This window comes from Phalangium opilio, unplaced genomic scaffold, assembly GCF_054372755.1.
Source record: "Phalangium opilio isolate 3A_F unplaced genomic scaffold, DU_Popi_V2 ptg000217l_1, whole genome shotgun sequence".
Lineage (NCBI taxonomy): Eukaryota > Metazoa > Arthropoda > Arachnida > Opiliones > Phalangiidae > Phalangium > Phalangium opilio.
Window position 1 is genome coordinate 6,905,001 of NW_028324218.1, and position 237,641 is coordinate 7,142,641.

At 36.7% G+C, this 237,641-nt stretch overlaps 14 protein-coding genes and 7 long non-coding RNA genes across 50 annotated transcripts in view; 11 read left to right on the forward strand and 10 right to left on the reverse strand.

Annotated features, from left to right (window-relative positions):
* The window catches only part of Prosap (SH3 and multiple ankyrin repeat domains prosap), a 188,815-nt gene extending 162,652 nt beyond the window's left edge, over positions 1-26,163 (forward strand). For 6 of the 13 annotated variants that reach the window (XM_089857221.1, XM_089857222.1, XM_089857220.1 and 3 more), the window contains 17 exons: positions 643-763; positions 4,029-4,100; positions 8,257-8,382; positions 10,280-10,351; positions 13,384-13,492; positions 15,479-15,630; positions 15,748-15,915; positions 16,309-16,570; positions 17,799-17,819; positions 18,884-19,147; positions 20,170-20,358; positions 20,423-20,612; positions 20,779-20,864; positions 21,021-21,148; positions 21,222-21,408; positions 21,480-21,569; positions 21,691-26,163. In XM_089857221.1, the coding sequence (XP_089713347.1) occupies positions 662-763; positions 4,029-4,100; positions 8,257-8,382; positions 10,280-10,351; positions 13,384-13,492; positions 15,479-15,630; positions 15,748-15,915; positions 16,309-16,570; positions 17,799-17,819; positions 18,884-19,147; positions 20,170-20,358; positions 20,423-20,612; positions 20,779-20,864; positions 21,021-21,148; positions 21,222-21,408; positions 21,480-21,569; positions 21,691-24,731 (5,259 nt within the window). In that variant the 5' untranslated portion in view covers positions 643-661 and the 3' untranslated portion in view covers positions 24,732-26,163. The remainder of the gene's footprint in view (positions 1-642; positions 764-4,028; positions 4,101-8,256; positions 8,383-10,279; positions 10,352-13,383; positions 13,493-15,478; positions 15,631-15,747; positions 15,916-16,308; positions 16,571-17,798; positions 17,820-18,883; positions 19,148-20,169; positions 20,359-20,422; positions 20,613-20,778; positions 20,865-21,020; positions 21,149-21,221; positions 21,409-21,479; positions 21,570-21,690) is intronic. The other 7 variants (XM_089857214.1, XM_089857211.1, XM_089857212.1 and 4 more) reach the window with 7 other exon arrangements.
* Positions 26,164-29,422: 3,259 nt separating this feature from the next.
* Positions 29,423-31,034, forward strand: LOC149615975 (uncharacterized). The gene is made up of 2 exons (XR_016375963.1): positions 29,423-29,760; positions 30,810-31,034. It is a non-coding gene; the product is annotated as an uncharacterized LOC149615975 (long non-coding RNA).
* A 2,245-nt stretch (positions 31,035-33,279) lies between these two features.
* On the reverse strand, positions 33,280-34,816 carry LOC149615976 (uncharacterized). 2 transcript variants are annotated; one of them, XR_016375864.1, is made up of 3 exons: positions 34,535-34,816; positions 33,994-34,192; positions 33,280-33,415 (listed from the first exon to the last, which is right to left on the reverse strand). It is a non-coding gene; the product is annotated as an uncharacterized LOC149615976 (long non-coding RNA). The 2 variants fall into 2 exon arrangements; XR_016375865.1 differs by lacking the exon at positions 33,280-33,415 and having other exon boundaries at positions 33,860-34,192.
* Positions 34,817-35,226: 410 nt separating this feature from the next.
* Positions 35,227-36,116, forward strand: LOC149615977 (uncharacterized). The gene is made up of 2 exons (XR_016376114.1): positions 35,227-35,441; positions 35,784-36,116. It is a non-coding gene; the product is annotated as an uncharacterized LOC149615977 (long non-coding RNA).
* A 2,835-nt stretch (positions 36,117-38,951) lies between these two features.
* LOC149615978 (uncharacterized) lies at positions 38,952-41,092 on the reverse strand. The gene is made up of 2 exons (XR_016375835.1): positions 40,858-41,092; positions 38,952-39,176 (listed from the first exon to the last, which is right to left on the reverse strand). It is a non-coding gene; the product is annotated as an uncharacterized LOC149615978 (long non-coding RNA).
* Positions 41,093-51,658: 10,566 nt separating this feature from the next.
* Positions 51,659-53,261, forward strand: LOC149615979 (solute carrier family 35 member G1-like). Its single transcript, XM_089856588.1, has 2 exons — positions 51,659-52,070; positions 52,452-53,261. The coding sequence occupies exons 1-2, from the start codon at positions 51,671-51,673 to the stop codon at positions 53,153-53,155; spliced, it is 1,104 nt and encodes a 367-aa protein (XP_089712714.1). The 5' UTR covers positions 51,659-51,670; the 3' UTR covers positions 53,156-53,261.
* A 781-nt stretch (positions 53,262-54,042) lies between these two features.
* On the reverse strand, positions 54,043-58,943 carry LOC149615980 (uncharacterized). The gene is made up of 3 exons (XR_016375833.1): positions 58,881-58,943; positions 58,651-58,717; positions 54,043-54,768 (listed from the first exon to the last, which is right to left on the reverse strand). It is a non-coding gene; the product is annotated as an uncharacterized LOC149615980 (long non-coding RNA).
* A 120-nt stretch (positions 58,944-59,063) lies between these two features.
* LOC149615981 (transmembrane protein 138) lies at positions 59,064-62,660 on the forward strand. Of its 2 annotated transcripts, XM_089856576.1 has the most exons (6): positions 59,064-59,166; positions 59,266-59,318; positions 59,377-59,896; positions 60,756-60,927; positions 60,994-61,069; positions 62,402-62,660. In XM_089856576.1, exons 3-6 carry the CDS (start codon positions 59,772-59,774, stop codon positions 62,533-62,535), a joined length of 507 nt encoding a protein of 168 aa, XP_089712702.1. In that variant the 5' UTR covers positions 59,064-59,166; positions 59,266-59,318; positions 59,377-59,771; the 3' UTR covers positions 62,536-62,660. The 2 variants fall into 2 exon arrangements, with proteins under 2 accessions (XP_089712702.1, XP_089712701.1); XM_089856575.1 differs by lacking the exon at positions 59,064-59,166 and having other exon boundaries at positions 59,240-59,318.
* Positions 62,374-65,366, reverse strand: LOC149615982 (apolipoprotein D-like). The gene is made up of 5 exons (XM_089856574.1): positions 64,896-65,366; positions 63,821-63,951; positions 63,663-63,748; positions 63,478-63,585; positions 62,374-62,965 (listed from the first exon to the last, which is right to left on the reverse strand). The coding sequence occupies exons 1-5, from the start codon at positions 65,019-65,021 to the stop codon at positions 62,658-62,660; spliced, it is 759 nt and encodes a 252-aa protein (XP_089712700.1). The 5' UTR covers positions 65,022-65,366; the 3' UTR covers positions 62,374-62,657.
* A 1,258-nt stretch (positions 65,367-66,624) lies between these two features.
* Aplip1 (JNK-interacting protein Aplip1) lies at positions 66,625-85,399 on the reverse strand. 3 transcript variants are annotated; one of them, XM_089857014.1, is made up of 12 exons: positions 84,916-85,008; positions 84,453-84,502; positions 84,137-84,287; positions 83,447-83,573; positions 78,444-78,618; positions 78,225-78,358; positions 76,508-76,690; positions 76,316-76,396; positions 73,854-73,957; positions 73,649-73,753; positions 73,332-73,510; positions 66,625-71,557 (listed from the first exon to the last, which is right to left on the reverse strand). In XM_089857014.1, exons 3-12 carry the CDS (start codon positions 84,260-84,262, stop codon positions 71,485-71,487), a joined length of 1,287 nt encoding a protein of 428 aa, XP_089713140.1. In that variant the 5' UTR covers positions 84,263-84,287; positions 84,453-84,502; positions 84,916-85,008; the 3' UTR covers positions 66,625-71,484. The 3 variants fall into 3 exon arrangements, with proteins under 3 accessions (XP_089713140.1, XP_089713138.1, XP_089713139.1); XM_089857012.1 differs by lacking the exon at positions 84,453-84,502 and having other exon boundaries at positions 84,916-85,399; XM_089857013.1 differs by lacking the exons at positions 76,316-76,396; positions 84,453-84,502 and having other exon boundaries at positions 84,916-85,399.
* Positions 85,400-85,688: 289 nt separating this feature from the next.
* Positions 85,689-97,183, forward strand: LOC149615984 (uncharacterized). The gene is made up of 4 exons (XM_089857137.1): positions 85,689-85,836; positions 85,977-86,065; positions 86,277-91,375; positions 96,763-97,183. Exons 2-4 carry the CDS (start codon positions 86,053-86,055, stop codon positions 97,171-97,173), a joined length of 5,523 nt encoding a protein of 1,840 aa, XP_089713263.1. The 5' UTR covers positions 85,689-85,836; positions 85,977-86,052; the 3' UTR covers positions 97,174-97,183.
* Positions 97,184-98,699: 1,516 nt separating this feature from the next.
* Positions 98,700-117,547, forward strand: LOC149615985 (uncharacterized). The gene is made up of 4 exons (XM_089856115.1): positions 98,700-99,189; positions 99,316-99,373; positions 107,236-112,729; positions 115,476-117,547. The coding sequence occupies exons 2-4, from the start codon at positions 99,361-99,363 to the stop codon at positions 117,127-117,129; spliced, it is 7,161 nt and encodes a 2,386-aa protein (XP_089712241.1). The 5' UTR covers positions 98,700-99,189; positions 99,316-99,360; the 3' UTR covers positions 117,130-117,547.
* Positions 117,548-117,668: 121 nt separating this feature from the next.
* On the forward strand, positions 117,669-120,554 carry LOC149615986 (uncharacterized). The gene is made up of 3 exons (XR_016375909.1): positions 117,669-117,866; positions 120,215-120,256; positions 120,333-120,554. It is a non-coding gene; the product is annotated as an uncharacterized LOC149615986 (long non-coding RNA).
* A 2,773-nt stretch (positions 120,555-123,327) lies between these two features.
* LOC149615987 (uncharacterized) lies at positions 123,328-124,354 on the forward strand. The gene is made up of 3 exons (XR_016376131.1): positions 123,328-123,578; positions 124,039-124,080; positions 124,142-124,354. It is a non-coding gene; the product is annotated as an uncharacterized LOC149615987 (long non-coding RNA).
* Positions 124,355-127,360: 3,006 nt separating this feature from the next.
* LOC149615988 (N-acetylglucosamine transporter UNC93A-like) lies at positions 127,361-173,930 on the reverse strand. The gene is made up of 4 exons (XM_089856769.1): positions 173,089-173,930; positions 128,769-130,096; positions 128,442-128,709; positions 127,361-128,370 (listed from the first exon to the last, which is right to left on the reverse strand). Exons 2-4 carry the CDS (start codon positions 129,951-129,953, stop codon positions 128,141-128,143), a joined length of 1,683 nt encoding a protein of 560 aa, XP_089712895.1. The 5' UTR covers positions 129,954-130,096; positions 173,089-173,930; the 3' UTR covers positions 127,361-128,140.
* Positions 173,931-174,969: 1,039 nt separating this feature from the next.
* On the reverse strand, positions 174,970-185,841 carry rogdi (rogdi atypical leucine zipper). 2 transcript variants are annotated; one of them, XM_089856455.1, is made up of 10 exons: positions 185,692-185,841; positions 185,450-185,521; positions 185,148-185,230; positions 185,014-185,077; positions 184,844-184,927; positions 183,475-183,576; positions 182,219-182,317; positions 180,489-180,617; positions 180,292-180,375; positions 174,970-178,939 (listed from the first exon to the last, which is right to left on the reverse strand). In XM_089856455.1, the coding sequence occupies exons 1-10, from the start codon at positions 185,725-185,727 to the stop codon at positions 178,895-178,897; spliced, it is 798 nt and encodes a 265-aa protein (XP_089712581.1). In that variant the 5' UTR covers positions 185,728-185,841; the 3' UTR covers positions 174,970-178,894. The 2 variants fall into 2 exon arrangements, with proteins under 2 accessions (XP_089712581.1, XP_089712580.1); XM_089856454.1 differs by having other exon boundaries at positions 183,466-183,576; positions 185,692-185,839.
* Positions 185,842-186,739: 898 nt separating this feature from the next.
* LOC149615990 (uncharacterized) lies at positions 186,740-194,001 on the reverse strand. 13 transcript variants are annotated; one of them, XM_089856453.1, is made up of 5 exons: positions 193,461-194,001; positions 190,611-193,373; positions 190,308-190,390; positions 189,798-190,020; positions 186,740-187,275 (listed from the first exon to the last, which is right to left on the reverse strand). In XM_089856453.1, exons 1-2 carry the CDS (start codon positions 193,461-193,463, stop codon positions 192,003-192,005), a joined length of 1,374 nt encoding a protein of 457 aa, XP_089712579.1. In that variant the 5' UTR covers positions 193,464-194,001; the 3' UTR covers positions 186,740-187,275; positions 189,798-190,020; positions 190,308-190,390; positions 190,611-192,002. The 13 variants fall into 13 exon arrangements, with proteins under 13 accessions (XP_089712579.1, XP_089712577.1, XP_089712576.1 ...); XM_089856451.1 differs by adding an exon at positions 190,460-190,498 and having other exon boundaries at positions 189,798-190,390; positions 190,573-193,373; XM_089856450.1 differs by having other exon boundaries at positions 189,798-190,236; positions 190,313-190,390; positions 190,460-193,373.
* LOC149615991 (uncharacterized) lies at positions 187,282-188,825 on the reverse strand. The gene is made up of 2 exons (XM_089856456.1): positions 188,681-188,825; positions 187,282-187,988 (listed from the first exon to the last, which is right to left on the reverse strand). Exons 1-2 carry the CDS (start codon positions 188,715-188,717, stop codon positions 187,534-187,536), a joined length of 492 nt encoding a protein of 163 aa, XP_089712582.1. The 5' UTR covers positions 188,718-188,825; the 3' UTR covers positions 187,282-187,533.
* Positions 194,002-195,662: 1,661 nt separating the features above from the next.
* ple (tyrosine hydroxylase ple) lies at positions 195,663-223,586 on the forward strand. Its single transcript, XM_089856439.1, has 13 exons — positions 195,663-197,035; positions 197,146-197,422; positions 220,338-220,589; positions 220,662-220,842; positions 221,483-221,571; positions 221,635-221,702; positions 221,859-221,909; positions 221,978-222,123; positions 222,183-222,318; positions 222,390-222,516; positions 222,648-222,743; positions 222,830-222,963; positions 223,042-223,586. Exons 2-13 carry the CDS (start codon positions 197,318-197,320, stop codon positions 223,208-223,210), a joined length of 1,554 nt encoding a protein of 517 aa, XP_089712565.1. The 5' UTR covers positions 195,663-197,035; positions 197,146-197,317; the 3' UTR covers positions 223,211-223,586.
* Positions 223,587-224,694: 1,108 nt separating this feature from the next.
* Positions 224,695-230,985, reverse strand: CCT2 (chaperonin containing TCP1 subunit 2). The gene is made up of 8 exons (XM_089857535.1): positions 230,828-230,985; positions 230,262-230,396; positions 229,374-229,678; positions 229,109-229,311; positions 228,153-228,337; positions 227,004-227,151; positions 226,468-226,920; positions 224,695-225,029 (listed from the first exon to the last, which is right to left on the reverse strand). The coding sequence occupies exons 1-8, from the start codon at positions 230,828-230,830 to the stop codon at positions 224,860-224,862; spliced, it is 1,602 nt and encodes a 533-aa protein (XP_089713661.1). The 5' UTR covers positions 230,831-230,985; the 3' UTR covers positions 224,695-224,859.
* A 404-nt stretch (positions 230,986-231,389) lies between these two features.
* Positions 231,390-236,093, forward strand: PIG-A (phosphatidylinositol glycan anchor biosynthesis class A). Its single transcript, XM_089856787.1, has 10 exons — positions 231,390-231,565; positions 231,664-231,820; positions 231,887-232,009; positions 234,024-234,199; positions 234,271-234,383; positions 234,460-234,567; positions 235,135-235,410; positions 235,469-235,652; positions 235,707-235,806; positions 235,865-236,093. The coding sequence occupies exons 1-10, from the start codon at positions 231,513-231,515 to the stop codon at positions 235,967-235,969; spliced, it is 1,395 nt and encodes a 464-aa protein (XP_089712913.1). The 5' UTR covers positions 231,390-231,512; the 3' UTR covers positions 235,970-236,093.
* The last annotated feature ends 1,548 nt before the right edge of the window (positions 236,094-237,641 follow it).

A 237,641-nucleotide genomic window follows, 5' to 3' on the forward strand; every position in this document is an offset into this window, starting at 1 on the left:
TTAAGTTGAAAAATTGCCGTGGCATAAAATAAAGTTTATCGCAATGAATCACCCATAAATCTTTTAGTTAGCGCCCATTTCTCAGAGTTGGTATATCGAATGTTGCATTTTTTCGTGAGAAAAACATACGAAATCTTTCACTTTTTATTTTATAAATACTTCAAAATAAAAGTGTAGGTTGGCTTTATTAGTCTGAGATAGTAGTTTATGCCACGAATAAATTTTAACTTAGATTAGTTTGTATTTTTAAGGGCGGCTCTATTTACTTCAATTGAAAAGAAATTTTTATTTTGTTTTTTTTTTTTACACCAAAATTTAAAATTTTAAAGATAGTGAGAATTTAACAAAAATAATAATATGAATGAATGAATAATGATAGCAAGTGTTTTTATTATTTTAATTTTTAGCTTAGGTTTACTGTTTAGATTCCTATCATATTTTTTTTTGTTCTGATTATTTTGATAAATTGACGGTTATTTTTTTATTGTTTTCTGCTTCGAGAAATTTAATAATCTCAATTTTAATTTCATATAAGCAAGTCGTAGTTAGTGTTTACCCATACGTTAATCCTTTTTAAAATTAGAGATAAATAAATAAATGAGTATTTAGTAACTAATTTCAATTTTAATTTAATTATGACAGAGGTTGGAACTGGCTGGTCATGAAGTCGATGGAAATGGATGTAGGTGAAGACAGTGTAAGCCAGACAAGCGATGACCAATACATTCCTCTACAAATCTATGTTCCTGACCTTTTGCTTCAAGTGAGTTTTTACTTCATTTAATTAACTTTACTGCTTTAAAGGCCCATTCAGCTAAGAGAGCGCTGCAAGAATCCTAAAACGTTTTATTAATTTATCGTCTGCTAAATCATAGCTCACTCGATCGAGCGTCAAAAGACGTGATCGAGTGTGCTATGACAAAAGAAAAGGAGCTAACAACAAAAAATAATATCAGGAATAGATTAAATTTTAGAAGTAGGAATGGAGAACCGTTAGTATTTACTTCATAGCCCAGTATAGAGCCCCTCCCTCCAACACGTAACGAAAAGTTTAAATTATCTCATTGGCTCACTTAAACTATGTTTTGATGACGTTGCTGACGGGGACGGCGAAAAATAGTAGTTCCTTTTTACCTCTGTCGCTATGACCCGGCCGCCTCTTCTTTCACACCCCCCCCCCCCATCCCGGGAAAGGGGGTCCGGGACTTTGACGTGCGCCCAGATATTACTCTGTTCTCCATTCCTACTTCTAAAATTAAATCTATCCCTGAAACAATATATTAGATACCATTTTTAAACGTTGTTTTATAGTATTTAATTACTATAAATGCTAGTTTATGTCGTTTAAAAGTGTAAAGCTATCCTTGCCGTTTAAAAAATTGACCTAGAAAAATTTAATCAAAACTATTGAAGTTTAAATAAATATTTAAAGAAAAAAATACTTATTTCTTCGCATCCCTTTATAGAGAACTGTCATTTTTGTAATTAATCCGTCAGTTAGTTTGGCGCGAGACCTTGGTTAATAGACTGTTATTCAGCTGTCAATTAGTCTTAAACTGAGTAACCCGAACTTAAAATTGCTTCGATGCTATCTTCAATTTCACCAAACAACCAACCAAGGGATTATCGGTATACTATCAACAGTCTTAAGCCTTGGCTAGCCTATCTTAATTGAACTTATCATGGTAACTCTGCATTAAGCCTAATTCTAGGGGGAATAATTACAAAGCGTCGATGATATCGCGTCGACTGCAGGAGAGTGTAGGCGTCAGTTAATGTGGTGGGTTTTTGAATAGCCTTGCTTGTCCAATCACGCGAATCTTGAAACTTGCGCGCTTCGGTGTCGAATTAACGCTGATTGCCAGTACGTGGTACGTTAAAATGATTTGATGCACGTAACCTCGAGACGTTTTTGTCTTTTGAGAAAGGTTGATTTATTTTTTTTATTATTGAAAGGCATCGTTTTCAATGTCGGATTAGATGAACTTATAAACCGATTTTAAACTTCTAAAGCGAGACTCTGCCTTGGAAACGAGAAGCTTATATGCAGACACCTGGGGTTGTTTTTATTTTTATGTTTGTGGCTCCATGAGGCTTTCAGGTGCAGGAGGAGCTCTTATTTACGTCAACAGCTCAGATTCACATTGAATGAAAATAGGCTTAAAATGGACACAAACGTTTGACCCTACCATGAGGGGTCTCTTTCATTTATTTTCATCTATTTTACCGGGATCATACTTTGACGTGACGTGTGGAATGAGCTTGTATTATATTGTTTTATTGACGTCACCAGGTTAGATCACCATTAAACGAAAAGGACTCTTAAATGAAGGGACGCCTTTACTGTTTAAGCCTTGGACAAACTTGAACCAAAGAGGGTATAAAGACGGCGACTGGACTGTCCTCGCTTTGAACTTTTACCTCTAAGCTCTAAGCTTCCGGTGTGCACACGCATCTTTTTCTGCCCTCTTATTGGTTGAAATACGGTGAAACAAATATTTGAAGAAAAATAAGAAAGAAAAAGAGAACTCCCAAAATCCCTTGTGAAAGCTGCTAACTTCAACTACCCTTCTTTATACTCTCTTATGGAATAAAATAACTTTTGGGGTATTTCCCTCATGGTGCCATTAAAGAAAATTACCTAAAACGTATAGGGTTAAACTCTCAAACAAGGATATCCATTGTTTTAATAATGACATAAATTTACTTGGAATCATTGAATCTTCTGAATTAAATCAACATTACATTCTTGTCAACCGGTTTCTGCACCCTTACCTCCCTACAGAGTAGTTGAATTGAACCCTAGTCCTAACTTAAGACTTTTTCTTTCTTCTTCGTGACCTTTAATGATGAAAGGTCATTGATGCACTCTGGCAAGGCTTAGGGAATGTAATTCCTACCAGGAACCGGCGTGTACCGAGAGCGGGTCATCGCACCGGACATAAGAAATGTTTTTAGAGAACTGTAGAAAAGAAAGAAAGAATCACGATTTTCAATATAGAGAGCTAGCTATCAGAAGTAAAATAGAGAATGGGATGAAACCATTTGAAGAAATGTATATCATGATATGTATGGTTGCCACGAGATTCCAAGAAAGAAAAGTAGAAATGAAGATCCGTATCGTGGCTAACCATTCAACTTAAAGGCATATAAATTGTTGTTACGAGAGCTCTGTTATTTTGTTACGATGCATTGTTCTAACCAAACCATATAAAGACTGATATTATGGAGTGTGAAATTTACCAAGGTTGATTTCCAAGGTTATTGATAGTTTCTAATGTGATTGATTTGAATTGCCTGTTCGAGAACACAATCATGACAGCCTTTGATATGATATTTTGGGATCGTTATAACTTGTAGCATAAGTTTATAAGTGATATGTTCCATAAGTATGGCACGTCCTATACTTCGTAATGCTAGAGACTTACAGCTCGAGCTAGTTCGAAACGACTCTATTTGACCAAGGAGAGAAAGAAATCACAGTAGGCCATGCATCACTTCTGTTCCGAAACCTTTAAAGATAGATGGCGTAATGGTCTTGTTTAATTTTTGCCACGCATAAACAAGCCAATCTTATAATCCCCCACGGAAGGCCACCCTTTTTTCTGCAGTGCCATCTACCAGCATTAATCCCAATTTGTGATTATGGTTATTTATTAAGAAAAAAGAATATAACAATACTGATTTAAATTTACATTAAATTAATTTATTTTCTGACTGGGGACAAACGTTCTGTACAAGTTCTAGTTAAAAAAGTACTCGCAAACTCAATATCTCAAAGATAGAGTTCGGTTACAAAAAATTCTTATCTAAAAGCCTACTTTACAAGGGTAGGCCTAGTTTGAAACTTTTTTTCTAACACTATTTTCAAAATTGTCTATTTTCAACTTAAAATTTTTTAGGTCTATTTTTTACAATGGTAGGGCTGACGTAGGACTAAAACTTTAAACCAATTTTTCAAAACCAATTACTTTTTTTTATTAATTTGCATATTTTAAATCTTGGTTTTTTATTTAATATATTTACAGAAGTGTATGAGCTTTCATCGAGACGAAATAATTTGGAGCGTGAAACAACAAATTTTATCATCTCTACCTAAAGTAAGTTAAATTCTTTATGTTCAATATTACTTGAAACTGTGATAGGGCCACGTTTTCCACTGTTATCATCATCAGAGATCTTTATTAAAATCCAATCTCAGGCATGGGTTGTGTTACGAAATCTCAGGTATAGGTTCTATTACGAAATATCTTGATTGACATTTTGATAGAATTCGTAAAAATGGTTTTTCCCAGCTTCGTTTACTGCGGTAGTCGGGAATACATACGGATTATTGGAATAATTGTGGCCCCCTATCTACAACGTTAATTTCTATGATTTCGGGATTTGTGGGATGGGCTTGAGAACTTATTGTCCGTAACGCCTCATAATTCTGATGGTGTCTCTCTAACCGTAATTTCATTGGTTGGTAACAACGCGAGGTCAAGCGCGTGCAGTGAGATAGATTCTTCGCCAGGTAAAATTCGTCATATATATACGATTAGCCACAAAATCCACCCAAATACGTTTAGAAAATGGACACACAATGATTCCTGTTAGCTAACTAAATGTCTGTATGTATTATGCCTCTGGTAGAACATAGTACGCCATCTAGTCGTACGTTTAATCAGTACCATGAAGGTTTCCCCCCCCCCAAAAGCAGGTGTTCGTTCCGATAGTGTTGGCCACTTGTTCCCGGCAATTGATACACTAGTTTTTTGGTGTATATAAATGTTTAGTCTGTATTAGTTATAATTTAGTCCATATCTAACGGTTCAGCCCATGTGTTGGCTGGCACATGACCTTCCATGGCAGTCTGTGTTTAGTTTGCCCTAAATATCGTGACTTGGCCCATGAACTTCCGTGGAAAGCTGTGTTTAGCTTACCATATGGTGGTTTGGCCCATGAACTTCCGAGGCAATCTGTGTTTAGTTCGCCCTTAATATGTTGGATTGGCCCTTGAACTTCCTTGGCTATCCGTGTTTAGTTCGCCCTTAATATGTTGGATTGGCCCTTGAACTTCCTTGGCTATCCGTGTTTAGTTCGCCCTTAATATGTTGGATTGGCCCTTGAACTTCCTTGGCTATCCGTGTTTAGTTCGCCCTTAATATGTTGGATTGGCCCTTGAACTTCCTTGGCTATCCGTGTTTAGTTCGCCCTTAATATGTTGGATTGGCCCTTGAACTTCCTTGGCTATCCGTGTTTAGTTCGCCCTTAATATGTTGGATTGGCCCTTGAACTTCCTTGGCTATCCGTGTTTAGTTCGCCCTTAATATGTTGGATTGGCCCTTGAACTTCCTTGGCTATCCGTGTTTAGTTCGCCCTTAATATGTTGGATTGGCCCTTGAACTTCCTTGGCTATCCGTGTTTAGTTCGCCCTTAATATGTTGGATTGGCCCTTGAACTTCCTTGGCTATCCGTGTTTAGCTCGCCCTTAATATGTTGGATTGGCCCTTGAACTTCCTTGGCTATCCGTGTATATTTCGCCCTTAATATGTTGGATTGGCCCTTGAACTTCCTTGGCTATCCGTGTTTAGTTTGCCCTTAATATGGTGACTTGGCCCATGAACTTCCGTGGAAATCTGTGTGTTAGTTCGCCCTAAATATTGTGGATTGGACCATGAACTTCCTTTGCAATCTGTGTGTTAGTTTGCCCAGAATTATGTTCGCTTAGACCATGAACGTCCATGGAAATCCGTGTTTAGTTTGCCCGGAATACGTTGGTCTAGCCCATGAACGTCCGTGGTAATCTGCGTTTAGTTTTCCCTAAATATGTTGGTGTGGCACATGAACTTTCAAATCAATTTGTATCAAATTTTTTTCTGTCGCAAACTGTTCACCTCACGTATTGGTCGGCACGTGTGTTGTCATTTACGGTCCAATCTGCATTTTAGCCTGTCATACATGTCATTTATAATATAGCAAACTGTTCAGTTCACGTGTTTGTTTGTCACGAGGCTACGCTGTAGAAAATCTGACGCCAGTTGTTTCTGTTTTAAATTGTTAAACTGTTTTTCGTTTGGCATTAAATGTACGCAAAGGCTAAAAAACGCGTTAGCTCCGTATAGGTCTTCAGTATTTACCGTATTGCTCCATTGCAACTGAAGTTGGTTTGAAAAATATATGTGCGTCATCGTGTGTTGTAGATGAAGCGTGTTATGCCGTTCCCAAGGTTTTTGCTTTCAACTAAGTGTGTTTTGGTTGAAAATAAAGTGAATACTATTCATATTTCGATCGGTGCTTCGTCGCTGCGGGCTCTCACTGACTTGGGTGCTAGTCTAAATTTTTTCCGTATTGATTGGAATGTAGAATTAATGGCAATTAATTAAAATGAAGGAGTTAAATGTTAATACGGGTAAAATGAAAGAGTTAACTATTAATCCGAGTAAAATGAATTATCCGGACATAATTCGCGTGACTTTGATTCAAAAGTCGCGGGATTTTGATGGTAAATTCTACGAGACTAGCATGATCTTTGGTCCGTGTAGTGTAAGTACTTTTTGACTTCAATTCCTCAATCTTGGGAATATCTGTCGTTCAAGCGTTTTCCATTCTTCATTGCGTGAACTTAGCACTGGCCAACAGAACAATGTTTTCTGTGAAAGAGACCGAGTTTTGTCTGTCCCCTTGTTAGTAACGCAACACTCATTTGCATGGTCAGGGCTCGAACCCGTGTCCTGCGTTGATACGCTTCTCAAGAAAATCACTTGCCCATGTTATTTTTCACTAACAATTTCATAGTTAAAGGACCAAAAACGTAATGCATAGACATATTTATTAAGACACTAAAGGTTCTTAATTATTAAGGGTTCCAATGCAAATGGGTCTCTGTGTCCTCAGATAGAATGTGGTTAACGAGGTTTCTGTGTGTGATGAGGCAGGAAAAATTTAGGTTACTTGGATGGAAGTGATGGAAGGGGTGTTAGGGTCAAGTCACCCCCGGTGGACACGGGGCAGTACATGTTGGTATGTGTCTTATTCCCTCAAACTTTGTCGTCCATAACCTTGGCCTACAAGAGTACGCCATACAACCGACAATAGAGAAGGTTCATCGAAAAAAACCGGGATAGATTTGACAAATCAGGAAAAATTAATATCGCAATTCTTTCGAAAACCCAGGGAGAGTTATAATTAGTAAAATTCGTGGTCATGGGTGAACCATATGTTTAAGTTTAAGGAATGTCCATGTTTTTGGCAAGCGAATTCTGTTGGGAGCTCTTTCAAAACGTACGAATTCCATGCAGAGAAGGAAATTTTATCAGTTTTTCAGGAGCTAGGGTATATGTTGTAAGAAATATTTTTCCATATGCTATTATGCTATTCCTGCAAAATAGTATAGCCAAAAATAGTTTTACAACTGTTTATAACGGAATTCCCGTATTGTAGAAGCAGAAATAGTTTTCTATATTTAATTTAAATTATATCTTTATACGGTATGATGGTAAAGTTAACCAACCACCTGATAACTATTATTTATAATTTCCGTTTTCTTCAACCTGAACTGAAAGAATGCTTATTGTCTATTTTGATAAAAGTTTGTTGTTCAGGAAGTTTTTTGTACTGACTCAAACCGTATTTTCGATCAGAAATAGATCTGGCAATATAGACTAATGACAACCTATGCTATTTTCCCCTCCGAGCTTAATACAGTCGAAGGCAGAAGGCTGCCATTACTCTACTCTATAGAGAGAAAGTGAGAAAAACCCCTTTACCTTTCTTTATGGACCATTTCATTAATTGCAAAAGAGAAGCAACCATCACAGAGTCCGAATAGACCGACTTCTCGTGTTATTTCTCTCGTGCCAAGAAGCATGCACCGTTAGAGGCATTAACGAGCGTTAGTTAATCCATGATCTGGTGTTGTCTCTTGGTTGCCACCAGGGGAATACCAAGAGGGTGATCTCCCACTTATGTGTTGCTGTCTCTACAAGTTTTTCATGGAATGGTCTATTTGTCAGTGTTTCCATGGCTGTAAAACATAAACAGTAAAAGCGTTTAATATGCAAATAAAGTTGTTTTTTATTTCAAAAACTATTATTATCGTCATTGTTCTTTGTGACCTCGTAAAATAATGTTTTTCGGGAAACGAAAATATATCTGTATTGTTGACGTAATAATACATATTTAAATGAGATTCTAGGCAGGGTTTATTACTTTTATGGGTGTTTTTCTTTTTTATAATTGTCATTTCGTTTTATTTTTCTCCCGTTTCATTAGGAATTAAAAGAAAGCTTCAACTATGGATTATTTTGTCCACCAGTTAACGGCAAAGCGGGAAAGTTTTTGGATGAAGAGAGATTGTTAGGCGACTATCCCTTTGACGATCCTGAGGCTTTTCTAGAGGTGAGTTGCGCATTTATCTTTGTTTGTCTGTTTGTTCTTTATGCACAGTAATTCGTGAATTTTCAAATTGAATTTACCAAATTGCATGGTTCATATTAATTTGTAACAATTAGTAACGTAAGGGAATAGAGGTTAAAGGTTGTTCAAGCAGGCATTTGAAATACGTCATAGGCATCACGTGACTGAGGAAAGGCGTGGCTCAAAAAAGTTTAATTAATTTTTATTATTTCAAAAATTACCACTTCGGGGAATTAGCGTTGAACTGTTGATTAAATGAAAACAAGGACTATAGGTGTCTAGTCCTCAGTGTGGAGTCTTTGTATCTTGGCGTGTCACGTGGGGCCTGTGACGTATTTAAAAAATTTCAATTTCAACACTTCCCGGTTTCTAGACCCATGCGTATAACACCTGTTACCTTCAGCCAGTTTTGATAAGAAACTAATGAAAGATCTTGCTTAGAGGTTATATTACAATGAATTCAATTTTTTCCCACACTGTATCATCAATAAATTATATTCAAAAAATGTCACACCTAAATAGAAATATTATTATAATATTTCAATGGTATTTCAGTATTCATTACTTAAGGTTCATACTGAATTACATTATTTTAATATGGTAGAAGTTGAAAGTGTGAAAATATACCGCAAATGTTTCCAACTGCGATGCCTAAATGAATTTGAATGCTAATTTACACCGCAGTAATTCGTGGCAAATTGGAAATTTATGAATAGAAATTGCAGACTTAGGAATGGGTGATATTTTTCAAAGTTTAAACTGGATTAAAAATGAAAATTCTGACCATTCTAATGTTGCAAATTTAATAAACCTTTTTTTCAATCGAGCGGTAAATCTTTTTGATCCACGAACCATTAGTGGATTTTCCGAATTTTATTATATTTATAATTCCAAAAGAGTTAATAGTGATGAGTATAATGACCAACAAACTTGTAGCACCAAGAAGTGATATCAAGTTTATTAGGAAGAAGGTATAAATTCGCTCCACATTTCTAGTTTTATCTCCAGTCCAAACGTAGGTCCGGAGTTAATCCCCGCCTCTAAATTAAAACCAGCGATCTCATTGGTTCTTGAAAACTCCTGCACGTCAGCGCGACGCGAATGACGAAAATTACAGTCATATTTTCCAACTGAGGAGAGGCGAAATAGCCCGGGGCCTCCTTTTACATCCCCCCTTGTATTTTGAAAGGGGGACTGCAGAACTATGGCGAGCGAATACTTAGGCATCTTATACCTTCTCCCTAATAAACTAGATATCACTTCTTGGTAGCACTATAGACTATAAAGCTTACTACACATTAGGCACGTTTTGAAACGTTGCTTTAGTGGCGTCTGCTAGCCAGAACCTCTGATCTTACCTCTACGGGATTGGTTGGTTGAATTCTCACAGGCTGAGAGAGATAAGGGTAAGGTGGGTTCGGGCTAGCAGACGCCATGCACTAAACCAATAGCGGGGGAATGGCGCAGTAGTCCTTGATTATTTTAAGACTAATTAAATGTACTAATTACCATATTGTAATAAGAGATCGTTTATTTTAATTTTAATATTTAATTCCTTTTATATTTAGAAATATACCGTTCTTTTTCTTTAAGCCTAATTTGAAAATAAATTGAAAAACACGTGTGCGTTTTATCTCCCGCCAAATTTGAAAGACATTACGTCTTTTGGTTTTATAATGATCCGAAATTGCATACTTTTGGTTATCAACTCTTACCATTACCCTAATCGTTCAACTTTCTAATGAAGAGAACATTTTTCTGTCATTATAAAACGCGTGATGTTGTAACGTAACAATTTAGACTCTCAAAGTGTGACCCTTCAAAATTACCAATTTCTTTAATAATTATTTTTAAAAATTATGTATTTTTTTTTCTGTAGTTGCGGTACAAGCGAAGAATTTATAAAATGATGAATATGGAGGAAAAACAAGTCAAACAACTTCATACCAGGGTAAGGCACTGCTTTCTTTTTTTCTATATCTAGGGTTTAGATTGTCTAATTAGACTGATCTTAATTTTTTATTAATTAATATGGTTTTTATGGATTAAAAAATAATGAATTTGAATTATGTTAGTTTAATAAACCATATAATTCAGTATTTTCTGATACAGTTAAGCATTTTTATTCAAAGACTATAAGTTCATAAGATATGTTCACCATAAGTTTTTAATCTCAGGTTACAAACTGGAGCTTGTAATTTTGAAGTGAGTGTTGTAGGTCATAGATTCGAGGTAAAGCGAGGGAGGCCTGGTGGGGCTCTGCTGTCCAAGGCTTAGTACAGACTTAATTGGAATTAAGCAGCCGAGTGTAGTCGTTCTCGAACTAGCTCTCAGTCTCTAGCATTACGGAGTGTAGGTAATGTTATACTTATGGAGCATGTCTTATAGACTTATGATACAACTATAGTTTCAATTGAAATATATTCGTTATTTTATACGATCTTTCGAATGAAAACTTTTCATTCAATTAAAAATAAGTTTGGTGTATTAAATTTCAAAAATTATTAAGTAAAATATCAAATACATATTAAAAAAATTGTTCTAAGTTTTTCGTTATTGCTAACAGTTAACTGTAACGAGAGAACTTTAAAAGCCCTAAATCCATTCATTATCAGTTATTCATAACAGAGAATATTTGTAACAAGGCAGTTTCTCAAAACAAAACTCCACCCTTTAAAAAACTTCAACATTGTATTTAAAAAGCACTTTAAGTTACTCATCACATTCCACTATCGAAAGATAGCCCAGCCCGTATCAGTATAAAAATGTTTTAAATGTACTCTTTATTTTGCCTTCTTTAAGTACCCTTAAAACAGTTTTCTTTTGCCCTGGAACATGTTTTGTAAAATGGCTGCGAGGTTGCGCCTAAAGAGAATTTGCAACCAATTCAAATAAATGTCAAAATCCTTTTTGCGTTGTTGGGAATACCATAAGGTAATAATGATAATCCAAGGGTACAGTTCTCACCTTAAGCTCTCGTTCTGAAGTAAAGCTTGCATAAATTCCCAATAGTGTGCAAACAAGTGTCGCTAGTCATTTGTGAGTGCAAATAAACCGTTGCCTACAAGAAGCTTGAAGTTCTGTTCGATTCAGATCATTCAGTTCCAAACCTGAGATGCTTTCACAAATTCCACGAACCCTGAAGAGTGGTTAAGAAACGGGGGCGGAAATTCTCTAGCCCCTTAGTGCACACGATCTATACGACACAAAAATAAACAGAAAATTTCTAAACTGTCACGGTGAACTCGGTACAGAGAGGGCGGACACCTAATAAGTATTGTTTCACTTTGGTCGTCTGCTAAGGTTTCGTCTCATTTGCTGAATAGTTATCAATTGGGGAACAAGCCTTACATCCCAAAACATGGTATTCATATTATTTTTAAAGGAGACCCTCGCTTACCTCTTAAGACCCTAATTGATGCCTTGAGACTAGATATCAAAATTTAGTGGTTGGATCTGTCCTTATCCTGAACAATTATTTATTATGCACACTATAGACCTAAAGAAAGCGAAACACAATACCATGGACGATAAGATAGGCCCCTATACCCTTGGAGTTTAATTATTACCCTATGGTGAATGCCCTATGATATAAAACAGACACCACTCTATTACAGGGTGCATTCCAGTACTTAAAACGCAAAATATCATAATTACCAATACGCCATTTTCGCTGTAAAATTACCCAACCCTTTGCCGTATTTCCGGAAACATACATGAGAAAGTTCAAAGAACGAAGACGTCTCGAGCTACGTACGGAGTAGACATGACTCGTACCTTTGTGTCTTGGCACTAAATCTTACGAAGATTATACACAATTTTATACTTAAGAAGGCTGCAACGTGATACTGGTTTTAGGTATAGCTTACGTCATACTATCTTGACAGTGATGGACGGGTTACGTAACCCATTACCCCCGCTTTTAGCAAGGCTGTCAAGCTATCTGGGAAGTTTATCTACGTTTATGGTAGACGAATGTAGTTATGCAAGTTTTATCTTTATTAATCGGAATTGGGGTGTGTGTTGTGGACCCGCGGGGTTCCTATTTCACTTAGACATCTTCAGTACTTATCTATATGGAGAAAAAAGGGTATTATACGCTTTTGCTTCGAGGCAAAATGTATCATGGACAAGTGAAGAACGATTTAGTCTGTTACGTTTATAGAAAAACTTCGTGTTACTTGTCAAGAGGAAAGAATATCAACTTTAAAGAGACTAAATTATGATAAATTTATAAAACATGGTTTTCAGATTGGGAGTGTTGATACCATTCACACCAGGAGACCAGACTACTTGGTGGACAAAGTCCTGCATTACCAAGTAGTCTGAACTCCTTGTGCAAATGGTTTCAACGATGTTTTGAACCAAAGTTGAGACTAAATTTTTATGAATTTACAATGCATAGTTTTCAGATAAAGAGCATTGATACTATTTACACCAGGAGGCCAGATTACTTGAGGGACAAAGTGCAGTACCAAGTAGCAGTACACCTCCTGGTGGAAATGGTTTCATTAATGTTTTGAACCAAATTTGAGACTAAATTTGATGAATTTACAAAACATAGTTTTCAGACAAGAAGCATTGATACTATTTACACCAGGAGGCCTGACTACTTGAGGGTCAAAGTGCAGTACCAAGTATAGTCTGAACTCCTGGTGTGAATGGTTTCAATACTGTTTTGAATCAATCCGTGTTAGAGTTAGTAATAAACGTATTTAGTTGTTGACTGTTTGTGAAACTAAAGCTTACTACACAAAGCTTGCGTTACGACATCTGGTGACGCTGTTTAACCCTACGCAAGGTTTGAAAACCCGCGCATGTGTAGTAAGCTTTAAGTTTTGATTGCATATCTGCTTTAACTGAACAAGTTGTACTTCTTAAAAGATGTCTTTGACTTACGGCCTTACCTGAAATAACCCGGGGAGATTTTAAATCACCCTATTTATCTTTTACTTCTTTCTTTTTTTTATTTGATTGGTGCAGGCAAATTTGCGTCGTATGCTAGAGAATGTTTCAAACAACCATGTGGAGAAAGTCAGTAAACTCTGCGCAAGAGGATTGGATCCCAATTTTCATTGCCCCGATACGGGAGGTAAGGTTAATTTACTGTGATTTTATGCGCGATTTTATTTTTTATTTTACTACCACAACGAATCCTGGGAAACGTCAGATTCCCGTCTCAAACGTGCTTTCTGTCATGCAAATTTTTTCTAAGGGTTCAAAAAGGTTCGGATTGCAATGTGATGAAATGTTTTCTTTTCTGGTTTAAATTAACGCGCGGTGAATTTCTGAGAGTTTTATCTTGATGCACGTGATTCAACACTACGTCATGTGATTCTTTTCTAGCACGTGCATGGTTATCAATAGTTTAGAAAATTAGTTTCGAGTTGTTTTATCAAATTCTTCATTCACACACGATTTTCAATATTATGGTTTTATAATTAAATTTAATTTAACCAGGGATAGATTTAATTTTAGAAGTAGGAATGGAGAACTGTTAGTTTTTACTTCAATCCGACTCATAGCCCACCCAGTATAGAGCCCCTCCCTTTAACACGTAACGAAAAGTTTAAATTATCTTATTGGCTGACTTAAAACTACGTTTTGATGACGTTGCTGACGGGGACGGCGAAAAATACGTAATTCCTTTTTACCTCTGTCGCTATGACCCCGCCTCTTCTTTCATATCCCTCCGTCCCGGGGAAGGGGATCCGGGACTTTGACACGCGCCCAGATTACTCTGTTCTCCATTCCTACTTCTAAAATTAAATCAAACCCTCATTTAACTTAACTTAATCTCTAATTAAAATAAAAACTCATTTAAACACTACACTTTTTGCAACGTCTTGAATTAAATTGAGAAATATTCATTCGCATCTTTTAATACAACTTAACGATATTCAATAATAACAAATAATAATATTTTAAAAGTTCAACTTATATTTCACCCCATCTGTTAATTGGCGCATTCCGCAATTTGAAATAGACCACCTGCATGAATTTTAATGCGTTATAACGTGCAGTAAATGTACGTCTTTCAACAGGAAGAATTAAGTTGAATGTACTTGATAATGGCTGAGAATGGAGATACGTTGAAACAAAAAAAAATATTAAAAAAAAAGAAAGAATTTTTAATCTGTGCTGCAGAAACATGATTTGGGTTTGGCCTTAATTGCCCCGTTCTAAACGATTCATTAATAATGGGCTAATGAGGCCCGAAAATTACCCTTTATTCGCTCACTTCATAAATCTTTTTCTGAATTTCTTTATTTTATATCTCCTTGAAAACGGACAGCTGAGTTTTAAGATAGAAATTCTTTTAAATGACTTCACTCTTTTTTAAAAAGAATTTTTATTTTGAATTTATGTTTTGTTGGTTTTTGACAAGATTTTTCTTTGTGAGGGTTTTTAAGAAAATATTTCAAAGTACTGTACAAATGGGCTACTTGTTTTGTGTACAGAATGAGACCAAGGTTATTAATTTAGTGGAGGCGTTAGTTTTAATTAAGAATTTATGTTTAGTGTTTATTTTTAAAAGAAATGCTTGGTAGGTTGAGGTAGAGTTGTTTATGGAATATCAAGTAGTGTTTTAATTAGTTGAAGGTTTCTGACAAATGGCTCAAAAGTACTTTGAAATGGCTCAGAGGTACTTTGAAATGGCTCAGAGGTACTTTGAAATGGCTCAGAGGTACTTTGAAATGGCTCAGAGGTACTTTGAAATGGCTCAGAGGTACTTTGAAATGGCTCAAAAATAGCTGGAATTTTTTTTTAAATTTTTTATTAAATAACATTCACAAAAAAATAGCAAAAATTTCAAAACCAATTTTTAAATTTTTTTTCGGTTTATTTTAAAATTTATGGAAATTGTTATTTACACGCTTTAAATATTTTAATATCAAAAATACCGGAAGTGGCTTTTTTGCACCACCTCATTTGAACATTACGATATTATTTAATTTAGATGACTAAATTAGGCCTAAGGGATTTAATTATACGATTGAAATAAACTACAAAATGTGTCTAGATCCGGTAATTGAACTTGATTTTTTTTTCTTCTTTCAATTTTAATTATTTACAGAAACGCCTTTAACGATAGCAGTGGCAGTCCCCAATTCGGCGAAATTAATAATGACTCTAGTAAATGGTGGCGCCTTGCTCGATTTTAGGACCAAAGATGGTAGAACTGCTCTTCATAAAGCTGTCGAAAAGGATAACTATGAATCTCTAAAAGTAATAATTTTTTAAAGTTATTTTAATTCGCAATATAATGCGCAAAAGTCTAATTATGGCTTCGGCATCTTGTTTTTTTTTAAATAATATATTTATTTTTTCTTATTAAATTTTTAGACGTTATTAGATCTTGGTGCATCACCGAATTACAAGGATAGTAGAGGTCTGACGTCACTATACTATTCTGTGCTATATGGATGTGATCCTAGGATAACGGAATTACTACTTCATGATCACGCCATGATCGGGGCTACGGACCCTCAAGGATGGCAAGAAGTTCACCAAGTATGTTTAGAACTCATACAGTGTGATAGGACCCGTGTACATTCGGTTCTATATGAGCGATTTTCAGTCGAAAATGTTCTATAACTTGAAAACGGTCGCACTTACTTAATAGAGAGCTTTCAGATGGGATAGTAGTACGTCACACCCTCCCTAGTCTTACCACTGTTCTGATAGCCATATTGGGTGGTCTTAGCTTTATTCCTGCTTTAAACTCGCCAATATGGTTGCCTAAATTATGTCACGAGACTCGGCTCCTCCTCCAACTGAAAGCTCTCTATATTACCAAAAACCGAAAAGACGGAGCGAAAAAGTTATAATCTTCACCGTCATGGCTGGCTGGCTGGTTGTGTTACGCGATATAATAATACTTCATTCTTATATTTTAAATAACAGGCTTGCAAACACGGTATGGTTCAACATTTGGAGCACCTACTGTTTTACGGAGCCGATATGAACGCTCATAATGCAAGTGGCAATACTCCTTTGCACGTATGCGCCGTTAACGATCAAGAAAGCTGTGCCAGAGTTCTCCTATTCAGGGGTGCCGATAAAAATTCGCTCAATTACGCTAATCAGAATCCTTATCAAGTAGCCGTTATAGCCGGAAACCTAAATCTGGCCGAAATCATCCAAAATCATAGGCCGGAGGATGTCGGTAAGATAAATTTCTACTTTTAATTTAAATTATATTTTTTGCTAAAACTGAACGATTCCGTACGACGTACATCGAAAAATATTTTAAAAACCAGTTCTAAAAATACGAAATTAGTTGATAAAGTTAATCCCCAGATGTTTATAAATGCACACTTTAATTTAAGTCAACTCTATGATAACAATGCCTTACAAAATATTATAAATAAATTAACAGAAGTACAAAAAAGTGTGCATTTAAATTTTGATTATAATATTTATAAATTTAGATGCTATTAATTTATTTTCGCTTATTTGGGTTTATTCGGTTTATTTTGCATTTTAAAATTTTCAATTACGATATAATTACCATATTTCGCTTTCGTAATATTTTTTTATATAATTCTTGAGTGATTGCGGTAGTTTTGTGGTGTATTATTTAAATTCGTTGTAGTTATGATTGCTACGATAATTAAGCAAGTTTTCCTAATTACAACGAAGTTGAATCAACAAGATGTATTATAAATTATTATTGTACTACGAAATGTTCTTAAATGAATCATTAATATAAGGTAATATCATATATCAAGATACGCAAAATAACCATATCTGTAATCATCAACAAATGGTTCATACTAACCTACTTCAAAGTAATAGACCTTTTCAACGGAGGGCGTGTATCGTCTACTTGAAATAGTGTTAAGACGACAAAGACTTTAGATATGGCTTCAAATTTACCAATCCTTTGTTATAAGCCATATCAAACGTCTTTGAACCAAAATACCTGTTGTTACATCTTAAAAAAGCGCAAGTGATCAAAGCGCCCATTTTTCAAAAGGGTGTATTTATTTAATAGGCGTCAGTACTGGTGAATAACTGACGCCATTGTTGTGTCCATTCTTCGTTGATGGCAACAGTGGTTGAATATGTCGAGAAAGTTACTTTAAAGGAGGTTATCATGGAACTTAAGTTAATTTTAGAATCATTTGAATTAATTCATCAAATTCTTGTTTTCATTAGTTTAGTCTTAACTGCGTAGAAGTAGTGTACTAAGCCTTACACAATTTCCAAGTGCAATTAATCAAATTTAAAACTAAATAAATTAAGTTCTCAGCCGCTAGGGGGGTGGGTTTCAATTCCTGCTGGCGGGTATTTTTTTTTTTGGGTGAAATTAATCCTCATAGCTAACCAACTATACTAACCAACCATCCTTAACCACTTAACTAGCACTAACTTTTGATTTCCTTTCACAGCCCCACATGGAAAATTGCCAGGTCTGTACCTAACTCTACCAATTTTAACTAGCATGGCTTAACATCAAAAACCCTTCTCCCCAGTCTCATTTTGAAGTGAATAAAAAAGGCCGAAATATTTCGTAGTGTTCAACATTTAAATATCATATGCATGTTGTGTTTTTTTTTCTTTAATTATGTGCTTCTTTTGCAACTGAGCTTTTTGAGTTTAGAGTTTTTTGGCTTTTAAGCGAGTTTGATAAAATGAGATTAGTCTCTCTCTGTTTTTCTATTCCCAAATTTTTTCTGTCTTTATCCCAAAGTCTTACGTGTCGTCTAACAATTTGTAGGCAAGAACTGGTCTTTAAAATTATCATACAACTGTATACTCTTTTCTTTTGTGTAATATTTCAAACGCAATTATGTCTTAGAAGTAGTTAATTATATTACTGTATTTGGCAGAAGCGAATTTTTTAAAGCTGAAACGCTGGATTTTTACCTTTTTTAATCGCGATTCGGGTAGAAATACTTAGTGATTTGTTTGTATTGTGTACAGTGAGGTCAAAAAATGAAAACTTACATCTTAGATCGAGTAAGAATTATTCTCAAATTAGAAGTTTACATTTTTAAAATCGAAGAGTCATTGCTTGGTTTTATCATAAGTTTATGAGATGTGTTCCCATAAGTATAACAGTACTTATACTGACTGAGAGCTAGTTCGAGAACGACGCAAGAATTGACTACACTCGGTTTTGCAGTCCATCTTTCAATCTAGTCGGTACTAAGACATTAACAGGGCTTCACTAGAACCAATGACCGCGTCACTTCATGACCAGCTCTCAGTAACCAGTGATAAACTCATGAAACATATCTTATGAACTTATGCTTTAATCTAAAGGTTCGTCAACAAATGATGACTCTTCGTGTTAAAAATTGCATACGCACTGTACCAAAATGCATCTATTCGCGGCGCACTCTATTGGGCCATTTGAGTCACGTGTCTGACTCTGAACCAATCAAAATTGACAATTCGTGCGCAAAGTTATATTTCAGGGAGGGATTTTTTTCTTTTTGTTTTTTCCGATTTTCTGTTTTTGTTTTTATAGTTCCGTATCGCGAAGCACCTAAGTACAACCCGCGTCGTCGAGCCAGTGCCGCTACTATGGCCTTGTTAAATCGCACTCACAGTGACCCCAGAATGGATCTGACTCTGGGGTTGAAGCCACCGTCACCCTGTCCGTCAAATCGTTCCTTGCCACCATTTTCTTCCGGTGGTTCTACAATTTCCGAAGCTTCTACTGGCTCGTCAACGTGCACGCAGCCAAGTGGAGATGATAGCGAAGATACAGCTTCCGCTAGCGTAGTTACCGGTACGCTAAATAACAAACAAACAAAAACAAAGCAAAACCGTTAACGACACTTTAAAAAACACGTAGAATTTAAAGTACGGAGGTTTTCTATTAGATTTAGTGATCAGATAATGCCACAAAAAGAAATTGGGACACTCGCAACTCCATTAGTGGCATTGTACTATTCACTAACATCTAATAACTCCGAACTTTAAGGCACCGTAGCTATAGTCGCAAAGCAAGGAATTTTAAGTAAATTATCAGCTTGTTAGAGAACTGTTGCACTCGTAGAAAATAAAAAATAACTCAAATATAATAATATCATGCAATCATCGCGATCTCATTAAAAAACCAGAGTTTCAAACGCTTTGAGTTTTCAAGAACTTTCTATTCACAAACTCCGAAGCCAGCCGAAATTCGATCGACAACCATTTCTAAACGCACAATCGCAAACGAATTAAACATTTCCAAGACCAGAGTTTGCTATTATATATTAAGCAATATTGCAGCGTTCCACAATCTAGTTAAAAAACCTTTATGTTGCCGTGAAACAGCGTTTAAAATTCCAAATACACACACTGCATTTCTATGCTCTTACCAACACATTGTAATGCTAAGTTTACCCAGGAAAACTATTAGATATTGAACATCATAAGGTGACGAATAATTCAACTAATTGTTGACAACGTTGGTCATATCAAATGTTTATTTGCCCATATTGCCTTTGGTGACAAAACGTTTTCGTGAGCCACCAACCCAACCCATCTTTATAGTGTTTCGAACTAAATACTTAGTATTCTGATACTGATTGTGCGTTTACTTCATTGTTCACCTCTTCTTCTTATTATTATTTATATTTTGGTCATGCACGCATGTTATTTGTTATATTTCAGTTATATTTTAAGTTAATTTTAATATATTTATGTGTCTATATATTCAACCCGTATCTTGTCTTTAAATAATTATTAAGCACAGTTATTTCAGGTTTATATTAATTAAGTTAAGCGCTATGAATTAACTGGTTTGTTTATGACATTATTTAGATAAAAGCGTCACTAGCGACTCTTCTGGAGTCTGCACCAGTAACAGTGGGACCAGCTACGAATCTGGTTCTGAACCACCAGACGCTACAGACGCTGGAATTGGACCTGGTTCAGTTTGCGTTTGTATCGAGGATTACCAGTTACCATTGCTAGGTCATCTCAATCTCGTGCGAGGAGATTTGGTGGAAGGTTCGTGTTCATTTCAAGTAGTTTACAATTCTGGACATCGGCAGTAATTTGGCAATATTTGCAGTGACTGCTATCACGTCAACGGGGTTGTTTGAGGGTCGTACGAGAGACGGTGACGAGGGTTTCTTCCCACCACACTGCGTTCAAGAAGTTAAATTGAGAAATACAGAAATTTTACCCATAAGGCAAAGGGTGGAAGGTCGCCGGGAACTGAGTGCAAGACGAGTCAGCACCGTGCCAAGAAGATGGAGAATGTAAGGATGAAAGAAATAGACAATCAGCGACTAATACCAATTGTATTAGCCCCAAAATAATAATAATGATAACGAACCTAATCGATATATATGAATTAAGAAAGCCTTTATATTGGTGCTGATAGTCTATAACAATCCGACGATTAACCTGCGCTCTTATTTTCAGTTTGGATTGTAGGTACGGGGAACCACGCACCGTTATACTTCATAAAGGAAAGAAAGGTTTTGGATTTGTCCTGAGAGGTGCCAAAGGTTGGTTCAGTTGATTGTTAAAATAATTTCACCAGAAATCAATGTTCCGAAATGTTTATGGTTCATTGACTTCTGTAAATTGAACTTTAAAATAGCACATATAGTAAAGAATGCACCTTTATATTGACTTTCAAATTAACTTTAACCCATATTAAGCAGCTACTAGTCCGTTGATGGAACGTCAACCGTCAGAATACTGGCCAAGTTTGCAATATTTAGATGATGTAGATAAAGGAGGGGTCGCCGATATGGCGGGACTCAAGAAGGGAGATTTTCTTTTAGAGGTATGTTAGATGATGCCGTTACCTGAGAAGTCATAGAGTTAATTGGTATTAATTGTTTTTCATATTGATTCAGATTAACGGGCAAGATGTGTCTCAAGCTTCGCACGAACACGTTGTCAGCATCATTCGTCAGTCTGGTGATTTAGTAGCCATGACAGTTGTAACAGTTCAACCTCCTCCAGGACAGGGCACTGTTGATCGACAACTTATTCCTAGAAGGCAATGCGCCACTTTACCGCGAAAGTTGTCAACCAAGAAAGGTAATTAGATTTATTTGAATAACATATCTTTGTGGCCTAAGGTATAACGTGTTATTTGCACATCGTTACAGCTCCTGTACCACCCAAGAGAGATCCAAAAACAACATTATCTGTTGGACGAGCCAGAGCAAGATCAATGGTAGCTGGACTTGCTGAAATTGGTAAAAGTTTCATTAGATTTTATGCGCGAAGTAATAAATTAATAGGTTTTCACTAAATAATTTGAGTGATTAAATATTGAAACCTTTCTGCTGCAAGGAATTATATAAACTCTCATTCCAGAAGTCCTGGACCGATCATTGAATGAGTACGACTCGGAAGGTCGTTCAACGAAGAGTAGCTCTATCGAAAGCATTCCTAACAAGCAAAGCGCCAATACAACGCCCTCTGAATCTCACGCCAAAAAGATCGCCTCAATAAGGGCTCGACCGAGTTCCCGTCGTATAACGGCAGCCGAGTTGGAAGAATTCTTTTCCCGCCAGCGACATCAAGAAGGCACCACTAGTTATTCCACCTTACCGGCACACTTAACTAAGGGCAAGATTCCTAAAGTGTACGGTAGCGTGGCAGCGATGAAACGGTGCAAGGCCTCGCGCGGTAAAGTCATCGACCTGAGCAACAAATTGCACAAAGACTTTCATAGTTCACCAGATTTGAATGTGGATGAGATTTATCAAGCCGCGTGCAACGAACCTCTGAAGAAACGAAGTCAAAGTCAAGAGGAGCTTCACACCGTAAGTTTCCGTCATAGCCATCATTCGTTGGCTTGCCCACCACACGCCTACCATAAAACTGGACGCGAAACGTTTGGAGACTACAAAGACGCCTGGAAATCTGTGGAAGAAATTTACGAACGGGTTAAAGCTAGTCGCGATTTTGCGCACGAAAAAGTGAATGGTAATGGCATTTACGCCGAGACTTTACCCGTGTCTATTCCCAAGAAGGGTGAACCACGTAGCAGTTGCCCTCCACCTTCCCATCCTCCGCCTCCCCCACCGGTGGGCGCTGGTGCTGGCGCCAGTGTCAGCTTGGTGCAAGTTGTTAAAGTAGATATCTCACGCTCTATGGGAGAGTACGCCAACGTCAACTTAAATCGTGCAGAGAAAGCTACAATTATGTCGAGTTTCCGACCTGGTGACAGCGCCAAGCTCTACGAATCTCCAGACGCTATTATGGGGGTCGGTATCAAGAAGGAGCACGGACACTCTAGAAGATCCAGCAGTGGATCTAGTCTCCGATCTCAGTCGCTACCGCCTAGGATAGCGAATAACGCCAATAAGCAACAACCTCGCAGTGGAACGTCATCCGAAGCCGAGAATAGTGGAGACTCTGGAAGTTTATACACGGCCTTTAAGGTATTACATCGCCAACGAGATTCTCTTTCCTCTGATAGCGGATTAGTGTCTGATCGTGGTACATTGAAGTCGGTTAAAGGAAAGTCTTCGATGGCTAGACCCTTCAGCCCTAAATTTTGCCCCGATGACTCCGAAGTAGAAAGTCCTCAACATTACCCACCACTTCGCAATCAAAATAGGGAACCGTTTATACCAGAGCCAGATTACGACAGCAGCGAGGAAGATGAAATCGAAACTAATATGGACAAAAGTACTCTCGTGACGTTTGGTAAAGCTGACGGCGCCGAGAGCCCAGTTGGCCAAACCGCCACGGAGGAAGGCGAGAATACGCAACAGAAGAGAATTAGGTTTCCACCTAGTCCGCATACGGAGGCCAAACGAGCGATGCAAGAAGCTAAACATCGATTGAATGTCAAGAACAAGGAGGAATCGGGTGAAGCTGCCAAAGAGGAATCTGAATCTCCCAACGCAAACAAAAGTGATTACCAAAACCCAAGTCCTTTAACCCTTACACCAAACGATTCCTTTTCGACTCAGACGAATGGTAATGGTTCGGACAAGACTGTAACCCCGGAGAAGCCTATGGTAAACGGGGATTTAGAAGTGAAGCAGGAGCTAAAGGACTTGTCTCCGGTTGTAGAAGTCACCTCCAGTAGCGTCAAGGAGAATATATACGCGTTCGAACGCCGCACGGAACGAGCTAGCAATCATAGAATCTTAACTGGTCCCCAAGCGGCTGCTTTGAAGAAGACGAACGAAGCCATTAAAAATGCTTTAGCTGGAACACTGAGCAAAATGCATGACAAGGAGGTGAAGGCTCAAATGAAAACGTCAAAATCGTGTCCTAAAGACTTTATACAGGAAGACAACGAAAAGGGAGACAATAGTTCCAGCGGTGTATCGTCGGATATTGAAACTATGAGCATTGACGAGAACAACATTCACACTCCCATTTCAGCGACTCTGTCTCAAGCTAGTCATTTATTGAAGCATAGAGTCTGCACACGTAAGGGCAGCTTACCTGATTCGGGCGCTTTAGGTATCATGAAAGACCGAATTGCTCGTCGCCAACAAGTTCCTCAGCCTCAACCCGAGCCCGTCGAAACTCACAGTAGACGGCAGCTTACGAAACACGCTGTATCTTTAAGTCACCTACCCCCACCAACAGAATCTGGGGAAAGTTCGGCGGAAGGCGAATCCATCAAGTGCGAGCCAGAACGCAAGAAGGTGTACCACGCGAAAGCGCAAGCGCAAGCTAAAGCGACCAATCCCGATCAGGGTCGAGCGGATAAGGACCTCTCTAACCTTAGTCAGAGCATCGAACAAAGTTTACAAATGATCCGTTTGCAAGTAGATTCCTTGGGTTTGGCGGCTGTTACGGAAGTGGACGTGATGACTGAACTCTTACCACCTCCTCCCGAATTTGACATTCCCACACCCGAAAACGGTACGGAACCGGCTGTACTCGAAGCTATTGCCCTAGCTCCACCCCCGGAGTTCTCGGATGAATCTGGCATGGGTCGCAAACGCGTCGTTCGATTGGCTTCTAACGCGAGTGACTCGTCGGGGCAAGCCAGTTCTCCAGAAAGCGCGATTTTAAAGCAACCCGAGGTAGTTTTTCATTCACGCGGTCATCCCCACAGGGCACCGCATCATAGTCATAGTCAGCAATACGCTAATCGGGGAGCTCATCCTCGTGCCGCGCCCGTAGACAATAAGGAACCAGTTAAGATTAAAACTGTGCTCAAAGAGTTTCGTCAGAAACCGTTACACGAGTGGTCCATGAAGGACGTTTGCGATTGGTTGGAGAGTTTATTCCTGGCTGAGTACAAACCCCGTTTTACCGAAGCGGGAATTACTGGGGCAAAATTAGCCAATATGGATAATAACGACCTGATGGGTTTGGGTGTCAAACAAGTTGGGCATAGATTAAACATGGAGAGATCGATTAAACGATACTTAAAATGAAGGGTTTCTTCTTTTTTTAGCTATTTCACACACAAAATATACCGTTTTCGTATTTGGGGGCTTCTTCGTTGTCCTGGTACCACTGCCAAATAAAATAAAAAAAAAAAATAAGAAATTACAAAAGTAACAAAGTAAATTTAGTGAAGTAATCGAAGCCATGTTCCCTCCATGACTTACGCGTATTTTAAGACAGTGCCTAAGACACTAATACATAAAAAAGGACAAAACTTACGTTCCTGAAACCTTCTTCGGAACAGTTAAAATTTATTGCATTGAACCTTCTCCTCCAACGTTTAAAAAAAAATGAGAGTTCGTTAATTGTGCCATGCGTGAAAAATAAATCCCATTTAAATAAAAGAAAATAAAATCCCATTTGTTTGTTTGTGTAAGTGCCGAAAAAAAAACATGATTTTTTGTTGTTTTTAAGATGAAATAAGCGAAAAAAAAATGGATGGAGACTTACGGGTCAGTTTTCATTAACTTGTTAATTTATTTCATTGTTTTTTTTTATAAAAAAATTTCGACCTGTTTGCACGATACGATAAATAAAACTTACTTCGTTTAATTAATTAATTTAATTTCTTAAATTTAATTTTAGGTTTTAAAGTGAGCTTTTTGAAACAGTGTACAAAACGTCATTATGAAGTTTGTCAAATTATATCTCAATTAAGTAACTTCATTAAAATCTAAAATTAATGGCGTAGTATCTGTTCTTAAAAGCTCGCTGTACGTAAATTTTTATTAGGAGTGTTTCGTCTTCCCTTTTTATCGCAATGAGGCTCACGCATAATGAATTTAAACATAACAAAATTAAATTTAATGGCATATTTAATCGTAATTAAATTAAACCCTATTAAACACCCCATAATTATATAAAAAACCTACTCTCCCATAATTCAACCAACAACATTTCTTTTATTGTACATAGTAACTGTAAATGTACATAAATTCATTGTAAATGCGAATTATTAAGTAATTAATTATTAATATAGGCCTAAAAAGTTGTTTCGTTTTTAATTTCGAGGCATTCCATCGTAAATGTGAATACTCTTAAAAAATAAATTTAATTAAATTAAATTAAAAAAAATTAAAACCAACAAAAACAAATTTAAGTAGAGTTTAGTATAACGAGATTAAAACTAATTCGCACTTGTATATTTAAGCGTCTGGTATGAATGTTTAAATTGAAGACAAAAACAATTCAAAGAAGAAAAAAACAAATACAAAAAAAACAAAATTTAGATTTTTGTGAGGAACGAAATATTTACACCAATAATAATTATTTGTAACGAGAATTTGTGTATTTGGTTATTATGAAAATTGAAGAGTTGGCAAAAAAAACTAATTTACTGAAAAATTACAAAAAAAAAGTATTTAGGCTATATAATGACCTTTCCCCAAAATGACAGAAATAAAATGGCATAAGAAATAATTGTTGTTGAATTTATTTAAAGTTTTGGCCGCAATTTATTACCTCTTCGAGTGACGATGACGTCACGGAGAGGTATTAAACTGGACGTTTCTGTCTGTGTGTCTGTCACCGCATTCACAGTTGGCACCAAACGTATCTGCAGTTTCATTATCGTCGTTAGGGTTAAGAGAAACGTCTAGCCTTCTCAATCACAGGGCTTCCACCAAAGGTGCACGCAATTACGGGTTTTCTCATCATTTATAGTGAGTCAATCCTTTTTTATACCCTAAATTTCCAAAAGAGGCATACGCTAGAATTCAAACTTCAACAATAACTATGTTTAAAATTATTTTAGGAAACACGTTTCTTAAAACGACTTAACTAATATTACGGTGAATTACTGACGATATCAAATAATAAATCATTTCTATTGAAAAATTTATATTCGGTTAAAATGCATAGTAAAAGTTTTTTGTTAAAATAGTTTTCCAACATAGTCTCAGGTTCTACATCTTTTATATTCATTCTAGTAATCTAGTTTGATATGTAAAATAGATTGATAGTTTTGTTATACTTAAAATAATGACTATGATTTTAAAAAATGCTATTTTTTTACTACAATACAGCCAATACATTTTGTTTACTAATTTAAAATTAGAGCTTAAAAGTTGTAATTTTAGTTAAAAAACTTTGGGTTATCCCACAGTTAAAAAATATATGTTTGATATTCCCCTGCTCTTTTTCACAGAATGGACATTGGGGGCTAAGATTATGCAATCTTGATGCTAAAACTGGTAGCGTTATATTACCTATAGTTATTCTCCATAGGATGCTATTTTCCTTTGGGAAAAAACACGGATGCCATATAGGATTTAATTTAAAATTAATATTGTTTGGTTTCTCAAAAATCGCGAGAAATCTGTTTTTTAATTGTTCGGATTGTGGCTTTGTAAGTTCTTTAAATTGGGTTTTTGTTATTTTTTCAAGGCCGACATACTTTTCATCTAAGTAAAGTTCCATCTCACAAATTGTCTTTTCTTGGTAGGGGTTAATTTTACTCGGTAGACAAAAAAGATCTATCTTTTCTTTGCATAGTTTTGAAATCTTATGGAAATGATTGGTAAGGGAGCGTTCTGTTTGGGCTCTTAGTCCTATGTCAATAAAGGGATTTTTAAAACAATTGTTTTGGTGATCGAAGATATCACTGATAAGTTGAAAGCCTGGTGTTTTCCATTTTGGATGAAAGTCTAACTTAATCAAAGGGTTGTTTAAGATAGGTAAATTTAAAAAACTCTGTAAGTATGTAGGTTTTTTTAAACGTATTGGGATCGTTTTCCAAAACATGAACAAATCCTTATATTTTGGGCAAAAGTCATAGTTAAATTCTATGTCCGGGAAGCTTAGAACGTTTAGACCAAAACTATATATATTTGTTTTTTTTTAAATAATGATCTAGGAATGCTCCTTGTATGGGTTGATACAATCCCCCTATATGACGTTGTGATTTATTAAATGCGAAGTTTTCCCATCTTTTTGTTAGGGTTATTAACCCGAAGTCCCCCTGGCCCATCTTCTGTTGGATATCATCCACATTCAGCCAATGTCTGTCGTTGGTCCAGATTAGTTTGGTGCACTCGTTTAAGAGTCTCTTGGATCTTGCTTGGATAGTTCTTTGGGTATGTACAGCACTGGTAAGATGTAGAACAGTGTGCTTAGAAGGATATTACATAACTGAACTCTATGTTTATATGACAGGCCAAAGACTGAGGTAGTAATGTTTTCCATAGAGTAGTGTCGGTAGAGAGGGGAGTAGACTGTTTATCCCTCCCTCTAGGCGCGCTTTTGTAAGAGGGGATACTATACGCGCCTGGTAGGGGGGATGACACCAAGAGATAGAGTAATGTCAGTGCTACGTATGCAAACGTCATACCCTTCTATCTCTTAGCTAAGTGTCATCCCCCCTACCAGGCGCGTACAGTATCCCCTCTTACAAAAGCGCGCCTAGAGGGAGGGATACACAGTCTACTCCCCCCTCTACCGACACTGCTCTATGGTATGACGTTTGCATAGTAGAACTGACATTACTCTATAGTGGTTATTATATCGTCTGCTACCATATTTGCGTGATTATTTAATATATTGTCTTTTGTGAAGTAGGTGACGCCTAAAGACTTTATTTGTTCGTTGTTCCATTGTACATTTATCGGACGATCGGTTCTATTTTTCCAACCTCCAAGCCATAATCCGTTGCTTTTTCCTAGGTTAAAATTTGCGTTACCAGAAGTGAGATGAGACCAGAAGTACTGAGCTAACCAAATTCTTCACTCGGCGAAAGTGAATATTCTTGATAACACAAGAACGGTTGGCCCTCTAGTAGCGGTTTCTGAATTTCCCCTCCAAAACTTGAGACGCTCGTGGTGGTAGACGGCCGAACTAGATTCAAGTACCCGCGTCCGTGTTCTTCCGCTTTAGGTTGAGGGGAAGGGGGCAGGAAATGTTTTTGGAACTCGACCAATTTTTTTCTCAGTAGTGTAGGCGCGTGGGAAGCGGCATAAAATCCTCCCAAACTAGTGCCAGGATCTACTACCAATGCTAGAGCCCTTCACTTCTAGTCTCATCTCACTTCTGGCGTTACTCATTCTCGAGTAATTTACGCACTCCTCTGAAAGAATCGTAAATCCTTGGTCCGTGGTGATGAAAGAGTTGAGGTCGTCAGCGAAAGACAGAGTTGTTAATGGTCTCGGAATGAAGGGTAAATTTATCGAGTCTTCACGTAGTTTACTACGAAGATGGCATAACAGTGGTTCAATTGACAAATTGAATAAAAAGCTTGACAGTGGGTCACCTTGGCGGATGCCTTTGGAGACTTTGAATTTTGCTGATAGGATATTATTTACTTTCACACATGCTTCGGCCGATGAATATACGGAGTGAATGTAATTTGTTATCTTGTCCCCGAAACCAACGTGTTTCAGGATTTCACATAGGTACTTATGTTTTGCACGGTCAAAGGCTTTCGCTTGGTCGAGCGCTACCAGAGAGAATTTAGAAGGGGAGTGGAAGGGGTGGTTTGGAATGTAGCGCAACGTCGTCTGCTAAACGTTATCTAGGCAGGTCGATTTCCGGTATGATGCGTTTGTAATAGATAGATTTTAGATCACGTGACCGGAAACTCGCCTACCCCAAAAAGCTCAACGCGACATCTTGTTTGGGCGTCATCACGTTTAATAGAGTCAAAGGGGGGGCCTTCCACCCCCCTTCTAAATTCTCTCTGGCGCTACTATCGCTAAATTTTCCCTAGAGTTGAAACTGTAGTGGTGAATTACATCCCTCATTATATTTAGATTGGGTGTAATACTCCTTCTCGGTATTCTCGACGTTTGGTCATAAGACGATAATTTTATTAATCTTCGTTCCAATTCTATTTGCCAAACATTTTGAAAGAATTTTAAAGTCTGAATTTAGTAAGGAAATCGGTCTCCAGTTGTTTAGAAGTTTTGGGTCTCCTTTTTTGGATATGAGTTTTATGACGGCGATGGTAAAGGAACTAGGGAGTTGTTGTGGGCATAGTATCTGTGTGAAAATTCGCCAGAGAGTGTTTCCGATAATTGGCCAGAAGTATAAAATTCGTTGGTTATGCCGTCTCTGCCGGGAGATTTATTTCTAGATAGATTTTTTACGACTTTATCAACTTCGTGTTTCAAAAGGGCTTTATTGCAGTCCTTGGTTTCAATTTCACTTAGTCGGGGTAATATTTTTATATAATCCTGACAGTTCTCTGTTTCTTCATCCTAGAAGCAGGATTCAAAATGTCTGACAATCTCAGTAAATAATTCTTTCTGCGTTGACGTTTCTTCCCCTTTTTCATTTTTAACGCTTGTAACTTTTTCAATTTGATTGTGTTTTGTGCTGTTTTATTGTGTTCTATGCTTTTTATTGTGTTTTATGCTGTTTAAATGTGTGTTTATGTTGTGTAATTGTGTTTTTATGTCGATTTATTGTGGTTTATGGTGTTCTTTGCTGTTTTATTGTGTTTTATGCTGTTATATTGTGTGTCTAAGCTGTTTTATTGTGTTTGGGCTAAAATATAGTATAAAAGTTATGATATTAGTTAGAAATCTCTGCCTTTTTCCACAGTTAAAAAATATGTTTGATATTCCCTAGCTTTTTCTCACAGAATGGACATTTATGACTAAGGTTGTACAATCTTGAAGCTAAAACTGGTAGCGTTATATTGCCTATAGCTATTTTCCACAGATTACTATTTTTCTTGGGGAAAAAACACGGGTACCATACAGGATTTAGTTTAAAATTTAAATTATTTGGTTTCTCAAATATCGCTAAAAATCTGTATCTTAGTTGTTCGGGTTGTGGGTTAGTTAATTCTTTAAACTAACAAGGGAGATGGTTTCGAGTACGCGTCGAGTGTTATACTTCTCAGGATATTAAAGGGGCTGTCCGAACCGTGGGGCAAACGACGGTCTTCCTCACAGAACTTAGCTTTGCGGTTGGGTAAAAAAGGAGGGGGAGGGTCGAACAGCCCCTTTAACTTCTGATATTTGTTACTGAGTTTCAGTTTAAAATTAAATTGCTAATTAAAGCATTCCAAGTATTAATACTAGTGTTTATGACGATGAGTTAAAAATGATCTTTTACTAATTTCAAAGAAAAATACAAGCATCTGCTGCATCATGAGCCTATTGACGTCTTCTTCCCAGTGCCAAGCAGAGGGGACGGGGTCGACGCCATTCAGTGATAAAGGAGGGCTTCTCATATCACACAACGCGAGCAAGCTTCAACGAAGTTTACTTTTTGTTTTTATATCTATATACTTTTGTTTATACTTCATAAGTGTACTATAGAATAAATAAATTGTTCGTCGATTTAATGAATCTCATTTTTTATTCCTTTTCTTGTCAATTAAGTTACAGGCATATATAGGATTTTAAACTGGATTAATTAGATTAAAATGGATTCCGAATATGGGTTAATTAGAGGTTCCCGGTAATCACTTTAGCACTGTTAAAGGCAGCGCGTCGAGGGGCTATTCACTAATGAAAATTTTCCTATATTGCTGATTTTTATTTATGCTTTAAAAAAGGATAGGGATTTATTGATGATTTAAAATGGATGGGGATTAATGGTTGCGTCTGGATTACGAGTAATTATCGAGAGGCTACTCACTAAAAACTCGTTAGCGATTTTAAACGGGATTGGGATTGTGGGTAACTTAGGGGCTACGTGTTGTTATTATTTTACTAGCTATGAACGAATAATTAAGAATTAACACATTTGACGCTAGGGTAGCTTGAAACGTAGTTACGTATATACTGACATCTAAAACATGATAAAATTCTGCTAGACATTCGTGTAAGCAATAGATAGTTCATAAATTGCCGCTAGGGGCGCTGTGTACGTAGTTACGTATTTACTGACATCTAAAACATGATAAAATTCTGCTAGACATTCGTATAAGCAATAGATGGTTCATAAATTGCCGCTAGGGGCGCTGTATACGTAGTTACGTATTTACTGACATCTAAAACATGGTAAAATTCTGCTAGACATTCGTGTAAGCAATAGATAGTTCATAAATTGCCGCTAGGGGCGCTGTATACGTAGTTACGTATTTACTGACATCTAAAACATAAATAAATTTGCCGCTAGGGGCACTGTATACGTAGTTACGTATTTACTGACATCTAATACACGAAGATATTTGACGCTAGGGGCGCTGTTATATAGGCCTAACGGTGTGTTCCCTTATTTGAATTAGCGCCCACGTCACACTTCGAAGCGCCCCCAACGACGGATTTTACTATAAAACTCGGACGCCACTGGTCCAGGTTTCTTTTCTCTCTGCGCCGGCGACCAGTCAACATCGTTTCTTGATCAGCTCCTCGTAATCCTGACTTTCGAAGGCAGTATTGGATGGAAAGCCACGTTTTACGCCGATGTTGGGACGTGACTCTGAGCTCTCCGCCATTGGATTTCCATTAGACCGTTGAAATCAACGCGAAAGGTTAAGCCTAGTACGGTATGTGTGAAAGTCTTTCAATAATCCAAAGCCATCCAGCTAGCATTTTATTATTTTATTTAATCCTAGAGTTTAAATTACTTAGGTAGAGTTAATTGTTAGTTCATTATGTTTATTTATTGAAAATTAACTACAATATGAAGAAATTTCCAGACACGAGGTCAGTTAGACAAGGCTTAATTTAGAACATCTTAAATCAAGTACTTGGGCTCATATTAGGGGAAATTAAATTCCTTATCTATTTTAAATAATAAACCTCGACTGTTTGCAAATTAGGTCTCATTTAACGGCGCGAAACTATGTAACGTATGGTTTAACGGGGTCAGATTAGGTTGCACTAGGCTAGGCTAAACCTTTTATAAAAATTTATCCGGGCTTGGTACTAATCTCTAAGTTTTTACTTTATGCCGTCGTTTTAATTTAAATTAACGAGGGTATTTTAGAATTATTACGCGTAAATTATACATTTGAGATTCTAAAATTTAATCGTGGCAGTATTTAATTATTTTAGATAATGAACTACGGTCTATTTAATAAATTATGTGTTTAAATTAATTAGGGTTAACTGTTAATAAGTTATCATTAATTATGAGGATTAAGTCAATTTAATAATTTGAAAATGAGCCACGAACGCGAAGTTAAGGCTTGAGACTTTTAATTTATATTTACGGGAATATTTTACGTAGTTTTTTCTTAAATTATTTTAATCTATGGTATTGTTTCCGTGAGTTATAATTTTGTTTGGACCTTAAGTAGCCGTTTAATTCTGATATGGAAATTGCTTAATATTTAGTTTAATATTTAGAACATTTTATTTATGGGAATATTTTACTTGGTTTTTTCTTAAATTATTATTTTGCTAGGACCTTAAAGTAGCCCTTTAATTCTGATTCGGCTTAATATTTAGTGTGATTTTTAAATTTTGTTTTTGGGAATATTTTACAAAGTTTTTCTTCAATAATTTACGGAAACAAAACCATAGATTAAAATTATTTTTTTGTTAGGCCCCTCCAATTCTTATATTTGTTATTAATATATTTTCATTTTTAGACGCGATGACGTTCTTGGATATTCTGTTGCTGGTCATTCGGAAAAGTATCCTAGCAGATGATTTCAACCTTTGTTAGAGACGCTCATTCCAGATGACATCTTCCTTGGATTTGCGATACAAGATGTTTTCAACCTGTGGTGGCCATGCATTCATTCTCTACAAAGATGCGATGAACATAACTGAATCTAGAAAATTCAAATTTTTATTAGAATTATATTTGCAACTACTTTCTTTTTACACGTTCAAACTTCAATTTACGGGACACTTTATACTATTTTTTGTTGAAAATTTTTGTAAACACCTTATTTTTTTACTTTTTGTTCAATAAATTATGCCTTAAACCACTTTTTTTGTTTTCTTAAAAATTATTTGATTAAGAGGGAAGGTTTGAATTTTTTAGCTTTAAACAGATAGCCTATTTTTTGGGGACCCTCTTTTAAGCTTCTTTTAGCTTAAATCAAAAAATAAAACGATCAAATTGTTTTAAATAGAAAAAGAAGAGCCTAAAACAAGCTTAAATTGTTTTAAAAAAACCTAAAAAAGGGTCTCAAAAATACTCCCCTAAGTCCAGACCCTAAAAAATTCAAACCATCCCCAATATCGAAACTTTTTTAAGAATACAAAGAACGTGAGGCAAGGCAAAAATTTTTTATTGAGAAAAAAACAATTGAGGTGTTTACAAAAATTTTCTACAAAAAAATATTTAAAGCGTTCCGTAAATTAAAATTTGACCGCGTAAAATTAAATGGGGTAGGCTAGTTACCGATTAAATTTAAGAATAAAATTAAGTTAATTGGCGGAAAAACTTCACGGTCCATTCAGTTTGAAGGCCTTGTGTTTCGCAAATCAAAGAAAGATGTCATCTGGATTGAGGGTCCTTAACATCGGATGAACTTCCAAGTCTACTTGAAAACGTCTCTGAATGACCAGCAACAGCTTATATCCAAGAAAATCATTCGAGTCTACAAATTAAAATAAATTAATTCCAAATATTTAAGAAATGCCTAATTTTAAAATAAGGGCTACTTTAAGCCTAACTGAATAATAATTTACCGAAATAATCCCATATATTTAAATAATTAGCGAAATACTGGCGATATATTGCTAAGAAATTTTTCTAATGATCTAAGCTAAATTTCTTAAGCCTTGTTCAAATGTCCTAACCTCGTGGTCGTGGTTTATGTAATTTTAATTCAAAATTATTATTTAATAGACTGAATTTACGTAAATAATAATAATTAACTGTCTGTTTCATTAAAACTACTTAATTTATTAAAACAATAAGCTATTTAAAAAAGGCTTACATTTGCTGCGCATTAACAAGTTTGTTCATTCCAACATGGCCTTGCTGAATCGATTCCAAAAGAACGTTCAATGGCGGAAAAGAGCTCTAGATTCTGGATGCATTCCTTGACGGCGAAAAGAAAAATGGCTGATCGTCGGCGAAAGGACTGATTTCCAAGAGCTGAGCAGGAAACGATCTTGACTCCACGATGCCAATCGAAGAAAGAAATTTCGGTCGGTTACTCCAGAAGAAAGTTCTCTCCCGCAAGATTTACGCCCTCAAGACGTTAAAAGCAGACGACACAAATATATTGTGTCGGCAATATTGGCAGACGGCAGGAAACAGACAAATTTTATGGAATTTTATTGAAATTTTCATTTTCGCTCCAAGGAAATTACTCCATGGAAAAGGACAATGGAAGGTATGGAGCAATATTGTAGGAGACACCAAATTTTATGGAATTTTAGGGAAACTTTCATTTTCGCTCCATCAAAATTACTCCATGGAAAAGGACAATGGAAGGTATGGAGCAATATTGTAGGAGACACCTAATTTTATGGAATTTTAAAGAAAGTTACCTTCTCGCTCCACGTAAATTACTCCATGGAATTGGCCAACGGAAAAACGGTATTACTCCAATTAGTGTCGTCTGCTTTTAACGTCTTGAGGGCGTAAATCTTGCGGGAGAGAACTTTCTTTTGGAGTAACCGACCGAAATTTCTTTCTTCGATTGGCATCGTGGAGTCAAGATCGTTTCCTGCTCAGCTCTTGGAAATCAGTCCTTTCGCCGACGATCAGCCATTTTTCTTTTCGCCGTCAAGGAATGCATCCAGAATCTAGAGCTCTTTTCCGCCATTGAACGTTCTTTTGGAATCGATTCAGCAAGGCCATGTTGGAATGAACAAACTTGTTAATGCGCAGCAAATGTAAGCCTTTTTTAAATAGCTTATTGTTTTAATAAATTAAGTAGTTTTAATGAAACAGACAGTTAATTATTATTATTTACGTAAATTCAGTCTATTAAATAATAATTTTGAATTAAAATTACATAAACCACGACCACGAGGTTAGGACATTTGAATAAGGCTTAAGAAATTTAGCTTAGATCATTAGAAAAATTTCTTAGCAATATATCGCCAGTATTTCGCTAATTATTTAAATATATGGGATTATTTCGGTAAATTATTATTCAGTTAGGCTTAAAGTAGCCCTTATTTTAAAATTAGGCATTTCTTAAATATTTGGAATTAATTTATTTTAATTTGTAGACTCGAATGATTTTCTTGGATATAAGCTGTTGCTGGTCATTCAGAGACGTTTTCAAGTAGACTTGGAAGTTCATCCGATGTTAAGGACCCTCAATCCAGATGACATCTTTCTTTGATTTGCGAAACACAAGGCCTTCAAACTGAATGGACCGTGAAGTTTTTCCGCCAATTAACTTAATTTTATTCTTAAATTTAATCGGTAACTAGCCTACCCCATTTAATTTTACGCGGTCAAATTTTAATTTACGGAACGCTTTAAATATTTTTTTGTAGAAAATTTTTGTAAACACCTCAATTGTTTTTTTCTCAATAAAAAATTTTTGCCTTGCCTCACGTTCTTTGTATTCTTAAAAAAGTTTCGATATTGGGGATGGTTTGAATTTTTTAGGGTCTGGACTTGGGGTAGTATTTTTGAGACCCTTTTTTAGGTTTTTTTTACTTTTTAAAACGTTTTAGGCTCTTCTTTTTCTATTTAAAACAATTTGATCGTTTTATTTTTGATTTAAGCTAAAAGCCTATTTTTTGGGGACCCTCTTTTAAGCTTCTATCTGTTTAAAGCTAAAAAATTCAAACCTTTCCTCTTAATCAAATAATTTTTAAGAAAACAAAAAGTGGTTTAAGGCATAATTTATTGAACAAAAAGTAAAAAAATAAGGTTTTTACAAAAATTTAACAAAAAATAGTATAAAGTGTCCCGTAAATTGAAGTTTGAACGTGTAAAAAGAAAGTAGTTGCAAATATAATTCTAATAAAAATTTGAATTTTCTAGATTCGGCGATGTTCATCGCATCTTTGTAGAGAATGATTGCAAGGCCACCACAGGTTTGAAAACATCTTGTATCGCAAATCCAAGGAAGATGTCATCTGGAATGAGCGTCTCTAACAAAGGTTGAAATCATCAGCTAGGAAACTTCTCCGAATGACCAGCAACAGAATATCCAAGAACGTCATCGCGTCTAAAAATGAAAATATATTAATAACAAATATAAGAATTGGAGGGGCCTAACAAAAAAATAATTTTAATCTATGGTTTTGTTTCCGTAAATTATTGAAGAAAAACTTTGTAAAATATTCCCAAAAACAAAATTTAAAAATCACACTAAATATTAAGCCGAATCAGAATTAAAGGGCTACTTTAAGGTCCTAGCAAAATAATAATTTAAGAAAAAAAAACCAAGTAAAATATTCCCATAAATAAAATGTACTAAATATTGCACTAAATATTAAGCAATTTCCATATCAGAATTAAACGGCTACTTAAGGTCCAAACAAAATTATAACTCACGGAAACAATACCATAGATTAAAATAATTTAAGAAAAAACTACGTAAAATATTCCCGTAAATATAAATTAAAAATCTCAAGCCTTAACTTCGCGTTCGTGGCTCATTTTCAAATTATTAAATTGACTTAATCTTCATAATTAATGATAACTTATTAACAGTTAACGCTAATTAATTTAAACAAATAATTTATTAAATAGACCGTAGTTCATTATCTAAAATAATTAAATACTGCCACGAATGAAATTTTAGAATCTCAAATCTATAATTTACGCGTAATAATTCTAAAATACCCTCGTTAATTTAAATTAAAACGACGGCATAAAGTAAAAACTTACAGATTAGTACCAGGCCCGGATTAATTTTTATAAAAGGTTTAGCCTAGCCTAGTGCAACCTAATCTGACCCCGTTAAACCATACGTTACTCATTTTAGACAATATAGTTTCGCGCCGTTAAATGAGACCTAATTTGCAAACAGTCGAGGTTTATTATTTAAAATGGATAAGGAATTTAATTTCCCCTAATATGAGCCCAAGTACTTGATTTAAGATGTTCTAAATTAAGCCTTGTCTAACTGACCTCGTGTCTGGAAATTTCTTCATTTTGTAGTTAATTTTCAATTAATAAACATAATGAACTAACAATTAACTCTACCTAAATAATTTAAACTCTGGGATTAAATAAAATAATAAAATGCTAGCTGGATGGCTTTGGATTATTGAAAGACTTTCACACATACCGTACTAGGCTTAACCTTTCGCGTTGATTTCAACGTTCTAATGGACATCCAATGGCGGAGAGCTCAGAGTCACGTCCCAACATCGGCGTAAAACGTGGCTTTTCATCCAATATTGCCTTCGAAAGTAAGGATTACGAGGAGCTTTTCAAGGAACGATGTTGACTGGTCGCCGGCGCAGAGAGAAAAGAAACCTGGACAAGTGGCGTCCGAGTTTTATAGTAAATTCCGACGTTGGGGGCGCTTCGAAGTGTGACGTGGCGCTAATTCAAATAAGGGAACACACCGTTAGGCCTATATAACAGCGCCCCTAGCGTCAAATTCCTTCATGTATTAGATGTCAGTAAATACGTAACTACGTATACAGCGCCCCAAGCGGCAAATTTATTCATGTTTTAGATGTCAGTAAATACGTAACTACGTATACAGCGCCCCTAGCGGCAATTTATGAACTATCTATTGCTTACACGAATCTCTAGCAGAATTTTATCATGTTTTAGATGTCAGTAAATACGTAACTACGTATACAGCGCCCCTAGCGGCAATTTATGAACTATCTATTGCTTACACGAATGTCTAGCAGAATTTTATCATGTTTTAGATGTCAATAAATACGTAACTACGTACACAGCGCCCCTAGCGGAAATTTATGAACTATCTATTGCTTACACGAATGTCTAGCAGAATTTTATCATGTTTTAGATGTCAGTATATACGTAACTACGTTTCAAGCTACCCTAGCGTCAAATGTGTTAATTCTTAATTATTCGTTCATAGCTAGTAAATTAATAACAACACGTAGCCCCTAAGTTACCCACAATCCCAATCCCGTTTAAAATCGCTAACGAGTTTTTAGTGAGTAGCCTCTCGATAATTACTCGTAATCCAGACGCAACCATTAATCCCCATCCATTTTAAATCATCAATAAATCCCTATCCTTTTTTAAAGCACAAATAAAAATCAGCAATATAGGAAAATTTTCATTAGTGAATAGCCCCTCGACGCGCTGCCTTTAACAAAGCTAAAGTGATTACCGGGAACCTCTAATTAACCCATATTCGGAATCCATTTTAATCTAATTAATCCATTTTAAAATCCTATATATGCCTGTAACTTAATTGACAAGAAAAGGAATAAAAAATGAGATTCATTAAATCGACGAACAATTTATTTATTCTATAGTACACTTATGAAGTATAAACAAAAGTATATAGATATAAAAACAAAAAGTAAACTTCGTTGAAGCTTGCTCGCGTTGTGTGATATGAGAAGCCCTCCTTTATCACTGAATGGCGTCGACCCCGTCCCCTCTGCTTGGCACTGGGAAGAAGACGTCAATAGGCTCATGATGCAGCAGATGCTTGTATTTTTCTTTGAAATTAGAAAAAGATCATTTTTAACTCATCGTCATAAACACTAGTATTAATACTTGGAATGCTTTAATTAGCAATTTAATTTTAAACTGAAACTCAGTAACAAATATCAGAAGTTAAAGGGGCTGTTCGACCCTCCCCCTCCTTTTTACCCAACCGCAAAGCTAAGTTCTGTGAGGAAGACCGTCGTTTGCCCCACGGTTCGGACAGCCCCTTTAATATCCTGAGAAATATAACACTCGACGCGTACTCGAAACCATCTCCCTTGTTAGTTTAAAGAATTAACTAACCCACAACCCGAACAACTAAGATACAGATTTTTAGCGATATTTGAGAAACCAAATAATTTAAATTTTAAACTAAATCCTGTATGGTACCCGTGTTTTTTCCCCAAGAAAAATAGTAATCTGTGGAAAATAGCTATAGGTAATATAACGCTACCAGTTTTAGCTTCAAGATTGTACAACCTTAGTCCTAAATGTCCATTCTGTGAGAAAAAGCTAGGGAATATCAAACATATTTTTTAACTGTGGAAAAACGCAGAGATTTCTAACTAATATCATAACTTTTATAAAATATTTTAGCCCAAACACAATAAAACAGCTTAGACACAATAAAACAGCATAAAACACAATAAAACAGCAAAGAACACCATAAACCACAATTAAACGACATAAAAACACAATAACAAAACATAAAACACATTAAAACAGCATAAATACACATTAAACAGCATAAATACACATTAAACAGCATAAACACACATTAAACAGCATAAAAACACAATAAAATAGCATAGAAACAAAATAAAACAGCATAAACACACATTAAACAGCATAAAAACACAATAAAATAGCATAGAAACAAAATAAAACAGCATAAAACACAATAAAAAGCATAGAACACAATAAAAAGCATAGAACACAATAAAACAGCACAAAACATATCAAAACAGCTCAAAAACACATAGAACAGCATAAAACACATGTTAAACAGCATAAAAACAATAAACAGCATAAATCACAATAAAACAGCTTAGACACACAATAAAACACATTAAAACAGCATAAATACACATTAAAAGCATAAACACACATTAAACAGCATAAACACGCATTAAACAGCATAAACACACATTAAATATCATAAACACACATTAAACAGCATAAACACACATTAAACAGCATAAACACACATTAAACAGCATAAACACACATTAAACAGCATAAACACACATTAAACAGCATAAACACACATTAAACAGCATAAAAACACAATAAAACACACATAAAAATAAAATAAAACAACATAAAACACGATAAAAAGCATAGAACACAATAAAACAGCTTAGACACACAATAAAACAGCATAAACACACAATAAAACAGCATAAACACACAATAAAACAGCATAAACACACAATAAAACAGCATAAACACACAATAAAACAGCATAAAACAACATTTAACAGAATAAAACACAATAAAACAGCATAAAAACACAATACAACGTGTAGTAGTTTGTAGGCAATTTCACACGTCAAACTAAGAGCCTCACCGTAGATGTACGTCATACGATGTGGCTAAAAATACTTTAACGTACTTTTTCTTACTTGAGAAGTAATACTACTGAAAGCTTATCCAGAGTTGAGAATATGTAAATCGAGTCCATGGTCTTACCTTTTATGATGGCGGCAGGAGGATGGGGGGGGGGAGGATGAAGAGAAACGCCAAACCGCGGTCCCCATCTCTTTAGATGACGGTTAGTTTGGTTACTGAAAGAACATGTAAAGGACCAAAATTAAACACTTACGCCCGTCTTTTCACAAACTAAATAAAGAAATCCATTTTTTAAATTAATTTTTGGGACCCTTTTACGAACTGAAAGAGCTTACCTTCCTCAATACACATATATTAATAATCTACACCTAGATTAGGCGAGAATACAACTTTCAAATCTAGTAATTCTCTATTGTGAAAGTAATATTTTCCTTTATGTTCAGCATATTTTTCAAGTTGCTAATTTAATTACTATACCAGGGATAGATTTAATTTTAGAAGCAGGAATGGAGAATGGTTAGTATTTACTTTAGTCCGACTCATAGCCTAGTATAGAGCCCCTCCCTCCAACACGTAATTAAAAGTTTAAATTATCTTATAGGCTCACTTAAAGTACGTTTTGATGACGTTGCGGGGAAGGCGAAAAATACGTTATTCCTTTTTACCTCTGTCTGGAAATTAACTTTTATTAAAAAAATCTATCGACTCTAAATGCTTGAATCTTTTTCATAGAATAGAATATATTGTGGCACACCTCTCATTCAAATTTCAGGACATTGGGACCATTTAATCCAACGATATTGTGGATTAAATACTGAATTTATAATTTTCACATTAGAAATTAATTTTTATTAAAAATTTATTCATTCTAAAACCTTGAATCCTAGGTATTATATATTTCGGTTATTTTTTAGTCGTTGAGAAAGTTTTTAAATAAGACAATCATAATTGTTATCTTATCTATTTCAATAGATATTTTTTATCGAAAGGAGACCAAGATTTCTGTGTGTACACCTTAGTAATTACGCTGTTCAAACTAAAAACGGCATAGCATTTACATGGTGGTAAAGAATTAAGCAAAGTGTCGCGTAACCTATTTAAAACTCTTGTATCGTTGTCGAGAAATGAGTGAAAGGTTGAAGCCCTTAAGTTACAGCATAGTGTAATTTTCCTCACTTTCTAGTGAAATTTCAAGGCAATTTCTCTCCGCTCATCAGGGTTGCTTAGTTATTCGAATTCAATATCTTCTATCTGATGATATACCTACTTTTACCGGGTGTTTTAAGAACCTTGGTAAGCTTAACGAGCCCGTCAACTCCACACCACGACTATGGGAGCATCTAGCCAGGGCCGGAAATAAGCATAGGACACTGGACATTGTCCAATAAAATTTTCAAGTGTCCAATATTTTTTTTTAAAACTAAGGGGGTCACTGGACGTTTTGACCAATAAATTTTCCGAAGTTTTGATAGCTTGACTATGATGATGGGACACTATTTATGCACACTCCAGTGGAAAATGTCCTATAAATTTTCCAGTCAAAGGGGTGATCACTGGACACGTGTCTTATAAGATTTTTTTCTTATTTCCGGCCCTGGCCGGAGCTTGCTTTAATGGCTAGCAGTGTGGCTGCGGGTTCGTCTCCGTCTAGACCTTGAGAAGCTCAATAAAACTACTTCTAAATGCTTCCCCTAGTGGTGTTACTGATAGATAGATTTAATTTTAGAAGTAGGAATGGAGAACAGAGTAATGTGGGTGCGCGTCAAAGTCCCGGACCCCCTTCTACGGGACGGAAGGGTATGAAAGAAGAGGCGGGTCATAGCGACAGAGGTAAAAAGGAATTACGTATTTTTCGCCGTCCCCGTCAGCAACGTTATCAAAACGTAGTTTAAGTGAGCCAATAAGATAATTTAAACTTTTCGATACATGTTGGAGGGAGGGGCTCTATACTGGGCTACGAGTCGACTGAAGTAAATACTAACTGTTCTCCATTCCTACATCTAAAATTAAATCTATCCCTGCTGATACCAATCATACGCAGTTTGGTAAATCAAATTCTGAAATTAAAGAATTGTGACTGTTCAGATCAGAAGTAACAAATATGCAAACAAGCAATGCAATTGTTCAAATGATTTATTTCTCCTAAGCCTATAGTGATGTTATCGGTAATTCAATGAAACACACCTTCAAGTTACCCTTTGTAGCATTACCGTCATAATTTGCTAAGTAAATTACCAATAATTTAAGTAAAACTGCAACAGATTACCAGTAGGAGACTATTACGACACTACAACTCAATTCTTTCTTCGGAACCATTTCTTTCATTACTCAATCGGGTTGTAGCATTACCGTCGTAATTCACTCGGTACATTACCAATCATTCAAGAAAAACTGCAACACAATACCAGTCTCCGCACTATCACGACACTACAACTCAATTTTATCTTCGAACGTACTCAACTCTTAAATCAATTCTTTCATCACTCAATTGCGTTAATACCCTCGAATACCTCAACCACCCTGTTTAAAACTGCCCCAAATTTGACAAGTTTAAAGAAAAATTCCAAATGTAGTCTTTCTTATTCGCTTTCCCAGGAATTGAGGACATCAACTGGTGATATATTAGATTAGGAAAAAAATGCCATTCGAATCTTGGGAATGAATATGTTTAGACAGCTGACACCGCCCAACAACTGATTACGTCAAGAAACGCTCTCATTTAAAAGGCGCTTAAGTGCCTTAAAGTGATTTTAAGCCCGGTGAAATTAACATAATTTACGTTATCAGTTTTCGTCGAAGACTTCCGTTTCATTCAGTCGACTTCGCGATACGCGAGAAGAAGTGTAGGTCGCGTATTTAAGACGGTGAGTGTATTAGAGATTAAATAAACGGTTTTAATGATTTCAATTGAAATTTATCTAATCGATCAGACGACGTGAAATTAAAAGTAAGTCTAATGAGATATCATTAATTTGAACGTTTTAAATTAATTTTATTGGAAATTCATATACAGGGTGTTTTTGATAAGTCTGCCATAAATTAAGGGGGGCGATTTTGAGTCGAAAATATTGTATGACATTTGTGTTCAAGTTAAGATTGATGGGAGTATTTTACTAATGGATATTATTAGTTTGAAAGTTTTAAGTTATTTTTACTGGGAATTCATGTACAGGGTGTTTCTGATAAGTCTGCCATAAATAAAGGGGCATGTTCTTTGGGAGATTTTGAGTCGAAAATGTTGTATGACATTTGTGTTCAAGTTAAGATTGATGGGAGTATTTTACTAATGGATATTATTAGTTTGAACTTTATTTTTATTGGGAATTCATGTACAGGGTGTTTGTAATAAGTCTGCCATAAATAAAGGGGAATGTTCTTTGAGAAATAAATTTTGAGTCGAAAATTTAACTTCTATCTCCATTTTGTTTGCCACAAGGGACACTGTTTTCAAGTTAAGATTGGAGTGTTGTGAGTAATTTGTTATTCGAGCTTATCCTGCAAGCAGATTTTGAACTGAATCGAACAGAACTACGAGCTTTTCAGTCTATTGTAGATAGCGGTTGAATAATGCACTTACAAATGACTGGCAACACTCGTATGCACACTATTTGTAATCTACCATGAAAATTATGCGTAATACTCCCAGACCAATCAAAGCGCTTTGATATTTTGACGTAACATATTCACGAAAGGTAGACTATATTATAGACACTTACTTGCTTTGAGTAAATTATGTTGTATAGCCAACGGCAAAATCATTAAAGGGTATAATGACACCGAGTATATATAACATCTACTTCTATATTCTGAAATAAGAATAAACGGATCTAATTTCACTAGTAGTAAAGCGACATTGTACACAAATTAATGTTTAAGCTTGATTTAGGAATTGTCTATTATTGGAACGGAAATGAACCTTAACCCTTGGACATAACTGACCCTTTACTTATTTATATAAAACACTTATATAATATCAAGAAGGGATATCTAGTTTACTAGGGAGGAGGTATAAATTCGCCACATTTCTAGCTTTATCTACAGTCCAAACGTAGGTCCAGAGTTGATCCCCGCCTCTAAATTACAATCAGTATCTCATTGGTTTTTGAAAACTCACGTCAGTGCGACGCGAATGACGAAAATTACGTATTTTCCGACTGAGGAGAGGCGAAATAGCATGGCCTCCTTTTACGTCCCAGCTTGTATTTTGAAAGGGGGACTGGGACTATGGCGCGCGAATACTTTGGCATCTTATACCTTCTCACTAGTAAACTAGATATCCCTTCTTGATAATATATTTAAAAATATGGATTTTAAGATAGGCTAAACATGTCAAAGTTCTTGTGAAAAAATTCAATTAAGCAATTAAAGTGCAAGCGTACGTATTGCTTCACGTTGACGTACACATTTTTAGGTTACCAATGATCACGTGGTTTACTATTGGTCCTTGAGCTATATAATAAGTCCCTAGTAAAACCAACGTTACTCATGCAATTTTCCCATAAACAGAAAAAAAATTCCCCAGTAAAAAACATGAAATTTTGCCTTGGCGCAACGAACTACTAAATCAAAGTTTGATATCAAAATTATTTTGATATGGTTTGTTTATAAGAAGGTTGAAGGGTTCTATAAACATGTGACAATCATAAAAAAATTGACAGATAATGAATAATATGTTGAAAAACAAGACTTAACTTCTTATACAAATGTCAAGATAGCTGTCAAAGATTTATCGTTTTGGGACCTTGCCAGAAAGGCAACCGCTGATTTAAATTTATGTTAGAATTATCTATTCAAATTTTACTATTAATTTGGGTTTATTGAAAGACTAGAAAACCGGCTAAGTGCCCTTGACTATCGTGTTAATAAGGCCGAGTTTACAGTTTAAAAAAAAAAGAGCCTAACCTATTTATCATAAACAATCTCCAAATATTTAAAAGCAAAAATATAACAGAATCTTTAGAAACGCGCTTTAATATTAGATTTATTTTATTATTCATAACAGGAATACATACAGCTAGTAGGAATAAACGTGTAGCAATTTTCACTCAACGTATCTACTATGTGGGCGGGCTTTGTGGGAGGAGCTAGCTAGACTAATCATTATGCATGACGAATTTTGCCTCGCGAATTTATAATATATCTCGATGGTGGTCGCCCATTTCCGCACAGTTTTATTTTTCACACCTTAAAAACCTATAGCCCGTTTCCGCGCACTTTTTCATAACCCATTTCCGCACAGTTTGCAAAAATAGAATAGAAATAGCCTGTTGCACCTTGCGCGCCCCTAGGAACTCGCGTCGCTACCTAATAACCAATGAAACGACAGTTAGAAAGACGCCATCAGAATTACGAGGCGTGACGCTGTAGTAAGTTTTCAGGCCCGGTATACCCACAAAACCCGAATTCATAGAAATCAACATGGGTTGTATTTGGACGCGATGATTCCTTTTGGTTTCATGTATTCTTGTTTATAAAATTATGACTTGAAAAATATCCATTACTCTATTTTAGTTTTGTTTTTCTTAGTCCGTTTTTAATTAAAATGCAAATTACTTTTTACTATTTTTTACTCTGTTTTATTAATTGATTTAGATTAAGTATATAAATTTCACAAATTTACGAAGGGTGTGTTCCAACTTGAATTGAATTTATTTAAACGACGATGGTTTCGCTTCACAGCTTCCAAATTACCTTTTTTTAAATTCGAAGGTTTTCGACATAAACTTTGATTTTTGCTTGGAAAATGGTTTGGATTACATTCGTAAAAATATGTATTATTCAGCAAAGTGAATTTTCTATGATTATAGACCAACGTGTTGAAAAGTGGAATTTGGAAAATTTAGGGGTGTAAGATTAATGTGTCATTCCCAAGGGAAAATAAATTTTAAAATATAGAAACGTGCATATTATTATGAATAAATGATCCAGTTTCAATTGAAATATACGACAGTTTTTTGAAAAAAAAATAACGTAGACAAATAAACTACATCAAAACAGGGTCATTTTAGAAGAAGGAATGGATAACGGTTAATATTTACTTCAGTCCGACTCATAGCCCAGTATAGAGGCCCTCCCTCCAACACGTAATGAAAATTTTGAATTATCTTATTGGCTCACTTGGACTATACGTTTTGATGACGTTACTGACGGGGACGGCGAAAAATATGTAATTCCTTTTTACCTCTGTCGCTATGACCCGCCTCTTCTTTCATACCCCCCCCCGTCCCGGGGAAGGGGGTCCGGGTCTTTGACGCGCGTCCAGATTAATCTGTTTTCCATTCCTGCTTCTAAAATTGCATCTATCCCTTATCAAAGTAAAGACAGTTTATAGGAAAATATACTATGCCAAAATAGACAGATCATAGAAAAATAGACATAACCAGCAAATAAGGAAAAGGCAGACAGTTTATGTTCTGTAAGTGTGGCACTGGTCACTGAAAGCTTGTCATGAAGTGAGGTAGGTCATAGATTCTCGTAAAGCGACGCCTGGTGAGGCGCTGTCAAAGGCTTAGTACAGACTAAACAGAAAGATGGACTGCAAAATTAACCGAGTGTAGCCAATCAATTCTCGCTTGTCGTTCTCGCTCGAACTAGCTCTCAGTTAGTCTCTAGCATTACGAAGTATAGGTAGTGTCATACTTATGGAGCATATATTGTAAACTTATGTTTACAGTAAATATAAAAATAGTATCATAGAATAAAATGAATAATTGTTTTGGGTAACAACATCATTAACGTAATTTAAACAATATAAAAAAGGTACGCTTCGTTTACGATGCGATCCATGGTTTCACTTCATAAATATTAAAATAATAAGAAAATTAAGTAGCGGAATTAAAGCGGAACCATGTCTTATTTTAGAAAAGACGCGAAAAATAATTTATTTTCTATATAAATAAACAATTTATTTCACAATCTTCGATTTAATTAAAATTGCATCGAACAAGCATAAACTATGAAACAAAGGAACTTGATAAAATAAGGAAAGCTCAAGCGTATGAATATGCAATGTTAAAAATCATACGCAGAAAGTAGTGCTTATCAACTACGTATCGGTATCGGTATCGTTCCTTTCAACCGAATTCCCAATGGACCGAAATCCCATTCGACCGAAAATCCCGCAATGATTTTAGATTTCCAGCCCAATGGCTATATTTCCGATGGACCGAAATCCCAATCGTCCGAATATGCCACTAAAAAATACATCAATATAACTTGAAACACTGTAGCCGTCAGCGATTCGGTGGTGTAGTGGAAACGGTGTTGGACTAAGAAGCGATAGGTTGTTGGTTTGAATCTCCAAAAGGTATGTTAATAATATTAAAAGTAAATATTTCGTGATACTAATTAAAACGCTCACTTTCATTCCTTTCAAGGCAAGAGATATATAGAATTAATAAACAAATTGTGCTTAAAATGAAGTACAGTCTTAATGGTAGTTCCATCAATGTCTTTAAGTTTTAAATTAAAATTATAATATTTTGGTTTCGGGTGGGTTAGGTTAGGTTAGGTTATGTTAGGTTAGGTTAGGTTAGGTTAGGTTAGGTTAGGTTTGGCTCCGATAATTCGTTGACACCTTTTCCAAAATATGCTCCTTTTAATTAGCTACCACCTTTTCCAAAATATTCTCCCTTTAAATAGCTACCACCTTTTCCAAAACATTCTCCCTTTAATTAGCTGCCACCTTTTCGAAAATAATTTCCTATTAATTAGCTGACACCTTTTCCAAAATATTCTCCTATTAATTAGCTGCAACCTTTTCCAAAACATTCTCCTACTAATTAGTTGCCACATTTTCCAAAATATTCTCCTTTTAATTAGCTACCACCTTTTCCAAAATATTCTCCTTCTAATTAGCTACCACCTTTTCCAAAACATTCTCCCATTAATTAGCTGGCACCTTTTCCAAAATATTCTCCCTTTAAATAGCTACCACCTTTTCCAAAACATTCTCCTACAAATTAGCTGCCACATTTTCCAAAACATTCTCCTACTAATTAGCTGCCACATTTTCGAAAACATTCTCCTTTTAATTAGCTGCCACCTTTTCCAAAATATTCTCCTATTAATTAGCTGCCACCTTTTCCAAAATATTCTCCAATTAATTATCTGACATCTTTTCCAAAATATTTCTATTATTGCTAATAAATTGTTCGTGGTAAGAGGCGGGCTTTTAATACTCATATGAATTATCTTTTTACCTCCAAACAAGTTTGGGTTGGGTTAGGTTAGGTTAGGTTAAGATAGGTTAGGTTAGGTTAGGTTTGGTTAGGTTAGGTTACGTTTGGTTAGGTTAGGTTAGGTTCGCCGTAATTAAAACGCAGTTAAAATAAGTGCAGTAATACATTTTCAACTCACGTTTATTTTAACAATAATAAGTTGTGAAATTATAAATATATTTAATGCAAAACCACACAGTATGTCTTCTTCCAGTTCAATAGAATTTCGGTCCAATGGGACTATAATAAAATCGCACCTTTGGCTACGTTCGGTCGAATGGGACACCACAAAAAAAGCCGTTCTGTCGAATGGGAATTCGGTTCAATGGGACCAAAGCTCGGTATCGGTATCGCTTTATCATTTATCTTTCAATCTTTTAAAATTAATTTCGCATTTAAATTCCGAAAAAATTAAAAATTGGCTTTGAATTTCCATAATTTGACAGTTTCGTGTTTCTAGTAACGCTGGGACACACCTTCTAAAGTTGCACCCGGGAAATGAAAACTAGGTAGGAACTACCAATTCATTATCGTTAAGACAACCGGTGTTTTAATAAAGCCAAAGGGCATTCATTTAAAACAATATGGGATGGCAGTATTAAACGAAAGTTTCACCTGTTTTCCAGCATACCAAAGAACTTTAAAAACTTTTTTTTTGACTCTTGCTTGTTTTACGCGCTAGTAAAACAGAGCATTTTGAACTGTTGGGTAGCATATGCGTTTGAAAAATCGTGTTAATGCTTGCGTTACGGCCATAGCGACACTTGGCGACGCTATTTGTTGTGGGGTTCATCCACAAATAAAGTTGTGTGTCTCATATTTCCTTCCAATTTACATCAAGTTTGCATCATCCTGACTATTTTAAGCTAAATAAATCTAAATATTTCATTCTTAATTATTCAGATTAAAATAAATTACTAATATAGTAGAATTCCACTTTAGAATGGAAAGAGTTTAGCAATGACAAAACCGGTTTTATACTAAAAAAAATAACCCCTTTCTAAAATAGTATTTCCTACAACAACTACAACTACTACATCACCTTACATTCCAATATACACTTTACAAACAACGAAAGACGCAACTAAAATTTTAAGTACATTTTCATAATTTTTTTTCCAGTAATTTTGGTGAACTAAAGTAGGACATCGTATCACGCTATTAAGTCGTTTAAATGTGGGAAAAACGTCCACTTTTTCTTACGATACAAAACGACAAAAAATAAAACCGTTTGAAATAACACACCCGGGCTCTTGTATTTCCCTCCTTTCTTAATTTAGAATACCCGCGACTTAATTAAAAAATATAGGATAGAAAACAATTGAGTTTGTTGTTGTTACAGCCGCCAGACAGTCACGCTCACTTAGAGCCAACAACCATTCCAATTACAGCTGCTTTTTCACTCTAGAATGACTTGGTTTTTCCCAACGCCAGGGATTTTTTCACATGTACCTATTTTATTACCTCAGATGTTTGCGTTTCGAAAAGAGTTTTAGTTTAACAGCTCATAGTGAATTTGAATTGGGTCTAACAAACGTTTCGTGATACGTCGCGCAAACACAGCCGCCCTACGGGGTAAACAAACCGCGGATACAACAACATCTACTGTAACTCTGCTAGCGTCAAATCCGTGGGACGAACCTGCAGGTTTGATTTAGATTCCCTGTACGTCGATTGCCAAAGGTGTGCCTCGATTCAAATACTAATTATAATTAATTAAAATTAAACATAATTAAGTCACGTAGAGACCTTAGGCTGGTTTTCCTTTAAAAGTTGTTCCATGATTCATGAACTTGGGTACAAAGTGTTGTAGATATACATAAACACGTACATTTTACCAGAAGTATATACTATTTCTCTTCGATAGAAGTGTACCACAAAGTGGGGTAAGTGTAACGTCATTCTTCCCAACATCCCTTAATATTTACAAAAACGGATTTATGCACTAAGAACGTGGGATCATAGCTTTAGCCTCTGGTACCATCCTCGCATACTTTATTGAGAAACTTCGTCTGCTTATATTTTGACACCACCTACAAATTCTGTGTATAGAGACTTCTCTATTTTTGTGGTTAAATATTTTTTCCGAAATTGCGCCAGTGGTAAAAAAGCAAAGTGGACAACAATGCTATATAACTCCCGATTTAGTGGAATTAAGTTTTAAAGTTAAGAATATAAATAATTGATGTTTCTTTTTTAAGCATCTAGTTTTTCTTTCTTTATATATTTAACCACGAAAATAGAGATATACAGAATTTGTGGGTGGAGTCAAAATATAAGCAGACGACGTTTCTCAATAAAGTATGCGAGGATGGGTAGTGAATTTGCTACCTTCAACGTTCTTCTCACATAAATCCGTTTTTGATATTTATTATAGCAAGGGAATCACATGCGTGATAAATAGTTCCCTCATCATTACTCTATTAGCGTTTAATTATTTGGCAAGACGCATGCGCTTGTGGATTTTTGTCCCTACCTAAGACGAGGTTTGCGAGCCCATCTGAAGTTTGATGAGCGGGAGATCAAATTAACAAAAGGGTAATTTCCTCGCCTGGGAAGAATGACGTTACATAACTGAAGTATTAAGAGGATACAGAGTGTCATCCTTCTTCCATTATCCCCTTCTGCTTTTACGTTAACTTGGTTAAGACTGTTGTACTAGAAGACAGAAGTTCTAGTAAAATAATTCTAACTGTAATTACTTAACAGCTACGATGGACGGTCCTCCGAAGAGGCCATTATCGGCATCTTCGTTGGGCATCATTACTGGACTGCTGTATGGATTGTTTTCGGCACTGGGGATGATTACGGTTATGGTCACGGAAGGAGTCCACCCCTTGACCCATTTGCTCTTCAGAAGTTTAACAACCATTTCAGTTTACACGGTGATTTTTGCCTACAATGGCAAATTTACCATGGAATACTTATTCCCACGTAACGAAAGACTATTCTTGTTCGTGGCGGTTGCCGGATCTGCCTTTGGAACAGTTTCCTTTTTCGTTGCCTTGCAATTTCTATCGGCAGCGGATGTAGCCGCTATATTAAATAGTGCTCCGGTTTTCGTTACGCTTGGAGCGTACCTTCTTCTAGGCGAGCGGTTTGGTATATTTCAAGGTAAGTAATGGCAGGGATAGATTTAATTTTAGAAGTAGGAATGGAGAACGGTTAGTATTTCCTTCAGTCCGACTCATAGCCCAGTATAGACCTCCTTCCTCCAACACGTAACGAAAAGCTTAAATTATCATATTGTCTCACTACGTTTAGATGACGTTGCTGACGGGGACCGCGAAAAATACATAATTCCTTTTTACCTCCATCGCTATGACCCGCCTCTTCTTTCATTCCCCTTTGTCCCGTGAAGGGGGTCCGGGACTTTGAGGCGCGCCCAGATTACTCTGTTCTCCATTCCTACTTCTAAAATTATATCCATCCCTGGTAATGGGGTTTTCCCAGTTGTTGCAAGATATAGTAATAAAATGTTTTAACTTCAAAAAGGCATAAGTACAGTCCTGGTGGTTACTGGAGTTCTGTTTATCTGCAAACCATCCTTTGTCTTTGGCCAAAAGGCAGCGCACCAACAGTCACCATTGTCATGGCTAGGGATATTACTGTCCATCTCCGCGTGTGTATTACTGGCAGTAAGCTCTATATCGTGCCGAAAACTTAAGAAAACCAAAACACTATACCTAGTTTTTTACATGAACGTGTTCATATTTATAATAAGTCTAATCTCGCGTGCGTTCCTGAACGACTTGACGCTCCCCAAGTGCGGCTCGGGTAGTTTCTGGTTTGTGGCTGGTGCTCTGTTCTACTTGACTGGGATGGGCTTTTTCTTTTTCTCCAGTACGCTAATGAATTCGGGACGTATGTCCATTTTTCGCGGGAGTAGTATTTTGTTTGCGTACGTTCTACAAGTTCTCATGTTACGGTTGGTTCCTACGTGGCACACCATCGTTGGTGCTATCCTAATGATGCTAGCACCATTTTTGGCTACGGCCGACGATTTATGTAAGAAACCATCAACACCGGACGAAGAAGAGCGTCGTAAAGTGTCCGAGGAATTAGCCAAAAAGAGAACGGTAGCTGTTATTGACGTTAGTGCCAATAAGAATAAACGCGGAATCAGAACTAACCCTGAAGTGTTCGCGCTAATGGAGTGTAATGCGGGATCAACATCATCAAGAGTTTCATCCGCTTAAAAAACTTTTTTACGTTTGGTAGGCCAAGGCCTATATTTTAAAACTTAATTAAACGTAGTTTTAACTAGATTATTTTAATAATTCATTCAAAACACTTCTGTTTTCGTGTTTTCACTCTTCGCACTCGATCACGCGCAACACGACGCAAGCTGCTCGCGCTATAGAAGCCCGTTCCAAGAATTCTATTCACATGTATAAGCCCAACTTTTGAAGATTATTCGAAGGAACCCAAAATTAACATTAAGTTCTATGGGAGGAGGTAGCTTTTTTAGCCTATTCATCCGAATGCCCTGAAATTTTAATGAGACGTGTGTTTTGGCGTGTTTTATTACACTAAAAAGGATCCAAACTTCTGGAGTCGATACATTTTTTTATAAAAATTATTTTCCAAAGTCAAAATGATGGCTTCAGTGCTAAGACTGAATATATCTGCGGATCTACTGGTCCAAATGACTTGAAATTTGAATGAGAGATGTGTTACAATATATTCTATTTTATTAAAAAGATTCAAGCTCTTAGAGTTGATAGATCTTTTTAATAAAAGTTAACTTCCAATGTCAAAATTGTAAATTTAGTATTTAATCCACAATATCGTTGGATTAAATGGTCCAAATTTCCTGAAATTTGAATAAGAGGTGTGTTACAATATATTATATCTAATAAAAATGATTAAAACTTTCAAATTAAATAGCTTTGTCAAAATGATAATTTTAGTACTATTACTCCTTTTCCAAAATTAAACATATTCCTTACACATGAGACTACAAATCCTATAATTAAACAAAATTATATTCCCTAAAGCCTAAAACACACCTATTTTGGGGAAGTTCAGAAGAAAACCTGTGTTTCTAGTTTTCTACCAAGTAAACTTTACTATGTGAACGCAATTTTAGTTCAAAACTGTATTTATTGAAAATTTTAAAAAACAAGGAAGGGTTGAAAAATCATTATTAAGAAACTAACTGAAAAACGTTGGGGAAAGTATCATAATACCAGTTACTGTTGGCAAAAGAGGGGCTATTCATTAAAATTTTCTGTAATCCTGTTAAGTACGCTACGATGTGGGTGCTATTGCGAGCCCAGCCCTTGGGTCGTCTTGTTACAAGGTAGTTTTAATTTTATAAAGATCTCCTCTCTCTTAGCTAGCGAATCATCTTCGAGCTTTCTGCGGTAAACGTGCATTCGTTTTTGGGCCTTTTGGGTGTTTTGGGAACGTTCCCCTTTCGCTAGCTCGAGAGAGAAACTCTCCAGGATTACAGTTTAACAAAGCTTGTTTTACAAATACAAAGGTTATTTTGGTTACTTTTAAGCATTGCTCGCTTTAGGAATTGAAAGCTCAAGGTTTTTACTTCTGTTAGTCTTGTATTCAAGGTTGGGTGGGGGTTTTTTTTTAATTATTGTTCACTTGCACTTATATATATATTTCTTTTATATGCTTAGTCTATACATGGTTAATAATATTTATGCAATTTTAATTTTAACAATTAACTTATTTCATAAAAACGCTTAAATTACTTTCCTAATTTTTCAACACTCAGTGACTTCACGCACTTCCTATCTGGACGCGAAAGAATAATGCAACGTTTTGCCACCAAATACCCTCGTTTTCCATCCTAATAAAATATTTTTAATAAAATCTAATGTATCAATGAAATATTTCAAAATAAAAGCTTGCATTAATATTTATAAAATATTATTTGATAAAATTATTTCTATTTATAAGCTTACTAATCATAGTTATGACTATCTTATAGTCAAGTAATAAAAATAATAGAAGATTAACCAAAGTTATAATGAATGATTAGCACATTTTTGAAAAGTATTTGAATTTCAAATTTTTATTAAATCCGAATGTATCAAATGGAATACATTTCGAAATAAAATATTGCATTACTCTTTATAAGTCTGCCTGATAAATTTATTTTTACTTGTAAGTTTACTAATTATAGTTAGTCGCTAAAGTATAGAAACTTGATTCATACCCTCTGAATTAGAGTATGATTAAAGTGCTTGCTCTCCATAGTAGGGCGCTGGGTCAAGTATGTATGTAAGTGAGACACCTGACACACTCTTAATATACAGCCAGAATAAATGACTTTATTCAATGGAAACTTTGAATACAATATGAATATTATAATGAATGATTTTATTCGAAGTACATTGGGCTGAAGCGTGACGTAGCAGTCACGCAAAAAAGGCACAAACTAATGCTTTGTGCTGTGTGTGTTCGTTCATAAGTGGTAGTGAACGGATTAATCATACCCGGTCACGTGACATGACGTCACATCCGGTGACGTGCCATGACGTCATATCCGGTCACGTGACATGACGTCATATCCGGTCACGTGACATGACGTCATATACGGTCACGGCACTTATGATATCAACGAGGTAATTGACTTGTGACGTAAAATATTTATAGTTAAAACCATAAACTAGATACCTATTGCCGCAAAGGGAATCTCACCCTTAAAATCCTGATTACGTTCATTATTCTTAAAAGGGAGGGCTAGGACCAGTGTTCACCTATTCCATAATTGATCATTTTATTTATAGCCTGGCGCAAAAAATATCCCTAAATAGAAAAGGACACAAGCGCTTTCCCTTCTAAAAATATATATAATAATAAATAATAAACTAAGTACCCTAATAATTACATAGGGGTAATATATTTATAACAGTAAGATTTAATTATTTCTACCTAAAAATGTTCCACGCGCTGTCGAAATAGTTTTTATAGTGAGATTCCCTTTCAACGGATAAAATCAAAGTGTAGACCTGAACTATGAATGGAATTGTCCCGGGCCATTTTCCTACTTATTTTTCCATACTAATTGTCTAAAATATTGCATACGTTGTCTAAATAGTTTTCGTAAAGAGATTAAGTTTCAACAGATAAGATCAAAGTGTAGACCTGAATTAAGAATAGAATTGTACTGGGTTCACTGATCTGATTAATATTGCATGGCATTTTGCTAAATAATAGTAATTAATTCTAGAATCCAACATAAATTTCTCCTTTGGAAAGAGATGATAGCTAAAACAAAACCATAAAATCTGTTCAATTCAAGCATCTAATACAAATTAAAATTATTATCAGCTTAAATGGCACAAGTATTCTGAATGACATTAATTTCACTTTCAAATAAATCATTTAAAAATAACGTGAAAAATAAATATTAAAAAGGTTTGAAATATTTATCAATTAAATAATCACTCTGAATTACTTTTAAACCGACTAAAAAGATTGAATAGTAAAACCAGGAATAAATGCAATGCACAATTAGAAAAATTCAATAACATTAATTTCAAATATTTAGAATAAGTACGACATAAATGTGAATCATGAATACTGTGTGCCATTTTACAATAACTCCCCGAAACAAACTTCTAAATTATTTCCAAGAAGCCATTTCGATACCGCTAACTAGTAACTACACAAATAAATAGTGCTGTTACGGTGATATCAAATGGGCCTGACACCCATATTTACAGCAATAGATTTGTTAATTGAAAACATTTAACTACAGTCACTTAAAAACCTCATTTCGGTGTTAATACAACTGCCGTTAAAGGTTTTCTACTTGCTTCAGTTAAGGACAATATACGGCCAGGGGCTTTCCGAAGGGACAAGGTTTAGGGGGGAGGCCACCTAATTTTGCAAACTAGAAACCAAAAAACGTAGTAATGTAGTAACATGTTACTCTAGTTCGTAAAATAGTTTTGGAATGAAATTCCCTGACCTTTCCAGGTATTCCCTGACTTAATTTATCAAATTTCCCTGACTAAATTTATCAAATTTCCCTGACTAAATTTATCAAATTTCCCTGACTAAATATATCAAACTTCCCTGACTAAATATATCAAACTTCCCTGACTAAATTCATCAAACTTCCCTGACTAAATTCATCAAACTTCCCTGACTAAATTCATCAAACTTCCCTGACTAAATTCATCAAACTTCCCCAGACTAAATTCATCAAACTTCCCCAGACTAAATTCATCAAATTCCCCAGACTAAATTCATCAAATTCCCCAGACTAAATTCATCAAATTCCCCAGACTAAATTCATCAAATTCCCCAGACTAAATTCATCAAGTTTACCTGATCAATTTCATCAAGTTTACCTAATCAAATTCATCAAGTTTCCCTGATCAAATTCATCAAGTTTCCCTGATCAAATTCATCAAGTTTCCCTGATCAAATTCATCAAGTTTCCCAGATCAAATTAATCAAGTTTCCCAGATCAAATTAATCAAGTTTCCCAGATCAAATTAATCAAGTTTCCCTGATCAAATTCATTAACGTCTTGACTAAATTTATCAATTTTCCCTGACCATTTTCAGTAACTTACATGGCGAACATAGACTTTGAAACTAGTTATTATATAAAATTGTCGAAATTATAGGATAATACCAAAAGTAGATAGGGGGGAAAGTAAAGCACTTGGAAGATCCCCGCGCCATGAAAACCTAGAAACCCCCTTTCCTCTCTCTCACAGTTCCTACCCCCTCGCGTAGGAGAGGCATTGCACATTGTCAGTGCCTATTTGCAACCGAAAAATAGTTCTGTAAACAGTTTTAAAAGGACTCCTACTAGCTAAGGCTTAACAAGATTGCATACGGATATAGGGTAAAGCAACATCTGTGAGTGGAAACGTTAAAATTAATAAATGACGATCTTTTTACCACGGACGATACTGGAAGTAGAATTAGAATATTTAACTGTATGAAAGGTAATGGATCCATGAATGAACTGTTATATGATATGATTTGTGATCTTCTTAAGTCAAAACATGAAGAAGATAGTAGTGGTTATTCTGCATTTCTTTTTGCCTGGACTATTAAAGGATAAAAATCAGCGCCCCGAATTTTTAAACGATGTAACACTTGGTTCATTTGAATTTTCCTTTAGAGCAGAAAATTTCACCGGCTACTGTCCCGGGGCGCTGCCGTCGCTATGAACTACCTCTCAAAAAAAATCGATAAGGGGTTGGGGTGTTTTCTCGAACGTCATTGGCTAACTCGCATAGGAGGTAAGGGAGAGGAGAGAGAGCTTCTAAACTTAGAGGAAACCCACAGTCAAAGGTGGGGAACCATCCTCGAGCTTTACTTTCCCCCTATCTACTTTTGATAATACGCATGCCTGATAGTGAACCGAAAGCAACTAAAAATTACTAAATGAAGATACTTAAAAGAGCTGGGTCGGGTAAAATCTTACTACACTCTTTCAAAGCAAATCACCTCACTGATTTCCGTAATTCGGACTTCTGTTTGTAATTAAAGACGTTATAAATGTGTCTTGTAAACAATTTAGAAAATCAACTAGGGCTCAAGTTTTCTTCAAAAAGATGGTGGTAGTTAACAAAGCTATTTTCGCACAGTTAACCATAAAATTAATTAATTGCAACGCTTAATTTCCATTCGGTTGCAATAAAACTTTGGTATTTAATCTAAATTAACCCTTAACATATAACTATAATCAAAATATTTACCAGCAAAGATCTCTTTAGCCAAGCACTGAAAATGGCTGCCGGAAGTTCCCGGAACTGGCCACCGCCCCTAAAGAGTTGCCAAGGCTTAGTCATATTTAAAAACCCTATTCTTTTGCACGGTAAATCATAAATTTTCCGCTTACAACGCTTAATTTCTTATCGGTAGCAATAAAACTTTGGTATTTAATCCAAATTAACCCTTAAAATACAAATAAAATCAAAATATTTACCAGCAAAGATCGCACAGAAAAACGCTGCTGCAAGTCTCCACCACAAACGTCTCAAAAATAACCCAAAATGAATAGGTTTATTGGTTGCAAACACGGACCGCTAGATGGCGCTGCTGAAAACAAAAGTTAAGCAGACCTCAAAATATGGCGGGAGCGTGCGTTTAAATTTTATGGTTTCTAATTTCTAATATAATTAATAATTCAGTAAATTATAATTTAATAATGTCTTCTAAACAGCTCAAAACACTTTCCTCCACTTTTAGTATGGTTTTATGGATTCCTACAGGTAGAAAAACCACCTTATAGAAACATGTTTGTCTAATAGGTCGAAACCTGAAATCATGATAATTGAACTAATTCCTATGAAACTAAATTAATTTTACAGGGGACCCAATTTTACGTTGATCTAGATGAAATAAAAGTTCTGAAATTAAAAGTGTAATATATTCCAAAATCTTTGTTTGTTTTTGGCCTAATTATTCCTGTTCTAAATTAGAAAATTAGTAAAATAAAAATAGTATTGAAAAAAGAAGATGCCGCCACATAAATAGGGTGTCCTGTAAGAATAATCGGGTTGCAATTCACGTGAAAAATTCAAAATGCTGCCAAAAAGATTCAGAGCTTTATCGATCTGAACTGAACTGAGTTTGTTTTATTATGTCAACAGAAATTCCGTAAATTCCTGTTATGAGGATTTGCAGAGAGGCTATAGCTTTTGTCTTTCGTTAACCCGTTGTAATTAATTAATTTAATTAATAATGAAAGAAGCTACATTGTAATTAAATTATTCCTTAGTACCTAAGTTGGAAAACGTTGTTTTTATATTGAGAACCTATTTTAAATAAGACGAAATCCGGGCGCAGCCTTTTAAGCCTCGCCCTTAATTTGGCCATGAAGCCAGACCAATATAAATTACTATTAGTATTTTACCATATTATATTATTAATCGATATACTGGCCAATTCTTTTTACACTATATTTGAAAATTATACTATCGTGACAATGCTATTATTCATGTATGTATTTTAATCTGAAGAAACAGCACACTAATAGCACAATAACAATTCAATGACACATTCACATAACAAAATCACCATAATTGGGTTAAATAATAGCCTATCTTAAATATTTAAGTTTAAACTAAAATTTTTACCTATAAGCTAACCTAAGTTACTTGCGTAAGATTATGGTGAAAGGCTACGTCAGGTTATAAGAAGTCAAGAATAGGTAACCTACTATAACCTTACTAGACAAAGTTCAGTTAGGTTAGGTTATAGTAAGACTAGGATAGGTTGATTTAGGTTAGGTTATAGCATAAGTTTATAATATAAGTTCCATAAGTTTGGTGAAAGGCTACGTCAGGTTATAAGAAGGCAGAATAGGTAACCTACTATAACCTTACTAGACAAAGTTCAGTTAGGTTAGGTTATAGTAAGACTAGGCAAGGTTGATTTAGGTTAGGTTATAGCATAAGTTTATAATATATGTTCCATAAGTTTGGTGAAAGGCTACGTCAGGTTATAAGAAGGCAAGAATAGGCAACCTACTATAACCTTACTAGGCAAAGTTGAGTTGGGTTAGGTTATAGCAAGACTAGGATAGGTTGATTAGGGTTAGGTTTTAGCATAAGTTTATAATATTGGCTTCTCTAAATAAGTCTCTAGCATTACGAAGTATATAAGTGTCATACTTATGGAACATATCTTATAAACTTATGGTTATAGCAAAGTCCGCTCAAGTCTGAAGGATTTTAAATATTTTGAATTAAAATTGACTTCTACTAAAAAAGCATTACATCACCAAATTTGAATTGCACATAACCTAAGCCTATTTTTGCAATAAATAATAATCAAATGACTAAAATGGGTTTTTCAGAATTCAAGACATATGTATAGTATTTGCAATGATAGCAATATTCCTTATGTTTTCATCTACATATCTGTGCCAAGGAGGTTTCTTAGGGGCTAGATTTTCTCGATTTCATTTTGCTAGTCTCATTGCCTGCTTTTATCTGTGCCTTTCTATAGCTCTACATTGTTGGACTTTGGCAAGTTTTTTTTTTACCAACGGCAAGAATACTAATAAAATAATTAACGAGATTGGAAATTTCTAGCGGTCAATGTTTGAGAAACATTTACGATATTACTGGACACCTTCCATGATAGCTCTTTTTGTTTTTCAGAGAATCAGTAAGTATTTATTTAAAATGGACGCCGTACGATAAGGCCGCTGTGAGCAAAAATTAAAATTACACCCTACTATAAGTTTATAAGATATGTTCCATTAAGTATGACTACTGAGAGCTAGTTCGAGCGGAAACGACGCGAGAATTGATTGACTACACTCGGTATTGCAGGACTTCCATCTTCCTATTTAGTCTGTACAAGAAGCGATATCTAGTTTACTAGGGAGAAGGATGAATTTGCCACATTTCCAGCTTTATCTCCAGTCCAAACGTAGGTCCGGAGTTAATCCCCGCCTCTAAATTACAACCAGCATCTCATTGGTTCTTGGAAACTCACGTCAGCGCGACGCGAATGACGAAGTTACAGTCATATTTTCCGACTGAGGAGAGGCGAAATAGCCCTTCCTCTTTATACGTCCCCCCTTGTATTTTGAAAGGGGGCTGGGACTATGGCGCGCGAATACTTATAGGCATCTTACATCTTCTTGTTAGTAAACTAGATTTCACTTCTTGTTCTGTGCTAATCTTTTGACAGCGCTTCACCAGGCGTTGCTTTACCTCGAATCTATGACCTACCTCACTCACTTCAAAATTACAAGCTCCAGTTTGTAACCAGTTACAAACTTATGGTGAACATATCTTATGAACTTATGATGATACTCACTAACCTCACATCCATGGGCACAAAATCATCGTTCCTCTATTGACCATGCACAAATCGTCAGTTAGACAATAGACCCTTTTTCAAAAGTCGTAGACAAAATAGAGTCTGGTGTTTGACCACCTTGATAAAGACGTTGGACATATGACTTCAAAGAATAGGGAGCTAACAACTGCCTACGGGGAAGAGATAGTATGACGTCACGCAGCCCCCCTCTGGTTGGCATGCATTTTTGCGCGTAAAATACCGTTTCCAACCGTTAGGGGGGGATGAAACTCCATTAAGAGATAGAAGGGTGTGACGTTTCAGGGCCAGAACTGTTAACTCCCTATTAGAACTTTGGCGGACTTACCAAAGTTACCACTCTGAAGCGTATCTACCGTCTTTGGACCCAATACCCGATGCAGACGACAAGGCGGCCCCTCCCCTATTTGCGAGAAGGCCCATAGAGTAATGTCAGTTCTACGTATGCAAACGTCATACCCTTCTATCTCTTAGCTCAGTGTCATCCCCCTACCAGGCGCGTACAGCATCCCCTCTTACAAAAGCGCGCCTAGAGGGAGGGATACATCGTCTACTCCCCTCTCTACCGACACTTCTCTATTTACTGTGTACTTATAAATTTTAATTTAACACAATAATTTATAAAAAATAAAATACTTTTTTAATTATTAGCTTCCGTAGTACATTACTACAACAGCAAACGGGTACTGTTAACATTATCAAATCCTGAATATCAACTCGATTGGGATTGGCTACAGAATCGCGATATTGGCGTTTCAACAATTCAAAACCAGTCCGAACGTTAAATACGTTAAAATAATCAACGAATCCTGCCATTTATGCTTTTAACTTTACTTATATAAAAATATTTATTATTTTATTTTGGTGTATGATATTGATGAAAGGAGATAAATAAATTATTTTGGAACTATATCTTTAGCGTTGTGGTTTCCGTGGGTTGTTCCTCGTCAGTAATTAGGTCAGAGGTCAGGCTGATGGGAGCGTCTTCGGGCTCTTCTTTGGCGAAAGAAATTTCTCTTACTTCAGTAGAGTTTGGATTTCCACCCGATTCAAAGGGCGGTCCAATTAAATGGTCATTTTTCAGTGCGGGACAACGACGGTTTGGGATTTTTCTGACCAAGAAATTATCTAAACCATTTTCGGTCACAACACCAGCTGCCTTTTTCTGGAGGTTGTTTGGTAGGCTTAAGTGACGGGATACAACCTTGACGCTTTCTGTAATTATCAGTTTTGAATCAAATAAGTTCAACTTTGTTTTAGAACTCATGCAAATAGGCCTTTGCTAAGCTTTCAACACCACCCCTTGACTAGGAGGGACATCTAGTAGCATTTTTTAAAATTAAACAACAGCCGAGACTTGTTTCATGATATAACCAGGGATAGATATAATTTTAGAAGTAGGAATGGAGAACGGTTAGTATTTACTTCAGTCCGACTCATAGACCACCCAGTATAGAGCCCCTCCCTCCAACACGTAACGAAAAGTTTAAATTATCTTATTGGCTGCTCACTTAAACTACGTTTTGATGACGTTGCTGACGGGGGCGGCGAAAAATACGTAATTCCTTTTTACCTCTGTCGCTATGACCCACCTCTTCTTTCACACCCCCCCCCCGTCCCGGGGAAGGGGGTCCGGGACTTTGACGCGCGCCCAGATTACTCTTTTCTCCATTCCTACTTTTAAAATTAAATCTATCCCTGATATAACGAAGTAAAATAGATCGTACCTGTATGTCCCAAACGTCCACCTAAACCAGGCACTTCGAAACAAGTCCATACAACTGCAAAATTCTCGTAATCTGTATCCAAAACTCGATATCTCAATGGCATAGTTACTAAATAAAACAAAATTATAATTAGATCAAATTAAAACAGAAAATTACAGTTGAATTAAATTAAAATTGGAACTTACAGCCTGGTAACACTAGGTTGAAACTAGCAACGTTATGGAATGGATTATCAATAATTTTCCCGCGTTGTAAGACCATGGTTTGATTTCTTGAATGATTAAAAATATACAATTAATGCTGAAACATTTTATGACATATTTTTATAATCATTATATCTTACGCAACAGTTAATCCTTTACGGGTGAATTTGATGGCACCAGTTGTATCCTTGACAAATTCATTAGACACACATCTCAAACCTTCTTCGAATAAACTAAATGTTCTTTCAACATCGTACCAGCGTCCGGAAAACTGTTTAATTGAGATATTTTTTAATTATCTATATTTAAAGCTCAATTAGCAATTACTGGCTCAGACACATGAATGGATTGAATTTTGTAATAAGTACTATAAAACGAGACCAATTCGACCAAACCGGTTAAAATTCAAAGAGTAAATGCTCCAACTTCCAAAGAGAAATACCCCCAACCTCCAAAGCGAAATACCCCCAACTTCCAAAGCGAAATACCTACAACTTCAATCGCAAATTACCTACAACTTCAATCGCAAATTACCTACAACTTCAATCGCAAATTACCTACAACTTCAATCGCAAATTACCTACAACTTCAATCGCAAATTACCTACAACTTCAATCGCAAAATACCTACAACTTCAATCGGAAAATTCCTACAACTCCAAAGGCAAAATACCTACAAATTCAATCGCAAAATACCTACAAATTCAATCGCAAAATACCTACAAATTCAATCGCAAAATACCTACAAATTCAATCGCAAAATACCTGCAAATTCAATCGCAAAATACCTGCAAGTTCAATCGCAAAATACGTATACAACTTCAATCGAAAAATACCAACAATTTCAATCGCAAAATACCTACAATTTCAATCGCAAAATACCTACAACTTCAAAGGCAAAATACCTACAAATTCAAAGGCAAAATACCTACAAATTCAAAGGCAAAATACCTACAAATTCAAAGGCAAAATACCTACAAATTCAATGGCAAAATACCGACAACTTCGATCGCAAAATACCTATACAACTTCAATAGCAAAACACCTATACAACTTCAATCGAAAGAAACACCTATACAACTTCAAAGATAAAATATCTGCAATTATTATAGCTTCCTTAAAAATGGTCCAATATTAATGCAATTCGTCCCCAATTTCGCATCACTCACTGTCCTCGTACGCAAATAATTAACAAAAACTTCATTAGTATCCTTACTTTTTTGAAATCAAAGTCTTCCTTGGCTTTAGGTGCGGGGCAACTTCCAACGTGAATACTTTGCGAGCGGCATAAGTTTAAAGAAACCGCAAAAACCAAGAGCGCCAAAACACACGCGCGCTTCATTTTGAAGCTGTAACACCAAAATGTGGTTCAAGTTCAAGATCGAGGTTTGTTTATATACTGGATTTCGTGGGTTCCGGGTTTCATTCAAAACGAAGGAGGCCCCTTAGGCTGGCATCAAATTAAAGTTCAAGTTTTTCTTATTTTTTACCTTTGAATGACAGCTGCTTTATTCAAGACAGTGTTTAAGGGCGTTATTGGTTCTAAAAGCGCAGTCTTTCTTAGTAAACTAGATTAAAAAGCATGGATTAGTTTCGTACCCTCAAGATAATATCACAAGCAAGTTTAAAAAGAATATTCTATTTTTGGATTTTTAGAGTTTAGAATTCTTTTTTTTAGTTTAGACGCGAGGGGCAGGTCACTACTGTCTTGGCTAATGAAACGCCCTTTAGATTTGTTCAGACTAACTCAGATATTCTTGGTTAAATGAAATCGCGATATTTTTGATATATTCTTGGTAAATCGCGATATTTTTTAAATATTCTTGGTTCAATCGCGATATTTTTGAAATATTTTGGGTTTAATCGCGATACTTTTGAAATATTCTTGGTTTAATCGCGATATTTTTGAAATATTCTTGGTTTAATCGCGATATTTTTGAAATATTCTTGGTTTAATCGCGATATTTTTGAAATATTCTTGGTTTAATCGCGATATTTTTGAAATATTCTTGGTTTAATCGCGATATTTTTATATATTATTGGTTAGATCGCGATATTTTTATATATTATTGGTTAGATCGCGATGTTTTTGAAATATTCTTGGTTAAATCGCGATGTTTTTGAAATATTCTTGGTTAAATCGCGATGTTTTTGAAATATTCATGGTTAAATCGCGATGTTTTTGAAATATTCTTGGTTAAATCGCGATATTTTTGAAATATTCTTGGTTAAATCGCGATATTTTTGAAATATTCTTGGTTAAATCGCGATACTTTTGAAATATTCTTGGTTAAATCGCGATACTTTTGAAATATTCTTGGTTAAATCGCGATACTTTTGAAATATTCTTGGTTAAATCGCGATACTTTTGAAATGTTCTTGGTTAGATCGCGATATTTTTTATATATTATTGGTTAAATCGCGATATTTTTTATATATTCTTGGTTAAATCACGGTATTTTTTATATATTCTTGGTTAAATCACGGTATTTTTTATATATTCTTGGTTAAATCACGGTATTTTTTATATATTCTTGGTTAAATCACGGTATTTTTTATATTTTCTTGGTTGAATCGCGATATTTTTGATATATTCCTAATTAAATCGCGATAATTTTGATACAATGTTTATTAAACCACGGCTATCTCGGTAAAGTTTGATTAAACCACGACTATCTCGATAAAAGTTTGATTAAACCACTAATACAATAAAGTAATAAAATCACGTCAAGTTTCATTAAAACGCACCATAATCTGCAGTGAACTCCCCCTCGTTTGTGTACGTCAGTACGTCAAATTTTGACATTTTCATATCAGAATAAAATCTAAAAGATCCAATCTTAACTTAAACACATCATTTCCTGGTTATCAATTTTCCGTTGCAATATTTTTAAGTCATGCCTTAAATTTAACGACATTAAAATAAAATAAAAAAGACCATAATATTTTCTTGAAACATATTTAATATTTCTTAATATAATACAAAACAAAAAATTGGGGATGACCACAATAGAAATTTAAATAATAAAAAATTCAAGTTTCTTTTTTAATTCTTTGGCATTGGTAGTTTTTATTATTTTTATATATTCCTTAAGTTTTTTATTTAATTTTTAATAAACTTTAAACCAATATTTAAAATAATTATAGCTCTGAAATAAAATATAAAAACATTCGTATTAATAGCTATATTCTACCCTGTACATGCATGCGTGTAGCTGAAATTTTAAGCTAACATTATGCAAATTTTAATTCTAATTTTAAGTAAAATACTAATTGCTAATTGCTAATTAAGATCAAAATTCAAAATACTAATTTATAATAATTCAAAATATAGTAAAAAATATATAACTCATAAAAGAGAGCTAATTTGACGTATGTTTAAAATAATATAATATAACGTAATTTAATATAATATATATCTATTTTTTTAGGTATTAATATCCTACTTACCTTAATTAATCTCGATTGATTTAAGGTGTAAGTTTTAATTATAATTAAATCAATAATTTCTGATCTAATTCTATAGTTTTATCTTAAATGCTTATGCAAAAGTTGGCAAAATATTATATTCTATTTTTTTTTTGACAATAAAAATAAACATACGCAGCTGAAGCCCAGATTTGAAAATTGAAAAAAAAAAAAAAAAAAAAAAAAAAAAAAAATCAAAAAAAGTTTTTTATTTTTGGTTTTTGAGCTTCAAAATATGTTCTGCTCTCATATTTGTTTACTTGTTTGTTGAAATATATAGTTTTAATTATATTAAAGCAATATTTATAAATACTTTTTTTTTTTCAGATCTGGGCTTCAGTCGCTATAATTTGTGCACTAATTAACATTTAATTGAACTTATCTTAATTGCAGCTAGAGAGAGTGCGCGTAGAGCAAAATAGGTTTATGTACATACAACTTACAATTAACCATACCGTAAGTGACATACTACAATTTTTTAAGTAGAGATGAATAGGTGTATCAAACAATAATAGGTAGGTAGTCCTTATTCAATTACTGAACATTTTTTTTAAAACTTCGCTACATTAATGACTTAAATAATACGCTAAAAAATTAAGTATGGAATTAAACCTTACTCCTGGGAGAGATCCGTGTTTGGTATCAGCAGGGATAGATATAATTTTAGAAGTAGGAATGGAGAACAGAGTAATCTGGGCGCGCGTCGAAGTCCCGGACCCCCTTCCACGAACGTCATCAAAACGTAGTTTAAGTGAGCAGCCAATAAGATAATTTAAACTTTAGAGGGAGGGGCTCTATACTGGGCTATCAATCGGACTGTAGTAAATATTAACCGTTCTCCATTCCTACTTCTAAAATTAAATCTATCCTTAGTGTCAGTTAAGTTTATTATTTAAGTAAATTTACAAAGAAATTTCGTTGACAAACCGTGTTCTTCGAAATAATGTCTCCAATAGACTATTCCATAAATTACTTCCATAGAAAACAACACAAAGGCGGGAGGCCACCCCCAAGGGTTATGTCCCTCCCGCCAAGATTAAACGCGGGATTTTATCTGACTTGCACTGCCTCTTTCGGTGTCTCTTGGCGCGAGGGACAAAACGCAAGAAGGCGACCACCCCCACCCCTGTGGTGTTTACTTCTCATATATTAATAGAACCGTCTATTCTGCCGATATATCTAAAACCTAACATTAGCCTAAAAGCCCAAAGTTAGTTTCATCTAAGGTTGTCGCCATGTACAGCTTTAAGAGTATAAGTACAACATATCTTTCTCAATTCAAGCTGGCAGTAGAGGAGGTGTATGATTAGCCACGGTTTATCAATGCCATAAAGGGTTCTTTCCGACCAGAACACCCGGTGTGAACGCTATTCTTCAGATAAAGACGTTATCTTCGCGATCTTAAAGGTATACTGAGCGTGACAAACATTTTGACTACACGTTTCGATAAAAGACTTTTAAAGTGCCTGTAACCCTTTCAGAAATTGAACAAGGACCACCCAATGATTCTTTACTACCCGATAAAACACTTTTCAAAGTGCCTGTAACCCTTTCAGAAATTGAACAAGGACCACCCAATGTTTCTTTACTACTCGATAAAACACTTTTCAAAGTGTCTGTAACGTTTCAGAAATTGTACAACGACCACCCAATGTGCCTTTACACAAAGAGATTTCAATCCCATAAATGGCAGCGTCCTACACCTCTATCTTCACAACAGGAGGCGTACAAAAACGCCCCCAATAGGAGCGATACACATCCTACACCCCTCTCTACAGATATTTCAAGTTAATTAATTTACCTAACAACTTAAACTTCTTAATTAAATTAATGTAGCAATAATAAATTGTTAGTATGTCACTACGGTATCTTCTGACTGAACTCCGCAAATATAACGCAATATTATTAGAGAGTAATTGAGCACTGATAATCTTCCAATAGGACATGAGGAATTGTCCTAATTATAAAACCCTATTGCTGTTCCACAATTTAACTATTTGTGCCAACATGTAGTAATTAATTAATTAATTTAATTTTAACTTACGCTAAGCATTGAGTAAAATAATTAACCCAATTGCAAAAACGTTAAGAACTCAATCAAAAATTTAACGAAAATAGTCTAATTAACGAAATATTACTGCGCATGTGCAGAAATAACGCACATTCTTGATTGAGACAGCCATTATTAAAAGAACGTATCTTGAAGTAAAAAGATTGAATTAAACTCCGCGCCATTTTGCGTAATTAACCTAATAATTTTCCCGCCTTCAGAGTTCAAAGGTTAAAAAAGTTGTTTTAACCATTTCAAGGTACGTTCTTTCCGTTATACATTGACCTCAAGTTTAACTATAATTCTCAGTAACAACCATTGTTAAAAGAACGTATCTTGAAGTAAAAAGATTGAATTGAACTCCGCGCCATTTTGCGTAATTAACCTTATAATTTTCCCGCCTTCAGAGTTCAAAGGTTAAACACGTGGACTTAACCATTTCAAGGTACGTTCTCCCGTTATAAATTGACCTCAAGTTTAACCTTAATTCTGAGCAAAATAAAAACATTTGTACGAACATGTTGTTTGATTCGGTCTACAAACAAACCTAATTAGTATTTACTTCTAGTGACATTTGTTGATTTATTTTAATTTTAAACTATATACTTATAATATTCAACAAAAATGCTATAGTATTTAAGGTTTAATGTATATACATTACATTGACATCAACATTTACAAAGATAATATAGTTTATTCAGGTTTTGTTAGCAAAACATATTTGGGGGGGGGGGGAGAATACGTTAAATTTGGGTAGTATCTTTCTTCCTATTTAGTGTTATTTTTTTCTTTCGTAGGAAGTGTTAATTTCAAAAACAATATTTGTTCCGTTTATCAAAAAATGTTTCTGAAGTAATATTAGTGATGACGCCTTTAATACTGTAGATTTCTCCATTAGAGAAAATAATTTTAATTAAAGTGAGTATAAACTCTTGATTATATTAATTAATATATTTAGTTTATATTCCTTAATTAATTTGATTAGTCCAGTCACTTAAAGACTTAAAATATAATTGACTTCATTGCCAAGTTATTTGTCTTGTAATCTTTCTCAAATATGATGAAATTTTATCAAACTAATTAATAGTAAATTATATCAGATAATTGGGACTTGGCAATTCAGGTTTAACTCCGCCCCCAGCGCCATTACGGGATGTTTTTATTACAGAATGAAAGCTATATAAGCCCCTCCTCCTGGAATGGTTTTTAGCATTAGTGGAAGGTAACGTGACGTTGCATGACGTAGTACTACCAAGCGGCAGCCCCTATAGAAATCATTGTGCCCAAATATATATCCCATGTTAATATCTATGCGGGTTTTGTGGGCGGGGCTTGAGAACTTACCATCGCGTAAAGGCCTCATAATTCTGATGGCGTCTTTCTAACTGGTATGTTTTTTAGCATTAGTGGGAGGTAACGTGACGTTGCATGACGCAGTACTGCCAAGCCTCTATAGAAATCATTGTGCCCAAATATATATCCCATGTTAATATCTTTGCGGGTTATGTGGGCGTGGCTTGAGAACTTAATATCGCGTAAAGGCCTCATAATTCTGGTGTCTTTCTAACTGCGATTTTATTGGTTGGTGGCAGAGCGTGGTCATTGGCGCGTGCATGGAGATAAATTATTGGCCATGTAAAATTTTTCATACATAATGATAAGTCTAGCCCCGCCCACAGGTAGTTGAGTGAAAATGGCTACAAAATGCTTCCTATTAGCTTCTTTTAAATACGTAACATAATCATATTTTAAACACTAATTACTTTGAGCTGACTGGACTAAACACCCAATGCCATACTATAATATCCACCAATATTACTTCAAAAAGTCGACTGACTATCCATTTCATATAGACAAGGCTTAGATTCGTAAAGAATCCAAACTTACCGCACATTTGCTTAATCCCCTTACAATTTCATAAGTGTTAATTTTTTTAATTTCAGAGCACATATTAATTATTTTCCTATCACCCATTATACTTTACATAGTAACTTATATAAGGTTTCAAATATGGAGAATATTTTGGTCATCAACTGTACAGTGTACACTGGCATTATACAAGATTTGTTTCTTAAGTGCGTGTGCGAAGGGGGTATTCAAACATTTTTATTTTTCAAATTTGGAATATTAGAGATTCATTTGGAATTCTTAATTTTCCTCAATGTGATTTGTTGGTTTTAGTTTTAGTTTTAATATTAATATTTGTAGTTAACTGTAGGAATTAATAACTTCAATGTTGTTAATCTCGAAGAATATAATATATATATGTATTCAACCCCCAGAGAAATCATTCAATATAAATATCCTCAACAGGATATGCCGTTTCGATAAATTTGAAATAGAACCTGTGAAATGCCCGTCTATAAGCGGGAAAAAAACGGTATTGTGTTTCGTTTAATTTAGGGCCTTGTAATGTGCAATGAAGTGTAATAATGTGTAATAAAATATTGCTGCTAAGTATATTACGGATTTGGGGTGCAAAGACAAGCGTCTCCGAATCAACTTTAAGTATAGAAAGAAGTGATATCTAATTTATTAGGGAGAAGGTATAAATTCGCCATATTTCTAGGTTTTATCTCCAGTTCAAATGTAGACGTGTCCGGAGTTAATCCCCGCCGCCTCTAAATTACAACCAGTATCTCATTGGTTCTTGAAAGCTCACGTCAGCGCGACGCGAATGACGAAAACTACAGTCGTATTTTCCGACTGAGGAGAGGAGGCGAAATAGCCCGGTGGCCTCCTTTTGCGTCCCCCCCCTTGTATTTTGAAAGGGGGACTGGGACTATGGGACGCTGCGCGCGAATACTTAGGTCCCCCCTTGTATTTTGAAAGGGGGACTGGGACTATGGGACGCTGCGCGCGAATACTTAGGTCCCCCCTTGTATTTTGAAAGGGGGACTGGGACTATGGGACGCCGCGCGCGAATACTTAGGTCCCCCCTTGTATTTTGAAAGGGGGACTGGGACTATGGGACGCTGCGCGCGAATACTTAGGTCCCCCCTTGTATTTTGAAAGGGGGACTGGGACTATGGGACGCTGCGCGCGAATACTTAGGTCCCCCCCTTGTATTTTGAAAGGGGGACTGGGACTATGGGACGCTGCGCGCGAATACTTAGGTCCCCCCCTTGTATTTTGAAAGGGGGACTGGGACTATGGGACGCTGCGCGCGAATACTTAGGTCCCCCCCTTGTATTTTGAAAGGGGGACAGGGACTATGGGACGCTGCGCGCGAATACTTAGGTCCCCCCTTGTATTTTGAAAGGGGGACTGGGACTATGGGACGCTGCGCGCGAATACTTAGGTCCCCCCTTGTATTTTGAAAGGGGGACTGGGACTATGGGACGCTGCGCGCGAATACTTAGGTCCCCCTTGTATTTTGAAAGGGGGACTGGGACTATGGGACGCTGCGCGCGAATACTTAGGCATCTTCTACCTTCTCTCTAGTAAACTAGATATCACTTCTTAAGTCTAGACAAAGGACAAAGGGACGTGGCTTAAAAATGGCTAAGCACCTTTCACTCAAAATGGCGGAAAACGTTACCGGGTTTCGGTGGAAGACACCCGATTGGTTAATAGGCTATTGAGGGGTTTAGTGTCTTCATGTCAAAGTTAACTGAACTTCACGTAAAGGGAATAGAGGGATGTGGCTTAAAAATAGCTTCGCACCTTTCACTCAAAATGGCGGAGAACGTTACTGGGTTTGGGGGAAGACACCCGATAATTGGCTTAAAGGCTATAGAGGTGTCAAAATTACTTCAACTTTATGTAGAGTGAGGGCAAAGTTTGTGGCTTAGAAATAGCCCCGCCCCTTTCACTCAAAATGGCGGATAATTTAACAGGGTGAAAGGGTAGTGGGTTAAGGCTCCCGATAAGATGCGTAAATCAAGCAACTTCGTTTAATCTTTTGAATATTATAGGTGTAAAAAGGTCCCTAAGTGAAAGGACAGAGGCTTAATAATGGTACATCCCCTTTCCCTCAAAATGGCGGAGAACATTATTGGGCAGTGGGGGAAGACACCCAATTGGCTGAGTAGGGATCTGGCGTTAAGTAGACTAGATTTTCACGCATTTTCCCGCTCCCACACAAATAGGCAAAACGAAACTACTGATCCGCAATAAAGAGTTTTGACTTACCCAACTGCTTCAGCTACGTCTCTCGTTGATTCTTGGCCCATAAAGATATGACACGCGAAACGCTGATGAAGCGGATGCTTCGTAATAAACCCAAAGTACCTGTGATCATAAGGGTGATACCCGCAAAACGTCACGTTCTTCAAGTTGAAGAAGTAATCATGCATTGGCACGTGATTTGGCTACAAAAAAAAATAGGTCAAAATTGCGTGAATTTATTAAAAATTATCGACAATACGATTAAATTAAGAATAAATATTAACTGTTAAAATATGAATTAGTAGCAATAGGCCTATAATTACAAAAATACTTTAACGTACCAAAGGCCTCTTGTGATCCACCATTCTTAGGCCTTGATCATTAATCTCTAAAATGCATGGATGTGGTCCGTGTACCCCAACATCTTTAGCACAGGCTCGCGCTACCTGTAATGAAAATTAAAGAAAAACGTAATTTTTAACACTAGGTTTAATTAAAGAACAATAATTAATTTTATTTTTTTTAAAAAAAAGGAGTAATAAGTACTTTTCGAACAGCTTGACAAAGAACATCATTTCCTTTATGACAAGTAACTTCTATTGAGCCCAGGAAATCTAGTAAGTACCTCTCCTTTTTCCCTTTGATTGCATCTGTGTTTAACCATTTAAAATGTCAATTAACAGCAAGTATAATTTCAACAAATTCGTCGAATATATATGTGTAAAAATTGGTCGAAAATTTATACGAAAAATTGGTCGAAAATATATACGTAAAAATTGGTCGAAAATTTTATACGTAAAAATTGGTCAAAAATTTTATACGTAAAAATTGGTCGAAAATTTATGTGTAAAAATCGGTCGAAAATTTATATGAAAAATTGGTCGAAAATTTATATGAAAAATTGGTCGAAAATTTATATGAAAAATTGGTCGAAAATGTTTATGAAAAATCGGTCGAAAATTTATATGTAAAAATCGGTCGAAAATTTATATGTAAAAATCGGTCGAAAATTTATATGTAAAAATCGGTCGAAAATTTATATGTAAAAATCGGTCGAAAATTTATATGAAAAATTGGTCGAAAATTTATATGAAAAATTGGTCGAAAATTTATATGAAAAATTGGTCGAAAATTTATATGAAAAATTGGTCGAAAATGTTTATGAAAAATCGGTCGAAAATTTATATGTAAAAATCGGTCGAAAATTTATATGTAAAAATCGGTCGAAAATTTATATGAAAAATCGGTCGAAAATTTATATGTAAAAATCGGTCGAAAATTTATATGAAAAATTGGTCGAAAATTTATATGAAAAATTGGTCGAAAATTTATATGTAAAAATCGGTCGAAAATTTATATGAAAAATTGGTCGAAAATTTATATGAAAAATTGGTCGAAAATTTATATGAAAAATTGGTCGAAAATTTATATGAAAAATTGGTCGAAAATGTTTATGAAAAATCGGTCGAAAATTTATATGTAAAAATCGGTCGAAAATTTATATGTAAAAATCGGTCGAAAATTTATATGTAAAAATCGGTCGAAAATTTATATGTAAAAATCGGTCGAAAATTTATATGAAAAATTGGTCGAAAATTTATATGAAAAATTGGTCGAAAATTTATATGAAAAATTGGTCGAAAATTTATATGAAAAATTGGTCGAAAATGTTTATGAAAAATCGGTCGAAAATTTATATGTAAAAATCGGTCGAAAATTTATATGTAAAAATCGGTCGAAAATTTATATGTAAAAATCGGTCGAAAATTTATATGTAAAAATCGGTCGAAAATTTATATGAAAAATTGGTCGAAAATTTATATGAAAAATTGGTCGAAAATTTATATGAAAAATTGGTCGAAAATTTATATGAAAAATTGGTCGAAAATGTTTATGAAAAATTGGTCGAAAATGTTTATGAAAAATTAGTCGAAAATGTTTATGAAAAATTAGTCGAAAATTTATACGTAAAAATTGGTCGAAAATTTATACGTAAAAATTGGTCGAAAATTTATACGTAAAAATTGGTCGAAAATTTATACGTAAAAATTGGTCGAAAATTTATACGTAAAATTGGTCGAAAATATGTATGTACAAATTGGTCGAAAATCTATACGAAAAATTGATCAAAAATATATGTGTAAAACTGATCAAAAATATGTTTAAAACTGGTCGAAAACATATTTGTAAAACTGGTCGAAAATATATGTGTACAACTGGTCGAAAATATGTATGTACAAATTGGTCGAAAATCTATACGAAAAATTTATCAAAAATATATGTGTAAAACGGATCAAAAATATGTTTAAAACTGGTCGAAAATATATCTGTACAACTGGTCGAAAATATATCTGTACAACTGGTCGAAAATATATCTGTACAACTGGTCGAAAATATATCTGTACAACTGGTCGAAAATATATCTGTACAACTGGTCGAAAATATATCTGTACAACTGGTCGAAAATATATCTGTACAACTGGTCGAAAATATATCTGTACAACTGGTCGAAAATATATCTGTACAACTGGTCGAAAAAATATATAAAAACATTGGCCAAAAATATATATACATATATGAAAATTGGTCAGAAATATGAAAAAATTGGTCAAATATATATATAAATTATACAAATTGGTCGAAAATATACATAAAAATTGGTCGAAAAATTATATAAAAATTGGTCGAAAAATTATATACAAATTGGTCGAAAATATAATATATAAAAATTGGTCGAAAATATAATATATAAAAATTGGTCGAAAATATAATATATAAAAATTGGTCGAAATTATATACAAATTGGTCGAAAAATTATACAGAAATTGGTCGAAAAATTATATACAAAATTATCGAAAATATATACTACTTGGTCAATAATATAATGTATAAAAATTGGTCGAAAACATATATAAAAATTCATAGTGCATAATTGAAAGGATTTTCTTCACCCAAATAAACCGTGCAATAAAAATATTCCTATAGGCAATTCTAAGATAGAAACTAACCTGGATCTAGCTCTGAATAGTCTATGTCCATTGCATAGGCACTTGGAAAAATACCAGACTGACCACTACGAAGATTAACCCCTACAGAAATAAGATAGCACACCGTTAGTGGAAAGCACTTCCCCCCAAAAGCCAAACACATACGTGCATTATTAATAAATAAATAAATGAATTGGAACTATTATTACATACCTTCACACCATAGGTCATCTCCTTCTTTCTGTACATAAATAGGATCACCAATTTCAATCTCGAGTTCGTCATTATGCCTGGATAAAAATTTGTGGAGTCCACGGTGCGTCGCGTCTTGTAGCTGCAACCTGCTACCCGATGGCGTTGAACTTAGTGTGCTACTGGAGGATCTGGAAAGACTACCTGTGGTACAACCACAACAAATAAAAACGTGCAAATTCATGAATAAATCAATAAGTAGTCAGCTAAAGTATTGTAGTATCTAAACTTTGATCGCTCTCTGTCATGATCACTAAGCTTTCTATACGTTGATCAATCTCTGACACGATCACCAAGGTTTCTATACGTTGATCAATCTCTGACACGATCACCAAGGTTTCTATACGTTGATCAATCTCTGACACGATCACCAAGGTTTCTATACGTTGATCAATCTCTGACACGATCACCAAGGTTTCTATACGTTGATCAATCTCTGACACGATCACCAAGGTTTCGATGTGTTGATCAATCTCTGACACGATTACTAAGGTGTTGATCAATCTCTGACACGATTACTAAGGTGTTGATCAATCTCTGACACGATTACTAAGGTGTTGATCAATCTCTGACACGATTACTAAGGTGTTGATCAATCTCTGACACGATCACCAAGGTTTCGATGTGTTGATCAATCTCTCAATCTCTGACACGATTACTAAGGTGTTGATCAATCTCTCAATCTCTGACACGATTACTAAGGTGTTGATCAATCTCTGACACGATTACTAAGGTGTTGATCAATCTCTGACACGATTACTAAGGTGTTGATCAATCTCTGACACGATTACTAAGGTGTTGATCAATCTCTGACACGATTACTAAGGTGTTGATCAATCTCTGACACGATTACTAAGGTGTTGATCAATCTCTGACACGATTACTAAGGTGTTGATCAATCTCTGACACGATTACAAAGGTGTTGATCAATCTCTGGCAGGATCAGGAAGGTTTCTATTATAGCAATGTTTCTATATGTTGATCAATCTCAGGCATGAACAGTAACGATTCTATTATAGCAATGTTTCTATATGTTGATCAATCTCAGGCATGAACAGTAACGATTCTATTATAGCAATGTTTCTATATGTTGATGAATCTCTGGCATGATCACTAAGATTTCTATATCACAACGATTCTATATGTTGATCAATGTCTGGAATGAACACTAAGGTTTCCATAACACAACGTTTCTATACGTTGATCAAAATAAATGGTAATATCACTAAGATATCTATATCACTAAGATATCTATATCACAATGTTTCTATACGTTGATCAATATATATGGTAAAATCACTAAGATTTCTATATCACAATATTTCTATACGTTGATCAATCCCTGGAATAAACACTAAGGTTTCTATAACACAATGATTCTATACGTTGATCAATCCCTGGAATAAACACTAAGGTTTCTATAACACAATGATTCTATACGTTGATCAATCCCTGGAATAAACACTAAGGTTTCTATAACACAATGATTCTATACGTTGATCAATCTCTGGAATGAACACTAAGGTTTCTATAACACAACGTTTCTATACGTTGATCAATGGTATGATCACTACGATGTCTATATTACAATATTTCTATATGAGGATCAACTCCTGGTATGATCACTACAACTCCAATCAATCCCATTCCAAATATAAAAAAGAAAACGGGCACTTACTATTCGCAACTGGAGACAAGGATTTCAAGCCATCAGGAGAATGTGCTGTGGAAGTACCACTATCAATGTCACCATTGATTTTACTTTTGGAATCTTCGGGACTAGAATCATCAGGATTGACACCACTGTAATATCTAAACGTACCAAACCGAAGAATACGTTTCATTCCACCAATCCACACTCAACGTTGACAAAACATTGAATGAACTCGCACGTTACCTCAAACAAGGTCTAGGCGAGACTCCCGACGTATCTATTTCCAAGAACATATTTTGGGATACTTGACGTACTAATCGTGACTTTATCGAACTTTCACCTCTCCTATCCTTATCAAGTTCTCTAAATTCATCCGCTAGAGACGTAGCGGTCGCTTCATTCACAAGCCTACCTAGAGCTGATCAGTGCGAAAGTTGTAATAGTGTCGATGAAATTCGATTTTTCGATAAATAACTAGATAACTTTCTTCCAATTTATAACTACGTCATTTCTTTTCAAAATTTCGTAAAAACTACCATAAAATATTGCTAACTTAAAATTACGTTTATTACCGATTATAACAAGACGTTAGCTGAATAAGAAAAACAAGTACTAAAGAGTAAAGAATTGTTTAGGTAACTACACTATATAAGGAAGTTCAACAACCTAAGTCTGCACTTTCACCTGGAATTTTTTTTACTTAAAAACAAGATTTAATTTCTTTCTCTAAACTATTTGTAAAAACTAAATTTATATACAGGGTGATACAAAAGGGGTACGTAATTATAGGACCGAAATACAGTGGGTTTTATGGGTGATTTTGAGTCGAAAATGTTCAGTGATATTTTGAGTCGAAAGTGTTCTGTGACATTTTGGCTTAAGTTACGATTAGATTATTATATGATTGGCCCCTTAGCGTCGAAAATGTTCTGTGACATTTTAGCTTAAGATATCATTAGTGTTTTATGGATGACACACTTGAGTGCAATGAGTCGAAAATGTTCTGTGATATTTTGGGCTTAAGTTAAGATTAGAGTGTTTTATGGATGACACCTTTGAGTCGAAAATGTTCTGTGACATTTTGAATCAAAAGTGCTGTTTGACGTTTGGCTTAAGTTACGATTAGATTGTTTTATGGATGACCCCTTAGCGTCGAAAATGTTCAGTGACATTTTGGCATAAGTCATCGTTACCGTTTAATGGATGATACCTTTGAGTCGAAAATGTTCTGTGACATTTTGTCTTAAGTTAAGATTAGAGTGTTTTATGGATGACACCTTATCCTCGAAAACGTTCTCTGACATTTTAGTCTAAGTCATGATTAGCGTGTTTTATGGATGACCCCTTATCGTCGAAAACGTTCTGTTACATTTTAGTCTAAGTCATGATTAGCGTGTTTTATGCATGACCCCTTATCGTCGAAAATGTTCTGTTACATTTTAGTCTAAGTCATGATTAGCGTGTTTTATGGATGACACCTTTGAGTCGAAAATGTTCTGTGACATTTTGGCTTAAGTTATCATCATTAGTGTTTTATGGATGACACCTTATCGTCGAAAACGTTCTGTGACATTTTAGTCTAAGTTATGATTAGAGTGTGTTACGTAAGCAATTGTAAGACAATGCTAAGGGGTCACACTTGAACACATGAAACAGTGTCTCTTAGAGCAAAACGTCATAGAACAACTTCGACTCAAAATCGTTCATAGAACCCACTGCACTTCGGCAGCGCACAACACCACCCTTTTTGTAACACCCTTTAGATCTCTTCATCAGTAAGCCACATGTTTATAAAATGCATGCTTTGAAAAAGAGCCTCAGGCACTACTGTTGTATATAAAGCCATTCATGTACGACCAAATTAATCTAAAAAAGTCTACAAAAGCGTACGTTGTTCATTTAATTTTCTTTTATTGGCTTTAGATTTGAAAGAAGGCAGCTCTTACATGTACTGGTGTACACGGATTGGCCTGAAGAGATTTCATTACGATTTGCTGTTATTTATTTATTTACTTAGTTTTTTTTTGAGTAAGGTACGTCAAATTGTTTAGTACATAATGATAAACCACTTAGTAAGATTATGAATGGTAATGTGATATTTGAATGTAAAGTGTTGTATATTTGTCGAAACTAACTTTGGAATGATGTAACTGTAGTATTGAGAAAATGTTTCAAGTCTATGATAGCTTAATGTTCCCTCAAAAACAATTCACGTTTTTATCATTCAAGTAACTATCTCACGCATACATAGTTTTAAACAAGGGCAAAAATGACTTTGTATTACTCCGTGTGGTTTCCAATGTGCTAAGGTTGAACAGTACCCAACAACGATCTACATACTATCAAAAGTGGATGAGGGGAAAAGTATGAAAATGGCCAAAAGTCGACTCTCGAGTCATCAGAGTTTCGCCGTAGTTGACCGTTTTATTGGCGTAGCTATACACTGGACCTGTTCACTCCCTTAAAATAGGTCTTGTGTTAATTCGCGGTTACGCGGTTACCGTCGTCTGCTATTGTGTATGCTAGAACTTCCTCGATTTGTGTTTGTAGTTAGGACAGAGTAGCTGGTAATGTTTTAAAAGGTATTTGAAGGTATAATATGGATTTAAGTAAGGTTATCGAAGCAATAGAAGAGCCCGTAAAACTAGATACGTTTAAAACAAATCTCGGTGGTAATTTAGCTATAGCGCGAACAGCTTGCGTCGTGATGCGCGTGATCGAGTGGGCTATGGTTAAACCAAGGAGCATTTATTAAATGTCTGAACTACTTTCAGTCGCGACTTTGCAAGTCCATCAGTCACTAGTAAACTAAATAGTTATTGGCGAAACTTTGATGTCCGCGTTTTTTAACACAGGCTCTATGGCCATTGTCATACTTTCCCTCTCATCCACATTTGATACTATACAGTGTCTCGCGTACACTATAATGTTACGAACAGTGCCACATAAACTTCAGAAATGTCTGCCCAATTCAATATTCGCGGGATACAGTGGACCACGACACTATAATGTGCCATTTCTAGTTTAGCATACATTACATTATTTCTCTTTCACAGATCGTAAATCCTACACAATCATATAAAAACCCTTGCAGTAACTAATTTCAGAATTTCATTTGCCACAAAACGAAATCATCAAGGTACTGGTCAATTGAAGGTGTTCCCGATGTCTATGTATTTGGGAATGCAACCTCACCGTGTCGAATTGCCTAGCAGTGATGGAAGGCTTTCAATACATAGTTTACAGGCGTGGAGGATTCCTAACACTAACACAAGGAGACCTGGCAACTTAGAGTGTAAAATAGCAGACGATTTTACACTCTAAGTCGCTTGGTCTCCTTGTGTTAGTGTTAGGAATCCTCCACGCCTGTAAACTATGTATATACGTATATGTACACAAAACTGGTTCTTGTGCAAGACTGGTGGAAGTCAGGGACAATATATACTCATAGGGGACTATCAAAAAATGCGAAATTATTCATTTCTAGGACGAGTTTCAAAGGGATTCTACACTTTCGCGTGCATTACACTAAATAACTAACTAACTAACTGGGTATCAGCGCAACACTCTGTTGGTTATTACCACACTGAGTAAAAACTGTTGGGTCAGGGACAATATATACAAATACTGGACTATCAAAAAATACGAAATTATTCATTTCATGGACGAGTTTAAAAAGGATTCTACAATTCTACAAACTCTTATAAGATACGTTTCACAAGTAAACAAATAATGTTCGATCCCGAGCTTTATACTGAACTTCAAAATCGTCCTGGTGCCACGATTTTTCAATTACCAAAGCTATCACTTTTACCAGTCTCCTTTACTTTGAAGAATCCATGGAATCGCGTGCATCACACTAAATAACTAACTAACTAACAGGGTATCAGCACATAACTCACGTTGGGTTCTACCACACGGAGTAGCAAACAATGCGAAATTATTCATTTCTAGGACGAGTTTAAACATGATTCTACACTTCTACAAACTCTTACAGGATATGTTTCACAACTCCTTTTAGAACCCTAGCTTTATACTGAACTTCAAAAACCGTCCTGGTGCCACGAACTATCAAAGCTCTCACTTTTAACAGTCCCCTTTACTTTGAAAAACCCACGGAATCGCGTGCACTGCCTTTCGCGTGCATCACACTAAATAACTAACTAACTAACAGGGTATCAGCGCATAACTCCGTTGGTTATTACATCACCACACGGAGTAATAAACGGAGAATTATGCGGTTCCCTCAGTGTTGCATGAGCCAGAAGATTATAGAGAGAAAGACCTAGCTAACAGTTCACGTCAAACGGAGTCTGCATGACAGGTTGACTGTCATACAAAACCAGCTCTGGCATAACATGGAGGGCCAGAGACAACCAAAACAGTTGGTCAATGGTCCCTGCAGGTCTCGCGCTAGGGACCTTATTGCGCCCAGCAGATGGGATATTAGGCTGGCCACCGGTCTTCTGACCGGACACTGCCGGCTTAATAGACACCTCCATCTGATGGGTCTTGCTGACGACCCTCTCTGCAGGTCGTGCCGGGAGAAGGATGAAACATCCGCTCACGTACTTCGCCTCGCTTAGACTAGAACATTTTGATTCACACACTGTGGAGCCCCCTCAAGGGTCTCCTCTATTACGGTGGAGCGAATTCTTCGCAACGCTGCAGCTACGGGTCTATTCAAGGCCTGAATACGAGGGTGCACAATATGCCTTTGGCATCGGTGCTAGGGCGCGTACCCACCTCAACAACAATACTAATAATAGCTAACAGTTCAGTTTTAGCCAGTACTTCACTAACTTGCCTCACCAGGGGCCTGACAACGGTCACAACACTGCGCTATAAAGCAAATGAGAGTTGTGTACGTGTCTCTTCCCATATCTTTCCCATCAGAAGGAGACACTATATAGAGCTATCTCAGTTGTTACGTCAGCGATTAGGTAAAACGTCCCCGGGCTTAGCTTTGGGTTCAATTTCTTTCTATAGAGTAATGGCACCTACTTGCCTTTGACTGTATTAAGCTCTATGGGTAGTTAACATGGAGTGCCACTACTCAAGAAAATTATCTAACCCCCCCTGATGATGAAATTTGAAACTAAAGTGGTTTATCTTAGGATACGTTCCCTTCACAAAGCAATCAATCAATAATTTTAAGGAAATTAATTTCCATTGATAGACAAAAAGGAAGGTTTGGACAAATCAATTGGACATTCGCAAAATGCAAAATAAAAAATCTAGCCTACGTTTCTTATCTGGTGGAATTTCTGGTAGCCTACGCCTTTTTTTTATTGGTTTGGCTGCTGAATTCTCCCCATTTTCCAACGCTGGTTTTGGGACCCAAGGAGGCTTCAATTTCGAACATTCAGAGTCCTTTAACAAAATATTACCGACATTAAATGAAAAGCTTTTAATTGATATTTGATTTCTGAATTTTATGTTAATTTTAAGTGTTTAGACTATAGGGTAATGGCAGCCCTCTGCCTTCGACTGTATTAAGCTCTATGGGGAAATAACATGGGGTGCCATTAGTCTATATCTCTTGTATTTATTTAATTAATTAAATATTAGGGATAAAGTTCGCAAAAATCTTAAATATTAGGGATAAAGTTCGCAAAAATCTTAAATATTAGGGATAAACTTCGCAAAAATCTTAAATATTAGGGATAAAGTTGGCAAAAATCTTAAATATTAGGGATAAAGTTGGCAAAAATCTTAAATATTAGGGATAAAGTTGGCAAAAATCTTAAATATTAGGGATAAAGTTCGCAAAAATCTTAAATATTAGGGATAAAGTTCGCAAAAATCTTAAATATTAGGGATAAAGTTCACAAAAATCTTAAATATTAGGGATAAAGTTCGCAAAAATCTTAAATATTAGGGATAAAGTTCGCAAAAATCTTAAATATTAGGGATAAAGTTCACAAAAATCTTACCTCAAGAGGCCTGGATATGTCTGTTGAATGATTACTTAGTGTTTCTTCTTGACTACCACCACCATCTACCCCACTATCACTCATTGAAGACAAATTTTTAAGATTTTCCTCTTTATCATCTTCCATGGGACTGTCAAGGTCTACCGCCAATCTAAATCCAAGCAATTCCAATCCAATCACAATAACGCGAGCCTTATCACATGAACATCGCTTCATTTTCATGTTTATCAGGCGCGCAATGCAATAAAAATAAAAATAAAACACTAAGCCTAACATGAAAATGAAGCCAGTGTGTGACTGTGATCATAAAACTCACCATAACAACGTGCAAAAATAATTAAAATAACTCATAAAACGGCTCAGAAACTAAAGAAATTAAGTTAAAAAACAAAAAATCAAACGGAGTTTATGCATAGGATTGAAATAAAAAGCTGTTTGACAGCTTAGCTTGGGAAGAGAATCTATGACATGACACGATTTAGACTGTCCTCTAATTCTTCTCTAACTCTAAATGAGTTTCGTTATTTTATCGCGACAATAATCGAATAAAAAAAACAAAAATTGGTTCTGTACGAATTGGGTCAACTTAATTCATGCCCTAAAGGTAATGAAATAAAGTAGGGCTAGCCAGTCTTAATGGTCTTTTTAAAATAAATTCGCTAAGCCTCGAGCAAATGAACGCCCAATGGGGGAAACCGGTAATGAAAAATGATGATTCGGGAGGGTTTCGGAGGACAAAATTTGAATATAATTGGTAATTATAAGATTTACTTAATTACCTGTAGCAATCTGAAGGTGCTTTTATGTATTGAGGCATGTTATCGAAGACGACTTTAAATTCTAAAAATTCTGGATCCCCCATGATCGTCGTTACGTTTACGTACTGCCAAAACCTAAGCCTAAATCCAACTTACAGGCTGCTTTATAAACGTTCCAAGTATAAATAACATTTTGAGACTAGAATCGTCTAGTTAAAAGAGGTGAACTGAACTAATCAATAACAAGCCGCGAAACTTGAAATATATTTGCGAATCATACACCCCTTTTGATTCAAAATCATACAGAATTTTTTGTCAATATTTTTCAAACAAATTTTATAACACTTTGATGCCTTGTAATCATATGAATAATCATAAGGGTTGCTTAATAATAATAATTAACAACCAAGAATGCCTTAAACATGAAATAACCAAACCTAAAATGTCAGATATGATAACCAAATAACAATGAACAAAACCACTATCTAATCAAATTCCACGGCGACCTTTGTCACTGCTATCCTATCCTACTCTACCAAATTTACTGTTCACCACGACTTGACAAAAGAGCGAAACTCGATGCGGTTTAACACATAAGGTTAGACCTTGCAAGAAAGAAAGTAGTGCTTTAAAAGTACAGCTGAACAATGTAACTGAGACTGGAAGAAAAACTTCAAAACGCCTATAAACACACCCGGGCTACTTTCTCACCTCATTTATGGATGATGAGTTGGGGATTGCCGGCTTTTGTGGCATTTATTTTCTCTCTGCTCTAACCATTAGTTAAGATAGTTAGAAAACTCTCCATAGGATTCAGTGTCTTTTATTTTCAAACATAGAAGATTGAAGACTCAAGTCTCAAGTTTATTTTTAGCGGTTAAGACGACGTGTCTAAAAAAATTTAGATATAAAGTTATCTCAAAGCCGACTACTTATGTACAGGTATTCGGATTTACTTAATTATCAGACGTTTTTAAACTTTATTTAGGTTTTAGATTTCTTTCATTCCTAATTTCTTATAATTGAAATTATGCTTCAATTTATTTCTTAGATTTTTAAAAGATTTTATTTTCCATTTTAAGGATCCAAATCTGACTTCTTCGCCAATTCAAACCCCTGTACTAAAGAAATTGTAAAGGACATAAAAAAAACGGGACAATGGAGCAGAAAGGTAGGTTTATTTTTTAAAGGGTTCCACAAGTTTCTTGCGCGCCCCTCCCCAAGCTGCCAAATTTGGCATATAATTATTATAATATCCACCAGCACGACAAAGATGGCGCTAGCTTCACCGTGTATGGGTTAAAGAGACTTGTATAGCCCTTTAATTCAAACAACCATTTTTAAGTGACTGTAACTACCATTTATAAATGTAAATTATTTAGACAATGAAACCAAGGTACCTTACATGGACAAATTAACTTACGACAAAGAGCTTCAGTTGAGCGACCACCAATTCGCCAAAAAACTCAAAGGGCTGATCAAACCCTCCATTAAAACAAAGATTGAACAACTAAAAGATGTTCCTCCATACCCATCGCCATACATTTTTGCCATGTTATCAAATAAGGCATACGTGGAAAAGGAATGGTTAAAAACAGATGAGGACAAGAAAGGGTTAGATATATTTGAGGGCAACGAACGTTTAGAAACAGATGAAGAATACGAAAATAGGCTAAATTCTGATTTACCTACCGATTGGAAACTACTTACAACCGCCTGCAGCGGTGGTTCATTAAAATTAAATGACTATTTCGGTGTCGCTTTCTACAACAACAAGCATTGCCAGATAATAATAGCCCATAGAGGAACAATTTTAAACAGTCTTGGCGCCTTGCGAAGTGATGCGAGTGGCGTTTATCTAAACAATTACGTACCACAGATGAGTTCGGCTTGCACATTTGCTCATCTTGTTCACGATGCGCTAAAACAACATTACGAAATATTCTTTACCGGACATTCACTTGGTGGATGGCTCGCCCAGATTACAACATTTTCTATGAAATACCTGAAAAAAGATGAAGGATTCTTTAAAAGGAACACAGTAGAAGGATATCACGCGCACGCCATCGTTTTTGAGAGTCCAGGTTGCAAAGCTATGTTGGAAAAAATGGCTAGTGACTTTGACGTTCGATATGCCGAAAAAACTGTTTACGTGGAACCACTGGATATTACCACTTACGTATCGTCACCAAACATAGTTAACTGCTGCAATTTTCATTTGGGCACAATTTATCGGTTGTATCCCACCATTGATACGGATATGATTGTCAAATACTCCGTGAAGTCACATAGCATGGACGGACTGCTGGAATGTTTTGATTCTAAAAACGAAGAAATTCGTCAAAACAAGGAATATCCCGAAATAATGGTAGTCAGCGATTGGCCCAAAATTGAAGTTTCTTTCCTGTGGCAAATAATCAAAGCCTGTTCACCCTTCAGAGAACCATTTTTTGGAGTCGAATATGAAGAGTTCTTTAAGTTCGCCAATAGCAAGAACCGTTTCGATCCGAAACCAGAATCAGTGGAAATGTTGGGTTCCGAATCAACAAATAAAGTAGTTCTTATTCGATACCAAACTAAGACTTATCAAGGCAACGTGTGTTCACCCAGTGTTTTCACGCAATCCGAATTGGAGTTTCTTCAAGTCTTTCAGTGGCTAAAGACAGTTCCGGAATTCTTTCAACCAATTGAACTCTTTAACGAACTAGCCGGTGAAATCCAAAGCATCGAAGACCGTTCTTTCATCATGTCTCATCTGGAACAAATATCATATGGTAAAACGATCAAGGTGCCATCAAACGCAAATCTACGCGACTTGATTCCATTTCTTAAAACCTTACTTCGTCTGGCACCTGATGTCAAGAGTAGGGCTATGAACGCCCTAAATTCATTCGAAGCTAGGAAAACAATTTACAAAAACATGTCTATTGAATATAATGAGAAAATTCAGCCTTTACTGAACGCTTTTCAAGACGGTAAATGGCCTCAACTTCAAGACTTCTTAAAGGAAGATTCTACATTAAACGTGTGTCAAGTTTTGGCCAAAGACACTGATGTAGCGTCGGCGCAAGTTCTGAAGCAGGTCAAGTCAAGTTTGTTTGACGAGCTCTTCAACATCGACTTACATATAGCTGTTACTGTTGACAAATCTTTCCACTTGAGAGAAGTTTTGAGATCTGGCGAGCTGGAAAAAGCTCTACTGGTGTTGGAATGCAACGAAAGTACACTAAACGATGACGCAATGTCGTTCATAATAGAGCTGATGAACATAACCAAAGTCAATAAAAATGTTAAAATTATCCTGATCACCGCCGAAACTGATGCGAAATCTTCGGAATTAAAGTCATACTGCAACATAGGTCTCAAGAAAAACTACAAGTGTTTGACATACAATGGAATATCCTGGAATCATCTGACCAAAGAGGCGCAAGAAAGTTTACTAGGAAAGAATTTAATTACTTTTCAAGGGCAAAATGAAAAGATAAACTTGTATGATTTGCTTGGAAACCAAATGAGTGAGTTGGACTTAACTGAATTGTCAAATAGTATCAACCCAGAAACTCTAGTCAAATTCATAAAAGATGAAACAGTGGCAGTAGGTAAACCTATAGCTTCATTGCAAAACAATTACTATATACAACGAAAATTTCTTCAGAAACAAAAATTTGTGAGCGAGCAAGTTTCCAAAGTAATTCCTGAAAGTAGATTTAAATTTAACGAAAAAGAACATAACGAAATCGAACCCCAACCAAAAAGCTTTCAAATCACTAATACGAATCAACAAAATCAGCTTGAAATCAACTTTGATGAGAAGCAGCTGGTTAATTGGGGAGATAATGAAATCGAGATTCAGATCACTTCACGTATCGTACAAACTAAAATCTGGTCAGAGGACGAAATACAAACCCAAATTTGTGGTAGCAATATCGACAAAGCCGAAATTCAGACGCTCATAATATCGGATGGAAGTGGTATGGGTAAAACCACACTGCTTTCTAGTTTACTACCTAAACTTAAAAACCTGCTACCAAAACATTGGTTGATACGAGTTAACTTGAACGATTGTGCTAAAGTACTTGGCGAAAACTTAACGAACAAGTCAATCACTGACGAGACCGAGCCAATGGTCGCGGTGGATTTTTTCTTAGACAAAATTCTCGAATCGAATGACAACTCAAAATTACGTACAAACTTCGAAAAACAATTGCTAAAAATGGCTTTTATCAAACACGGAAACGTTGTGCTGTTTTTTGACTCTTTTGATGAGATTAGTCCAAAATACGATGAAATTGTTACGAGGTTACTATTGGCGTTACGAAAAACCAAAGTTAACAGCATTATAGTAACAACACGGCCCCATATTAAAGAGAAACTGGAAAAGACTTTCGGGACATTTTCTTACAACATAAAACCATTTTCGAAAGAAGATCAAGTTGAATTTCTAGTCAAGTTTTGGAATTACCATTTAGGGTTAGAATTCGCCCAAAATGAATCTAAGAAATTTAGAAGTATCGCGAACAAATCTATCGACAAACTAACGCAATCAGTACGAGACCCTTACGGCGTATTTCTGGGAATTCCTTTGCATTGTGAAATGCTCGCAGAATTCATGTTAGACAAATCGAAGAAAAAAGTCACGCAATTGTCTGAAGAAATATCTTTGAAGGATTTATACGACAAATTTGTTGAAAATAAATTGAAAATCTACAATGACGAGAAAGGTTCTGGCGATCAAAAGCTTTCGACGGAAAATAAAAACAAGATTATTGAAATACAATTGAGAAAATTACACTGGTTCTACGCATTACGCCTTTTACTACCCGAAGAGCAGTGGGCCGTAATACAACCTCCACAAATAGACGAAGACATTAAACCAAAGCTTAAACAAGTCGCTTTGGACGTAGGCTTAATGACCAATCTGGATGAAAATGTCCAACAGTTTATACATCGGGCATTTGCCGAATATTTTTTTCTGGATTACGTATTACACGTCGCGAAAGCACAGACGAGAAATCTAAATATATTATCAATAGTAATATTGCTTAGCTGTGAGGTTCAAATTAGCAGATGTTTTTTAGACAGCATGTTGAGAAATGGCGAAATTGAAAATGAAATAGCTCGTATTTGTAAGAATTACGTTGATGAAGAGGCATATATCAAAGAAGCAATTTTGGCTTACCTTCTAACCGAAAACTGCCCGAACCTTTTTCGAACCTTACTTTATTACTTTAGAACAACCTACTCTACGGAAACCGTAAAATCTGTGGTTCAAGCGAAAGCCGTGGAAATGGATGGCTATACAGCTTTGCACGTCGCGGCATTAAATCAAGATAAAGATAACCTGCGTTTGTTAATCGAAAATGGAGCCATAATTGACGCAGAAGATGACATGGGACGCACTCCATTACATCACGCGTGTCAACGTGGAGACAAGGAAATCTTTCGCGAGCTAGTAAGAGAATTCGCCAAAACGAAGACTCACGACAAAGATGGCTGGGAACCGTTACATGTGGCTGCACAAAATGGGCATAAAGATATTGTTGAAATGCTGTTGAAAGAAGGATGCAACGTTAACACCCAGAACAAGGTTGTTAACGAAACTCCTTTGCATTTAGCGTCACGGCAAGGTCACCACGAGACTGTTCAATTCCTATTACGAAATGGAGCGAACATCGACGCACGTTCATCAGAAAGGCATACTTCTTTACATTTAGCTTCACTATATGGTCATATAGATATTATTCGAACCCTATTTGAACATCATTGTAACGCTAATCCAATCGACGTGAAGGGCTATACACCAATGCATTACGCTGCAAAATCGGGTCAGATTGAAGCTACTGCTATTTTGGCCGAAAACGAATGTAATATTAGTCCTCGTTCTAATGCAAAAGTAACCCCGCTGCATATCGCTGCCTTTCACGGGCACGAGCGAATTGTCAAATTTTTAATCGAAAAATCGGAAAAGAAGAACCTTGTTAATGCGCGGGGCGTTATTGGTCAAACCCCGTTACACTTAGCCTCTATGAGCGGGTTCTTGGGTGTGGTTCAAATCTTGATAAGTAACCGTGCAGATGTAAACTCTCTTGATAAGAATGGTTTTGGCGCTTTGCATATGGCCACACTGAGAGGTGATCTTGAAATGGTCAAATTCCTTGTACAAAATAATGCTAGCATTAACTGCAGAGTAACATTTGAAACGCAACCCCTGGATACATTAAATTTCTGGAGTGCCTTACATTTAGCTTGCCACAAGGGACATATTGACCTAGTTCGTTTCTTCATTCAAAATGGTATGGATATAAACATCCGGGACAATAACCGTCAAACTTCATTACATATTGCTTTGAAGTCCCGTCAGGAACATATCTGCAAATTACTCATTGAAGAAGAAGATATCGAAATTAATTCAAAAGACGCTTATGACGTGATACCTTTACATATTGCATGTCATCATGGGTTTTCAGAGATTTGCCGTTTACTACTCTGTTACATTTGAATTTCGTACCTATTAGTACTTGTAATAACTTCCACTAGAGGACGCCATCCTCTTAACAAGGATGACGTCATCTAGGAGAGGAGTCCGTGGAAGGCTCGGCTAGCGGCCGGCACTCGGACTCGCGCAGTCATTACTCCAGTTATGCAGTCGAATAAACCATATTAATTCTTAAAGCAATGTGTCATTTAATCACACTTAACATGGAGATAGAGGTGGGATGTCGCTAACCTCGCTTCTATTTCGTGTACTACGTTTTTATTTCGCGTTTCGCGTATCGAATAGCACGGTAATAACGTGTTTTAGTCGCGCTATTGTCTCGTTCATTTCGGGCCTTGGCGACCACGATGACGTCGTTCAAGAGTCCGCCTGTTTTCGTTCCCGGCACGGACCCCGCTTCTTCCTGGACAGAATACAAAGAAAGTTTTGAGATTTATGCAGTCGCTGCTGATTTAAGCACTGCAACCGTAGCAAAGCAACGTGCTACGTTTTTACATATATTAGGCCCTGATGGGCGTCGTATTTACAAAACTCTACCAATTTTACCTGTTGGTGACGACCGTACATTGGCTGTGATTTTTGAGGCTTTCGATGCCTATTATCGCCCATATAAAAACATAACGTATCTTCGGTATTCGTTCTTTCAAACGACACAAAGTTCGTCGCAAACCTTTGACAATTTTTTCACTGACTTAAAGACGAAAGCGCAAAATTGTGAATTTTTGACTTTGACGAACTCACTTATCGCCACTCAGCTCGTGTGCGGTATTCGTAGTGACAAGGTCCGTAAAGACCTCCTTGCAATACCCGCTCTTACGCTCGAAGAAGCCGTGACAATCTGCCAGGCTGATGAAATTGCTTCTCTTCATGCTGGCGCGATGGGGTCCGCTAATATTGCTCCCAAGGCTCCATACGCCGCGCCTACGGTTGATGCTCTACACCGCCGCCCTCCTGGCCAATCTGGGAACCGCTCACGCGCTCAATATCCTTCCAACGGGGCTCCGCAATACCAACGAACCAATCATCCTCAGCCTTCGGAGAACTTTCCGTCCCAACCTCGTAGTATTCCTCATAACGCTACCAATCGCCCGCCTTCGTCCAACCGAACGCCGTCTAACCAAAATCCAAGCCGCACCTTCCAACGGCAGCACTATCCGTCCCAACGACCTTCCCAGGGGGCTCGTTGTCCTAACTGTGGCCATCCGACGCACGTTTCCGGTCCTTGCCCGGCCCGTTTATCACGCTGTCTCAAATGCCAACGCACGGGGCACTGGGCTACGGTTTGTCGCTCCGCCCATGCCCTTCACGAAGAAGAATACTATCCCGAACCGGAAGTCCCCTTTGACCCTGACCTGTCCTACGTCGATCTTCCCAACGAGTACTGTTCTTACAGCCTCACCCTTTGTAGCGAGATTAATCAGCTCCAAATCGCTCCGCAGTTCCCTGGCGCCACTGAGGATGAAATCCATGATCGTATTTACCTTTTTGATACCCCAGTGACCTTCAAAATAGACACTGGGTCACAGGTGAACATTATTCCTTTCAAACTGTATGACATGTTCAACTCTCGGCCCGCCTTGCGGCCACCACAGTACAAGGTTATGGCCTACTCGGGTCACCCTGTCTCGATGGCAGGTGTCCTCGATATCCCATGCTCATCCTATACCGCTGCGAACACATTCCCTTTTTACGTCACCACGGACGATCGCGTTCCCATACTGGGGGCAACCGCCTCTTTACAATTGGGGATCATACAGCACCATTGTTACCCTCTGGGTCCTTTGCCGTCCAAGCACGTCTCCGCTTTGGAACCGGGCCCGCTGATCGACGCTACGCCCGATGACATTATAGCCCAATACCATACAGTGTTTGATAACGTTGGCAAGCTGCCCGGACAGCATCATATCGAACTAAAGACTAACCCTATACCATCCATCAGCGCCGCTCACCAGGTCCCGCACACTTTTCGGGAACCTGTCCGCCTCGAGCTTGAAAGAATGCAACAACTGGGCGTTATTGTTCCGGTTTCCGGCCCTTCCGTTTGGGTTCACCCGATGGTGGTCACTCCCAAACCGGATGGTTCCGTTCGCATCTGTCTGGACCCACGACGGCTGAACGCTTCCATCAAACGGCAACCGTTCCCCCTACCAACCACTCAGGAAATCTTTGCGTCCCTCAGCGGGAAGAAAATTTTTACCGTCCTCGACGTTCAAAGTGCTTTCTGGCACATAGAACTTACTGAACCCAGTTCACACTTATGTACCTTTGCGTCACCACATGGTCGATTTCGGTACCTTCGTTACCCTAATGGCCTCGTCACTGGCTCGGAAGTTTGCCAGCAAACTCTCCGCCACATCTTTCCCGTGAATGAATTCCCAGACGTTCATATATCGACCGACGATTTTCTCATGGCCTCCCCTGACATTGCCACCCACACATCGTTATTATGTCGTGTCCTGGAACGGGCGCAGGCTAGTGGCCTCTGCTTTGGAAAGAAGAAAATGCGTTTAGCAGTATCACGGGTCAAATATATTGGCCACATTGTCACTGAAAATGGGGTGGAGGTGGACCCCGCCAAGGTGTCAGCCATTTGCTCCTTACCCCCACCTAAGGATAGAGCTGCACTTCAAAGTTTTCTTGGCATGATTAACTACATTATGCGTTTTCTGCCAGGAGTCAATGCCGATACAACCCCTCTTCGCGCACTACTAAAAAAGGATGCCATTTTCCAATGGGAAGACGACCATCAACTTCACTACGAATCTCTCAAGCAGCTCGCCTCCACAGCTCCTGCATTGGCCTATTTCGACCCTAATCAACCAATAACGCTCTCTGTTGACGCCAGTCAAACCGGCATTGGTGCGGCGCTTCTCCAAAACGGCAAACCTGTCGAGTACGCCTCCACCTCTCTGACCCCTACGCAGTGCCGTTATGCCCAAATAGAAAAAGAATTGCTTGCCATTGTATTTGCGTGCGAGCATTTTAATTTTTACGTTGCTGGCACCAAGTTTACTGTGAACACAGACCACAACCCTCTTCTGGGTGTTGTTAAAAAACCGATCCACCTACTCTCACCTCGGCTTCAACGGCTCCTCATGCGATTGTTTCGGTACCACATGGATTTGGTGTACGTTCCCGGCTCCCACTTACACATAGCCGACATGCTCTCTCGGGCTCCGCAACCGCATATGCTGGTCAACACCGACCTCCTAGAGGGCCCTTATACCGCGGTTTACGCCACATCAACTCTACCGCTGACCCAACTTGACCGATACCAGCAAGCCACTGCCCAGGATCCCATCCTGCAACAGCTGATACACTTTTCGGCCTCTGGCTGGCCCCGCTCCTCCAAACAACTGAGTCCTGATTTACGTCCTTACTGGGCCCATCAAGACGAGCTCCACGTCATAGATGGCCTTTTATACAGGGGTGCCACTCTCGTCGTTCCGGTCTCGCTTCAACAGGAAGCGCTCCGGACCATCCATGGCTCGCACCAAGGCATTAATTCCTGCCTTGCAAAGGCCAAACTCCATTTGTTTTGGCCTCGTCTGTCTGATGACGTTACGCGGTTCATACAAGCTTGCGACACCTGCAATAACAGGGCCCGCGTTAATTACCCTATGCCGATGCATCCCCACCCAGTACCCCGGCTCCCATGGGAGACCGCGGGGACAGACTTCTTTCACGTCGGTTCCAAATCTTATATCATCCTAGTGGATTACTATTCCCGTTTTGTTGAGGCACGCGAATTGAACAGTACCGCCCTCCCTAGCGTTATTGGGTTTCTCCAACCACATTTTGCCCGCCATGGGGCCCCTCAACGACTGGTCTCCGATAATGGCCCACCGTTCAATTCTGCCGGTTTTCAACTTTTCCTCGAACAATGGGGCGTTGAACACATCACTTCGTCGCCATACTACCCCCAATCCAACGGTTTAACTGAGCGAACGATTCAAACCATCAAGAATTCGCTCATCAAGGCTCAACAAGATGGCAAGGATTTGTCTTTCGTCCTCATGGACTATCGCTCCACCCCCCGTGGCATGCTCCCCTCGCCCGCTGAGATGTGCATGGGCCGCAGAATTCGGACGCCTTTAACCACACATACGGACACACTCCATCCTAATTACCCAACTACCGACGACCGTCAATTACTTCAACAACAACAAGATCGCATGGTCACACGTTTTAACGACAGGGCTACAGCCTTTCTCCCTCCGCTACACATAGGACAACGTGTCCGTTACCTCGAAGGCCACCGCAACTGGTCCCTTGCAACGGTGTTGTCCATCGGCCCAGAACCTCGCTCATATGTCATCCGCACTGATCGCGGACAAATATTTCGGCGCACGCGTTCCCACCTCCGACACGAACCGGTTTTCGTTGCTCCGCGCTTTTCGGCACCACCTCCTCTGGATTACGCCACCCCGGTACATCCCCCCATCACGGTGTCTACTCCTATGGCTTTCACTACCGTCGGGGACGTACCCCGCTCCACCACTGATGTTGACGAAAACGCGGCTTATTATGCAAACATTCATTCTGACCACCATTCCACCACTATTTCGGCCCATGAGTCCCACCTCACTGATGCTGAAGCCACGATGGCTGACGACGAGGCGGAGGATGACGTTAGAGCAGAGCGACCCACGATCCCAGTCTCAAACTCTCCTCCCCCAAATCCTTTCCCTTCCATCACCACTTCTCCTACCAGCACTGGTCTCCCCCGTGGCCTACCCGCCTTTCCTCCCGTTTCCCTGCCACCAGCGTGGCCCACAACTCGTTGTGGCAGGCCTAACATCCGGCCCCTGCGCTTCCAAAGCTCACCGGCCGTTTCCGAAAGGGATCCGCTACAGACGAACCGAAGAGAAGACGTGAAGAAGAAGAAGAAGGAAGATGAAAAGAAGAAGAAAAACAACACCTAAACAGAACTGAAACAGATAAGGCAAACGAACTGAGCTAAAGCCGATAATAAAGAAGATACACAAAGAAAATTACATTTTACATTGTTTTTATTTTTATTCATTTCTATTTAAAACTGTCGGAAGAAATACATTTGTTTTTATTCATTCATTTCTATTTAAAACTGTCGGGAGAAAAAGAGATGTATTTGTTTTTATTCATTCATTTCAATTTAAAACTGTCGGGAGAAAAAAAAGATGTTACATTTGAATTTCGTACCTATTAGTACTTGTAATAACTTCCACTAGAGGACGCCATCCTCTTAACAAGGATGACGTCATCTAGGAGAGGAGTCCGTGGAAGGCTCGGCTAGCGGCCGGCACTCGGACTCGCGCAGTCATTACTCCAGTTATGCAGTCGAATAAACCATATTAATTCTTAAAGCAATGTGTCATTTAATCACACTTAACATACTCGATAAAGGAAGTGTAATTAATTTGCAAGATAAAGTCGAAGGGAGTACTCCAATTCAATTGGCCACAAAATCCGGCTTTGATAGCATCTGTCGTCTCCTCGTTGATAAAGGTGCCGATGTTGATAAACCAGATCATAATGGTTGCACCATTTTACATGTGTGGTCTCATTTCGGTAACGTAGATATGGTCAAGTTTCTTGTTCAAAGGGGAGCTAATGTTAACGCAGCTAACATTAATGGCTGTACTCCATTGTATGTTGGTGTGGGACAAGGACACTTAGAAGTTGTTCGTCTGCTTCTAAATGCAGGGGCTGATACCGAAATTGCGGACATAAACAATTTAACCCCATTAGAACTTGCTCATCAACTAAATAAACCAGAAATGGTGGAACTTTTCCCCAAGTAAATAGGTACCAGCGCATAGAAATCGAATATGGGTATTTAGACGTTCTCAGGTTATATATGAGTTCTTGGTCATTCAGCGAACTTCATATCCCATGGTGCCATGAAAACTTGTAACAATTCTAAACCATTTTTTGATAAAAAATACTTAATATTGTTTAACTTTTCTTGATTAACATTATGTTCCTCGATAATTATAATTTTGAAATTTTGAATTTTCAATCCATTATTTGTATACATTTAATAATAAATAAATAAACTGTTACCATATTCCTCAATCTGCGTAATTTGTACAACTTATCTGCGGGCGAGGGAAATAACCTAAGATGGCGTCCTCCTATCCTGTGTTTTGGATTTGGTGCATCATTAGTTTATAAGATATGTTCCATAAGTATGACACTTCTTGTACTTCGTAATGCTACAGACTTACTGAGAGCTAGGTCGAGAACGACAAGCGAGAATTGACTACACTAGGTCCGGTTTTGCAGAACATCTTCCTATTTAATCTGTGCTAAGCCTTTGACAGTGCCTCACCAGGCGTCGCTTTACGAGAATCTATAACGTTTCACGTAAGTCACTTCATGACAAGCTCTCAGTGACAAACTTATGGAACATATCTTATGAACTTATGTCTGTATGTATATAATTGAATGGTCTATATAGTAAAATGGTCATTGCAAAATTTAATTTAAAGGCCGACTTCCGGTGAAAAGGGTTCTAGCGAACTGAAAACCGAGCATCGAGACTAACAATGAAGCGACTGTGCCGTTTTTCGAAGCCCCGCTGGGTCAAAAGTTGGAAGGGTTCTCGCTAACTGAAAGCCGTGCAATTTGGTTCTAGCTAACTGAAGATGAACAAATGAAATCCTTTTATATTGATTTCCTCTCGAATTTTCTCTGAAGGAAATTCTCTATTGCGTATCTTTAGTTGGCTAGAACCGCATTGCACGGCTTTCAGTTAGCTAGAACCCTTCCATCTTTTACCCCAGCGGGGATTCGAAAATCGGCACGGTTGCTCCCATGGTCGCTCTATTGTTAGTCTCGATGCTCGGTTTTCAGTTCGCTAGAACTCTTTTAGATGGAAGTCGGCCTTTAATAAACCAGTAGCCAATACCTAAGCCTAATTCCAACTTACAGCTTTATAAACGTTGCAAGTATAAATAACATTTTGAGACTAGTATAGCCTTATAGTTTTTCTATAAGAGGTTCGATCACTCCCAAGATTTAGCCGCGATATTTAAAATTTATGCGAAACATACACCCGTTTTGATTGAAAATTAAATCATACAGAATTTTTGTCAAACGCCCATTAGGCAATATTTTCAAGCATAAATTTTATTACAGGGTTGAGCACTTTTATAACATTCATTTATTGGACAACCAAGTATGCCTTCCGATCTGATTGACATGAAATAAAAAAATCTAAGTTGTCAGATATAGAAATGAAATAACAATGAACAAAACCACTATCTATCTAAACAAGCTCCACCGTGAACTATTTCACTGCAGCCTGCCATTCCTCTCCTTGTTTCTGTATCTCCTGTGCCCATCCCTCCTATATTTTTCTAGGTGACGGCCCAGTGTCAGAGGGAAATTTATAAAGAGAGATAAAGCCCCTGTTCACCCGTACTTGACAACAGAGAGAAACTCTATGCGCGTTAACACATAATGTTAGACCTTATAAGGAAGAAAGTAGTGCTTTGATAATATGGGTGAACAATATAACTGAGGATGGAAGAAAAACTTTGAAATGCCTGTATAAACACGTCCGAGCTTGTTCCTTACTTCATTTTTGGATGGGGAATTGGCTTTGGGGCATCTGTATTCTCTCCGCTCTAACCTTGAAAATGGAAAGAAACGTTACGTTTCTAGTTAAGATAGTTATAAACCCCGCCACAAGATTCCGCGCTTTTTATTCTCAAACATCGAAGATTGAAGACTCAAGGTTTTTTTAGCGGTAGAGACGTCGTTGAAAGAAGTGTTCCAAAAATTGGGATATAACGTTTTCTCTAAGCCGACGGGTATTCGGACTTTCTTTACTAATTATTAGGCGTTTATAACTTTGTTTAGTTTTTAGATTAGTTCTTTGATTCTTTACTGATCTTTAGAAATTACGCATCTTAAACATATTTATTTTCCATTTTAAGGGAACAAATCTGACTCATTCACCAAAGGACATAAAAAACAGGACAATGGAGCAGGAAGGTAGGTCTAGTTTTTAAAGGGTTCCACAAGTTTCTTGCGCACCCCTCCCCTAACTGGCAAATCTGACATAAATTGTAAAAATATACGCCAGCATGACAGAGATGGCGCTAGCTTCACAGTGTATGAGTTAAAGAGACTTGTATAGCCCTTTAATTCAAACAAACATTTTTAATTGACTGTAACTACCATTTATAAATATAAATTATTTAGAAAATGAAACCAAGGTACCTTACATGGACAAATTAACTTACGACAAAGAGCTTCAGTTGAGCGACCACCAACTCGGCAAAAAACTCAAAGGGCTGATCAAACCCTCCACTAAAACAAAGATAGAACAACTAAAAGATGTTCCTCCATACCCATCGCCTTACATTTTTGCCATGTTATCAAATAAGGCATACAAGGGACGGTTAGAAACAGATGAAGAATACGAAAATAGGCTAAATTCTGATTTACCAACCGATTGGAAACTACTAACAACAGCCTGCAGCGGTGGTTCATTAAAATTAAATGACTATTTCGGTGTCGCTTTCTACAACAACAAGCATTGCCAAATAATAATAGCCCATAGAGGATCACGTTTAACAAGTTTTGCCGACTTGCTAAGCGATGGTAATGGCGTTTATCTAAACAATTACGTACGACATATGAGTTCGGCTTGCACATTTGCTCATCTAGTTCACGCCGCGCTAGAGAACCATTACGAAATATTCTTTACCGGACATTCCCTCGGTGGATGGCTCGCCCAGATTACAACATTTTCTTTGAAGTACCTGAAAAAAGATGAAGGATTCTTCAAAAGGAACACAGTAGAAGGATACCATGCCCACGCCATTGTTTTTGAGAGTCCAGGTTGCAAAGCTATGTTGGAGAAAATGGCTAGTGACTTTGACGTTCGATATGCCGAAAAAACGGTTTACGTGGAACCACTGGATATTACCACTTACGTATCGTCACCAAACATAGTTAACTGCTGCAATTTTCATTTGGGCACAATTTATCGGTTGTATCCTGCCATTAATACGGAAATGCCATATATCACACAGTCACATGGCATGGAGGGACTGCTGAAATGTTTTGATTCTAAAATCGAAGACATTCGTCAAAACGAGGAACATCCCGAAATAATGCTAGTCAGCGATTGGCCCAAAATTGAAGTTTCTTTCTTCTTGCAAATAGTCCAAGCCTGTTCACCCTACAGAAAACCATTTTTTGGAGTCGAATATGAAGAATTCTTTAAGTTCGCCAATAGCAAGAACCGTTTCGATCCGAAACCAGAATCAGTGGAAATGTTGGGTTCCGAATCAACAAATAAAGTAGTTCTTATTCGATACCAAACTAAGACTTATCAAGGCAACGTGTGTTCACCCAGTGTTTTCACGCAATCCGAATTGGAGTTCCTTCAAGTCTTTCAGTGGCTGAAGACAGTTCCGGAATTCTTTCAACCAATTGAACTCTTTAACGAACTAGACGGTGAAATCCAAAAAACCGAAGACCGTTCTTTCATCATGTCGCATCTGGAAGAAGTATCATATGGTAAAACGATCAAGGTGCCATCAAACGTAAATCTACGTGACTTGATTCCATTTCTTAAAACCTTACTTCGTCTGGCACCTGATGTCAAGAGTAGGGCTATGAACGCCCTAAATTCATTCGAAGCTAGGAAGACAATTTACAAAAACATGTCTATTGAAAATCTTGAGAAAATTCACCCTTTGTTGAACGCTTTTCAAGACGGTAAATGGCCTCAACTTCAAGCCTTCTTAAATGAAGATTCTACATTAAACGTCTGTCAAATTTTGGCCAAAGACACTGATGTAGCATCGGCGCAAGTTCTTAAGCAGATCAAGCCAAGTATGTTTGACGAACTCTTCAACATCGACTTACATATAGCTTTTTCTGTTGACAAGTCATTCCACTTGAGAGAAGTTTTGAGATCTAGCGAGCTGGCAAAAGCTCTATTGGTGTTGGAATGCAAGGACAGCACACTAAACGATGACGCAATGTCGTTCATAATAGAGCTGATGAACATAACCAGGGTCAATAAAAAAGTTAAAATTATCCTGATCACAGCCGAAACTGATGAGATGTCTTCGAAATTGAAGTCATACGTCGACATAGACATAGGTCTCAGGAAAAACTACAAGTGTTTGACAAACAACAGAATATCCTGGAATCATCTGACCAAAGAGGCGCGAGAAAGTTTACTGAGAAAGAATTTAATTATATTTCAAGGGCAAAATGAAAAGATAAATTTGTGTGATTTGCTTGGAAACAAAATGAGTGAGTTGGACTTAACTGAATTGTCAAATAGTATCAACCCAGAAACTCTAGTCAAATTCATAAAAGATGAAACAGTGGCAGTAGGTAAACCTATAGCTTCATTGCAAAACAATTACTATATACAACGAAAATTTCTTCAAAAACAAAAATTTGTGGGCGAGCAAGTTTCCAAAGTAATTCCTGAAAGTAGGTTTAAATTTAAAGAAAAAGAACATAACGAAATCGAACCCCAACCAAAAAGCTTTCAAATCACTAATACGAATCAACAAAATCAGCTTGAAATCAACTTTGATGAGAAGCAGCTGGTTAATTGGGGAGATAATGAAATCGAGATTCAGATCACTGCACGTATCGTAGAAACTAAAATCTGGTCAGAGGACGAAATACTAACCCAAATTTGTGGTAGCAATATCGACAAAGCCGAAATTCAGACGCTCATAATATCGGATGGAAGTGGTATGGGTAAAACCACACTGCTTTCTAGTTTACTACCTAAACTTAAGAACCTGTTACCAAAACATTGGTTGATACGAGTTAACTTGAACGATTGTGCTAAAGTACTTGGCGAAAACTTAACGAACAAGTCAATCTCTGACGAGACCGAGCCAATGGTCGCGGTGGATTTTTTCTTAGACAAAATTCTCGAATCGAATGACAACTCAAAATTACGTACAAACTTCGAAAAACAATTGCTAAAAATGGCTTTCATCAAACACGGAAACGTTGTGCTGTTTCTTGACTCTTTTGATGAGATTAGTCCAAAATACGATGCAATTGTTACGAGGTTACTATTGGCGTTACGAAAAACCAAAGTTAACAGCATTATATTAACAACACGGCCCCATATTAAAGAGAAACTGGAAAAGACTTTCGGGACGTTTTCTTACAACATAAAACCATTTTCGAAAGAAGATCAAGTTGAATTTCTAGTCAAATTTTGGAATTACCATTTAGGGTTAGAAGTCGCCCAAAATGAATCTAAGAAATTGAAAAGTATAGCGAACAAATCTATCGATAAACTAAGGCAATCAGTACGAGACCCTTACAGCGTATTTCTGGGAATTCCATTGCATTGCGAAATGCTCGCAGAATTCATGTTAGACAAATCAAATAAAAAAGTCACGCAATTGTCTGAAGAAATATCTTTGAAGGATTTATACGACAAATTTGTTGAAAATAAATTGAAAATCTACAATTACGAGAAAGGTTCCGGCGAACAAAAGCTTTGGATGGAAAATAAAAACGAGATTATTGAAATACAATTGAGAAAATTACACTGGTTCTACGCGTTAGGCCTTTTGCTTCCCGAAGAGCAGTGGGCCGCAATACAACCTCCACAAATAGACGAAGACATTAAACTACACCTTGAACAAGTCGCTTTGAACGTAGGCTTAATGACCAAGCTGGATGAAAATGTTCAACAGTTTATCCATAGGGCATTTGCCGAATATTTTTTTCTGGATTACGTATTACACGTCGGGAAAGTACAGACGAGAAATCTAAATATATTATCACCAGTACTATTGCTTAGCAGTGAGTTTCAAATTAGCAGAGGTTTTTTAGACAGCATGTTGAGAAATGGCGGAATTGAAAATGAAATAGCTCGTATTTGTAAGAATTACGTTGATGAAGAGGAATATATCGAAGAAGCAATTTTGGCTTACCTCCTAACCGAAAAATGCCCAAACCTTTTTCGAACCTTACTTTATTACTTCAGAACAACCTGCTCTACAGAAACCGTAAAATCTGTGGTTCAAGCGAAAGCCGTGGAAATGCATGGCTATACAGCTTTACACGTCACGGCATTAAATCAAGATAAAGATAACCTACGTTTGTTAATCAAGAACGGAGCCATAATTGACGCGGAAGATGACATGGGACGCACTCCATTACATCACGCGTGTCAACGTGGAGACAAGGAAATCTTTCGCGAGCTAGTAAGAGAATTCGCCAATACGAAGACTCACGACAAAGATGGCTGGGAACCGTTACATGTGGCTGCACAAAATGGGCATAAAGATATTGTTGAAATGCTGTTGAAAGAAGGATGCAACGTTAACACCCAGAACAAGGTTGTTAACGAAACTCCTTTGCTTTTAGCGTCACGGCAAGGTCACCACGAGACTGTTCAATTCCTATTACGAAATGGAGCGAACATCGACGCACGTTCATCAGAAAGGCATACTTCTTTACATTTAGCTTCACTATATGGTCATATAGATATTATTCGAACCCTATTTGAACATCATTGTAACGCTAATCCAATCGACGTGAAGGGCTATACACCAATGCATTACGCTGCAAAATCGGGTCAGATTGAAGCTACTGCTATTTTGGCCGAAAACGAATGTAATATTAGTCCTCGTTCTAATGCAAAAGTAACCCCGTTGCATATCGCTGCATTTCACGGGTACGAGCGCATTGTAAAATTGTTAATTGAAAAATTGAAAAAGAAAAACCATATTGATGCGCGGAACGATATTGGTCAAACCCCGTTACACTTCGCCTCTACGACGGGACGCTTAGGTGTGGTTCAAATCTTGATAAGTAACCGTGCAGATGTAAACTCTTTGGATAAGAATCATTGTAGCCCTTTGCACTTGGCCACTCTGAGAGGTGATCTTGAAATGGTCAAATTCCTTGTACAAAATAATGCTAACCTTAACGGAAGAGTAGCATTTGAAACGCCACCCATGAATGAAATAAATGGCTGGTGTGCCTTACATATTGCCTGCAACAGGGGACATATTGACCTAGTTCGTTTCTTCATTCAAAATGGTATGGGTATAAATGTCCGGGACAATAACCGACATACTCCATTACATATTGCTTTGAAGTCCCGTCAGGAACATATCTGCAAATTACTCATTGAAGAAGAAGATATCGAAATTAACTCAAAAGACGCTTATGGCTTGATGCCTTTAAATATTGCTTGTTATCAAGGTTTTTTAGACATTTGCCGTTGGCTAGTCGATAAAGGAAGTGAAATTAATTTGGATTTTAAATATAATGAAGGTAGCACTATTTTACACAGGTGGTCTCACTTCGGAAACGTAGATATGGTCAAGTTTCTTATTCAAAGGGGAGCTAATGTAAACGCAGCTAACATTCATGGCTGTACTCCATTGTATGTTGGTGTGGAACAAGGACACTTAGAAGTTGTTCGTCTGCTTCTAAATGCAGGGGCTAAGGCTGAAGTTGCGAATATTGACAATTTAACCCCATTGGAACTTGCTCATCGATTAAATAAACCACGAATGGTGGACCTTTTCCCCAAGTGAATAGGTATCAGCGCAATGAAATCGAATATGGGTATTTAGACCTTCTCAGGATTTATATGAGTTCTTGGTCATACAGCGAACGTCATATCCCATGGTGCCATGAAAACTTGTTAACATTTTTTGATAAAAATACTTAATATTGTTTAACTTTTCTTGATTAACATTATGTTCCTCGATAATTATAATTTTGAAATTTTCAATCCATTATTTGTTTACATTTAAAAATAAATAAAGAAACTGTTACCATATTCCTCAATCTGCATAATTTGTACAACTTATCTTGGGGCGAGGGAAATAACCTAAGATGGCGTCCTCCTATCCTGTGTTTTGGATTTGGTGCATCATTAGTTTATAAGATATGTTCCATAAGTATGACACTTCTTATACTTCGTAATGCTACAGACTTACTGAGAGCTAGGTCGAGAACGACAAGCGAGAATTGACTACACTAGGTCCGGTTTTGCAGTCCATCTTCCTATTTAATCTGTGCTAAGCCTTTGACAGCGCCTCACCAGGCGTCGCTTTACGAGAATCTACAACGTTTCACGTACGTCACTTCATGACAAGCTCTCAGTGACAAACTTATGGAACATATCATATGTATGCATGTATATAATTGAATGGTCTATACAGGGTGTTTGTGAAAAGTCCATCAATAATGAAAGGGCGTATTTATTGGGCCATTTTGAGTCGAAAATGTTCTATGACATTTAGCCGTCCGAGCCACGGTTTTCGAGTTATGATTTGAATATTTTAGGGATGACCCCTTCATTAAATTAGCGCTGTCTTTCAATTTCTTAATTAAATTTAAGGGGTCATCCGTAAATTACTCCAATCATAACTTGAAAACAGTGGCCCGAACGGAAAAATGTCATAGAACATTTTCGACTCAAAATGGCCCAATAAATACGCCCTTTCATTATTGATGGACCTTTCACAAACACCCTGTATAGTAAAATGGTCATTGCAAAATTTAATTTTAGAAACCAGTAGCCAATACTTAAGCCTAATTCCAACTTACAGCTTTATAAACGTTGCAAGTATAAATAACATTTTGAGACTAGAATAGCCTTATAGTTTTCCTAGTTCGATCACTCCCAAGATTTAGCCGCGATGTTTAAAATTTATGCGAAACATACACCCTTTTGATTGAAAATTAAATCATACAGAATTTTTGTCAAACACCCATTAGGCAATATTTTCAAGCATAAATTTTATTACAGGGTTCAGCACATTTATAACATTTATTTATTGGACAACTAAGTATGCCTTACGATCTGATTGACATGAAATAAAAAAATCGAAGTTGTCAGATATAGAAATGAAATAACAATGAACAATACCCGAGAACAAAACCACTATCTAAACAAGCCCCACCGCCAACTGTTTTACTGCAGCCTGCCATTCCTCTCCTTGTTTCTGTATCTCCTGTGCCCATCCCTCCTATATTTTTCTAGGTGACGGCCCAGTGTCAGAGGGAAATTTATAAAGAGAGATAAAGCCCCTGTTCACCCGTACTTGACAACAGAGAGAAACTCTTGCGCGTTAACTCATAATGTTAGACCTTATAAGAAAGAAAATAGTGCTTTGATAATATGGGTGAACAATATAACTGAGGATGGAAGAAAAACTTTGAAATGCCTGTATAAACACGCCCGAGCTTGTTCCTTACTTCATTTTTGGATGGGGAATTGGCTTTGGGGCATCTGTATTCTCTCCGTTCTAACCTTGAAAATGGAAAGAAACGTTACGTTTCTAGTTAAGATAGTTATAAACCCCGCCACAAGATTCCGCGCCTTTTATTCTCAAACATCGAAGATTGAAGACTCAAGGCTTTTTTAGCGGTAGAGACGACGTTGAAAGAAGTGTTTCAAAAATTGGGATGCAGAGTTAAGCCGACGGGTATACGGACTTTCTTTACTAATTATTAGGCGTTTATAACTGTGTTTGCTTTTTTAGATTAGTTCTTTGATTTTTTACTGATCTTTAGAAATTATGCTTCTTAAACATATTTTATTTTCCATTTTAAGGGAACAAATCTGACTCATTCACCAAAGGACATAAAAAACGGGACAATGGAACAGGAAGGTAGGTCTAGTTTTTAAAGGGTTCCACAAGTTTCTTGCGCACCCCTCCCCTAACTGGCAAATCTGACATAAATTGTAAAAATATACGCCGGCATGACAGAGATGGCGCTAGCTTCACCGTGTATGAGTTAAAGAGACTTGTATAGCCCTTTAATTCGAACAACCATTTTTAATTGACTGTAACTACCATTTATAAATGTAAATTATTTAGAAATGGAAACCAAGGTACCTCACATGGATAAATTAACTTACGACAAAGAGCTTCAGTTGAGCGACCACCAATTCGCCAAAAAACTCAAAGGGCTGATCAAACCCTCCACTAAAACAAAGATTGAACAACTAAAAGATGTTCCTCCATACCCATCGCCTTACATTTTTGCCAAGTTATCAAATAAGGCATACGTGGAAAAGGAATGGTTAGAAACAGACGAGGACAAGAAATGGTTAGATACATTTGAGGGCAACGAACGTTTAGAAACAGATGAAGAATACGAAAATAGGCTTAATTCTGATTTACCAACCGATTGGAAACTACTTACGACCGCCTGCAGCGGTGGTTCATTAAAATTAAATGACTATTTCGGTGTTGCTTTCTACAACATCAAGCATTGCCAGATAATAATTGCCCATAGAGGAACAATTTTAAACAGTCTTGGCGCCTTGCGAAGTGATGCGAGTGGCGTTTATCTAAACAATTACGTGCCACAAATGAATTCGGCTTGCACATTCGCTCATCGAGTTCACGCCGCGCTAGAGAACCTGGACCATTACGAAATATTCTTTACCGGACATTCCCTCGGTGGATGGCTCGCCCAGATTACAACATTTTCTTTGAAGTACCTGAAAAAAGATGGAGGAATCTTTATAAAAGACACCGTAGAAGGATATCACGCGCACGCCATGGTTTTTGAGAGTCCAGGTTGCAAAGCTATGTTGGAGAAAATGGCGAGTGACTTTGACGTTCGATATGCCGAAAAATCTGTTTACGTGGAACCACTGGATATTACCACTTACGTATCGTCACCAAACATAGTTAACTGCTGCAATTTTCATTTGGGCACAATTTATCGGTTGTATCCCACCATTGATACGGATATGATTGTCAAATACTCCGTGAAGTCACATGGCATGAACAGACTGCTGGAATGTTTTGATTCTAAAATCGAAGAAATTCGTCAAAGCGAGGAACATCCAGAAATAATGTTGGTCTGTGATTGGCCCAAAATTGAACTTTCTTTGTTGTGGAAACCATTTTATGGAATCGAATACGAAAACTTTTTCAAGTTCGCCAATAGCAAGAACCGTTTCGATCCGAAACAAGAATCAGTGGAAGTGTTGGATTCCGAATCAACAAATAAAGTAGTTCTTATTCGATACCAAACTAAGACTTATCAAGGCAACGTGTGTTCACCCAGTGTTTTCACGCAATCCGAATTGGAGTTTCTTCAAGTCTTTCTGTGGCTGAAGACAGTCCCGGAATTCTTTCAACCAATTGAAATCTTTAACGAACTAGACGGTGAAATCCAAAGCCTTGAAGACCGTTCTTTCATCATGTCTCATCTGGAACAAATATCATATGGTAAAACGATCATGGTGCCATCAAACGCAAATCTACGTGACTTGATTCCATTTCTTAAAACCTTACTTCGTCTTGCACCTGATGTCAAGAGTAGGGCTATGAACGCCCTAAATTCATTCGAAGCTAGGAAGACAATTTACAAAAACATGTCTATTGAATATCTTGAGAAAATTCAGCCTTTGTTGAACGCTATTCAAGACGGTAAATTTCCTGAACTTCAGGACTTCTTAAAGGAAGATTCTACATTAAACGTGTGTCAAATTTTGGCCAAAGACACTGATGTAGCGTCGGCGCAAGTTCTGAAGCAGGTTAAGTCTAGTATGTTTGACGCGCTCTTCAACATCGACTTACATATAGCTTTTTCTGTTGACAAGTCATTCCACTTGAGAGAAGTTTTGAGATCTAGCGAGCTGGCAAAAGCTCTATTGGTGTTGGAATGCAAGGACAGCACACTAAACGATGACGCAATGTCGTTCATAATAGAGCTGATGAACATAACCAGGGTCAATAAAAAAGTTAAAATTATCCTGATCACAGCCGAAACTGATGAGATGTCTTCGAAATTGAAGTCATACGTCGACATAGACATAGGTCTCATGAAAAACTACAAGTGTTTGACATACAACAGAATATCCTGGAATCATCTGACCAAAGAGGTGCGAGAAAGTTTACTGAGAAAGAATTTAATTATATTTCAAGGGCAAAATGAAAAGATAAATTTGTGTGATTTGCTTGGAAACAAAATGAGTGAGTTGGACTTAACTGAATTGTCAAATAGTATCAACCCAGAAACTCTAGTCAAATTCATAAAAGATGAAACAGTGGCAATAGGTAAACCTATAGCTTCATTGCAAAACAATTACTATATACAACGAAAATTTCTTCAAAAACAAAAATTTGTGAGCGAGGAATTTTCCAAAGTAATTCCTGAAAGTAGATTTAAATTTAACGAAAAAGAACAAAACGAAATCGAACCACAACCAAAAAGCTTTCAAATAACTAATACGAATCAACAAAATCAGCTTGAAATCAACTTTGATGAGAAGCAGCTGGTTAATTGGGGAGATAATGAAATCGAGATTCGTATCACTTCACGTATCGTAGAAACTAAAACCTGGTCAGAGGACGAAATACTAACCCTAATTTGTGGTAGCAATATCGACAAAGCCGAAATTCAGACGCTCATAATATCGGATGGAAGTGGTATGGGTAAAACCACACTGCTTTTTAGTCTACTACCAAAACTTAAAAACCTGCTACCAAAACATTGGTTGATACGAGTTAACTTGAACGATTGTGCGGAAGCACTTGGCGAAACCTTAAAAAACAAGTCAATCACTGACGAGACCGAGCCAAAAGTCGCGGTGGATTTTTTCATAGACGAAATTCTCGAATCGAATGACAATTCAAAATTGCGTACAAACTTCGAAAAACAATTGCTAAAAATGGCTTTCATCAAACACGGAAACGTTGTTCTGTTTTTTGACTCTTTTGATGAGATTAGTCCAAAATACGATGAAATTGTTACGAGGATGCTATTGGCGTTACGAAAAACCAAATTTAACAGCATTGTAGTAACAACACGGCCCCACATTGAAGCAAAACTGGAAAAGACTTTCGGGACATGTTCTTACACCATGAAGCCATTTTCGAAAGAAGATCAAGTTGAATTTCTAGTCAAATTTTGGAATTACCATTTAGAGTTAGAAGTCACCCAAAATGAATCTAAGAAACTGAGAAATATCGCGAACAAATCTATCGACAAACTAACGCATTCAGTACGAGACCTCTACAGCGTATTTCTGGGAATTCCATTGCATTGCGAAATGCTCGCAGAATTCATGTTAGACAAATCAAATAAAAAAGTCACGCCATTGTCTGAAGAAATATCTTTCAAGTATTTATACGATACATTTGTGGAAAATAAATTGAAAATCTACAATTACGAGAAAGGTTCAGGCGAACAAAAGCTTTCGATGGAAAATAAAAATGGGATTATTGAAATACAGTTGAGAAAGTTCCACTGGTTCTACGCGTTAGGCCTTTTACTTTCCGAAGATCAGCGGGCCAGAATACAACCTCCACAAATAGACGAAGACATTAAACTAAACCTTGAACAAGTCGCTTTGGACGTAGGCTTAATGACCAAGCTGGATGAAAATCATCAACAGTTTATACATCGGGCATTTGCCGAATATTTTTTTCTGGACTACGTATTGCACGTCGCGAAAAAACAGACGAAAAATGAAAGAAATCTAGAAATATTATCACCAATATTATTGTTCAACAGTGAGTTTCAAATTAGCAGATGTTTTTTAGACAGCATGTTGAGAAATGGCGAAATTGAAACAGAAATAGCTCGTATTTGTAAGATATACGTTGATCAAGATAAACACATCGGAGAAGCAATTTTGGCTTACCTCCTAACTGAAAAATGCCCAAAACTTTTTCGAACCTTATTCGATTACTTCATAAAAAATTGCTCAACAGAAACTGTAAAATCTGTGGTTCAAGCAAAAGCCGTGAGAATGAATGGCAATACAGCTTTACACGTCGCGGCATTAATTCAAGATAAAGATAACCTACGTTTGTTAATCAACAACGGAGCCATAATTGACGTGGAAGATGACATGGGACGCACTCCATTTCATCACGCGTGTCAACATGGAGACAAGGAAATCTTTCTTGAGCTTGTAAAAGAATCCGCCAATGCGAAGACTCGCGACAAAGATGGCTGGGAACCGTTACATGTGGCTGCACAAAATGGGCATAAAGATATTGTTGAAATGCTGTTGAAAGAAGGATGCAACGTTAACACCCAGAACAAGGTTGTTAACGAAACTCCTTTGCATTTAGCGTCACGGCAAGGTCACCACGAGACTGTTCAATTCCTATTACGAAATGGAGCCAACGTCGACGCTCGTTCATCAGAAAGACGGACTTCATTACATTTAGCGTCACTATATGGTCATATAGATATTATTCGAACCCTATTTGAGCATCATTGTAACGCTAATCCAATCGACGCGAAGGACTTGACACCAATACATTATGCCGCACAAACGGGTCAGTTTGAAGCTATTGCTATTTTGGCAGAAAACGAATGTAATATTAGTCCTCGTTCTAATGCAAAAGTAACCCCGTTGCATATCGCTGCATTTCACGGGTACGAGCGCATTGTCAAATTGTTAATTGAAAAATCGAAAAAGAAAAACCATATTGATGTGCGGAACGATATTGGTCAAACCCCTTTACACTTCGCCTCTACAACGGGACGCTTAGGTGGGGTTCAAATCTTGATAAGAAACCGTGCAGATGTAAACTCTCTTGATAAGAATCATTGTAGCCCTTTGCACTTGGCCACACTGAGAGGTGATCTTGAAATGGTCAAATTCCTTGTACAAAATAATGCTAACCTTAATGGAAGAGTAGCATTTGAATCGCCACCCATGAATGAAATAAATGGCTGGTGTGTCTTACATATGGCTTGCTACAAGGGACATATTGACCTAGTTCGTTTCTTGATTCAAAACGGTGTGGATGTAAACATCCGGGACAATAACCGACAAACTTCATTACATGTTGCATTGAAGTCCCGTCAGGAACATATCTGCAAATTACTGATTAAAAAAGCTATCGAAATTAACTCAAAAGACGCTAATGGCTTGATACCTTTACATTTTGCGTGCTATCATGGGTTTTTAGACATTTGCCGTATACTAGTCGATAAAGGAAGTGTAATTAATTTGAAAGATAAATTAGAAGGGAGTACTCCAATTCACTTGGCTACAAAATCCGGCTTTGAAAGTATCTGTCGTCTTCTCGTTGATAAAGGTGCCGAAGTAAATAAACCAGATCATAATGGTAACACCATTTTACACATGTGGTCTAGTTTCGGAAACGTTGATATGGTCAAGTTTCTTATTCAAAGGGGAGCTAATGTTAACGCAGCTGACATTCATGGCTGTACTCCATTGTATGTTGGTGTGGAACAAGGACACTTAGAAGTTGTTCGTCTGCTTCTAAATGCAGAGGCTGATACCGAAATTGCGAATATTGACAATTTAACCCCATTGGAACTTGCTCATCGATTAAATAAACCAAGAATGGTGGACCTTTTCCCCAAGTGAATAGGTAACAGCGCATTGAAATCGAATATGGGTATTTAGACGTTCTCAGGTTGTATATGAGTTCTTGGTCATACAGCGAACGCCATATCCCATTGTGCCATGAAAACGTGTTACAATTCTATACCATTTTTTATAAAAATACTTAATATTGTTTAACTTTTCTTGATTAACATTATATTCCTCGATAGTTATAATTTTGAAATTTTCAATCCATTATTTGTATACATTTAATAATAAATTAAGAAACTGTTGCCAGAATCCTCAATCTGCATAATTTGCACAGCTTATCTAAGATAGCAGCCCCCCTGTGTTTTCAATTATCTGCATCATAAGTTTATAAGATACGTTCAATAAGAGACTTACCGGGAGCTAATTCGAGAACGACGCGAGAATTGACTATACAATCGGTTTAGCAGTCCATCTTCCCGTTTAGTCTCGTTTAGCCTTTACGAGAATCTATGACGTTTCATCTACGTCACTTCAAGCTCTCAGTGACAAACTTATGGAACATATCTTATGAACTTATGTCTGCATGTATATAATGGAATGGTCTATAAAATGGTCCTTGCATAATTTATTTATTTAATAAACCAGTAGCATATATTAATTAACCCATAAAACTCCTTAAAACCAACGAGGACGATCAATACTGAACTCTTTCCCAAAGTGAACTCAAAACAAAGAAGAAACCCTAGGCTACAGTCTATGATTAAATCTTTCGAAACTTCTCTTTAAACTTCTGAGAATCTGACCCTGGCTATTTCGTGATATCATAAGTTCATAAGATATGTTCATCATAAGTTTGTTAATCTCTGGTTACAAACTGGAGCTTGTCATGAAGTGAGTGAGTGAGGTAGATCATAGATTCGAGGTAAAGCGAGGGAGGTCTGGTGAGACGCTGCTGTCAAAGGCTTAGTAATACAGACTAAATAGGATCTAGATGGAAGTCCTGCAAAATTAACCACCGAGTGTTATAGGACTTCAATTCTCGCTTCCGTTGTTCTCCTTCTCGAACTAGCTCGAGCTGTAAGTCTCTAGCATTACGAAGACTTACGGAACATATCTTATAAACTTATGGTGATATCATTCTGCCGGTCAACCCTAGAGGCAATTAGGGTCTGGTCCATCCCGTGTCCCCAAAAACGCAATGCTCTTACTCTCAATGATTCACCGGTCTTTCCCGTGAAACAAAAGACTAAATTCCAAGATGTTGCCAGCCGGCATGGAGCCAGTATAAATACTGATAGCGCAACCAGACAATATTGACTTTTGATTTTAAACTCGTTCGCTACGCAAAAGGGAAATTTTCTGCATAGGATCTCTCGACTCTCTTATCTTGATAAGAAAAATATTTTGATATTAATATTAACCACAGCCATTAAGCGGTAGTAGAGTTATTGAATGCATTGAGGAAAAATAACTGCACGCGAAATTTTAAACAGCTAATTTTCATAAGGTTAAATAAAATTTAGTGATTGGAAAAATAACTGGACAACAGCTAATTTCTTTGAGAAGTTCAAATATTTGAAGGTAAGTTTAATATTGAGATTTAAAAGTAGTTTAAGAAAAATTGTGTTATACTGTTTTTAATTTACTTGCTATATTAGAAATAGCGTAAAAGATAATACTTTAAATTGGAAGCGTACGTGTATCCGTTTAAAATAATATAGACGATAAAAGAATTAAGTTTTCTTAGACAACGTCTATGGGTAGAATTACTAATATTTTCCACGTGTTCTCTGACGTCATCCGTTTAACAAAAAAGGCCTAACTCGTAGGCCTAAGTAATTAAATTATGCATAGTGCGTTTTAACGGGACTGATATAATCCGAATAGTCAAGTTAAAATAATCCTTGAATAGTGAAAAGTACAGAAAATTTATTTGTTTAGATTTATGATCGAAGTGATTTGCCCCTCGGTTTTTCCAGAAAGACAATCTAAAATCCATGTGCTAATAATGTAATAAATCACTAGATAATTAAAAATTTAAGGGCTATTTTAGTTGTTAATTACACTCCTGTTTAAGTAAGGTTTGCACAACAGTATAGTATAAAGTGATTAGCCCACAATCAATGTTTGTTGTAATTCAAAACAACAATATTTATATAAGTAACTATACTACGTTTATATCAGGGATAGATTTAATTTTAGAAGTAGGAATGGAGAACAGAGTAATGTGGCGCGCGTCAAAGTCCCGGACCCCCTTCCACGGGACGGAGGGGTATAAAAGAAGAGGCGGGTCATACTGACAGAGGTAAAAAGGAATTACGTATTTTTCGCCGTCCCCGTCAGCACCGTCATCAAAACGTAGTTTAATTTAAGTGAGCCAATAAGATAATTTAAACTTTTCGTTACGTGTTGCAGGGAGGGGCTCTATACTGGGCTATGAGTCGGACTGTTGTAAATACTAACCGTTCTCCATTCCTACTTCAAAAATTAAATCTACCTCTGGTTTAATTAAATTAGCTAAAAAGAATCCAAAATCCTATAGAAAACTTGCTATGACACATTAAATAATTTGCAAACTAAATTGAAATTTATCTACGAAAATGCAATGAATAAACAAAAGATATAAAAACTATATCGAAATCATTTTTATCGAGCACTTTAAAATGTGGAGTTCAGGCTTCTAAGAAATCCCCATGTTATCAAATGACAAATAAAGACTTGTAAATTTCCGTTGCAAATACTCACAGTCATTCAAACAACAAATAAATTAACCAATATCTCTTATATTTTCAGAAAATCATCAACGAGGACGTTTCAAACCAAAATGCAACGCGTGAAATCTTCAACAATTTTGCAAGTGTTAATAATCGGTGCTTGGTTACACGCAAACGTTAACTCTCGGACGATACCAGAAAATGTCCTTTCTCAGAAACAATACCAATTTCAATCCCACAATGATATTCCAGCCGCAGAACCTCTAGTCGCCGAGTATGATTATCCAAATACCTATGATAGAATCAACCGCGATGTACCGGACCACGATAATGTACACTACGATATCAAAGATCTTGAAGCCATAACGACTGGTCCACCAATAGGAAGCTCTGATGATAAAACTGTGGGAATTTACGTGCAACGAAGTGGTGGTGACAACGGGACTGGATCCATGGTGTTGGTTCATGTACCAACTGTACAGCCACCTGAGGATGAATCTTCTTCCGAGGATCAGCCAGTATTCAAACCTGATATGTGGCATAAAAAACGGGAAGTTATCTCGGAAGATCATAAAATTGAGCCTAAAAAAGCGGAAGTTGAAGAGCCTGATACTACAGTTGAGAATAAAGAATCGCCGATAGTTGAAGAGGTTGAAAATAAGGTCGAACCCAAAGAATCAGAAGTTTCCGAGCCTGAAATAAAGGTTGAATCTAAAGAACCAGAAGTTACCGAGCCTGAGATAAAGGTTGAACCTGAAGTTTCCGAGCCTGAAATAAAGGTTGAATCTAAAGAACCAGAAGTTACCGAGCCTGAGATAAAGGTTGAACCTGAAGTTTCCGAGCCTGTAATGAAGGTTGAACCTAAAGAACCAGAAGTTGCCAAGCCTGAACACAAGGTTGATCCTAAAGAACCAGAAGTTGCCAAGCCCGAACACAAGGTTGGACCTTCAGAACCCGACGTTTTGGACCATGTAATTGAAGTCAAAGCTAAAGAAGTAGAAGGTTCAGACTCTGAAATTAAGGAAGAACCTAAAAAACCCGAAGTTCCAGACCCTGAAATTGAGGTCGAACTAAAAGAACCCGAGGTAGTAGAGTCCAAAATTGAGGTCGAACCAAAAGAAACCGAGGTAGTAGAGCCTGAAATTAAAGAACCCGAGGTAGTCGAGCCTGAAATTAAAGAACCGGAGGTAGTCGAGCCTGAAATTAAAGAACCGGAGGTGGTCGAGCCTGAAATTAAAGAACCCGAGGTGGTCGAGCCTGAAATTAAAGAACCCGAGGTGGTCGAGCCTGAAATTAAAGAACCCGAGGTGGTTGAGCCTGAAATTAAAGAACCCGAGGTGGTCGAGCCTGAAATTAAAGAACCCGAGGTGGTCGAGCCTGAAATTAAAGAACCCGAGGTAGTCGAGCCTGAAATTAAAGAACCCGAGGCAATCGAGCCTGAAATTAAAGAACCCGAAATAACAGAGCCTGAAATTAAAGAACCGGAAGTAGTTGAACCTGAAACGACAGTAATTGTTGATACATCTCGAAACGAAGACGACTTTGTCTACTACCCCAGTGGATTTTGTCCCAAAAATAATGGACGGTTTCCAGTATTTTTAAGCTCACCAACAGATCCCACGACATTTTTTATTTGTGACTGGGGAAAAGCTTTCGAATTTAAGTGTCCAGCTGGTTTGTTTTTCAACCCGGCCATCAACGTCTGTGACTGGCCGTATAATGTCGAGGTGTAAAAACTTTAATTAAAAAATTTCGTGATACTTAGATTTTAAACAATGTTTCCCATAATATTTAAACTTTTAAAACTTGGAGAAAATTTTATCGAAGTTTGGCCTTATCTGTCGGAATCAACATTTTTAAATAAAATAAACAATCTTGACATTTCATACTATAAAATGCGTCACATTCGTGAGTCATTTAGTTAGTTTTAGAACCTTATTTTCGAATATCTATGACACATTCATTTAAATATAATTTTTCAAAACATTTTTAAAACCCAGGTTTAGCTGACCAAAGACGTTAAAATTTACGATAACAAAAACTGTTATGTGCAACTCCGAATATTATTTCTAACCATCAGAAGGCTAGCCCCCCGGACTCATTTGTAAATATTTTATAGTATTTAATAAAATTTAATTAAAACAATTAAAATATTACTGATTTTTCGAAGTGCGCTTTCAAAACAATTTAACTACATAGTACCAAATGTACATAAACGTTTCAGCACCCCCTGTATTGTGTACGTGTATAACACCCGATTTATAATATTTCCAATTCGGAACGGTTGCAATTCATATTCCGCTCAGTATCAAACACGTTTTCAACGCGTATTTTCTATTTAGTTCTTACTGCAAGGCCTGATTCTATTAAAAAAACATGCTGAAATTACTGATTATAATATCAATATACATTTTAACTGTCGAGATACAAAATTCCCAGCAAATTCCCGTTGTGACTAAGGTAGTTAAAGGTAAGTCTGACTGCTTTATGAAATTCATTAGTGACATATGGAGATAAGCAAGAAAAATAATTAAATACGATAATGAAGATGTGTCGAGGAATAAAGCGTCGTTTTTAAATCCATCAACATGTTATTGGTTTAAACGTACTAATAGCAACCCCAGTTGTTAATTCATGTATAAATGTTCTGCGTCACAATTGAAAATATTACTAATTGTTAAATAATCTTTATAAAAACAGGGATAGATTTAATTTTAGAAGTAGGAATGGAGAACGGTTAGTATTTACTTCAGTCCGACTCATAGCCCAGTATAGAGCCCCTCCCTCCAACACGTAACGAAAAGCTTAAATTTTCTAGGTTTTGATGACGTTGCTGACGGGGACGGCGAAAAATATGTAATTCCTTTTTACCTCTGTCGCTATGACCCGCCTCTTCTTTCATACACAAACCGTCCCGTGGAAGGGGGTCCAGGACTTTGACACGCGCCCAGATTACTCTGTTCTCCATTCCTACTTCTAAAATTAAATCTATCCCCGATAAAAAAACTAAAAGTTAATTCATTAAATCTTTTCTTTTTTAATAATGTTACTTTTTTTGTCAGGTTTACTATTTCCTTATATTTACTCTCAAAAGTTTGGCATTAGTAAGTTTCTGATGTTTTTAATTAAACTTTAAACCGTAAGAAGAAATCTAACAAGTATATATTTTTTTCACAGTAAGTTGTTCTAATAAGAAAGCGGGAGACCCATGTTGCGATCCTCCTTTGCAATTCAACTTTAATTGCGAGATTCCACTTGGAAAATGTAGCGGGGGTTATTGTGGATTTGCCGGAGTAATTGATTCGATTTAATATTAAAGAATCTAATTCTATATTTAAAAAGATGTAGAAAGCGTTATACTTTTAGTAATAAAAGTAATAAAGAATTTGAATTTAACATTTACACCAAGAGACGGCGACTCAATTTGTAAATACAATTCCTGCTTATTTGGATATACAGGGTGTCTCTGATAAGTCTGATATAATTTAAAGGGTGTGTTCTTAGGGTCAAAGTGAGTGGAAAAGGTCAAAGAACATGGATGAGGGCAACAACATTTAGTCAAGGAGATATGGGCTCCGAAACATTGATTGGTCCCTAACACAATGAAATAGTAATAACACATGTGAGGTAATTAGCTTTCCTTTATCATGTAGCGTGCGCACACTGCTGCCTATTTAATAGCACACTTTTCTGCTAGATAAAGGTTCAAGAAAGGCTGATATGTCTTAGTTTCCTTGTTTTAGGGGGTCAATAAATGTTCGGAAGCCAATATATTCGTGACGTAATGTTGTAGACCAAATATTCTGGTACACATTCCATTCAGTTTGGCCTAAACTTAATGCCCTTTAACTTATGGCAGACTTATCATAAACACCCTGTATGCGCTAAAAATCATGAGGTCTTATTCACTCATGCTTTATTCCAGCTTTTAAAAGTGTACATGTAATGATAATTTTTATGAAAAATTGTTTATATCCCATACCGTGCGTTTAGAACGAATTAAAAGCGCTAGACAACGGAGTACTGAATAAAGTCTGAGCGAGCTTTATAATTTGATTTGAAAATGTTGAAATTATTTATATTAGCGGTTCTTATTGTCATGGTAAGAGAAACTGAGCAAATGTCTATTATCACAGGAGTACTAAAAGGTATGATTATAGTCTTTGGGACCACCCATAATCAGCTTAATTAGGGGTTATTCATAAAGCTAAAATATTACGGGTCTCGAATAGGAAGTTCTTTACAGGCTTAATTTATGGCTAGGAGTTCGCTTCCGTCCCAACCACCAAACCACTTCCAATAAACCTTAATTTCCTTAATGTTTCTGGCATCATACGTTTATAAGTGATATGTTTGGCCAGTATAGAGCTATTTCAGAGGGGGTAATGGCTACGTCACCAATGCTATTTGCCCATAGAGAAAACCCTCACAAAATGTCCGCCCCGGTCCGCCAAAGGCAGGCCCAATTTTCGCAGCAGACGAAATTTTTCCCCCACTGAAATAGCTCTATATGTTACTGAGAGACTTACAGCTCGAGCTAGTTCGAGAAGGGGAACGACAAGAGAGAATTTACTACAATCGGTTTTGCAGGACTTCCATCTTCCCCTAATTAGTCTGAACTTACTAAGCCTTTGACAGCGCCTCACCAGGCCTCCCTCGCTTTACCTCCTCGAATCCATGACCTACCTCACTCACTTCAAAATTACAAACTCCAGTTTGTAACCAGTGACAAACCGGAGCCTCCGGGATAACTTATGGAACATCTTATGAAGAACAAACAAATATACATAAGATATTTTTGTTTTTCCATTTCTTCAGGTTTGTTAACTCCTTACTTGTACAACCAAAAAGTGGCTATTCGTAAGTATTTTATATTTTAAACTTAATTAGGCTAATTTGAATGATTACTACATTTTTAATGTATTTTCATTTGAAGGAAGTTGCAATAATAAGAAAAATGGTGACCCATGTTGCGACCCTCCTTTGCAATTTAATCTTAATTGTGCTATTCCAATCGGAACATGCAACGGTGGTTCTTGCGGATTTGCTGGTGTTATCAAAGCGTTTTAAATTAAAAATATTCATTACAATTTATTGATTGGATAATTAAATATGAATTTATTCGTTTTTTATTTGGTGTTACGATTAAATATATTATTAGAAACTTCTTTTCTTTAAAATTTTGTAATATAGAAACGTTGATGGGTATGTTGATGTATGTTTCTTCAAACAAAAGAACTTTGGTTGTGGACTGGTAAGGATTAGGCCTAAGTTCTAGCTAAGGTCTTTGGACCCACATACAGAAAAGGTATGATAATCAGGCTGAGAACTTTGGTTTTTTTTTAACTGGCCATATGGCCAGTAGAGCCCAAGAATTTTTAATTAAGCAACTGGACATTGGCCACTGAAATTGGTGAAACTTTGGAACGTTTTTAATTAATTAAGTGAGCACATGGCCAGGGATTTAATTTTTTTTAACTGGCCCAGCTAATTTTTAAAGTGGACATTTGTCCGGGGTCATCGCCTTATCTCGCAGACTGATGGGAATAATATTTATTCCATTTTTAACTAGGAAGTTGTTTACGTGGTAGGCTACATCCGTTCAATGCGTTGACAAAAATATGTCACGCGTATGACTGATCGCATTTGGTTTCGAACGTTATTAAAAACGTTAAGCAAGATTCGGAATGATATGTGTGTGAATTAACAAGACGACCCAAGGGCTCGTAATAGTAGCCACATCGTACGAGTGAATAGCCCCTCTATACCTACCCTAATGAGTGGATAACCCCTCTATACCTTAACCTAATGATTGAATAGCGCTATCTTTTACAATGCTTAAATGATTTACCGTGCATAAAATCAGAGTGAATAGCCCCTCGATGCCCTACGCTAAAAAGTGATTAAAACTGCTGCCCGGTCGGTAAAAATTTATTTAATATGCTTTTGCCTTTCCAACCGCGAAGTTATATCTCCTGGCCTCGGATAAGATCATGACTCCTAGTTGAAGAGATAGAGAGAGAGAGAGAGAGAGAGAAAGAGAGAGAGAGAGAAGGGGACCGTGCCTGTGACAAACCTCTCTCTCTCCGAGTATAGCGCTTTATTCGAGACCGTTTCTTAAGAAGCGATTTTAGGCGAGGCTGTATAGTACTGGGCTAGCAAGCGAAAGGTCCGCGGTTCGATTCTCCGTGGAGGAAGAAAATTTAAAAAATATAATCTCTTCCCTGTATCAAGTTTAAAACTCCACCTGTGAACTGTAACGTTAACTAAAAAGAACCTCTCTCTCCGAGTATAGCGCTTTATTCGAGACCGTTTCTTAAGAAGCGATTTTAGGCGAGGCTGTATAGTACTGGGCTAGCAAGCGAAAGGTCCGCGGTTCGATTCTCCGTGGAGGAAGAAAATTTAATAAATATAATCTCTTCCCTGTATCAAGTTTAAAACTCCACCTGTGAACTGTAACGTTAACTAAAAAGAAAGATATTTTCTCTCGACGTTCAAAAATGACGAACGAAAAATTTGATACTGCCAAACGCAGGACTGTGACACCCTACTACTACAACAACAACAACAACAACAACAGGGCAAGTCAGACTAAGAGCCTCATCGTAGATGTACATCATACGATGTGGCTAAAAATAAATATATGCCGCAGAATGTATAGGTTGTGGTAAAACAAAACGCAAATATTTAAAATTTTATGCGTCGTACAGCACTGCTTCAATTTATGTCAAGGTACTGGTACATAGTGTTTTCTGGTTTGCATACACCTTCGTGATTAGAGGAAAAATATTTCAGGATATACCAGGGAGAAATAAGGTAAGATGGAGTGGAAATGATGATGAGAACCGAAACTCTCCCAGTGTACCTCGCGGACGCCTCTACCCTTTGGTAGGCGATTGTTAAGTGCTGTCACGTAGCGGCATGGTTTTGTATGATAACTAGCTTATATTTTTAAAACAGAGGTGGCGTCTTTTGCGATTCCTACTGTAGCACCCTACCTAAACGCCACTAAGGATTCTGGGATGACTTCGGTGCTGTTCCGTAAGTGGATGTACAGAGGCAACGTTATAGGTATGGGGGTTACCACTTCATCCCTCTCTCTTTCAAGGACTTCAAGGATATACTATAGGCGTCCTGTATGGCTTAGGTTTGAATATTCTTGTAAAATGGCAGCCAGGAAAAGTAACCGTAGTACAGGATAACTTCTTTGGCAGACATACAAGAGTGACGAAGAAGCTGGATTCAATTACCGGATTTATTCATTTCGGTATATGTGCCTGAACGCAACCAAACCGTAATATTATCGGTACAGATGTATTTAGGACATAGAGTTTGACTAAAGCATGGTTTTCACTTGACCGAAAAAAACTACTTTGCAGCTGGACGTCAAACGTCAGATTTGTTTTTAACGTTGTCGCCCAGCGTTATAGCGTTTTCACTTAGCGTAGTTCCCGCAAATAATGGAACCAAGGCTTAACAGATAAACTGAACAATGCACTAATTGCGGCCCATCTATTGTCTTTCTTTTTTTGCAATCTTTGTTTCTAATATCATACAGATTTGTATTGTTCCTAACCTCTTCAATAAACCTTTCAGCATTGAACCTCGGCATTTTCAGGGATTTTTACTAGTAACTGACTCGATTAGGATCGAAATAAATAAAAAGATGGCGGACCGCGGACGGCCTCTTCCGAACACGCGTGGTCGAAAATGACGTCACGACTCTAGCTTATTGCTGATTGGCTCACGCAGAGCATTATCGTTGAACGCGGCCGAAAAAATAGAAAGCTAATATCGTCACACTCAACGTAATTTCTGTCCAGCGTAACTATGTTTTTTTTCGGTTGTCGCTTGACGTCGGGCGAAAAGTCGTGATTTACGCCAAGTGAAAACCATGCTTAAAGCTCCGCCGCGAAATAAAATCCCACTCACTGGCCTGTACAGTACAAACGATTTACATTAGATTTGTGTTTGGTCTCAAAACCGACTGCATGCGTCGCGGTGTACGAACGTAATATAAAACTTGTTAGATTCGGATTCACTTTTATCGTTGAACATTTTGGATAGGTACGACCGTTTTACATACAAATAACCACCAAAATTATGAGCCGAATAATCTACATTGCGATTGTGGCTATTGCAATTTTGAATTTATCCAGATACTGCGTCGAAGCACAAACTGGTAAGTCTTTCTTAAACAAGACTTTACTTCGATAAAAGAGGAATACAGCAGAGGAGTAGACACTTTTAGCCTTTACCAGGGATAGATTTAATTTTAGAATGGAGAACAGAGTAATCTGGGCGCGCGTCAAAGTCCTGGACCCCCTTCCACGGGACGAGGGGTAGGGGTATGAAAGAAGAGGCGGGTCATAGCGACAGAGGTAAAAAGGAACTACGTATTTTTCGCCGTCCCCGTCGGCAAGGTCATCAAAACGTAGTTTAAGTGAGCAGTCAATAAGATAATTTAAAATTTTCGTTACGTGTTGAAGGGAGGGGCTCTATACTGGGTGGTCTATGAGTCGGACTGAAGTAAATAATAACCGCGCTCCATTCCTACTTCTAAAATTAAATCTATCCCTGCCTTTACCAAAGCAAAAACGGAGTAAAAATTGTCTTAATCTTATTAACAACGTTTTTTGCAGGACCAATTGCTGACAAACTGCAAGCAAAGACTGACGAATTAAGTGAGATCAAAGTTAATTTTTTTCAAGGATTAGTTATTTAATTTTTACTTAATTGTTTAAGAGAGACGTTGCGAAGGCAAGCCACCCGCTTCAGATTGCTGTGTGTCACTACCCCAACCTGATTGCAAAAGTCCTTTAGGGCTATGCGTTGAAGGTACTTGCAAGCTATTCGGGTTCTTATCAATAATTGAACTATTGGCTTTGGGTATTTAAATATTTCTTAATGTAGTTTTGTGTGATTTTCAAAACTAAGTCAATAAAGAAATTTAAAAACATAACGGTATTTAATATCAGAAGAGGATAATAGAAGAAGGATGCGACACTCTGTATCCTCTTAACACTTTAGTTATGTAACATGATTCTTCCCGGGCGAGGGATCCCTTTTTGTTTGCTGCCCAGCTCATCAAACTTCAGATGGGTAATTATCGCACCGTGGGGGTGAATTCCATAACTGTTTGGTACTAAATCCTCAGTGGTCAATCAAACAGGCACAAACCTTGATTGTCTTGACGTGAGGCAAAAACCCACAAGCGCATGTATGCGCCTTGGCAAATAGTTAAGCAACGCTAAGAGATATAGTAATGATGAGGGAACTATTTAGATGGCGTATGTGCATGCATGATTCGGTTTAGTATAATAAATGTTAAGGGATGTTGGGAAGAATCATGTTACTTCAACGTATAAACTTCCATTACCACTCTGAAAATATTCGATTAATTTGTCCGAAAATTCAGCTAGAGTGACTTTGTTCAAACAAATCAAATGAAGTCTATCGTGAAGACAAAACCGATTTACCCTTCTGGCTCATTTGAAATTCTTTTCCCCAAATCCCTATCGGATCTAACCCCTGTCTCTTGTCTTATCTGTTTTACAAGCGAAAATACTAAAACTTTCCTCAAAACCCCCAAAAGTTTGAGGTTGCAAAACTTCTCAAAGCAAAACTCTGCTCTTTCAAATTGGCTCGGTCCTACAGTCAGTTTCGCACATGCGCAAACATCGCGACAGAGAGAAACTTGTTTAAAACTCTACCTCCTTCGTGGCTTCCCGCTTAAAGAATCACGTGTCGTACTTCTACTCCGCCTTGCGCAGAGGTGCAGTGCGCGTGAGAGACAGAAACTACAGGGGCATTCAAGCTATCTTCCCCAACAAGTTGAGGCATTCCTTCCACTCCTTGGGGTTTATAGTCTCTATGGTGACTTGAACATAAGACAGAACCTCACTTTAAAGTAAACAGGGTCTGTTGAGAAAGTCTACGTCTGGGGGAGTATTGATTTTACGACCAAAATTTGCCGAGGGTTTCGTTCAATTTAATTTACAGTTCGTTTCATCTTACATACAAGGGCAACTTCATTAGAGTGTGAGAAAAAAAAACTATTTGCTTTACCAATTTTCAGGCTAAGATGATAGCAATGGTAAGGGTAATGTCGTGTAAGGTTTTCAATGAATAGATTAGCTTCCTAATAAAGAGTACATTCTTTTTAACTTGGAAAAAGACTGCGGGGAACTTATATGTACACTTTGTAAAGAGATAATAAAATTATGTAACTTGAGGGAAGGTGTTTACTCTGTACCATGATTTAAGGTCATGACATTAATAAGTAACTGTAAAATCGATTCAGGTCAATATTAAAATCATTTAGAAGGCGTTATCTTGAAGAAAATCGTAGAAAAATTCCCGGAAAGTGTTTTCAATTTCGACGAAATTCTTGGTTTCAATCCGGGATAGATTTAATTTTAGAAGTAGGAATGGAGAACGGTTAATATTTACTTCAGTCCGACTCATAGCCCAGTATAGAGCCCCTCCCTCCAACACGTAACGAAAAGTTTAAATTATCTTATTGGTTCACTTAAACTACGTTTTGATGACGTTGCTGACGGGGACGACAAAAACACGTAGTTCCATTTTACCTCTGTCGCTATGACCCGCCTCTTCTTTCAAACTCCCCCCCTACCGTCCCGGGAAAGGGGGTCCGGGACTTTGACGCGCGCCCAGATTACTCTGTTCTCCATTACTACTTTTAAAATTACATCTATCCCTGGCCTAACATAAAAAGATTATAACAAGAGAAATATTTTAGCATTCTAAACTAAAAATTTACTTCATTATATTAATTTCTGATTAAATATCGGCTTCGATAAGGCGTTGTTGACCTTCCCTCATCTCGGTTTATTGGGTTAAACTTGGTTTACTTTTCTAATAAATTTCGCAGCGTACATAATTCCGATTATGTATATTTAAAGTTTACCTTGTACTTCTAATTCACTAAGGGTTTTGTTTGATTAATATTAGATATAAATTAGATAACTTAATTAGAAGAGTCATGCAGTAAAACCAATAAAATTATTAGCGTTTTCGGCAAAATTGAAGAATAGCCCCTGCTCGTGATTTTTTTTTGTTTTTGTTTTTTTCCGATGTAGTTTGATGTGAGAAAAAATATGGTGCCAAAATTTTTCGGCGCAAAAAAAGGTAAGTTTAAAAAAAATTGATTTTTAGAGTCGGAGGTTCAAAAATACGAACCTAACCAAACCAAACCAAACCTAACCTAACCTAACCTAATCTAACCTAGACAACGAAATAAATAAGGCAAATTTCTGGAAAAGGAGGTAGTTTATGGTTTTCTTGGTTGAAAACCATTTTCACATGTTTTTGTTATTTCCTTTTCCAAAAAAACCATATGCAATTAAACCAAAATTTCGGCCATTCAAAACTCACCCCTATATCAAGGTTTTTTTTATTTAACCCTCTATTCAATAAAGCCGTGCCTTCGACAAGGCTAAATAAATATTATTAATTATTCGCATTAATTATTGTTTGCGCAACTTTTAATGATATGCAATGGATAGAGGAAGACGTAAGCTTTCTTTTGGTATATGATTTATTAAGTTTGGAAGAGCAGGGGCTATTCTTCAATTTTGCCGCGTTTTCAATTACCAAGGCTTAAAAAAATTTCACTTACCTCTAAATTAAAGGCTTTAATATTCTTCAACGTATGTCACCTATTTCATAAAATAACTTCCAATGACTTCACGTGCAGCAACTATCACTCGTTAAATCACTTTTAATTAGGTTAATTACTCGTAATTAGTTTAAATTGAAATGGGCATTTGACCGTGGTTGTTGGATTCCAAGTGCAAAAACCAACTGGCGTATTTTCTCATATGAGGTTTGAAAAAAACCATGGAGTAATTTCATTGGATGGACAATGAAAATTTACTTTAGTGAGTTACATTACATCAAGGTCTTTTTTAATATTGCTCCATGGTGGTAACCAATGGGAATGAAAGTTTGGCCTCCCTTCTTTTTTAAATCAGTACTTTGAGTCTTTGACCTCATATATGGAATAAATATTAGCGTAGAGTAATATGCACTATTTTACTGAAATATTATGTACATGTACATGGAGTATACATAAACTTTTAAAACCGTTCTGATTCAACAGATTCAGATATAGAATTAACAGAAAAATTATTGTTAGTATAGTATTAGTTACGTTAGTACACTTATAACATCGATTAGTTTTCTAAATCGACCAATAAAAGTAGACTATTTCAATATACATCACTAACGTCATGTGGTGAAAGTAGTTGTCATAGTATTATTTTCCCTCCATCTTTAAATACCCAATCCCAAGCTCCTCGTTTCATATTCTTACTGAAATAGGCTTAGTTTATATGTAGCAGACGACGGTTGTGCATATGTAAATCGCACGCACGCCATCTCTCACACAAAATTAAGCCTAATTTAAAATATTTCAAAGCAAATATATAGGGTAATATAATAGACCCAAATATTGTCTGCCAAGATACTGGCTTCTGTTACATTCTGATTTGTGGTGCCAATCAACCATAGTTAAAAAGACTGTCAGGACGTTGTTTTATAGGTAGTTTGGTAGTTTCTAACCTTCAAAAGGACCAAAGGTTCCCAAAAAACCACAATATGCGAATGTTTGATTACTTCCCATCCAAGAATGTAAATTAACCCAAAAATACTATAGCAACTTTGGGATGTCACGTTGCCTGGTGGTCAATTATGACTTCGATATTCTTATAGGACGATAATTTATAATATGGCAGTGCCTTCGTGCAATTCCCTTTGTTGATGAAACCGAAATTCGAGTGCTGCGTACGGGGCGGATGCTATAAGAAGGACGATAGTTAGTGCCAGGAGTTTCACTTCGTTACACAAATGGAAACTGCAACCGAAGGCAACGCAAAGACCAATGGCTTGAAGCATATAATATGTTGAAAAGGGGGCTTGCCAGTGCTCCGAGAAAGTGTACGTCATGTATGCTGTCAAAGAAAAGTTCAAAGATCATTAAATATTGTTCCGTTATCCGTGAACACACGGGGTTCATACATACACAGTGTAAGCGTTTCCCAAACAGCATTGCAAAGTCCCCATCCAGCAGCTATGACGTAAAAGACAGCTACGTCATCCCTGACGGGTCTCCAAAGCCATAGGACCATTAAAAGACCAGCGTGAAAAACTAAACCAGCTGCCATAATAATTGGCCTCTTGATGTGCTTGCTAAAATGGTGGACGGCTAAGCTGCCCAATGTGTTCATAACTCCTAAGCACATCATAGTGTAACCTACAGCTTCGAGGCCTACTGCGCAGCTAACGTAGGACTGAAATAATAATAAAAATTGTCAATTTCTCGGTCTAAATTGATCAAAACGTTACTTACCCTGGTAAAATCTGCAATGATGAATCCTTGCTCCAATCCAATGAACAAAACCATGGGTACCATAAGCCTAAATTGTGGGTCCACCAAACTATACATCATGTCCCTCGCTGTTCGTCTCAATAGGGACCGTTCTAAGGGATCCTGGTAAACGTACATTTCAAATTTGTCCAAGAGGGTGGTGACCATTGCCACGCCAAATAGAACTAATCCCAAATATACGGCCACAATCATCAGCGACACGTTGGATGGAAGAATGAAAACAAAGTGTCCGACGCTACGATTGTTCAATATGGAACCATCGCTACAATGTCCTTCGATGCACAGACTTGGACTTGGGATGACGCGGGACAATATCGGCGAATGGTCATCACCTGGATGAAGCGGTCTATGGTCGGGTCCGTAGGGTATTTGGAAACGGCTATGAGGACGGTAAGTTGTGTAGATATAGATGTCCCCGCCATAGTGTAGCAACAGGGCGGTTATAACGTTACCCCAGATACGACCGGAGTTGAAAAACAAGTAAAATATTCTTAAGAACCTCTGATTAATCTTCTCTCGAATCCCGTCTGTTAGGCCAGTCATTTTGGACACGAGCAGCATCAAAAATGTCGTCTGCGCGCTGAATAATGGTCCGAGCATTAAGCCTAACAGCACAGCGCTGGGAATGACGGTGTACAAACGCGGGTAAAAGAAAGTTGAAACAAATAACGCGAACATAACGAAAGATAAAACGATGGTCCAGTTTGGCGTGTGCTTCTGCGCAAAGGCGGGTCCGTAAAAGCACGAGAACGCCATACAACCGTAAACAACTGCCAAGGCTTGTAGACCAAGGCCCGTTTCGGTAAATAACGAACTTTGTAAGTTCAACAAAGCGTTGAAAGCGCTGAAGACGAAAACGAATGATAAACCCAGGATGACCATGTTTTTGAGCAAGTGTCTCTCGTGTTGCAAGGAACCGTTTGGATCCATGTCCGACCCTGTACCGGAAACCATGCAATTGGCACCAACAGTACCAGGTTGATGCTGGCGTTTGATAGGTTTCATTCTGGTTTTAGCTCGAGTGTTTTGGGAACCCTGGTAACTGACTTCTACTAATACTTGGTCCGTTTTGGTTCGGAGGCATGGACTGAGAAGTTGTTCGCGCGATTTGCGATGAATGTCTGGAGTTGAAGATGTGCTACTCATGATTGCTTGTGCTTGAAGAGTTATACTGTCCTTGAAAACGCTAAAGGGTTTGTTCACACGAAATGCACTAATGGTATTGTGGCTGGTTCAAATTGGTCCCTGGATATGGTTGTTGATACTCTTGTTGGTCTGAACGGCTCCATCTGTAAAGTAAAGAAAAGAATTTCTATATTACAACCAAAACTAAATGTTATGGACCCCATGTTCTTTGGCATGCACTTTACACTCAGTTTGACCAAGAAGTGATATCTAGAGTAGATATAATTTCGTCACATTTCCAGCTTTATCTTCAGTCCAAACGTAGGTCCGGAGTTAATCCCCGCCGCCTCTAAATTACAACCAGCATCTCATTGGTTCTTGAAAACTCACGTCAGTGCGACGCGAATGACGAAAATTTCAGTCATATTTTCCGACTGAGGAGAGGCGAAATAGCCCGGGGCCTCCTTTTACGTTCCCCCTTGTATTTTGAAAGGGGGACTGGGACTATGGCGCGCGAATACTTAGACATCTTAAACCTTCTCCCTAATAAACTAGATATCACTTCTTGGTTTGACCCAGACTTTCATTGATAACAGACTTATCAGAAACACCCCGGAATTCAAACATAGAGGAATTAACTCTAGATCACTACAAATTGTGAGCTCTGTAAACAAATACGTCTAAATATATCTCAAAACAACGTTTATCGTTTAATTAACGACGTGAACACGCGCGGTTGATTAAATTACAAGGTAACGAGTTTCCAATACCTTGATGGAATATTCGAATTTCTAAGATGTTTTCCAAATGTTTAGTATATACATTACTATCTATAGCATCGGCTTAGTCAACTATAAATTTACGTCGCATCGATTTTAGGTTAATCAATAAATAATTAAAGCTTTATCTAAGGTATAGTTTAACACAATTAATGATACGTACTTAATATTTCATTAATGTTCTCTTTACACTAGATTAGCGTGAACGGAAAGTAAATTTAAATTAATTACTCTATATTACTCTTCAATTTAATTGAAATTAATTGGACAACTCAATTAAAAGCCTTTAACAAGGAAAGTAAAAAAGTCTCAGCTATAATTGGCAGATTTCATTTAAAATCAAAACTAAACTACACAATATGAGGAGTTACCAGCTAGTCTTGAGCTAAATACATTATTGGATATAAACAAAGGATTTCTATAGCTGCATCTCTCGTTATTACTACTCCTAGCTTTAATTAGCTATGGGTATTGCCTACCTCTCCCCTAAGGAAGTCATTTCAATGGGGTTTACAAAAGACCATGGTCTGAAAACCAAGAAGAAAAATACAGATAGTGGGGTATAGGGTCCTTAAGCCGTTGAAAGAGCCTGAACAGCCTGAAGCTAAAAGTGACAAGCTGCCTTGGCCTTAAGAGTTAGTAGTTGTAGTGTATAGAAAGGCATCTAGAAGACAGGCCACTTTCACGTTTCGTGGAACCAGAAGTAAATTAAGAAAAATTATCATTGAATACATCTAAGCCAAATATAGATTGGGCGAACTGTCGTCTGCATGTTATAGGGTTAAGAAAGAACATCCGGTATGTGGATCCAAAGACTTTAGATAGGGCTTCAACGTTACCAGTCCAGAATCTATTTTATACCCAACCTTTGAAACGGGTCTATAGAGAGCTTTCAGATGGGATAGTAGTACGTCACACTCTCCCAATTCTTACCGCTGTTCTAGTAGCCATTATTGGGTGGTCTCAGCTTCATTCCTGCTTTAAACCCACCAATATGGCAGCGTAAATTATGTCACGAGACTCAGGCTCCTCCTCCAACTGAAAGCTCACTATTATGGTAGCAACTGGCGTTTGGTTACTAGGGAATAATTAGTTTGCTTGAAATTACAACTTCAAAGTTAATTTATATCTGATAAGACCTGTTTTTCTCGCGTTTCTTCTAAGCCTTGCATGGTCACTAGAGAAATCCTAACTTGACTTTGTTAAGGACTACGGACCTCAAGAAAGAAACACGTGACATGTCGGGGTCGGCAACGCCAACGCGCTAAGCCTAAACCTAAGATCAAACGGGAATAGCTTGACCCTGTTATGGCGATTGAACTGAAGACGGTTGTTTTCCCCCTTAACGACCTTGGAGTGGAACATTCCTTTCCATACACTTGTATCTTTTAACCTTTGACCCTATGATACGTAAGACGTTTTTGTTTCGAAGCTATATTCGTTTCTGCCTCCACTTTATTGTCCTCAGGTTTATTGTACTTTCTCCTTCTTGGAAAACTACTGTTAAATGTTTATTGCGGCGGATTATTACCCCGTGCTAAGCCGCTAGCTCACAATGGCTCAATAAAGACTTTTTATCACTGTTTTATATTCGGCATCTCACGATCTTTTAAGCGACCTATTTTTCTTTCTCCATTCTCGGAATTGACAAAATTCTCGTAAAAAATAGGGGTTTCTTGTTTGAAAGATTTGCTTTTAAAGAGTGCAACAAATATTTTTATTGTGAGCGTTAAACGTAGTATGGAAACTATTAACAAATTTTTATCAAATCACCTGCTGTTGATGTGGAAAACTGTTAGACCATTTCGATGTAACAAGGGGATCAAACTTTGCCTTCCATCTCTTGTTTTGGCGCCTGCGCTGAAGTCTTTTTGTATCATGAGTGTGTGCAGACTGCAGAGAAGGATGGCAATGTAACAACCCCATTGTATGTCCAGATACTGAGGGTTGCCTATCCCCTTTTTTACATCGAAAAGTTCTATTGCAGCTTGGGTCATGGCAGGGATTTTAATTTTAGAAGTAGGAATGAAAAACAGAGTAGTCTGGGCGCGTGTCAAAGTCCCGGACCCCCTTCCAAGGAGCGGAGGGGTATGAAAGAAAAGGCGAGTCATAGCGACAGAGGTAAAAAGGAATTACGTATTTTTCGCCGTCCCCGTCAGCAACGTCATCAAAACGTAGTTCAAGTGACCCAATAAGATAATTTAAACTTTTCGTTACGCGTTGGAGAGAGGGGCTCTATACTGGGCTATGAGCCAGATTGAAGTAAATACTAACCGTTCTCCATTCCTACTTCTATCCCTGGTCATGGTAAAGTAGTGTGCTGGAAACCTTGATGCACGTTTGGGGCAGTTTTTGGCTATGTTTTGGGCTAAACCTTTGACAATCTACATGACTGGAAGGCTCAATTTATCAGGAGTCACTTATTATTCAATTATTCGAAGTGTTATGCATTTCACGCTCAATATCTAATTGTTAATTTGATCTTGGCGAGTGAATTACCAAAACAATACTCGAAGAACATCAACCCATCAATTTTTAGAGTAAAACTTCATCTCATAACACTCTAAAAACAACCAGCTTGTTTCTTATTTATACGTTTCCAATATTATTTTTTCTCCGATTTATTTTTCTGTCATTTTAGCAAGTCAGGCGTGAATTTTTTTTGGATTATTGCCATCTGTGGTCGAGTGTATGAAACAGGACGTTCAATATGTTTTCACGCTAGCGCTCAGCTCAATCGCTTTTTCAAAGAACGAACGAACGACAACAACAAACCTTCCAAAGATGTCCTTACCCCCCTCCATTTCCCAATTCCACGCACATTGCCACTTAACTTCGGGTCCTCAAGAGGATTCTTAACGCCACCAATGGACAACCGAAAAGATATTTTAAGAGCTCTCTCGTTTTGTGATTGAATTCTTTGGGCGTGGAAATCCGTGGCATGCAGCATGCAGTTATCAAAAAGGAAATTGTGTTGGTTTTGACTGAAAGAAAGTAAAATGATCAATGCAGTGTTGTAGAGTGCACACTGGGGTGCATTTAGAGAATAATTTGAGTGTAAGGAGGTCTTTTGTAACTTTAAAGAGTCATTATACAGGGTGTTTCAAAAAGGGATGGTAAATATGGGACCGAAGTACAGTGGGATGGTTCTATTAAGAATACGGATACTAAGGCGTCAGTTTCTGCTAACTATATTTAGGTATTAATTGAGTAAAAACGAATACTTCGTTATGGAGACGCCGGGATTCGAACCCAGGACCCTCAGCGCTAAAGGCTAATGCTCTATCCACTAAGCTACGCCCCCCACACACAATACGTTAATTATGGTAATAATATTCCATCCCAAGAATGCTACCGGTGGTTACAGACCCTGTAGAGGGTAGGAAAACTGAGACCTTAAGTAAAACCAGAAGTAAGATAAGGGACTAGAAGTAAAGTGCTCTAGCATTGATAATAGATCCAGGCACTAGTGAAAAAATTCGAGGATTTTATGCCGCTTCCATAGCGCCTACACTAGAGAGAAAAAAATTGGTCGAGTTCCAAAAATATTTCCTACCCCCTTCCCCTCAACTTAAAGCCGCGGAATACGGACGCGGGTGCTTGAATCTAGTTCGGACGTCTACCACCGCGAGCGTCTCACGTTTTGGAGGGAAAATTCAGAAACCGCTACCAGAGGGCCAACTGTTGGAGTGTTATCAAGATTACTCACTTTCGCCAGGTGAAGAATTTGGTTACCTCGATACTTCTAGTCCCTTATCTTACTTCTGGTAAAACATAAGTTTATAAGATACAAGAGCTATAAGTTTATAAAATACAAGAGCTAGTTCGAGAACGACAAGCGAGAATTGAATACACGCGGTTTCGCAGTTCATCTTCCTATTTAGTCTTTACTAAGCCTTTGACAGCGCCTCACCAGGGGTCGCTTTATCTCGAATCTATGACCTACCTCACTCACTTCAAAAATTACAAGCTCCAGTTTGTAACCAGTGACAAACTTATGGTAGGAACCTATCTTATAAACTTTTGGTTAAAAGGAATAAAATTTAAAATGGAAATAACATTAACAACCAATGCACTCACCATTCCCTTACTTTATAATGATCCCAATTTCGGGGAAATTCAAAACTTTACCAATTATTATTGAAAGGACACGTTCCCAAGTGGAAACCCGCCGAGTTTCTAAAAGGTTTTTGTAGTTTTGTATATTTTAAGTGCTTCTAGGTATAAGAGAAAAAAAATTCTTTAAGCTTTTAGTAGTTTAGGTTTCCTTGTAAATACCTATTGGTGGAAATAGAAAAAAGGGGTTATTGGGATAAAAACAGCTCGCAAAACTCTCTACCACCCAGGATCGTTCCCATGGGAACTCAAGCTCACTCCACTTTTTGTCCACAAAAAACTAAACGAAAAACTAAGTCTTTAGGCGCGTACAGTTCATAAGACACCTTCCATAAGTTTGTCACTGGTTACAAACTGGAGCTTGTCATGAAGTGAGTGAGGTAGGTCATAGATTCGAGGTAAAGCGAGGGAGGCCTGGTGAGGCGCTGGCAAAGGCTTAGTACAGACTATATTATGGTGTATATTATAGAGTTACAAGTCGATTAACAATGAATTTACGAAAAGTATCAATTGATGTACTTTGCGCCTTTGTGAAGTTGTGAACTTCGTACGCACTACAACACACACAGCATTTGAAAACCTCGTGTTAATATACCTCCGTAAAGTACCGATTTTATTCAGAAGTTCACTAGAATTGTGCAATCATAAAAAATTAACCAAGTTAAATTTATTCCAAATATGGGATTTGGTGTGCAGCAGGAAAAACAGTTCTACAGGCGTTCTATGGAAAATACATTATAGAGTTTTCCCCTGTAAGTCGGCTTCCCTTGAATCATTAGTAAAATATTATTTTGGCTTTTAATATTAAATTGTCATAAATGTTTTAAATACTTAATTATCTCGTTATAAAGCGTGTTTAAAGATAATTTAAAGGGAAGGGACTTTAAAAGCAAATTTATAGGTTAGAGGTAACGACTTTTGAATCAGAAAGTTCCAAGAAAAATGTTTTAAAAATTCATATTATGATGTTCATTTTCGCAATTGTTCTTTTTTAAATAATTAAAGTTATATTAAATCAAATTTAACACTTTGGGCATGAAACAGAGGAGCAAATAATATACGGTGGTGATCTTCCCTTGTAAATCATGATTCAAGAAATAGCAGATAAATTATACCATAAGTTCATAAGATATGTTCACCATTCAAGTTTGTTAATCTCTGGTCACAAACCGGAGCTTGTAATTTTGAAGTGAGCGAGGTAGGTTATAGATTCGAGGTAAAGCGTGGAAGGTCTGGTATAGGCGCTGTCAAAGGCTTAGTAAAGACTAAATAGGACCTAGATGGAAGTCCTGCATGCAAAATTAACCACCGAGTGTAGGACTTCAATTCTGGCTTGTAGTTCTCCCTCGAACTAGCTTGAGCTGTAAGTATTACGAAGTATGGTTAGGGTCATACTTATGGAAGGAACATATCTTATAAACTTATACTGGACATTTAATTTTTCCAGCCAATTTGTCACGCCACTGTTTATGATTTGCGTTCAATTATAAGCGCTTGTCGTCGTCTTTGGGCTATAACTAAGCTTACGTAGGCTTCAGCTAATAGCGTTTGTCGCCTTTTAGGCAGGCTTGTTAGAGGAGTTCAGTTCCAGATTATCTATCTCTCTCTCTCGCTTCCGGACAAATCCTTAATGACGTACGTGATCGAACTAACTTCAGGGCCAAAGTCAGAAAACGTAGAGAGAGACTAGTTATCGGTACGAATGGTTGAAGCAATGCGTGACAACGTTGCATTTACAACGAATTCCAAAAATGAAGTCGTAATATTTAGATACAGAGAGAGCTTTCAGTTGAAATGAGTAATACGTCACATTGTCCTAAGTCTTACCATAGTTACGGCAAGAAGCGATACCTAGTTTACTAGGTATCGCTTAAGGTAAAAATATAAGGCCACATTTCCAGCTTTATCTCCAGTCGAAAAGTAGGTCCGGAGTTCATCCCCGCCGCCTCTAAATTACAACCATGGTGCTGCAGCATCTCGTTGGTTCTTGAAAACTCACGTCAGCGCGACGCGAATGACGAAAATTACAGTCATATTTTCTGACTGAGGAGAGGCGAAATAGCCCCGCCTCTTTTTACATCCCCCCTTGTATTTTGAAAGGGGGACTGAGACTATGGCGCGCGAATATTTAGGCATCTTATACCTTCTCCCTAGTAAACTATAGATATCGCTTCTTAGTTACGGTAATGGCAACCATATTGGTAGGTTTCAGTCAGCTTCCTCCACCATTATGGCCGTGTATCTCATCAACCTTAGCTAAACCCCCAACAAAAGCTTGCTATTGCATGAAATATTTGCTGAAAATACAGCGATACCGGTTATAAGCTTTAAGGGTTTAGCTGCAGAAATTGTTCAGGGTTAAAAATACAGTCCATTAGTTACTAGTTTATGAATAGCTCGCGTACCAGTGGTAGATATCAGTGACTTATAAGGTACAATCCCATTGAGATGGAAGTGTTTCATATGGAACTTTCTATTGGGATGAATTTATATATAGAAATTCTTAGCACGTCGTCTTTGGCCGCTCTTTAGCGACAGAAAACGCAGGGTTATCAAAAATAAATTATATCGATGTTATCAAATTGAGTCATTTTGTACACTTATTGTGGACTGGTTAGGTTAGGTTAGTAACTTAGGGAGCCCAGCTAAAATTTTAAATTCCTTATAGGAATAACAGGATTTTTTCTTAAGGAATTATAGGATTTTATAGGAGAAAAAATCATCTGTTTTTATAGGAAAATATAGGAATAAAAATGCATGCTCATATACAGGGTGTTTGTGAAAGGTCTATCAATAATGAAAGGGCGTATTTATTGGGCCATTTTGAGTCGAAAATGTTCTATGACATTTTGCCGTCCGAGCCACTGTTTACAAGTTATGATTGGAGTAATTTACGGATGACCCCTTAAATTTAATTAAGAAATTGAAAGACAGCGCTAATTTAATGAAGGGGTCATCCCTAAAATATTCAAATCATAACTCGAAAACCGTGGCTCGGACGGCAAAATGTCATAGAACATTTTCGACTCAAAATTGCCCAATAAATACGCTCTTTCATTATTGATGGACTTTTCACAAACACCCTGTATAATACTATTTTGGTTTAAACTATGCAGAAAAATCTGAAATAAAAAAATTACAAATTGGATTTTACTTTGAATTAAATTCAGAGGAACTTAATTAAATGATATAATCTAATTAAAAAATCCTGAGCAAACTCCGAACGCAATTTCGGTCAAATCTAGTCCAATGTGATCTCTATTTTAAAAGAGCTCACTAAATTTAGATAAATTTGATCCTAAACTATACGAAAAATTGAAATAAGTTAAAAATATAGGATATTATAGAACCTTTCATGAAGATATAGGATATTATAGGACCTTTCATGAAATTATGGGATAGCATAGGACCTTTCATGAAATTATAGGATAATATAGGATCTTTCATGAAATTATAGGATATTACAGGACCTTTCATGAAATTATAGGATAATATGGGATCTTTCATGAAATTATAGGATAATACAGGACCTTTCGTGAAATTATAGGATAATATAGGACATGTACAAAAATATAGGATTGTATAGGAATTATACAACCGCTGGGCTTTCTTGTCGGATAGTATGGCTAGGCATATCAAGCAAAGGAGAATGCGATGTGATTTTGGCTAAATATCGATGTATCATTGTTTGGTTAACAATTTCAGGTTAATCTACTTCACTGTGCACATTCTCTATGAAGTACTAAGAACGCGGCTTTAATCAAAGCGACATGCCAAGGTGTCAAATGAGAGAGAGGGAGAGACCCTTAGCGAAGAACACGTACCCTCCCATTCATTGTTGGAGATGTCCGTTTATCTTAGACCCAATATATGGTATGTCATATATTACTTATTGGATTATTTACAGCATTTTTGTTATAAAATACGTAATCCATTGACTAACTTCTCTCATTAAATGGCTTATTGGACCTAAAACTGAATAGTTAGTTCCCTTCTTTATACAGGGTGTTTCTGAAAAGTCCATCACAAATTAAGGGGCGTGTTTATGGGACCAAACTGAGCGGAAAGTACCAAAGAACATGGGGTGTACAACATTTTGTTACGGAGATATGGCCTTCCAAACATTCGCCCCTAAAACAAGGAAATATCCAAAAATGAGGAGTAACACTTAAGACCGACTAACCAGCTTGTTTAAAATTACTAGACAATTTCAATAGCCTTTAATCGAACAATTGATTTCTACCTTTACTAATCAGAAGCGTATAAATGAGTAGAAGTATGCCTACGGTGGTAATGTAAAATTAATCCCAAGTGACATGATGTTTCAAGATCTTCCCAGCACCAAGTAAAATGGTTCTGATTGAAGGGACTTTTATTAGCACAGCGTAAACAACGTTATTTTCAGGAATTAGTCCAAATGTCCACGGGCGGCATTACAAAAACGAGGCAGTCTTTCGAATGATACTTGGACATGTTGGAAGATCCCTGGCTTGTTCCTGTTATCTCAAACCGTAAAAAGCTACGCAAATCTTCATCATCACGGACAACACTCTTGTACGTTAGGTATGACCTTGAGAAAACCTAAAAGGACATCTCGAATGTATTTGAAAAACCCATCTCCAATTAAGGGGCGTGTTGTTTGTTTCCAACAGAGTAAACTCGCCCAGAGAACAATTACAATGCAGAGCCACGTTTCGGCGTTAATGGCCCACAAAGGTGGTCCCAAACAAAAGAACAAACTTTAATTTGTTTCGTTCAGTAAGTATTTCATGTGTCATAGATAAAACGCCATGATTAATGCACAAAGAAAATGTTATTGACAAGTCATAGATAAAACGCCATGATTAATGCACAAAGAAAATGTTATTGACAAGTCATAGATAAAACGCCATGATTAATGCACAAAGAAAATGTTATTGACAAGTCAATAACATTTTCTTTGTGCATTAATCATGGCGTTTTATCTATGACACATGAAATACTTACTGAACGAAACAAATTAAAGTTTGTTCTTTTGTTTGGGACCACCTTTGTGGGCCATTAACGCCGAAACGTGGCTCTGCATTGTAATTGTTCTCTGGGCGAGTTTACTCTGTTGGAAACAAACAACACGCCCCTTAATTGGAGATGGGTTTTTCAAATACATTCGAGATGTCCTTTTAGGTTTTCTCAAGGTCATACCTAACGTACAAGAGTGTTGTCCGTGATGATGAAGATTTGCGTAGCTTTTTACGGTTTGAGATAACAGGAACAAGCCAGGGATCTTCCAACATGTCCAAGTATCATTCGAAAGACTGCCTCGTTTTTGTAATGCCGCCCGTGGACATTTGGACTAATTCCTGAAAATAACGTTGTTTACGCTGTGCTAATAAAAGTCCCTTCAATCAGAACCATTTTACTTGGTGCTGGGAAGATCTTGAAACATCATGTCACTTGGGATTAATTTTACATTACCACCGTAGGCATACTTCTACTCATTTATACGCTTCTGATTAGTAAAGGTAGAAATCAATTGTTCGATTAAAGGCTATTGAAATTGTCTAGTAATTTTAAACAAGCTGGTTAGTCGGTCTTAAGTGTTACTCCTCATTTTTGGATATTTCCTTGTTTTAGGGGCGAATGTTTGGAAGGCCATATCTCCGTAACAAAATGTTGTACACCCCATGTTCTTTGGTACTTTCCGCTCAGTTTGGTCCCATAAACACGCCCCTTAATTTGTGATGGACTTTTCAGAAACACCCTGTATTTGTATTGTATGTAAGAATATTGAGGCGACCGCGTGGGGAATTAAGTGTTAATGGACTATGGCTTCGATGGTCGTCTTAATTAAGTGCGTTTTGGTTCCATTTTGGGACTTGTAACCGCTGTAGGGAGCTCTGAACTAGAACATATAATTCTATAAAATTAATATATGGGTCCATTAGCTTGGAACAAGGAAGTTTGAAAAGTACTGGAGTGGCAGCATAGTTGGGGGGACTGATTAAAAACTCAGTATAATTTTCAAGGTTGGGCGTCATTGAGTGGAAATATTTTACTAACTTAGTCACGTGTATAACTAGGTGACACCTGAAGTTTATAAGAGTGGTACTGAGAGGGGTGGAGCTACTGGGGCGTGTCGTCAATTGTATGGCCTGAGCTGACGACTTCCAATATGGTTGCCAAACCGACGTAATAGATAGGAGGGTGTGACGATGTATCAGACTATACTTAACCTAAAACCAGGGCACTATGGGTAAATTTTACGGTCAATCATGCATGGGAAGGACCATCTCTTTTTAACGCTATATGATTTCTACTCCAATATAATAAACGTCCCTTCTCCAAGATTATGCTACTCAAGAATCAAATTGTCTTCCTTCAAGGTCTAAAACGAGAGGGAAAATAAATCTTAAGAAATTCTATTTCAAAGTAGAGGTTATAAACAAAGGATTGGGAGCTAACAATTGTGATAAGACATGCATCCTACGAAATTAAAATAGTGTATCTTCATACCCATATGCTTCTCCATTTGCTCTATTTGCACGGAACCATCGACGATTTACTTGTTATTGTTCATAGGTAAACAAATAAATAAATACAGAATAAGAAGTGAAAAATTTACACCCAAAATATTCAACCATAAAAAATGGAATAAACCCAAACAATGGAGCTCCTTTTGTAAGGGCGTTTTTTCTTTGCTCTTTTTTAAATTCAAAATCCGTAAAAAATTGCGCCCTAGGTGTAAAAGTATTTTCTCAATCCATTTGATTCCTTTTACACGCCTACAAGGGGTATCACACTTTGCTTCATAAATATACAGTAGGAAAAATTATGTTGAATGTTTGAACAGCAAAAGGGGCGGGGCTTTACACGGCTCCTCCCATATACATCTAGATGATGGAGGATTTTACGAAGTAAGAAGACAAATGAGGGAGTAAAGATGATTGGGTAAGCGGAGGTGTGACGTTCTGTAGGAGGGGTCTACTACTTACTACCGTGTCCCATTATAGGCCAGAAATGAAAATCTATCATTAAGTACATGGCCTTTATGTTTCTTGGTTTATAAGCCGCCATCTTTCAAAATGGCTGCCAGAAATGGAAATATCGACTCATGCTGGCTAATCTTCTAAACTCCAAAGAATGCGGGAACCAATCAGAATTCGTTCACGAGGGCGCAGCTAAAACTAGCCTTTGCTTAGAAGTCAGTTAACTCCGCCCCTAGACTTGGAGGGACATCTAGTGCCATTTGGTTAAACTAAACCATAGCCGAGACTCGCTTTGGTAACTTTAAATTTCTTGTAACTAAATAACCCTTTGAAATCCCAAACCTCAGATGATTCTAATGCTTACGTTATCGGAAAACTTCTCGTACCGAGAATAAAACCCGCGTAAAACCAGGTTTTTGTGTATTTTAGTTATACTTAGACCAAAAACATCATAACTAGCATTTTGGAACAAGGTTGAGATACAATACTTCCGCTTCAAACAATGAGTTGAGATAAATTCGATTCGGATTTCAAGTTAGGATGCCTTGGAAACTTGGAATTGCTTCTATTGCTGGGAAACTCATGAAATACGACACGACAAGCTAACTTGGTAATATGATATAAGCCTCGGGGACAGGCTGCTGCTATTGAGGGCCCGATTTCGTTTTCTGAATGAAATTCGACCACCGATCTAGATGTATAAGGGTTTCCAAGTAGAATTTTAGATGAAACTAACGTTCCTTGGAGATATCAAATAAAGAGTATTGCCATAAAAACAGAACAGCCGAATTCTTGCCACGTACATTGCCAAATTCTTACAGTTCATACAGTGCTCTGATTCAATTGCAGCCATTAGAGGTAATAAAATAAATTACAAGGGCCCATAATAGATGGAGTAAGATGGTGCCATTCTTCACTTGGGGAGGTTTTGGGATTCTGACTCCATCTAGTGTCGTGCCTTGGCATTTTTATATTACCTTTAATGGCCGTCTTACTCCTAGAAGATCAAAAGAGAGGTACAAGGAATATTGTTTTGACGTCATATCACCTCAGTAAAGGAGACCATATTGAAAGTCAGCTTTGGAAATACAATTTAGTCAACTATCACGTGGTACTTCACCCTAGCGGTATTACACAATTGAAGAAGTGAAAACTTCGTACGAACTTTGACCTGGTTTACGTCATATCCTGTTATCTCTTACCACGATAATGGCAACCATATTGACAAACAGCTTTGGAAATACAATTTAGTCAATTATTATTGACGTTAAGTCACATGCTGTACCCTAGCGGTAATTCACTAATGAACAAGTAAAAACTTCGAACGAACTTTGACCTGCGGTTTTCGTCACATCCTGTTATCTCTTACCTCCATAATGGCGACCATATTGACAATCAGCTTTGGAAACACAAATTAGACTACAATTATTGACGTTAAGTCACATGGTTCTTCACCCTAGCGGACATTCACTATTGAACAAGTACAAACTTCGAACGAACTTTGACCTGGTTTGTGGCAACCATTTAGAAACGAAACTTAGTCACGACGGTACTGACAAATCCCTTTTTAACTGGTCAAAGGCTGGTTCAATCTAACATGGTGGGTTCCCGTGTCGCTCGAGGGTATTGACCGGTTATATGGAACTTTATGGAAGCGGGAAAAACCAGTAAATTAAATGTTCGAAGGCATCTAGCATATCTTCTATTTACCAAAATACTCAGTTTCCAGATCAAATATATAAGCTGCGTTATAACCGAGGGGATGGATATGCACCGAGGAATTATTGCACACGACACTATAATGTATCTTACCATGCACTCTCATTAAGGGGTCGTCCCTAAATCACTCAAATCATAACCCGAAAACGGTGGCCCGGACAGCAAAATGTCATAGAAGATACATTTTCGACTCAAAATATCCAAAACAACATCCTACATTGAACCCCCTTCATATGGGACAGTTCACTTTACCAAGTTTACCGCTCTAGAAAAAAGGTGGCACAAGCAAGGCAACCTTAGGATATAGTCAGGGATAAATTTAATTTTAGAAGTAGGTATGGAGAACGGTTAGTATTTACTTCAGTCCGACTCATAGCCCAGTATAGAGCCCCTCCCTCCAACACGTAACGAAAATTTTAAATTATCTTATTGGCTCACTTAAACTACGTTTTGATGACGTTGCTGACGGGGACGGCGAAAAATACGTAATTCCTTTCTACCTCTGCCGCTATGACCCGCCTCTTCTTTCATACCCCTTGTGGAAGGGGGTCCGGGACTTTGACGCGCGTCCACATTACTCTGTTCTCCATTCCTACTTCTAAAATTACATCTATCCCTGATATAGTATACCAAGGTCACTCAAAATTTCACTGCAGCACTAGGCATGCGAAAGAAATTATATAATCGGATTAGTTTAAATTATATTAAATTAAGTTTAGAAGAGATTCACTTATCCTTAGAATCAACCAATTTATTATTAAAGAAGCCCAACTAGCACTAGTTTAAAAAATTCTTTAAGACGAAAATTCTGAAGAGAGAAAGGATTTAATTAATTCTGGTATTACTTATCGCTAACGAAATTAGGGCAAATTACTCTATCCCCATGGCAATCAATGAGACATCCTATTTTGATTACTCAATTGCACTAAGACGATAATAGGTCTTTGAACTTTTTTCTATTGCAATATTGATCTGTTTCTTTTCACAATACAAATATTGAAAAAGAATTTTGCGATTTTATCGTATAAATATTTGTTCCATCCAAAGCAATAATACCGAAAGAAATCCTTACAAAAAATGAAGGAATATCCCAAAAGCTTAACTCCTACGCTACAGGGGATGGAATTGTACGAGTACATCTCTTATTGCGTATGATTCAAGAACATATGTATCATTTCTTTGAGCAAAGAAAATAAAAGAAAAGTGCACTGAAACTTTTGTTCAAGAGTAAGCACACTTTTCTATTGTTCAATCTTGAAGGAAAGAGGAATGGAGTGGTAATCCCCATACTTCCCTTCTCTATGCTATGCTATAACGTTGCCTCTGTACCCTCATCTGAACTTCTCCCAGAATCCTCAGTTAGGTGGGGTCGTACGGTACGGAAACGTAAAGGTTGCCCTCTGTGTCTTAAAAATAGAAGTTACTTCTCATACAAATACAAAGGCGCTAGGTGGCAGCACTTAATAATCCCAACCGAAGGGAAGAGGCGTGCGCAAGGTACACTGGGAAGCTTTCATTGCAAAAGGTTACCCATAATCCTCCATATTAATAAATAACCAGGCTGATTTTCAAATACCAAAAAATTCTACGATTTTTGATCACTTTTCTACAATAGGGACTTGGCAGCACTACGTCATGCAACGTCACGCTACCATCCAATAGTGCTACTTTTCAAAAAACATACCAGGAGGAGGGGCTTATATAAAACATACCATAATGGCGCTGCCACGGAGCTAAGTCCCTATAGAGAGCTGCCAGAGAGGTGTGGCTTAAAATGGCTCTTCCCCTTTCCACCAAAATGCCGGCCAAATTCACAGAGTTAAAGGTTAGTAGGGGAAGGCTCCTGATTGGTTAAGTGAGGGTCTGATGCTTATTACGTTGAGATTAACCCCCTTTGCCCACACCCTATTCAGAAACCTATGTAGTCTTGCTCCGACGCGTGCGACACGGACCCCGACTTGTCATTTTATTTCGGGGATACCTTGACCCCGACTCCGATTAATACTTTACTCCGTACAAACTCCAAGCCTAGTTACTACGCCTTTAAGTCGCGTAACATCGTTACTGTCGTTAGCCAAGAGAGTAGGGTAAAAATTCTGCACCTCCCGGAAATTTCACCATGGCAACGAAAATGGGTCTAAGAGAAAATGTAATGTACGAAATGAGCTCCGTTTCTGAAGCGGAAGGTTTACTCTAGGGTTTATTTACCCTTCCTCATCTTTTGGGATTATTTGAACATAGAAATATACTTTCTATACCATTTCCTAAATTGAAACATTCACTTTTATGTGTATTAAGAAATTCATAACTTGATGTAAGAAAGATTTGAAATGAATTCATGATTTTGACCCAAAAAATAGGCAACTGTGCGCAAGACATGTATGAAAATTATATTATCTATAAATATAAGAATGTTTTTAATAAGAAGTTGGATCCAAACACTGAAAATATCGATACATAATCGAGATAATATCGATATAGGATGATCAGGATCGTTGAGAAAATATAGAAATTATTGTTGAGTAAATATATGAATTATCGTCGAGAAAATATATCGAAATATCGTCTAGAAAATATATCGATATATATCATATAGAACCTACATCGGGAAAATATAAAATATTGATAAATATAAAAAATTACGTAATTTGACGAGTAACTTGGTTCAAAAAAGTAAAAAAGATTATTTTCATAATAAATTAAAGGGTGGGGCTAACTTATGGAAATTGGTAAAGCCCTTCATGAAAGCCAAATCTAAATCTATTGTCATGATACGTAATAATGGAATAGAATATACAACCCAATTTGAGATAGCAAATAACCTAAACAGGCATTTCACGAAAAATCCATGTATAATTAATCCACAGTTAATAATCGAATTGAATGATGTATGTAATTTAAAATTAGTAGAAGTATCAGAAAGCATGATTTTTACTTATTTAAAGAATTTAAAGTCTTCGAAAGCAACAGGGTCAGACGGATTGTCGAGTGGCCTGATAAGGGGTCTAGCTATAGTAATTACGCCATTCTTAACTAAGCTAATTAATTTATCCATAAACAGTCACACCTTTCCAAATCAATGGAAAGATGCCAAAGTAGTCCCTTTATATAAAAAAGGTGACCCAACGGAACCTAATAACTATAGGGGCGTTTCAGTTCTGCCAATTCTTTCAAAGATCCTTGAAAAGATCGTATACGACCAATTGCTGGCACATGTTATCGATAATAATTTATTATATGAAATGCAGGCTGGCTTCGTACCAGGTCACTCGACGACCACGTGTGTCATGAACCTTTTTGAGACCATAATACAAAGTATAGAAAAAGAGTGGTATGTTGGAATTGTCTTTGTTGACTTGTCTAAGGCCTTTGATTGCGTAAATCATGAAATATTGCTTAATGAACTTAGATCATGCGGGGCAGATACAGGCACTCTTAAATGGTTCACGTCTTATCTTAGTCAAAGAACACAATCCGTAATAATTGGTAATACAAAATCTCAATCAATGACTGTATCTACAGATGTTCCTCAAGGTAGTATCTTGGGGCCACTATTATTTAACATATATACGAGACATAATCACAAATGCTTAAAATTTTCAAAGTCTTTTGAATACGCGGATGACGATGCCCTTCTCTCTGTATCAGATGACGCTTCTAAATTGATCACTGAATTAGAATCGGACGTAATAACTCTAAAGAAAATGTTAGCCTCACGAGGCCTTATTTTTAATGAATCTAAAACTGTTTTTATGATTATTGAACCTAAAAAATTAAGAGGTACAACGCAAGACATAATCAAACTTGGGTCCCTAGATATATCACGGGTAAAATCATATAAATATATCGGAACCATCATAGATGAAAAGTTAGATTTTATTGATCACATTGAATATGTACTAAATAAGGTAAATAAGAGACTCTGGCTCGTCCATCCACTTTATAAATGTTTGAACATTCAAAGTAAAATTACGCTACATAAATCTATGATCCAACCCATCTTTAATTACGGAAATTTATTTTACAATATTGGCCCCAAAAAATACTTATATAGACTTCAAATTATACATAATAAATGTGCCAAATTAATATTACTCCGAAATAAGAGATCATCTGCCACAGAGGCTCTTAAAAACCTAAATTGGATGACCCTAGCTCAAGAATATGAATATCAGTTATTAGTACTAATGTATAAAATCTATAATAATCAAATGCCAAAGTATATCCTTGATATGTTTCATTTAGTCGATCATAACTATAATACCCGCATAAATCTTAAAACCTTGGTTCTGCCATCAAAATTAACGACAACCAACCTGAAAAGTCTAAAAAACAGGGGAATCCAATCTTGGAATAACTTACCATGTGATATAAAAAATATAGCTAACATTAAGGAGTTTAAGAGAGAAGTAAAACAGTACATTTTTAACATTTAACATTTAATTTAACTAATGGACTCCTTTGTAAACCAGTTTCGACTGAACAGGAATATCCAATAAAGCTTTAATTATTATTATTATTATTATTATTATTATATATCGTGGAGAAAATATAGGATATATTGTCGAGAAAATATCGGATAAATTGTCGAGAAAATATAGGGTTTATTTATCGTCGAGAAAATATCGGATAAATTGTCGAGAAAATATAGGGTTTATTTATCGTCGAGAAAATATCGGATAAATTGTCGAGAAAATATAGGATAAATTGTCGAGAAAATATAGGGTTTATTTATCGTCGAGGAAATATCGGATATATCGTCGAGGAAATATCGGATATATCGTCGAGAAAATATCGGATATATCGTCGAGAAAATATCGGATATATCGTCGAGAAAATATCGGATATATCGTCGAGAAAATATCGGATATATCGTCGAGAAAATATCGGATATATCGTCGAGAAAATATCGGATATATCGTCGAGAAAATATCGGATATATCGTCGAGAAAATATCGGATATATCGTCGAGAAAATATCGGATATATCGTCGAGAAAATATCGGATATATCGTCGAGAAAATATCGGATATATCGTCGAGAAAATATCGGATATATCGTCGAGAAAATATCGGATATATCGTCGAGAAAATATCGGATATATCGTCGAGAAAATATCGGATATATCGTCGACAAAATATCGGATATATCGTCGACAAAATATCGGATGTATCGTCGACAAAATATCGGATGTATCGTCGACAAAATATCGGATGTATCGTCGACAAAATATCGGATATATCGTCTACAAAATGTATCGTTATATCGTCGACAAAATGTATCGATATATCGTAGAGAAAATATATCGATATACCGTCGAGTTTGCCTCAGTTTGGGGGACCAGTGGTGTTGCTATCTTGAAAAAAAAACAATTTCAAGATCACCCTCTTCAATATACTCTACTTAAAAAGAAACTAAGGAAACTTTAATCTACCTGAATTTTTGACTTGATGAATGGCTTACTTAACTTGAAGGTGAAGATTGAATCATTTTTCAAGCGCACTCTACCATGTCTTTCTTAAGTATATTTCTAACTCGGTCTTGAAAAATGTAAGTAACTTTCTTAACTTAAGGATTCATTGAACATCGCTGCAAAAAAATTACGTGGTCCCCGTATCTCTTGACCAAACTCTTTACGAACAGCGACCTTGAGGTTACCTTAGTTTCCAGTGACAACTGACCCACGCACGAAACATAAAGCTATACTGTAGGGTGGTCACGTAACGTTTTCATCGCAGATTACGTTACAAAATAAACGCGAAGCGATATCTTGCAATACGTTGAGCTGGCGTTACGCTACAAAGTCAGTGCGATACCACGTTAGCGAAATCACTAAAAGTACAGCTGAGACCTTTACTGGAGTTTCGGAATAAGGTTGGATTTAGTCATTTCAACACTTGCTATTGAACGAAAAGTTTTGTGCACCGAAGATTAAGAACGAAAAGCTTTAGTTTATATAGTTCCGTACATAACATTTTTTATATCTTAAGCCTTGGTCTATCTATTTTATTTTTCTTTGGTTTTATCAGGAATACATACAGTTAATAAGAATAATCGTGCCTACCACGCTTATTTCTATGCGGGTTTGGTGGGCGGGGTTTGAGAAGTTACTATCCATCACGCCTCATAATTCTGATGTAGTTTTATTGGTTGGTAGCAAAGAGAGTTCCTAGGCGCGCAAGTGCAAGGTGCAAGGAGTTTGAAGGAAAGAGGGGTGGAGTGAAAACCCCCATACGTATGACGTTGTCTCTGTACCCTCACTTACAAAACAGTACCGAAGTCCTCCCGACATCCTTCGTGGCGTTTAAGTAAGGTCCTACAGCACACCCTCTCTGTCTTAAAAATAGAAGCTAGTTCTCGTACAAATACAATGCCGCTAAGTGGCAGCACTTAACAATCATCTACCAAAGGGTAGGGGCGTGCACAAGGAAACAATGGGAGAGTTTCAGTGCCGCAGGTCGACCATCATAATTTCCACTCCATATTAACTCATTTCTCCATGCAACAGGCATGGATCGAGATGGATTATAAATTCGCGAGATAAAACTTGCCATACATAATGATTAGTCTAACTCCTCCGACACAATTCGCCTAGATAAGTTGAGTGAAAATGGCTATGTACACAATGATTCCTATTACTTGTCTATGTATTCCTGGAGGTTTTTTTATAAGTTCAGATACGGTGGGTTCTTTCTATACTTTTCGCGGATTTTTACAACAGAATATCGAAGAAGGAAAGGCTTTCCTTAACCTAGTTCGAATTTCTTTTGCTTGCCTTTTTCTTTTGCAGTGTGTATACTATATATAGTTTGGCACGGCGGCACGTAAAATTCAAACTAGGGCTTTCGGATATCTCGTTTTTCTCCAAATGGATCGAATGGACTTAAAAACATCGAAAGTTTGTAAGGAAAAATATTTTAATTTTTTATATAAAAAATGCTGAAATGCACGAGAATATTTTTATAAAATAAAATATAGGAGATCGATAGGAAACCACGTAACAGGTATACAGTTTTTGTACTTTATTACCAGGGATAGATTAAATTTTAGAAGTAGGAATGGAGAACGGTTAGTATTTACTTCAGTCCGACTCATAGCCCAGTATAGAGCCCCTGCCTCCAACACGTAACGAATAGTTTAAATTATCTGATTGGCTCACTTAAACTACGTTTTGATGACGTTACTGACGATGACGGCGAAAAATACGTAATTCCTTTTTACCTCTGTCGCTATGACCCGCCTCTTCTTTCATACCCCCCCCCCTCCGTCCCAAGGAAGGGGGTCCGGGACTTTGACGCGCGCCCACATTAGTAGTTCTGTTCTCCATTCCTACTTCTAAAATTAAATCTATCCCTGTTATGGGTGTTTCTGATAAGTCTGGCATAAATTAAGGGGGATTTTGAGTAAAAGAAGTTTGGCAGTATTTGTCATTTTGAATTCGGCTATTTTAGTGTCTTAGCTCATAAATCACTAATAACCACGACTCGGTTTAAGTCGTCTGCTTTCACGTTTATACAGGGAATTGAACGTACCGACACGACCTAAACGAAATAAACTAACTAATCGACCGAAGGGAAAATAGGACTAGTGTGAATAGGCCTTTAAACAAAATTACCTTTCATTTTTAACTAGATGATAAAATTTGCAAAAAAAAACACTTCGAAATTTTAATTGCATCAAAAAACTATCACCGTAGCCTACTTAATGCATCGGTCCATTACCTGTACATTCTCTAATAAAAAATTGAAGTCCTTAATTATAAATGGGGAGTCATAAAATTTTCCAATAAACTCTAGCGATGATGATGCCTTTTGCGAAATTCATAGTGAAGCCCATTAAAGGGTTAATGAAGTCCATTAAAGGGAGAGTGAAGAAAAGGCCGCTACTTTCGGTTATTTCCCTCGAGCCAACTAGAGAGGCAACGCCAGATGGAGTCCAAGCGTTCACTGCACGTGGGATGGGAGACTAGTCAACTTGCGCTGCCCTCCAGCGGTGCATGCTTCTTGGCAAGTGGGAAATAACCCAAGAACTCCCCGCCCCTGTTGTGTTTGCTTCTCATCTGGACTTAAAGTAAGTCTCAGCTGTGGTTTAATTTAAATAAATGCCACTAGATGCTCCCATAGTCGAGGGGTGGAGTTGACTAGCCCGCTCTAAGCTTAGCAAAGGCTAGTTTTAGCTCCGCCCCGTGCATGCATTATATGATAATTTGGCTTACTGATGAAGAGATCTAAAGGGTGATCCAAAAATGGTGGTAGTGTCGAAGTATAGTGGGTGCTATGGGCGATTTTGAGTCAAAATTGTTCTATGACAATTTTGCCACAAGGGACACCATGGAGTGTAGTTTTCGGTTGTGGTTTTGTTTAAACAAATGCCACTAGATGCTCCCATAATCCAAGGGTGGAGTTGACTAGCCCGCTCTAAGCTTAGCAAAGGCTAGTTTTAGCTCCGCCCCGTGCATGGAGGAGTTTTGATTGGCGTCTGCCTTTGGAAAGGTAACATTCGTGAGTACAACATCAGCCAGAATGTTAGGGGGGCCACAGGAGTCGATATTTGATTTATTGGAGTGGTCTATTGATAATTTTCTTTCTGGATAAATGCTTGTTGAACTTGAAGCCTCTTTAGTTTCCTCTTAGCTCAATATTATTTCAGAAATAATAATATATTCATGCACAAACTAATAAAGTTGAAGTACCTAGTGGCCCCCTTTTTCTGGAAAATATTTTGAAAACTCATCTTCGTTTAATGAGGTTTGCAAGCCCTTACCCCTGAAGAAAGGTTTCCCCCCGGTATGGCTAGAGTACCTCTTAAACTTTGAGAGCGCCGATCAATTAAAAATATTGAATAATTGGATAGCGGGCGAAAATATATACGAGGGATGTCGACGGTTATAAAATGTGGTACAAGTGATGATGGGTCGTGTCCAGGATGAAAATAACCCTTTTGAAAGCAAAAACAACGTAAATTTCAAATCAGTCTGATAATATAACCATAGGTATGGTACGCTCGTATCCTAAACTGAAGTCTAACTCATAACGTGGGCTGTTTCATGATTAATTGTAGCGGGAATGCATACAGCTAATAAGAATAATTGTGTTACATCCATTTTCTCTCAACGTATCTAGGCGGATTTTGTGGGAGGAGCTAGCTAGACTAATATCTCGCGAATTTATAATCTATCTCGCTGAATGTTGCACTTTGCATGCGCTTAGGAACTAGCGTTGCTACCAACTAATGAAACGACAGAAAGACGCCATTAGAATTATTAGGCGTGATGATGGGTAGTAAGTTCTAAAGCCCGGCCTACAAAAGACACACATGGGAAATATGGGGTCACAATTATTCCTATAAGCTGTATATATTCCTGATTGCAGATATTGTTTATTATTTGCCATTGGTCTGAAAATAATTATAAAATTATTAAATTTACATAAATAATTATTAAAAGATCCCCCAAGCTCTAATTTGTAACTAATTATTTATTTAATTAGTAAGTTCGGAAACCTTATATTGCTCCAAATTTTAATTCCAATAAAATTCCTACTGTTTTATTATTAAAGATGTTATGATATACGAGAGGCTTCGCCAATCACAACAGTAGAAGGAATTCCGAAAAGCGACTGCATTTCCCGCGCAAATATTTACTTCCGGTCCGAACCACATTTGATTTGTAATTCGCCATAATTACACATGGTTTTAGCTACCAAAGAAAGATACAATGTTTTGACTCTAAACTATGAAAATTGGTCTCTAGAGAAATTAGAAAACGCTCCCGAAACGTCAGGAAAATAATATCTTTCATCACTCAATTTGTAATCTGCCTTCCATTTCTAGCCAAGGCTTACGCCCAGGCCTAGGCCGACAGAGAAGACCGAGGCTTAGTTGTTATAAAGCAAACTAATGACTCTAAAATTTTCGATCCAGTAAAATGAGCACTCAACTGGATCCCATTTTTGTTTGAAATTTCTTATTTACAAAGGATCTCTTCTTTAAAGGAGTAAACACAGTATTTTTTCTTCCTTCCTTTTTATTCTAATTGGGAAAATTCAGTTTCCCTCTTTTTCTTTCAAAATTTGAAAAATGGCTAGTTTGTTTTCGCGAGATTCTATTCGATGATGAGTTGCCCTTTTTTTCTGGTGAAATTTATATTCAAGGTTTTAATCTGAATAAGCAAGTTCTGACTGATTGATTTATCAACGCGAAGACTAAATCGATTTATCTAGGAAGCTGAAACTAGCTTTACTGGGATGTAATAATTAAGTTTTCTTTTTATATAGAATCCGTGGCCATCTTGAACAATGGTGGTCAGAAATGCAAAGAAACCTTCTTTGTTGAATAATTTCTGTGTGATTCAACAGATTTGACTGATATTTAATATACTGGTTCACTATGTCCTATATATGAACTGTACGGTTTTTATTTTAATATGTCATCCGCCATTTTGTAAAATGGCGCTCGAAAATGTAACTAAAATATCCAAATGGAATAATGACTGTAAATTTCAACCGATTTGACTGATATTCAATATCTTGGTTCACTATACCCTGTAGACGGACTGCGCGGTTTTATATTTGAATATAAAATCCGCCATTTTTTAAAATGGCGCTCAAAAAAGTAACCAAAATATCCAAATGGAATAACGACTGTAAATTTCAACCGCTTTGACTGATATTCAATAATTGGTTCACTATAACCTGTAGACGGTCTGTACGGTCTTTTATTTGAATGTGTCATCCACCATTTTTTAAAATGGCGCTCAAAAGAGTGACCAAAATATCTAAATATTATAGCGTTTGTAAATTTTAACCTCTTTGACTGATATTCAATATATTGGTTCACTATACTCTGTAGACGGACTGTGCTGTTTTATATTTGAATATAATATCCGCCATTTTGTAAAATGGCGCTCAAAAGCAACCAAAATATCCCAATGGAATAACAACTGTAAATTTCAACCGCTTGGACTTATATCCAATAAAATGCTTCACCATATCATGTAGATGAACTGCACGGTATTTTATTTGAAAATACCATCCGCCATTTTTTAAAATGGCGCTCAAAAAGGTAACCAAAATATACCAATGGAATAACGACTGTATATTTCAACCGCTTTAACCAATAATTCAGTTTTGACTGATATTTATTTAACTGCTTAACAATCTATACAAGATATGTGTTGTTCTTGGGTGTCCACCTTTCAAAATGGTGTCCAAAAAAAAAAAGAAAGAAAAGGCAACCCAAAGGGAACAATTTCAAGTAGATTACGAATGTTGTATTGAAATAGGTTTTAAAATGAGGCGGAACGTATAAACCTCGCCTTGCAAAAACAAAACCCAAAATCTTATCTTCAGTCCATACACAGCCACAAGAGACAGTGCGTTCAGGTACAGAATTTATGGAACCGGGTTGAATCCCCCCGCATTAAGTTAGACAAATCGCTTCCTAGATAAACGCCGCGAGATACGGCTACACCGATAGAGAAGAGCCGGAAGAATGAGTCCGATTTGTCAAACGTAATGGCTGACAAAGGAAGGCCTGTATAGCTTGACCGATACAGACGACCGATTTCCCCTACACTTTTCTTACTATACTTTCAGTTTTGTTCAAGATAACCTCGCAATATAGATAAGGATATCTCGGACTAATACACAATGATAAACTTCGTAGCAATAAAATTTTGTCATTGGAAACACATATTGAACGTATAAGAATCGATTTATGAAGTGACTCATTTATTTTGATTATTGAGATCTAAACGATAATGGAGAGGAGACAAACACTGGTGAAATTTTTAATCGGCAGCCTGTGAATTTAGGTGTATATTGAGTTGTAGTGAATAACCCCTCTGAAAGGACTGAGTAACCCCTAGCTAATACCACGCCTAAAAATAAAAAGGAAAATTTTAATGGATATGGGGCCCAGGAAAATACCTTCAAAATTTTAATAGGAAAAAAAATCCGAAGGGATCAGAAGCTTAATCTGTCTGTTAGTAACGCTCTGAATGCATTATTCTCTTCAAGGCCTAAATAAGCGCCCCAGGTGGATATTTTTATATGCAGGGTGTTTCTGATAAGTCTGCCATAAATTAAGGGGGATGTTCTTTGAGTTGAAAATGTAAATTCTATCTCCATTTTGTTTGACCTAAGGGACACTGTTTTCGAGTTATGATTTGAGTGTTTTAACGATGGCCCCTTCATTAAACTGGAAATAATTTTCTTTCAGTTTCTTAAATAAATTTAAGGGGTTTCAAATCCACAAGCGCATGCGCCTTGGCAAATAGTTAAGCAGCGCTAATAGATATAGTAAATGATGAGGGAACTATTTAAAATGGCGTATGTGCGTGATTTGGTTTAGTAACCTTGCTATAATAAATGTTAAGGGATGTAGCTGGGGAACAGCGTTGCCAGATGTACCATAATTATGGTACAGTACCATAATTTCACCTCGAAATTCACAGTGTACCATATTTTCTACTATGTACCATTATGGTACGCAAAAACACAATAATTTTGATATTTGGTACCATAAATTCAATAATTTTGATATTTGGTACCATAAATTCAATAATTTTTTAAATAGTACCATAAATTCAATAATTTTACTGTTAGTACCATATTTTCAATAATTTTTCAAGGTGTACCGTAAATACTATTCCTAGAAATTTATTGTATACTACTTCTTGGAAGCTGCGAGACGAAACCCAATAGAGGTCTCACGGCAAGGATGGATGATAGGGTAGGATAGGAAGGCGGCTAGCACGTCCTTGAACATAGCCCACATGATCACGCTATGCCTAAAAGGGCTTTACCAGCCGTACCATAATTTTGCCAAGAATTCAATAATTTTGGAGCGAGAATACCATAATTTGGTTTTTTCAATCTGGCAACGCTGCTGGGGAAGAATCATGTTACAATTACCCTACCCATCCCGCTTTGTGGTGGTACACTTCTCTCATAGAGAAGTATTATATACTTCTGACTCTACTTATTCCTGATATCAACTATAACTCCCAAACTCCATAAAACTTTAATGAATTTTTAATGAGGTTCTACTTAAGTATTTGACATCCCTTTTAAATGTTTAAGCGTCTTTATGAATCGATATCTCATATTAATCCCTAGTTCTTTCTTCTCTTTTCAGATATATAGCTTAGATGGGAAATTCTATTAATATCCTACCAAGAAGCGATATCTAGTTTACTAGGGAGATGGTTTAAGATGCCTAAGTATTCGCGCGCCATAGTCCCAGTCCCCCCTTTCAAAATACAAGGGCGGAAATAAAAGGAGGCCGGGCTATTTTGCCACTCCTCGGACGGAAAATATGACTGTAACTTTCGTCATTTGCGTCGCCCTGACGTGAGTTTTCAAGAACCAATAAGATGCTGGTTGTAATTTAGAGGCGGCGGGGATTAACTCCGGACCTACGTTTGGACTGGAGATAAAGCTAGAAACGTGGCCAATTTATACCTTCTCCCTAGTAAACTAGATATCGCTTCTTGATCCTACCTTGAGACTTGACTTCAAAGGACCGTACACTATTAAGGACCCACGCCCTTGGGTGAGGTCCCATTTTCCCACCACCTGATCTCAATGGGCATTACATCTAGATGTAGGCTAGACCTGGAGGTGGGTTAGTTGACGAGACGCTATGTCTCTCTATAGATATAAACCGCCAGGTAGATATAAGCTTTTATAGATTAGGGTCTTCACATAGACCTAGTACGTTCTTAATACATTGTTGGCATTCAATACATATTGAAGCTGGTAAACTTTCAATTATAAACTCTAGTAGTGTAATGATGTTTATGCAAAGATTAACGTGACGTGTTAACAGAAAATCCCAAATATAATTAATACCAGTTGTATTAACGATGTTTTAATATAGTTGTGATACTGATAGTTATATTCCAAATATAAATGGTTGTATTAACCATTTAAATTCTGTTATAATAACCATTATATTAACCCTTCTACTTCGGTTATATTAACCATTACATTAACCCTTCTACTTCGGTTATATTAGCCATTATATGAAACCTTTTAATTTAGTTACATTAACCATTATATTAACGCTTTTAACTTAATTGCATTAACCATTATATTAACCCTTCTACTTCGATTATATTAACCATCCTATGAAAAACATTGACATGTACAAAAATGGGCCAAGCCTCGCCTCGTGCCCTTTCCGCCGTAAAACGTATTAACCATTTGACTGTATTAACCATTTTTTAAGATGTTTATTATCTTGCATTAAACAACAAACTATTTTGGTTCTTTATTTATTGCAGATTGTAAACAGTGAGCAAAACGTACACAGTGCCATAATTTATGATAAAATAATTCAAAGAAAAATAAATATTAAAGACTATAGCTCTTAGTGAAATTTCTAAACTGTAACACGACTTTAAGTTCGGTACAGTACAATTATGAAACTTTCAGTTAACTTATTTTTGATTAAATTTCGAAAGTAAACTATTCTCAACACTTTGAAGTTTCACCACCTTCTTAGAGAAGCTTTAAGAATTTACAAGACTAAAATAACGCAGCCAACAGGCATTCACCTTCAGTTATGATAAATTGTTCCTGACCTTTCACCTCTAATCAAATTTCAAGATCTAGGCTATGAAATTCAACTATAAAACTTTTCAGCCAAAATATACCACCATGAAAGTTACGAGGCGGTTTTAAAACCAAGTTATCCCCATTATAAAACCTGTCACGTCAAATACTTGTTACTTTAGGTCTTCGTTGTTAAACAATGAAATATGACATGCGATGACGCGATTCCCTATGGCCCAGGACATGCTAAGTCTAACGCAACGCTGTTGGGCCTAACTCGAGTCGAAACTCAATTTCCTTGCATAGTTTTAAAATTCAAGTGATCCTTCAATCATTTTTAAGCGGATTTAGGCTTGTATTCTGTCTTTCATAACAATGTTATATCAGGAAAGATTTTCCAAGAGTTTACGATGAAACTTCATGTCTTGTCTTTCCACGAAATCTTAGCTACTGTAGCTTCAGGTCAGAAGTGAATCAACAAGACGTTATCCAAATTAAATCTTTATCTATATAAATCAAAGTCTTGACTGACTAACTGACTGATAATCAACGCCCAGCCAAAAAAGCTAGCCCTAGAAGGCTGAAACTTTGCAGGAACATTACTCATAAGTAATAGGCACGTACTAAGAAAGATTTTTCCAATCCGCCGCCATCTTAATAAATGGCGCCCAGAAATGTAAAAAATCTTCTCTATGCATCAAAGTCCGCGCGTTTCAACCGATTTCGCAAATATTTAGTCGACTGGTTTCCTTTAACCTATAGACGGGATGAATGGTCTTTCGGGTTCAATTTGTTGCCATCTTTATAAATGGCGGCCAGAAATTAAGAAAACCCTTCTTTATGGAATAATTTCCGCATGAAAAGTAATAAAAAATGTTCCGACGTGCTGACGGGCAACGCCGAGTGCCTTCGCTCCTACGGTGCTACAAAAATATTATTCATCAGTAAAATCTGCCCATTCTTTATACCATTTTGATGGAAATTATTACTGCACGCGAAGGACGCCGCGGGTAACAGCTAGTTGGATCATAAGGTTAGAGGTGTTATTATCCTTCAAGGTGAGGCAAGAATTTAGATGAAAGAAGTATATGTTAAGAAAACTTTAGTTTAATCGACATCTCATATCACACGCGGTGAAAAGTCCTCGATCAGAAATTTACACTAAGCCGTGGTGTAGAAAGATGCAACGTAAATCCATTGTCTAATACGGAAGCTAAAAATCGATCAACTTCCGCTCTTCTCTCCGAAGTTCCGGTGTGTTGAAACCGGAAGAAGGACTCAATCCCTCCCCGTTGTTGTCCATGTATACCAACCAAGCCACGAATCCCAAATACTCATTATTTTAAAATTGGATATCTTTACCCGGAACTTAGACGTAGGATATCCTTTTTTATCGTTTGCAACTTGGAGCTTTGGGCATTTATATTAATTAAAATTCTTGGTAGAATAAGAACTTAGAGAAGCCATGGTTTAGTATTAGCACTTCTGAGGAAAAATTGGTAAACTCTATTTTAAACTACTGTCAAACTTCTGCTTGATTTAATTCGTCCAGTAAGCAGAAATTCTTGGATTTCCAATAACTCCTGTTCTTAATGCTATAAGCTTATGATCGTAAGTCTCCAATGCTTTCTGCAGTCTACAGAACCTTAATTCAAAGGTTATGTGATGACATTTAAAGGAAAACGTTCGGGTAACATAACATTATACCTTGAAAGAACGGCCTTTTTCTAGTAGACTTATATTAACAACACAAATCAGTCTCTACTTCTGAAGACGTATAAACGGTACTCGATTAAGACTTACGGTAATGAACTTATATTAACACGGCGAATCTCTACAATCGCCTAGACGTGCAAAAATTGATATCGTTTATTATATGGAAGCAAAAATTTCCCGGAATCAAACGTTACAGCAGCGTCATCGAGAAAACTTCCAAATATACTTATTACTGCTGAAAACTAGAAAGTGCTGTTCAAGCATTTGACAATCAATCCTAAAGGAAAAGTTAAGGTAACATAACATTACATTAGGGATAGATTTAATTTTAGAAGTAGGAATGGAGAACGGTTAGTATTTACTTCAGTTATTCCGATTCATAGCCCATTATAGAGCCCCTCCCTCCAACACGTAACGAAAAGTTTAACTTATCTTATTGGCTGCTCACTTAAACTACGTTTTGATGACGTTACTGACAGGGACGGTGAAAAATACGTAATTATTTTTTACCTCTGTCGCTATGACCCGCCTCTTCTTTCATATCCACCCCCTCCGTCCCGTGAAAAGGGGGTCCGCGTCTTTGATTACTCTGTTCTCCATTCCGGCTTCTAAAATTAAATCTATCCCTGATTATACCTTTCTAAATATAAAAGTAATTAAATATTAAAATAAAATAAAAATAAACTATCTCTTATTACAATATGGTAATTAGCATTTAATTAGTTTTAAAAACTATCAAGGTCTACTGTGGCATGCACCAGCCAGAACCTCTTACCCTAACCTCTCTCAGCCTGTGAGAATTCAACCAATCCCTTTAGGGGTAAAAGGTTCATTTTAGCAGAGGCCACTAAAGCAATGGCGGGTGGTGCAGTAGTCCTTGATTATTTTTAAGACTAATTAAATGTACTAATTAGAAAATTGTAATAAGAGATAATTCATTTTATTTTAATTTTAATATTTAATTCCTTTTATATTTAGAAAGAGGTTGTTCATTAAAGGTACAATGTTACGTTTCCTGAACTTTACCTTTAAAACCTATACACCTTCCCAATCCTACATTCCTGTCTGTCTGTCTGTCTCTCTCTCTCTCTCTTGCCCCCCCTTCCAATTTTAATAGGATTCCAGGATCATTGAAAAGAAAAAGAAATCAAGAGGGGATAAAGAAAAAAAAGAGAGAGAGAACTGGGCCATGATTGCCATTTCAATTAGCTTTCGAAGCCTTTACAATTTCCCCATTAGAGAAATAGGCAGATATATGTATACAGTTACGTAATTTAAGTCCAAAGGAAAAAGAGATCAATACCACTTTTTTAATCCTGTTAAATGAATTTCAATGGAAATCTGATTAGAAGTTACGAAAGTCGAGAGTTAGAATCCTGAAAAGACTTAAAATCAAAATTTCTATTTTTTAGAAAAAAAAATCATTCAATTGCAAATGAATTTGGATTTTATATCTGCATTGGAACAGGGATAGATAGAAGTAATTTTAGAAGTAGGAATGAAGAACGATTATTATTTACTTCAGTCTGACTCATAGCCCAGTATAGAGCCCCTCCCTCTAACACGTAACGAAAAGTTTAAATTATCTTATTGGCTCACTTAAACTACGTTTTGATGACGTTGCTGACGCGGAAGGCGAAAAATACGTAATTCCTTTTTACCTCTGTCGCTATAACCCGCCTCTTCTTTCATACCCCCCGTTCCGTGGGAAGGGGGTGTGGGACTTTGGCGCGCCCACATTACTCTGTTCTCCATTCCTGCTTTTAAAATTAAACCTATCCCTCATTAGAATCATTGTGATCCCACATATCCCACGTTAATTTCTATGAATTCGGTTTTGAGGGCCGGGTTTGAGAACTTACTATGCGTCAAGCCGTCTGTACTAAGCCTTTGACAGCGCCTCACCAGGAGTGCCTCGCTTTACCTCGAATCTATGACCTAGCTCACACACTTCAAAATTACAAGCTCCAGTTTGTCATGACCAGATATTAACAAACTTATGGAAGGAAGATATCTTATGAACTTATGTTACCCACCTTTAACAGTTTTCCATAAATTTATCCTCTGAAACTTTGGACATTACTTGACCAGAATTTTTCACTTAAAAGGGTTACACAGCTACATTTAAGATTTTATCTAGGCCACGTATAAACAAAGCAAAAGGATTAAAGGCTAAAATCGGATTTCAACTTTTGAAACCCCTTTTCTAGAAAGTATATATCGGATTTCCTGGACGGGGATTCGGGCAAAGATTTAAAGAGAAAGAAGCCCAGTTAGCCAACCAAACTTTGGCCATACATTAGGGTAATCTTTTTAATTATTCCTCCATGCCCAGGCTAAAAGGACTTTCAGCGTAATTAAGGTTCACTTCGAAATGAGGTTTTTGTATAAAGAAACGTCTGTTCAGAGTATAAACCATCACTGCCTGGTGACCGAAATTTTCCCAAAACACTCATGGTGTAACTGTTATCAGGGATAGATTTAATTTTAGAAGTGGGAATGGAGAACGGTTAGTATTTACTTCAGTATAGAGCCCCTCCCTCCAACACGTAACGAAAAGTTTAAATTATCTTATTGGCTGCTCACTTAAACTACGTTTTGATGACGTTGCTGACGGGGACGGCGAAAAATAATTTAGTAATTAATTTTTATCTCTGTCGCTGTGACCCGCCTCTTCTTTTATACCCCCTGTCCCGTGGAAGGGGGTCCGAGACTTTGACGCGCACCCAGATTACCCTCTTCTCCATTTCTGCTTCTAAAATTAAATCTATCCCTGGTGTTATTCAAGGATAATAGATAATTTACAAAAATCGGGGTAGAATAGAGCAGGGTTTTATTAAAGATAGGACATCCTGGCGGTATGTGGACCACAAACTCCACAAAGACGTAAATTAAGATATGGCTTGAGACAATAGTCACATTACGAACCAAATTTCGTGGACAGTTAACTAGTTGAAGCCCTAATTAAAGTCTTTGCTGATCACCACATAAAAAATTAAAGTATGGTATTCTAAATTAATTTAAATACCTGACTACAGGTTAGCAACCGGTACACTTTCAATACACACTCCAGCATATCACGAATTCATTATCGATTGAAAGATGTACCGGTATTTTAGACGGGTATTTCATTTTGAAAACGAAATATTTGCCCTCAACGAAAATCCCTCCATTAAATCATAGAAAATATAGTATAGGAATAGAAAATAGAGTCCATTGTTGTTACCGCACCCAAAAACGTTCTTTTTACATTTCCGGTTATGACGTAGTACCAGAAGTAAATAGGAGGAAGTACGTATCCACAGCTTAAGCAGAGAGAGGCAAGTTTTCGAGAGAGAAATTTTCTGAAAACGCGCCACCACACGGTTTTAAAGCTAACTAAAATCGTTACACATATAGAATAATTTCTGTAGAGAGGCGGAGTAAACTGTGTATCCTCAACATTGGTTGGGGCCATTTTGTAAGAGAGAATACTATTTTCCCTCAGATGGAGGGATATCACTAAGGTAAGAGATAGAGGGTTATAACACGCTGCCATACATGAGAAAGAAATTACTCTATACAGACGAAGAGAAAATAGTTTCGGGGAAATGTATTCATCCGCGACTTCCGGCCAAAAACGCAAGCCTTGTTACGCACGAAAAAAACACCTATAACTCGACGCCTATCAAAACCCCCTTTAATACGTACTTCCCCTATTTACTTCTGCAATAGGGAGCTACCAGAGGGGTGTGGCTTAAGATGGCTCCTCCCTTTTCCACCAAAATGGCGGCAAGCTTCCCAGAGGCTAGTGGGGGAAGGCTTCTAATTGACTAAGTGAGGGTCTGACGCTTAGTAGGGGAGATTTTCACCCCTTTGCCCACTCCCTATAGCCTGCTTTATATCGGGTTAAGACGCAACAACATTGTATGGTATGTGTACAGCACAGACGTTACATAGTGCTTGACCAATACCAGGCTATTTTACCGCTGACTTCTAATCCAGTATATACTATTTTCTCTGATTAAATGTTTACATAGGAAATGCAAAAGCGAGCCTTAGCACGCCTCAATTCGGCTAAAGCTAGGCTTAGGCCTAGATGAAAATTTTACGCTATTTTTCGATGGAAGCCGATAAACGCACGCAGTTTTCCACCGTTTGCAAGATAAAAATATATATGAAAGGTAAGGTTATATATTATTCCAGGATGTAAAAGCAATTTTAAAGCTTTTTCATTCTCTGACTTGAAATATTTGGGAGTAAATTGCATTCGGAATTCCCCCATGGCAATATGGCAGTCACTGAATTTTGAACGGCTTTATAATACAGAAAGGCGCATTCAGACTAGCTTACGTTCATGTCTGTGTAGTCGCTAAACTCGCTTAACACTTATTTTGAGTGTCACTGTACATGGGAACGAAACTCTCTTAGCGAATTATCCATTACGTTAAGTAGTGCAGGCAAACTTATTCATAGTAAGTTACTTATAAATTCTTATGTTCATAAGATATGTTCACCATAAGTTTGTCACTGGTTACAAACTGGAGCTTGTTTAAAATGAGTGAGGTAGGTAGCGAGGAAGACCTGGTGAGGCGCTGTTGTCAAAGGCTTAGTACAGCCAAGAAGTGATATCAAGTTTATTAGGGGAGAAGGTATAAGATGCCTAAGTATTCGAGCGCCATAGTCCCAGTCCCCCTTTCAAAATACAAGGGGGGAAGTAAAAGGAGACCGGGCTATTTCGCCTCTCCTCAGTCGGAAAATATGTAATTTTCGTCATTCGCGTCGCGCTGACGTGAGTTTTCAAGAACCAATGAGATGCTGGTTGTAAATTAGAGGCGGGGGTTAACTCCGGGTCTACGTTTGGACTGGATATAAAGCTAGAATCGCGGCGAATTAAATCATCTCCCTAGTAAACTAGATATCACTTCTTGGTACAGCCTGAAAGCAAGATGGAGTGCAGTTACTCAATTCTCGCTTGCCTTTCTCGCTAGAACTAGATCGAGCTGTAAGTCTCTAGCATTACGAAGTATAGGAAGCGTAATACTTATGGAACAGAACATATCTTATAAACTTATGTTATGTATAATAAAACCCGTAGGCGAGGAAAAGCGTGTCCAAAAATAAGCTTTGATGTTTGGATCAGATAAGGCGCGCGAATTTAGTCTCGCGTGGGCGTAGGCTAACTTACTTACAGGGTCGTATATATCCGAGGAAAACGTTAATGAAAGAGCAGTGTGGTCTAGCTGTAATGTCCCTCTGAGAAATGACCAAACGTCTGGAGGTGAAAGACTTTGCTAAGCCTAACCACCTATGGTAAGTTCCCATTCGCCCTCAGGGTTTCGCTCATTTGTATGCGAGCCAACAATAGCGGCTGTCCGTAATGACTTTTGCCACCGTGGAATCCTCATGATGGCCCATTAAAACTAAAACACAGTTGTACCCAGGAGCTATGACGTCAAGCAGGGACTGGCATACCCTGCTCTGAATGGGTCCCCTTTTAAAATGAACTAAGAAGGGATAGGTGGTTTTCGCGCATGCTCTGATAGGCATGTTGGTACTGCACATGTTTCATCCGAAACCAAGATGGCATTAGCCAGGGCATGTTGGTACTGTACATGCTTACAGCGGAGACCAAGATGACCTTAGCCAGGGTATGTTGGTACTGCACATGTTTTCATTCGAAACCAAGATGACCTTAGCCAGGGCATGTTGGTACTGTACATGCTTCCAGCAGAGACCAAGATGACCTTAGCCAGGGCATGTTGGTACTGTACATGCTTCCAGCAGAGACCAAGATGACCTTAGCCAAAATAGCGACACTGAAGGAGTACCTCTTCAACTGAACTAAGAAGGAATAGGGGTTGACGTTTCAGTCTCACGTTTTTGCGCCTGCGCTAAAGGATATCTTGGATCTGCCGTATATACAGGGTGTTTTTGTTATGTCTGGCATAAATTAAAGGGGTATAATGTACTTTGGGAAATATATTTTGAAGTCCGGGATAATGATTTTGAGTTATCACGTCTTAATTAGTTTCATTATTAAAAATGAAGTAAAATACTTGAAAATCTTAACTGGAAAACAGTGGGTCGAACGGCAAAATATAGTGTCAACAGTTAAGTTGACAATTGCAACCCAACTTCCATTCCCATCTTACTTGTCCTAGGTACTGACCATCTATCTACAGGTAAAATCAGCCATTGCGTTTTGTATTCAATGCCAGTAATTGGTCGAGTTTAGTAATTCAAGGCGAGATGTTATCATCATTATTCCGAAGTTGGCCCTAACTTTAATTTAGAAGGACTGTACAAGACGCGGTGCGTCTTATAACTAGCCATAGGACTCAGAGTACGAACAGAAATGCCCTACTTAAAACCATAGACATATCGTTCAGAAATGGCCTACTTTCAAACTAAAAATATTGTAAAGTTTGCAAATTATGGCAAACTTAATTAGGAAAACTGTAATGTATAAACATAACTATGGGCAAAAGTAATATAAGAAACCTCCCTTCGGGAGGAAAGTATACATAGGCGAATTTTTCCCGATACATCCTCGTACCGCGAATGTCCCCGCGCACTTATACGGCCGTAAACAAAGCTTAAAAAATAGGGCCGCGCCGCGTAGAGCGTAGGAATACATTCTCTGATCTCGCGATTGCGTCGGCTGCTTAAGTTAAGTCAATTTCACAGACTCATTGTCATTTTAAACTTTTCCAATGAAATAATTCATGCAGCATTTTTAGATTTGGATGATAATCAATCATTAATAAACAGGCAGTGACTCGATTATAGGATTTTCATAGGTATTTTCGTTTCGAAATAACCGTATGTGAATATTTATTACCAAAATCAGGAATCTTCTATTTCTTTACGACAGACGGCTAAGCAGACTACACTAGTTTGAAGCGCTTTTTCCTCTTTCCAACGACCATATCAAAGGACCGTACCTTGTCCATGAGCAATAGTGTCTGAATATGGTATTTGGCGGTTCGAGGATGTCTCGCGTGTTTTAACGTTATGCCTATGGCGTCTTGCATACTTCCCTCCCGTAGGGAGGTTTCTTATATTACTTCTGCTATGGGCAAAAGTAATATCTCGCGTGTTTTAACGTTATGCCTATGGCGTCTTGTATACTTCCCTCCCGTAGGGATGTTTCTTATATTACTTCTGCTATGGGTCAAAAACTTTAGAAGTATTATTATTATTACCAGAAGGGGATAATAGGAGAAGCAGGCCACTCTGTATTTTCTCAATACTTGTGCAAGTACACTTCTCTCGAAGAAAAGATGTATTATATACTTCAGATAAACCTACATTTTATGAACAAATAACCTACTCAAAACGTCTAGGGTTTTAAAAAAGAACATTTTAATCAAGTCCTTATTTTCAATTTCTTCTAAACCTTTATCAAGAAGAGATATCTAGTTTACTAGGGAGAAGGTATAAATTCGCCAAATTTCAAGCTTTATCTTCGGTCCAAACATAGGCCCGGAGTTAATCCCCGCCTCTAATTTACAACAAACATCTCATTGGTTCTTGAAAACCCACGTCAGCGCGACGCGAATGACGAAAATTACATATTTTCCGACTGAGGAGAGGCGAAATAGCCCGGCCTCCTTTTACGTCCCCCCCTGTAAATTACATATTTTCCGACTGAGGAGAGGCGAAATAGCCCGGCCTCCTTTTACGTCCCCCCCTGTATTTAGAAAGGGGGACTGGGACTATTGCGCGGGAATACTTAGGCGTACGTCTTATGTCTTCTCCCTAGTAAACTAGATATTGCTTCTTGCCTTTATATAAAGTAGACAGAACTTCATGAAATTTAAATGACTCTCACTCATTGTCGCAAATTAAACCAAAAATATGTCTGAACCCTCAGGGCTATTCCAAAGAAAAGGCATGAAGAAAAAAGAATCAGCAAAGGCTTAATTTTCTCATTTTTCAAAAGATAATTCCAGCTCTTTAATATTCATGCTTGAACAATAAAAAATTTCGGAAGCAGGGGAACCGTTTCAAGTTTTCAAAGCGGGTAATAAGAATTTCTATTATTAAAAAAAAATCTATTCCCAAGGAGATTTCTATTTAACTTTTCACCAGAAGGCAAAGTTACGCGGAGGGATATATTATAAAATTTTTGTATAGCGAACGCGATATTTCATGGAAGGTAATATGGGTACGTCATTAGAGGAATGTCTTGGAGAAATTTCAAGATATAGAATGGGATCATTCCATGACGTTAGCATTAGCATAGGAGAAAAAAATTCTTTACCTTTACCGTGAAGGCAGGTGTATCTATACTGACTTGCAGGCTAAGAAAGGTAAAATTTGACCTTACACGTGCTAGTTTTTTTATTCATTGCTGCATAAGTTCAAAATATGTGTTCAATAAAAGCTTGTCACTGGTTACAAACTGGAGCTTATAATTTTGAAGTGAGTGAGGTAGGTCATAGATTCGAGGAGGTAAAGCGAGAGAGGTCTGGTGAGGCGCTGCTGTCAAAGGCTTAGTACAGACTAAATAGGAGAAGATGGAAGTCCTGCAATTTAACCGAGTGTAGGCAATCAATTCTCGCGTCGTTCTCCCTCGAACTAGCTCTCAGTAAGTCTCTAGATTTAGGAAGTATGGGTAGCGTCATACTTATGAAATATATCTTATAAACTTATGATTCAGGACTGCATAATCTAAATAAATTGATTCCTGGCTTCACAGAAATGATTTCAAATGATTGCAAAATCTAGGAATTATTTAAATTTTGCATGTCTAGCATTATCACATACGCAAGTTGCTCTAGCTATATGTTGGACGAACGCAGTATTCGAGTTGGCTATGCTACCACTAAATACGGTCCTTCTAACGCCCAGTAAGAGGTCTGTTAATTATTCATGTTAATGAATAAATTCATGACAGATCTAAATATAGCACTTTGAGAAATTGATCGCAGAAAAATTAATCTTGGTGCAACGGTGTTATTTTCTAGAAAGGTAAGGCATAAGTTGATAAGATATGTTCCTTCCATAAGTATGACAATACCTATACTTCGTAATGCTAGAGACTTTTAAGCAAGTAGTCCACTTAGCCTTGCGAAACCGTATCGTTACCGTTTAAAATTCGTAAATCATCCGAAAGAGGGCGCCCATTACCTTAGTCCGAAAGCATCGCTTAAGAAACGTTATCAGATGGCGTTTTGATCGTATTTGAATAGGTGAAGTTACGTTAACAATACAGTTTCACAAGGCTTAGTGGACTACTTGCTTTACTGAGAGCTAGTTCGAGGGAGAACGACGCGAGAATTGAAGTCCTACACTCGTTGGTTAATTTTGCAGTCCATCTTAAGTTCCTATTTAGTCTGTATTACTAAGCCTTTGACAGCAGCGCCTCACCAGGCCTCTCTCGCTTTACCACTCGAATCTATGACCTACCTCACACACTCACTTCAAAATTACAAGCTCCAGTTTGTCACGACCAGAGATTAACAAACTTATGTTGAACGTTGCTTATGAACTTATGGTAAGGCTGGTACAAGGCAAAAAGAATAATAACCCACCAGGGTTTTTTTCATCTCTCCTTGCACTAAATAAGCATACAAAGTTGCCTAGGGCCACACGAGAACCGTAGGTAACGTGGAAGGGGTCACAGAGGTTGGAGGCAGATTTCAATTTTGGTGGACAGGTAAGGATGGTAAGGTAACAGCCGTGCATGCAGCTTTGAGGTTAGAATTCTTTTTTTTTTTTTTTCATTTCGGTTTCGGTCCATTTTTGGGTGGGCGGTACGGGCTTCCCATGATTACTCAACGTCTTATGGTAATACCAGGGATAGATTTAATTTTAGAAGCAGGAATGGATAATGGTTAGTATTTACTTCAGTCCGACTCATATCCCGGTATAGAGCCCCTCCTTCCAACACGTAATGAAAATTTTAAATGATCTTATTGGCTCACTTAAACTACGTTTTGATGATGTTGCTGGCGGATACAGCGAAAAATAAGTAATTCCTTTTTACCTCTGTGGCTATGACCCGCCTCTTCTTTCATACCCCCCTTCCACTTGGTCCGGGACTTTGACGCGCGAACAGATTACTCTGTTCTCCATTCCTACTTCTAAAATTAAATCTATCCCTGGTAATACCAAGAACGTACGCAATTGAACTCTTCTTTAAAGAATGACGATCTTATTCATGGTAATATTAAGTAAATTCATGATAAGACGGATTAAGGTACGGTACGGTTGGGAATTTTTTTCGAGGATGGCAATTTGTAATTACTTTTGCTGCAAGAAATGGGATCATATTCTTCTTTGCTTGTACTAAAATACGATTTGGTCCTAGTTTAAAAATATCGACGATCAGCAGATCGGTACTCTGACTGTACATATTCTTAATGCGATAAATTCACAGCTACCAGTAGTCTATTTGGTACTGATGGTAAGTGTTTAATTAAAAGGTCTTATCTAAGTTTAGTTTAAAACAAAAGGACTGGTAACTCTGAAGCCCTATTTATCGTCTTTGGATTGGCCATACTTTTTTGGAAAACGTTTGAAGCCACTGTCGGTTCCTCTGGCACCCCTATCTGATCTTCTACACACAAATTGTACCTTGCCAAAGGCAGGAGCCAATTAGGACTCGTCTATGAACATGGGCGGAGCTAAAACTAGCCTATGCCAAACTTAGAGAGACAGTGAACTCCGCCCCTCGATTGTGGGAGCATCTAGTGGCACTATTTTAAACTAAACCACAGCCCGGACTTGCATTAAAACGAACTATTTCTAAAATAGTGTAGTCAAGGGAAAAATTACTATTGAAGTATCTTCATCTTGCCTTCATACCAATCTTATGGTTTCTAAGGATATCAGCTTACATCATCAGTAGTGATGCCACGAATATTCGGTTACTATTCGGTATACGGCCTATTCGGCCATTTTTTTCGTATTCGGTATTCGGCCGAATAATTCGTAATATTCGGCCGAATACCGAATCTCCAATCATGAAGGAAAAAAACGGAAAAATTACTCAAAAATTATTTTTTCAATAACAATTTTTACTTTCATATTTATAATCTACCATTGGTAAGTTGTGAAGAATAAAAAAAAGCATATAGTGAGACGATCTACTCGCAAATGAACCAAAAACCTAAAGATGCTATAGACGGGTCCTATAGTGTTAAAGAGAGCGCGTTGAAAAATCGTAACTTCCCCCTTTTAATTCCCTCCTTCCCGAGTTTATCACCAATGTTGAAAGCTTCCGCGCAGGCGCGCTGTAGCAGAGGCGGTAAAGAGCGGATCTAAACAGTGTATCCCTCTCTCTGCTTGCGCGCCAATGTTGCGCAGAGCAGTAATCGCGTTACAGCTAGTGCCGAGAGGAGAGGAGAGTTTTCCCATGCAGTGTGGGAAATAAGGAATATTTTTAAACTGGACATTGGGCCAGCGACCCCTCTGGCCTGGAATAAATAAACTGGTCCATGACCACTGACCAGGGCCCATCGTCTGCTAAATTGAAGAAGTGGATGATTAAAATATATAAGCTAATGTCTGGACTCTGGAAACCATTGAATTTTCTTAGTGGTCCTGTGGACCACTAACCCCCTCCGATTTAATTTTTAAACTGGTCCGGGCAATTTTTAAACTGGTCATTTGCCCTGTGCCACCGCCTTATTTCCCACGCTGTTAAATCCCACGCGACCCTACATTTCGCGTAGCCGTCTGCCTAATCACCTCACCATTCCATACCCTTCTTCTTTCATGATGAGACCTGTCCCATTGCGGTCCGTGCGGGGGATGTACGTATTTCGCGGAACGGGTTACAGCTCATAACCGGTTTCGCGCGAGTTGCACATATCTCACGCCCGAATATTCGGTGGCCGAATATTCGGTGCTTCGGCCGAGAGCATGGCCGAATATTCGGTATTCGGTATTCGGCAAAATCAATATTCGCGGCATCACTAATCATCAGTTCCAAAACCTACATATCTTCCATCCTAACGCAAATAACTGAAAGCTACTGGTTGGATAACTTGGTATTGGTTTCTTCGGATGTTAGTTGATATTGGGTTCCTCAGCTACTCAGTACTTGTCTCTTGGGAATCGGAATAAGGTTAACTTAAGGTACAGCCCAAAGCAGCGCCTATAACGAGGTTACGTAGCCTTAGGACTAAATGTAAGATTAAACGAGTTAGGAATAGAGAACTTGGCCCGAGTTTCATTCGATTTGCGATTGATTTAATTAGTGGACTTTTAGGACAAGTTTATTAATATTTTCCTAATTATGATAAGCCAACTAACTACCAGCATGGCAATACTACTTAGTTACACAGTGACGCAGTTAGATTTGAAATTTTTGTTACCAATAGTGTGGGAAAATGTGTACTCTCGACACGATATCTGGCGTAAATATCAACCTATTCGACTGAAATTTTGTATATTGCTTCATTATATTCTTGAGTAAAGTTGTATACAGTCTGGTTTTAATTGGCGCCCATCTTCCAAAATGGCGCCTTAAAAACCTAACTTCATTTTAAAAACGTGAGAACTACTGTAAATTTCAACCGATTCGACTGGAATTTTGCGCACTGCTTCATTATATTTTATAGTAAAGCTGCATAGCGTTTGGTTTTAATTGGCAGCCATCTTCCAAAATGGCGGCCCAAAAACGAAACCAAATTTTAATAACTTGATAACTACTGTAAATTTCAACTGATTCGCCTGAAATTTTGTATACGGGTTCATTATATTCTATTATAAAATTATATTAAATTCAGTTTTAGTTGGCGGCCATCTTCCAAAATGGCGCCTCAAAAACGTAACTTAATTTTAAAAACGTGATAACTGCTGTAAATTTCAACCAATTCCAATGAAATTTTCTATACTGGTACAATATATTCTATGGTAAAGCTGTATAAAATTTGGTTTTAATTAGTGGACATATTCAAAAATGGCGGCGAAAAATGTAACCAAACTTAAATGACGTGATAACTGCCACAACATATACGATTGACATTCTGCGTAAACGTATATTATACGCTATAGAAGAGCTGTGCAGTTTTTGGTTTAAATACGAGACCATTTTCGAAAACGGTGGCAGTTAGTTCTTTCCTATTTAATCTATTAATTGTACCAAAGATTCCACTAATTGAAGGATTTTCTAATCGTTTCACATAAAACTCAGCTACAATGGTTGGTTCAGAGGCAAAATGTATTGAGCTAGCAATAAACGTAATTACCTTAACACCGCACAAGCATTCTACTCTATTAACAGAGTAAGTTAAAAGAACTCGTCGATAAAATACCCCTAATTAACCAACCCATTAACAAAGTACCAAAGAAAAATTGGTACTTACCATACTCATAAATATGGAAACATCTATTTTATGCAGTTTTTTCTCCGAAGATCAAAGTAGACAGTAGTTCCTTTCGACTCAAGTTTTCTTCTGTGAAGTCTCTCTCTATCTTAGACTTAGGGAGTAATGTGTCTTAGCCGCGAAACAATTGCGGCCGTCAAATCGTTCACAACGTTTTACAAAAGAGTGTGTGTGTGAGAGAGAGAGAGAGAGCTGTTAACCTCTTGGCGGGAAATGAAGCGCGCCAAGCAGCACACTCCTGGTGAGTCCTGTCAGAGTAACTGTCCAAACACGCGCGCGTCCAAAGTCTCTCCTTCACTCTCTGACTGGTCAGGCCACACCAAAAACATATACTACACAGCGACTATAAGAGAACGTCGCTGACTGTGCACGAAAGATCTCGTGCCAATGCGCGTGAGGTTTGTTTGAGGTTGCCATGGTAACCAAAAACCGGAAAGTCTCTCCTGCTGGAGAAAGCATGGGTTTGCTTACTGGTAAAGCTACGAGGCTGTACCGGAAAGACAGACACGCTGGCGCCTTCGTTGAAAAGATGGGATATGGGAACGTTTTGGGTTCGAGCGCCTTCTAGAGTGGGACTAGAGAAAGAGATGGTTGGTTCTCTTTGACTTTGTAGGAGAGACGATATAGTTGGAAACCTGACTACAGTCCGTCGTACAGAGGGTCAAACGTTGAACACCTCAGGTTAATTTCGAACACCTAATTAATATTATTTACGTCATTAAAAAGCTCGAGATGCTAACATATCATGGGTGTTTATGATCAGTTTGTAGTAAATTAAAGGGGATGTTCTTTGGGAGTCGAAAATGTAACTTCTATCTCCATTTTGTTTGCCACAAGAGGCACTGTTTTCAAGCAATAAGTGATATCTAGTTTATTAGGGAGAAGGTTTAAGATGCAGAAGTATTCGCGCGCCATAGTCCCAGTCTCCCTTTCAAAATACAAGGGGGGAATAAAAGGAAGCCAGGCTATTTCGCCTCTCCTCAGTCGGAAAATATGACTGTAATTTTCGTTGTCATTCGCGTCGCGCTGACGCGAGTTTTCAAGAACCAATGAGATGCTGGTTGTAATTTAGAGGCGGGGATTAACTCCGGACCTACGTTTGGACTGGAGATAAAGCTGGAAATGTGGCGCGAATTTATCTTCTCGCTAATAAACTAGATATGACTTCTTGTTACAAGTTAAGATTGTCCAGAGTATTTTACGGATGAGCCCATACCATAATTTTACAAAGGTAAATAACGAAACAGTTTCCAAATTTTGGGGCTCAGTGTCAAAGCCTTTTTGAAGTGTACTAGACTGCTAGGCCAGAGACTATAAAAATTAGCTTATTTTTTAATTTCCCACTCGTTTACGCTGTTTAAAGCACCTAAATTACTTGTAAAGTGCTTACAATTCAAGTTGGTTTAATCAGGGATAGATTTAATTTTAGAAGCAGGAATGGAGAACAGAGTAAAGTGGGCGCGCGTCAAAGTCCCGGACCTCCCTTCTGAAAGAAGAGGCGGGTCATAGCGACAGATGTAAAAAGGAATTACGTATTTTTCGCCGTCCCCGTCAACAACTTCATCAAAACGTAGTTTAAGTGAGCCAATAAGATAATTTAAACTTTTCGTTACGTGTTGGAGGGAGGGGCTCTATACTGGGCTATGAGTCGGACTGAAGCAAATATTAACCGTTCTCCATTCCTACTTCTAAAATTAAATCTATCCCAGGTTTAATAGAAGCTTGCAATTATGAATTACCATAAATTACCTATAGAACGGTAATTTATCCCCTTAAATTACGGTAATTTCACATCTCTAGTGCTGCTTATATTTGGTAATCTTAACCATAACCACATGCTATAACTGAAACAACGACTAATTCCATTCTTATCATTTTTTATTATAATTTTCATTATTTTCTATAACAATGTTTTGGACAAATTCATATAACATAATGAGATCATTTGAAATAAAATCAGTAGGACATTTTTGGAGTAGTTATTTCAAATATTCCAAATAGCAGCGTATATAGCACACAATTCATCAAATTCTGACGACTTCATCTATACATTAATTGTCTCTCATTAAAGTTAATTATCTACAAAATTCTCAGCTCGTCTCATTTCAAATCTCGTTATACAGTTCAAATATTGAAGAGTTTTAAGAAGTATTTTAACTCTAAATTTTTTGGGTTGGTTTCAATTTGTTTCTTACCTCAAATAATTTTTGACATAAGTAAATAGTAACTTCAATAAGTTGAACTCACGCGTAACGTAAGCTATAGGGAGATCCAGGGGATGGAGCTTAAGATTGCTCCTCCCCTTATGGCCAAGGGAATGCTCCTGATTGGCTAAGCGGGTCTGACGAAATTTTTACCGTTTACCCACTCCCTAAAATCGACCAATTAAAAAAGCCTTTCATACGCACGTGATTTCATTGCCTGATAAAATGTAAGGCGCAAAATAAGTTATGTGCGACGTAAAATTTCTCGTGAATGCATGATAAATTTAGCTCCTCCCCTCAAAATTCAAGCATACACTTTCAGAAGAATCGCTGTGCGTTTCCTAGTAGACGTATGGATTGTTCATTTTTATAAAGTGATGTACAATGTGATATGCAGGGGCGGGCCTATATCTTCAATCGAAAAGAGCTCTACTGGGCACGCTTGGATTTCATAGCGTTATAGGTGTATAGAGATTGGGCAACGACATTTTAGTTTAATCTATCCGCCGAGTCATGCCACGCTTACCACGTTTAAGCAGACGACAGTCAATCATGTGAAATAGTAACACTACTACTTCAAAATATAGCTCTTCGCACGGCGCTAGGTAACGCATTGTACATCGCTTTAAAAAATAATTTCATTTTGAACTTACACAAAGGTTCGAACGATGTGCAAGATGGCACCACTTTACTTTTAGAAGGAACCATCATAGCATACGTTACTTCAAGGCGAGTAACTTATTGGGATTAGTTATTTACTTATGGTTGTTGTTTTTTTTATACTAAGTTGAAGATTCCTCTACTGTCTTACTTTAATATTGTTTTTAACCAACATTTAAAAAATTGTAGTTATTTGTTGTAGTATTCATCATCATGTTTAGTCAACTTTAGTGTAGTATTAATAATGTACAAATAACGCTTTTTCCTTTCAGTATCATAAAAATATAAAATCACTATGGAGTAACGTCGTCCTAGTATGATCATTTAACCTAGATTATTATACAAAATCCTACTACATAAGCTTAGATTGGGTTTGATATAAATAATGCGGGATTTACACTTACTTACAGCAGCTTTTAAGGCTTAATTTAGGAATTAATCATACTTTATTTGAAATGAAATCTTTGCCAGGAATGTGTAATAAGCATTAATTAGCACAGCGGGAACTTCGACTATACAATTTATTTAACTTGTATACTGCTCTGGTTTTTTTTTTGGTTGTTTTTAAATTTCGAAATTTGGGCCCTCAAAGAAAGGGAGATTTTTGTTTGTCAGTCCATGACTAAGGGCCAGATAAGCCTATTTAAACAAAAGTCTGAAAACTTTTCACGAAATCAATATTTGAGAAGAGGAAATAACATTTGAATTAGTCATGAAACGTCTTGACGAAATCGCTAAAATTCTGATGTAGCAACGAAAAGTGTGACGTAATCAGGAATTTCGCGACGTCATCACGAAATTTGTGACGTAATCAGTTATTTCGCGACGTCATCACGAAATTTGTGACGTAATCAGTTATTTCGCGACGTCATCACGAAATTTGTGACGTAATCAGGAATTTCGCGACGTCATCACGAAATTTGTGACGTAATCAGGAATTTCGCGACGTCATCACGAAATTTGTGACGTAATCAGGAATTTCGCGACGTCATCACGAAATTTGTGACGTAATCAGGAATTTCGCGACGTCATCACGAAATTTGTGACGTAATCAGGAATTTCGCGACGTCATCACGAAATTTGTGACGTAATCAGGAATTTCGCGACGTCATCACGAAATTTGTGACGTAATCAGGAATTTCGCGACGTCATCACGAAATTTGTGACGTAATCAGGAATTTCGCGACGTCATCACGAAATTTGTGACGTAATCAGGAATTTCGCGACGTCATCACGAAATTTGTGACGTAATCAGGTATTTCGCGACGTCATCACGAAATTTGTGACGTAATCAGGAATTTCGCGACGTCATCACGAAATTTGTGACGTAATCAGGAATTTCGCGACGTCATCACGAAATTTGTGACGTAATCACAAAAATGTGATATAATAACGAATGTTTTCAGACGAAATCACGAAAATTTCGACGTAATCCCGAATTTTGAGACGTAATCCCGAATTTTGAGACGTAATCCCGAATTTTGAGACGTAATCCCGAATTTTGAGACCCGAATTTTGAGACGTAATCCCGAATTTTGAGACCCGAATTTTGAGACGTAATCACGAATTTTGAGACCCGAATTTTGAGACGTAATCACGAATTTTGAGACGTAATCCCGAATTTTGAGACGTAATCCCGAATTTTGAGACGTAATCCCGAATTTTGAGACGTAATCACGAATTTTGAGACGTAATCACGAATTTTGAGACGTAATCACGAATTTTGAGACGTAGTCACGAATTTTGTGAAGTAGTCACGAATTTTGTGAAGTAGTCACGAATTTTGTGAAGTAGTCACGAATTTTGTGAAGTAGTCACGAATTTTGTGAAGTAGTCACGAATTTTGTGAAGTAGTCACGAATTTTGTGAAGTAGTCACGAATTTTGTGAAGTAGTCACGAATTTTGTGAAGTAGTCACGAATTTTGTGAAGTAGTCACGAATTTTGTGAAGTAATCACGAAATTTATGAAGTAATCCCGAAATTTGTGACGTAATCCCGAAATTTATGACGTAATCCCGAAATTTATGACGTAATCACGAAATTTGGTGAGTAAAACTCAATAAAACCAGTGGTTTTTTTTTGGATTCGAACACAGAATAAAAATATGTATGTGATCAGAAGCTTGCTTTAAAAGAACGTCAAGTAAAGATCTCATTTCAAATGTTTAATGATAAAATAATTAACAACTGAATCAAAATAGGCAAACCTTTTCGAGGAATTTGTGGGTCTTGAAAAATTCATTATTGCTGATATTGCGACTCCAATTTTGGTAATATTTTTATAAAAATTAACAATCAATCAATCAATTAATATCTTAAACATGTATAATATATACGTAATTAAATTAATATACATTCAAAAAACCTTTTAAAAAATAAAAAATAAAAAATATGGCTCGTAACAATTAATTAATTTATTTGTATATATATATATGTATGTATAGTTTTGGGGAGAATAACTCAGGATATGTCAAAATATGCACAGGGTGTTTCAAAAGGATATTAGGAATTTTTAGTCAAAAATGTTCTATGACATTTCGTGCTAACATTGAAATATTTTACGAATGACCCCTTAATAAAATTAGATTTGTATTTCAGCTTCTTACGTTAAATTTAAGGGGTCACCCATAAAACAATCCAATGTTAATAATTGTGTCCCTTAACATTTTTGACTCAAAATTGATTTCCCATAGAACCCTTTACAGAACACCCTGTACAATTACATGGGTACATAAAAACAATACTAGTTTGGCACAACAGCGCTTAATTAAATTAATTAATGGGGGGAGGGGTAGGCATACTAATTACGGCAAAATGATATAGAAAATCTTTTCCCTACAATCCTACACAATTTGTTTCAGTTTTACAAAATCTGCGATATTTTTTTTTTTTCCTTTTACGGGGTATATTAGTTTAACATTTTAAACAACAATGTTTAACTCTTTGTACTGGCTGAATACTGCAACCTAAAAAGGAATATACGAATTCTTTGTTGTTTTTCGTGGTTGTTTATTTCGTATAATCATCATAAGTTTATAAGATATGTTCCTTCCATAAGTATGAAATGCACTATCTATGCTTCGTAATGCTACTGAGAGACTTAAAGCAGCTCGAGATAACTAGTTCGAGAAGGAGAACGACGGAAGCGAGAATTCAATTGAAGTCCTAAGTACACTCGGTGCACGTGGTTAATTAATTTTGCAGGTAGGACTTATTTCCATCTAGGTCCTATTTAGTATCTGTATTACTAAGCCCCCTTTGACAGCAGCGCCCCACTCACTCACCAGGCCCCTACCTCGCTTTACCTCCTCAAATCTATGACCTCACTCACTCACTCACTCACTCACTAAAAATTACAAGCTCCAATTTGTCATGACCAGATATTAATTAAACAAACTTATGGAAGGAACATATCTTATAAACTTATGATATAACGAGTGCTAATTAAGTAATGACGTGTTATTGCAGGGAGTGTATTTAGCATTAGTGTGTTGCGGATACACAGACACGCGTTTAGTAATTGCTACCAGACAAAGGCCCAAACAATGGAATGAGCAATAATACGAATTTGTGAATGTTTGTTGCTACTTGTGCAAAATTGAAACCAACCAAATTTCACCACAAACATTACTGCATAAGCAATAAGTGCAAACGATTGCATTATCCACGGAATCGCGTGCATGACACTAAATAACTAACTAACTAACTAACAACGCATCAGCCTATAACTTCGTTGGTTATTACCAACAAGCGATATCTAGTTTACTAGCGAGAAGGTATAAATTCGCGCCACATTTCTAGCTTTATCTCCAGTCCAAACGTAGACGTGTCCGGAGTTAATCCCCGCCTATAAATTACAGCCAGCATCTCAATGGTTCTTGAAAACTCACGTCAGCGCGACGCGAATGACGAAAATTACAGTCATATTTTCCGACTGAGGAGAGGCGAAATAGCCCGGCCTCTTTTTACGTCCCCCTTGTATTTTTAAAGGGGGACTGGGACTATGGCCCGCGCGAATACTTAGGCATTTTATACCTTCTCTCTAATAAACTAGATATCGCTTCTTGTCATTACATAACCACAGCACACGTAGTACAAGTTACTGTACAACCCAAAATACCAAATACAAGCAGTCACTAGTAGTAAATGTGCAACAGGGAAACTGGCAACAATGTTGGGTGGGATACTACCATGATTAAACCAAATTAAATCAACCGTCCCAAAAGTGCAAAAACCAAAGCATACAAATATGCAACAAAGCAAATACGCAAACAGTGTTCGTTTCTTGCGGGTGAATTAGTGAAAATATTGCACTTACTTTGTCTTTTAGTTGTTGACACAATTGCAACGCAACTGTAAAAAGGACCAGAGCTTCGCTTAACCAGGGCACTGAAGACTCAGCCTGAAAAATATAAATATTTTGCGTTTTGCATTAGAATTATGTAGCCTAGGCCTATATTTGGAAAGATATATATATTTCGGAAGTGGGTGATGTGGAAGTAACGGAACACTTACTTGGAATACGTCAAACTTCTTTTGACCGTGAATATCGTGTTGGATGTGATAGACGGCAAAAACAAGCTTGTGTGACTGAATATAAAAACTGACTGCTAAATCGGCCGGCAATGGAGGTTGAAGATTTTGCTGAAAACAAAATATTTCACATTGCCCGATCAAAACGACGAAATTGTCCGATCGTAACAATGAAATTGCCCGATCGTAACGATGAAAACTGCCCGATCGTAACGATGAAAACTGCCCGATCGTAACGATGAAAATTGCCCGATCGTAACTATGAAAATTGCCCGATCGTAACGATGAAAATTGCCCGATCGTGACGATGAAAATTGCCCGATCGTGACGATGAAAATTGCCCGATCGTAACAATGAAATTGCCCGATCGTAACGATGAAAACTGCCCGATCGTAACGATGAAAATTGCCCGATCGTAACGATGAAAATTGCCCGATCGTAACGATGAAAATTGCCCGATCGTAACGATGAAAATTGCCCGATCGTAACGATGAAAATTGCCCGATCGTAACGATGAAAATTGCCCGATTATAACGACGATATTTCCCCGATCATAAAGACGATATTTCCCCGATCATAACGACGATATTGCCCGATCGTAACGATATTGCCCGATCGTAACGATATTGCCCGATCGTAACGATATTGCCCGATCGTAACGATATTGCCCGATCGTAACGACGATATTGCCCGATCGTAACGACGATATTGCCCGATCATAACGACGATATTGCCCGATCGTAACGACGATATTTCCCGATCATAACGACGATATTGCCCGATCGTAACGACGATATTGCCCGATCATAACGACGATATTGCCCGATCATAACGACGATATTGCCCGATCATAACGACGATATTTCCCGATCATAAACGACGATATTTCCCGATCATAACGACGATATTTCCCGATCATAACGACGATATTTCCCGATCGTAACGACGATATTGCCCGATCATAACGACGATATTGCCCGATCATAACGACGATATTTCCCGATCATAACGACGATATTTCCCGATCATAACGACGATATTTCCCGATCATAACGACGATATTTCCCGATCGTAACGACGATATTTCCCGATCGTAACGACGATATTGCCCGATCGTAACGACGATATTGCCCGATCGTAACGACGATATTGCCCGATCGTAACGACGATATTGCCCGATCGTAACGACGATATTGCCCGATCGTAAGGACGATATTGCCCGATCGTAACGACGATATTGCCCGATCGTAAGGACGATATTGCCCGATCGTAAGGACGATATTGCCCGATCGTAAGGACGATATTGCCCGATCGTAAGGACGATATTGCCCGATCGTAAGGACGATATTGCCCGATCGGAACGACGATATTGCCCGATCGGAACGACGATATTGCCCGATCATAACGACGATATTGCCCGATCATAACGACGATATTGCCCGATCAAAACAATGAAATCGCCCGATCAAAACAATGATATTTCCCAATCAAAACCATGAAATTTCCCATCCAATATTTTTTCTTTTTCAATTGAATATAAAAGTAAGCCTTTGATATATGAACGTAACATAATTTCAAAATTCAAACAACAAAACTACATTTTTTCAAAAAGTAAATTTTCATGTGTTTTCACTTAGAGAGGGGCTGATGTTAAGTAAGTTAGGGGAAATTTCTACACCCATACCTTGTTGCCAAGAATAAGACTCACTTACCATATTACGGCTCTGTTGTAATTCTTCAATTCTCTTCTTCTTAGGCATAATAAGGCTTTCACGACCACGTTGAAGGCAGCCCATTAAGTTGTTCACCATCTTAAAGTAATTAAAACCAGGGTTTCAACCTTCTAGCTTTAATTCAATAAATATCAACGATAGGATTAACACTTAAATGTCCTTTGATACCAGGGAGCCCAGCCAAAAATTTTAAATCCTTATGGTAAAGATAGAATACTATTTTGGCTTAAACTATGCAGAAAAATATTATAGGAAGGACCTTTCATGAAATTATAGGATAACAAGCTGTTACCCGCGGCATCGCTCGCGTGTAATAAGAACTTCCATCAAAATTGTGTAAAGAATGGGTAGATTTTACTGATTCGACTAATATTTTTGTAGCACCCTAGAAGCGAAGGCACTCGGCGTTGCCCGTCAGCCCGTCGGGATGCATTTTTTATTACTTTTCACGCGGAGACATTATTCCATAAAGAATGGTTTTAAGTTTTTGGCCGCCATTTAAAAAGATGGCCACAAATCGAACCCGAAAGACCATTCAACCCGTCTATAGGTTAAAGGAAACCAGTGTGCAAAATATTTGCGAAATCGGTTGAAACGCGCGGACTTTGTTGCATAGAGAAGATTTTTTACATTTCTGGGCGCCATTTTTTAAGATGGAGGCGGATTGGAAAAAATCTTTCTTAGTACGCGAATACTACTTATGAGTAACGTTCCTGCAAATTTTAAGCCTTCTAGGGCAAGCGGTTTGGGCTGGGCGTTGATTATCAGTCAGGACTTTGATTTATATAGATATTGATATCGGTAAGGTTTAAAAATATAGGATTTTATAGGAATTATAGGACCGCTGGGCTCCCTGTACGTCAGTTTAACACTATAGAACATTATAATACTAAAAAACTTGAGAATTCTTTGAAATTGAAAAACAATGTATTCATGCTACATCTAAAGCGAATATTGCTAAAAAAAACATGCAAAATTCAGAAGAATGAAATGAAATTGTACTACCTTTAAAATGTTATACTAATTCTTTAGGTTTTTACCGTTTTTTTCTTTCAAATCATGTAAAATTTTAATTAATTTACTCGTAATCGTAATTATTGAAGATTTTAATTAGTTTAGAAACGTATTTTTTTTTTTTACTATTTTTGATGAAAGGAGTGACAGATGAGAGAGAGGAGAGAGAGAGAAGAGAGAGTAAAAAACAGCCATGACAGCACCAGACAAACCTGTATCACCTCATCTGCTGAGCGAAAATCAAATTTCCCACTCGAATTATCAAGCCGGTGAGAATCAAAAACTTGCAAGGCACCCAATAAATGGTTTCCAGCATCTTGTATCTGCAATAATGACAAAGTAAACTGTAGGGAATGAATGCTACACTGAATATAATATAATTTCCAAAGATTTTTAATTTCTATTTTCTTATTTCCTGGCATTTTATACCTTTTTCTAATTCCCTACCTTTTCCCAGACATTTTATACCCTTTTTATAATTTCCGACCTTTTGCCCCCAGACATTTTATACCCTTTTTCTTATGTTTTACCTTTTTCCCCAGACATTTTTCCAGACGATTTATACTTTTTCCAGAAATTGTATACCCTTTTCCAGAAATTGTATACCCTTTTCCAGAAATTGTATACCCTTTTCCAGAAATTGTATACCCTTTTCCAAACGTTTTACAACCTTTCTCCAAACGTTCGTTTTACAACCTTTTTCCAAACGTTTTACAACCTTCCTCCAAACGTTTTACAACCTTTTTCCAAACGTTTTATACCTTTCTCCAAAAGTTTTATACCTTTTTCCAAAAGTTTTATACCTTTTTCCAAGTTTTTATACCTTTTTCCAGAAGTTTTATACCTTTTTCCAGACGTTTTATACCTTTTTCCAGACGTTTTATACCTTTTTCCAGACGTTTTATACCTTTTTCCAGACGTTTTATACCTTTTTCCAGACGTTTTATACCTTTTTCCAGACGTTTTAAAACTTTTTCCAGACGTTTTATACCCCTTTTCTCCAAACGTTTTATACCCTTTTTCCAAACGTTTTATACCTTTTTTCCAGACATTTTATACCTTTTCCCAGACATTTTATAACTTTTTCCAGACATTTTGTAACTTTTCCCAGACATTTTGTAACTTTTCCCAGACATTTTATAACTTTTCCCAGACATTTCAAAACGTTTGACAGACATTTCATAACTTTTTCCAGACATTTCATAACTTTTTCCAGACATTTCATAACTTTTCCCAGAAATTTTATAACTTTTCCCAGAAATTTTATAACTTTTCCCAGAAATTTTATAACTTTTCCCAGAAATTTTATAACTTTCCCAGACATATTACACTTATTTTCTAATTCCCTGATATTTTACACCTATTTTCTAATTTCCGGACATTTAACACCTATTTCACAATCCTCTGTTTTTTCCAGGTATTCCAAGAATTGTGGCAACACTGCCTCATGAATGATGAACCAATTTTTTTTTTTAACTTTCCATAACCAAACTTAATTTCTTAATATTCTCGAAATTTTGCTACGTACTTTTTACAATTTTACTTTCAAATCTCTTGACAGACAAACTTATCACAAAAATACTACTGTACCTGTTGTAATTTCCACTGTTGATCATTTTGTACTATAGTACGATGTCCCGGGACCGTATGCTTATGAAGACGAAGGTTTATGTCCTATAAATGTATTTAATTAACCTTTCAAGTTTAATTTCTTCAAAGAATATCATTAGTTTAATTTTAAGTAAAAACTGGGATCTTACAGCATGACTAACATTATCCCCGCATAGTGTAGCAACAACTTTAATATGATCTTGCGAAGAAGGGCTTAAATGTAATTAAATTAAACTTGATGTAAATTAAGTTCGTTCAAAGAGACAGCGTTACACTGAATTACCTTGAATTAGTTATAATGAACTTTTCAGTTTTAACGAGAGATTCAATGTTTGTCTGCGAAATTGGAAATCTTCGACAACATTCCTAATTAATATGAAAAGCAAGCGATAAATTAAGTGTAATTAATTATAAGTGGTTAATAAACTTCGATTCCGAGTGATACAAATAGGTATTATGGGTATTATAGAAACTGATGCATTGCAAAGGCCTATTTGATTTTTTGTAATAATTTGAATTTGGGCCCGTCATACCATAATAATTGAAGCCGCATTAATTATAATTATAAATCCGAAAAGTACTTACCAAAATAAGGCTTTGAATTTGTTTAAATATAACAGTAACTTCTTCACTCAGCAACCACTCGAATTCTTTTTTCTAAAAATAAACAAGCCAAGGCTTAATAAAACTAATCCTTTCTCTACCCTTACTTATTTAATTTCTATATTAATTTATAACCGCAAAGTAATTTCATGAATTTTACTCTTTTATTAATTCATTTATAATGATTTAGATTAAATAAAAGTAAAATTAAATAAACTATTTACCAAAATGAGAAGCTCTTCCGCCTCCAAATCGGCCATAATTTTTCTGAATGAATATCGATTAGAGATAGCAGACGACTACTTGAACATTACTGGCAGGTCTGCCAGAACGTCGGCAAGATTATTTTAAAAATGTTTAGCTTGAATTTCTCCTCCCACAAGTTTCCAACGTTGAGGAAAAAGTCACCTAGCACAGGTGACAGGCATTGTAGTTCTTGAGCGGTTTTGTTTGCCTAGTTTTGCAATTATAAACGTTGATCTGCAGTACTTTGTACACTCGATTTTCTATTATATTACTTCATTGTATGATGGCAGAATGTAGCTCAGTCTGGGAAATAATGATATTTTTTAAACTAGTCCTTGGGACCAGTGACCCCCTAGTGTCCGAAATAATAAAGTGGTCTCCGGAGTGGTCCCAGCCTTTGTTCTCCTATAGATTTGCAATTAATAAACTGGTCCTGAGGACCAGTAACCCCCACTTCTTGAATTAAAAAACTAGTCCAAGCAATTAATAAACTGGTTTTGGACCATAGGAAGCAGTCTGGGAAATAAGGATATTTTTTAAAACTAGTCCTTGGGACCAGTGACACCCCCTAGTGTCCAAAATAATAAACTGGTCTCCGGACTGGTCCCAGCCTTTGTTCTCCTATAGATTTGCAATTAATAAACTGGTCCCGAGGACCAGTAACCCCCACTCTTTGAATTAAAAAAGTAGCCCAAGCAATTAATAAACTGGTTTTGGACCAGAGGAAGTGTGCTATTTCCAGACTGATGTAGCTAGCAGTAGCGGCCAATAGAAACAAAAGAAAATTGATAGAAAGCGTAACTGATTAGTGATTAGTTTAGGAATTCGCGGTTCGCGCCACGTCACGCCCACGCGGCCTTGCTTGAAACTTATCCGAAATATCTCAAAAAGCCAACTTGTTGAGATAAAACTCTTTTGCAATTGGGACCTATACGTGCTGAAATTCAAACTGATAACTTGACTTAAGTGTTTAAGGACACATTAATTTTAGATTGTGAAATTACTCTGTTAAAAAATTAAAACATATTTGATAAAATATTTTTATTGAAATGGAAATTATCACTCGGATTTTTTTTTCAAATATCAATGTCGACATATATCACACGATATTTTAAACCCAATCAACTTAAATAAAACTTAATTCGCAATTATGTCATCATATCTGGATGAATTTCGGATACTGGTTCAAATACTAGTCTCACAACTCCCTTATGACACATGTAATATGATTGGTCCTTGGGGTTATAGTACACAAATGGATCGGGATAATTTGAAGTTGGACATTTGTCGTTCGGGTTTTTGGACGGCGTTAATTCAAAATCAACGGTGGTGTCCGATTCCAATATGTAAGGGTCTTCAATGACGAAAGTTTCCAGATTTTTGGATGTCGCCATGTCATCTCGAATATACCTTTTGTCCAAACCGTCCTTTCCCGATGCGTCTCGAGAAGGACGTGACGCTGTTACCTTTGCTATTTCAGTTTTGATCGCAATAGGCGCGGATTCCAATATCCATATCGACAGAGATATAACGATAACATACGTCAAGATTGTAGTACCACCCTGCAATAAATCATAATTAGAGTACCCAACAATCTATGGTCTACAAAATGGACTTTCACCCAGTTTACAAAATATTCACCTAGGGCCTAGTTAATAAAACGAACATTTACCTAGTTCATAAAAGAGCATTCACCTAGCTCATAAAATTTACATTTACATTTTACCATGCTTTTACCGACTTCACAAACACATCCATTTCGTTAAATTGACCCATATAAAGTTCGTTAAACTGATCCGCAGAAAGTTCGTAACATTGGCCTATATCTCCAGGCGTGTATGAATGTATTCTATTTCGCCTATTTCTACACCTGTATCATGAATACTAATTTCCGCGCCTGTATCCCGAATACTAATTTCCGCGCCTGTATCCCGAATACTAATTTCCGCGCCTGTATCCCGAATACTCATTTCTACACCTATATCCCGAATACTCATTTCTACACCTATATCCCGAATACTCATTTCTACACCTAAATCCCGAATACTAATTTCTACACCTATATCCCGAATACTCATTTCTACACCTATATCCCGAATACTCATTTCTACACCTATATCCCGAATACTCATTTCTACACCTATATCCCGAATACTCATTTCTACACCTAAATCCCGAATACTAATTTCTACACCTATATCCCGAATACTCATTTCTACACCTATATCCCGAATACTCATTTCTACACCTATATCCCGAATACTCATTTCTACGCCTATATCACGAATACCAGGAGTTCATAATAACCCCCCTTCGGGGGGGGAAGTACGAAACTTGCCATAGAGCTAATGGTAAAAATCGCGAACAACAAGATTTTGTCGTTGCGCATATAAAGGACTCGCCTGTTGATGGACATACAACTTTACAGTAGATTGTAGTAGTATCTATACTCCTTGGTTTTCGTTCCAAAACTTGGCTGGGAGCCTGGGATCTCCGTCGTTAAGAAAAATGGCGAGTATGTGGACGTAGAAACACGATAGAATTCTTATATTAAAGATACTGGGAATCAATTTGTCCATACCGTTTTAATTTAACCACGGAATTCTCACACATATCACAAGAAAACATTAATGACTATCGTTTAAATGTTTTGTAGAAAACTAGAAACCATCGCAAAGCCAACTTCTTAGCCAAGGCTTAATGTACACCGCGGCTGACCGCGCCGACAGACGCGACTCGCCGCACTCGCGAACTATTTTCGCTCCCAAAATCATAAGATAAAAATAGTGCTAACCCGGAATATGGGAAATTAATGCGCGTGGGGTAACTATTTCTTTGCGAGTTAAGCGGTGTATAAATCCGCTGAGCTTTACGGCGAAACTTTGTTGTTACGGGCTTTTTAACTAGTTTCGTACTTCCCCCCGAAGGGGGGTTATTATGAACTCCTGCGAATACTCAGTTCTACGCCTATATCCCGAATACTCATTTCTACACGGCAGGCCATGCAATTCCAATTCCAATCTGAAACCTTGTCCGTGTAATTCAGTGGATTACAGTTTTCATGCCACGAATTATTTTACATATTTGAGTTTTAGAAATAATTGAATATAGCTCTTACCATTGTGAAAGTTAAAAAGTAGTTAAACGAAATCGTTTGAACTTGTGTCGCGATTCAAAAACAGTTGATAACTGATGCCTACCGATTTCACGATATACCCTTTGCTTTATCATTTAAGACACTATAGTTCAATTCACTATCTTGAAGTAATTCATATCCTTGGAACAATATTCAATAAAACTTAGGGAAAATTGCCACTCGAGTTTTCACGATACTATGAATCATTGTTGTGCTGCGCGACTAATCGAGAAAGGAGTTGAACTTTGAGCAAGGTAACCTGTCCTGCAACAGCCGGGTGTCGACATGAGCTAGTCCCTTTTCAGACGATAGTCTAGTGGTGACGCCTAAGCGTAGGCTGAGTAGGCTACAACCTACGCATCAAAGTCCAGTCCAGTAAAAAGGGACTGGTCCAACTGACGAAAGCGGGTTTAGGGACCCCAAATGTTTAACCTACTTGGCAGAAAGAGACTGGCGGCGCCACTGTCACTAGACAACGTTTTGACTCAACCAGACTAACTAGTTGCATTGTGGTAATAGTATTTGGGTGAGATCTGATTCACCAAAAGAGTTGGTGACTGTTATGAGAAAGAAATTGGTTGAAGATACATTTTATACTAATCTAGTATGGAGTCGAAAAGATAGTTCGTATTTTCCGTAGCGCTAGTTACGTTAACAAACAAGTCGTCGCATATAATTTAAGGTAAATAAAATGGTACTAATAGGGGAGGAGCTACGGGGATGTGACGTCAATATTGGTAGTCTAAATTGTAGGGCCTGCGCTGACGACTTCCAATATGGTCGCCCAAAACAGAGGTAAAGTAAGAGATAGGAGGGTGTGACGTCACTAGAAGTTAGTAGTAGCAGACTATATTTCTTTATTCTTGGCCCATAAAACGATTAGAGAAACAAATACATTTTCGATACAGACATTTATATTTATTTTTAATACTAAGCAGATAGACTTACCATGTTTGGTTAACTTGTTAGTTGGGTTGCTGAGATGTCGTGTCGACTTTATGGTTATCAATGAGTTCAGTTCTTGGGGTTATATACTCTTGTTTACGATTCGTCTTGGGCTGGTGAATGTTCCCAGACACGCCTTCCATTTCCACCGTAAAGAATGGTGGTTTTTCTTTCTTACTCATTTTGATAAAGTTTTATTTTGTATTTAAGTATAAACAAATAATCTCTAGAAACCAATCAATAGTTTATAGTTCCTAAAAGGATAATAGAGATTAGTTTCGACATAAGTACATAAGATATGTTCACTATAAGTTTGTCACTGGTTACAAACTGGAGCTTGTCATGAAGTGAATGAGGTAGGTCATAGATTCGAGGTAAAGCGACGCCTGGTGAGGCGCTGTCTGGTAGTCAATTCGATCTCGAACTAGCTCTCAGTAAGTCTCTTGCATTTCGAAACATAGGTATTGTCATACTTATGGAACATATCTTATGAACTTATGGTTTCGACTATACCTTACAATGTGAAATGTAAGTCTTCCTCTTCATAAATATCTTGTGATAATTTTAAAAACTTCAAATTATTTCTTTGGGATATTCTATTTATAAAAAATGTTCAATCACATATTAAATTATGAATTCATATACTACTATCACTTTAAATTCACTTTCTATCAGAAGATTAGATACACCACTCGTATAATTTCCTAAAAACCCAGAAATTTATCAAACTGGAATTAGGGAAAATCCCTTCTTTAACTATAGTCATTGTTTCCTATACCCTATTGCACCTTGAAATGCCAGCATGTAGAAACTTACTGAAACACAGACGGGGAAATACTGGGCTTCGTTTTATCAACTGTTTGAGCTGATCATACACAGATATGTTTAATTTTGGGTATCCGGGGTCACCGCTCAACTATATTTTATCCTGTTGTTCTACTTTAACAGGCAAGGACTAGCTGTCTTGTTCATCAAAGTTCAGCGTGTTCCAAGGAGTCCCCAAAGTCAAGTACAACAACGTATCAGGTAAACGGTCAGTTATTGGTCCTTCAGAAGTGTCTTGATTAACATTCAAATCAATGTCTGATTGATTTACAACCCGCTTTGATCCACAAAGCTATCGTTGTCTGTATTTTTTATGTTATAGTGTTACCAGAAAGCAAAGGCACCCGGCTTTGCACGTAAGTCAAACCGTATATAGACATTTTTATTGGTTTTTGGACCGACATTTTTAAAGATGGCGGCAAATCGAAAGGCAAAAGCTATAAACCCATCTATAGGGAATCAGTGAACTAAACACTAGCGAAATTGGTTGAAATGCATGGACGCTATTCTGTAAAGGTTATTTTACATTTCTGGGCACCATTTTTCAAGATGGCGGCGCATTGGAAAAATCTTTCTTAGAGCGTGTCTACTACTTAAGAGAAACGTCCCTGCAAAATGCCAGCCCTCATGGTAAAGTAATTTCGGCTGGGTGTCAATCGGACTTACAGAGCCAACCAATCAGACATCGCCAGAATAGAAAGCAGAATCGGAAATCCCGTAACATCAGTCCAATGAACGTGCAAGACATTAACTTATTATTCCAGTACTAGTTTCTCTGATTTCGTTGACTGATATGCTTCAGTAATGCTACCTAAGTCAACAGAGACCAAGTCATGCTTATCGGCATCAAACTAAGAAGACTAATTTTAAGGTACTTAATTTTCCAGCACTTTCTGCTATATTGGTAAAAAAACACATATCAAAGATAAGTATGATATACTTCAAATTTTATCTAATTTTAATTCTATAAAAGCTATTAATTAAGAAAAACAGTTCAGTTCCTCATAAAGATTCAAAGTTTGATTAGAGTTTGAGTGGCACCCCAAAAAGGGGGGGGACACAGTAGTAGAGTCCAACTTGATCAAAGAAAATAAGAATGATATTAAAATTGCAAAAAGAACAACTGATAAGTGCAAGTGCACTAAACGGAACTACAAAATCTATTTCATCACAAAAGATAGTGACTCAGCTGCTTTACTGGAATATAGCTTTTACCATAAACAAGATGTTGCATCGCTACAATACATTTTTGAAAACCTTAAAAATATTTGTTATAGTTGTATTATACAGAAAAAAGCACCATTTGCTACTGTAATATTTAAGGGTTAAAAATGTTCATTGCCATTTATATGTATATGTATATATATATATTAATTAAGTTAACTAGGGAGTGGGCCAATCGCAGAGTTTTAACTCGGAGTTGAAGACCAAAGTCGAAGGACAGTTCATCTTGAACAAGTTCCCATCGTTACAGATCAAAAAGGATTTCGAATCCCCGGGGTTGTGGAAGGTTTGACGAGAAATATTGTCCGGACATTTGGGAGACTGGGTGTTCTTCTCATTGAGGTTGTCCATCGATGTGTCGGACTCGTTACGATTGTCCGCGATTGACGTTTTTTTAGCAGAGTTATTAGTCTTGTGATCTATGTCTTCAACCAAATCGATTTCACGATTATCCTTCGGTTTGTTGGGGATTTCTTCGACATTAGCAGAATCGATTTTATGTGGCACGTTTTTAACCAGATCGATTCCACGATCATCCTCGGATTTCTTGGGTGTTTCTTCGACAGCAGTAGAATCGATTTTATGCTTCGTGTCTTCAACAAGATAGATTCCACGATCATCCTCTGATTTTTTGGGTGTTTCTTCGACAGCAGTAGAATCGATTTTATGTGGCATGTTTTCAACTAAATCGACTGCACGATCATCCTCAGATCGTTTGGGGGTTTCTTCGACAGAAGCAGAACCGATTTTATGTGGCACGTTTACAACCAAATCGATTCCACGATCATCCTCAGATTTTTTGGGGGTTTCTTTGACAGGAGCAGAATCGATTTTAGATTCCGAGTCTTCAACCAAATCAATTCTACGATCATACTCAGATATTTTGGTGGTTTCTTTCACAGCAGCATAATCGATTTTATGTTCAGCGTCTTGAACTAAATCCATTCCACGATCATACGCCGATATTTTGGGGGTTTCGTGGATTATACGTGGCAAATCTTCAACCAAATCGGATTTACTTATAGTTAGCTTTGATCTGTTAGCCTTTGACGAATCATCAGTTGATGTTTCACTTATTCCTCGTTGCGATTGCTCAATCAAGTCAATATTGTCCGCAGTTGGATCATCAGAGTTGGTTACAACACTTCCCTGTTCAGAGCCTTCAACATCATCGAATTCTTTATCGAAATCGTCATTGCTAAAATCATCCGTAGCGTAAGCTCGATTACGTTCTACTTCCAACGCGTCTGGCAAAGTAAATGTAGGGTATCCATGCGTAAAGGGTCCGTCCACCATAGCGTACCATAATGGTACTGGATTAGGATGCATCAAAATCGCAGGAATTCTGTCCAGGTTTTCAACATGCCTGTATGAAATTTGATTCTGCGAGCGACCGTCCCCACTGACCGCTATTAAATGACCCAAAGAAATTCTTTTGACGTTGGTTGGTGGTTTGTCAATGGGTGCGCTGTTGGTCCCGCCTCGAAAAATGTTTGGTAGAAGAACAGTTACTATTAACAGCGAGGTATACTAAACAATATGGGACATAGTAATTAGCATTTTTTAATTAGGATAAATTATAAATTAGTTAAAAAATAATTAATATAAAATACTAACCATTGTAAACGATGGAAATTTTTTTTAGGAAATGTAAACAAACTGAGTCGACTATTCTAAAACTTATTTCCCCTTTTGGGTTTCATAGTTGGTGGACCAGTACGTTTACAAACAATAATAGTTTCTGTACAAATACTTTATCAATTTCATTTTAGATTTTAATTTCAAGAAAGGACAAAAGAAAAGTGTTTTTATCTTAAGTCTATATCACCTTGAGAATGCACGCACTACTTTTTTAACTATGAGGGTTTCCCATCTTGTATCAATTCGAATAGCTTTGGCTATAATGAATTTTACTATTGAAATTTACAACAAAATAAATGTAGTCGATTAAAAAATCGCTAGGGGGCAGGGTGCCATTTAGTTCGAGTGCGTATTTTGTCAAATCTAGGGGTTTTTCCACGTGGACGAACCGAAAATACGTGAGATGAAATTTACTTATCGTAAGATTGGTATTTTCCCATATTTTTTAACAGCCTTAGCTAAATATATACTTTTCAATAGAGTGGATACAAAAAATTCCTTCCCCCCTCTTTTTCAGCATCATTAACTTCTGTCAGAAGTGTATAATATTTCTTCTCTTCGAGAGAAGTGTACTTGCACACAAAACGGGGTAATTAGTAATTGCAACATGATTGTTCCCAACATCCCTTAACATTTATTATAGCAAGGTTACTAAACCGAATCATGCATATACATACGCCATTTTAAATAGTTCCCTCATCATTACTATATCTATTAGCGCTGCTTAACTATTTTCCAAGGCGCATGCATGCGCTTGTGCGTTTTTGTCCCGCCACGTCAAGACAATCAAGGTTTGTGCCTGCTTGATTGCTGAATGGGGATTTAGTAAATACCAAACAGTTATAGAATTCACCCTAGCACGGTGCGATAATTACCCATCTGAAGTTTGATGAGCAGCAGGAGAGCAAATACGAAAAGGGCTCCCTCGCCAGAGAAGAATCATGTTCAATAACTAAAGTATTAAGAGGATACAGAGTGTCATCCTTCTTCTATTATACCCTTCTGCTTCAGTGCAGTGTTGTCAGAAACTCCATGAGTCAAGTTTGTCAAGTACTAATTCAAACTGAATTTCTAGTCTTTCTCTCTGAAATCTCTGGAATCACCAAAAAAAAAAAAAAATAATAAAAACTAAATTGTAAAATCATATGAAAAATAATTGAAACATAATTTATGTAAGATTTTTATTCAAATTTTATGTAATATTCAGGATGACACTGAAGTTTCATAGGCCTATTGTAATAACCAATCAAATTCATTTCGTTGAATTATGGAGTTTCTTGAATCCGGGTATTCCGACCTTGAATGGTTTCGGTTTGACCTCAAGATGGCCATCTTTAACCTCGACACCGGGAACCTCCAAATTGGAAACCAGTGACGTAGCTTCGCCTATCAATTTATGTTTTCCACTGCCTTCTTTATTTTGCGGTTTAATAGTCGGTTCCTCTACCGGTAATTGCGGCTTTTCTTCCGCTACCTGAGATTTGATCTCCTGCGCAGGCGCAGTAGCTTCCTCCATGTTAGTTTAGGACGCAACTGATACGTTGGTCTAAAAGGACAATGCCAACTTTGTCAAGAACTCATTTTTGTCTGTACCTACTAGGTCATTAATTATAAGCTTGCATAAGTGTGTGTGATATGAGAGAACAGTTAATAGTGTGGGAAAATCAGTGATCTTTCAATGTTCTTAGGACTTATATGGGTTCTTGGTTATGGTTTTGTTCACATTGGAGTTAGTAACAACAAAATATTTCAACAAATTGTATTTGGTAACTAGAATATGAAAACTAAATGGCAAAATTATCAAAAAATTACCACAGATGAAGCGTTTGTGTATTTTAATAACATAAACCTTTTTTCCAGTCTCTGTTAATATTATCCTACCAGGAATACATACAGATACTAGGAATCATTGAGCCCCCATATCTCCCCATGTTAATTTCTATGCGGGTTTTTTGGGCCGGGGTTGAGAACTTACTTCGTGTCACCCACCTCATAATTCTGATGGCGTCTTTCTAACTGTGATTTTATTGGTTGGTAGCATAGCGTGGCCATTGTTGCGCAAGGTGAAACAGGCAGAAAATAGATTATAAATTAGCTAGGTAAAATTTGTCATACATAATGATTAGTCTAGCTAGCTCTTCCCACAAAATCCGCCTAGTTACGTTGAGTGAAAATGGATGTACGTTCACAATTATTCCTGTTAACTGTATGTATTCCTGGCTCTATTGAATACTGCAGAGAAAGGAAAATAACTTATCGAATTCTAAATTGCACCTAAGACTCAACAAATACACTTCATCTGTAGTACATTTTTTCGAGGAACTTATACTATCAGTTTTTCAAGTTAAGAATTAGACCATCTTCAAACTAAAACCTTATTTGATAAGTTGATTCAAGTTTAACGCATTTAATGTCGAGTACTATTTAATGATAACTTAAAATAGTCTATTAATTAACTAAGATAAATATTTGAAACAAATCATACTTACATTAATTAAGAAACGTACAGTTTTCGACAAGTCTTGAACCCGAAATAACCGAAAATCCTGATTGGGAATCGATTTTATGTTGCAATGAGTTTTTCTGTGTGTGACTTGCACATTCTAATTCGTCGCGGCCATATAAAAACAGCATTCATAAATTCTTTTATATTAATTATTTAGAAAAGGTAGAGTCATTTTCATTTCATATTGAGAAACATTTACCATAAAACGTTAGGTATTTTGCAATATCAGAAGTTAATGAACTATGGTAGAATCGAGTCTTAAAAGGAGAAGAATTTATTATGGGAAAAACAGTTTTCTAATGGAGGAATTTATCCTTTCGAAGATTGCACTCTAATATGGAAGGTTTTATCTGTTTCCTGAATTTGAAAAATATTTCCGATTTTTTGAAGTTTTATTAGTAAGAAGATTTTTGTTTTTGCAAAACAACAAATCACTTGAAATATTTGTTCAATGATTTTTCTGGGTTTTAAAGGTCAAACCGCATTCAAATGGTAAGATTATAAACACTCCATTAAACATGTATATTACTTATAGCAAATGTTTATAAGTTTTGTTCCATAAGTATTTCACTACCTACACTTCGTAATGCTAGAGACTTACTGAGAGCTAATTCGAGAACGACGCGAGAATTGACTACACACGGTTTTTCAGTCCATCTTCTTATTTAGTTTGTAATAAGCTTTTAACTGCGCCCTCAGGCGTCGCTTTACGAGAATCTATGACCTACGTCACTTCATGACAAGCTGTTAACCAATTTGAACGAAAATTGTCTGATTTTGAAGAGAAAATAACCCATACCAGGGATAGATTTAATTTTAGAAGTAGGAATGGAGAACAGAGTAATCTGGGCGCGCGTCAAAGTTCCGGACCCCCTTCCACGGAACGGGGGGGGGTATGAAAGAAGAGGCGGGTCATAGCGACAGAGGTAAAAAGGAATTACCTCCGTCAGCAATATCAACAAAACGTAGTTAAAGCGAGCCAATAAGATAATTTAAACTTTTCCTTACGTGTTGGAGGGAGGGACTCTATACTGGGCGGACTGAAGTAAATACTAACCGTTCTCCATTCCTACTTCTAAAATTAAATCTATCCCTGCCCCTACCTTATTAAAATGGATTTAAATCAGACTTTCTCATTAAACAATCATTATTCAGTAGGTTAAACAAAATTCACTGAAGGAGAATCGTCAACCATTTTTCAAATAACGCTGTGGGTTCACGAGACTTCGCTTTAGCGGTGGCGAAGTGCAATATTGCATATGAGGAGGAGTTGCCTGTTGCTCGCTCGCGACACCGAAATCACTTCTTTCCTGCTGAGCTTCGGTGTATGAAGGATCAAGAGAACATTCTCTCAATAATGAACACCGCAATTCCCGCCGCTGTTAACCGAGCCAAGTTCGCTGTTAAACTTATTAAAAGTTATAGTATTGAAGTAAGATGATCATACATCTACTTTTTCCATGTTGTGGAAGCATGCAATATTGTAAAAACAATTTATACATTGAGGAGACAGTTCAGGTTATGTGTCATCGAAAAAATCTGTATGTTGTTACAAACTACACGCGTGTGTTTTTAACATATTAGTCTCAATAACTCATTAAAACTAGAAGGAGGTAATAGAAGAAGGGTGACACTGTGTATCCTCTTAATACTTTTATTGTGTAACATGATTCTTCCCAGGCAAGGCAATTACCCTTTTTGTTAATTTGCTCTCCTGCTCATTAAACATAATTCAGATGGGCATCACACGGTGCTAGAGTGAATTCTATAACTGTTTGGTGGTACTAAATCCCCATTCAGCAATGAACCAGGCGCAAACCTTGATTGTCTTGACGTGGCGGGACAAAAACGCACAAGCGCATGCATACGCCTTGGCAAATAGTTAAGCAGCACTAATAGATATAGTAATGATGAGAGAAATATTTAAAATGGCGTATGTGCGTGATTCGGTTTAGTAACCTTGCTATAATAAATGTTAAGGAATGTTGTTGGGGAAGAATCATGTTACAATTATGAATTACCCCGCTTTGTGTACTACTAAGTACACTTCTCTCGAAGAGAAGTATTACATACTTCTGTTAAAAGTAATGAATTTTTATCGTAAAAACAAATTATAAAAATATCCAGTTGAATGCAGTTGTTTAGAAAATGTTACGTCTTCAAAATTCAACGAAACTCGGTGTTTTTTCTGTGATTGCATGAATTAATGATATGTTAGAATTGAGTCAGCTTCGCCAATAAGAACTAATAATTAATTGTGGATTTTTAATCATCCATCATTACAATAAACGTAGAGTAGCGCAAGACGTACTGTACAATACATTAAAAAAAGCAATTACAATTAACTTACTAAGAAAATTTTAATTATTTTGACGCCCATTATATGAAATTTGATCACCAAAATGTCTTTACCATATTAATGTAAAATATTATTATTGATATTTGGACGTTAAAAATTAATTTTGTCACGTAGGACTGGATTGGGTTTGGCAATGGTACAAATTACACCTTAAAAATGCTGTTTAGAATCTCGGGATGAACATACGTCAATTGAAGACCTAAAATAATAGGCATTTATTGGCATTGGCCAATTTTGTAAAAATATCATTGTGAAACGTCAAGGGCCCATAGATACAGCTCCGTGATTTTACCAAGAAGTGATATCTAGTTTATTAGGGAGAAGGTATAAGATGCCTAAGTATTCCCGCGCCATAGTCCCAGTCCCCCTATCAAAATACAAGGGGAAACGTAAAAGGAGGCCGGGCTATTTCGCTACACTCTCCTCAGTCGGAAAATATGATTGTAATTTTCGTCATTCGCGTCGCGTTGACGTGGGTTTTCATGAACCAATGAGATGCTGGTTGTAATTTAGAGGCGGGGATTAACTCCGGACCTACTATACGTTTAGACTGGAGATAAAGCTAGAAATGTGGCGAATTTATACCTTCTCCCTAGTAAACTAGATATGGCTTCTTGATTTTACTCTTCTTTAACAAATTAAAACGTTTAGTAGAGAAATCTGGTTTTATAATTTTCGTCCTTGGGTTTATCGAACATCTTTCGCAAAAAGGTTTGGCATTTTTACATTTGCTGTTTTAACCAATCACAATATTCTATTGGTATCTTTAATTCGAGGTTTAGCCTTCGCGTCAGAAGGGTGTGCCCTTAGTTTCACGACCGCAAAATTTCTCTTAAATATGGTCCCCCCCTACCGTTTAATAGTTAACCCTCCCTTAGATTTAATATTAAATGTTTTTAAATTGAAATTATTTCCTGGAACAACACTTTCGAAACTATGAAACAAGCTGTGTGGATCCGTAGCTATGTTTCCGCGCTATTTGTAAAGAATATGTTTCCGCCCTATTTGTAAAGAGTATCTATGTTTCCGCGCTATTTGTAAAGAGTATCTATGTTTCCGCGCTATTTGTAAAGAGTATCTATTTTTCCGCGCTATTTGTAAAGAGTATCTATGTTTCCGCGCTATTTCCAAAGAGTATCTATGTTTCCGCGCTATTTCCAAAGAGTATCTATGTTTCCGCGCTATTTCCAAAGAGTAGCTATGATTTCGCTATTTGTAAAGCGCAGCTATGATTTCCCTATTTGTGAAACGTAGCTATGATTTCCCTATTTGTGAAACGTAGCTATGATTTCCCTATTTGTGAAACGTAGCTATGTTTTCGCTATCTTTAATACTTAGCTATATCTTCGCTATTTGTAAAATATAGCTATAATTTAGCTGTATCTTCGCTATTTGTAAAATGTAGCTGTATCTTCGCTATTTGTAAAATGTAGCTGTATCTTCGCTATTTGTAAAATATAGCTGTATCTTCGCTATTTGTAAAATGTAGCTGTATCTTCGCTATTTGTAAAATGTAGCTGTATCTTCGCTATTTGTAAAATGTAGCTGTATCTTCGCTATTTGTAAAATGTAGCTGTATCTTCGCTATTTGTAAAATGTAGCTGTATGTTCGCTATTTGTAAAATACAGATATATATTCACTATTTGTAAAATGATAGCTATAATTAAGCTATATCTTTGCTATTTGTAAAATTATAGCTACAATTTAGCTACATTTTCGCTATTTGTAAAATATAGCTACAATTTAACTATTTGTAAAACGTAGCTATGTTTTCGCTATTTGTAAATCGTAGCTATGTTTTCGCTATTTGTAAATCGTAGCTATGTTTTCGCTATTTGTAAATCGTAGCTATGTTTTCGCTATTTGTAAAGCGTAGTTATGCTTTTGCTACTTGCAAAACCTAGCCATGTTTTCGTTATTTGTAAGGGTTGAATGCAGTGGAAAGCTGAAATCCTCCAGCATGGCTGCCAGAAACGTGGTAAAACTTAGAAGGATGTGACGTACTATTTACCCAGATTAACTTAACCAAGGTCAGTTTGTTGACTTCAAAAATTACTACAGCTAACACCAGTACAATAATTTCACTTTACATCACATTAAACAGAACGGGACTAAAAACAGAAGCAAACTATAGACCATCCAATAGGTCTAGACTTGCACTAGTTGTCCTCCTCAAATTAAAAGTGCCCACCCACGAAAATCGGGGCCCACCTAAAAATTTTACATCTACATAAAGTGCCCACCCATTATCTTGACGGACTTTTTTGAAAGTCCACTTATTGGACAGAGCAGTAGTTACCTACAACAGTTGAAGGTATTTAATCTGTTGAACACTTGGATATTTGAGCATTATCATTTCAGAGTTAAACAGCATTTGTGGTAACTTTTCAACGCCTTTTAAATTAATTGTAATTAGTTAATTACGCTTGGAATTTTCTGGTTATATAAATAAACCTTTTTGGTAAATGCGAACGGGCTAACCCACATTTAAGAAAATCAACAAACTGGTTCGAATCAAGGTTGTCTAATTGGAATTCATTAATTAATGGCGGGGTATTTAAGGACTAATGGAACCAATGATTAGGTTCAGTTCCAAGGTAATATTTTGAAGAAACTGGTTTAGGTGTGTTTTAGCACTGTTTAAGATTACGAGTTGTAGGTATATCATAGTAATTTTTTTTTAAATTTCTAAAGTATATTGAATTGTTGATTTTGAGTAAGGCAGCAGCAATTTTACTTATACAGGGTAAGTGTGTCATAATTTAAAGGGTGTGTTCTAAGGGTCAAAATTAGTGGACACTGGACAGTGTCAAAGAACATGGGATTACAACACTTAAAAACGGAGATATGGGCTTCCAAACATTGACGGACCCCTAAAACAAGGAAATGGTTAAACATGTGAAGTATGGCATATCGTCTTCAATAATCTTCAATCAGGGATAGACTTAATTTTAGAAGTAGGAATGGAGAACGGTTAGTATTTACTTCAGTCCGACTCATAGCCCAGTATAGAGCCCCTCCCTCCAACACGTAACGAAAAGTTTAAATGATCTTATTGACTCACTTAAACTACGTTTTGATGACGTTGCTGACGGGGACGGCGAAAAATACGTAATTCCTTTTTACCTCTGTCGTTATGACCCGCCTCTTCTTTCATACCCCCCGTCCCGTGGAAGGGGGTCCGGGACTTTGACGCGCGCCCAGATTACTAGTTCTGTTCTCCATTCCTAATTCTAAAATTAAATCTATCCCTGGTATGACAGATCGTCTTCAATAATCTTCAATCTAAGATCGTAATCGAGCCTTTTTATATTGCAGAAGTGTATGTATTTTTAAATGGGTAATCATGTACGTATGCTGGCAAATTAATGCTAATTACACCATGCACATGTGTTCTTACTATTTCCTTGATATAGGGGCCAATAAATGTTTGGCAGCAGCCCATATCTCCATATTAAATTGTTGTACACCACATCATGTTCTTTGAGTGCACTTTCCACTCAATTTGACCCAAAGAAGGAAGACCCTTAAATTTATGTCAGACTTATCAGAAACCCACTTAGTGGTGTCATGTGGTACAAATTCTACCCACTGTTTATAAGTTTCTGAACGGCCATGACACATAAAGGGTTCAGAATTACCAGTCACGATTTAAATTACAAAGTAATAGGTAAGATTATACTATACAATGTCATTCATCTATTTATTACTCAAGGTTTTTTTACATTCGAAGGTTTTCGTGCTCATTATAAAATACGTATAAATGGGTAACCCCTAGGCCACACCAAGAACCCATACACGAGCTAAGAACGTTCCGATTTCAATGAGCTCATAGTTTTTCTTGCCAATATGGCGGCGATACATGGAGGACATATTGAGGTCATGGCAATACAGTCAAATGACGATAGGCTTACATTTAGATGCTTATCTGCTTTCGATCTTTTCAAGTTTGAAGACATGAAATTTTTGACTCGTCAACGGAAATAATTCAAACTCGATCGGAAATGCGGAAGTGATTCAAAGTTATCTTTCAAAATTTCCCTCAAAGTCAAACAAAACTTGAAGGAAAAAGTTTAGATAACATAACATTATACTTTAAAATAACGCCCTTTTTCTAAATATAAAAGTAAAAATATTTTAAAAAATTGATATCTTATTACAAAATAATTAGCATTTAATTAGTCATCGGTTTAGTCACTTTAGTGACGTTTGCTAGCCCCTCAGAATTCAACCAATCCCGTATTGGTAAGAGGTTCGGGCTAGCAGACGCCACTAAACCAATGGCGAAGGCACAGTAGTCCTTGATCTTTTTTAAGACTAATTAAATGCTAATTATCACATTGTAATAAGAGATAATTTATTATTTCTAATAATATTCCTTTTATATTTAGAAAAAGGCGGTCCTTTTAAGGTATAATCAGGGATAGATTTAATTTTAAAAGTAGGAATGGAGAGTGGTTAGTATTTACTTCAGTCCGACTCATAGCCCAGTATAGAGCCCCTCCCTCCAATACGTAACGAAAGGTTTAAATTATCTTATTGGCTGCTCACTTAAACTACGTTTTGACGACGTTGCTAACGGGGACAGCGAAAATACGTAATTCCTTTTTACCTCTGTCGCTATGACCCCGCCTCTTCTTTCATTCCCCCCCCCCTCCGTCCCGTGGAAGGGGGTCCGGGACTTTGACGCGCGCCCAGATTACTCTGTTCTCCATTCCAACTTCTAAAATTAAATCTATCCCTGGTATAATACTATGTTACCTGAACTTTTCCTTTAAGATTGTATTGCTTCAATCTTCAATAGAACGAATACCAGATATTTATGAATAATAATGATGAGGCATATTAAAGTAGTCAAACACTTGCCTCTCTCTCACACACACACACACACACGTTTGCACGCAGTTACCGTAATTATATAAGCTTACAAATGTTAGATCCCTCAAAATCATTAAAAAGGTTTATTATCGAGAACACACAAATAATATCACCACGACTTCCTGGTGTTTTTGGGGATATAGCAAAACAAGCTTAAGAGCGCCAAGGGCATAGATTAGTAAAGTGTCTTTGTAGTTGTAGTAAAACCGCAAAAAGACCATGTCGCTATTTGAAATGTAATTACCGTTATTTAGTCGTCAATATAGCCTACTTAAAGAGAGCTGAACAAAAGGGTAATAACGTTCCGGAGTTGATATGTATTGCGTATTAGCATTGAATTATATTTAGTAAAAAAGAAATTTATCAATATAATTTTTTTTCTCTGAAAATCCTTGCCCGAGGGTACGTTAATTTTCAAACAGAATTTATTCTGTCTGTGCACAAAATTGCGATGACGTTTTGTTGAAAAATTGAGACGTTGATTTGGGCTGAACCCAAGTTGTCAACGAGGGTGTATTAAAAACGTGTTGAAATTATATTTTATGTTGCGTTATCTTTGTCAAATAAGAATTAAATATATTCAGTCATTTGTCAGTCGGTTAGTAACATCTGAACTAGTAAAACATGATTAGTATATTAACATTATTGAAGTAATTATTTCCACTGACACTTTTCAGACATGATCTTTTCCGAGGATCACTTGTAGTTTAAATTAAATACTATGCGGGGTGCTGGAGTATTTTACTTTCAGAGTACAAATGGAATATATATATACATCCGATATCGTAAATTAGCCTATGTTTTACTGGAATCAATAACGATTTTAACCGATTATTTAAACTCGACGAGATAACCGATTATTTAACCCAATGATACGGATATCGACAGATTTTTTTACCGATTATGAACCGATATCGACCGATTTTTTAACGATTATCAACCAATATCGACCAATTTTTTAACGATTATCAACCGATATCGACCGATTTTTTAACGATTATCAACCGATACCGACCCATTTTATAATGCTTATCAACCGATATCGACCCATTTTATAATGATTATCAACCGATATCGACCCATTTTATAATGATTATCAACCGATATCGACCCATTTTATAATGATTATCAACCCATATCGACCGATTTTTTAATGAATATCAACCGATTTTTACCAATTATCAACCGTTGGATCTCTAAATTAACCTCTAACCGATTAATAGGTAAAAATCGGTTTAATTAAAGCCTTGAAACGATATATCGGTTTGCCATATTTTTGGTAGAATATCTTACCAAAATCTGCAAAAAAATATGAACACTTAATAAATTGTTATTTAAAACTATGACGTATATTTAAACAAAATAAAAACAAGGCATTCCTTATATAAATCCGCACAAAATATAAACTGGTCACATCGTTTAGAAAGTTATATAATATAATATTATATAATATAACAAATTGTTACGTAAAAACTATGACGTAGTACTTTACATAATCTGCACAAAATAAGAACTGGGCACATCTTCTAAAAATAAACTCAAGTTATATAATATAAGAGATTCTTACGTAAAAGTATGACGTAGTTTTTTTCTACGCACATTGACAAAAAGGGGGGGGGGCATTAATGATATACACACCCGTACTTATATAAAAACGAGGAATAAAATTACAAGAAATTAATTTTAATTGCCGTTCAGAAAGCGAGGGCTTTACTTCCAATTATGCAAGGTCGTTCAAAAAGGTATTAACCAAGAACAGAAATAGATTACTTTGAAGTAATCGGTTTCGCTGTTGAATCCGAGATAAACTGATCTACTAAAAATTACTTAAATCAGTTGAAACGTGCAAACGTTATTCAACAAAGGTTTTTTTTAAAAAAAATTTCTGGCCACCATTTTCTAATTTCTGCCCCACCATTTTTCAAGATGGCAGCGGATTAAAAAAAATTCTTTGAAAAACGTCACAGGCACCACGAGACGCCAAGGACGTTTTTCAAACAATTTTTACCCATCAGCCGATGCGTAATTCTTTACAGTCCATTTAAGTGTAACGTCTCTGCAAAACTTTAGACTTTTAGGTAAAGCAGTTTGGACTGGGTGTTGATTATCAGTCAGCCAGAACTTTTACTTTCATCAGGAATTCATATATCTATTCTACTTGGAATTCTTAAGCCATTTACCCCCAAATATTATCTGATTGAAGGTAAGGGGAAGGGCTTAAAACTTTATTCAAGCAACAGTTCCTCCTTCCTCGCGTTTCATTGGTTATTCACAAATCAAGGAAAACCCTATATCTTAAGTCTACTCGTTCACACGAATCAAAGAGAACTTGTTTACTTTCGGGTTTGACCCATACAGGTCGATAGCTACGTCATGCCACTTGGCTTCTAAGTTCTAATACACGAGGCGTGACGTCAGGGGTAATGGTGTCTATACCTCCTCCCCTTTAGTTCAAGCAGAAATTCACGAAAATTGCAATTAAGATTCCTAGTAATCGGAATCTATATTTCCCTGCTTACATAGATATAGATTAGGACAGGCGATAAATGTTTCAAGTTGATTAAATATACCTCTATCCACATTAAAAATTATATTATATTAAACTTTCACTTTAATTAACTTCCACCAAGGTTAAATACTGCGTACTTTAGAATCTCCCTCAATATTTTTTTTAATATTTCATTGCCCCATATATTTGACATTGTACGCGCGAGTTTTAGCTACATTAAATCACGAGAATTAAAAATCACGCTATTAATTTTGATTAATTACGTATAATTACTAGATTTTCACTTTTTGGCGGGAAAAAGGGCGGTAGGTACGATTTACAAAGCGAAAGAATTTAGAAGGTGAAACATAATGAAACGCAATTATGTCATCTTCAACTCTTTCGGACTAGGAAGGCACTGTCTTTTCAATTAAACCACGTTGCCGGAAGCGTTTACAAAAGAGTGGATTTTTAAAAGACCTAAGAGATGAAGGGCATTGTAGTGTTGTATTACACCTTTGCACCTTTGTGCATTATCATAAAGTAGTAAGGTACCGAAGCTTGTAGTTGTATAGTGATGTAGGTCAAATGGGGAAGAGGGTCAGAGGTCAATAAGAACATCTATTCCAGGAAATAAAGGCCCTTTATGAATACTTTTTCGCCGTAAACAAATTAGTAAGTAGAAGGGTGTTTCTGATAAGTCTGTCATAAATTAAAGGGACTGTAAAAAAGGCATCGGCGGGAGGGTAAAAATTATTTGAAATACGTCAGAGGCACGTGACCCAGGAGAGACGAGGTTCAAAGAAGCTTAGTTCGTTTTATTTCGAAAACTAAAACTAACACTTCATGGAATTGGCGCTGTAATCTCGCGAAAAACGAGGACTAGATGTCCAGTTCCACTCCATGAGGAGTCTTTGTATCTTAGCATCACGTGATGTCTGTGACGTATTTCAAAAACCTTTTACCCACCCGCCGATGCCTTCTTTGCAGTCCCTTTAAGGGGGAGGCTCTTTGGGATCTCCATTTTGATTGCCCCAAGGGACACTGTTTTCGAGTTATGATTTGATAAGTGTTTTATGGGTGACCCCTAAATTAAATTAGAAATCATTGCCTTAAATTTATTGGGTCATCCATAAAATTCTCCAATCTTAACATGAAAACAGTGGCAAATGTGGTAAAATGTCATAGAACATATTCGACTCAAAATCGCCCAAAGAACATAAACCTTTTTGGCAGACTGTTAAAAACGACCTATTCTAGACTCCCGCAACATCTTAGGTCTATGAATAACCTGTCGATAATTAAGCATAGTTTCATTGAACTTGAAAGCTGTAAAAGCAATATCAGATACTTCATATGAATGATCTAAAGACTGTTTAGTGTTTTGTGTCTACATAGCCATGAAAACCTTCAAGGTTTCTTTTCTAGTCCCATAAAACATCCGGGTAACACCGGGTACCTTAACTTGTTGCTACATATGTTTTGAAACCCGTGTCCACAGATGATGACGTACCCCAAAATCCACCATCCATCCGATGCCATTCGCACACACCTCCCTAATTTATCACGGACGTCAACCTTGATTAATGGCATCCTCTCCTTTCAAGGTCTAAACCTTTGGACACTCAAAAAGCAAAAAAAAAAGTTGATAACTTGTTACACCAGGAATACATCATACCCCATATATCCCATGTTAATTTCTATTCCGGTTTTGTGGGCAGGGCTTAAGACCTTACCAAGAAGTGATATCTAGTTTATTATGGAGAAGGTATAAACTCGCCACATCTCTAGCTTTATCTCCAGTCCAAAAGTAGGTCCGGAGTTAATCCCCGCCTCTAAACTACAACCAGCATCTCATTGGTTCTTGAAAACTCGTGCACGTCAGCGCGACGCGAATGACGAAAATTACGTATTTTCCGACTGAGGAGAGGCGAAATAGCCCGGCCTCCTTTTACGTTCCCCTTGTATTTTGAAAGGGGGACTGCGACTATGGCACACCAATACTTAGGCACCTTATACTTTCTCCCTAATAAACTAGATATCACTTCTTGGTGGTACTATACGTCACACCTCATAATTCTGATGGCGTCTTTCTAACCGTGATTTCATTGGTTGGTAGCAACGGGAATTCCTAAGCACGGTCGTAAGGTGCAGCAAGCAGCGAGATAGATTATAAAACCGCGAGGTAAAATTCGTTCATACGTAATTATTAGTCTAGCTAACTCTTCCCACAAAATCCGCCTAGATACGCCGAGTGAAAATGGCTTGCTGGCTACACAATGATTCCTGTTATCTGTATGAATTCCTGATTTCACCAAAAACCGGAAGAAGATAAAATTCACTCACCTCCCAAATTGGTGATCTTATTGTCTTCTTGATACCGAGAGGCTAATCACTCTCAGATCCCCAGTATACCGAACACCAATGATATGTAGTGATTTTAGGGCTGTCAATGGTATGGAAAGAATACGATGAGTCACTCCTTAGGATGGCCTAATTCCTTTTTAATTTTTAATCTAATTTTTTTTTAAATCAACTGATTTGGTTAAACCAAACATTAAATTCAAATGTTTTTTTTTTTAAAAAAAGATAAAAACTAGTTCACCTTTAACTATTAGAAACTATATCACATGATACAGTCTATATGATAGTTAAGGATTTCTGACCCAAATGAAGTTTTTATGTGTGGATCAACGAACTAAACCAGATTAAATAAAACCAACAAAATAAAAAATAGGACTGATAGTTGAAAATGTACCTACGTCTTTTATCAAATTTTTAGAGAGCATGCGATAAAAAATGCAAATTTATATGCTGTGCAAATTTCGAAAAACGTTTCAACTGTCCGAATAGATAAAACCAAAAGTTTATAGATAAAAATAAAAAGTATACTTCGTTTACAATTCCCAGTGTTTAGCCGTAGAAAAATTGAGAAACAAGTGACCCTCCTCTCAATCCTTTCACGAATCATCCAATCAGAGAAGGGGTTTTTTGGGTCAAAGGTTTATATAAAAGAGTACTCTATGCTCAAGTGCTACGGTCGTGAAGAGAAATTCGAGACTATTGGCGATCCAAACGTGAATTCTTGGTACTAGAGCTTGAATCTGCTACTAAATTGAGTGCTCCTACTCACGTGTGTTTCCTGTGCTACGGTCGTGAAGATAACCATACGCAGAGGGGGAGGGGATCGACACTATTCTGAGATGTAAAGAGGGCGTGTCTCGTATTACGCATCGCTTGCAAGCTCCAACGAAGTATACTTTTGGTTTTTACCAATGAACTTTTGATAAAACCTTAACCCTGCCCTGTAGAGTTTTTAATCTTGAAAATTACAAAAAACTAATTTAAGAGATTTTGGAGTGACATTGCTGCAAGATTGGATAGTTACGAAAGATACAAATTATATGTACTATCTTAAAATTACAGATAGTTAAAGAAAATTTTTGAAATTTCCATATTACTCTACCTGTGTTCTACGAAATTTACCTTGAATAAAATCAAGTTTACTTTAAATGATAACTCTACCTATTCCGCTTAATTTTACAATAATTGGTGCAATTTCATTCCAAGTACTTTGTAATACTGGGTTTTACAAATGGCATAATGTTGGTATCAATACTTAAATGTACAAAATAAGCCAATAAGAAGGACCTATAATAATTAGGGTCTCTTTTCTCCAAGATAAAATAAACTTTTAATTTAATTATTTTTCAAGTAATTAAGCACGTTAATGAGTTAGGTACTGGTAATAAAAGGCTTAAAGTTTTTCTTTTTTGGAGCGTTTAAGTATCACTTGGAAGTTTTACTAAAAATATTTCACCCTGAACTTATCCGCGGGCTTTGATATAAATTCAATGTTCGGGAATTACCCGATAAAAAGGGTGTATTTTTCGTTCAATTTAATGCAACATGAATTTTACTAAGAATTGTTATGTGTTTTTCTGTCATTTGAAAATAAACGTCTAGACCTATAATAAACTCTGAACGAAGTACTTTTCAAGCGAAGAAGGGATTGAATATTCTCACGAAATACTATTTTGCAATATAAGAATTTTTTTTATATTGTACTAATTAGTATCATTGAGTATCAATGAATAAAAATGATTACTAATGAACCTTTCTCAGTACTAATTAGTATCATTGAGTATCAATGAATAAAAATGATTAGTAATGAGCCTCGCTAGAAATTGATGGTATATCAGTTATATCATCAATTTCTGGATTCACCGAGTGAGTACTAAAGAGCCTTTCTGAGCATTAATTAGTCTCTTTAAGAAACAATGAGCATTAATGAATGTACTATTAAAGAGTACTAATTATTGAATGTTACCCCGGGCGACTGCATGTCAAAGTTGCAGACTTCATATTTTATGTCAAATATTCTAATTGTATTAATGACCACGACAGAATACCTATATTGTACTTTAAAATTTCGATATTTCTTTTATGTTACATTTTTTCTTTGTGGGGAGATAGATTCCAACTTTGATAGAGAAAAATTCATCAAAAATCAAAAATTGTCAAAAAAGAAAATGAAAATCGATTTACGATATCTAATACTTTTAACGACATTAAGAAGTTATTAATGATATTTTTATTTCAAATTAAACACATTACTGGTTTAATTAAGAACGATTAAATTTAATGCCTAAACTCAAATACCATTTGGAATTAAAAAGAAAATGGGTGTAAACGCTAAAGGGAGAATTACAAGTACAACTTATAAAATTAAAATTAAAAATTAATAAAAAAAATTGATCCTTGGCATCGTAAAATAAAGAGGTGTGCTTGATGAAAAGGGGAGGGAAGAAGTTTGGTAAATCCTTCGTAGTGCAATGCTAAAAGATACTTAATAATTTGGGATAATGTACCACACACGATCCATTGAAGGTGAAGCACGAATTGTCATGGCAATTATTTAAAAACCGATTAATTTGTTAGATAAATTGTTAAGTGTAAACATAAGCTCATAAGATATATTCCATAAGTTTGTTAATCTCTGGTTACAAACTGGAGCTTGTCATGAAGTGACTGAGGTAGGTCATAGATTCGAGGTAAAGCGAGCTAGGGAGGCCTGGTGAGGCGCTGTCAATGGCTTAGTACAGACTAAATAGGACCTAGATGGAAGTCCTGCAAAATTAACCACCGAGGGTAGGACTTCAATTCTCGCTTCCGTCGTTCTCCTTCGAACTAGCTCGAGCTATAAGTCTCTAGCATTACGAAGTATAGGTAGTGTCTTATAAACATATGGTGTAAATTAGCAACGTTTCGATTTGTCTCTTCGAAGTGTTAATAACATTACATATATCCAGTTTGAAAATCGCTGACGGTTTTTTAACTTTTGTTTAACATATTTCCAAGCTCGCTTCTTAATAGAACCCGTTTCGGACAAATAACAGATGCGTCACCGGTTTTTTCATTTATTTATTATTTCTTTTTTCTTGGCATGGAATTATAATTTATTCAAAAACCAAAAACGACGTGTGTTAATTATGTTTTGACGACAGGATTCTATCATCACAAACACTGCCATTACTCCACGCTTAACAAACATACCCTGATATTCAGAAGACAAACTATCATTATGGATTCAAAGTATTTATCTATTTCATTATAACCATTACACGATTAACTTCATCTTAAAAATATAAAATACAGTGTGTTCCTAAAGGATGGTATTACCGAAGTAAATTTATTTTCTTTAATTTTTTTTTTAAATTTAAATGGTCATATGTTAAAATTAAACACTACAATCATAACGTGCTTAAGGTGAATCTTTGGGGCAAAATCAGTCACTCAAAATTTATTTCCCAAAGTACTTCTATCCTATTACCCGCGGCCTCGCTCGCTTGTAATAAGAACTTCCATCAAAATGATATAAAGAATGGATAGATTTTACTGATGACTAATATTTTTGTAGCACCCTAGGAGCGAAGGCACTCGGCGTTGCCCGTCAGCCCGTCGGGACATTTTTTATTTCTTTTCACTCGGACATTATTCCATACAGAAGGGTTTCTAAGTTTTTGGCCGCCATTTAAAAAGATGGCAACAAATCGAATCCAAAAGAACATTCAGCCCGCCGGTAGGTTAAAGGAAACCAGTGTAATAAATATTTGTGAAATCGGTTGAAACGCGCGGACTCAGTTGCATAGAGAAGATTTTTTTACATTTCTGGGCACCATTTTTTAAGATGGCGGCGGATTGGAAAAATCTTTCTTAGTACGCGCCTACTACTCACGAGTAACGTTCCTGCAAATTTTCAGTCGTCTAGGGCAAGCGGTTTGGGCTGGGCGTTGATTATCAGTCAGTCAGGACTTTATATAGATATAGATTACTCATTGGAAACAAAAAACAGCCTGTATACTTCCAACAACCCTTTCAATTTCGTCAACGGTACAATGCTACCGTACCGTTAATCATTTTAAAAACCTTCATATGACACCCAGCTATTTAACATTAATTACTCAAATCAAAAGAGTTCAATTAAAAATATTCCCTGCAATTGGCTAATTGAACCCGAGTATATCTCGATCCATCGCCGCGCAAATTTTTCAAGCTCGTATTTGCCTAAGGACACAAAACGCGGGAACCGAACCTATAACCCAGATACAACATTAAAAAAAAAAAAAAAATTAAAATGCATTCGCAAATCGTTTCCAAAGAATAACCCTGAGACCAGACGGCGAATGTTATCTTTCCATAATATAACTTAAGTATATTTTCTTATTGCAAATATGACGTATCTTATTTAGGTTTAAAGCTAAAAGATAAGTGCTTTACGACGTAAATTGAAGTTATATAAAACTTTGGCTGCTTCAATGCACGTGAAACATTTCGCAAAAGTACCTAATCTGTTGTAATAGGTGTGGCTTGTGGATTTTAGCTTACCCCGTTGGGTCTTTCACACGACGTGCCTCTTCCTACTGACCAATAAGCAAGGGACACCGCAATTTGCGATCCTTCGGAACCATTTTAATTTAAAATTTAAAGTTGACAAAATTTAAGAAACGAGTACATAAAGAATTATTCGCTCCTAAGCCGTAGGGTAGCGCGCACCGATTTTTGCAAATTTTTATTAAAAGAATCGGGATTATTTCCAAAATTTTGCTTTATTTTTTTCGAAAAATATTAAGTCCGAATTAAGGAAAGGGCGCACGCACTAAGCTCTCGTTTTTATTTAAACCTTAACGGCAAATACTTAAATTAAAATTAAAAAATGTTGATGATTGAGAAGTTAGAGAAGTTGGACAAGATGGACAAAATGGACATCGAAAGTATCGATATTTTATTGGTGAGTTTATAATTTTTTTTTTTTGAAAGTTTGATTTATTTGATGATTTTTGGGGCTTGGATAAAAATTTGTAAAAGGTTTGTTTCAAAAATGTAAGGGTCTGCTCCTTTAACGGGTTTTGAAAAACAATATTCTGCGTTTTGAAAGATTACTTCCTTGATTTGGGAAAAACAAATTAATATCTGTACCTTCCTGGGTTTTAAAAATATTGGTATCTGCAAATTCTTGGGTTTCAAAAAAATTAATATCTTCACCTTCCTGGGTTTTAAAAATAATAGTATCTGCCCCTTCCGAAGTTTCGAAAAGAATAATATCTGTACCTTCGTCGGTTTTAAAAATAATAGTAGTGGCACATTCTGGGGTTTCAAAATAAATTAATATCTGTACCTTCTTGGGTTTAAAAAATAATAGTATCTGCACGTGCCTGGGTTTCGAAAAAAATAATATCTGTACCTTCTTGGGTTTAAAAAATAATAGTACCTGCACGTTCCTGGTTTTCGAAAAAATAAATAAATAAATAATATCTGTACCTTCTTGGGTTTCAAAATAAATTAATATCTGTACCTTCTTGGGTTTCAAAATAAATTAATATCTGGACCTTCTTGGGTTTAAAAAATAATAGCACCTGCACGTTCCTGGTTTTCGAAAAAATAAATAATATTTGTACTTTCCTGGGTTTATAATTTAACATTGTGTTCTGGGATTTTGAAACACTTCAAACTATACCTGAAGTTTCAAATACTTCAAAAAAATTAAATTAAATTTGTCCCTTCAACCTCTTGGCTAATTAACAAACGTACATTAAAATTATTTAAAAAATAGTATATGCCCCTTCAAGCTCATCAAAATTAAAAAAAGGCAATTAATATACTGAAGAATAAAAACAAATGCACCTAAAATATTAAACATAGTTAAAACGCAAGACCTTGACAACAGAGAATCTAGGAAGTATTTAGCATGAGATCTTCCCCTCCCGGTGTTTAAATCTCATCTTAGACTTTCTCCAAAAGACCCTCTGTCTGGTACAATGTCTATACCAAACCTGATTTTGTCTCAAAGATATTTTATAACATCAGACCCGTTCGTATCTTGCGGTTTGTCTTACGTAAAAGTGAAATATATTTATTTTACAAGGAATTAAGAAGATTTAAATCTCGGAGTAATTTTAATAGATTTTATGAAAGAGATTAATGTCACGGAATTCTTGGCAAACATGTGTGTTTCAAAGGATTAAGCAAGGTGTTAAAGATTAATTGGAAATTCAATGAACTTCTCAGCTTCCTGTCATGACTGAACCAGGGATAGATTTAATTTTAGAAGTAGGAATGGAGAACGGTTAGTATTTACTTAGTCCATTATAGAGCCCCTCCTTCCAACACGTGACGAAAAGTTTAAATTATCTTATTGGCTGCTCACTTAAACTACGTTTTGATGACGTTGCTGACGGGGACGGCGAAAAATACGTAATTCCTTTTTACCTCTGTCGCTATGACCCCTCCGTCCCGTGGAAGGGGGTCCGGGACTTTGACGCACCCCCAGATTACTCTGTTCTCCATTCCTACTTCTAAAATTAAATCAATCCCTGACTGAACTAACTAACAAAATATATTAAGAAAATATTTATAAACAAATCAGCATCAACTTCCCGACAAAATTAGGGACTAAGTGAACTTCACAAGTAGACTCATTGTCGTAATGTTAGCCATTAACGTACTAAGACGTATTAAGCAGAACGTTAATAGAGGGGTTTCTCAATCACGAAAAATTTTGAAAGTTAAATTTAAACTTCAAAATTCAAACGCAACTTTGCATCGAAACAAAATTCTTCGGGCACCATGCGAGTTCTTCGGACAAGTGTCAGACACCTCGATACCGTTTTAATGATTTATTTACATAACGTTAACTATTTTCTCATATAACGGTATTAAATTTTGAGGCAGTTTGTAATTTATGATATAAATATGGGAAAAGTGAAAATTTTAAGAGCGAAAACGTTGTGGGGAAATTGAGAACGTGATTAAAAACTTAACTAACGCTGGGCATTGAGCGATATTAGCACTAAACCTTCGGGGTTTAGCGATTAACTGAAGAAAATAACGTAATTTATGATGCCCCCAAGCTTAAATACAACTTAAAACGGTGTTAAATATTTTAAAAGTGGTTACCAAATCGTTTTTAAACCCGAGCCTCACGGAGCTTGATACGGCAGGCGTAGATTTTGTTTTGACAAACGGCAAGGCAAAACAAATTCTATTGTCAATTTGACAAACGTTTCATTATCTTTCTACAGACCTATGGCCATAAGTTCATAAGATATGTTCACCATAAGTTTGTCACTAGTTACTGAGAGCTTGTCATGAAGTGACGTATGTGAAACGTCATCGATAGTGAGGCACTGCCAAAAGCTTAGTACACACTTAATGATTAGTCTAGCTCTTCCCACAAAATCTGCCTAGATACGCTGAGTAAAAATGGCTTCACAATTATTCCAATTAGCTGTATGTATTCCTGGTATAAACTCCAAGGAGTAATATGGGTTCAGAGTTGCAGAGTGCATACCTGGCTTTCACGCAAACCCCCCCCCCCCCCGCCAATTAAAACAATCTTTGAAAGAAAGTTGATTCTATTGACAAGTGAAAAATGTTGAAGGAACGTCAACTTTACCAATGAAAACAAAACCGCATGCGACCTGTCCTTGCAAACCAGAAACGAAATCGAAGCAAATACACTTACATGCACGTGAAGATTTACTCAATGTTTCGACACCTTCCGCCTCCAATAAAACTTAAGATTAATAAAGGTTAATCTAATAAAGTTATCAAATCACGTAGGAAATTCGTTGAAAATTAGTTTAAATAAGATGTTATCATCAATAATGTTGCTGTTCCACTTTTTATTTTACATCGTTCTTCATAGTCTGCGACCTCGCTTCTCCCTCTCGTATCACTTTTGCTGCTGCACTTAAGCCAAAAAGTTTTTTCTTTCTCTTTATTATCGCTCCTTTCGATTTCCCTTGATACTACAAACTTTAGTTGTCCAATTCGTCTTTTATCGGATCACTGAACACCGGTTCTTACCCGAATATCGCCCCAAAGGAATAAAGCACTAAGTTTTGACCCAATAAGAATCAATTAATATGTTAGGTACCGAGATTAAGAATTTTTGGAAAATGCAAACTTTCTAAAAACATTAAATACTATCAACAAAAGTTCATAGATAAGAACAAAAAGTGTAAGTGGTTGAAGTTTGCTCGTGCCGTGTAATTTAAGAAATGCCCCTATACCTCTCGGAATAGTGTTATCCCCCATCTGCACGAACGTAGCAGATGCTACCTCTAGTAACAAGACTTAACGTTTAGATCGCTACCATAGATTACTATTTTCTGATTGGTTGGTTCATGCAGAGGTTGAGTGAAGAGTCGTCTGCTTCTGATTTTGCATGGCGTCTATAGTTTGTGAACGAAAATTAATTTTTGCTGTCACGTGTTATAAAATCTCATATGTTTTTGAGAAAGTTGTTTGTTCTTTATGCACAGTGAAAATTCATTTTACCAAACTGCGTGTTGGTTAATATTAGTAACACCAGTTAAAGGTTATAGCGGTTTGGTTCAGTTCTCACCGTTGGAACCGAAGCAAACCACTAGGCATTATAAAGCCTGTCCTATTGTAGACCCGTGACACCTAATTAAGCATCGTTAATTTCAATTGAAGGTTGTAGAAATGGTTATTTTCTTTAAATATAATTATCACCCAGATATTTCATTTGGGTGAACCCAAAGATGATTTAGTCTCTAGACAAAAACTCTACCCGGTTTTTACTCCCTAAAACATGGGGGCAACGTTAGTTCAAAATATTTACAAAGAGTTTGTGTCAAAAAGCACCATAAATCTCTATTAACAAACTTTTACTTATCTGGAAATCGCGAGACTAACGACGGAAAAAATAAAAACACTTCATTGCAGACCCCTGAAACTGGTTGTACAAATATTTATCTCTGGAATACCATTAATGAAATAAAACCATTTGCAATTTGTTATCGGTACAACCTTAAGGGTAGGGCAGGTTTTAAGTAGGATCTCGAGTACTGTTGAGTGACCCGTGAAACCGACACTCGCGTGTTGAGGACAGTTTGATTTGGGGAGGACCAACGGTAGATTGATTTTTATATTGATGACGATTTTCGTAGTTGGAAAAACTTTTTCACGGCAGAAACTTATGGTTCCCTATTAATTCCGGAGGAAGAACTCCCAGCAGGGTGGTTTCTAGACAGCACTCCTGTGCCTATCAATCAAACAGTTGCTACTGAACTTTTACTACTTAGCCTATATCTCTAAAAGTGAAGGTCTTGACTGACTGACTCAATCAACGCCCAGCCAAAACCCTTCATTGCTTTACCAAGAAAACAGAACACGAGTTTTGCACGCACTTTACTCTAAAGTAGTGGGTACTCCTTGAAAAGATTTCTTCAAATCCGCAGCCATCTTGTAAAATGGCGGCCAGAACCTTCCATAATACTTTCGTTCGTACTGTTGAACCAATTTCATTGGTATTTAGTCTGGCCTTTGGGGTTATGGGTAAAGATTACCATTATCTTTTAAAATGGCGTCTATAAAAGTAATTAAAATGTCCTGACGGGTAATAATAGTACTGTCCAAGTACGAAATTAACTAAACGTGTGACTGAGGAGACGTTCTAACAACATCGTGAGTTATTTGTTTATTATCAGTTATTAATAAACATTTCGTCAGCATATGATGATAGTTAATAGTTAGGTCCATAGTTCCATACTGTGCAAACATTAGACACAATTCCTGGAACGCTCATAGCCAATAGGAATTTTATCTTGCGAATAACTTATCACGTTGCCTGTTGCACCTTAATTGGGTGCGCCTGACCTAGCGTTGCTACAAACCAATGAAATCACAGTTTGAAAGACGCCATCAGAATCATAAGTTCTCAAGCCCGGCCCACAAAACCCGCACAGCAATAAACATGGGCACAATGATTTATTCCTATATCTGTATGCATTCCTGTCATAGCGTCAATAGCTCTATAACCCCAAATGAAAAATATAGATCATTACAGAGACGTTTTATCCCATATAGCAAAGGCATAAAGGATGGATATCTAACCCCTTTTGATATACCTAGTTTACTTCCTAACCCCTTAGTGAGTCTGAAAAGTCCAAAGTCGACGACGACGTCTTTTGAAAGAGTCCTAACCCAGCCTCGAAAGCCTATTAATTCAGCCTATCACTTTACGCAGTACTTCCAATAGAGTGGAGAGAAGCATGGCTGCTATAGAGACCCCATCACTGGAAAAAGTTTAGCTTCCGGTTCGCCGTCTTTTGGGAACTTTGGCCGGAAACGATTTTTCTTCTAATGCCCTTTTTTGCCCGACTAGAACATCGAAATCTACTTAATAAGCTTAAATCCCACAACGTGAGCCAGTGCTATTCCATAATTATATAAGGTTGAAAGTAAATAATGCACCAGAAATGATGCCAATGGCTTCAAAGAATGGAATGGTCTTTATTTGAGAGGGTTTATCCAAAGTGGGTGGGAAGGTTGTGAAAGTTTTTGATATTTGGAGCGAGAGAGATACTTAAAAGTTTCACACTAGTTTTCTATAATAAAAAGTTGGTTCCTGGTTTAAGTCAAGCCTTGCGTCTCGTGGTAAATTTTATGTAGGCCTAATAAATTCGGAATGTGAAAAATATGTACTATCTGTTATTTAAAAACAATACATGTTTTCAAACCTGGGAAATACCTCTCGTATTGAAAATAGACTGGAAAGAAAGGGTTTGAGCGAGTTACGCACGTAACCCCTTTTGTCTCTTTCTGAGGTCTAAAGGTCATAAAAGGTGGTTTAAATAAATTACTTATAAACAAAGTAAAATATAGATAAGTCACCGAATTGGAAATGGGGTATCATTTCGCATGGGCCAAGCAAAAGTTTATAGACTTCACATCCTGTCACCCATCCTATGCTGACGTTAACTATGACGTCACCTAGGATTTTGCGCAGTAAAACTGGTCAGATTAGAAATATCTACAGCGTTTCTTTATGGAATCTCCCTCGAACACGATTTACAATTTAAAACCCTTCAAAGTTTAAACAGACACTAAATTCCAACGCATATCTAATTAGAAAAAAAATTTGCTAAATTACAGGATTACTGATAACAAAAATTTCACCACTGATAAAATTTTATAAATTTTCTCATTTACAAGAAAAAGACCAAATATTTAATGAATTTAAAATGTGATGAAATTCAAAATTGTAAAAAAACCAAAAACAAAAAATATTTTGAAATAAATGTTAATTGCGTAATATCCGATAATCCAATTTGCATAATCGTACCTAATAGCCTAGAATTTAAATTCTCATTTTGAAATACACTTAGTTTTGTTTCAAAAAACTTTCGATAAAATGATGCGAACTTCTTTTCTAATCAGAGTTTCTTGACCCGTGAAGAAACTTTTATTACGAAAATTTAACTTCTTTTTTGAATGGAGTTCATCAGTTAAGCTAAATTGGTAATACTTTTTCTGCCTGTTTAGAATAAAGGTGCTTTTATTGTTCGACGCCCAATATTTTCCAGTGTTAGTGTCGACTCTATGGGTTTGGTCAGGCGAATAATCTCTTTAAGGTTTCAATTACTTTCGAGGAACGGTTCGTGTTAAGGGAGTTTTATTATGGCCTTTGTTATGCCTCATTCTATAATAATCTTACTTTTACCAAATATTTTATACCTTATTGAAAAAAATAAAAAACGAAATATTCTTGCGAATAAAGCATATCTGAGTCAGAAAATAATTAAATTTGGTAAATTACACAAATATTATACCAAAGGTTCATAGATAAACACAAAAAGTGTACTTCGTTCATAGTTCCCAGCCTTTGACTGTAGACACCATGTAAAATGAGGAGGAAACGACTCTTCTCTCTACCTCTATACGAGCCAACCAATCAGAGACGAGGTTTTTTAAGAGTCAACAGTTTAAAGAAAATAGTTCTCGATGCTAGCGATCCAAACGTTAATTCTTGGTACTTTAGGAGCCTATTCAAACGCATGTTCCCTGTGCTACGGTCGTGAAGGTAATCATACGCAGTGAGGGGTCGACACTATTATGAGAGGTAAAGGGGGTGTTTCTCACATTACACGGCGCGAGCAAGATTTATTGAAGTGCACTTTTGATTTTTATCGATGAACTTTGATTGTACAAATGACATTTTGAACTATATAAAAATTGAAAATAAATATCTACTTTTTAAAACATTTTCGTTTAAATTAACATTAAATTATATTGTCAATTTTTATTTCTAGCATGGATACCCATCTCGCCGTCGTTCTTTGGTGGACGATGCCAAATTTGAAACAGTTAAGCTTAAAGAAGCTAAAGATACTTGGATCATGGAACACATGGGAAGAAACGAAGACGAAAAGCTTACCGAAGAAGAAGTATTTCTCGTAAATGAAATCTCAAAGAATAGCGAATCCGGCCCAGTTCCAGTAAACCTAATCCTTGCTTTGGGAGATAACATCAATACTTTGCCCAGAATTTTGAAGCTAATTGAGGTGAGTTATAAGCTAGAACCTCTGGTTCTTAGCACCTGGAAACTAACAATTATTTTTGGTTGGAAATTGTAGGCTTGTAAGGGAGGTATACTGCATTTGGAAACTCGTAAAACAGAACGTCGTGATTTTCAATTCGATGTTTTTGTCAAGCTTAACATAACCAGAGAAAGTTTACTGAATTTGATGAGAGCTCTACGTCAAAATAGTTTAGCCGAAATTAACATCTTAAACGAAGAGCGACTCAGTATTAAAGGTAAGATTGATCCTAATAAGAACTAATTTGGAATTTTTAGGTGTTTCCCCTTTGTTTTTTCCTTACCCTGTTTCCTGTTGGGTACACTTTTAGATATATTAATAATTGTAGTGTTAGAATATTACTCATCAACTCTGTATTGGTTGCGATATGTTATTCGTTACAAAAACACGCCGAGATCTTATTGGTTCGTTAGAAACAGACGCCGAAATCTCATTGGGTCGTTAGAAATAGACGCCGAAATCTTATTGGGTCGTTAGAAATAGACGCCGAAATCTTATTGGGTCGTTAGAAATGGACGCCGAGATCTTATTGGTTCGTTAGATATACACGGCAAGGTCTCATTGGGTGGTTAGAAATAGACACGGAGATCTTATTGGTTCGTTAGAAATAGACGTAACAAACTTATTAGTGAAATTCAAGCTCCGCGACCACATTGGTTCGTTTAATGTAGTTTTCCCCGTAACGTCACTTATCCTTTGGATACCTATTATTCACCAAAATTAGGTTAGGTTATTTAACAAAACTGGTTACTGTTTTAAACATTGCAAACCATTTTCAATGAAAGACGGTAGGAAAAACATAAACAGGAAGAAATAACCTTAGTCCATGCAATTAAATCGCATATTATTTTCCATAGAACCATGGTTCCCGCGTCACATCAGTGATTTGGACTTTTGCACCCACATTCTGACCAAGTTTGAACCCGATTTGGATTCCGACCATCCCGTAAGTTCAGGCTTAAATAATTAAATAAATTTCGCATTAAAATTAACTTACATTATTTCACAGGGCTTTTCTGATGTCGCTTATCGTACACGCAGAAAAGAAATTGCCATGATTGCTTTCGATTACAAATAGTAAGTAAACTTTAAATTACATAATTAAACTAATTTTAATTTAATGTAAATTGAATATATTTCATTTTAACCGATCAGTTTTCGGTAAGAATTGGATCTGCGGGATTAATATTACATATAAAAGCGTGTTAAATTAAAATTACCTTTATTTTACAGCGGTATGCCAATTCCTAAGATAACATACACTGAAGATGAAATCAAAACATGGTAAGTTTTAATTAACATGGCGTTGAATATCTTCAGATATATTGATATTAATTTTATGTTATTTACAGGGGAGTTGTATATCAACAAGTTGTCCATTTGTACCCCCTCCACGCTTGCAAGGAACACGTATCAACATTTAAATTATTGGAAAAAGAATGCGGTTACAGGGAGGATAACATTCCTCAACTTGATGATGTGTCCATGTTCTTGAGAAGTAATTCACTTCACCGTTAATCATCTTGAAATTTGTTCTTAATTTTAAATTTATCACAGAACGAACTGGATTCTGTTTGAGACCAGCAGCGGGTCTATTGACTGCCCGGGACTTTTTAGCCAGTTTGGCATTCAGGACATTCCAGTGTACTCAATACGTCAGACATTCTTCGTCGCCAGATCATTCCCCAGAACCGTAAGTCCAATTAGTAAACTTACTTCAATTATACGTTGTTTGATAAACAATGCAAATTATATAATTTTCAGAGATTGTATTCACGAATTATTGGGACATATTCCAATGTTGGCTGATCCAGGATTTGCCCAATTTTCACAAGAAATTGGAATGGCTTCTTTGGGAGCTTCTGATGAAGACATTGAAAAACTTGCAACTGTAAGTTAAATTTCTTCGGAATTTTCTATAGCTCTTCAGTTTTTCGAAACATTATAGAGACAATTCTTAGTTATCTGAAGAGAGTAAAGTTTGACTTGAAATAAAGGTATTAACATATATTTTCAATACAGCTTTATTGGTTCACTGTCGAATTTGGTTTTTGCAAACAAGACGGTAAAATCAAGGCATACGGAGCTGGATTATTGTCATCTTACGGGGAACTCTTGGTAGGAAAATAAAACAATTTTCATTAAAGTTCAAAGTGATGACCTAAAATCCCCTAAAAAAACTAACGAACAAACTTCATTTTCAGCACGGAATCTCTGGCAAACCACAACTCCTTCCCTTCGAACCAGAAAAAACGTCAGTACAACCTTATCAAGACCAAGACTTTCAAGATATTTATTTTGTAGCAGAGAGCTTTGAAGACGCCAAGGAAAAATTCAGGTAATAAATTCGTCCTTGTCTTAATTGTTTTGTACTTGAGTACTACGAAGTACTAATTTCTATTAAAAAAATCCACAGAAACTACGTCAACAGAAAGATTTATAGACCCTTCGAAGTGAGATACGACCCATTCACTCAAAGCGTACACGTCTTAGACACCGTTGACAAACTAACAACCCTCGCTGAATCAGTCAAGACGGAGACCATGAAATTGGAGAACGCCATAAAGCGACTGAAATCTCTGTGATCTCCATGTTCGAAATTTGAAAAACACTACTTGTAACATAGCTATATAAGTGTCAGTAACAAAATAGGAAAGGTTATAACTATATTCTTTTTATATTTTTTACCATGATTTAAATAATTTTTAAATATTATTTTTAAAGTCACTTCTTAATGGTAAAAAGAAAAAAAAACCGACGTAAACTTATTTTGAGAAAGATTTAAAACTATATAGCTTACGCTCGTAAAACTTTTACAAACTCTGAATTATATTTTATAATATTTTAACTAAGTTTCTATAGTATTTTAAGCCATTTTATTTTGCAACTATTATTGTCAACACATTCGGAATGTGTCAAAAACTGTTTACTGTAAAAAGTGGCGGAATAAAAAACCCAATGTTGAGCAAAATGTTATTGTTATAATTCTTTCCTTCGATGTTTCTCTTACCATTAGGCCTTATAGCAACACTCTCCAACATTTCGAGAGTATGTTTTATCGTTAAATGGATAATAAGGACAAGAATTTAATGCGTAGTGTCCATTACGCGCAATTACGGAAACTTACTTGCTCATATCTTTTTTAATATTGTAGAAACATGGTTCTAATTGCTATACTCATTATATTATCCGCTCTTTCGATTTAAAAGAAAAAATCATAGTCCGGTGTACCCTTTAAAGAACTAGTTTAAAATAGCTCATATTGTGAAAGAAATTTAAACAATTATGGCGTCCATGCCACCTTTTGTGGCGTCGTGCAAAATAAACATTCTTCTCTGCTTCAGGTCGAACAGCCATAGTAAGTACACCTGTACTGTTCATGTCGTAAATGACGATAAATTTTTTCGAAACTAATCGAAAACTTTCCCCATCACAAACACAATATTCTTCAACATTCCCAATCCCTCATCGCAGCTCTTGTAAGCCTATTTTCATGGTTTTCCATGAAAAAGTGGTTGAATTTGACTCAGGTCATATAGCCATGGTAACACCTATACTGTTCTTGTCGTAAATCACGATAAATATTTCCGAAACTTACCGAAAACGTTCCCCATCACAAACACAATATTCCTCAACATTCCCAATCCCTTATCGCAGTTCTTGTAAGCCTATTTTCATGGTTTTCCATGAAAAAGTGGTTGAATTTGACTCAGGTCAAATAGCTATAGTAACACCTATACTGTTCATGTCGTAAATCACGATAAATTTTTCCGAAACTTACCGAAAACTTTCCCCATCACAAACACAATATTCTTCAACATTCCCAATCCCTTATCGCAGTTCTTATATAAGCCTATTTCCATGGTTTTCCATGAAAAAGTGGTTGAATTTGACTCAGGTCAAAAAGCCATGGTAAATGTCGTAAATCACGATAAATTTTTCCGAAACTAATCGAAAACTTTCCCCATCACAAACACAATATTCTTCAACATTCCCAATCCCTTATAACAGTTCTTATAAGCCTATTTCCATGGTTTTCCATGAAAAAGTAAAATAATTCGACTCAAACTCAGTAAATGAAAAAGATGTTTAATTATATCAAAGCTTGGATGTAAGTGAAGTTTCAAAATTCATTTCAATTTAGATCATAAGTTAGTTTTGTAATAACGGCTTGCTTATTGAATACAGAATTAGGGGAAAAAAAAAATTGTTAACACAGTTTCGGATTAAGTCTTTAGTGGCTACGATCAGGATTTCTGCGACGTGGGGCTGCCTTGATGATATTATCTACTCTTAAAATCATTTCCGCAGCTTCAGCAGCGCTTAAGAGTACTTGTCGTTTCACGATAAACGATTCGGTAATGCCTAATTTCTCCATGTCATCGATGTTACCAGTTTCCATATCTAAAGTAATATATTTTGTGACACATTTCAATGCTTGTTCATCGGATTTTAACGGTTGACGCAATTACGGTGCATTGCAATGAAGCAATTAAGGTGCATTGCAATTTTGCAATGAAATTATAACTCGGAAATGCGCAAGTGCATGTGTGGGTTTGGGATTAAAATGTGTTAGAAAGAAACCAACCAAGATGTAACTCAAGAAACGAAACAATGAGCCAAAATAGCTCGATAATGAAACAATTATCATATTTCAATGGTGTAAACAATAACTAAGGGTGTTATTGAGGTTATAGGTGTCAACTACAAAACTATGGTGTTCATAGCAGCATTAACCATAGCATATAATCAAGAACAAACCACACTGGCACAATATATGTAATGTTGGTGTTGATACCAGCATATTGTACATACAGCATGAACCATAGCATATAATCCACCAAAAAGATATGCCAACTACATTTGCGCAATATATGTAATGCTTATGTTCATAGTAGCATTAACCATAGAATATAATCCATCAAAACCAAAATATGCCAACCACATTGGCATATTATATATGTAATTCTGGTGTTCACAGCAGCATTAGCAATAGCATATAATCCATCAAAACAATATATGCCAACTACATTGGCTCAATACATGTAATGCTGGTTTTCATAGCAGCATCAACAATAGCATATAATTCTCCAAAACAATATATGCCAACTACATTGACACAATGTATGTTACCCTGGTGTTCATAGCAGAATTAACCATAGCATATAATCCATCGAACCGATATGCCAACTACATTGGCACAATATATATGTAATGCTGGTTTTCATAGCAGCATTAACAATAGCATATAATCCATCAAAACAGTATATGCCAACTACATTGGCACCATATTAGTAATACTGGTGTTCAGAACAGCACCACATTGGCACAATATATGTGATGCTGGTGTCTATAACAGCACCACATTGCCACAATAAATGTAATGCTGGTATTCATAACAGCACCACATTGGCACAAGATATGTAATGCTGGTGTTCATAACGCAACCACATTGGCACAATATATGTAATGCTAACTCTGGTGTTCATAGCAGCATTAACAATAGCATATAATCCATCAAAAAACAAATATGCCAACCACATTGGCACAATACATGTAATACTGCATATAGCGGGAATTGCAGCAGAATCTAAAAATACTTCACTACATTGAAAATAATTGTAGTTAACATCCCATTTTAACCATAAAATGACCAACACACTATGATAAATAACAACCCATGAATCGAGCACTGCAAGCAACAAGCCTACAACGCCATGGATATTATAGTGACAAAAATAGTGTTGCTGAATACACAATAAGGCAACACTACAATTATACATAACTACAAGCAGTTTGTTGCTACCTGGAAATACTTCACCCAAAAAATATATATACTCACTCAAACCAAAAGTATGCTTTCCTTCAGAATGCGCAGCTCTCAATTCTGAAACCAACTGAGCACTATCATAACCGGCATTATCAGCGATAATCGTCGGAATCTGTCTCAGGGCTTTCGCAAATGATTCCATGGCAATTGATTCCTTTCCGGGAGTTTTTTGAGCCAATTGCAGGACAGCATTAGACATCAACATTTCACAGGCTCCTCCCCCACAAACAGTACGAGTTTCCCGGACTGTACTGGCCAATACGCAAAGAGCATCGTGAAGTGATCGTTCGGCTTCATCCAAAATTTGTTGAGTTGATCCTCTAATTACAACGGTACACGCTTCTCCCATGGGAACACCGGAGAATTTCAACAACTTATCTTCACCAATCATTATCTCTTCAATTAAGTCACAAGTGCCGAGTTTAACTTTATCGGGGTTTCCGAAAGTGGAGACAATTTCAGCTCCTAGTTATTGCAATTCAACATAAAAGAAGTTGCAGTTTTAATTTTCAACTAAAGCCTAAGGACAGTTGAAAATAACTTTATACCAGTGACTAGGGCTAATCTCTCAATTCCGTCAAAGTCAGCGTGTTCAATAGCCATAACACCAGCGTCAGCGAAAAGTTGTTCGGGATAGTTGTAAATTAGCTGACGGTTGATGAAAACATTGCAATTGTGCTTCATAATCAGATCAACCTGCAATGAAACGTATTTTGAAGTTTATTTCAAACTTCAAAGATCATCATCAGAGTTGCCACGGAATTTTCAGAACCAAATTCCGCCTGACTTTTCCAGGTTTTCCCTGACCTTTCTCTGATATTCTCCCTGACCCTTTTCTGATATTTTCCCTGTCCTTTTTCTGAGATTTTCCCTGACCTTTTTCTGAGATTTTCCCTGACCTTTTTCTGAGATTTCCCCTGACCTATTTCTGAGATTTCCCCTGACCTATTTCTGAGATTTCCCCTGACCTATTTCTGAGATTTCCCCTGACCTATTTCTGAGATTTCCCCTGACCTATTTCTGAGATTTCCCCTGACCTATTTCTGAGATTTCCCCTGACCTATTTCTGAGATTTCCCCTGACCTATTTCTGAGATTTCCCCTGACCTTTTTCTGAGATTTCCCCTGACCTTTTTCTGAGATTTCCCCTGACCTTTTTCTGAGATTTCCCCTGACCTTTTTCTGAGATTTCCCCTGACCTTTTTCTGAGATTTCCCCTGACCTTTTTCTGAGATTTCCCCTGACCTTTTTCTGAGATTTCCCCTGACCTTTTTGGTCCATTTTCAATTTCCCTGACTTTTCCCTGACCTTTTTGGTCCATTTTCAAATTCCCCGACTTTTCCCCTGACCTTTTCGGCCCATTTTTAAATTCCCTGACTTTTCCCTGACCTTTTTGGTCCATTTTCAAATTTCCTGACTTTTCCCTGACCTTTTTGGTCCATTTTTAAATTATCCGACTTTTCCCTGACCTTTTTGGTCCATTTTTAAATTATCCGACTTTTCCCTGACCTTTTTGGCCCATTTTTAAATTCCCTGACCTTTTTGGCCCATTTTTAAATTCCCTGACCTTTTTGGCCCATTTTTAAATTCCCTGACTTTTCCCTGACCTTTTTGGCCCATTTTTAAATTCCCTGACTTTTCCAGATTTTCCAGGATTTCCAGGTACTGTGGCAACCCTGATCATATACTATACTTTACTTTGTCCTTCATCTTCTCCTTCTCAGCAACTTCCAATTCGGCAATTTTTGCAATAGAGTCTACTCTAACTCTCGACCCAAATACTTTTATTTTATCAGTATCCATTGGAGTATTAGCAACCAAGATTTTGGCTTTTTCCACTCGCTTAGGTTGGTTTACACCCACTTTCTTATCAAGAAGAAAACCTTAAACGAAAAGTTAGTTCTCTTAGTTAGTTGCTAAGCCTTGGATGTGCCAAAAACTGATTTATGTAAGAAGAACGTTGAACGTAGCAAATTCACTCCCCATCCTCGCATACTTTATTGAGAAACTTCGTCTGCTTATATTTTGACTCCACCCACAAATCTATATCTATATAAATCAAAGTCCTGACTGACTGACTGACTGACTGATAATCAACGCCCAGCCCAAACCGCTTGCCCTAGAAGGCTTAAAATTTGCAGGAACGTTACTCATAAGTAGTAGGCGCGTACTAAGAAAGGTTTTTCCAATCCGCCGCCATCTTAAAAAATGGCGACCAGAAATGTAAAAAATCTTCTCTATGCAATAAAGTCCGCGAGTTTCATCCGATTTCGCAAATATTTAGTACACTGGTTTCCTTTAACCTATAGACGGGCTGAAAGGTCTTTTGGGTTTGCCATCTTTTTAAATGGCGGCCACAAATTTAAAAACCCTTCGCTCCTAGGGTGCTACAAAAATATTAGTCATCAGTAAAATCTACACATTCTTTATATCATTTTAGATGGAAGTTCTTATTACACGCGAGCGACGCCGCGGGTAACGGCTAGTTCTGTATGTAGCTACTTCTAGAGATCGAATTTGTGGGTGGAGTCAAAATATAAGCAGACGGAAGTTTCTCAATAAAGTATGCGAGGATGGTACTAGAGGCTAAAGCTACGATCCGACGTTCTTAGTACATAAATCTGTTTTTGGATGCGCTTATAATCTTCATCTACCTTCTTCTAAGAATGAATCGGTCAAATTTGAACCGAGTTTCTTTATAATTTGAATGGCCTGCAAGTTTCCCGAGCCTTTAAGCCTCAAAATGGAATCTACCGCTAAATGTGCGAAAAATTCCTTATGCTGTGATAAGATTTTGGAACTGAGTGTGGTTCTGGCAATGTTTAACAAGTCATTGCGGAATTTCTCTGGATTTCCACTGAATAAGTTTAAATTTTAGTAATTCAGACTTAAACTGCAATTAGCTTCATTAATGCCAACCTATTATCTATTGCAATTGCATTAAGAGCTTCTCTGGCAACATTAGTTGCTTTCCTCCAACCCGCTACGATAGTTTGTGGATGAATTTTCATGGAAACAAGAGCTTCGGCTTCTTTTAATAACTCTGAAGCCAAAACTGTAACTGACGTCGTTCCATCCCCAACTTCATCATCTTGAACCTTCGATATGTCTACTAAAATCTTAGCTGCTGGATTATCAATTCCAATTGATCTCAATATGGTTGCTCCATCATTTGTAACCTCAACCTTTCCCTCTTGTCGACCCTCACAGAGCAGGATTTTGTCCTGTTTACAAATGTTAATGATTTTTATTGGCAATACCATGGATAAAGAATGCGCGTGAGGAAATTTGTTTTCACGCTATAGGATCGGCAACTCCCTATCTCGAGCGACAGCTTATTCTGTATATACTCTGTTACAATATCGGTTGGCAGCACGCGCAAAGCTGTTTCTCTATGTAACGTAGCTTTGTACGTGCTGTCAAGAGACAAAAAACTTCAGGATTTAAAATATCCGCGAGTATTTTAGCTCGAGTGCACGGACCTCTAGGCCTTAGTTTCAAATACGTGTGAAATTACCTACAGCCTACTACATGTATTTGAAACTAAGGCATAGAGGTCCGTGCACTCGAGCTAAAAAACTCGCGGATATTTTAAATCCTGAAGATCCTGAAGTTTTTTGTCTCTTGACAGCACGTACAAAGCTACGTTACATAGAGAAATAGCTTTGCGCGTGCTGACAACCGATGTTGTAACAGAGTATATACAGAATAGGGAGTTGCCTATCCTGTAGAGTGAAAACTAATTTCCTCACGCGCATTCTTTATCCATGGAAATACTGTTATTTGAAGTTATAAACTTCAACCCACCATTCCTTTGGGTCCTAAGGTGCTTTTGACAAGTTCACCAATAGCAATTGCTCCAACAAAAGAGGAGAGCCTGGCAGTTTCTGCCTTTTCTTCCTCTGCATCCCCTTTCAAAATTCTTACTGGATTTAAGGACATCTACCAATAATTAAATTAATTAAGTCAACTTCAAGACAAGTCGAATGTAGTATAATATATAATAATGCACTGCAAATTGAGCATGACTCATATAGCCTCATTGGCAACATAATCATCATGATAATAATTAACTTTCTATGCATAGGGACTGGGCAAAATTTACTAAAATTAATTTAATTTCAATACTAATTTAATATAATATTAATAAAACGAAATAAATTCTATTTCTACGTCATGGATTTTTTTAAAAAGGGTGCAGCGGTAATATATAGCCTTATATGGACATTTCGATTGTATGCATGCATGCATGCTCCTAACAAGATTTAAGCCTTGGTCAATCGGCATGGCTTCAACTTCATTTTATTTTAGCAAATTAAGGATTTATATTTATTTCTTAGGGTATAATTAGTTAATCATTCCAGGGATCTTACCATTTTGAAACGAATTAGTTTTCACACAAAACAGAAGTTAGTTTTGAGGGTTATTAGTTACTTGTTCACGCCGTCAACTTACGACTGCGTTTCAGAAAATTCAGAATGACAATGGACAAAGGTGTGTGGGGAGTTAGCCCACGCGGTAAAAGGGGCGATGGCTTCTCCTTCGCACAGGCGGCACAGTCACGTGCGAGAATGGACAACGTGTGAATACTTGGACATCGGTTTTTAAGATTGTCTGCTACACAGGTGCAGGGCCGGAAATAAGCACATGACACTGGACATTGTCCAATAAAATTTTAAAATGTCCCATAATTTTTTCAAAAACTAAGGGGTTCACTGGACAGTTTGACCAACAAGTTTTCCCAAGTTTTGATAGCTTGACTATTTTTGCACACTCCAGTGGACAATGTCCTATAAATTTTCAAGTTAAACGGGGGGGGGTCACTGGACACATGTCCTATAAGAAATTTTTCTTATTTCCGGCCCTGCGACAGGCGGCACAGTCAAATTGTGCGAGAATGGACAAACTATGAATACTTGGCCATGAATTTTGTCTGCTACACAGTCTGCTTTGTTATGATTTGACACTTCGCTTAAATTTTAATTATTTTATAGCATTTTAAAAATATTTCAATTAATATTATATTTATTTTAAATTAAATTAAATTAATGTCCTAGAATGCCCTCAAAGAAAATTACCAAAATTTATAGTAGAAAACGACATAAAATATGGTAATATTACAATTATCAGATAAATTAATTATCTGATAATAATTATTATCTTCAATTAAATTAATTAAATTAATAAATTATTAATAATTTTTCGACAGCATGGTTTCAGATTTTTTCTACCCCAACACGGGTGGGGTTGAAAGCCACATATACCATTTATCACAATGTCTTATAGCTAGAGGTCACAAAGTAGTTGTTATAACACATGCTTATGGTGACCGAAAAGGTGTAAGATACATGAGTAGTGGTTTGAAGGTATTTTAAGTCAACATTCTTAAATGAAATGCTAAAAAGAACTTGACTATCTTGACCGTTTTTCAGGTCTACTACCTGCCATTACTAGTCATTTATAATCAGTGTACGCTACCTACCCTTTTCATAACATTCCCAATCTTACGGAATGTCTTGATAAGAGAGGAGATCACTATAGTTCATGGTCATTCGGTATATACAGTGAAATTTATGTGATTTATGGCACAACTGGGTTTTAAAAAAATTACGTAAAGGGATACTATCCTGGTTCCAGTGACCACTTGTGGCGCCACCTTCTTTTAAATTTAGTGTCCCTTTATTGTAAAATTTTGTGTCCCTTTACTGTACAATTTTGTGTCCCTTTACTGTACAATTTTGTGTCCCTTTATTGCAAAAATTTATTGCAAAATTTAGAGTCCCTTTATTGCAAAATTTAGTATCCCTTTATTGCAAAATTTAGAGTCCCTTTATTGCAAAATTTAGAGTCCCTTTATTGCAAAATTTAGTATCCCTTTATTGCAAAATTTAGAGTCCCTTTATTGCAAAATTTAGAGTCCCTTTATTGCAAAATTTAGAGTCCCTTTATTGCAAAATTCAGTGTCCCTTTATTGCAAAATTCAGTGTCCCTTTATTGCAAAATTTAGAGTGCCTTTATTGCAAAATTCAGTGTCCCTTTATTGCAAAATTCAGTGTCCCTTTATTGCAAAATTTATAGAGTCCCTTTATTGCAAAATTTATAGAGTCCCTTTATTGCAAAATTTAGAGTCCCTTTATTGCAAAATTTAGAGTCCCTTTATTGCAAAATTTAGAGTCCCTTTATTGCAAAATTTAGAGTCCCTTTATTGCAAAATTCAGTGTCCCTTTATTGCAAAATTTATAGAGTCCCTTTATTGCAAAATTTAGAGTCCCTTTATTGCAAAATTTAGAGTCCCTTTATTGCAAAATTTAGAGTCCCTTTATTGCAAAATTTAGAATCCCTTTATTGCAAAATTTAGAATCCCTTTATTGCAAAATTTAGAGTCCCTTTATTGCAAAATTTAGAGTCCCTTTATTGCAAAATTTAGAGTCCCTTTATTGCAAAATTTAGAGTCCCTTTATTGCAAAATTCAGTGTCCCTTTATTGCAAAATTCAGTGTCCCTTTATTGCAAAATTCAGTGTCCCTTTATTGCAAAATTTATAGAGTCCCTTTATTGCAAAATTTAGAGTCCCTTTATTGCAAAATTTAGAGTCCCTTTATTGCAAAATTTAGAGTCCCTTTATTGCAAAATTTAGAGTCGTCGTCTTATTGCAAAATTTAGAGTCGTCGTCTTATTGCAAAATTTAGAGTCGTCGTTTTATTGCAAAATTTAGAGTCGTCGTTTTATTGCAAAATTTAGAGTCGTCGTTTTATTGCAAAATTTAGAGTCGTCGTTTTATTGCAAAATTTAGAGTCGTCGTTTTATTGCAAAATTTAGAGTCGTCGTTTTATTGCAAAATTTAGAGTCGTCGTTTTATTGCAAAATTTAGAGTCATTTTATTACAAAATTTAGAGTCGTCGTTTTATTGCAAAATTTAGAGTCGTCGTTTTATTGCAAAATTTAGAGTCGTCGTTTTATTGCAAAATTTAGAGTCGTCGTTTTATTGCAAAATTTAGAGTCATTTTATTACAAAATTTAGAGTCGTCATTTTATTGCAAAATTTAGAGTCGTTTTATTGCAAAATTTAGAGTCGTCGTTTTATTGCAAAATTTAGAGTCGTCGTTTTATTGCAAAATTTAGAGTCGTCGTTTTATTGCAAAATTTAGAGTCATTTTATTACAAAATTTAGAGTCGTCGTTTTATTGCAAAATTTAGAGTCGTCGTTTTATTGCAAAATTTAGAGTCGTCGTTTTATTGCAAAATTTAGAGTCATTTTATTACAAAATTTAGAGTCGTCATTTTATTGCAAAATTTAGAGTCGTTTTATTGCAAAATTTAGAGTCGTCGTTTTATTGCAAAATTTAGAGTCGTCGTCTTATTGCAAAATTTAGTCCCTTTTTTGTAAAACTTACTGTCCTTGTATAATATATTTTAATTTCCCTTCAATGTATAGTTTTTATCAATTTATTGTAAAATTCTGTGTCCCTTTATTGTTAAACTTAGTGTCCCTTTATTTTAAAATTCAGTTTAATCCCTTTCACGTAAATCTTAGTATAAAAACTAACACCTATACACTACAACATTATAGGCATTTTCAGCATTGGCTCATGAAGCCATGTTTCACGGTAAATCATTAGGTTTATGCACAGTATTTACCGACCATTCCTTATTTGGTTTTGCTGATGCCAGCGCCATAATAACCAATAAACTATTACAAATGTCACTTGCCCAATGCAATCACGCGATTTGCGTTTCCCATACTGGGTAATTTAATATATATATATAGAAAGTATATATAGTACGTGCACCCGATATAATTTCTGTAAAATATTAAGGAAAGAGAATACAGTGCTACGAGCGGGAGTTAAACCAAATTTAGTTTCTGTTATACCAAACGCTGTAGACTCGGCAGTTTTTAGACCTGGACCAGAGTTACCATCATCACAAAGTAGGCCTATAAGTTCTTTACTGTAATATAGGTCTTTGAAATGAATGGTTTATCAACATATTTTAATGTATTTTAGTAAACATTGTCGTTGTCAGTCGTTTAGTTTATCGTAAAGGAGTTGATTTGTTAGCTGGCATCATACCGATTATTTGTCAACGCTATCCTGAAGTTAATTTCATTATTGGTATAAATATAAGCATACGTTTATGAGATATGTTTCATAAGTATGACCCTTCTTATACTTCGTTATGCTAGAGCAAGGATGAAGGGGGTGGATGCGAAATCTGAGAGAAATACGCGCGGTAACTGTGGAACAGTTCAGGTCCGGTGGGACGCTAGAAATGGGGTTAGAATAATCGGGAAAATGGCGGACGATCTACGTCAGACGAATCACGTAGACCACCCGCCATTTTCCCGAGTATTCTTCCTCCATTTCTAGCGTCCCACCGGACCAGAACTGTTCCACAGTTAACACAACTATTGCTGTAAGATTTCTCATCCTTGGCTAGAGACTTACTGAGACGTAGTTCGAGAACGACGCGAGAATTGACTACACTCGGTTAATTGCAGTCCAACTTCCTATTAAGACAAAGCGCCTCAACAGGTGCCACTTTACGAGAATATATGACCTACGTCACTTCATGACAAGCACCATGCTGTTTGTAACCAGTGACAAACTCATGGAACATATCTTATAAACTTATATCTTGGAACTGAATTAAAACTAATCATCGAATTTAACGCGTAAAAGGCGGCGATGGTCCTAAAAGAATTGATTTAGAAGAAGTAAGAGAACGTTATCTCTTACAAGACCGAGTTGATTTATTGGGCGCCATTAAACACGAAAATGTCCGTGACGTATTAATACGTGGTCAAATATACCTAAATGCTTCTCTAACCGAAGCCTTTTGCATGGCTATTGTTGAAGCCGCTTCCTGTGGCTTACAAGTCGTCAGCACTAAAGTTGGAGGTATTCCAGAAGTGTTGCCTACTAATATGGTATGGTTAACGCAACCCTCAGTTTCAGGTAGATGGTGATGCAATTAAAGTATCGAAAATTATTAATTGCATTGCGTATTTCGCAGGTTTGGTAAAAGGCATAGAAGATGCAATACGTGATCGTAAATCGGGTAATTATGTAGCTCCTACCGATTGTCATAATCGAGTTAAGAGTATGTATCAGTGGGCGGATGTTGCCGAAAGAACAGAGATGGTTTATAACCAAATTGTTCAAGAAAAAGTTGATACGTTGAAAGAACGTATTCACAAGTACTTTAGTAAAAAGCTTACAAGTACTTCGGTAATTAATATGTTTCATTATAGAATAAGGCAAATTGGAACACTATCTGGAGTATTCTTCAGCCTGACTGTACTAATTATTCAACTGATGTTAATGATTTGCAATTATTTCGATCCAATTGAAGTATGTTCATGTATCGCAATTTGATAGTGAATTTTTTGTAAAAGTGTATGTGTTGCAGGAAATTGATAAAGCTCCAGATTTATGCGAGGTTATAAGACAAAATCAACAACACATGAAAAAAGTAACATCGGCTTCCAAACAACAACGTAAAATTGTTGCATAAACGCCTTGCTAATGTTTTAATTACTATCGCTTGTAACAAATGAAATGTAATTGTATTACACTTTTAACATGGGTATACCTACTATAAAAATGTGTGAAATAAAAATTTACATTGAAACACAAAATCATGGAATATCAGTTATTTACACAGTACAATTTATTATATTACACTCATTCGTGTTCACCGTGTAATTCACAATCCAATAACTGACCATTAATCAGTAATGAGGTGAAACTAACATTATGATTGGTCATGGAAGTATGATCAGTATGTGCCTGCTGATCTGGACCATGTTCAAACTTATTCTGCACCTCATGATGCGGATGATACACGACATTTTCTCTCGTGATGCATGTATAGTCATTGTGATCTATTAACATTCTATGATGATCGAGCTGCTGCTGTTGTTCGTGTTGTTGTTGCAGAGGTGTTGGCATTACCGGGTTAACACTTTCGTTGTTTACGTAATCATTAGAAGGTGGTTCAGGCTCGAGTTCTGGTTCTAATTCCTGTTCGGCTTCAATTGTCATTGGGGTTTCGGGTTCATATATCGTCATTGGAGTCGGGGCTGGTGTCGGAGTTGGAGGAGGGAAACTACTGCCTTCTAATAATCGTTTCTCAAGCATTAACTCTTCCTGTTCGATAAACTCCAATTGCAATTTGCGAAATTTGGCTAATTGTCTGGCACGTGTCATGTTAATTAGTTCTTGTCGACGATATTCGGGATCCTGACGTAATTTTCGTTTAGCTTCTTTATTTCGTTGACGTTCGCGTTCGCGATATTCAGGATCTTGTCGCCTCATACGTTTATATTCCGCTTCGTGTTGTTTCACCTTTTGATTGTAATCTATCAGTTTGCTTTGAAGGATTTTTAATTGTTCCAATCTCCAATTAACGGGTTGTTTCAAGGAATCGTAATTTATAAATTGTGACGTTTTTCCGAACTCTAAATATTCAACAACTTGCGTTTTTGTAATAAATTGATACAAATTTTTAGGTGTAAGTTCTGGTAAGTTTGCAGTTTCAAATTTTTCGATTATAATTTTAATTTTCTTTTTCGATTTTGAGGAAGGGGATATCGTTAAGGGTGGAAGTGTGGATCTTTTTATTCTTGTAAGGGGATTGGTATCGTTTAAGGTATTTTTAAGTGAAGGTCGCCTTCCTCTTCTACGTTGCTGTTTTTCCTTTTCAGGTTCTATATCGGGGTCATCATCGTCATCATCAGAGTCAATGTCAAATTGTTGAGGTATGTTTCTTCCGCGACAACTACGTTTCTGGTTTATTATAACGTCAGCGTCAGCTTCAATTGATTTGGTTCTTGGTTTACGTCCTCGTCGTTTAGGTGGAGGCATTTCCATTACTTCCTCATGAGATTCTTCCTCATTTTCAGTTTTGTCTTCGTCAATCTCTTGTTCGTCTAAGTAATTGAACTTCAAGTCTAACGCCTTCGCCAATGCTTTTTTATTCATTGGTTCCCCATTTTCGTCGTGGTCATCATGTTCTTCAAACTCCTTTAACTTTTTCTTAGTAAATTTTCGAGATTGGGCAGTTGTTAATTGAGATTTTCGACGTTTCCTTCTTCCCTTGCCAATTCCAGCTTTACGTTGTTGTCCATCGATGTTTTCCTCAACAGTATCATCAATTTCAGTGAGATTATTTTCACTTTGGCTTT

What these genes read in the sequence shown, in the direction of transcription:
- LOC149615979 (XM_089856588.1), top strand. Translation starts at nt 51,671, where the DNA reads ATGGACGGTCCTCCGAAGAGGCCATTATCGGCATCTTCGTTGGGCATC. An exon ending in GCGGTTTGGTATATTTCAAG is followed by an intron (nt 52,071 to 52,451) that starts GTAAGTAATGGC and finishes AACTTCAAAAAG; the next exon opens with GCATAAGTACAGTCCTGGTG.
- LOC149615981 (XM_089856576.1), top strand. Translation starts at nt 59,772, where the DNA reads ATGAAGCCAGACCAATATAAATTACTATTAGTATTTTACCATATTATA. An exon ending in CTCTACATTGTTGGACTTTG is followed by an intron (nt 60,928 to 60,993) that starts GCAAGTTTTTTT and finishes GGAAATTTCTAG; the next exon opens with CGGTCAATGTTTGAGAAACA. An exon ending in TTTTGTTTTTCAGAGAATCA is followed by an intron (nt 61,070 to 62,401) that starts GTAAGTATTTAT and finishes TTTAATTATTAG; the next exon opens with CTTCCGTAGTACATTACTAC.
- LOC149615982 (XM_089856574.1), bottom strand. Translation starts at nt 65,021, where the DNA reads ATGAAGCGCGCGTGTGTTTTGGCGCTCTTGGTTTTTGCGGTTTCTTTA. An exon ending in AAGACTTTGATTTCAAAAAA is followed by an intron (nt 63,952 to 64,895) that starts GTAAGGATACTA and finishes TCAATTAAACAG; the next exon opens with TTTTCCGGACGCTGGTACGA. An exon ending in CAACCTAGTGTTACCAGGCT is followed by an intron (nt 63,586 to 63,662) that starts GTAAGTTCCAAT and finishes TGTTTTATTTAG; the next exon opens with TAACTATGCCATTGAGATAT.
- Aplip1 (XM_089857012.1), bottom strand. Translation starts at nt 84,998, where the DNA reads ATGGGGGATCCAGAATTTTTAGAATTTAAAGTCGTCTTCGATAACATG. An exon ending in AATTCCACCAGATAAGAAAC is followed by an intron (nt 78,619 to 83,446) that starts GTAGGCTAGATT and finishes CGCACTGATCAG; the next exon opens with CTCTAGGTAGGCTTGTGAAT. An exon ending in TCGCCTAGACCTTGTTTGAG is followed by an intron (nt 78,359 to 78,443) that starts GTAACGTGCGAG and finishes TGGTACGTTTAG; the next exon opens with ATATTACAGTGGTGTCAATC.
- LOC149615984 (XM_089857137.1), top strand. An exon ending in TTTCAGAGATTTGCCGTTTA is followed by an intron (nt 91,376 to 96,762) that starts CTACTCTGTTAC and finishes ATCACACTTAAC; the next exon opens with ATACTCGATAAAGGAAGTGT.
- LOC149615985 (XM_089856115.1), top strand. An exon ending in ATGGTGGACCTTTTCCCCAA is followed by an intron (nt 112,730 to 115,475) that starts GTGAATAGGTAA and finishes TTATATTTTCAG; the next exon opens with AAAATCATCAACGAGGACGT.
- LOC149615988 (XM_089856769.1), bottom strand. Translation starts at nt 129,953, where the DNA reads ATGAGTAGCACATCTTCAACTCCAGACATTCATCGCAAATCGCGCGAA. An exon ending in TCATTGCAGATTTTACCAGG is followed by an intron (nt 128,710 to 128,768) that starts GTAAGTAACGTT and finishes TTATTATTTCAG; the next exon opens with TCCTACGTTAGCTGCGCAGT. An exon ending in TTGGGAAACGCTTACACTGT is followed by an intron (nt 128,371 to 128,441) that starts GTATGTATGAAC and finishes TTTCTTTGACAG; the next exon opens with CATACATGACGTACACTTTC.
- rogdi (XM_089856454.1), bottom strand. Translation starts at nt 185,727, where the DNA reads ATGGCCGATTTGGAGGCGGAAGAGCTTCTCATTTTG. An exon ending in CGGAAGAGCTTCTCATTTTG is followed by an intron (nt 185,522 to 185,691) that starts GTAAATAGTTTA and finishes GTTTATTTTTAG; the next exon opens with AAAAAAGAATTCGAGTGGTT. An exon ending in GGGATAATGTTAGTCATGCT is followed by an intron (nt 184,928 to 185,013) that starts GTAAGATCCCAG and finishes ATACATTTATAG; the next exon opens with GACATAAACCTTCGTCTTCA.
- LOC149615991 (XM_089856456.1), bottom strand. Translation starts at nt 188,717, where the DNA reads ATGGCCTGCCGTGTAGAAATGAGTATTCGGGATATAG. An exon ending in AATGAGTATTCGGGATATAG is followed by an intron (nt 187,989 to 188,680) that starts GCGTAGAACTGA and finishes TTCGTGATATAG; the next exon opens with GCGTAGAAATGAGTATTCGG.
- ple (XM_089856439.1), top strand. Translation starts at nt 197,318, where the DNA reads ATGAAGGATCAAGAGAACATTCTCTCAATAATGAACACCGCAATTCCC. An exon ending in GAATTTTGAAGCTAATTGAG is followed by an intron (nt 220,590 to 220,661) that starts GTGAGTTATAAG and finishes TGGAAATTGTAG; the next exon opens with GCTTGTAAGGGAGGTATACT. An exon ending in AGAGCGACTCAGTATTAAAG is followed by an intron (nt 220,843 to 221,482) that starts GTAAGATTGATC and finishes TATTTTCCATAG; the next exon opens with AACCATGGTTCCCGCGTCAC.
- CCT2 (XM_089857535.1), bottom strand. An exon ending in CCTTAGGACCCAAAGGAATG is followed by an intron (nt 229,679 to 230,261) that starts GTGGGTTGAAGT and finishes ATTTGTAAACAG; the next exon opens with GACAAAATCCTGCTCTGTGA. An exon ending in AGGAGAAGATGAAGGACAAA is followed by an intron (nt 227,152 to 228,152) that starts GTAAAGTATAGT and finishes GTTTCATTGCAG; the next exon opens with GTTGATCTGATTATGAAGCA.
- PIG-A (XM_089856787.1), top strand. Translation starts at nt 231,513, where the DNA reads ATGCCCTCAAAGAAAATTACCAAAATTTATAGTAGAAAACGACATAAA. An exon ending in AGAAAACGACATAAAATATG is followed by an intron (nt 231,566 to 231,663) that starts GTAATATTACAA and finishes ATTTTTCGACAG; the next exon opens with CATGGTTTCAGATTTTTTCT. An exon ending in TGAAGTTAATTTCATTATTG is followed by an intron (nt 234,568 to 235,134) that starts GTATAAATATAA and finishes AACGCGTAAAAG; the next exon opens with GCGGCGATGGTCCTAAAAGA.